The sequence below is a fragment of the Maylandia zebra genome, linkage group LG3 (genome assembly GCF_041146795.1).
Source record: "Maylandia zebra isolate NMK-2024a linkage group LG3, Mzebra_GT3a, whole genome shotgun sequence".
NCBI classification, from domain to species: Eukaryota; Metazoa; Chordata; class Actinopteri; order Cichliformes; family Cichlidae; genus Maylandia; species Maylandia zebra.
This window is the reverse complement of record NC_135169.1, coordinates 34,996,675-35,235,385: the sequence shown is the minus strand read 5'-3', so window position 1 is coordinate 35,235,385 and position 238,711 is coordinate 34,996,675. Positions and strand designations below refer to the sequence as shown.

The following is a 238,711-nucleotide window of genomic DNA, read 5'->3' as shown; positions in this document are numbered from 1 at the left end:
GATCACAAGGTGATTGCACAGGTGCAGCTAACTTTCAAAGAATTGCTGTCTAAGTCAGACTGACTGCAATCACTCAGACAGATTGGCGAAGGCTTGCAAATAATCGGTGTCTAATTATATTAGATTCAAGCATTCTGATTAAGTTTGTTAGCATGATATCGATAACATGCACAAAAAGTTAGAACGCACAATTTTCGAACTTTCACACTCAACCTGCAAAACAGCATTTTTCATTAGTTTTCCCGACAACCTCTCCTGGCAACAAGTGCATGTTTATGAGTGGGCAACTTACATTTTGCACTTCATTTAATCTTTCCACTAACCTTTCTACACCCACCGTGATCCCTGGCCTCCTCACTTCAGCTGTCATACAGTACACAGAAAAAAGTTGAAGAACCTAAAGCTAATTTCTTTTCCTCTCAAACGTGTTTTGCAAACATGCAGTATTTGGGAGAAGAGATCAGGGGAGATCCGAGATTTCCAAAACAGAAAAATCCGACAATACTCTCCACGCTGAATACCTTATTTTCTACACCTTGCCTTTTTTATATTTCAAGGCTACTTCAAAGTTATGCAGACTATCTGCGATGTGCTTTCCATAGAAATCATGTAGAAGGAGGAGAGGTGCTTTGCAAGTTGTTAAAAAAAAAAAAAAAGACAGAGCCAGCCTACATAATATCAAACCAGTCATTCATGAATGACATGAAATTATGCACTGGCTTATGCAACAAGAACATTAAGCACTCGAGAAAGAAAAAGTAGAAAAGGGATGTCAAAACAAACCTCTGTTCCTTGATTAGAGGGTAAAAATCTTATTAGGACAGACAAAAGAAGGTGAGCTAATTCAAATTAGGATCACAAGGACACCAGCGTGTATTAGAAGAACTATTAAAGCCCTAAAAAGAGCAATAACCTGGATTTTCTTGCACAAAATAGAAAAAAGATTGGGTAGAGAGGGCCTTTGGATACAGCTGTGGATACGGTAGCAGGAGCATCTATATCCACTGTCAGTACAATTATGTGAGGCCGACAAAAGATAAGCAAGCCAACTTGCACGCACGAAACCTCACTCTGAACAAACACATTCAGCTACAAACTGCAGAAGACTGAGAGCGTGGGGACGTAGTATCCAAAAGGCAGCCCTTACCGGGCTCACAACAGCAGGTTCAGGCATTAAATGCTGTCTGAGCTGAGGTAAGAGAAGAAACTGTAAAACTGGCCCCTGCCAGGAAGTGAAATCAGATAAATTGTGAGTTTGGATTTTAAGGCTTCCACAGAATTTGCTTCCCTAATCACACGAGGGAGTCGATTCCAGAGATGGAGAGCTTGGCTGGAAAACACTCTGCTGCCTGCTGATTTCTTTTTTCCTTGAGTGAGGCGGGTAACCGACAGACTCGATCTGCACGAGGATACAAAAGAAACACTGAGGTCAGATAATGCGAAGCGATGGTGTAAGGCCACGTAGTGACCGCTGCGTTAATAATGCTGAAGTCACAACAACTGGGCGCCGAGACTCTGTGTAAAAAAAAAGAGCTTGAATATTTTGCCAGTAAATTATTCATGTGAAATGAGAACATGAGGTGGAGTTAAGTGTACTGTAAGAGTTTTAGCGCTAGAGCGTAACTAACTTTGTACTTTTCTCCTCCGTGTGAAAGAGACTCACGACAAACTAAAACCTCCATTATGCAGACATTTGCACCACATGGACCGAGTCCAAGTGAAGGTAAAAGGCAATTAGGCAGACAAAACAACCTTTCATTTAAGTTTTAGTAGAATTAAGACGCTAATTTGCAACAGGTTAGATTGCAAAGGTGCTCCAAGAATGTCTAACTGTGCTGCTGAATCCAGAACATTAAAGGATGTTTGAAGGGGGCTTGCATTTACCTTCACAGGGGGTCTTACATGCTTTTGTTACATCTAGACTGGACTAATATAATGCACTGTATACTGGATTAGTCTGTAATGTTGCAGACAGATTACTGGGACTGCGTTACAGAATCCAGTATGCTGTTTGTGTTTAAAGCATAGATGTTAAAGTAATTTTACACTGTGAGGCCACACACAGCCAAGTTTGATCTTAAGTGGGCCCGACCGGCAAAACTACATGACAAATGTGTAAAATTACAGAAAAGTTCTGCTGACTTGTTATTATAAAAAGTATAAAAGTATAGTTGCTGTTAATTCACAGAAAATGTCCTATTTTTATTTGTTTTATTACTGCAGAATCACTGTAATAGTGAAGAAATTTCTCTCATTTAGTTGTTTATCTGTTCATTGCTGTGGTGTACAGTACTATGAATGTCAATTGGGAGGCTTTATCAATAGTAAAAAATAAATACAAATAAATCTATGCAATCCTTTATATTGTCTAAAGCTGTCCAGCAGTCCAGATTGGAGTCGTTGCCTGGCCTATTTTAGCCCCTGGGCCTTATGTTTGACACCCCTAGTTTAAAGCCTTAAATGGTGTTATATTGTGGGACACATAGAGCCACTGTCCGTCAGTGTAAAGACATTAAACTGCACACTTAATCCCAGATATCTTAATGAAAAAGGTGTCATTTCAACAGTATGTCTCAGTTTTTCTACATGAGGAAATGTTTCTGTAGTTAATGCAAATTAAACCTAATAAAAAAGAGTTTTACTTCACAGAAAATGCACTATTGAATTATTTTATTTACTTTGCTGTACTCTACTTTTCTTTCATTTATTAGTTTATCTATTGCTTTGGGAGCTCTTTATCAGGAGGATAACCTGTAAAATGTATGAAAATACAGTAAAAGGAGGATTAGTTGTTGTATTTTTTATCATGAAGCACTTTGGTTTTAAATTTACTATATAAATAAAAGTACTTGCTCCTCCCTTTTAAATTGTGAGCTCCATTAAAACTGTTGGGACTTTTTTTTAATTTAAAAATATATTTTTTTGCAGGTCATTTTCCTCTTTGGCCAAAACAATTTTCTACTGCCTGCTTTTTTCTGGAGTCAGAATCTCTACTGAGGTGGCAAGTGCAAAGTTGGCAACAGACCGGCATCAATTATGAGAATAAGACACGGCTTGGAAAAAAAAAAAGAAAACAACTCTTCAAATATGTAAAATGTATTTTTGTCGATCGAAACTCTCTGGCTGTTTTTGGCTGGATTTTTTTTTTGACATCTAATCATCCCTAGACTCGGGGAACATTGTTTTGTTGCCAGGTCTTTCTACCGTCTCTGTCAACTATTGAATAAATTAATATTCTTAAAGCAAAAAAAAAAGTATTTCTGGATCCATCTTTCTCCTGCTTTTATTACATTTCCCCAATGCTTGTTTTTGTCTCTTCTTTTGTGAGATTCTGTTTTCTGTCCCCAGACACCCAAAAAGTGCATTCCAGCGACTAATTTCCACTGTGCTTATTTACACCACGCCTTGTTTCCCTGCTCTCTGACAGCAGCTGTTCAGAGTAAACATCAGCATGTCAGCTACCCCACTATTTCACCCTGCGTTTCTCTGCTGTAATTATATGTATCAGTTTCTGGGCAGAGAAATAACTACACAGCACTCCCCGCTTCTCAGAAAAATTGTGACAGGGCTCCCTCCTTCCTGGAGAGGAGAATCTACTGAGTTTGTGGAAGTTAACGTACAGCATATAGCTGATTTAGGTGCGGAGAGGAGATCTGCCACGGAAAGGACAAACCTCAGATGGGATGCCAGTTGTAATGCGTTTTGCCAGCGTTTGCTTTCTTTCTCTTTTTGCATTTCTTAGTTATGTCTCAACACTCTTACATCAACTTGCTAGTTGTTCCCTTGCAATCTGCACCCTTCAGAAGCCAACAATCGGAAAAACCATAAACTCCAGTTGAGATACTAACTGGGAACCAATTCAGTGAGGAAAAAAAAAGCAAGACAAAGTGTCGCTTTGGCGAAAGACTCATGTTTGTACGAGTTAGTAGAACTTTTTATTCGGTTGCTAGTTGGTGCATTTTAATAAAAGCGTGCTCCAGATCTGTCCATGAAAACAATTAATTTGGCGACGATGACTTAAGTTTGCTTTTGTTCACGCTTTCCTTTCATTTTTATCACGATTGTGCAGCTCAGGAAATGTGAGAGCTGTGGTTGTATCAGCATGAAATAGCATCAAGCAGTTTCTGCTGAAGGGAAGAAAATAAACTCTGATTTCTCCAGCTATGCCGACTGCTTGAAGGAAAACTGGAAAGCACAACAACGTGCAAAAGCATTAATATTATCCTTGTTATCCTTTAATGTCAGCGTGAGTGACTGACACATCTGGAAAAAAAAACAGAGGGACCTTCAGTTTGATGGAGCGGGATAGAAAACCGCAATACTTTGTCTTATGGTGACTCTCATTTGTAGCCCACAAGAATATATCACACATTTTTATCACTGTCACCTGCCACTGTTGTGCGTCTCACACACACACACACAGACCAGTACACGGCATGTAAGAGCACACGCGCAAAGCTTATTTCATGGCAGAGCAGAGGCCCATCTGTGTGGTGCAGACGGACGCTGCTGCTGCAGTGAGCAGCGGCAGGATGGATGGCAGGGCGAGGGGCTTTAACGGCCGCATTGTGCTCCATTGAAGGAGGAATTGATTAGGTTCACTTGGATGGCTCCGTGGCTTCTCGCTGGAGCGGTGGTAGACGTCTGATGGAGCGGTGATAGGGATGAGCTGGCACTGAAGAGGTTTGTAAAAGGAGGGTGCCAGGGCTGCCGAATGGACAGATGGGTGCTGATTGACAGAAAGATATGGCAGTAAAAGTATGTACTTTTGGGTGTTGCCTCGTAATTAACAATTCTCACTGGCAAAAAAATAACCTTTCTTCAACATTAGGACCTTTAAACTATTGGCCAAAAGCAAGTCATCTCATTAGCAGTGACCCGCAGACGTATGGAAAGCCTTTGAGGGCAAAATAAAGAAATCAGTCATTTGTAATTCGTTATTGGTTGTGCTATAACATCTGTCGGATCGTATACTACTGTCCAAGAAGAGGACTGCTTGCAGATATGAGATATACCACAAGATATCAAGTAGCATAAACAGTTTCGTTATTGACAAGCACAGTTTTCGTCCTCTGGACAAGCTCTACAAGTCTCCACTGGAAGAAATTCTACCTCATTTAGTCCTTCACTGCTGGATGAATCTGATGTGTAGCAGGTGTTTAGTTTCGTTGGTCACAGCAAATGATTTGCATCTTTTCATAGCAATCAGTGACCCTTTTTGGTCTCCATAGAAGCATCTGGATTTGTTGTGATTCCATTTTTGTTTTTGAAGATTCATACAGTATTTTGTCGCCTGTCTATAAAAAAAAATCCTGACTCTCTAGAAGATTGCTTAACAACTGTAAAAACAGTCAGCTTTTTAAAAATAAAACTATTGTCTTGTTATAAAACTACATTTTTAATTACTTCAAACCACTGAAATTTTCCAGTTGACTAGTTGCGTATGGCATGTTTGTTTCTGTAATGTCACATTTCAACTAGTGCTGTCAGCGTTGATCTCGTTAAAATGACGTTAACGCCATAACTGCTGTGCTAACGCGTTAACGAGCTAACCACGCTAACGCGTTGACGCCATGCAGCCCCACGTCATTTTAACAAGATTAACGCTGACTAATTTCAACACTATATCTTTCATTGTTAGTTGCTAAGTCTGATTCTAAGTACTATTATTTCTGTAATCACCTCAAATTTCTCTGTAATGTGATGTGATGTAAGGCGTTATCTAAAATTAAGTTTAGGAATTTTGTGATTGCTTTGTTTGAATTAATTTAATCAAACAATCATGGGATGACTTGTGTTGCAAGCGTTCCACACCAGGTTATGCTCAGGACTAGATTTTGTTTTAGCCAGTGTGGTAATTATGGGTTATTCTAAGAAAAACACTGTGCTAGGAAGTTTAGTATAGGCTAGTTTAGTGTAGGCTAATCTGGTTAGCAGCATTGTGGTCAAGTTTACAGAGTGCTGCATTTGTGCAGAGCGGCTGCGGTCTTTGTGGTCAGTCTGAGATGACATCAGGCTAAATCACAAAAGATAATACTGATTAGATTCAGTAAACTTAGTAACTTTTATGGGTTGGAAATCTGCTATGCTAGCTCAGCTAACTTAAGCTAAATCCATGGAGAGGAGCAGCAAAGGCCAGCAAATCATAGCTACCAGAGCACACACAGCAAATTATGTGACTTATTTCTAAGTGATTATTTTCCCAACATTGCAGCCCTACTTCCCAAATCCCTTTAGCCCCTGCTGATGATCACTGTTTTTGGAGTAAGAACACCAAAACTGGATGCAGCACGTTAAAAGTAGTCAGTACTTAATAGTTTATGCTCTCTTTCTTTTCTTTTTTCATTTTAAAGGTTGCAGTTACAATAAACTGAAATATAAACTGCACAGAAATTGTCATCACTGATGAAAACGACATACTATCAAGAATAATGCTAAAACCCACTGCATGGAATCTGAGTTCAGCTTCAGCCTATACACGGCAATCAACCATTCATTGTTTCCAGTATTTAATAATATTCAGTGGGTTCTCTTGTCACACTATTTTTTGCTAGTGCAATGACCCATTTTCCCGACAGGGATCATTAAAGTTACATCTAATCTTAATAAATTGTTCGACTCCTAATAGAAAGATGAGAATTATGGATGGAAAAATAGAGCAACTACTCACAAGCTGTCTGCAGAGAATCCTTGAACTGAAGTCAAGCACCTCCCCTGTCTACAGGCTGTGCATAGTGAATGGAGAATGGATTTCCATCTCTGACTTTATCCTTTTTACTGTCTGCTTTTGTGCTGTTTGATTGAAGGCAGCATAGTTTCGGGAGCTGAAAGAAAGCGACAGCTGCAGCTGTGTCACGCAGACTTCTCTACTCCCAGTGCGTTCACAGAGTGAAAGAAAAGTTTTAATAAACATACTGGAAGCAATGAAGATAGCGTAGCTCTTATTTTTCTCCCTTTCCATTAGGACTTTTATCCATTTGTCAGCACTTCCCCAACTTCAGCATGGATAAGTGTTTCTTCTAGTGTTAAACATACTTGAAGAGTGAAAAAAAACATCGCAGTGATGTTAAACATGCTCCGAAAGCTCCAAAAATAGTTTTTGCAACATAGATTGAGTTTGCACGTGAAAGTTTACCTGTTGATCAGGCCTCATGTCTTTTTGTCTTGCTGCACACAGTGCTCTCAGGTCATTGCAGAGTTCCCTCCCTGTTGTCCTGCAAAAGCTAGAAGTGCTCATAAAATGGAAAAACGGTTTTAAAGTTGTGCATTAAAACAGCAGTAGGTAGAAATCTAGTGAAGATTAAGAGTTCCAAAATTTGGAAATACACGGCTTTTCTCCTGCAGCTCTCCCCTCCCAATCCTAACTTTCTGCCACTGGAAGAGTGTGGGTATGTGCATGTACTTCGTAGAAAATAAGTCGGTGCTTTATTTGGACTTCACGTGGGACTCAAGCCACATTCTGCCAAGCGAGTGCCCCGTGCTTAACCAGTATCAACCTTTTTGGACTTTTTATACCACTCACCTGATATATGGTCTGAAAAAAAAACTTAAGATAGGCCTACATCTCCTGTCGAGGGTTATATTTTTTAAAGTCTGAAAACACTTCCCACGAGAGGTGCAGGAGTCTAGTTTTCTCTCAGGAGTACTAGACTATTCCAGCTTATCCAGATAGCCTTTAGTAGTTGCTGTCACTGGTATTCAGGCGTATATGTATGTCTTTTTTTTTTTAACTTTTCTTTTATTGAGCATCAACAATATAGTACAAAGACATAGATATAGAAAGGCCACAATGCTCCTTTTTATATATTTACCCCACCCCAAGAACATATTGGACACCGATCCAGAAGGGGAAAGAAATTCAAATAAATAAATGAATAAAGTGAATTTAAATGAGGTACCAGGAAGTTCACCATATTTGAAGATGTGCACTTAAAGGGGAATAGTTTACACAAAATTAATCCCAATCACACAGAAAAAAAAAAAGGATTTACAGCAGCTGTCGAGCATCTTTCAGGTGTGTATGGTTTTAATTTTCTCTAAATGTTTTAGCAATGTATCCCAAACAGCAAAGAACCTCTCCTTCGACCCCTTGAGAGCGTACTTTATCTTTTCCAACTGTATAAATTGTGTCAGGTCACTAAACCACAAAGGCATATGTATGTCTGGCGGTATGTCTCACGTTAATTTAAGCCTCAAAAAGTGTGATGTACACAATAAGACAATGCTCCAGATAGAAATAAACTCAGCCAATTAAAAGTGCTGTTCCTTCAAAGTGTTGTGATTTTTGCACTCTAGCACTTCCACAGCCCTGAATTGCTGTTAAGAAAACCAATGAATTGCACTCACAAGTATGTCATGGACCCAGAGTTTTGAGTTTCTGTGAACGGTTTAGGGTTCTGTTTTGGTTTGTATTGTTTATCACTTTCCTTCATCTCCCTGTGGTCTCTGTGTTATGGTTAAGCAGTATTTAGCTTGTTCGCTTTTGTGTTCCCTTCTGTTCTAGTGTCGTCGCTGGATTTCTGTCTTTCAACATCTCCTGTAAGAAGCTAATCTTGGCTCCACATTCATGGCTCCTTATGCACCCTTGTTCAGATTATTCCCTCGAAAATAGAAATAGAATAGATAAGAGAATCGATAAGGAATCGACTTGATAATGGAATCGGAATTGCTAAATTCATATTAATTCCAATCCCTAACAGCAACTCTCCCATCATCTTGGTGAAAAATTAATGCAGCTTTGGATGGGAAAAATTAACATGTGTCATGGTCCTGGGCCATGTGGGCCCAGTATTCTTAGTTTTCATGTATTTTTGTATTTTGTTCTTTATTTAGGCCATGCTTCCTGGGTTGATCTGTTACGTTGTTCCTTATGTGTTTTCCCTTCGTGACTCTTACCCCCTGTGTGCCCCTCTGTGTATTTATGAGCCCTCGTCTCTCTTTGTGCTTTATTCTATGTTTTCCCCAGCCCGTTATGTCTGCGTTCTCCCCGTGCTCTCTCTCCTCCTGTTTGAACCTCTGTGTACTTCCTGCTTTACTTTGCCCATCTCCCATCAGTGTTACGTTCACTCCTGCCGTGTCTTGTTATGATTATCAGTGTCACCTGTGTTCCCCGTGTGCATCCACTTCCCCTGATCTTCCCTCATGTGTATTTAGTCTCTGTGTTTCGTACAGTCTGTGTCGCGTCGTCTGTGTTCTCACCTCCATGTTTTCACGGTCAGTCCTTGCAGTGATCATCATAGTCTGAGTTTTCTTAGTTTGTCGCAGTATTAGTTTTCCCAGTTTAGTTATAGTCTAGTCACGCCATCCCTGCGTTGTTTGTGCACTTTGTCTTCAGCCATAATAAAGGCTCGCTTTCTGTTAAGTCCACTCCCGTCTACTCACTTGTGTATGCACCTGGGTCCATCACACACACCACCGCACGGCCTGTCTCTGCAGACCGTGACAACATGTGAGCCATCTTTACCGTTAAAGGCCGTCCAACAAAATATTAGAGTGTGTGACTTTTCAACAAAAAGATTTTTGTCTGATTCAATGTTTGAGCTCGATGGTTTCCACACAGCCAAAGTGAATAGTCTGTGTCAGTCTGTGGGGGTGTCTTAAATAAAGTTCCACCTAAAGCAGTGAGGGGTGTCCATAGCAACAAAGCCCAGCAAAACACAATGGGATCCAGACACGGTGCTAAACTACATGGAGTGGATAAAGTTTCGAGAGGCACGTATTTATGACATGTCAACCCACCATGTTTATTTTTTGTCGTCTCCACCTCCGTTCTTTGGTCGCCATTTTGAACAATGAGCTCAATATAGGCAGAAGGTGGAATACAAGAAGACCACAAGTACAGCGTGCAAATAGAAAGAATATGATTGGCTATACAGAAGGCGTAGAAGATTATGTAAAAACATCCACGTGTCTATTTGGCCAACACAAATAGCTGCACTTGAATTTGAAGGCCAGCAGTTTCCGTTGACAACTTTTGCATGCTCTTCTTATATTTCTACTGCATTTCTCTCACCTTCTCAAAACAAACGCTTACTTGAAAACTCAGCCAAAGAGAGAAACTGAGCCCTCCTAAGTAAATCCTTAGCGTTGGGTGCTGGCTGGGTGCAATAAATCCAGCCAGGCCGGCATGGGTGGGAGGAGAGGAGAGCCAGGAGGTAATTTATGGACAAAAAAATGGAGCATTTTTCCTAGCTGCTCATAAACTAAAACACCCAGCCTGGCACACTAATCCACGGACCACCAAACTCTCCCCTCACCAGCAGACAGGTTGACATCACCTTCGATCATGGCTAAGCTATTGCGAAGGGAAAGGCCGTCATTTATTTCCCATGATCCCGTGGGAGGCTGGAAGAAGGCAGGGCAAAGATGTGAAGGCAGGATCACACAGAATATTATGACCTCCTTCTCTCACCTCTCCCGCGCTCGTCTTTCTTCTGCTTTTGAAAGGTGGACGGGAGCAAACATTGGTGTGTTTGTGGATGTGTGTGTGTTTGTGGGTGTGTGCACATATAAGAGAGACAGAGAGAGAGAAGAAAAGCTTTGATTATGGGGAGTGTGTGTGAGATAGTAGCAAAGAGGGAGATTGTGTGGGAGGGATGTGAGTTGCAACCAGCAGAGAAAGCAGCGCAGGGCCGTTTTTTCCTGATGAATCTTTAACACACACACACACACAGGCAGCAACACACACAGACACACAAAAGAAAACATTTAATTTTTCCAGCAGCACAAATAAGACCGCTCCACCATGAAAGCAACAGACACCTTTATCCTTTTGGCTCTTCTGTGTGCACTGGTGTGTCCGGCGAGGATCGCATGGAGCGGTGCATGTTTATGCATGACGGTTGCACTTTTTTGCCCCTGCATTTAAGGTTAAGAACACACATCCTCTGCTGCTCAGGTTCTTTTGTATGGAGACATATGCATCTCTTCGGTCAGTGTTATTACCACCTAAAAGCTTGCTGGCTGTGGATTTATACTCGTGTGCGACTCTGCCTGTGTAGCCCGTCCCTTCACGGATCAATGCATTAAAGCCCGCTGCTTTGAATACCAAACAAGGCTTTGGCTTGCACCTCCAGCGCCGCTGTGCTGAACAGATTGCATGTGGTCACTCTCCTCGCTGCACACCAATTGCCTCCCACAGAAATGCCTTCTTCTCCCCGAGCAGCCTGAGAACCACTGTGTGCTATTTAATAGCAGCCCCAGCCACCCTCTCTTGGCGCGGCACGCAGCCTGCCGAGGCTCGCTCGGTAAGCAGCGCTCCCCGTGCTCCTACATGCAAAATTTATGACTGCAGCAAAACACAAAAGAAGAGCGGGATCCAGTTCTGTCTCGTGGAGCAGATATAGGTTTTCAAATCCCAGACTCCTATATCCCAAGACATTGTTCAGCTGTGTGTCAGTGGCAGAAGGAGTAAGGAAAGAGGGAAAGATTAAAGTGTTCCTGTCTAACACGTGTCTATTTTCATCCTACTCTACAGAGTATAAAAGCTTCTGTCTTACAGTTAGAAGAGGGAGCAGACTCCCGAGCACAACTGGGCTGCCTCTCGTACCTGCACTGGGTACAGCTGGAAGATTGGCCCATTTTTCTGGTGCTATAAAGGCAGCACCCGCCTCTAGAGCTGACTCTCTGAGCAAACAGTGATTCAAGTTTGGAGAAGAACGTTAAAGTTTGAATATTAATGTCTGACTTAACTGTGCAGCTGCACAGATAATCACAAAACACAAGAAGACTCATTTCAAAGTAAGACGGCTGATGTCCAAACAAGCTTGGAAGGAATAACAACGGTATTGCCTATCAGAATTTAAAGATGTGCACATGTCATTTTCAGTTAAACTAGTGAGCAGATGGAGACTCTGTCGCTTATCCGTCTTCCACCCCTTTCACACAGGCCCAGATGCTGGTTGGCGACAACCACGTGTAGGGAAACATTTATATTCCGCAAGTGGTTATGAGTGGTTGCTGGAGATTGCTAGTAGTTGCTTGGTGAAAAGAGTTGCAAGGAGACTGGTGCTCCAGAAACCTTGTGATTGCTTTGGTTGCTAGCAGATTGTCGTGGACACCAGGAGTCGTCTCAATGAGAGACGTAAACTGAAACCACAAAGTTCAACCTTCAAAGTAAACCTTGTAGCTTCAATATATGTTGCTATCGCTCCAATCGTTAAGCCAGTGTCTTTAATGCAAACTACTGGTGACTGTGGTTATCTACTAGTGAACAAGGAAATCACAAGGAGATTTTTAAAAGCAACAACTTCTTTACAACGGATTTTACCTAGCAACCTCCAGCAACCACTCATTAGACCAGGGGTGGGCAACTCCAGGCCTTGAGGGCCAGTGTCCTGTAGGCTTTAGAAATCACCCTGGGTCAACACACCTGAACCAAATGATTAGTTCATTACCAGGCCTCTGGAGAACTTCAAGACATGTTGTGGAGGTAATTTAGCCATTTGAATCGCCTTTGTTGGATCAAGGACACGTCTAAAACCTGCAGGACACCAACCCCCGAGGCCTGGAGTTGCCCACCCCTGCATTAGACCATTAGTTACTATGGGGTCACTAGAACAGGGGCATAATGTTGTCAGCACCATGCAAAAAAGAAGGGTTTACCACTACTACTAGCACACTGGCCCACTCAATTAGCTCTTGACTACATTTGTATGAAAAATCCCACATACATTATCTTCTGTTTCAACAAAAATTGCACGTTAGCAAATGTGACTTTGTTTAATATTTGTCGTGTTTGGCATGGTAAAATACTGACTCAGACATTTATACATGACATTAAGGCACAAGCCACTATCAAGTTTAAAAAAAATGGCAGGTGCTGAATAAACTTGGAAAGCTTTTTAAAGTAAGAGTCAACCAAGCGCTCAAACACACACGAGGTTTTGCCTGCTGGGTACCGCTGAATTTAATGTCAGTCATTACATGCTTGACCCCCATGTCATCTTCACTCCTTTCGAAACTCCTGTGCTCATTAATCCATATTCTAAAATGTCATTTGGTCATCCCTTTTTATTGCCGCTCAGAGTAGGAAGAAGTGATAAAAGATACAACATGGGTGGATGCGCGGGTAATAGCTTGCCCGAGTTTGTGTTGTCCTACGTTTTCCAACCAGCTGCACAATTGATTGGCCTTAATGATATTTTCAAGGGCAAGAAGCTGAAGAAACAAAGCTGTCCAAAGTCCTGATAGAACTCTGTCCATAAAGTGCCTGTCAGTAATTCCAAGGTAGGTCTTTTTCCCCCTCCTTTCATCACCTCTGAAACAGAAAATAAATGCCCTACCCACATTGATTTAAGCTTTAATAACTGAACTGCTCAGGCACTACATAGAAAGTGAAAAAAAATTGCCAAAGTGGTCACTGCTTTTTGTCACCTACCATTTGGACACTGTCCCTGCACAGAAAATGACTGCATGGGCTGTTTGTACAGGCTGTTATTATGACCCACAGCTGTGTTTTAAAGTTGTGGGACTCCAGAGGTTTTATAAATGAGTGTATGTAAAATGTGAGCTGCTGTAGCCGTCTTCAAATGCAACTACATTCCTTGTGGCCAGAAAATTGGACTTTTTAACATGTGATTAATGTCGCAGACTTGTTCTTTCCTAAACTAGAGGATTTTGGGGTCAAAACCTGTCCACATAGTGTTTTGAAGTAAAGCAAAAAAAAAAGGCAAAACAATATCTTTGACTTGTGCTCCTCCTACCACAGTTTTACTGACGTTTTTTGTTCTTTATAAGTGGAATCGCCCCAAACGCTTAGATGGATTGCTTTAGAAACTCTTCATCTAACATGCTGATTAGGATTTTTTTTAAACTAGCTTTGCATTGTCCAAATCTGATATATTGATATTCAAGTTTTGCTTTCTCTGATGTGTATGGATGGTACTGTCTCTTCTGTCAGCCTTTTTTTTATTTCAATTTATAGCATCAACCACAAAACAAGACAGCCATCCATTTTTCTAACCATTTATCCAATTCAGGGTGGCAGGGGGGACAGAGCCGAGGCAAACCCCAAACAGGTCACCAATCCATCACAGTTGAAAATATCAACTGTTTGCACTAATCGTACGATGTTAGCATTTAACTTTTGCTTGTTAGCTGGTGAAATTTAACTCGTATTGTGCCGTTTCTATGCAGCAAATGGCTTTTTTCTGTTACTGTGGTTATAAGGCAAAAAATTAAATCAATCAATCATCAAACCAATAAAGCAATCAGCAGTCCATCATTATTTAAAGACTTATGGGTCAGTCAGTTCGTAAACTAAATCTAACATGGTGATGTAATTGCCTCTCATGGAGACCATCAAAGGAAAAGGAAGACCAAAAGTTCTCTCTTCTGCAGAGGATGAGTTTGTTACAGTTAACCATCCTCAGCAATTGCCAATTAACGTCACCTCCGGGTTAGGGCTATCTGACCAAAAAAGGGGAGTGATTGAGTGCTGCATCAGACAGCCTGGCCCCCGCAATCACTCAACCTAAACCCACTTGAAATGGTTTGGGATGCGGTAAAAGAAAAGCATCCTTGTGCACATATGAGGAAACTCCTTCAACACTGTTGGAAAAGCATTCCAGGTGACTACTTTATGAAGCTTGTTGAGAGTAAGTGAGAGTGGGCTGTTATCACAGCAAAAGGTTACTTTGAAGCATCTAGTGGACAGTTCCCAACTATTACTCAGTGCATTAGAACAAAAACATCATCGGCGTGTCAGACCTCACTTTGGCTCTCTCCGTTTCCATGCTCACAAAGTAGAGATCGATCGGACACAAAATGGGTATTTACAGTAAACCCTAATTTGTCCTTTGTACAGTTTTGTACAGAGATGTTGACTGCACAGTCAACATGGTTACAAAAAGTATTATTGGTCAGTTCAGCTGGTAACAAGGAAGGGGTTAGGACCAGCATATTTTGTTGGTGCATTCAATTTTGAGTGAAGTTCCACTTTGCCCAAAAACGTCAGAGTCAAGCCGACTGACGTCATAAATAATCCGATATTGTCAAGAGAAGTTTGGTACGAGAACAAAATAACAGTTTGCTTGAACAGGTATACATAGGTCAGACCATTAATTGGGTGTTGTGACGCCACTCAAACCGAACGTGTTTGCAGTTAAAAATAGGCTTTATCCATACAGTGTCTGCTCAGGAATAATTGTTTAGCATTGAGTGGTAAATAACAAGTTAGGCTTGTCTCCCATTGTGATGTCAGTGCTGCTGACTTCGCCGACCGATCTATTGTAACACTGTACTGTGCATTGTTCACTAAACGATGACTAATAAATGCTGTTAGACTTTAAAGAGGATCACATAAACACTGTGCACTCATATTCAGTATTTGAAAAGTAGACTGTTGAAATGTATCATAATAAAAATCATCTGATCCTTAGCAGGTCTAAAAATTAGATAAATATACCTTCATGTTAACTAAAGCACATTATGTTGATTGACTCCTTTTACAGAAATATAATTTTTATTCGTTTGGTGATATTGTTGTGTGTTAACAATGCCAAGGAGGAAAAACACCAGCAAAGACGATGTAACTACAGCCCAGCCCATGCAGCAGTATATTAATAACTAACCTCGTATTGTGGATGGATTATCTCAGTTGTTCTCCTGACTGAAGCTTGGTCCTTTTAGAGCATCCTGCCATGCAACTGCATTTGTCCCTAACTTTCGGGAACCCTCGCATTAACTTTTATCGAGTGGAAAAAAGTTAGCATTCATCCTCCAGTTTCACTGTGTTTATGTTATGCTAACATAGCTGTGTAGCTAGCAATCAGGTAGCACATCATTATATACCAGCTAGCCCAACTTCAGTAACCCTACAAACATCAACTACTGTTTACTTTCCTGTCTTCGTTTATGTTGGAAGTGATAGCAGAGCTATTGATTTTTTTCAGAAATCTCTCAGTCAGAACATGGTATATTATATTTACACGGAAACTAGCGAGCTAACTTCCTACAAACGTCTAACTCCGTTAAATTTCATAAATTCGGTTTTCATGGATGCCTGGATGTTAAACTTAGTTGTTACACCTGGTAGAGCAGAACGCTGATCATTTTATTAAAGATGAAAGAATTTAGACAGTTTTAACTCAGTGATGCCACAATGTTCGTTTGACTTTGGGACCTGCAGCGGAGTTTGGGCCCAAACACGGCTAATAACGTCAAACTTAAAGACCGGATTGTTGTTGCCCATCAATCTGGAAGGGTTATTAGGGCACAATTTGAAGTCCAACATTCAGTAAAGTGCGAAAGATTATTGACTGTAATGAAGACAGCTGCCATTCGTCCCAAGAGTGTACATCCCAGGAAAATTCACCCCAAGATTGTGCAATGCTCAGAGAAACTGCAAAAAAGCCTCTGAGCTACAGTTGAGTTAAGCATGCTAAATATTAAAGAACAGTTTTTATCATGACTCTGTGTTGTACATGTAACATCGATTTTTAATTTATTTTTTTTTCCTACAGATTGTTTCAACTTATTTATTTGGGTCTTTCCACTTACATGTGTTTTTACTTTACTTCTATTCAAATGTTAATTAAAGAAAGTTAAGAAAATCAGGAGAAGTCTGGATACTAATCCACAGGGCTATTATTTTATGTGCTGTTAACTCCAGCTTTCTGTTATTACATGCTTGAACACACAGCTTTGCTAATACAAAGGCCTTGCCCTTTCTCTAAAGTTTTACCCAAAATCTATTAATTATTGCCGTCTGTGACATTCTCTTTTCTATTTTAAATGTATCCAAGAAATATCTTCATAGTTTCTGGCAGGCTTCCTAAAATGCCCATTAATCTTAATTTTGGACTTATCCGAGTCTCGCTTTCCTCTCAGAGTGATAGTTAGTATTTCCACTGGCGGAGAAAATAGCTTTTTAAGATTGCCATGATGTGGCAACAAATCACATTCTGACATCACTGAAAAGGGGTCAGAATCAATCAGCTGCCCAGTGGCCTTTGACATTCAATAAACGTCAGCGGGTATTTATATGCGTTCTAACAGCTGGCTAAAATAACAGGCCGCAGATGACAAAATATGATAACAATTAGACAGGCCGAAGCGTGTGGGCCCCTCACATCTGCATGGATCACCGGCTGAATCACAGCCTTGGTGGGAAATAGAAGGAGACAGACTGTAGGGAGGGGAAGATATGAGGAAGATGGAAGGTGGAGGATGAGGATGAGGGGGCTGGGGTAAGACAGAGTGAGGAATCATCACGCTGATGTGGTCATTTACCAGAAAGCATCGCTCAGCCCACACAAACCCAAATGCCACCATCTAAATCCAGCCTTAATTAGGCCCACGCTGAATGAAGAGGACAGGAGGCTGAGGGGACTAACAATATCAGTTGTTTACAATAAAATCAACCACCTTGTTATGGCGAATGTGTGACAAGGTGATAAGGTCACACATGGGACTCCATTATAGCAAAGTAGATGCAGCTTTATCTGCTGAAATTGATCCCAGCACCCTTTGCTTGTTCTGGATTACACATTCCTCACAGAGGGAAACACAAAAGCATCCCAGAAAACCTCATTCAAAATCCAGAACTCATTCTAGTATCCGTGTTGTGCCGCTCATTGGAAAATTCTGACGTATACGTTAATAAATATGACCGGGAAACTTAAGTTCAGCTGGCTGAAGGATAGAGACGAAGCATCCTGCCCTGTGCATAATTCATGATGTATATCATCAGCGTAACGTGTTACAGCGAGAGCAGACAGTCGCAGGATTGAGATTAAAACACTCCCGATGGCTTACACCCTGCATATGTGTCGGCTGCAGATAATGGCCAGCGTCCAGCGTGCCTGGCTTTATTCATATTCAGCTTTGCTCACACGCCTGAGTTATGTCCTTCCACAGGTGCGGAAATAACAACCCCACTGCTGCCTTAATGGGCAGTCTCAGCACACTCTGCCTTCCTCTTCTCTTTTTTTCCTCACCCTCTCTTTGATTGATTGTTTTAATTTAAAAATAACCCAAGTTATCTATTTATTTTTGGTTTATTTATTTCACTGAAAGAGCTCCTATCGGTCACTGGCAGGTCGCACAATTCCAATTTCCAGAGACGTTCCCCACCAAAAATGCAGAATGAGTCTAATAATGGCCTTTCGCTCTATCAGCCTCCCTCTCCCTCTCCCGCCCCTCGCCCCTGACACCTTTTGGCTCGTGTTGTCAGTCAGTCATTGTGTTCTTCAGAGCGGGGAGGTAGGTCAAAAAGACAGACATTTGGCATTTCATGTGAGGAAATGTGGTGGAGTAAGTTAGCCATTAAACTGTCTACAGTAGTGGAAAAACTTATTCAGCCTTAAAAATGCAGGGTATCAGGTCAGTGCTTCTTATAATTCTAGTTTTTGTAAATGGTTATGTATACATCCCACATTAAAGCTCACATGAGAGTTTCTTTCACAGTATGTGACACTATGTGACTACTTGTAGTCACAATGAGTCTCGTTGTTGTCAGAGTTCAGGGGACAATCACTACAGTGCTTCGTGCTGATAGGAAGGCAACAGTAGCTCAAATAACCACTTGTTACAATCAAAGTATGCAGAACAGCACCTCTGAATGTGCAGCATGTCAGACCTCGAAGCAGATGAGCTACAGTTCATTTCAGTTTCATTTATATAGAGCCAAATCACAACAGTTGCCCCAAGGCGCTATATACTATAAGGTAACCAGGTCTTATGACTCCCTTTGAACAAGCACTTTGGCGACAGTGGGAAGGAAAAACTCTCTTTTTACCAGGAAGTACCCATACGGAAAAGAAATAGTAAAAACTTATATGTGATTACTCATGAAAGTGGCCACTTTCGCATTACTTTCATACATTGTTTTAGTAAGAATCCAAAACATACAAGTTTCATTATATAATTTTTCAAGGGATCTTATATCTGTTTTCACACTTATATGCTTTTCATACAAGCTTCACACAAGACAGATACAAACTTTATAAGATTTATATATATCTTTTCCATATGGGTAACCTCCAGCAGAACCAGAACCCTCAGGGAGGAGCGGCCATCTGCCACGACCGGTTGAGGACTAAGACGCGCTGTAGAAGAGAGCCAGAGATTAATAATAAGTAAAAATGAAATGCAGAGATATAGTGAGTAAAAAAGTAACACTCGGTGAATCATGGGGTTATTGCAAGGCTTATTGCAGCATAACAAATGGAAGATCCAGCTCTAACTATATGCTTTATCAAAAAGGAAAGTTTTAAGCCTAATCCTAAAGGTACAGTGGGCGTCTCTCTCCCAAATCCAAACTGGGAGCTGGTTCCACAGAAAAGGGGCCTGAAACCTGAAGGCTCTGTCTCCCATTCTACTTTTAAATACTCAAGACCTGGTGCGTCAGCTAAGATCAGAAAACTGAGGCTACAATTTACATGGACTCACTAAGAAAAAAACTGGGGAAAAAAACCTCCACATGAAACCATGAATCAATCCTGCTTTGTAGCCAAGATTCATGCTGTTGGTGATAGTGAAGCCAACTTTTGATGGCTGTTTTTTTTGTGCCATGACACAAGGTCAAATAAGCTCAAATTCGATTCTTGAACATGACATAAAGTTCATTGTATTCAAATGGCCTTCAAATTCACCTGATTTCAATCCAATGGAGCACCTTGGGAAGAAGAGATTGACATCATGGAATTGTAGCCAAAGAAATTTGCAGTAACTATGTAGATGCCATAGGTAGAAGCAGAGGTGTGGACTCGAGTCACATGACTTGGACTCGAGTCAGACTCGAGTCATTAATTTTATGACTTTAGACTTGACTTGAAAAAATGTTCTAAGACTTGTGACTTGACTTGGACTTTTACACCAATGACTTGGGACTTGAATTGGACTTGAACCGGTTTACTTGAAAAGACTTGATATTTTAGCCCAAATATAAAATTTAACATGCATATTATATAGAGATTGAAAATGTGACGTCATTCACGGGTAGAACCGCAAAGGATTCTGGGAACTCGTGGCAAGCGGTACTAGCGCACGCAGGCTTTCAATTAAAATCAGTTATACAGCGATAAAAAGAAACACAAAAATGTCAAGAAGCCGTTGTATTATTAACTGCAATAGCCGGTCGCATGACAGCCACGGGAAGCCGACGGGTAAAGAGATCGGTTGTTATCGGATTACGTCGTTGAAGAGAAATTGTTCGAGCCATGTTTCCAAAGTAACAAAGACGCGACGGATGGTCTGGATTGCAGCCATTCAAAGATCAAATATAACATCCCAGAACACTCCAGCTCACAGGTTAGTCTGCTCCAAGCATTTACACGAAGGTCAGTGTTTTTTAGTAGTTAATACGTCATTTTCATAACATAATTGGTGATATAGGTTACAAGCAAGTCTGGCGCTGAACAGAAATTGTCGCGCTATGCTCCTTTATTTATTGTGCATAAATAGTGAATTGTCCTGACACAATATTGCGTTTCGCTTCTGTTATTATGGTACATTGACAAAAACATATACTTTTATTCACAGGATAAAACAGGTTTTTTGTATCACTAATTGCCCAGTACGATTACAGCATACAGTATTATTGTCACTGCTACATTTCTGTGATGGGTACCAGAAATTATTTCCACTACTAATTAATTACCGTTGAGCTCAAAGGTCCTATTAATAAACGGTTAACGAATGTGTGTTTATGACGACGATTTGTGAGACTGGTAAACTTATGATACGTACGATGGTCTTTCGTTCTACACGGTGCATTTCAAGGTCCTGCACCCATCCGTCGGTAAACTGTACCTGGGCTTGTTGCAGTGACCTGAAGTTACTAAACTTCATGAGTGTATGCACTCACTCCAAGAACCGTATGATTATAAATATGCATATAAATATGCTACGATGAGATAGCTGACTTCATCTAACTAGCAAATGTTGTCCAGGCTACGTTGGTGATACAGTTTTTTTTAATGTGTATGATATTTTTGTCATGCGATTTTAAAGCTGGTCCTACAACCGCATCCAAGAATAACATGCAGCTTATCTCAGAACCGTCGGTGAAAATTATTCTTGGAGCTAGGTTTAATTGAGCTGCATTTTAAAGAGGTGCAATTTCACAATTTGTGTATATTTTCTAAGTTCACTATTTTGTCATGTGTTGAGAAAAACACAGATTTTAAAATTACATGGTCTAATATTTACATTTAGCATATAACTGCAACATTATTTTTTCATTTTTTTTTTTTTAAAGACTGAAAGGACTTGAAATTCAAAGTTTCAGACTTGTGACTTGACTCGGACTTTTACACCAGTGACTTGAGACTCGACTCTGACTTGCCTGACATTACTTGAGACTTGACTTGAGACTTGAGGATAAAGACTTGAGACTTACTTGAGACTTGCAAAACAATGACTTGGTCCCACCTCTGGGTAGAAGGGTACTAATGAAAGTTTTCAAACTGAGATATAGTGATATTGTGAAGGTAAAGAGTCAGACATTTCCATCAAAACCTTGTAGTCACCAAAATAGAGCACAGCACAGCTCATAATAGTTATTCTCTGCCTGGGGAAACAAGGAGTTACTCATGTTTATAGTCAGTTGGCAGGGTAAGCTAAAATGAAAGTGAATATTGGACTAGAATAGCTACGGGGGTCATAAACACAACTCTTCCATCCATCCATTTTTGTCCTTTTCAGGATCACTGGGGGACAGGAGCTCATCCCAGCTGTCAAAAGGCAAACCGTGAGATAAATTCTAGACAGCTCGCCAGTCTGTCACAGGGCTAAACATTTGTATCAAATGTTAATAGCTCTTTATGCTATCCATCTATCTATAGCCAAATTCATCTAGTACAGCTACATGATGCATCTGGCAGACATGCAGATCACTGCTGTATTGCAGGGGAATAGGACCACTGCAAATCCACTTCCTTAGACAGACGTGTGATTATATGAGATTTGTGTGGCTAAGAGTACAGAGCACTCAATGTGCATGTGCAAAGCAGGTGCAAGAATTCAACCCGTGATTAATAACTGCATCATTTCAGTTTAAAAGTTGTTGTCAGCTGAGCTGCGTGCTTGCCAATCCTAAAGCTTCTTGCTGTGGATATCAACACTGGATATTCAGAAGACGTTATGAAGAAATATCATACAACTTTGATGTCAGCTCCATAGGGACACCTTTTCCTTGTTTGAAAAAAACCTTTTAGATGTGTTTAATTAGCTTCATCTTGATGAACTTGTGAATGTGAAATGAGCTTTGTTTGTTCTGTCTTCATTTAAATTAACCGTGAAAGGGGGTTACATGTTTCCAAAAATCAGACGCACATTTAAAACACTGCTTCAGTGCAATGTTCTCTTTGTGAGCCACAGAATAACACAACATCCTGTCCAGCTGAAGTTAAAACCAGTATATATCACATATATCTACCCACTAGCATTTCATTTAGTGTGTGTGTATGTGTGTGAAGTTGCACTTCAGGATTTTTCCTGCCTTGCAATTATTACCACCCAGCCAAATAGTCTCGGGGACCTTATGGAATGTAATTTCCAAGAGGCGCCCCAAGAGTCCTGGCTAGGTTGTGGGAATTGGTAAACACAGAGAACGAGCTGAGTCCCTGAGGTCCTGTAGTGCCTAAGAGAAAGGGTAAGTGAGTGTGGATAACACTGCTATCAAACAATGAGACAGCACAGTTGGCCAGAAAGGGACTTAAACTCATTACAGCTCAGGAAGGCTGGGCTCAGAGTTGTCTAGTTATCGGTGTGAAAATTAGGGCTCTATAAAGGAGATTTTGGAAATGTCACTCGGCGAAATGAACTCACTTTCAGTGCTTACAGTGTTAACTGCTATCCTGTAGTATATTAGGGCCATTGTGTTGAACTTGCGATGTTGTGTAGAGCAGCTGGAGAGTAAAACAAAAAAACAAGAAATGGAATTCGTTTCAAAATCCACCAAACGCATTTCCAAGCGAGGCATTCAAGTGTCTGTTTATTTATCTACCAAATCCAGGAATCTCTTTAATCACAGATGCAGATGAAGGGAAGAAGATTGAAGAGCATTTGAGAGATAAATGTGAAAAGGAGTGGGATGTTTAGGCCTTGAACTAACTGTGCGATCAAAAAGCGTCTGGCAAGGTGATATTGTTGTATATACTGTACTGCGTGTTTCTACCTGGCAAATGATTTTCAATTTCCTCAGGTTCAAAGATCACCAAGTAAGATTTTAAACCAATTTAGCAGTTTCCACCTGTTCTTTAAAAAAGAAATAGGTCAGAAGCTCTGCACAAGCCAAATGAAAGTAATCTGAAATGCTTTATCGAAGCAGAACTACACGGGCTAATTGGCAACTTTCTAAAGACTCGGAAAGGCTGCATTTTAATGAACACAGTAAAAACTAATTTGATGTTAATAAGTGATGAGGAAACTGAAATCATGCCAAAATTAGTAAAATTATTTGTAGCCTACACACCACAGTTGAAAACTTAAGCATTGCAAGGTTGACTGCAATTAGATTTATGACATTGTTAGAATAGAAGTTGAATCCAGCACTTTTTTTTAAACTACTGGCAGCATAATTTGCAAGGATATAATCAAAGCTTCAATGGAAGAGTCAGTCGGAGTTGTACTTTTGTTACGAGAAAGTGGGCTAATGAATAGCTACAAGTAAAATGTTGTCAGAGATAATCAAAATATGTCTCAGAGGTTTCCCTGAGAAGAAGAGGGCTAAAACGTCTTCAGAACGTCAAGAAGACTTCAAAGAAAAGGGAAGCTCCTCGTGTATGTCAGTCACTATCAAATGAGCTCTGATTCATTATTATGCCAGGACGTAGCTTACCGGGTCTGATGAAGACCAGCGAGAGACAAAAAGGAGGAAGATCCACCAACAAAGGTCACTGAAAGGCTTTTGTTCTGGAAGTATGTAAAATGCGCATTAGCCTTTAATAGTATATTTGAAATGTCAGTAAGATACAGCCTTCAATGACATTTACCATGATTATGTGTATCTCCAAAAGTTGATTCTGTTAATCTAGACGTAGCGTTTTCTGGGAGAAACGTTTCGTCGCTCATCCAAGTGACTTCTTCAGAGACTGAAGAATTCAATTCCTGGATGATTGAGAATGCATCAAGACGATTATCTGTATATTTAGTGACATATAACATTCAGGAATTATTGCCATGGACGTGTGCATTTTAAGGCTTTATAGAACAATAAATAGAAAGCGATTGTCTGTGAAATTACTAGATTTTAGCCAGCTGCAGGAGAAAAGCTACTTTAGTTCTTTGTAAAACATTTTCAAAGGTTTTAACACTGATTTGTAATTTTAATGCGTTAAAGGCTAAATTATACTCTGTTATGGACACAGACAGCTGTAAACCTGAAGGTCGAGGAGTCCTTCCTGTTAAAATATTTTGACTTATGCTTAAAGACCACCGCCTGGGTAGCAAGTGTAGGTGGTGCATTTTAATGTAAATTCTCTATGGGCGAATCACAAAAACCAAGTAGGTCCGAAGACGTCCACACGGACTGATGACAAAGACTGATGACGTATTGGGACCTTGGTGCAGCGATCCCCAACCCCTGGGCCATGGACCCGTACTGGTCCGTGAGTTGTTTGGTTGCAAGAGTTGAGGCTCGGGTATAAAATTTATGGTTTTCAGGGTTTTTATCATTTACTCGGTTTTCCTGGGTCTTTTCCTGCATTGTACTTGTGTGTCTTATTTTGAAAGAAACATTTACAGGTTACCAAAGCAACCAGAGAGCATCAAGGGGCAGAGAGGCGGATGTTGCTCTCAATGTTGTTGGCGCGTTTCAGGAGGACGCTGCTAATAAAGTTACACAATTACACAGTGAATTCGCGTTTATTATTATATTTACAAAATACTACAGTTTTTGTCTTGGTTGTATCATTTTATTTTGTTGTATTTATCCGTGACACTTTAAAGGCCGGTCGGTGAAATTATTGTCTGACATTAAACTGGTCCTTGGAACAAAAAAGGTTGGGGACCGCTGCCCTAGTGGACTCACGAACATGGAAAGTATTTTCTATGTTTAAGATGTAAAAATTCTGCATATTAATAGTAATATTAGTACATAATTGTTTTGTACAACTGTACTATTGTCAAAGAAATATTTATTCCCAAAATGTTAACATTAAATCATTCAAATTAAAAAAAATTTAATTTTCCATTTGACTTGTTACATAACTTCATAAGAAACTGGTCAAATAAAATTTACTTGATTGGCATACAATCAGTTTAATAAATAAACCAGATTTATTTTATGTATTTCAGTTGCATTTTACTCAAAATGATTACTTTGTGTTTATGAGGGCAATTTTGTGTATTTTTTAGTGTATGCCTGCAGCAACTGAAGGCAACTTATACTTGCAGAGAAAACTCGAAGTGAAAGCACAAACATGAGGGGAGCAGACCACCCCAGTTCCCAGTAGAGGTAACACCCAAGTGTAGACATGTACCTCACTGTACACAGATAATGAGGAAAATGTATTTGGGAGTCAAGGCTGTTCAGCTAAAGCCAGCGCATTTGATTGCATCTGTGACGATTACCTTAAAGTTACAGATTTAACTCGGAGGAAACACTGGGGCTGCCTTAATTAGATCCCTGCGGCCATATGTTTGAAGTGAGAGAGACAATGAAAACAACAAGCGCAAAGAAAAACAGAACTCAGCATTTCCCACTCACATTTTGTCTCGGCATTTAATAAGAGTCCCGCCTGACCATCGGAGGCCGTCCCACAACAGAAAGGTCATGCGTTGACCCATTCCATCTCCCCAGAAAGTACTGATTACACTGTGTAGAAACTGCTGATTGAATTGTTCTGTGTGGGGAAAGGAAGATAAAGATTCACAGAATCCAGCTTTCCAAACTGTGTGGTATGAATACATTTCAAAATAGGTCACTTGAGTGTAGTTTTACCCTTCTTGATGCTCTCATCATTATTCTTTGACTTAAACAAGACCTGTTTGGGCCAAATACGACAACAGCTGACATTCATACTGTTTGTTTCTCTTTGGCTTTCTTTCCACATTTTCAACCTCAAGCATTTTCCACAGATTAAACTGGAACTCGCGTTAACAATCTAAAAATTTCTAACCCTGTGAGAGTGAAATGAAATGTTAGACACTTACTTGGAGTGGAAATCCAAGGGCAGCTTCATTGATTTCCATCACACTTTTATCATTAAAAAAAAGTGTATTTACAGCTGTTTTTCCTGTGCATTCAAATTAGGAATTTTAAAGAATTTTAAAGTCTGGTTTCTATTTTAAATAAGCACCTGTGCTTTCATGTTTTTAATCAGTCAACCTCAACACACGCAGAAGTTAAGGTCTAGAGCAGCGGTCAGTGTTGCCAACTCCTCAGTAAGGAAAATCGCTATTGGCTGTCCTAAAAGTCGCTAAATGACGTCATTGCCTAATTTGCATAATTGGTCAAGCTAATATAATTGTAACCTACGTTGTTGGAGAGAGAAATAACATCATGGAAGAGACATAAAGTGAGTAAAGAACGTCCTAAATGCATTTAGAATTTATTTATAACTACAAATTAAATTTATTTTAGCAATTATTGTTTTTTTTTAATGTCACAATTCCAACCCTACTCCTTTATCCGGGCTTGGACCGGAAAAAGTGACCCGAAATAGGCACTCTGGTGGAGTTACTGTGTGTGTGTGTGTGTGTGTGTGTATAAGTAGTTTTAAACCTCGTGATCCACAAAACAGCATAACAGTAAAAGAAGAACTGACTGCGTTAGAGTCAGTGCGGGAGCAGCGGCTTCGCTCATGCGCGATTCATTTGCAGTTCGGACGCATAGGTGTGAACATCTTCTTCCCTGATAGCAGCTGGGGGAGGACTATTCTCCGCCCGTGAGCTCTTTGGAACGGGCGAGGTACCCACGGCAGCACCCGCTACTTGTTGAGAGTAAAAGCGATACCCGCTTTCACGTCAAAAAGTCGTCATAAATAAGTCTCCAATAACACCAGAAAAAGTCGCCAGATTTGTCGCTAGTCGCTTTTTAGAAAAAAAGTCGCTAAGGGGGTCTGAAAACTCGCTAAATATAGCGACAAAGTCGCTAAGTTGGCAACACTGGCAGCGGGCCCCAAACTTTTTTGTTCCACGGACCGGTTTAATGTCAGACAATAATTTCACGGACCGGCCTTTAAGGTGTCGCGGTTAAATACAACAAAATAAAATTGCACAACAAAGACAAAAACTGTGCTATTTTCTAAATATAATAATAAACACGAATTCACTGTGTAATTGTATCCGGTCGTTAAGTCTGACGTCACTAGCCGTGTCTGGGTCTAAACTCCGCTGCAGGTCCATATATCAAACGATCACTATGGCATTCCTGAGAGTTGAAAAACTGTCTAAAGTCTTTCATCTTTAATAAAATGATCAGTGTTCTGCTCTGCCAGGTGTAACAATTCAGTTTAACATCCAGGCATCCATGAATACGGAATTTATGACATTTAACGGAGTTAGAAGTTAGCAGGGAGTTAGCTCGCTAGCTTCTATCTAAATACAATATAGCATGTCCTGACTGCGGGGTTTTGGAAACAAATTAAAACGTGCAGCTCTGTTATCACTTCCAGCATAAATGAAGACAGAAAACTAAACAGCAGTGACGTTTGTAGGGTTACTGAAGTTTGGCTTGCTGGTATATAATGATGTGCTACGTGACCACTAGCGACACAGCTATGTTAGCATAATATAAACAAGCTAACTTTTTTTCCACTCGATAAAAGTTAACGTGAGTGTTCTCGGTGGTCAGGAACAAATGTAATTGCATGGCAGGATGCTGTAAAAGAACCAAACTTCAGCCAGGAGAACAACTGAGATAATCCATCCACAATACGAGGTTAGTCATTCATATACTGCTGCATGGGCTGGGCTGTAGTTACATCCTAAGGTTTTAAAAACTGAGCTTAAATAAATGATTAGCGGTAATAAAAGCCGAGGGAGGTCAACAGTGATCACTGACTGTTTTAGGAGCTTTTTGAGATCAAATAGAAGAAAATACAAAGCATTAAACATGTTAACAACACAAAAGCCATATTAAACGCAGACTACTTTAGGCCCGGAAGTAGGATTCGTCACGTCATCACTTAACGACCGGATATCTTTATTAGCAGCGTCCTCCTGAAATGCGCCAACAACATTGAGAGTAACATCCTCCTCTCTGCCCCTTAATGCTCTCTGGTCGCTATGGTAATGAGTAGAGTTGGATGTCTCGAGACCGGTCTTGGTCTCGAGACCACTTTTACATGGTCTTGGTCTTGTCTTGGTCTCGACGGACTTTGGTCTCGGTCTTGCTGTCTCAGATCAACATAGTGGTCGGGAGATTTGGAGTCAACAGTATCCATGACACACAGCGTAACGTTCGATAATGTATCGTGCGCAAAAGCTTTAGCTCTAAGAGCCATGCTTAGAGAGTGCTTTGTAGTGAATCAGAATAGTCGACTCCCATTGAGCGAGAGCCGGCTCCTCAATTAATTTCCTTTCGCTGCTCAGCTGTCACACAGCGACACACAGTGGCTCAGCCATGCTCAAATCCCTCCACATTGTGGATTATAATCTTCAGCTTGATGTTACAATTTTATCTATATATAAAGTATAACTGAAACCAGTTACATATTTCCCATTCTTTAGACAGTTGTTGGAGGTGATCGCTGTTTTGTCAGATGACTTTGGGGCCAGTCAGTACCATCATGTCAGCCCTCAAAAGCACACAAAAGTTAGTCTTTTTTGTCCCGGTCTTGGTCTCGGTCTTGGTCTCGCCTCAACTTGGTCTCGGTCTTGGTCTCGTCTCGACTTGGTCTTGGTCTTGTCTTGGTCTCGATACCCTCTGGTCTTGGTCTCGATACCCTCTGGTCTTGGTCTTGTCTTGGTCTCGGATTAGGCGGTCTTGACTACAAGTCTAGTAATGAGTAAATATTTCTTTCAAAATAAGACAAAATTACAACAGGGGAAAAGACACAGGGAAACAGAGTCAATGATAAAAACCCTGAAAACCATAAATTTTACACCCGAGCCTCAACTCTCGCGGCCTGGTACCGGTCAGGGGGTTGGGGGCCGCTGGTCTAGAAGCTGCTTCGAAAACAACAGATTGCAAAGCATTTTAGTTGACTTTCCCCTTTTAAGTGATAGCAATTCTTTTCCTCTGCTTTCTCTGGTCATATGCTACACTTTTAAAAACTAATATTTTAAATTATTATTAAAAATCGTTCCACTTCATAGTTTTATGACATGACCGTGTTTCCAGGGGGTGAAGTGCCTCATTGAGGCCCGAAAAGCACAAACAACCGGGTGATTTCGGCTAAATCTGGCTGCAAGTGCTACAGTCTGCTGTCCTTGTGCTTGTAAGAATGGCACAACCTTTCTATTATCACACCTGGCAGCGCGGCGAACAAATGCCAACAGGATTTTTCCAAGCTAAAAAGACTGACGAGACAATGTCCTAAATGTCCTTAAAAGGATCTCGTTCGGTGAAATACACGGTATTATCAGTCACTAATGTCCTCAGGTCTTTCAGTATTGTGCTTGATAAATGTCAACCCCTCTTGAGTGGAAAGCATCATTGTGCTGGGTTAAACAGTTCCCTATCTGTGTCTCTCTCTTCTATCAGGATGATGTATGTATTCTTGCATGAGCACAGTTGCTTCTTGATTGTCACATCCTCCTTTCTTCTCTCTCTATCTCGTGCACAAACTTTGTTCTTCCACTGCTGCCGCCATCCCTCTCTGTCACCAGACTGCCCCCTTCACGCTCCCTTTATATATGTTTTGTCTCGCGGTTCTTTGTCTTTTCACTGCTCTCCATCCACCAGAGAGTCTATCTTTTTGTCATGCTTCTTGGTCCCTCCACTTCAATTTTTTACCAATTTATTTTTTCTCATCTGTGTTTTCATCTAGTTCCCCTACTTATTAATGTCCTCTCTGACAACGGCAGCATTTAGAGCTATTAGATATTAGCTCGGTCGGCTCACTCATAAAGTAGCTCGTTTCTAAGTCAGTTCACAAAACAAGCTTGCGGCAAAGGCATTTTGCTGTTCTGCTGGATTTTCTGCATAAGATAATTCCTTATCACGAACACATTTCGGCATTGCAGACTGAAACAAAAGTGTTATCTATTTTTAAAGTTGCTAGAGGAATGAATTCAGAGTGAATGCTTTTTTTTCTTTTTTATACCCGACAGGACGCTATCCACCAGCACAGAAAGCACCTGTTTCCAGGTGGCCCAGTTTACCCTCCATCATCAGTCTTTGCCATCGGTCACCATGAAAATTAATGACGCTGATGAGCCGCGATCTATAAGAGAAAGCCCTTTTTGTACACATCTCAGTAACTAATCTCGGTGTTGTAGTGTAGATGAGAGAAGTTTCTCAAGGCCATACCTCTTGAAAGGCACTTTTCAAAAAAAAGTAGCAGAGTGCAATAGATCATCTCGTGTCATGTTCTGTGTAATCTGTCTTGACCTGTCTTGTACCATTAGATGGCTACTGTACCCTGCTGCTGCGACCTGCGTTTTGTCATTTTCTCCGCCTTGTCTTCTTGAAAGTGTTCTTGTACAATGATTTTCTTATTACCAGTGTAACATGATAAATATATTCAGTTATAATGTATAAAAAAATAAAACTTGGAGGGATTTCTAATCACACGTTTTGGAGACACATTCACTGCTTTGTTTTTTATAATTAGATGTGTAAAATAGTGATGTGTCATTACATTAACCATACATATTTATTTAATTATTCCTCAGGTAACAGTCAAGCTGAGGCCAAGTTAGTGTGTCTGCCGTCCTGTTTAATTAGAGATTTTGACAGTACAGCAGAGAAAAGGGCAGGTGAGACAAGGCCGGGACATGTTCCTTCAATTCTGTCATGTCAGAATCACAGTATTTTTCATTTAATCGTGCCTAATATACATCACACTGGTACGGATGTTAACACCATCCTAAGGTCAAAGGAACCCCCAATGAATATATAAAAGATGTTAAACTGCGATTAAAAAGTGATTTCATGTTCTGTAGGTTAGAGTGACCACATGCATTCATTTTTAGCTTGATATTCATTATGGCATATCAGAGCAGGGAACTAAAAGCAGACAAGCTCAGGTGAATAGCAACAAATGGAAAACTTTAATTCAAGCTTTAATATTAAAGCTGGACAGAGCCACTGGTTTTAGATACTGCATTTTGAAGCCTTAGCATTAGCAATTTTCCTGCTGCCGTGTTCACTTTCTGAAGCCGAACATAACCACATTTTGACAACTTTTTAGCTAGCACTATCACGCTAGGTTAGGAGGCTACATCCATAAACTGGAGAGGTGCACCACACCAACGCTTTGTCCCTGCTAATTAGTGCTAATTGCCGATAGCTGAGTCTCCGAACTCTGCTAACTGGAGTAGCCATGATCTCTAACTACATTATCACAACACGTTCTCACTCACAAAGTGTAATATTTTACGCTAGGTGACAAATCGTCAACATATTACGCTTCCGGGCACCCAACACATCCCTAAATGACGAGATCGGAAAAACGAGGAAACATGAGAACCGTTTGGAATCAATCTACATGTGTTCGATCATTTTACTTAAATCGCTTTGGAAAACTAGGTAATGTCATTAAAGTACTGGTTAAAGTTAGGGATATGGTTAGGGCTGGAATACATGGCTGGAACGTGTATTACCGCGGGACCGTCATTCTACTGGATTTCACCCATAACCCGGCGCGTAGCATAAGAACCTCAGGAATGCAGCAGGATGTGACAAATCGTTGGGATGTTACGGCTGATTATCAAGGTGGATGAGTTCAAAAACAAAGAATCACCTCTCTGGACACACCTATGAATCAATGTGGCCACACCCACAACTCAACTACGCACAAGGATGAGTTATAAATAAAAAAAATTACCGCAGAGTTGTTATGAGGGGAAAACTAGTTTTTTGTAGCATTTAAGTGAAAAAATGGATGCAAAGAAACTACATAAAAAACACGGGAACACAGGTGAAAAACAGATGTAGCATAGACAACAATGATAATAGAAGTATTTTGTATTATTCTGCACCAACTATGAGACCATTTTAATTTATTTTCATCGAAATGCATAAGTCAAGGAGCACAGCAAGTATGACAGCACAAGGTACAGACTGGTTCTAGCATTTTAGTAAATCCACCTTATATAGATCATCTTTTATAACCTGGCATTTTTATATACTGTAGAGCTGTTTATGTGGCATTTTTAGAAGAATTCCAGTTGAAACACACTCAATAGAAGTGCTTAATTAGAGCAGATTCAACAAGTTTCGAAGGGTAACGTGTTTTCTAGTGGAAGAGTGAATAATAATTGTTCATTGTTTTAAGATCATGTAATAAAAAGTACTAAAATTAGACGATTGGCATATATTCATGAGCATATAAACATGTGGTGGGGTGTTTTTGTGTTACTTTATCTGTGATTGTTAGTTGGTCGTGAATGCGGATTTCCTTTTAGCCAGAGCTAACAGCCTTAGAAAAGGATTGTGTGTAGGCCAAAAACTCATTTCACCCATGTTATTTCCAAAAAATGTTGCCAAACTGGGTGAAGAGTTGAATGCCAGTGTTGAATATTTCGTGGACAACAACGTTTTATCACAGTCCACAGTTCAGCCATTATTGTATAAAGTGCAATATGCTGCTGAAAAGAGTTGCAAAGATGATGAGAACTGAGAGTCAAGCAGATGCCACCAGAGAGGGGGGAGTTGTGATGAACAGAACAGCAGCAAATGCCCAGAGTAATACTAAATGCTGGTTACTGCAAATCAATATCCACAAAGGACTGAAGGACTCGAAACTCTGGAGCACAAGCAGGTTCAAATTCACAGTTGACATTGCTGATCATCAGAGTTCAGGGTACAAATCAGGAAGGAACATTTCAGGACAAAATGTCTGCTGGGTAGAAAATTCAAAGCCGTGACATCCTAAAAGTTCTCAGACTTCAAATGCTCTTTGACAATTGCAGCAGCTCAACTTATGAAGATGTCATCCTTCTCGAGGAGAGGCATTATATTACTTGTCTTTCATCAAACCAGTGGGATACATATATACTCAGGAACTCAGATGTCAGTAATGACAATTCGCTGCGCAGACAGAGGTGGAACAGTACATCTGTTTTCATCCTCCACCTTTGGAGACCGTGATCTCAGGTAGTTATGAAACTATCTGCTTGACTGTGGATTTAAAGAGCCTTTCCACTTCAGTGGTGTTTGTGATTTATTCTTAGCAAATAGATATAAAAGTGGGAAAAGTTTGTGTGCAGAAGTGCCTCAAACTTGCCTTAAAGAGGTTTCTCGCAGGGTTATCGTTCACAAACTGGTCAAGAGTTGTCTCTGACTGTTGGGCAAGTGGTTTCCGGAGGTTGATTATCTTTGCTTGGTGAAATTGACCACGAAGATATTGCTGCACTAAAAACCTCCTGCAGCACATTTTCACGATTACCTGTAGTTTGCGTGGAAGATGCTAACTTGTCTGCGAACTCTAAAAACTAGCCAAGTTTTACTACTGCTGAGTCACTACTTTCACTTTGAAGGCAAAAATTCCCTGTTTCCTTTGTGTTGCAGTTGTTACAGTTTCAGTTTGTAGAGTAGTATTTGCATATGAGTTGGTGTTAACCTGCTTGCAACAAAAGCAATTGCAAGGACGTTTTCAACCAGTGTTTAGCGGGGGGGTCACTGACCAGTTACTTGGTCTACATGAATGGTACTTTAGCAATCGATTGCACAGCAACTACCGGCAACCTCCAGCAACCACTAGCACCAGAAAACTGTTGGGAATGCTTCTTTTTTCTCTGTGACCAGTGGTTGCGGATCAGTGTGAGCAATACCTTTTTCATTTAACCTTATATTGTCCCACATCTTAAATAGTGGATGAGATAATGTCAGGTGGTTAGCTGTCACATGACTTAAGACCTCTATTAAAAACTGACCAGACGGGTTTGTTGGTCTCAGTCGCTAGTTTTAAGTGTTCATTACAGCGTTCATTTGGTTATTTAGAGTAGAACCAATGATAAAGCAGGGCTAACCTGTGGTTATCAAATATCAGCCATTCAGCGCTGGGTCTCTCAGTCAGGGTTGCTCAGCATTCTGTGGTACTCAGAGGCGGACTGAAAGAGTTCATTATCGACTCATTCTTTCATGTCAGTCTCCAACTTCCAAATAAAAACACAATAAATAACTGGATGACCTTGCTAACCAGGCAAGCTAGCACTACCTTATCTGCATTTAACTATAAAAAAAACCGAAAAATAAATGGCGATAACCAAAACATTCAATTTAAGGATTTAAATCGGTATTCTCTAACAGTATATACAGTATGTGACATCATCTTAATATGCTTTGCTAAAAATAAAGAAAATCCAACTCATTAGACAGATAATCTGGTTTTAATAGATCTGATTACACAGATGATGATAGATCTTTTTTTATATTTTAAGTCTTGAGCTGAGTGTCTTCTGCTGATCAGATCCGAGACGTGAATCACAGGAAGAGGCAGGATGTAGAAATCCTCAGTCGGTCAATACACGAGGCCCTAAATTACCTCAGCGGTACTCACTTTTGAAATTGAATAGGCTTCCTGAATGATTTAAGGGCCGGCTTTATGGGAATAATGGAGAGCAAGTACGGTAACACAGTGCACACACGGTAACAAGCTCCAGACAATAAACAGAGACACAGAAAAATGTAATAGCATAACTTCTAAATGGCTACAACACAAAAGCTATTTGAATACACACAGTGCTCACTGCATTTTTTTTATATGTGTGGAGTAATTACACATATGTTACTTGGTTAGGATTAGAGATGAAAAACTACTCAGCTTCAGAAAAAATATTAGGGCTCGGGTTAAAACGCAATAGTAGCCATGTCTTTGTAACTCTGGTTGCCATGATGACAGCTCTCTGCTTTTTCAACAAAGAAACAGACGCTTCTTACACAATGTATGACTCTTGTTGAAACACATTACTTACAAATTCTTGTTCAGTGATGCAAGAAACTTTCATTTTTCACAACTATTTCACGAACTGCTCTGAGCACAACTTTTACCTTCAAGCTAAATGTTCCCTGTTTCCAGTTTGCATGGCATTTTTTTCAAGTTTCATTAGATCCCGGAGAGAAAATGGCGAGATTTTGCAGACAGGTTGGCGTCTTCTGTTTATTATGAGCAACCGTGTGAACCGTGTGAATCTGTGAAAAATTCTGGTGTAGCACTATCTTGTCACTGCACTGCACATCAACTGCAGCTACAGGGAGAAGACTTGGTGGAAACCAACCGCTTCGTCTACCTAGGAAGCATAGTCAACAGCGACGGCGGTGCAGATGAAGACGTTAGGAGCCGGATCAACAAAGCAAGGCTTGCATTCAACACCCTGCAACCCATCTGGAACTCCAAAGCCTTATCTCAGCACAGCAAGATCTGCATCTTCAACAGCAATGTGAAAGCAGTCCTTCTGTATGGGTCCGAAACGTGGCGGGTGACCAAGACCACTACCAGCAAGATACAGATTTTCATCAACAAGTGCTTGCGACACATCCTCAACATCAGATGGCCTGAGAAGATCTCAAACACAGACCTGTGGAAGAGAACCAGCCAGAACCCGGTCGGTCAAGACATCAAGAAGAGAAAATGGGGCTGGATAGGCCACACACTTCGAAAACCACTCAACAACGTCGCAAGGCAAGCACTGGACTGGAACCCACAAGGGAAAAGGAAAGTGGGGAGACCCAAACAGATGTGGAGAAGATCTGTCGAGAGCGAAGTGAAGGCCGTCGGAATGACGTGGACCCAGCTAAAGAGAGCAGCCCAGAACAGAGTCCGTTGGTGTGGTGTTGTTGCGGACCTATGCTCCCCCAGGAGTCAACAGGAAAATTGATTGATTGACTATCTTGTCTACTAATTGTACCTGACAGCCAGCAACCATTAACCAACTGGTCCAGTCTACATTTTATCCCTAGCGACCAACAGTTGCCAGAGGGATGCTGGCCAGTTTCTAGGCCTATGTAGCCTATGAGGCCGCTCCTGTTAGAAAGGGCATGGTACAAACATGACTGCTCACACAGAGGGTTGCTAAATATAAGTATGCTGGACTCTTTGGAGATACTTGAGGCAATATAAGGCAGCGCTGCCTCTCGACCTCTTTGTTCCTGTTACGATTTCCTGTCATTAACTCGCAGTCAGTCTGATCTTAGGCCTATTCTTCCTCGCTATTCACCTTTTACACTTCATACTCTTTCAGCTTAAAGTTTTTGAAATAGGCTCTTAACTCCAGAAAGGCAATTTGACATTTACAATGGTTTTCATTAATGTCTTACTTTTTCAAAGGACCATTGTTCATCTTGTTTCTCATCATTCATTCACACCTTCTTTCCGTCTTCTCTCCTATACCACAAAACTCAGACTTTTTTCTTTTCTTCTTTAACACGTCACTTTTCTGAAACACAGCCGCTCAAGCTCATCGGCACTTTAAATTTTCTCCTCTTGCACTTTTCCTTTTTGTCTTTTAAACCACTCTTCTCCTCTTTTGTCCTCCTCTCATTCTCTGTCGTCACCAAAGGGTACACGAATGGACCATGTAGCAGCTGTATTTTTGACAGGGCTAATCAGGCTGTTATTTTACCTTGAACAAGGGCCAGGGCTGTATTATAACTACACTGATCTACAGTTGCTGTGCAAGTCAAGAGACATTGATGCCAAACTGCAGAACCCTTAGATGTATTGCTGCTGTTTGGTGATGATTAGCATTCACTTCACATATCATTTGGTAGCTGCTTTTATCACGTCTTGCTGCCATGCATACACATGTAGTTTTATCACGCCCGACCACAAGGGGAATCAAACCACTACCCCAACTAGTCTTACTGTCACGCTTTACCAGTTAAGCTATACAGAAAGCTTTCTACTTCCATTGGATTATTCAAAAATATTCAGCAGCATAGGACCCAATGTTAACATGAATTCCTTGACTGCCTTACTAGTTCATGAGTTCATGAAAAGAAGAACACTTTCCCCATTTTCCACACAGGCTTCAAGTGTGGTGCAGTCTTTTGGTGCAACCAACATCCAATCCCAGCTCAGTCAAAGGAAATGCTAAACACAACGACTGGTCAGGAGTGGCACATTTTCAGCAGAACATTTTTCACTTCATACACTACAGTAAGAAGTCCTGACTTGTGTGAGCAGTGATAATTTTCAGGTGTTGCACCATGAAAAATACAGTGTGTACTACACACACGCACATGCAAAAACACATACACATGAAAAAATGTAAGGTCAAAACATAGTTTTGAATACTAAACACTTGAAAGCTAAAGGAAAGCACTTCTGTTAGTAGAAGTAGAATTACAGTTGTTATTCAAGCAGTATTTTTCAAGGTGAATTTCCAGTGTATGATTTGTATCATATTTAGTTTAGTTGTCTGTAAGAGTACGTCAGCCTATACAAACTTTATAATGTGCTCTTTCCAAAGCTTGTGTCAACACTGAACGTTGGTATTATATATATATATATATATATATATATATATAGACACTGAGCTGTCGCCTATTCGTGATTTAAAACCAGCACTGTAAGAGCCGATGACCCCTTTTGTGATCGGAGGCGTCTTTGTGAAGGGTTTCATTGGAAATGTGCTAAAAGGAGTTATTAAAAGTTTCTTCATAATGCCTTGTAACTTCTCTACTTGACACGTTTTGGCCAAAGTATGAGAAAACTCTCTGTTGAATCTGTTGATAAATCACAATCTAATTTTCTTGTTTACTTACCAAAGCTGTCGCTGTTTTCACACATGTCTGCCCATATGTATGATGCACGCAGATTGTAACTTATCTCTGAGCAGTGAAAGCCGGGGTCAGTTGTTCTCCCACACAGTGGTTCTCCCACACGGGAAACTGCCATCAATTTAATAATAATAATAATGGATACTTTATTGATCCCCATGGGGAAATTACTTGTTTTTCTCTGCATTTGACCCATCCACTCAGTGAAGCAGTGGGCAGCCCACTAAGCAGGCGCCCGGGGAGCAGTGCGTAGGGACGGTACCTTGCTCAGGGGTACCTCAGGGTAGCCGTTAAGTGGATTCGAACCGCCGACCTTCCGATCATGGGGCGACCACTTTACCTACTGAGCTATCCCTGCCCCATTTCCCATCAAAGAAAAAAGGTTTATCTATAATACACGAGCAAACTACCTGTTAACAGGACACTGACCAATGCAAATTATAGAAACTATAGATTCTGGTGACTTGTACTAAAGTTAGCTTCTGGAGACAAAAGTCAACTGTGGCCACAAGATGATCGAATGTTTGATGCGTAACATTCACTTTGCTATGCTTGAATCGACGTCTAGTTTTAGATTTCAAGCAGTGCTTAGCTTACCTTGCTTGCCCTGAGAGAATGCCACTGCATTATAGTCAGTGTTGGGCAAGTTACTTTGAAAAGGTGATTAATTACAGTTACTAGTTACTTCTTCAAAAAAGTAACTGAGTTAGTAACTGAGTTACAATATTTTAAAAGTAATTAATTACTTGAAAAGTAACTATTGCATTACTTAAAAAAAACGTTTAACCCTCTGGGGTCCAGGGTATAATTGGCCATTTTTAACTACTTTTGATTTTCCCTCCACATTTTACCTTTAAAAACTATTTACTTTGCCTTTTTTGGTATCATTCTTTTCAGCACAACCTCACGTGTGAGAATTTACAGTTATGTTTTCATTTTGACACACTGTATTAACACAATTGATCTAACATCAGACAAAAACCATGAAATCAGAGTAGAAAAAGTGATATTTTTTAACTGTAACAACCACAAACATGTTTATTGAATCATATTTCATAACTTTAAATGCAAATAAGTTTTGCAAACAACAAAGTTATTTACATCCATTTACCTTTTACCCTTTTTTTTAATAACCATTTCAAACTATTTACAGAATAATCAGCTGTTCTTTATTCAATAAGATGCCACACAAATTATTTGTGCCACTCCAAAAACATAATTTCTGTCCACTATAAAGGAGAACATCACAGCCTGATACCTGCAGGTCTGACAGCAGCAGGTGTATCACTCCTGTTTCTACCTGGAGACAGCAGTCGCCTCATTGTTCTGACACACAACACAAAACTAACCACAACACTACACACTAACTACACAAGACAACACATTAACTACACAATCCAAACACGCTAAACGTCACAAATCTCTCACATGTCAAAACTCGCTCTCTCTTTTTTTCTGCTCCGTCACTCCTAAAACTTCCCCTGTTTTGTTTTGTTTTTTTTGCTCATAAGCAGAGTGCTTTGACCTTAGAACTGAAGAAGCTTCTCGGATGAGAGGTGAAACGTCTTCAAGCAACTTAAAGAAGTCCAGACGCTTTTCTTTGCAAGCTCCTTTGACAAGCAGAGTGCTTGCTAGCGCTGTCCTTAGACAGTAAACATGAGGAAACTATTGAGGAAAAAACGCCGTGTATATATTGTTTATCATGACTTAAAAACTGCTATATATCACCTTGTTGCTTTGTCTTTAAGTGGTCATGTGATTGGCGTACCACGACTACTTTATTCTTCCTCAGTCAAACAGCAGCACTCATGCGATTATTTTGCCCCCTTAGCTCCAGGTGGTGTGCTAGAAAGTGATCGTGATTACCGTCCGCGGGAGCACGCGCAGCTGCTTAAAGCTGTAGCGTCCAGATTACTTACAGCTACTTCCGTGCAAATGATATAAGATGCGGTAAGCTGAACACAGCTTTAACCTTCTGTTTGTTGAAAAATAGTAACAGACCGCATTTTCTTGTGAGTAACTGTAACGGCGTTGTAACGATAGGAATATAGTAATTAGTTAGATTACTCATTACTTGTAACGCCGTTATTCCCATCACTGATTATAGTATAGTATTTTGAGCTATGCAAATAAGTAACTGACAAAAGATGAGCTTTGTAGAAACAAGGGTGAAATATTTATCAATATTCAAACATTAAGCTGAACAAAAATCTTAGGATAGCTACATTGTCACCCCATGCTTCTATATTTTTTTAGTTGTTTGTTTTTTTTTATCTGTAATTGTTAATGTGATACTATACCATCTTCTATTTAGCTGGGTCAGCTTAACACAGAGAAGCACAGAGTCTTAAAAAAATTCCATCAGATTGCTTGCTTGAAGCTGTTTTAGTTGCCTGCATTTACTGTGAGGCTGCAGGCTGCTTTGCAACCCGCTTCCACCCTGGTTCTTTTATATTTATGACTTAGATGGAACTCAGTGTTGCATCTTTTGCCATTGAGCTATGCTGGTGGTCTTCAGCTTCCCATCTATCCATATAAAGGAGCAGGGAGGTATGAGTCATGCTGCCAAAAATAAAATACCACTAATGAAAATATAAAACTTTTGACTAAACTAAATGCAGGTTTTGTTGTGCAGTTGCAAGTATTGAAATCCCTACAGGAGCCACCACTTAACACTGTATCCTGCATGGTCTATGCTACTGAGATTTATCCATCCCTTTTACCTTTGGGGCACTGTTTAAATTAAAATGTGTCTCACAGAATCAGTCGAAGCTTCTTTGTTTGCTCCCCATTGCACCTCTGGCACTTAGTTCGGTCAACTAATCACCGGGATGATTTGATTTGTGCCAAGCGCCTATCCTGACTTGATTTGATGATGTTGTCTTAATCAGTAAGACTGAGTAGCAAAGTCAATCTGATGTCTGTGTTTCTCCTTATCTAGACAACCTAGCTATGGTGTGTAGATACTCCTTTGTCTAAACCAGAAAGATGATTCACAAATGCAGGAAAACCCTTTTAAAAAGGTGAACAAATATTCACGTTTTGACACTTTGACACTTTTTAGACTTGAGCTGTTGTGAGATAATATGGATAAATGAAGTTTTAATGATCTCCCGAGGCAGAAATTTGAGACAAGGACAATTTAAAAGCTGCAATGATTTATGAACCTTGCAGTGTTTACTGGTGTGTCTGACCAGGCAAAATAAAAAAATAAATGCAATGTGTGAGGAAAACATGTTGAACTCTTTCTCTATGTTCTCTCTCTTACACACACATGGTGTTGGTGGGGATATGGGAGCTGTTAATAATTTCAGGGTAGAGCTGGTTTAGTGCAAGTCTGGAAACCTGCACAGGGCAAGTCTGCCATCTACTGAAAGTAAGAGTGGAGGTATTTTATACCTCAGCCTGTGCATATTGGTATTGTATTTTGATGCATCTTTGTCCAATCTCAAATCATTTTCACTGTGTCAGAAATATTTAAACTTCTGTGGAGTAAAATGAAATACTTTAGTAGTTTAATGGTAAACATTTTAAAAATGTTGAATCTGTAGGCATGAAAAACCTTCACTAACAACTCTTTCTTGCTATAAAGGATCATACAATATATTATAAGTTACAAGTTATAAGTTTTGCTAGCCCAAGTCAACCTTTCACAAATCGGTCTGACATTTCAGCAGCTGTACAATCATTTTTCAGATAGTTTATCTAAACCCAACACGTTCCTTCCTACTAGGCAGCCGAAGCATGTCATGAGAAATTATCAGAAAAATTTGTCATAAATATAGGATACCTTCATAAATGTGGACAGCATGATTACAGGAACTAGTTCATTATTTAAATAAAATAAAAAAAATATTATAAAAAAAAGTGTCATAGCAAAACTCTAGCTTTGCTCTCAGGTGCCTGTGCTCATATGGATCCTTCTGCTGTAGGCTATGAAAGATGTTGGTATGTAATAAAGTCAGAAGAAAGACTCCTTCAAACAGCTGTAAGCAACAACCCAGATTATTTATTAATAAGTCTCATTAATCTAGCCCGTAACAAACTCAGTTTTCATTGTGATCATATTATAAAACTGTAACTTGGAGCAAAACTCAACATACATGAAAGGAGCTTTGTTTGTAGACTGTGTGCCAGAAACAGCCTGCGTAACCTTTATATTTTTTCATGAAAGAAGGGCCTTGAGGCTTCACTTTTATTAGGCGTCAGATTTATTTGTGCAGCATGATACGGAGCCTGAAAGTGGGTGTCTGGTGCCAAAAATTGCAAGAGCTGAAAACCACGCAATCACAAACATTATGATTGTAGAGGAAAAGGTAAGGATGGTACAAACCAGTAGCGTTAATCCTCTGGGGAACACAAGACTTTATGAAAATGCATGAAGTGGGAGACTGACCAGCTGGCAGACAAATAAAGGTGGCAGTGACTGAACTCTGAGTGGCTCTGCTGAAAATAAAAACACAAAGAGACAGTAATTACTACTAAAATATTGAACACATTAAAACACTCCAAACACTGATCCTTAACACTTTGCGAGTGGAAGTGTTAATGAGTGTTTATACTTGTTGCATCGCATCTAGCTTAAAAATAAAAGCAGCTTCCTTTCAGTTTTCAAGACTTTTGGAAGGATTGGTGTGAAATGGGTGAGAACCAGTGAGAATATTATTTCTCTGCAGTTTCCATCAGTTGTTAAACGACTTAGCAGCAATTTGACCACCTACAGTACTGCATCGCTGACAAATGTGCTACAGTGAGGATAAAAAAAAATAAAAATCAGTTTGAATAATCTCGTGTGGGCGTACTTTGAATTCCTGCATCCAAAGCTGTTAACTACATTTCTGATTGATTACTTTAAAAAGTAAATCTCATTTCGGTTACTAATACGTCTCCAAAGCAGCCTCCAGCAAACTTAAATATGAATGTCACGCATACGGTCACTAATCACAAAGCTTGTGGAACTGTGGCTATAAGGGGAGAAAAACTCCCACACAGTCACCTCAATCTACACACATCCAATTTTTGCACAATTGAAAGTTGTACATGGCAGATGAAACCTAAGATTGGCTTTCTTTCTCTTTCTTTCTTTCTGTTTTTCTTTTTCCGTGCAATGCATCATTCATCAAAAAAAACTGATCTAAAGGCACCCTCCTGCATGCGTTGCCCCTACCTGCATATCTTCACATTGTGCGGTTATCTCTCCTCGTACCCAGAGCTGAAGATATACAGTAAGAAACTTCATCTTTTCTGTTTCATCCTGCACAGGGGTTCCTATACTGTGTCACCGCAGAGCTCAAAGGGGGAATCTGTGACTTGATAAGTCCGGGTAACATCAAGGAGAAGAAATGTTTTATTCATCGGCACAAAGCTCCTGAATTCACTCAAATCAAATTCGCCCGCCTTTGTTTGAGAGATCAAGCTTGGGGTTTGACACTCATAGAAATGATTGGATTTCTTAGAGTTATAAAAATAAAATTAAATGAAATAAAGAAAAAATAAAGGAGGGGGAAAGTTATAAAGAGGGGAGAAAAGGAGGGGGAGGGTGGTTGATGAAAATAGCTACGTTTTAAATAATGTAAGAATTTTGACTTAAAAGCGGCGCACGTTTTCACAAATGTATGATTTCTTTTGAAAACACTTACTAGCCATAAAAACAATACAAATCGTGTATGTGTGTTTTGTCTTCTGCTTCAGTCCTGCACACGAGCCACTCCAGTGCTGTCTCCAAAAAAAAAGAAAAAAAATCAGCCACTCAAATTCAGGTGACCTTGGCACCCCGCTGGTTCTCTTGTTTTGTTGCGATTCTTTCATCCCGTGTGTTTCTCTCTCATGGCGCTCTCCTTTTCACATTTCATTTTTCTATCCTTCCTCTCACCCGCTCAGATCTCCTGCTGTCAAAGAAATTCTAATACTTTTTGTTGAGTTGCGAACACAGAGGTCAGATGAGATTTGCAAAAAAAAAAAAAAGTTGAATTTGTTTTAGTTTCAGGTTGGGGGCAGCGCTGTAACCGAGTGCGCCGATGAACCCGAGCCGAGGCTCCCGCAGGAATGTAAAAAATCAGGAGTGAATTTTTATTAAGCACGTTTTAGGTCTAAATCTCATCTGCTCATATTTTCTCTTCCTTTTTTAAAATTTATTTATTAATTTTTTTAGTTCCCTTTTTTATTCTCGTTTTATCTTTTGACTCGTTTCAGTGTGTTTCATCAACTTAAGTAAATTAAAGTAAAACCCCACAGATTCCCTCCACGTATCAGGAGGGACTCATAATGGGATCCAGGTCACTGTAGCAATGTCACACAGTTAAAGTGCCACTGAGTTCTCCAGCTCACTCCTACGCGAGGGTTAAGCCACACAACTCCAGCTCAGGAGTTACTGTAACAACATGTATGATACTTCAACTTACAGACAGTGTAGTAGTATTAACAAGGAATCCTTATTTCTCAGCGAGAGCTGGCAAAGCACGGCACATTTTCACAGCATGCTCGTTTGAACATTTTATTTATAGCTTCTCAGTCATAACACAAAGCAAGAAAAACATAAAACACATAAGTTATAATTCTGACACCCACACCCACACACAGCACGCTAAAAGAAAAAGTCTTCTTGTTTCGTTTCACACAGCGAAGCATTCTCGCAGTGTAAACAGAGAAAAAAATGGAATTTGTTATTCACAGTGATGGAGCATGGAAATGTTTGAAAAGAGCGGTCAGGCTCAAAATTATGTCTTGTTAATTTCTTTTCCTCTGCCTACCAAACCGCTGTGGGACAAATGCATTTTTTTTAATGGTCACTCACTCTTATCATTTGTTTATGCAGCATGACAGCAATTTAGACTCATCAGGACTCACACGTAATAGTTTTTTTTTATGCGACTCTCAGTTGATTAAAACTTGAATAGCTGCTAAAGTCGTTCTTTTATAATTACTGATAAAAGGTCAGAAGATGATTACAATTCAGTGTGTTGTTAAAATGTGACAGTGCAGGTGTACAAACAGTGGATGTTACCTGATGTAAATCCATTTCTATGAGTTATGATTACTCTGTTTCTGCCCTAAGGGCAGCCTCCGGTGCTTCACAAAGGAGTCAATCCCCATGCTTGGTTAAGATGTCCAACTTTACAGCATCAAAAAGCGTGTTTAGAACCATTACCTCTGTGCATAATTTAAGTAATATGAATAGTATTGATACCAACAATGGTACTGGTATCAGATCGATACTTGCGATATTGGTATTGGATGATACCATAAGTTGCAGTATCACAGAGCACTAGCAGAGACTGTTTTTTATAACTCATCATCCTGGATCATTAAGTTAGGGGTGTGGCCACAGCGATCTACAGTTGTGCCCAAATGTGCTGCTTGCTACCAGGCAATGCAGGCGACTGCTCTGGGCCTGTGAGGGTTGACAGACTTTCAAATACAGTGGTGGCAGTAACGTGTGTTGTGTTTGCAGTAGCAGTAGGAGAGGCCTGACCTCCCTAAGGGGAGCCCACCTGTTGCAAGCTGTACGCATAATTCTTGTGATGGCGGTGAATGGAGCACAAAATAAGAAAAATAATGCAAAATTACCAAATTCGACTATTCCTACATAAATGTCGGGGGCGAGTCCCTTGAATAATGTAACTTCAATAGCATCACATAATTTTCTGGGTTTTGCTAGCAGAGCAGGGTGTGGTGTACAGCTCTACTGGTTTTGATGGGGCCAAATCCCAGAGTGTGAACACAATTTTAATATTGGTGTTTGAATATTTTATAACATAATGGTGATGGATGCTAATTGGAGGCACTCCCTGTGAATTTTTAGCCTATGGACCAAGCAGAGCCATCGGTGTTTACTTGGCCTCATCCAGTACTTAGACTCATTAAACTGGACTTACAGTATTGAATATGTGTTGAGTATATGCCACTGGTGCTTTCAGGATTATTTGTAGTGGATTATTGACTAATATTATGTCATTTTGTGTGGCACATACTATCCTAGTTGTCTGTGCATCAGTTGCGGTGAGTGAAATTCTACCATTAAGGCATTAATTAACCAATATTTGTATCCCTGCATTGCACCCATATAGTTAATGTAAGCAGGTTGCTTACCAAGCCAGAGATAGTATAGGATATGGAAGTAGCCAGAAAAAAACGCCAAATATGGAAGTACCTTAAACCTGCATTCTATCTAAAGACCACTAGGTGGCGATCCTATAGAGGTCTAAACCCATAAAATCATTTCAGTCAGACTCATTAGAGTCTAATGAGTCTAAGTACTGGATGAGGCCTAGCAAACAACAAAAGCCCTGCTTGGTTCAGTCACTTATTTTGGGTCATATTGAATAAAAGTTAAGTCTATTTTGGAAATCTTGTTCAAACTATATTTCCAAATGGAGATGAATCTGTTGCATGAAACTCCACAATCATTGGCTAAGAACTGGCTAACATCAAGGATGCGAGTTTACAGTCAGACTCATCACAATTGATTTTTGCAACCAAGATGGTGAAATTAAAAATGCTCATCTCAAGGCTTCAAAACGAGGCCTCGTAAACCAGTGGTGGACGTCGCTGTAGCTGCATACAGCTATGAACTAAGCTAGCTAGCGTTAGCTGATAAATTAGCTCTCCGCCATTTCATCCATAGAAACTAACTTTTGGACTTTTCACTCGACCTAGCAGTCAGGATAGTGGTGCTGCCTATGTTAAAGTCCGAAACCAGTGGTGATGACATTTTTATAGTGTCTGTGCCTTTTACCACTCGTTGTGTGGTCGCCCATTGGTACTGCCACTGGTTGTTCAAAAGCATTTAGGTATCTAATACTACACCTATTAACACAGTAGAAGAAATGTACAGCACAAACTGGCAGACCATTACACCATCACAAATGCACACTGACACAAGTACATTTGTATTACTATAAATATCAGTTGTTTTACTTATTGTCAAACATAATACAAAAGAAGGCCCCTTTTGTCTTTATACCAGCATCAAATGCTTTTTTAATGAAATACAAGTGACAACAGTGCAGAGAAAATGAATATTTAAAATATGTGCTTAAGCTTTGGCATACCAAAAAGAGCTTAACGGACCTGAATCGTTTTTTCAAACTGAGTAATGGGCATTTCAGCTTGTTTTTAACCACAGGTCAACCTGAAAAATGTCCCGCTAAGTGCCCAGAATATATCAATTAAGCAAAGTGGCAGTGAAGAATAAAACTCCTTTCAGGCGAGCGACCGGCCTGTCAAAGAAACATCCTCTGGCATTTTTTCAAACCCACACTGGGAGATGCTGAGCTTCTGTCTAAGTGGAATTTGCCTTGTTAATCTAATAGGTGCTGCAGTCAGTCTGTGGTACTGGATGTCACATCTGTTAGACCTCACCATGACTCAACACTAACTCTGTTTGGACTTCATGTCGTCTGACACGGTGTTGACGATAACAACAAGGTAATTGCGCCGGAAAAGATCTTGACACCTATTAGAATACCATACTTCCTTGCTAGTAGCTGCTTTTTGATACTTGCTTGGGGCTTTCTCTTTAAGTTGCAGCATCACTTAAAGAGCTGGACTGTAACTATCAAATGTAATTTAGGGTGACAGGCAAAAAGTCTACATTTAGGCATCAGCTGAAACGCTGAAATGCTTCAGTTGGTCTAGCTGGAGGGACGTAGGAACAGGATCAGAGCAGCAAGCAATAAATAGTCATGAGAAACAGCATTAAAGGAGACTTGTTATGCTTATTTTCAGCTCTTGGACTTGAGCTGCTTTGTATGGTTCACAGTTCAAGATTATCCTTATTTATCTTGTTAAGGGCCTTGGTGCAGCTCTTCCATTTATCCACTGACTGAAATAAGCCCTTTAACTTCAACTTTGTTTTGATTGGTTGCACTTTGCAAACAAAAGATTTTAACAGTAGGTGGGCAGTTTTGTTAGCTTTTTATTTGTTGCTATTTTAGCATTAGTAATTTAGTATCCTGTAGAGCCAAGAGTAGAAAAAAATGTTAGAAACCACTGCTTTATGCTGTATTCTACTTACCTTAGAAGTCAGATGTTAGAGAACGGAGTCAACCCCCAAGCTGATTGCGTTCCAGTAGAAGTAGTTGGAAAATTCAGGAAAGCAGCTGCTTAGCAAGTCACTGATGCATCACAAGCAATTCCTGTTTGTTTGTTGTGGGTCTTTTGCATCTTGCAGATACACGACGATGACAGTAAAGATTACAAGTTTCACAGTTTTGCTGATGGTTACGTGCACCGCCACCATCTTCATCGTTAAGTTCTACAAGAATTCCATCGCCAGCCAAACCTGGGCTTTTGGCTGACCTGTACAAACACTAACTTCAATAACACCTTGGACACATGGATGGATTTTCGATGGATGTCAAACAGATGGATGAACAGATAAAATGCTATTTGCCACTGCATTTCAATAAATTAGTACTGGAGCTAAATAACTTCTAATGCTTGTTTAGTGCCTTAATGCTGTTTGAAGCTCCATTTCCCATTTTAACCCTATAATGCCCTTTGTATCATATTTGATGCATGAGTTTCTCTATTTCATCACCATGATCAGTATTTGCCATAATTTCAAAATGTTATGGACAAAACTCTTTTGTTTGTCTAAAATTAACATTGTTATTAACAAAAAGTTGCCAAAAACACCCAATGTATCAAATGCACTACACAAAATATCTGATAAATTTATAATAAAAATATATCGTACACAACATAATATAGCAAGAAAAAGTGTGGATTTTGTTATAGGGGTTAGTAAACATCTCAGTTCCAAGAAATCTCAATTTTCTTTCTATTTTTTGGTGGGTTGGGTCTTACAGGGTTAAATTGCATTGTAATGTGTCTCTATACGTTGCCTTTTTGTTTGATTGATTCGTTTATTTTTAAATTGTTTTTAATGGCCTTCACATCCTTAAAGTTGCCTAGTCAACAATAAGCTCATGCAATGCAAGGTTTTCACCCACAGATATGCATCTTTCCCTGAACCGTGAAATATTTTATCTCATAGTGTGCACTCGATTCACCGCTCTTCATTTATTAAGGTTCAATCCCCCCATTGTCTAAATAGTGTACTTTTTGAAAACACAAGTATAGAATCTTAATTCCTATCAAGTATGGAACAAACTCCTGATCCTGAAAGCAGTTTGGGATCAAACCGACCCACCTTTGTCCTCACAAGTGTTTCAGGAACTGGAGCGCTGCATAAATCAGACTACTTTAGAGCCAAAGCATGTGCACATGGTTAATTAGAAATAACGGGGGGAGAGAGAGCACTGGGCCTCGCAGGGTTATCCTGCACGATGAAGTCACGCTGCTTATTTGTGTCAGCTGATAGGTGTGGAGGACTAATATGCAGCTGATGCGACTGCTGTGATCGCCTATGCAAATCTGATTAAGCTCAGCTTAATCACACCAAATCAATCAGAGCAGTGTCATTCATGTCAAAAGACATTCAGACTACTCCGGTCCCAACAAACATTTTTTACAATTTGTTCATGTTTATTAATGAGGTCTTTGATCTCTTTCAGCTGCTTTAGGGCCAACAAATTAAACTCTGTAATTGCTTAATAAAAAGATGCATGCAGCGCTCAAGTGTAGCGAGATTATTTTTAGCAGCATTTTAATCAGGCCTACCTTTGCTAGAAATTAAAGATGAAATTCAAGCTGAATATTTGTTCCTTGGGATCTACCTGCTATGTGTGTGAACGACACGTGCTGCTCTGATGAAATATCTCATTCGATTAGAGTTTCTTATACACTAACTGTGTAGAGACATTTATAGTATCAGGAACCTTCTTGTAGTTCAGCAAATATGTCCGTGGTATTATGGGGAATACTGGTTTGGAGGATTTTCTTCTCTCTTTTCTTTTTTTCCCCAGCACGACAACCTTATCTAAGTCGTATTTCCCTTAGCTTTCAGCTTCTAAGCAGAAGTGTTAGTGCTGGATCTTCTCTGCATTATTTATTCACTGTTCTGTCCCAGTCAGCATGATTCAGTTGGTTTAATCTGAGTTATATTAGGGTTATTTTTTTCAAAGTTAAATTTACTAAAAATTTAACATGTAGCTAGAACAGAACTGATAACTTTCTCATTTAGCCTGAAGACTGTTACTTATATTGAGACTTCTCGTCTGATTGTTCAACCAAATTTAGAATAATTTTTTACTTGTATTACATCAAATCCATATCAGTAGAGACAACGCAACGCTGCAGTTGTGTCACACAGTGCTGTGAAGTAAAACAGATTTTAATATTAAAACGATAACACAATAAATGCAGTTGTTAAATGATGATTCGTTTTATTAAGGAGGAAAAATGATCCAGACCTGCATGGCCCTGTGTGAAAAAGTATTTGCCCCATAAACCCGATAACTGGTTGAGCCATCCTTGGAAGCACAAACTGCAATCATGCATTTGTGATAACTGGCAATGAGCTTTCCACAGCACTCTTCTTCGCAGAATTGTTTGTAATTCAGCCACATTGGAGGATTTTCCAGCATGAACAGCCTGTTTAAGGTCAGAAATCCAGATTTTGAGTTTTGAGCTTCAAGGTACGACTGATGGACAGACATTCTCCTTCAGAGCAGAATTAATGATTCCTTCAGTTACTTTAATGAGATGCTTTGTTCATTTTACACCCGATGTAACGAGACTCAAACCTTCCAAAAAGTTCAGCCTGGGAAGGTGCCCCAAGTTTTCTTCATTTGTGGATAATCACTCTCACCGTGATTCCCAAAGCATTATAAATGGCTTTGTAACCCTGACTGATGGATGTCAATGAGCTTGTTTCTCAGCTGTTTCTTTAGATTGTGGCATGATGTGTTGCTTTTTGAGACCTTTTAGCTTACTTCACTTAATTTTTCACACAGGGCCAGGTAGGTTTGGATTTATTTCCTCCCTTATTAAATGAAATCATTATTCAAACACTGAATGTTGTATTTAGTTGGGTTATCTTTGATTTTTTTTTAAAAAGAAAAGAAAAGGGGGGATACTTTATCACAGCACTGTATATCATGTTTTCTGCCAGCTAGGCAACTGAAAAAAGAAATCCAGCTTTTAAGGCGACTCAGTGCTTTGTAGTGTGGGGCAGGAAGTGTACAATGGCACTTGCAGCCTATTGTTGGAACATAGACTGTATTTAAAATTGAGTTCAATCCCATTTTATTTGTGCAACTTAATATTAAATCGAGAGGTTCAAAGGGCCTCGCAGGTATAAAAACACATTAAGAAACAAAGTCAGAGCCCATCAGATATACATACACAGCCACAGACACACAGATAATCCTTGAATGAAAATACATCATACAGAAACGCAAACAGACATACGAAAAAAGAAACAACCTTGGAAGCAGACGGCCAACATGAAGAAGAATCTACCAGACTATTAATTGTGACTTAACTTAGTGGGTATGGCACCAATTTCCTTTGTGAGGATAACTAGACATCTAAGACGTTAGCAGAGTTTCAGAAGTATGAGCAGGTCCGAGACTATGTAAGATTTTATATACAAGTAAGAGTATTTTCAGATCAGTTCTGCAGGATACTGGAAGCAAGAGTAGCTCTGCTAAACCTCGACGGATGTGCTCTGTGATATTCCTTTTCATTGTTAACCAAGGCAGAATTCAGGTTAAGCAGCAACCTACTGATCATCCAGCAAAAAGAGCTCTGTAGCAATTAGGACGGCTGAAAATGAGTCAGGACGGGTTGTATTTTGGTAATATTCATGAGATAGAAGAGGGCTGTCTTTAATATGAGCTTTAAAGCTCAAATCTGAATGAGAAAAAAACTTTTAACTTGTGGTTTTACACTCGTTGCTAATGTCCCAAACTTCTGAATAGATAATATTTGATATTACTGTCAATTAAATACAGTAATAGAGAGTTTAGTCAAAGCATCACTGACTCTACAGAAACATATAGCCGTGTATCATCTGCATAACCACAGTAGCAAATATTATGCTGTCTGATTAACAAGCGGCCACATGTATAGTGAGAACATTAACGGGCTCAGATAGCTGCCCTGTGGAACTCCATAGGAAGTGTCACGAGTGGCTGATAGCTGACCTCCAAAGATGAAGTATTTCCTGTCGGTGACCGTTAATCTAAATCATTCAAAAACACAATTATAAAAAGTAAAATACGGACAACAATCTTTCCTAGTATCATAAGTTAGCCTAACTATGAAGGTTATTATAGTTAGCTAAAACCAAACTAAAAGCTAAACCTAGATGTGGTGAAACTAAAATAAAAATTAGACTTTTGAAAGAAACTAACACTGAAATTAGTTTGTGAACTTAACTAATTAAAATAAAATCAAAGTACTGAGGAAATATCCTTAGTTTATATTTGTTAGTTTGGTAAAAATTAAATTAACTTGATTTCTTGTAATAGCTGTACTGATTTTAACATGAAATAATAATTCAAAAAGAGTAAAAGTGACTGAAACTAATAAAAAACTAAAGTGAAACAATAAAATCCACTCTGGGAACTAATTGAAACTAAACAGAATTAAAGTCTAAATGAAAACAATTTGAAAATACTAAACTATAATAACTCTGCTAACGATCTTGGTGAGGGAATTCACTGTCCTGTGATTTGCTCTATCACCAGACTGGAACCTAGCAGGATATCACTGATTTGCATAAATACAGCTTTTTCTAATACTTTCCTAAAAAAAAGGAAGGTTTGATATTGGTCTGTGATTACTCGATATATTTGTGTCCAAGTTTGATTGCTGTAAAAGTGGTTTCATTACGGCTGTTTTAACACTCTGACGTGACATTTTACAGTTGAAAAAAAGATGAAGAAATTCCTCACATTTATCAGAGGTCTTGATGTACCTCATCTGTAGAAGGATTTAGAAACCATTTGATTGTAGTGAGCAATACTCTGGGATTACTTCCATTGTCAACAGTGAGTTCTTTGTAAGGTATTCTCCTCTTGCTTTGCTGGTAGCTTTGTCCTAAAGAGACAGAATCTTTATAGGCTAGATGATGGACTTCTAGTTGTGCTTTTTTCTGTCTCCTCTCAGCAGAGCAGCCTTCTGCAGACTCCTTTGAGATTGCAGACAGTATTTTTCAGCCATGGGGACGATTTAACCTGTCAATGTCTAGTGTATCATGTCTGATACATGGGTTTTGTGAGTTTTTAACCCCCTGAAAAAACTAAATAAATTGCTCAATACATTTTAAGCAATTAATTGCAAAAAAAAAAAAAAGCCTTATGTAGAAAACATGATACAAATTCAAACTTATATGTCCAAATGAATATTTAATAAATGCTATCAATATCTAATAAGTGCTATCTAAAGACTTGTTTCTTGACTCTAAACTATCATGTGGTTTTGGTTGCAGATAAAACAGCATCAAAAGACACAGCATAAAGGTCACCTACAGCAGCAGCAGAGACTTAAACGCTGGCGATCTTGGCTAATGACCAGATCAAGTGTCTCACCAAGGTTATCAGAATCAGAATCAGAATCAGAATACTTTATTGATCCCTGGGGGAAATTATTTTTTGTTACAGTGCTCCATTTTAAACCAACATTAAGACAAGACAGACAATACGCTAACTAAGAATAGTACAATATATACATATATATACATACATACATACATACATACATACATACATACATACATGAGAAGGTTCGATACCATGCTGCATAAAGTCAGAGTTCTCATTTGGGTTCAAAATGGTGTTGACTTTTAGGCCATTGCTGTTGTTTATATGAATAGTAAAACCTCCATCCAATAGGATTGTGTCATAGCAATGTGTAATGAGTGCCATCAATCCTGAAAATTGTGGAAGGAAATTAGTGTCTTGCTTTGGTGGACTATAAATTGCGATAATGAGGACACTTGGTTTAATTTGCAAATCAACTGCAAAGTGTGAACTAAAAGTACCAAGGTTCATAATTTTGAATACAGGTTGGTTTCAGTGGAGAATTGCAACGCTATCACCTTCTGGTCTTGTCTTGCAGCTTGAAAAACACTCAAATCTGGGGACAGATTTCATTTCTAACCGCCACACCATCCTCTCTAAGCCAGGCTTCAACAAAGAAACATTAAATCTAATTCTTTTTCAGTGATCAGACTTCTCATTTGAGAGGGATCTTATATTTAATAACCCAAATCCGAGTTTGGACTTGGTATCTGAGTGATTCTGAGCAGTGATATGAATACTGATTAAGCTACTTGAGCAAATTTTGTTCCCTGTTTATTTCTGATAAGTGGAGGAGCCGATGTACCAACGCCATAGAAAGTAGTGGAATAAGGGGGCAAGTTCACTTTGTTTTTCGAAGGTCCTGGCTCCACACGAGCAACAAGTCTGAAGAAACAAAGATTCAATTCAGGTTTATTTATATAGCTCCATTTCAAGGAGCTTCATACTGTAAGGTAAAGACTACAATATTAGAAAGAAACCCTACAATCAGATTACCCCCTCTGAGTATGCACTTGGCAGCATTTGGAAAGAAAAAAATCCCTTTTAATGTAAAGAGGAGAACAGCATTTCTATTTTTATGGACACTTCTAATCTGCCTTGTCTCCATAGATTCTCGGTCATAGAGGTTGTAGTAGTCTTAAGAATTTGAGACAAAGGGAAGTGGACTTGGACTCTCATCCAAGAGCTTTTGTCAGTCTAAACAAATCCATGGTCTGGATTATAATTCTGATTCCAGACCAGAACGCTACAACTACGATATCAGATAGGAACCTCACCAAACCAGGAAGGACAAGCAGAATGGATTTAATTGCCGGCTTGACCTCATTCAATAGCAGATGCTTTGAAAACTGCAGCTGACTGCAAGTGGTCATATATAGTCATCGATTTGAACTGGTTCTTTCAAGCGCAGCAAGACCACAAGTTCATTGCTTACAGTCGCATAATTTGGATCATGCAATGGTCTCCAACCGCTGTTTTTTCCTAGTGTGGCTGTAACATAAGGGTTTAATTCAGCAGGATGTTCTTTTTGATAGTTATCGTCCTGATTAGACTAAAACCATGGGTATAATTTAGGCTAATAAAATGTCATTTTATTAGCCTACAAGTGTCCCTGAGTACAAGTGTCCCTGAGTATTAATTCAGATCCGCCTCTTGGGGGATGACAGTAAAAAGGCCAAAAAAGGCCAAACTTTTGGCTTTAAAATGGCCCACAAACAGTGTAAGACATGGCTGTGTTTTTATGCAGACTATGTGCTGGAAAAATGGTGCAAACTTTGGAAGTCAAAACAGGAAAGTTGAAGGTGGCGATACCAAAACTATGAGCTAAAAGACACAAAAAAGTACAAACTGCAGATTTGGGTAACAGTTCCCCGAAGAGTTTGTCACTACAAATGATACCTTTCGAGTTAACAATAATTCATTTTTCGATAGTTATTTCCATTCAATTCAGTTTTTGTAACCACAGGTGAACCTCCAACAACCAGGCTACCCCTATGAGCAAGCACTTGGCGACAGTGGGAAGGAAAAACTCCCTTTAAACAGGAAGAAACCTCTCGGCAGAACCAGGTAAAAATATTTCTGTGTGCAATGTGTCTTTTGTTCTGTCTCCCAGCCCTCATCATCAACTGATCACAGCAGATGGTCGCCCCACCCTAAGCCTAGTTTGGCCAAAGGTTTCTTCCTGTTAAAATGTAGTTTTTCCTTCCCACTGTTTTCAGTTTTATTTGTCATATGCAAGTTAGCTTGATGGTAGAAACTGGTTTTTTTTTTACAAGACTTTTTTAAGTCTTGTAGTCCGAGCAGACAGACTCCTGTAACTCTGCCAGATGGTAACAAGGAGAACAGCTGATGTGCTGGGTGGCTGTGGTCCTTGATGATGCTGTGTGCTTTACGGAAGCATCGCTGAAGATAAATGTCCTGAATGGCAGGAAGCCTCATGCCAGTGATGTGCTCTGCTGCCTTCACCACCCTCTGTAGTGATTTACGGCTGCTGGCAGAGCAGCTTCCATACCAAACTGTAATGCAGCTCGTCAGCAAGCTCTCGATTGCACACCTGTAGAAATTTGAGGTGATGTTGGCGTTCATGCCAAACTTCCTCAGCCTCCTCAGGAAGTAAAGCCGCTGGCGAGCTTTCCTGATAGCAGTGTCTGTGTGAAGGGTCCAGGAGAAGTCCTCGGTGATGTTGACTCCAAGGAATTTGAAGCTGCTGACCCTTTCGACCTTGACACCGATGATGTGGATGGGCTGGTGTTCCCTGACTGGTCGTTTCCGGTAGTCCACTATCATTTCTCTAGTTTTGCTGATGTTGAGAGTCAGGTTATTTTCCAGACACTGTTACAAAGTGCTTGCTCATAGTTGGTTATTTCATTTTTCAGATTTTCTCTGTATTATTGCGGCATAATGGAATTGAACTAAATTTGAATTGAATTAAATTCTAGATCCTGAAAATGTGATCTGATAGCTGTAATTGTATGAACCCGAACCCCCTCGCAGGTGAAGCCCTTCCGCTCTCTAAATCGGTTTTGGCTCCACTCTTGGTGACAGAAGAACACCACAGTCCCACCTGAAATGGCTTCATTATACCACAAACTGGTTGCAGGTCTCTGTCGCAGAGTTTTGGAGCAGAAACATTAATTTGCAGGGAGCACGTCTGGTTCCAAAGCTGACTTTGTCTGCCTCAGTCTGGGTAAACACGGCAGCCATCAATTTTGACTATCCCAGGCTGTTTAGGACGTCTCTCTGCTGCTGTCGAGTATAATAGTCGAGAGCGCGCGCGAAGCTGCACTGGCACCCGGCATTCACAGCTTCTGTTTTCCTTTTTACTAGATTTGGCAAAGTGATGAACAATTTCTGTTAGTTTGTCTTCATTTACTTCATTCTTTACTGTGAGTTTGTTCCTAAAAACGGGCTTTCTCCCTTCCTTTAATGCTGACCCTTTTATAGCTCATTCCTGTTTCTGCTTCCCTTTTAAAAAACATTCAACCCTTTTTTCTCTCTCTCTCTCCGTGGATGGAAAAAGGTAGACGGCAAGCCCCAGTAGGTCACAGTGCATTAACCACACTAATAAACCCATTACACCGCAATGGAATGGGATCCAAACGAGAGAGGGAGAGAGAGTTGAGTGATGGGGATAAAGAAAGGAGAGAGGCTGATTTTGGCAGAGAGGAATGGTAGAGTGAGGAGGGAGAGATATAGCACAGTGGCAGGTTGGGTAAAAGCCTCGCTGATACACATTCCCTTTACGTATGTGTGCCTTTAAGCCCTCCGTCTATTCATTACCTTTTCTAACAGCATTCATTAAGGGGAGGATCTGCCATCTTCTGCCAGAGCATTGCATCACTTTCTGCTCCCGTACACAACACTCCTCTTCCTGAGCATTAGCGTCATTGTGGGGCCAATTACAACACTGCAGTGCCGATCTTGGGGGGCCATAAATATCCGCAATGTGTCCCCCCCAACCTGCAGTGCTCCTGCGAGGATACAGAGGAAGCAGAGAGGAGGAAAGTAGGAAGACAATATGGGACAAAGAAGCAGCTGAATGCAGCAATATTTAAGGAGCAAAGAAAAGAAACTACAAGCTGAGTCACACACCGCTTTAAATATTGTGGAGGTGTGGGAATAGATGACCTAGCCTCCTGCGTTTGAGCAATGTCACGATTTGGGAGTGAATATTTGAGAAGTAAAAATGGCTTTAAAAAATAGTGTCCACATACTTTTGACCTCATCTCGCTCCAGATTGGTCTCAAAGGTTTGGTTCTGCATCGTGCATCCACAAGCATGCATGTTCAAAAGTATGTGGACACGTACACATATTACATATTCACACATGCACATTCTTTAGCATAACAGCTGTGTATTCTGCAGCACTGCTAAACTGCCCAGGCCGAGACATACCAGCACAGAGATCTTACTGGGAAACTGTTGTCAGTGTGTCTGTCCTCATTCATTGGCTCACTTCTCATCTTCTCATTAATAAGAACTTAGTTTCCCGGTGTTTTCCTGTTTTGTTGCTGGGCAGCTAGTCGAGTATCGGTGCACCTTTGGAACAGGGGTAATACTTTACTGCAAACATGCAATTTGAAGCTTCTGAACTGCATCTAGCTTCTACACTTATTACAAGAAATGTAATTTGGCACTATATCCGTATAGGAAGCCAATTTTCGCAGAGTGAGTGCAGAATCAATCTTCTATACCAAATTACAGTGAACTAAAAGATGATCAGATTAGCCGTTAGATCAAAACACATTCATGGGGTCTGGAGCTTCCTCTGTGTCTCTCTGTGCGTGCTCCATCTGACAAAAGAAACAAGCCTGACTCTGGTCCTTCACAGCATTCACCAGCCTGCACTGACACTCACACTTCACCGTTAGGGAGTGGCTCCTGAGGGTTTTCTCTCCTGGTGCTCTGCTGACACCATGTGAGTGTAGCTGCAACTGCATCCCACCGGGCGGGGGCTTAAAAAAATAAGAAAGAAAGAAAAGGCAGGCCTGTGTGAAAGGCTGGGGTTTGTTTCTGTGTACAGTAGCACCCAAACAACACATTCATCACCAGCAGACGTCCCCGCTCCTCTCCTGGTGTGCCAAATTGATGAACCATCAACGCAAGTTTCATTACGTTCACTTTATATTGATAAAGCAATCATGCATGCTTTTCTTCTGTGTTTCACCGTTTCCCGACTCGCAAGACAAATGGGAGTGTCAGAATGATATTTCCCCCCACCACCCCGCACTTCTGTGTACCGCTGTGAGGAGGATGTAGGGCTTCAAAAAAGCCGGATCAGGGAGGTTTTATTCCTGTGGGAAGTCACAAGTCAAACCTTTAGCTCAGCTGGGTGGGTTTAGATCTATGCTGAAGACTTTCAAAATGCTGGTGCGATTTAGTTCAGCAAAGATTTCTGAGGGGTGATAATTGATCATTTCAACCATCAGCTGATCAAGAAAAACATTCCCAGCCTTATAATAACTCTGATGCCATCCTTCCTGACCTTCATCATCTGTATTAAATGATTTCAAAACTCAAAAGCCATCATTATGGAAAGTGAGAATCTTACTTGTTGAGCTCCAGGTGCTTCGATCAGGTAGCAGCAACACTGCCTGCTCGTTCCATCTGCTCTTGTTTTTAAAACAGGAGCTTTAAACCTCCATTATTTATAGTGACAGCGTAGGATTTTTAGGTTTTCTCCTGTGTTTGTGTGACTCAGTTAAGTTTTATGTATATAACACCAATTCAAAACAGTATATTGTAAGATTAAAAAACCTACAACTACAATCAGACGAGGAAGCACTTTGGCGACAGTGGGAAAGAAAAACTCCCTTTTAACAGGAAGGAACCTCTGGCAGAACCAGGCACAAGGAGGGGCAGCCATCTGCCACGTCCGATTGGGGGTGAGGGGAGACATGAAACGCTGCTGCAAACATGACACTGAAACATCTCCGATGCCTCCATTTTTTTTATTTATTTATTAATTCTTCTACCGTATACAAATATTCACACAGAAAATGTTCTCCAAAAAAACAAAAAAAACAACTAATGTCTCGTAAACATTCGTGTCCTCCTCGTCTCGCAGGCCTGTCTTCCTTCATCGTGTGCTGCCTCGTCCACAAGCTTCCAAACATATATTTATTTAAAAACACTCGCTTCACTGTGCCGTGCTGACACTCGAGACGCAACCTCATGCGTGGCATCGCCCTCCTCCACACCCACCCCATCACGTTTGCAGGCACGCGCCCGGTCGAGTGGAGTTGCAGCAGTGACAGCCAGGTCCGGGATGAAGGGGAAGAAGCCAGAAATCACAGTGTGAAGCAGGAGCTCTTTGACATCAGTGCGCTCGGTTGCGGGCCCAGAGGTGAGGAGCGGGACCGTATTGCGTGGGTCACCTTCGAGCTTAGTGTGTGGTGGTGGCGGTTGGGGGTAGTGGGGAGAGCGAGGCGGGGACTGGTGTACTGATCAGATCCAGATCAGAAAGTCTCTTATTTTATCGTTGTTTTTGTTCTCCTGAACAGATGATCATCGCTGTGTAGTGTCTGTGAACGCTGATAGCGACTGTCTTGTGCATCTTTAAATACAGCATGAATGTTTAAAGCCAATCTGACCAAAAATCTAGAAGTTTGGAAACAGAAATGTACGTTTAACGTTTATTTATGGCTACAGGAAGCAGGTAATCAAGTAATAACGGGGAGGCTAGAGTACAGGGAAAGTGACTGGTGTGAGTTAAGTCTGCATATTCATTAAGATCAAATCATCGCCACCGTTAATCCACTTAAAAACATTTGTAAGAACATAATAAAGTGAAAACAAAGTACGGATATATATATATATATATACGGAGACGAGCATAAACAGTGGCACTGGGACCGATCACATAATTTTGGCTCTGGCATTATGCGCTTGCATCCTCAGTGCAGCTGCCCGTGCATTCTTCTCATCTCTGTGTCGATTTCCAAATGTCCTCCGCGAGCAGCGGCTGTTTCCAAGAACAGCAGGAAAGCAGTAGTGCAACAAACTTTTAGCAGGATTTTTTTTGTTTTTTCCCCCCATCAAAGGAAATTAGTCAAGTACACGTTTAGGATTCGAACACTTTGCAAGATGCAATTTCATCATTTGATCGGAAAGAAGTAAGTCGGGGCGCGTGAGAAAGGAATCGGACGAAATATGGTTTGCACAACCTTTTGTTTTTTCCGGGCTTTGCTCGTGTGCCGCTGTCGCCACTGAAAGCGAGCGTCCCGGTAGGAACAGCGAGCCCCCCCTCCCTTCTCTCTCCCTCTGTGCTCAACGTCGACAGTGAAACACTAAACATACACAGACTGCACCTTTTACATCCTTTGACATGAGTGGCTTTTTGGTTCAAACTCGGGATAAAATTAAGAGAAGACAGTGAACAAGTATGACCTTTGACCTTTTCGCTGACTTGACCTTTTGCAGGTTTCCCTGTGAGTGACTAAATAAAAAAGCATTGTTGAAAAATAAGGCTATCAGCCTGGGGAGGCGTTTAAAGGCACCCAGGCTGAGCTACATTCCATCTTTGATGACGAAAAGAAGAACTTAAGAGAGAAAATGAAATGTTTTAGCTTACAGTGACGTCCATTGTTTTAATATTAGGGCTAAAACAACTTTTTAAGATTTGATTTTCTCTCTCACTCACACACACACAGACACACTCAAGTTTTATTTTTTCTTTTTAAATATGTTTTTGATTTTAGAGGACGTGCGCCTGATTTTCTCTCCGTTGTCGCAGGAGTCCTGGGAGGACGTGCTCTGGAGCTTGTAATCCCTTCCCAGACTCCGGCCCTCCGAGTCCAGGGAGGTAAGAGACGGGTGGCGCCCCACATTAGGCAGCATGCTTGCCGGCAGCTGGCCGAAGCTGTAGGACTTCTCCAGGATGCCGTTGTACATGCCCTTGCCCGTCGGAGAGGTGACGTTCCCCAGAGGTCCGCTCTGGGACTCGGGTACGATGCGGGTGAGGTCGGGCGAGCCTCTTTGTGCAAACTGATGGTGCTCCAAGGCCGGGGAAGGTGAGGTGGAGGGCGGGCCTGAAGGTGTGGTGGCCGGGGTGGGAGGCAGAGGAGGAGGCGTGTCCCTGAGACTGCTGCTGCTGCTGCTGGTGTGGGTGGTGGAGGTGGTGGATGCAGGGCGCTCTGCGGTCTGGGTGAACAGCAGCAGCTCCTCGCGGGAGATCTTGCGGTAGGGGATCTCCGAGGCCGCTGAGCAGGGGTTGTGCAGCGACTTGCGGCCCACTGAGCTCAGAGAGTCTGTGTCGGAGCTGCCCTCCTGAGACGCCTCCCTATTAAAGGAGAGCAGACAAGGCTGGTCACAGACTGATAAACAACACTGAAAAACATCTTCTATGTGTGCTATTTTAAAGTTAGCCTTTCTCTAAATGCGCCTGCATCCATGTTCAGTCACTTCCCCTCTCTGCTGCCTGATCACCTGATGGACTCATTGTCTTTGTCTCTGCTCTACGACCGGACGACACGGCACTGAATCGCCTTAAATATCCACTCTCTCGTCTTCCAGCGATGCTAAAATCATCTGAGGAAAGGCGCTCCTGAGAACATTCTGTGATCCTGGATCAGACGCTTTTATTTGCATTTTTGCATTTTCCTAATGACAAATATTTATTGCCAGATTTAAAGTGAACATCCCAGCACATGATAGAAACTCCCCGTCACCACCACAGCAGGTGGTGTCGGGGGTTTCAGACCCCAAGAACCGAACCGCAGACGGATGTCGACGTTGTTTGAGTGCAGAGTGAAGGTCGGGTCTCTTACAAACTGTCTCTGACAAAGTGAGAAATATAAATCAGATTATTGGCTCCCAGCTACTACCACCTAATGGAAACCCCTAAAAGACAAGTCAGGTGAGCCGAGTTGGTGTTACTGGGAAAGAGGTTGTACAGAGATGCTGCACCCACAATGTCAGAGTGAGTCACTAAAGAGTTGTGACTTTTTTCCTTCTTGTTATTTTTTATTAATTCTTTTATCAGTTAGAGATAAGAGAAAATATTTATTGAACACAGCCCGTCTCTATCTGGGATGTCCAGCCACCGTTTAAGACGTACCTCGACTCCACGTCTGTGACACAAGTTCAACTTTTGGAACCATTTTTCAGCCGTAACTAAATGTTGAGGACGGTTATTCAGCGTAGAAATGTCTGCTGGGATATCACATGTTGGTGTATTATTTCCTTTCCTTGATGTTACAATTCCACAGTCCTCATCTGGGATTTATTCTCTCTCACAGGAAACATAGAACTTGAACTCCCTGTAACACTTTATTTTGAAGTCCAGGCTTTTGTCCTGTGACCTACCGGCATCACTACGTAGCACATGCACCTAGCATGCACGCCCTGATAAAATAAAACAAGGCGGTACCTCACAGTCTGCCACAGTTACTTGCTCTTTGGAGCCCCTACTGCTAACTCTGTATCCGCCTCAGAGAACACAGAGCAAATGTTGTGCTTCTGGCTGCCCTCCAAATCCATTACTAAAATCACTGGTGCTCGCATGTTGCACAGCTAATGTGGCTTGTATATCCACGGGAGAGCTCTGAATTATAAAACAAAACAAACAATAACAGCAACTTTTAAGACTTTAAACACTATTTGGAACCAAAAAAATACCAATTTCAGCATTTCCAGGTCTATGGACATAATCTGCAGTTCAAACAAACTTTTCTGTATCCCACAGACGTTTGACGGCTCATTTTGACTTCTGTGGTGAATCTTTGTGGAGGCTAACTGAAGGAAAGTAGCCGACACTGTTGCCAGCATTCATGCTTGCCCCTCAAGTTTACCTCTTTGGTACATTCTTATAATTTCAGCAAATATATGAGAGTCTTTATATTTGACAGTATGATTGTTTTTCCTTATATTAATGTGATTATTGTTATTCTCTCACTGATAAATTCAAACGCTCCGGTCAAAAGCAGCCAAAAGTCCACAGGAGGAATCTCAAGTACTGAACAGGTGGACGTGAGAGGTGTTAGGTTACGACCTAACTACAGCGTAGATTTGACACAGAAGTTTAAAACTCCTGTAAAGTATTCTTCCTTCAGTCAGGCTCAGCCTCTACCATCAAGTCTCTCTAAATGCAGCTGGACAGGTTCTGAGTTATTTTGCTGACAGACAAATAATCCTGAAAATGTCTCGAGTTTCACTGAAAACTTCAGCGAGGCCGAGCCGCTCCTTTGCTCTTGGTCTGTCCGTGGTTCAAACAAAGGGCTGAATGCTGTGATGTTGTTACATAACCAAACTAGATTTTGCTAGACCCGCTGACTGATCAGGGCAGCTGGGGTATTTTAATGAGGTGCTGAACAGAGGTCGGAAAAGAGGTGCTACGGCAACTAACAGCAGAAGGAAATGTATGTATTTGAAACTTTAGCGCGTGAAATCCTATTCTTAGGAGCTAAAAATGAATGAAGAAAGTTTGTAAAATGTTTCTCTTTTGAGTCCTTTTGCAAACTAAAAACTACACACACACAAACACATCGCCACACATACCCCCTTCGCTCAGAGTTGAACATGATAACGTCGTCGTCCGCCTCGGGGCGATAGGAGAGGGACGAGCTCGCCATGGACAGCAGGTCTGGGTCTGCAGACATCAGCGAGGACTGCGGGGAGCTCAGCAGGCTCCGGCGGGAACGGCACATGCTGCTGTTGCGTGTCAGTGCGGGCCGAATCAACGTAGTCCCTGGAGGACGAACGAGGAGAGGCAAACGGAGACGTCAATATTTATGCCGTGCCACTTTTGCGGCTACAAAGCGTCGGCGCGCTCTGCCGCCTCGCTCACCTGTGAACTGTGGAATGATGGGAGGCGTGTCCTCGTCCAGGTCGTCCACTCCTCCCGCGATGGGGTAGGGCGGAACTGAGACTCGCGGCATCACCACCCAGCTGTGGTCTGAGTAAAGGCTGGCGGTCAGGCTCGGCAGACCCGAATTATTGACCACAGGGAAGCCGCAGAGCTTCTCGATCTGCTGCCAGCGGTGGAGCCGCTCCCTCAGGCACGCCGTTACCTCCGACAGGGCTTTCCTAATATGAAGACGAACGAATGAATAAATCAGACTCAGTTAAATTAGAAAAGCATGCAAACACTGAGCTTATTCTGCTTCAGATTACCGATCAACATTCCCCAGTCAGACTCAGTAAGATGCCAACTTTGCTTTGATCCATCAGGGTTTACGGATTTAAACTTGTGTCTAACACTTTCGCTCTGTTCTCACGCTTGATCTTCCTCTTTTGAACACAGATGAATTGTTTACCTCAGTGGCGCTACCTAGCTTCTCCAAGAGCTCTGAATATATTAAATACATCTCATTGTGTTTATCGACCCATGAACGTAAAAGCTTTATGTGGTAAAAAAGACAAAACGAGCAAAAAACACACAAGCAGGCAAGAACTCGACACTGTAGAGCTGTTTTTCTTAAATGCATTGAGCGCTCTGATGGCTCAAACAAAAGTATTTAATCCCCACACAAAGCAAAGCTGCCAAGGATAAAGTCGTCGTTGGTGTAAAAAGGCACGGAAAGCCTCACCGACTGTCTGTACTCCTGACTGCCAGATCACACCTGGCTGAAACAAATCCTCTCTTCCCGTGTTTACTTTTAGCTGTTGAATTACCTTTATGATCACGTCATGAAGCGTGCAGCACCTCTGTTATAAATGCCTCCTTATAAATCTATATCAGGTGATATTTCTTATTGTAATCTGCACATTAGAGTCTGTCTTTCTTACTTTGCTTCTAGTATCTTGTGGTCCACCTCATCCAGTGACGAGCTGTGGGCTACGTGAAGAGTCCCAAACACAGAACCTCTCTTCTTTTTTATTTTCTCTGCCTGAAATGGGGAAAACATAGAGTTACTTTGGCTGGAATTTCAGCTTCACATAAGCTGAATTTTCTTTTTAATATTGATAGTTCAGAACAACCATCATCTCAAAGGACTTTATACACCATGTGATGTAAATACACACCCCAGACATGTGAGAAAGAAAAAAAGATGACATTTACATCAAATTCTGTTCTTAGCAGTGAGTCAGAGGAGGTAAAGTTAAAGAAGCAAGGCTGGGATGGTTTGGACATGTGCAGCGCAGGGATAGTGGATAAAATGGACAAAAACGGACCACAGAAGAGATTCCTGGATGTAATGAAGGAGAGATGCTGTGACAGAGGAGGATGTTGGGGATAGGATGAGACAAGCTAAAGGAAGCAGCTGAAAAAAGAGCAGGAAGCCGATTAAGAGAAGCTAATATGATAGAACATAAACTCCCTCCCAAGTTTTTGTTAAATTGAGTGGAAACAACAACAAAAAAAAAACACACAGCATCTTTACCTAAAAAGGCTGATCACTGCACTAAATCTTTCTCTGCTGTAAGCCAGATTAATGTAGCTGATGTAAACTCATTCACTGATGTCTATTTGCATCTAATGGAGAGGATCTTCAGCTCCAGTCCATTATGAGCTTCTGCCAGACGCAGGTGACAAAGAAAAACGTGCTGAATCATTTGGTCCTATTTCTTCACTATTTACCAGGCAAAACATCACAGAGTAGTTACGCGCCTGCTAGGATTCAACGCACTGCTGAGACTTCAGTGCTTGAGATGAAGTACGGTGGCCCTGAGAGGTCAAATGCACTGCAGCTCAAAAAACCCACAAGCAAATAGCTAGCAAGCGTTTCTGGGGACACAGTGACTTGATGGATCAGCTGTAGAACTGACAGAAACCAGAATGTGACATATCGCACTGAGACACGCTTAAAAGAAGCAGAGGATTCATTAGTGTTGTTGTGGGCTAGCATGCGCTTCAATCACATGATTTATATAATACTGTAGATACATGTTTGCTATTAGCTGTTTACTGTTAGCTTGTCACTTCCTCAGCTGGTCCGTCAGGTTATTGTCGCCCCAAAAACACGTTTTCTTTCACGTTTTTTTCCCCTTTAGCTTTTTCTGATTGCTGGTGCTTTCTATTTGAACTCTCAGGGCCACTGTAATAAAGAGATATACAAAAGTCCCCTGGTGTAATGGTAGTAGTTTAGTAGTAGTAGTAGTGTGTCCTGCTCAGTCAGATTTGCAGTTCCATAATATAAATGGCTTTTTCTCCCCAACATCATTCCTTTAAGTAATCCAAACAGGCAGCAAGACCTTCTTTTAATGTTTTAAAATCTCTGCCAGTGCTGATCTTTTAGTAATTTCCAAACGTTAACACTTCATGAGATGTGTGATATCATGCCAAATCACAGCACGTAACCTTTGGAGAGCTTAGTGGTCACATCCTCACAGCAGCAGCTTCTGCTCTCTGTCCAGCACCTCGTGTCCTTCTCGTGTAATCTTTTGAGCCTTGGCAATAACCTATCAAAAGTTAGCCGGTTACCTCGTCTTTGGCGACGCACAGCTGATTTTCGGCGCTCTGCTTCTTGATGTTGTAGTATTGAACTTCCACTTCGTGCGTGAGCTGGAGCCACTTCTGAAGAGCTTCGGGCACCGAGCGCTCCGACTGCATCTCCTTCTCCGCTCGCTTCAGAGCTTTCCGTACCTACACGGGGAAGAGCGCGATACGCGAGAGGCCAATCAGATTCGCTGCCAAAAAACAAAACAAACAAACAAACAAGAAAGCACCCTTTCCCACAGGATATCGATCAAACGCATCAGTAAGCGAAGGTTAGCGTTCAGCGAATTTCAAATGAACTCCATTTACTGTTTAAGTCCTGCGTTCGCCGTGTGTAAATGAGCCCAATCCTGGCTCGCCTGCACGGAGAGAACTCATTACAGAGAGATATATCGGTGCTGTATTTCCATGTGAGGGGAAATGAGGCAATCTCGAGGATATGCAAAGTAGGTGTTTTATGGAAGAAATGAAAATTTAATGTGGAAAATATGAAATTAATCCTTTCATTTCAAGTTGTTTGCGCCACAGTAATGAATACATTTACATCCGCATATTGCGATGTCCCAGATTTTCACCTCTATCCCTTTATTTCATGCTCTGAATCGAATATACAATTCAGTATTTACATAATGATAATAAATGTGACTGTTGTATATGTGAATACGCTGGATATTCCTTATGGCGCCATAGAATCTGAAATTACATTGTAGCCAACAGCCAATAGGAGCAGTTTTATGGTTGTGTTTCCCTCACTCTGACTAACAATAAATCTGTTTGCGAGCAGGACTCCGGGGCAACGAGCCGTACCTGTACGAGCTCCTCCTCGGCATATTTGAGCCGGCTCAGCTCACATTCGGCGCCCTCTCGCAGCTCTCGGAGCCTGTGAGCCTCCTTCTTAGCCCCGTCAATCTCATCCCTCATTTTCAGCTCGAGGTTCTGCTTCTCCACAGCAACTGTCCGGTTCTCTTCTTGAGCCTTTTCGAGCCTGGAAGAGGACGGGAAGGATACACGGTGAGGCGGAAACATGGGAACACGGGAACAGAGGAAAGTCGTGGATGTGGTGACGGAGGGGATGCAGAGGGTTCGTGTGGTTGGGATGGAAGGTTAGAACACAGCCAACTGAAGAAGAAGAAATAGGGGTATTTGTATGCTTAGAAGGACTTTATAAGTACTGTAGGGCAATGAATTCCAAAGTGTGAGCTGGAGCCCAACGGTGGACCGCATTGGTACTGCAGGTGTGCCAAAGTAATAACAGAAATCCACTATATTTAAAATATTTATTTATATAAAAAGTGGATTAAAACTGGTAACAGGAGGTGGTTAGTTTGTGATATTACTCGTTATTCGGACCTAAATTGACTGATTCCTATTGAAGTTTGTGTCCCAGCAGCAGGTGACCTTAAAAAACTTTGCCTATTACTTGGTACCATTAGGAATTTATAGCCAAGAGCCTGTGTTGTTTATGTTTTTGGAATAAAATCACTTATCACTTTCTTCTGTATTTTGATTAGAGTGAAGTTTGGCTGCTCTCCGTGGGGTTTTCTGGTTTTTAAGTGGGCCGTAGCACTCTTGCCTGTGGGAATAGCTGCTGTAGGCGGTTTAAGTTTTACATGATTTAAAAACAAAGTTTGGATTTCACCCGCTCTAGATGACAAAGAATTAAGTACATCTTCATGTTTCTCTCTGATTTTCTGAAAATTGTTTCATGGTTCAGGCTTTAATTAGTTAAGGGTATAGTTAAGGTGTTCAACTAAGGTGACATCGTTGTTGTATTGAAGTCATTGCATGATGAAAACAAGTGATAACAAGTCTTTAAGTGATACAAAGCCAGGACAGATAGAAGAACATGCCTCAGCCCATAGCGGTGTCACTGCTAACTGCTGCACCACCGTGCTGCTGTTCTCTGTGAAAGGAGAGCGGCAGCACGTGACCATTAAATCAGTGTTTCATCTAAGTCTAATACACGTCCCTCTCTTACCGACTCTGCAGGTCTAACAAGCTTTGCTCAGCATGTTGCAAGCTCTCCAGATCCTTCATCATCTGTGAGATGTGCACCTTGCTGGACTTGTTCTGCACGTAAGCAAACCAGCAGCCCCCGACACCAATCACAATGGACACCATCAGGACGAAGTCTTTCATCCAATTATGTTGCGGACCTGTGCGGGGAAGGACGAGCAGGAGAAAGAGTGATGGATTCATGCATTCATACATTTTCTTTAAGCTCATTTTCCACTGATATTCATGAAGTGTGATGACACGCGGCTTTATACTTACGTAGCGGGGGGCCGAACAGCACTGCATCGAGCGCCTTTAGGTTTAGTTTTTGTTTATGCCGCTGGTCTAATATCTTCAGCTGCATCGACATAAACGACGGTTCATTTGCCGCTATTCTAAAACGGGGGAGAAGAAAACACAGGACTGAATGCTAAACAAAGTTTTCAAAGTGAACTAAAACTAGATGTGGCAAAAAACACATTTTAAACATCATACAAGAATTGCTGTTTGTTTTAGTCTTTGTCAATTTGTTATCTGCACAACATTAACGATACAATCAGAGGGACACGTGATGCACATGTTTATTGAGACCGGGGCGTTCACATGAGTGTGAAGTTGTGTTTGCATTGCAGTTCTTAAACATCACACAAACACACTCTGCATAAAAACTAAACCTTACACAAGCAGCTTTAAACAACAGGAACAGCCAAAGCCACACTGAGCTGAAGAGAAACATTAAAAATGAAATAAAATCAATACAAACTACAATGACTCTGAGTTCACATGACCTCATCCTAACAACACAAACGTTACCCATTACAACAGCAGCTCCTAACAACGACTCAGCTAAGTAACATCACACTAGACGAGAAGACACAACACGAAAACAGCAAAAAACTGCAGTTTATCTATTGGCCACTTAGCCCAGCTTGTTTCCCCATAAGACCCCCATGTTAAAAAGCATATTTACAGCCAGATAAACAAGACAGCCTTGACCTCCATAGATAGCTTCCTCCCTTTATGTCTATAACTTTTTGTTTGAATTTATCTGGATACTGGAGTTAGAAATAGCTTCGATTGACAGGTGGGCTGACACGGGCATGTGCAGCTAATCAACATCTGTGTTTGTACTACTGGTGCCTGTTAGGGTTCAGTTCCATTTCGCAACAACAGTTACCTTAAAGGTCGTCTTGTAATTATTAAACCCTGCCTCTCTCTGTCGCAGTGTGTCTTTGGGCCCCTCCCCTCCCCTCTTTTTTGAAGCCGGGGCAGCAGATACTTGCTGTATCAGAGTTTCCTTCCTGTAAAAATGGAGTTTTTCCTTCCCACTGTCGCCAAGTGCTGCATCTGACTGTTTGGATTTCTTTTTAATATATGAAGTGCTTCGAGACAGCTGTTGTCATGAATGTGGAGCTAAATAAGAAAAACTCAACTGAACTGAAAGGTGCTTTAAACTAAGGTAAAGACCCTACAATATTAGAACCAAACCCCCAACAATGAGTCGATACCCCATACAGCACTTGGCGACAGTGGGGAGGAAAAACTCCATTTTAACAGGAGGAAACCTCCATCAGAGGCAGGCTCAGGCAGGGGGCAGCTGTTTGGGTGGAACATTTAATGCATTTATCTGACTTGTATAATGGTGTGTTTAATTTGTCGTTACTTATAGTTTATGGATTATAGATTACTAACAAAGCTAGCTAGCATTAGCTCCATAAAAACCAACATGTTTGCAACCAAAACGCTGAAACCAGTTTGTGACTTGCATCTCTTAGGCAGCCTGTGAGTGTAACAGAGTTAGTGATACACTCTCAGCTCAAACACACTCGACGTGGTGACAGAAAAAGAGTTCAATCCTTCTCTACACCGACGTCTCCCAGGACGCCTTCTTCACACCACCGCCGCCACCACCATCTTAATCGGCGCAGACAACATGGCAGGCTGATGAAACCCTACCCCTCTCGCTGTGACATCACTTCATGAGTCAGCTCCTATAAGCTCTGTGGCGTAACATGAAGCTCTTCAATAACCTGCCACCCACCATCCTCCAGTCTACTCATGCCGTAAATACAGAGTGCAGTGAGTCACAGTCCATCTGAATATTTTTCTGTAATGTCGACGCTCATTAAATTTCATCTTCACTGCGCTGCGTGCGGGAATTTTTAATATCCTGGGAGCGCTTTTAAAAGACTGAGCCACCGACCTACGATTAGGTTCACAGCAGATCGTGAGAAGTCAGGGACATCACTCTGAGTTCAAGAGCATTCATAGATCTTTGGGTACTGCTGCATGTTTGACTTCATGACCTGTCTTGGAAAAGAAAAAACCTACAAGCCTTGGAAAGTTTTCTCATGCAAGAGCAAAAGAAGGGCTCTTAAGTTGTGCTATTATTGGCTGTGTTGCCTTTTACAACCAGCAGTGGGCAGCATTGAACAGACTAATGAAAGCTAAGGCTGCTTTCAGATGCTGTAGCACAAACAGTGTGTTCAATAGAAGCAAATGACAAAAGAAAAGACTCCATTTACATGTGTCACACTGCAAATTCCCACAGATGTTGTGTCGTTATGTTGTTGCCCCAGGAAAAGAAAAAAAAGCAGAGCTGGTACGTTTGATTGCGTCGTGCGGTACTGACCGAGGTAAAGTGTTCCCCGTGATCCGGAAGTCCCGGAAGTTCTTCTCATACTGCGGTAGCTCCACCGACTCCTTCAGCCACCACACCGTGTCCTCTGTGGTCCAGTTGTGGACTGATAAAAACAAAGAGGGGAGGAGAAAAATGAAGATGTTTTTGTTATCTTTGAAAGCACACACACACAGATCAGTAACTAAGATGATTTACTGCTCGTTATCTGCTCCTCTGCATTCCTCCAAAATTCCCCAAAGCCCGACAGCACTCTCAGTCTTAAGCAGGTTTAAGCATCAAAGTTAAAAGCACTCGTTGCACACAAACCCTCCCTGTGTGACGGGTAAATGAGTATATGTTTCATTACCAGGTTGAGATTAATTGCCGTTGCATCATTTTGCTGTTACGGTAAACACACTGGCATTTATAATGCACAGCTTTCCACTCTTATTGAGCACTCGAAGTGCGATTACAGCACTTTTTAGGGTTCGGTGTCCTTTCCCTGGGACACCTCAAAATGCAGACTGGAGGAGGCTCTACTTTCTGGGCCGCAGCCAGTCCCCGAGTTATGTTGGTACACACACTAAGTTTGTGGTGACTAAATGAAGAGATGTAACGGTGGGAAAAATGATTCAGGATAAGACACCAAGCTTCAGGCTTTACCTACATTTTATTTTACCAAGACCCATGAAGCATTCAAACAACATAAATCTAGGAAGTTTATTTTTTGCTTCAAACATGAGTGCATGTGAAGAACTTGTTCTAAAACCCAGTTAGCTGCACAGATACATCAGCGTGATAAACAAACAGGCACAAACAAGCTGAGGAAGACAGACTGTGGTTGCAGATAAGCCACATATGTCACGGGTTATAAAAAAGGAATTAGAGAGGAGATGAGACACAGTGGCGTAAACACAGCTTCACTTTGCCATTTACAAGGACATTTCATCAGGCAAATCGTTACTTTTTTCTACTGCCCCTGAGAACCTGATAATTACAATATTACAAATAAAGGATGACTGAAACGACTCAGAATTTCAGCTGGGTTTCTTGAATGGAAGTGCGTTTGCTTAAACTCTCATTTCACTTTCTCTACGTTCTGCAGAGTGAGTAAAAGCTCACGCTTTGTTTTCTTTGAGTAAATGTCAGTAGATGTTTGTTCGCTCCTTCAGTCCTGGCTTTTTGCAGAAGTCCGTCTGACGTCTCAGAGAATCATGAAGTTGTTTAAGGTCACTTTTGACTTTAGCGCAGTCATCTCAAAAGAAGAAGGTTCTGGGTATTATTATATTACCAAATAAAGCACCAGCGCTGCTATAGTAGAAGTAGCATTTCATTCTCCGTAGCGGTTTTGATTATGAGTATTAGCTACGACGCTGTGAAACAACAGTATGTTGTAACAAAAACATGGTTTATTCGTAACCACACTGCTCACATTCCTAAACTGAAACAGCAACTTCTCCAACTGGTGGAGGTCACTGTCGACTAAACCCACAAGCATCAGATTGCTTAGTGAGCTTGAAACTTCAGACGTCACAAACTACAGCATGTATTCAAAACTGTTATTATACAATACATAAAAATGAGAATGATTAAATCCAAGAAGGCTGCTGTGGAATCTGCGATTTGCAATGCATCATGGGATGAGGAGTTCATTCCTATGTACACCGTCATCTACTTTCAGCATATTTTTAATTTCTTTCTTTTTCAAGACTCGGTTCGAGATTAAAAAAATCTTTGCATAAGGCTTTTATTAAACATAAAGGATAAATATAGATGTGTTTTATCCTGTCCCCCTCCCCTCATCCACAACGATGGCAGATGGCTGCCCTTCCCTGATCCTGGTTCTGCAGCAAGTCCTTCCTGTTAAAGGGAGTTTTTCCTTCCCACTGTCGCCAAATGTTGCTCAGTTGTCATGTGATTGTTAGGGCTTTCTCTGTTGTTGTGATTTGGCACTATATCATTAAACTGAATTGAATTTAAATGAATTTCTGAAACAGGAAGCTCCAGGAGTGAACATGCACGACTACTGTTGAGTGCTATAAAAACAGACACTTGTTTAGGGATTGCCCCCCCCGGCTGTCTTCCTGTTTCCCTGCAGGAAACTGGTATATATCGTCTTCCCGATAAATAGGTTGTTTGTTTTTTTAAGTGCTTCCTTGTTTAACTGCTCACTCCCTGTTATCTCCACTATAATTATAGTACAGGTATCACTTATAGCAAGCCTCCCTACATGTGTCAAAGTACCAACCATCTCATGCGGGACAGTTATGCAGATTTTTGTGTTTTTAATGACATTAATTCAGTCGACCTGCTTGCTTTTTACCTTCAGAGGTTTTCCAGCCCCTCCACAGCTCCTCCACAGTGATGTGCTGGTCTTCACGGTGCAGGTTGCTGTGTTTGTTGGTTTGCTGCTGCTTCATATCTTCTATTATGAACTAGGAAAAGAGAGAGAAAGACAAGTGAGTTTCAACAGATTTTCAGAATCATCCTGATGGATGTATTTGTAGGTTTTTTGCAGAGAACATTTTAAAACAAGTGTTTTTCACTAAGATCTCCAGGGGGGATGCAGATGGCTGTGCTTGTCTTTGTATGTCCATGTGTGGTTTTGACAGAGGGAGCCGCAGAGAGTTGGCTTTGCCTAAAAGTCTGGATTTGGATCACACACACACACACACACTTTGTTTTTGCTCAGCTTTCTTCCTTTTAAGGACTTTGAAAGGAGAAACAGACCCATGGCAGAGGCGCCACTTCCACCTGTGTGTGTGCTTTCAGCTTCCAGCTGTCCTCCTTTGGTAGACTAAAACTAAAAAATGCCCCTGTGGAGTATGAGCTGTAGCAAACAAACCCACAAAGAATTGCCAGAACACCGGTGGCATCAACAAGGATCATGGCTGACTACAAAACACCTCAAAGCACTCATCTTGGAACAATATTTGTATGTGTGTGTGGCCTTGGCATTGATGTAAAACCTGATCTGCCATCTAATTCAAACCTCGTTGTTTCTGATAGGTAATTAGCCTTTTATATCACACAGCAAAGCTCGGTCCTATTGCATCATGCTTACCTGCAAACGTGACGTCTAAAAATTGCTGTGAGTGTTTCCTAGACTCATTTGAATAAGGTGTAGAGTTGTTTTGATAGATTTAAGGCAATATCAAGAACCACAACAACACATTTACAAGCTATCTGTATGTGACAAACACCTAAAATCTTGTAACGGAACAGAAGGACTGTGCACTTCTTTTGTCCACCGTCTTTTGTGTATCGCCTGTTTTGCATCAAAAAAGTTGGAAACAAGTCACAGAAAAGGTCTGTTTATAATAATGAATGTATAATAAGTATTTAATAAGTGCTTTGACCTAATAAAAACAGTCTCTGAAAATGTCCTGAACGGAAAAATCACTAACCAGTTTTCTTCAAATGAACACACACACTTGGTTTTCTTTCTAGTTTATATTTCGCCATGATTTGTCCCTTTTAATCTGTTTCTGAAAAGATAAAAAATCGACCTGAGCAATGCATGAATGACATGTTATTATTCATGTACCTTTCCATGTACAAATATTTGTCCTAGGAAGCCTTAATGTGATGCAAAGTATGACCAAATATCAAAGTAATCCTGCAATCCCCACCTAACTCTTTATTTCCCAACATAATAAAAACATAAGCTACTGGTTCTATTCAAATCTAAAAATTAATAAAAGAAGCATCTAACTTTATGCAGGTATGTTAAGCAAAAACACCCTTTTTGTTTACGCATGCAATCAAGTTTAGATTAAGAACAGCAGGAACAGACACGTCTGCACCTCGATGCAGTTAACTGCAGTTAAGGGACAGATAAAGAGAAGCTTATGCAATTAATAGTAAAGATGCCCAAGCTGTAGAATTAAAAGTTCCTGAGTTTTCAGCTTAGGTGTAATCTGCAGGGAGCTCAATATACTGTTCGCAATTCTAGAAAAACTGTCTGTACATGTCTGAGGTAAATAAAATGAACCGCAGGTTCAGAGCGTCCTGACGACGGAGCAAGAAGCACAAAACTGCCCCACCAGCAGCAGCAGCAGACAATGGTACTTCTAATCACATAGGACTGAATGTTTGAGCAGCAGCCGAGGGTGTTTTGACATTTCACACAATTATGAATCATGATTACAGATCAATGAGCTTCACATCTGACTTGATAAGGATAAAACAGCACACCCAGTCTCTAAAACAACTAGAAAAAATATCGTGTGCTCGCACCAAGACAGCTGTTGTCATTACCGCTCGACTGCGCGTTCCTTTGAAGAAGTCCTAAAAGCATTTAATGACACATCTTGAACGATGTGCACGTGTGACACAGACAGATTCCCGTGTGCGCCTATACATCGCGAAAATCAACTGGCACTTTCACGCATCTCTGTAGCGTGCTGAGAGAGTCTGAAGGAGCGCCGTGAGTTTGACATTGAATACATAAAAGCTGTCTGTTGTTGAGAGGCTGTCTGCTACAAATGTTCCCAGCATTCCTGCTGTCACAGGAGAAAGATCATTTTTAAGTCTTCTCTGAAAGCCTTCTGCGCGGTTCGTATCTATGTACACTCATATATTCGAATCCACTAACTTGAGTAAAGTGACCGAATCGCTTCTTTTGTCAACACAAAGTCATACATCTCTTAACACACAATGGATAACTGGCATGAAAAACAGAGAAACAAGACATGATACAGAGAGGGTGATAATGTAGACATGTAACTTAAAAAATAAAAAAGAAACAGAGGCCATAAAATGTTCATGTTTATGGCCTCTTCCTGCATTTGACTGTGTCAATATACGTGAGATTAAAGTGCGTCAGCTGTGTGTTTATTCAGAAGCTTGATCCGACCTTCACACACAAACCTGGTGTGTGACTCAGCGCATTAATCGAGACACGAATCAGGGTCCCTGGCTGTAGTTCTTACAGCTGAGCAGGGGAACATGGCCACCACGTTTTGCTGAAATCTGAACTTGACCTTGAGGTCACCAGTAATAACTGCACCTGTATTGTACCAATTTGAAAATCCTGTGTTGCTTCGTTTTCGAGTTATCCGGTCGTTAAGTGATGACGTGACGAATCCTACTTCCGGGCCTAAAGTAGTCTGCGTTTAATATGGCTTTTGTGTTGTTAACATGTTTAATGTTATGTATTTTCTTCTATTTAATCTCAAAAAGCTCCTAAAACAGTCAGTGATCACTGTTGACCTCCCTCGGCTTTTATTACCGCTAATCTTTAGAAGCAGAAAATTAGAGGTCATTCAGGTCTTTATGTCTAAGACATTCCTGCAGACTAACTAATTGGTGTGTGTCATCTGGTTTGAATAGATGAAACTGGGTATTTGAATGATTCTGCACAAGGGAAGCGTATGTAATGCAAACAGAAGTGGCCCTAGCATAGAACCGTGTGGAACTCCATAATTAACCTTAGTGTGTTTATATGAACAAAATCAAGTCTATTAGATAGATATGATTCAAACCACTGCACTGCAGTACCTTTAATACCTACAGCATCCTCTCTGTAATAATAATCTCTGTAATAATAATCGAACACTGAACTGAGGTCCAGTAGGACAAGTCAGTTTTAGGTAAATTTCCTTCCTATGTGTTTAGGCTTATTACAAAGTGCAGATGCACCCGGTTGATGTGTCGTTAGTTCTGCATGTATTTCGTCAGAAACTGAATTATCGGGTGATCTAAAAAGAGATGGAAAGCTTTCGGAATCCAGTCCAATTATTTGGTTTCATTAATGAAAGAATCATGGAACAGCACAGACTATTCAAATTATAATCAGTGGAATTTCATTTTAAGAGTAACAAATCTACAAACTACAGTTTACACTGTACCTAAAATCTTGGTAGTCCACGTGTTGCTGCCTGTGTCTGCACGTATCAAAGGATTCGAATTTGGTTCTGAAAGGCAGTTTCACTGCATCAGTTGAGAACAAAATCCTCTGAGAACATTTGCCATGTTCTTCTTTCACAATAGAAATGCAAATTTGTCTTCTTACTGACGTAACACTGGGCACCAGCTGAAGGAACTGACGGCCTGCTGAGTCACTGGAGGGACCGCAATGTGTGCAACGCTACTCTAAATTAGTGTCTCGAAAAGCCTTTTAATGCTCACTTTATGAAAAGAAAAATATGAAGTGGTGCTGGCAAAGATGTGAACTTCAAGGACATTTCACCACATAAGAAAAGACAAAGGACGGCGAATATGAAGACATTCTTTCTGTTGCAGACCTTGAGAGATATCCTAATGGCCACATTTGCTCAACAACAAGCAGAAAAAACACATGCTACAAGTAACAGATTAGCACTAGTAAATGAACAACTGTATAAGACAAATAGCTGCTCGAGTGTTATATTAAAAGCAACAGCAATTGGTTGCACTGCTGCAGCATGAAACTAATTGCAGGCAGACTAGCAGGGCCTCTTTGCATATGTTGAAAGGCAGCTTTGCCTTTGCTTTATGGGACCATATAAAGTAAGCTAAGAGGCATGAATGCAATGATAGGTCTTTGTGGCTTCTGTGGTTAACAGTTAAGATAGCCCGATAGCTGTGATAGTTACAGACACAGTGTGTAGCTTGCAGAATACATTTCTGCAAAGTGATTAAACGTCCTTTATGTTTCCAGGGATAGACAGCCTCGGTCCTGAAAATACGACAACACGTCTACATACACAGACAGAGAGTGGCACATGTTCAGAGCGAGGCAGACACGCACACAGCAAACAAAGACAGATTTCTTCATATCAGATTCCAGATTGGGGGGAGTTGGCGACATACTTCCCATGAGTCTCTGCTTTCTCTAAACAGTCTAGACTCTATTCACCCCCCCCAAATATCTACTGTATCAATCCATCTGTCCTCATCAGCTTATCTAATATTACTGGAAGTTATTACACCCATCACTTATCTGTCACCATAACCCGGAGTGATGATATTTTTAATCAACAGCATACCTCAGCGTTAATGAAAGTCATTAGTTTGTGAGTCTGCAAAAGGAGGATAATTAAGTTGATTAATTATTATTAATATGTCGCAGATTTGGAACAAAAGGTGAGGTGCACTTGGCTGCAATTCATTATAACGTGAACTACCAGGAGGTACACCTGATTTATCTCACATGACAGCTGGGCAGACTTTTGTGAAACTGTAGCTCTCATGATAAAAAATCGTTTTCATCCCTTTTTTTTGTGCAGTCAGGCTTGTTACTTCGCTCAAGATCAAAGTGGGTGTCGTTTTGCGTAACATTGTACTCATGTCACGTGCTCTTCGGGTTTTATCAAGTTATTCTTAGAACAGCCGAGGTCTGAACTTTCTGTTCTGTCGTTAGCAGCAGGTTTTTTTTCCGTTCACATCAGTTCGACAGCAAAAATAAAACCTTACTTTGGGAGATCAGAAGGCCTTTCACAAGATAATGCCTTTATTCTTCCAACTTTCTTTATGTGAGATTCAGACAATGGTTTTTGTCTCGCCTCACTGGTACCAAGAGGACAAACCACACCTTCTGTGTACTGACCCCCCCATCCAACATCCAGCAGGACATTTTCTATGACATCATACTGCTTTCTGCTGCCAAGAATTTTTTCTTCCATTAATGCCCCTAACTTTAGAACCATTTGCCCCTCAATGGCAATATCTCCATCGATCACCAGGCTAATGCATCCGTATTCACAAGGAGTCACCACAGGAGGTAGTTTGAGTTAGCAGATTTTATTATTATTATTTATTTTTATTTTCTTTAAACTGGATGCTGTTCCTGATGCAGCCCACCGGTTGGTGAGCAATTGGTGGAAGTTGCTGGTTGTCACCATGTGAACTCAGTCACAAAGAGAGTGCTCCCTGTGATTGTTGTGATTCTAGTTGGTTGCTAGCAAATTTCTACAGTCTCCCACACTTCGCATTGAAGACTCCAACTTGTCTGCAAACGCTCGGCAACCACTTGCTGAGCCTTAACGCTGCAATCAGGAAGTTTCAAAAGTCGCAGCATTTACTCTAAAGGAAAACGTCTGTGTTTCCAGACTGTGTTGAACTCATGGTTTTGTTTCCACTCAGGCAAATGCAGCAATCTGCTAACGACCAAAACAACCTGAAAGAGTTTTCCGGTGTAACACCATATTCCTCCTTTCACCTAGGAACTGCTGCCGGATCAGGGAATACACATTTTTCCCTAGCAGTTGGCGGTTGCCATGGAGTCATGAATTAATTTCTAAGCCTGTGTGACAAGAGCCTTTCTTAAATAAACGTTCAGAAAAAGTCACTGTGTCTCAATTTCTCTACTCCTATTATTACACTTTGATTTAGTGGACTGTTTGCTTACACAGCATGAATATCATGGGGTTATCTCAAATAGAGAGTGGCGGAAATGGTGAAAGCAGCATTTAACTGTGACTGACTCACTAACCGCTGCTATTTGCCAGCATTTACAACTTGTTGAGCCTCTGACCACACATAGAGAGCTATTAACATCAAACAATGCTACAACACATATAACATTAACAGCTGATAAAAATGTGTTTTAGCATAGTTTTAGCACTGCTACATCCACATCCACAGATGACACATTTCTCCTTGTGGTTTTACTTATTTTGACCTTTGATGCTTTAATTAATATTCTTGTTCTCTGTAACATTAGTTTAAACAACCAAGAAACCAAGGCAGTAGCACCCAAAATGCTAATGCTAGGCTCAATGTTAGCATCAAAGGGGAAGACTGGGAAACAGAAACCAGTAAATGACATTAGGTGGCTGTGTACATCTTTTCTATTTATTCCATGGTTTTGTCCTGGTTCTGCGATTCGTCCCACCATCGAAAACATGCTTGGGTAATTGTGCTGTTACTGTGCGCTTCATCAATGCAGTAGCTAACATGTGGAGATCTAAAATTGAGTTTGCCTGCAAGGGGAGATATCTTATCTTAGGGAAAGTAAGTAGAAGAAGGAAGTATCTTAGGAACAAATATGCTTAACTGCTTAAAGAGAGATCAGCACGAATATTACCTTTTATTGTATTTACATATTAAACATGCAGCTAGAACCAGCACTGATTAGCTTTGCTTAGCATAGCTCTCAGACGTAAGGGGAAACTGCCAGCCTGATTCAGGTCAAAATAAATAAACCAGCCCGATTATAAAGAAAGACAAAGAGTGTGCAATCACTTTGCAGTTGCTGACGCAGTACTGACACTTCTGGCAATGTTGTAGTACCAAGAGATAATTAGAAGGGATACATGTTAATTGCTGCACTGCAGCTAACACCTTAATGCACAAACTCTGTCCTCTTTCAAAGCTTGGACTTGTGACTAAAATCTCATTTGAATGTTCCCTCTAAGGCATTCCCAGACAAGTCAACAAACCTTCAAGAAGCTTCTTTTTATAGATATACCATACCCTCCATGCTCCATGAGGCTCCTCCTCAAGTTTCTTCTCATCATAGCAGCCTCATCACAAATAATAAATATACAGTGGGGCAAAAAAGTATTTAGTCAGCCACTGATTGTGCAAGTTCCCCCACTTAAAATGATGACAGCGGTCAGTAATTTGCACCAGAGGTACACTTCAACTGTGAGAGACAGAATGTGAAAAAAAAAATCCATGAATCCACATGGTAGGATTTGTAAAGAATTTATTCGTAAATCAGGGTGGAAAATAAGTATTTGGTCAATAACAAAAATACAACTCAATACTTTGTAACATAACCTTTGTTGGCAATAACAGAGGTCAAACGTTTACTATAGGTCTTTACCAGGTTTGCACACACAGTAGCTGGTATTTTGGCCCATTCCTCCATGCAGATCTTCTCGAGAGCAGTGATGTTTTGGGGCTGTCGCCGAGCAACACGGACTTTCAACTCCCGCCACAGATTTTCTATGGGGTTGAGGTCTGGAGACTGGCTAGGCCACTCCAGGACTTTCAAATGCTTCTTACGGAGCCACTCCTTTGTTGCCCGGGCGGTGTGTTTTGGATCATTGTCATGTTGGAAGACCCAGCCTCGTTTCATCTTCAAAGTTCTCACTGATGGAAGGAGGTTTTGGCTCAAAATCTCACGATACATGGCCCCATTCATTCTGTCCTTAACACGGATCAGTCGTCCTGTCCCCTTGGCAGAAAAACAGCCCCATAGCATGATGTTTCCACCCCCATGCTTCACAGTAGGTATGGTGTTCTTGGGATGCAACTCAGTATTCTTCTTCCTCCAAACACGACGAGTTGAGTTTATACCAAAAAGTTCTACTTTGGTTTCATCTGACCACATGACATTCTCCCAATCCTCTGCTGTATCATCCATGTGCTCTCTGGCAAACTTCAGACGGGCCTGGACATGCACTGGCTTCAGCAGCGGAACACGTCTGGCACAGCGGGATTTGATTCCCTGCCGTTGTAGTGTGTTACTGATGGTGACCTTTGTTACTTTGGTCCCAGCTCTCTGCAGGTCATTCACCAGGTCCCCCCGTGTGGTTCTGGGATCTTTGCTCACCGTTCTCATGATCATTTTGACCCCACGGGATGAGATCTTGCGTGGAGCCCCAGATCGAGGGAGATTATCAGTGGTCTTGTATCTCTTCCATTTTCTGATGATTGCTCCCACAGTTGATTTTTTCACACCAAGCTGCTTGCCTATTGTAGATTCACTCTTCCCAGTCTGGTGCAGGTCTACAATACTTTTCCTGGTGTCCTTCGAAAGCTCTTTGGTCTTGGCCATGGCGGAGTTTGGAGTCTGACTGTTTGAGGCTGTGGACAGATGTCTTTTATACAGATGATGAGTTCAAACAGGTGCCATTCATACAGGTAACGAGTGGGGGACAGAAAAGCTTCTTACAGAAGACGTTACAGGTCTGTGAGAGCCAGAGATTTTCCTTGTTTGAGGTGACCAAATACTTATTTTCCACCGTGATTTACGAATAAATTCTTTACAAATCCTACCATGTGGATTCATGGATTTTTTTTTCACATTCTGTCTCTCACAGTTGAAGTGTACCTCTGGTGCAAATTACTGACCTCTGTCATCATTTTAAGTGGGGGAACTTGCACAATCGGTGGCTGACTAAATACTTTTTGCCCCACTGTATAATGTACGCTTATTTTGGTACAGGCTTCTCACAGGCAAGCCTAATTTTGCCGCTAAGTTATAATGCACGGCCTGTTAGGAACTAATAAAGTACGCACACAGTAGCACCACCGCATCGCCCCTTGCTGTGATCTGGGTTGTGTCCATGTGATTTCAAGTGATGCAACATGATCCAGTCGAACGTTCCTTTGGCAGTCGAGCAGCACACAGCTCAGCACCCTGAAGGCAAAGACGTGCACCTGCCGTCCCCGGTGACTGATCTCAGAAACAGACCCCGAAACGTCACTCAAAACCACCCGACAAGACCCAGACTCGCAGCGTAATAAGAGACGGGATTATGTTTAACTGGGCTGGATTCCTCGTCAAATTTCAAATGCTTTTAGAAGACTGTAAAAAAATATTACTGTGACACTTGTGGGTTTCTATATATATATTAACGGTATATATTTAGGATAACGAGAGAGGGAGGAAAGAAAAACCTGATGGATGATTGGAGACCCACATTAAGGGAGTGCAGATTATAAATATATTATATATGAAACAACTTCAAACGTGATGATGATAAAAACGCTTTGATTGGTGGGATTCTCTCTCTATTATTGTGGAGTCTTTACCTTGAGCACCTTGAGGCGACAGTAGATTTGGTGCTATATAAATAAAGTTGCATTGAATCCTGGTAAATTTTCACCCTCCTGTGACAATTATTTATGACTCTCCTCTCTTAAAGTGAACTTTCAGAGCAGCCCAAGCCTTTTTTTTTTTTGTTTAACATCCTGGTTGATATCTATGTGGCGTGACACGTCAAGTAAACGCTGCCAATGCAAAGGGAACAGAGATATGTTGGCCTCTATACTTCCTTGTTTGCTCTCACTCCTCTATCACCCCGTGCTGACAGTACATTTAAGGTGGTAACTTATGTATTAAAAACTAGATATTAAGTGAGGCAGACATTGAGATTGTGGTCAAAATGAGCAAAAAGAGCTCAATCTGTACTCAAATACAGGCGAAGACTGTGTATGACCTGTGTGTGTGTGTGTGTGTTTGTGTGCGCATGTTTTATTACTTGTGTGGTGATATGACGTGCGGTCAGTGTTGTCTCTGTGGATTCATTTCCATCTTCCATAGCGACAGTGATTGTGGTTAAGTTACAGAAGAATTTTAAAGGTGAAACAGGTTCATGTGTCAGCGCTGCCAGGCAACCGACAACTGTGTGAAAAGATCGCCTTCATACTTTCAGAATCAATGTAATGACATTCTCATCATGCTAGGGAAGCGAAACAAAGCTTTACTATGTAATGGAAATATTTAGCTTTTTCAAATGTGGGCAACTGAAATGCAAAAGTCTTGAGCCACCCCTTCATTTCTTTCTATTTTGCTCGGGGAATGGGAAATAGGAGGGACAGCAGTTTACTGAAACATGTGCATGGAAATGAGGCAAAGACAGAGTTTGTACAAACTAACGAGCTTGAAAGTCAGTTTTCGGTTTGCCCTCTTTTATTTCTTTCTTGTCGTTTCTTTAGTCTTCGGGAATAGTTCTCCAGGCTTGTCACGGCCTTGCCTTGCTAAGCATTAATTTCTTTCTCCAAATGATGTGAAGATCATATTTACTCAACGTGGAAACGTGCTTAAGGTTTGAGCGATGTTGATATACGAACAGCCAACAGAGCTTGAATAGAGGATTATGTGTGTAAAATAAATGGGCTCAACACAGATGCCACTTGGGTTTTCTCATGTTTTCTATCAAATATACAGACACAGGAAAACATGACCACAAAGCCACTTGCGTCACTGTCACATACGTCATCGCCTCTGTGGAAACATGACTTCATTTGAACTTGACTTCCACCTTAAGATTCTCTTGAAATCTTTGGCATGAAAAACAAATATCATGCTCGTGGTCATGACATGATCAATGTCACCTTACTGGGATAAAGGTAGCGGGAAAGAGGGAAAGGAGGAAGTGCCACAGAGGGTGTAGGGTGTCAGCCAGGTGGCAAAGGGGCAAGAGTGTGATTAGGTCTTGATTGCCAAAGGCCAGATGTGAGCTGACCCCACACGTCAGTCTGCCTCTTAACTGTGTACCTCCTTTCAGCTCATCACTGCTAGAAAGAGCCTGACTGTAAATCAAACTGCTGGTAGAATGCGACCAGTCGTCCCACATACCACAACAGGGGATCGAATGGCTAACTGTAGCCCACAAACCCCTAAACCAAACTTTCACATCATAAATACAGTTGTATTAATTACCATTTATTACATTAAGAGCTCTCTTTCTAATCCCTTTTGCATGAATTCAGACTTACCAGGCTTCAGTTTATCATAAATATTTCAGAAAAACTAACAACAAGATCCAAAAGACATGCAGAATTTCATTACTATTACATAGTTACTATTTCACATCTGAATTTTAGATTACATTTTAAAGGTTTTGTGGGATTACTGAGGTACACATGGGGTTGCCGTCCTTCTCAGGAAATAACTAACATGGAGTTACCATGATCCAGCTGAACGTCATTCACCTTTTAAGTGCTCATGATGTTGACTCACTGAGAGACACACAGGTAAAAATTCCACCTTAAACGTTACAGATTCTTTCGTCCTGTTGCGCAGTCACTTATATAAATGTATATTAAACTTCCGCTGTGGAAGCAGTGGATGCATAACCTACGAAACAAGTCGCAACTTAACATTGTGCGTCATTAATAGCGCTACATCCGTGCCTACTAAGCCTATATAAGCCTGAGAGCAGCCTATGATCCTGCCCTGTGTTTTTGTGTAGGCTGAGGTTAAAGGCTCGGCCCTGTCGGCCCCACTCACTGCAGAGCAATCTGCCGGACCACACCAAACTTTGAAAAACACAAACACTGTGTCTCACTTCCTTCTTTGGGTGCACATTTATTTAGCACACGGCAGTCCCTGGACTCTTTATTAGGTACACCTGCTCACTTTTATATCTAATCAGCCGGTTTCCTGCAACTCGGTGCATTTAGGCATGTAGACATGGGGAAGACGACCTGACAGCGTGTTGTCTGCCAACTGGAAGATCAGTGAATTGATCCCAGACTCCACATACCCAAGTATCCTTGGGCAAGGTACTGAACGCCAAGTTGTCCCCCAGTGCTTCCATCAAAGTGGGAGTGTGTGTGTAAATGCTGGAAAGCTCCGAGGCATAGATAAAAGTGATTTCTGAATGTGTGAGTGAGACCTGTAGTAGGAAAACACTTGGAGTGCTCAACTGAATAGAAAAGCGTTACATAAGGCCACGTCCACGCTAATACATTTTCGTTTGAAAGCACACACCGTCCACACTGAGACGGCGTTTTTGGTCAAGGAAAATGGAGCTTTTTGAAAATGCTCTCCAAAGTGGATACATTTGAAAACGTCGTTTTCGCAGCACAGTGTGGACTGCGTCAACAGAGACTTTTTAAAACAATGCATTTTAGTCATGTGATGCAGTCATGTGACCAATTAAACTAAGATGAAAGAGGGCATTATACAGAAGTTGTTTTGTTTCCTCTCAATTTTGACAGCCCTATTAAGGATTAATACCAGTTTGTACTTGCTCCACATAGCTTTTCTTCAAATTCCTTAATTCTCACTCGCTTTTGCAACTTTGTACTTTTGTGTTACCCGTAGCAACAACTCCACCTCATTGTTAGTCCATTTAAAAAACTCGGATTAGTGTAGATGTAGCCTAAGATTCAGTCCATGTAGCCACAGTTGTTTGTGTGAATGCACTCGTGCTCTCAGAATAAGAATTGCAATGAGTACTGTATATTCTCGTTTATCTGCACTACTGCACTGTTTTATCTTTGTAAAGCACCAACTAACTTGGTTCTGCAGTGGTCTGATTGGTCAGATTTGTTGATTTAGATCCTCGCTCGATTTGAAAAAAATCAATGCTCTTTGTATGAAAAATATTTTTGACGTATAAAATATTTTACACATCCAGTGTGTCTGTGGTCATAAAGGTCAGAACGTGATGTGAGCCGGATTTTGATGAGGCCGAAAAAAGACAAATCACTTTTTTCAGTCAGCCTCCTGCTCGTCTTTCATAGAGCCAACGGATGGACAGCCACTAATTTGATAAAATAAATCTGCCCAGCTTTGAAACCCGGCTCCATTTGTCTCAGGAGACCAGAGGAGAGGTTCGAAAATATTAGGTAACAAATAAACAGCCAAAAACAACATGAAAGAAACGATCAGCCACTGCCTTTACTGAGCCAAAAGGTGATACTAAGCATGGGGACATTCAGTATCGCACTCGTATACTGTACACGCAGGCGTCGGTAATCCACACACAGACGGACACACAGCTCCTCCGTGTGGGCTGAGGTCCAGTTCCGACACTCCAGCCCTCGGAGGTCTTTAGACGGGATTCACACAGCATCCGGCCCTTTACTGAGGCGCCACCACAGGGCTGTGGGGTATAAACGGTTTCTCACACCAGCACTTCTCAGGCAGTTAAAAACGTCTCTGCCAGCAAACACACATGCACACACACACACATGCACACACGCACAGAAAATGTGACTGCAGTCCCAAGTGGTTGCTTTTGAATGTAAGGAGGTGGCTGATTACCAAGAGACCCACAGGGCACACCAGGTCAGCGTGATCTCAGATGTCAGCCATACCCTCCAGCACACACACACACCATCCATGCATAAACACACACTACCGTACCGGTGATACTTTCACCTCTTCAACTATCCGGAGCATCAGCTCATTTACTCAGAAGTAAAACTTTTCCAAACGACTTTCTGGAGCTCTAAACGCTTTTAGTTTAACCTCAAAAAGAGTCAGCGCACGCTCTCGATAAAACTATAAATATGAACAGTTTCAACATTTAATGATAAATTACATCACAAGTCGTATGAAACTGTAAGTAAAGAGTCGTGTGCGTCTTTGATGATGTGTCTGTATGTTAGGAATGCTGACTTGGCCGTCTCCTCCGATGACTTATTGCCTTTGACTGATCCAATGCCACAAGCTTTTATTCACTCTTAGCTTTGTAAACTAAACATTTACTCAGATTTGCCAGCTTTCAGCAATCAGTTGGAGCAAGTTGCATTTATAAAAAAAATAGGTCAACTTTAACCATTTGGGTGGCCTGTTAAACAACAGGGTGTGTTTCAGAGGGCAAAATACACTTTGTGAAATCTTCTTCACAGAAATGCAATTTAGGTATAATAATTATGTAACCGCAGCAGCTTATTGTACTATAAAATGTGTTTTCATTGTTATCAGCCTAGCTCCTGCCATATTACGTTTCTTTATAGTCAGAGAGGTCACAAATTTTACAGCAAAGCAGTAATTAAATCAGAAAACTAGGAATGTAACAAAACTGGAGGGATTTATTTTATTACTTTAGTAAAGGAGATGTGCTGAGGACAAAATATATAAAAAGAAGATGGAGACTAGGCCTCGTGTAAATCAAATGTTTTCACTATGACTGTGTAGAACAGCTCACCTACACTTACGGGACACAGCGGATCATCTGGCTCCACCTCAGCCAAACCCTAACATCCTCCTCTGTTGCGACAACGCTCTGCATGTCCTCCTTCACTACATCCATGAATCTCCTCTGTGGTCTTCCTCTTCAACTTCTGCCTGGCAGCTCCATCTTTAACACCCTTTGTCCAATATATCCACTAGGGGTGCAACGATACTCGTATCGGTATTGAACCATTCGATACAGTGCTTTCGGTACGCATATGTATCGAACAATACAAAATGTTTTATTTATTTTATCAACTTTTCTTCTGACGATGCTGTCTGTGTTGAGCGCTCAGTGAATCTGCGTTCGACTACTCCGCCTAGGCTGCACTGTCAAGTGCAGATCCACTGAGTGCAGCACAAGCTACCAAGACAGAAGCTAAGCTCGTTGCAACATGGCAAATTGAACCTCCCCCACTCTCATTCAGATCTGGCGTTTGGAACTATTTTGGTTTTCATGTGACGTATGACCCTGATGGTAAGCGCGTCATGGACTAAAGTAAAACAGTATGTCGGATGTGCCATGCAATGCTCAATTGGTGGGAACTAGTGCGTTAGCGCAGTTAGCTCGTTAACATGTTGACGCCGTCCAGCCCCACTCACGGGGCGATCCGCGGTAACTCGTTAACGGAAATTTGCCGTGTTGTGGCGTTGTCATTTTAACGAGATTTACGCTGACAGCACTAGTGTGAACACAACGAATATGACTGCACATTTACACCGACATCATCCTAGTGCAAAGACAAGTGGAAGCCGACAAAAACAACAAGCACGCATGCTACAAACTTTACCCGAGTCGTTTAGACAGCCATTAGCACATGATTCTCCTTATGGGGACCTGATATGTTTAATATGCTGCTGAGAATATAGCCCAGAAGAAGCAGATAGTATAGCTTTTATTTTGGAAAGAGACATTTCTCTGTAATAAACTCTCTTTTCCAAGGATGAGTGATTCCTCGATCAGATAGATTTTTTTTATTACTTTGTTGTTTCAGCAACATTAAATTTAAAAACTGTACTTTTGAGTTAAAATATATATTTATAATTTTAATAAATGACAAATTAAAAAGGCATGAACATTTTTTTTTGTATCAAAAAAATATCGAACCGTGACACCAAAGTATCGAACCGAACCGTGAATTTTGTGTATCGTTGCACCCCTATTATCCACTATCCCACCACTGCGCACGTGTAAACAATCTCAGCCTCACATCTCCAACATCCTCAGCCTGAGCTGTCCCTTTAAACCTTCCCCTTCACTCCTGCTGCTTACCCTCTGTCACCAATCACCCCTGACACTCATCTCCACCTGCTGCACAGTTTCTGAATTCTCATCTCCACCTGTCTAGTGAACTGTCCGCTGCTTTGGATGGGTTACCCCAGGTATTATAATTCATCCACCTTCACTACCTCCACCCTTGCAGCTTCACGTAATCATCCTTATCCCTCTGTAGTTAGAACAGATCAGCTGTGTTAAAAGATCCGGTCGAGTCCACTGCCCTCTCTCCGCGTCACCTCCAAACCTCCACAGGTATGTCATCTGGACCCGCCACCTTTCAACTCTTCACCCTCTTCATAGCTCACTTTCTGCTTACTCATCTTCTGAGATTCATCGTAACCGCCCGAATCTCAAAGGTGTACGCCCCGAGCTCACCTCCACGCTCTCGTTGACCTCTATCCCCCCGTCGTTGTCATCGTCCAGCTGTTTGTGGATGTGTCGCAACGCCTCCAAACTGAAGCGGTCGGCCTCGCCCATGCACGGCGGCATCACTATGAGGCAGGGGTCTGCGGAACAAAACAAAACAGAAAAATAGAGATGAGAAGGGAAAGGTTGAGATTAACAAAAGCAGTACTCTCGTCTGAGTATAAACAGGTGGAAGTTACACCTGCGAGCATTCGTAAAACCGGCTCTACTAAATGCTACCCAGGCTTTCAAGGAATTTCTGCTATGTTGTTCACTCGCTGCATACTTGGAACATGGAGGCAGCACATTGAGCAGAATGTAGGTTACAGTGCCAACAAAACAAAGAGCACACCGGGATGATATGTAGTAAAAAGAGCGAACAGAGACCGGGCGGTTATTTTTATATTCTCAGAGAGGAACGACGTTCTTATAGCGTTTAGATTTTATTTGCTGACTGTTTATGAAACAAAGAAGCTTAAGATGCCGCTGGATGGGTATGCGGTGATATGCTAATGCAGGGCTATGATAATAAAGTCTCTGACAGCGTGTTTACATAGTTTCACCTGCTCTCACAGCCCCGACCACACCCACGCTCCAGGCATTTATTAAAATCAGCTCCACTTTCGTGTTTGAAATGGACACGTGACGCGACTCGTGACGTGAAAGTGCACTACAGGAGACTCCTCCACGTGCTCACTAGTGTTTGTTTAATTAAAGACTTCGATAGCTCAATTATTACAAACGCTGAGGTGACGATGATGTCTGTGTTTTTGTCACAGCAGCGCAGGCGAATCGGCGGTCCTGCCGGACTCTGACGCGTGCTGTTATCATTCCTGCAGCGTCCCCAGACATTCCCCCTCTCTCTCTTGTTTTTATTCAGCCCTGTCCCGTCCCAAAGGGCGAAATGAGCCCATTACTTCCAGCCTTCCTAGCGATGGACAGTGTCAGCTGGCTAAGAGCCAAACTGTCTCAATGGAGCCACAAAACCACACACAGAGGCAGATGTGTACAACCACAGAAAAAAAAAAGACAAATGCATGCATCACAAGTGCAAAGACATCCCTCTGTAAACCACAAAGACAGAGCATTTTTTAAAACACTTAGATTGTAAAAAAAAACAACTGAATCCGAGTCATCCCAAGGCCTAACAAATAATGATGCTCCCTGCTGTTTATAGAGCTGCACAGCACTGAAGGCCAACAATACAACAGCGAGACAGACACACACCCAAACACATGCATCAGGTTTTTAAGTGTTCTTGGCAACAGGCGGCGTTTCCGAGTGCGTGTACATGACCGCCACCGCGACGGCTTCACAGAATGCAAACAAGAGGCGGTAAGAAATCACATTATACGGCTAATAACAGCTCTTCCCTGAGAGCCAATGGACACGCCGCTTTTGAATGCACAGCTGGGCAACTCGGACAACCGCACACCTCGAAAGTGATTCGTTTTCAATGTTTAATTGCTCCGTGCATTTACCCGATGACCAAAAAAGGAAAACGCATGCACAAACTGTAGCAATGTTCTCAAGGCGTGAAGCAAAAGTTCAACAGTCTTCTTTAATTTTAACGCGAGGACAAGAATCAGTCGACATGTGAAAGCGTGTCAGCCGGTCAGTAAAGATGTTACATGTTCAGCACGTATAAGAAAAGAAAAACATCCCACGCAAACATCTCGTCTCGTCACGCTGTCACGAGCTTCTCGTCATGGGTAGATGCACGTGTCTTTCTGCTAGGCGATGCGGGTTGCAGGTGTAGCTCGGCAGAAAGAAAAATAGTACCTGGTGAACGTGAAAACACCCGCGAGGTTTCTGAGTTTTATCTGATTGTTAACCAGGGCATGATTTCTTAAGAGGAATTGCTGCTGAGCTTTTCAAACGTACTTCTTGCGTTTTGAGTGCCACAGGAGCCAACTGGTTCCACTATATCCGAGAGAAGCTGGGAAACGCGAACTAAATCAGTGTACAGCAAATGGTTAAAAAGCACAAAGTGCAAAGAGTGTTTGATACAGACAGCTTGACAAAGTCTGGAAACTCAGTCGGGGATCATGAGTATCATGACAAGGTTTTCAGCTTTCTTAGTTAACCCTTCAGGCTGTGTGCTCATACAAAAGAGGGTGTTGGTGTTTGATGCATCATTTGACTCTTGTTCTGCACAAAATGAACGGACTGAGTCCCGCTTACATCAGAGGAATGGCTCACAGAGAGTTATGGGAATATCAAAAAATGCTAACAGCAAAAAGACGAGAGAAATGTCGGAGAGGAAAATGCTGTCAGTTCACGAGTTAATATATTTATTTCACCACTAAATGAAGCCCAACAAGTAAATTTAGAGCTCACACTGCAGGAGACGCGGAAGTTAATTCACTTTTTGCCAAGTTAATGCTGGAACATTGCAAAACATGCAAACTGATCAGACTGCAAATCAGGACTGAGCACAAGTACGTTCCCTCACTGGCCATTAGGTACTCCTCTTCAGCTGCTCCCTAACGCAAGTATTTAATCAGCCAATCATGTGGCAGCAGCTCATCTAGACATGTAGGAATCGTCAAGACGACCAAACCAAGCATCAGAATGACGGAGGGTACAGGATCAGAAGACCACGCCAGAGGCTTCAGTTCGCATGGTCTCAACTTCTGCTGGGCCATTCAGGTGGTAGGGTCAGAATATGGAGTGAACAACGTGAAAGCATGGATTCAACTTGCCTGATATCAGCAGTTCAGGCTGGTCTTGGAGGTGTGAGGGATATTTCGTGGCACACTTTGGGCCCTCTGCTGTGAACTGAGTATCATTTAAACACATTTGCCTGCCTGAGTGTTGCTGCTGACCATGTCCATCTTCTGATGGCTGCTTCCAGCAGGATAACACGCCATGCCACAAAGCTCAGCTCGTCGCAAACTGGTTTGTTGAACGTGACAAAGTACCTGTACTCTGTACTCAAATGGCCTCCACAGTCACCAGATCTCTATCAACTAGAACACCTTAGGGAACGAGGTGGAACGAATAATTCGAATCACGGATGTGAAACCGACAAATCTGCAGCAGCTGTGTGACGCTGTCACATCAAACACCAAACATGTGAATATGGAGCAAAATCTCACAGGAATGTTTCCAGCACCTTTTTGAATCTGTGCCATAAAGAATTAAAGCAGCTCTGGAGGCATAAAGGGCCCAATCCTGCACCAGAAACGTGCACCTAACAAAGCGTCTAGCGAGCGCATTCATGTGCTTTCTGCAGAATTTCATCCAAAATGTTTTCTCTCAGCTGAAAAGAAATTGTGGTGCGCTTGGATCGCGTTCACAGAAACAGAAAAATGCAGCTTCTGACTAATTACATAACCTGCCCTGGAGCAGGCTGCGTTCAGCACAGGTTCCCATCGCAGGCAAGCCGGGTTAAAAGAAAGCCACCTTTGAGACAATAACTCACTAACACATTCATGCTGCTTCATACACACTTGCGAGACCAGAGGAAAGGCGTGTATGTTTGTGTGAACTCGCCCCATTAGATCTGCAGCTTCCACTTTTTTAAAGCACCCTGATGAGCATGTACAGCTCGCAGGCAGCCATGTGATATTTTCTGTGGGTTTTTGATGTCAGATCTGTTTACTAAAGCCAGACTTGACACGTTAGTTATAGAACTGCCACTTGGCAATCTACAGAAGAAGCAAAGAGAGGCATTTGATTGGACGCATGCCCGGGGCTAAGTTTGGATGAGAGGACACTGGGTAGGGATGAACGTGTCGAGCGAAGGAACCAGCACTGGCAGAGGGCTGCGAGTGGCCTCACGATTGGCAGAAGGGAGCGATACGCCGCCAGAGGTTAGATAACACGGTGATCATTTGTTCTTGTGCAAACAGATACAGCGGACTGGTTTGAGGGAGTGAAACCACAGAGGCTTTAAAGTCTCCACCTCTCAACACGATACAGTGACAGAGCTGGGCTAACTTGAACTGAACTTTTGTTTTGACTGATGTGCTCCAAATAGAAAAATCACTTTCTTTCTGACAACACGGTGTGCACCAATCAGGAACAGACCTTTACTAGGATTCCCCTAAAGGCTGTGTGCTGTTGGGGAAAAAAAACAGGAACAAAGAGAACCACAAAACACTCCAAACCACTTCCGTCCCCATAACGAAGACAGTAGATGAAGAAGCGTATCTGTCAGTGACAGGAAGTAATATCAGTGCGAACGAGGCTGCTTTAGATAAGCCTCATTTGGGCAGCGTCTGTGCGCCTGTGCTCGGTCAAAAGCCATCTGATGCTCGAGAACAAGTTACATAATGCATTTGCTTAGCTTGCCAGAAAAGTTTACATAGTCTGCTGTTTGCATAGCATGCACATCTAGTTTGCTGTTTGGTTATTTAAAGGAACCCAAAAAGACTTGACTTTTTTATGCAGAGAAAGAAGCAAAACAAGAGCCGCGGTTTAGCCGGAATTCTTTCTTTTACAGGAATGTCGGAACTGACAGCAGCACCCTTTCACTGTCTGTGATGTTGGTTTTCATTCCTCTATAAGTACTACTGGCCTAATTCTGTCCCCTGCATAAAGGAAAAGATGCTTCCAAGATAAAACAAAAGAAGAAGTTTTAAAAAGCTGTCATTCACATGCAGGATTTAAGCTGTCCCACCTGCTGAGACATCCAGAAATGTGACAGCGCAGGCCTTTTCTCCCCCATTTCTGAGTACGTTTGAGGATAGTTGTTAGCACTACAATGAGAAACCATGTGACGGGAAGTGGTCGTCGGTGACCCCCCCCCGAGCGTTCCAGGGGGACGCTTGCTAAAAAAAATACTCAAATTAAAAACAGCCGGGACAAGCGGTCCCGAAAGATGACAAAATTGGAAAGCTCTGGGTTATTTTTAACCTATCAGGCTCCCGGCTGTCAGGATGTAAACGCTCAACAATGGCAGAGGTCTCCCTTGCTCAAACACACACAGATGAGCAGGAAAGCGGCTGTACAGTAATTTGCTTTGCTATAACTCACAAAATGTGTGCAAGCTGTCACCGTGGGGGTGGGTGGGTACTTCAAAAGAACTTGATAGCTAAAGCATTTATCTGTCAGCTGCTCGCTTTAAAGTCATTTCCAGCACCTTTTTTTTCCTGCTCTATATGCGTGACATTAACAGGGTGTTGTTTCATGTTGACAAAAAAACATGTGAAGTCAGTGGCGGGAGAAGCAGACAGAGAGGAGTGTGTGTTTGTGATGTTCGATGTGTTTGCCGTGGGAGCTGTGGGGTGAGGGGGGAACTTCCTTCAATTCGATCCCTGTGACATTTGGCCTTTTGTGTTTAAACGCTCGAATCGATGCGCCAGACCTCATCCCGCTGAATTCTGGGTGTGTGGTCTGTTCAAATGTTAGACAAACATGTCTCCTACAGAAAAAATAAAAACAGCTTTACTCGCTGATCTTTAAGCCCCTGTAATCTTTTCATGTGCTAATATGAGAGCTTTGACAAGCCTTTCTGTTCTCCTATGCTTTTATTCACCTGAGATCAATGCCCAGGCAGGAGTTTGTTCTCTATCAATGCACACGATCCATCAAGATAGCTACTTTTATAACCTACTGAGCATTGTGTAAATAGCAAATCTTAACAAAAGCTGTTTTCGCCTGATGCTTTTGGACTAAATCGGAGTGAAAGGGGTCCAGGCGTGGTCTGAAATCGTCCTCACTGCAGAAAACTTCATGTGTAAGATGTTTTCCCCATACTGGAAACCCAGGTGGAGTCTATAGGAGGCAGGACTCGCGGCCTGTACAGAATCTATTCTTAAAACTGGCTCAATCAGACATAAAGTCTGAAAAACGTCTGTTCAACGCCCGATCTGTCCAATTCAGACCACCTTGCATCCTCACATGCAGTTCCAAATAATGCCTCAGCTATAACGGCTTTAAGTATTACTCATCTGTCCCATTGACCTCTATGATATGAGTCACAGCGCTGCACCACTTGATTTGAGTCAATCCCACATACATCTTTGTGCAGCTGTCATAGTGTGTTTGATTCCACAGCTTAAAATAGTCGCCCACAAATCCACTGTTTAAGCAGCGTTTGCCAAAAAAAATGAAGCGCCTGGCTGTCTTAAGATATTACTTAGCTCTAAACACACACATTTGTTTTCACTGAAGATGTGGATCTGGCAGAGAGCTGCAGATTTCTTGACAAATAAATAAGGACGAGAGGCTGATGTAAAGAAGGGGAGCTAATAGAGAGCGTCTGCTTATACACGGACCAGACTGCATATCACAACATGGCCCTTTAAGCCCTTGAGGATTACACTTAAAACATGTGAAATACATAACAATCAATATTTAGTTCGTATACTTCTGATCTCTGCAGACAGGCTTTAGTTCAGTTACACAGGAAGAGTACCAGCGGTGCGTCACGTCAGCACCTCGTAGCCCAGAGTGAGATCTCCACCTGAGAGACAGGTCAAACTTGGTCTTGGATGAGGAAGCCAAGATTCAGTGTAAGAGTATCTGGGAGCTGGTTGGGTGTGTGCAGAGGCAGTGGGGAATTAAGATAGCAGGACGTGATGGGCCTGACATTTGACTCTGGGGAGCCAAAGGGGGGCTGAAGCGGCCTCTTCTTTCCCACAAACTGCTTGAGATTTCTCGGCGTCCTCAGCCACGTCCTGCGCTCACACGCTGACGTCTCCCTTTGTCTCTGGAGTGCAGACACACACCTCGGCCAACTCTTATTCAAGCAGACAGCGATGTGTCTGAATGGCGCAATCAAGTAACGGGGAAGGAGGCTTGAGAGCAAACATGGCGCATGCTAAAGCAGACGAGAGCGAGCTCACTCGTGCGCCTCTTCGCGTCGAAGCCTCCTGTCATCTCAGATACTCAGATGACAAAGGCTGAGGAGACGCTAATAAACCTGACTGAGACACATTTAGTTAAAAATGTTTGCTTAAACTGCGCCAACACTTTGCATAGCATGCAACTACTAGAGGTGAATGATAAGTCATAGAATATGACTCCCTAAACAACTACAGCAGATACTTCTGTGATAATAACCTGGCAAAATCGGACTTAGCATAAACCTGCATCCGCTTTATACCCGAGTGAGCCACCCTGCCCTCCAGTCACGTGACGCATGTGCTGTGTCAAGCACAGCTGAGAGAGAGCACTAGTCCAGCTCCCTGCTTACCTTATTGTGAACATGAGAATCACGCAGTAACTAACAATATGAGCATCTCAGGACGCACTGCCCACAATATCTGTAACATGACACATGCTGTGTCATGTTACAGTGCTGTGACTTAGTTAACTTTTCTTCCCTTTCGGTTAATTTAGCTGATAAGAGTCATAGAAAGAGCCTGATTCAGTGGCCGATATGCCAATTTATCAGTACGTATAACGGCCGATACGTAAAGATTAAGGTAAAGAAGAGACAGGAGAAACACCCTGCAACCAGGTTATGATTGTTGATGTTGCATAGTTTGTCCACCAGGGGACAACTTCCCAGTTGGCCAAGAACAAAGAAAAAAAAAAAAGTAAAAACAACTAGCTGATTCGAGAAGAGTCCAGCAGAGCGTGAACGAGTACTCCTTATGGTGGCAATGAAACATTCATATTGTGATATCAATCATATTAAATAGCTACACTAAAAAGCTGTTTATGGTTAATGTGTCTGAAAAAGGAAAGGATTTCGGCCAATATATCGGGAATATCTTTCTTTTTTTGGTGTTAAAAGTCTTACATCAGTTGGGCTATAAATGATATAACTGTCACTGCTGCAGGCAGCAGTCGTGTGGGGTTAAAGGGAAAAGGACCCAATCGCAGGCACTGACGATGCAATGAGTGAGCTTTATTTACATGAGGTGATAATTCAGACAGAGCAGAGATGGGACAGACGGAAACTAAGAACAAACCTAAACTGGGACAATCTAACCAACAAATCTGAAAGCAGAACTCACAGGAAACCATACAGAGTGGAACACATGGAGGTAACACAGACGGCCCAGTAACAAGCAGAAGAAAACACGGGGCTTATATGCACACAGGAGCAATCGGGGAATGGGAGACAGGTGGGAGAAATCAGAGCTGACGAGACAAAGCGAAACAGAAACCAAACCTAAGAACAAGGAAATCCTAACAACAATTAACCTGAAACATAAGATAATAATCAAAACCAAAACCACTGAGTCCACAGGCTCAGGACCAAGACAATAACAGTGGTTGTGATGAGTGAAATAGCTCCATGTTTTAATAATGATAGTTGCCATCAGTGTATTTTTAATATAGCGCAAAAGGAAGCGGCACGATATAATGATTGATTTGGTCCCACCTGTACTACACGCTGCAGTAAATTAAGTGCAAATTTCTTTACTTGGATGCCCAAAATTGCAGTTTGCCGTTTCATTTTAAAGCACCTTTAACTATTTACTAACAATCCCAAAGAAGAAAGAAAATTTAAGAAGAACATTTAAAGATACGCGATGATGCAAAAGTTACGATCAATTTCCAAATACAGAAACTGTTCAATAAATGTGAACTTAACCTCAATAAAGTGCAAACACTTTTACAAAGAAAGGCAAGTAAGGCGAGTAGGACACTAAAAAACAGAGGGGGTAATTGCAACATGTGTGTAGGGCTTCCAGAATACAAACAACACTTGGTGGGAAACACTGAGTGTAAACATAATGTTTGTTTGTCTGCAAGATATCTCCACTGTGCTACTGAGTCAATAAATTCAGATGTAGATAACACTTACTGGAGCTTCAGTAGATAAGCTAGCAGAATATCAGGATGGGGCAACTGGTGGAGTTTGGATTTCAAATGTTTTTTTACAAATATATATTTCTGTTAATTTGACCCAAAAAGATCCCAGATAGTTCTCCAGTCTATGAAATAAAATCCTCTCATAATTTTGATTTCCAGGAGAAAGCCAGCTTGCTCGTGGACACTTCAGCATAGCGGGCCCGCGGTCTTGCTTAACCGGTTTCTTTCTGCGCTCATATTTCGCTACATGTACATGACCCCGTTGCTCCAGCGTTAACAACACCAGTTACAAAACGAGCTCAGGTGACCTCCTGCTTGGGTGTCGCTCGGCTCTCCGGCCATTCTGTGAAGTGCATGCATGCACCTTCCTCCGCACGGAAACCTGCCACGGCCATTTCAGCTGATCCGCTGGCAACGCATCAAACTCTTATCAGCGTTCACACGTTTATGATGCATGCCTTAACCGTGTGCATGATAAATGACATGTTAAGAATACCCTTATAAGTTGCTCTATTTTATTAATGTCTTGTGCAGCCGTGAACTTCTGCAGGCAGCCTTTGCTTGCTTGCAAGGGGCGCCTCCTTATGTCTGACCCCGCCCTGCGAACCCTTTTATTACCATTTTTTTTGTGCACAGGTAAACACACCTATTAGAAGCTCAAAATGTATAAAAGCAAGGAGCAATGTGATTTCAGTGTGTACCATGTATGTCCCCTGTATCCACTGCCCATATGGCAGTGTCATAAGTCAAGCTGACGGGTCAGTATTAAAGGCAAGTAAATAAAGCTTCTAGAGAGTCTACCATTTCAGCTCATCAGCAGCCATTAATAAGACACAAATATCATTAGCTGCCTACAAATGCCACCCACTAGTCCAGATAGAGGAAGAGAGGTGGTTAGTTAAGAGGAAGAAACGAGATACAGAAAGTATTCGTGTGTTACTCTCGCTTTGCACAAGCTGTTAAAATGAACGCATCGCAGACATGCACTTAAAAACCTACCTCTCTTACTCAACAAGCACTTTAAAATTGAGATTTGGCCAGCAGAAGGGGAACGAACCGGATAAACAATAAACTAGATACAATAATTAAACAAGACTTTCTCTCTACTACTTTTTTTTTCCCCTGGAAGAAGCAATAATTTAAGAAATATTTATTTCTCAGGCTCTGAGGCTTTTGTTATGTTTGAGCTGATGTTTTGTTGACAGGTGTGCTTTCACATTCCTGTGGGTGCCTTGGGCATGGCAGACAAACACAAAGTAAAGTGCCACACATGACTGTATAATTAACTCATTTCCAGGTAGGGAGTGACAAGTGAATGACAGGCTTTTTTTTAAAGGATGACTCAGATTGTTCACGAACCGCTTACACAAAAAAGGAGTTACGCATGTAGCCTCGACGAATTCTTGGAAAACCTCACACTAAGCTCCACGCTGTCCCGGCTAAAGGCGTTTAACATGTCTGAACTGCAGCTCCGTCCACCCGCACGAAGCAGTGGAAACAAAAGATGGTGCAGGTGGAGGTGGATAAGCATGGGCGCAGTGAAGCAATGCAGCGAGTGCAAAACTCCAACATGCACATCTGCAGTCTGACTGAGCAGACTGTACATAAAAGATGGACACAGAGATTGCGACATCACCTACTGGTTTGTGGAGCTCCATTCTTAAGACGCCAGCTGAGAGTTTAGGTCGTCGCCATCATGGTTCAAACATCAGAAAAAGGTGAATTTGAGTTAAAAAAAAACAAAACCACAAGACAGCCGTGAAGCAAACCGTACTTCATTGTCTGTTTCACTCTAAATGAGATAATTTGCCAAATTAATATAATGTTGTATTTAACAAGTGTTAAAACATTTAGGAACATAAGCTCATCAGGAAAGTGTTTCCTGTGCTCACAAATCGAGCGACCAGTACCAGTGTTATTGTTATAGACGTCTATGCAATCAGGCTTGGCCACTAGATATAATGCAGATTTTACTTTTTAGACTCAGACTCACACCCACCTCTTAAATAAAGTCTATTTTTTGGTTTTGGTACAATGTTTTGTTTTCTTTTGTCACTAGCAGTGCTGTGCAGCATTGTTTGCCTACCGAGAGCCAGTTTTGTTTGAAAGTAACACAGAAGAAAACTACAGTACCGTCCACAAGTCATTTATTTATATTTTGCTTGGAAAATGGGAAATGAGTTATTGAAGCATGTGCAGACATACATGGAAATATATATATGGCAATTTAATTAGCTTGAAAATCAATATTTGGGTTGATCACATTTATTCTTTAGCACAGCCTAAAGGTCATCAAACCTGTTGTCACTGACTTTTCGTCCAGTTCTTGTGAAGTTTGGCCTACCTCAGTCTTTTCTCCTGTTTCCTTTTCTTAATGAGCTTCTTGACAGCCACACTTCCACTGAGACAATTTCTGAGGAAGCTTCAATGAACAGTAAATGGATCAAGTGACGGGCCAGATGCATCTTTCAGGTCCTGTGTCAGGGCTTTGCTGGATGTTTTTTCCTGTTTCTTAAGGACATGACTTACAGATATGTTTCATCTGCTGTGAGTAATGTTTTAAACACAAAACTTCTTCTATTCCTCAAGACCATTTAAAAAACAATTACAAGAAAGTAGGGCTGCTCGATTATGGCAAAAATGATAATCACGATTATTTTCACTGAAATTGAGATCTCGATTATTTGACGATATTTATTTAACCCTTTAAGACCTACTATAGAACCAAGTCCGCCAGAGCTTATATTATTTTTTTACATGCTGTAGTGCCATTTGTGGGAGCATTTCAAGTTGCTATACAACTGTTATAGCCCATATTTTAATAATATGTATGCATTAAGTCCATAGTAACTACATTAATTGCAAAAAAGTGCAATAAACTACAAAAAAAATTGAAAATCGTTTTTGCTTTTTTTTTTTTTTGCATATATTTCTACTTGGAGAAATTTAAGAGGTTTATCCCTCAAAACTTTAAATACAAAAAAGTTGCAAAGATTAGTTTCCCACCACAGGAAATTTATTTTGAGTATCTTCATAGTTTTATTTTGGAGATACACCAATTTTTATACACTGCAGGAAAAACGAAAAAACAATCCTATGATGCAAATTTGCAAAGAAAACAGCAGGTGCATCAAAATAAACTATTTCCAGCAGTGCAATTCGAGTTCTAAGCATCCCAGAAACTATTCAGAAAAGTCAAACATGACCAGTATAGGCTTTTAAGGCCTACAAGTAAAAAAACTACATTTCCGCGAAAATGACGTCACTTCCGGTTTCGGGGAGGAAATGGCCGACATGTGATAGTTCGCGCTGACGTCTGTTTCACTGTGGGAAGTGTTACGAACAGCTGATCGGATCGGCAAAGCGTGTTTCTGGAATATTATATTTTTGTTGCTGCAAGCGCTTTTTATGCAATTTTTGCAAAGCTATATGTGGAAGGAAACCGTGACCGAGGACAAGCTGATGGCATAAGATGTAAGTACAACTCCTCCGGTTTCATATGCAAAACAAATTATTGCGCTAGCTTACACGGTTCAGGTTCTACAGGGATTTAAAAATAAGATAACCTTTATTAGTCCCACACGTGGGAAATTTGTTAAACAAATAGTTACACAAAACGGAGCGTGCTGCTTTGACCGGCTTTAAAGGGTTAACAATAACAATGTATTGAATAATGACTTTAAAATATAATATAAAATAGTGTACAACACCACTGAAGTTTGTTTTTTTGTTTTGTTTTTTAACCTCTCTTTTCAGTCACTTTCTCCTCTCCAAATAACTTCTGCTTAGCTTTCCGAGCTTCCCTCGGGTCCTCTTAATCAGCGGTCTCCAACCTTTTTTGCGCCACGGACCGGTTTATGCCCGACAATATTTTCACGGACCGGCCTTTAAGGTGTCGCGGATAAATGAGGGAGGGGCTAATAATCGGCTCAGTCATTTTTAATGATCGTTGAAAGCCCAGATCGTAATCGTGATTAAAATTCGATTAATTGAGCAGCCCTACAAGAAAGTCTGGTAAAATATAAAGAAACGAGGAATGGCTCAAGACTTTTGCACAACACTGTACACTCTGCAACTTCAGTTTTGCAAAAAGACTTTCACCTTTCTATCTTTGATTCAATAAGATGGTTGAGGAGACCTTTTGTCTTTGACCTTCTGAACCCAGTCATTTCCATTTATGTTTGGGATGGACCCACATGAGCCACCTTAATGGGCTTCAGTAATCCTCTGCTTAGGTCACAGCTCAAAAAAAGAGGGCAGATAAAGGAGGGAAGAAAACTAGAGGAAAACTTCCAGAAAAGGAGACGCTACTTGCGCCCCGGAGTTCGTGGAATGTTTGAATAACAGCCTCAAACACGAGACGTGTGATACATGCAGCCGGCCTGAAGAAGAAAAGAAAAAGGGAGAGACGGAAAAGACAAAAGGCCGAGCGCTGCCCTAATTAGCCGGCCCGGCTTCAGACACGCTCCTCTGGATATAACGTTGACTCGAATGAAGCATAGAATGTGTGCATAAGGTGACCAATCACAACGATCCAAGTCGTGCACACCAGCGTGCAAAAGATGCATCCCGCATAATCCCAGTTGGGATTAAGTGTTCCTGGGTCTGTGACATGGCCTAAGGGATGGAAAACTGGGGGTTAAGACTTTCCCAGTGGAGTTTTGAGAAGCACTTTATTTAGGTATGGTACACCATGTTCTCTGGCCTCATCACAGAAAGAAAATTAATGTAACAAAATAACACCAAGAAAGAGCTAGATCTGCACAAGTAAACAGCAGCAGAATCTGATGATCAAAGCTGAGCAATCAACTGAGGAATTTAGATACAGAGCTCACAAAGAGTCAGAGAGAAAATCTAGAGACCCGATTTTAAGTCACACCAGAATAAAATCAGATATAATCAGACCTAAAAAAATCATCTGATCTGACCTAATCGCCTTCTTAATTTAAAAAAAAAAAACCATACATCCATTTTTTACAGCTGATCCAACTTTAATGTGGGCTGAAGTCCTTCCCCGCAGGGCAACTCCACATCCACACCTGCGACCAATTCAGAATCACCAATTAACCAATTAACAAGGACGACTTACGACTGTCGCAGGAAATTGGAGTGTCCAAAGGAAGCCCACGCCATCCCAGGGAGAACCAGAACCTTGCTCCACCAAAACCTTCTTCATGTTGCTTCTTGTGGAAATTCGAGCCATTCTCAGGTGTGTGTACACAAGTGAGTAAAATGTTTCACTACTAACAAGTAAATTAGTGGTTTTATTCAAACATGATGTACTCAGCTCAAGCACCTGTTTGTAAAGATGAGCTCAATAAAGGTGTGGCATCAATGTAAGCGCGTGAGTCTCACTCCAACCGGTCGCAGCAGATGGCCCCGCCCTCCCCGAGCCTGGTTCTGCTGGAGGTTTCTTCCTATTAAAAGGGAGTTTTTCCTTCCCACTGTCGCCAAAGTGCTTGCTCATAGGGGGTCATATGATTGTTGGGTTTTTCTCTGTATGCATTATTGTAGGGTCTACCTTACAATATAAAGCGCCTTGAGGCGACTGTTGTTGTGATTTGGCGCTATATAAATAAAATTGAATTGAATTGAATGTAACATACAGAAGTTTAACACTCGTCCTCATCTCGATGGAGCTCACATTCCTGCACTTAGCTTTGGCCATTGCACACGCTCAGATGAGACGGATTTTACGTGACTTTATTGCGAATGAAAGGAACACTGAAACATCCTGTTCAAAAGTTTTACAGCCATCTTAAATGCTGGTTTGTTTTGATAAGATGCAGGGTTTGCACGCACGATGCAAAATGACACGCACGCTTTTAGTTTCACTCTGAAAAGCGGCAGATTAATGCTGTGGGGCTCTTCTGTCACCGCAGCAGCGCGGCCATGTCTCAGCTGGAAGATTTGTATCTGACAGCAGACATCAGGTTTGGCTCTCGGCCAGCATCCTGTGTATGTCCTCTGCCTTCCTGTCTGACAGGACTCTGATCGTTTTCCTTTTATTTCTGTTCTTTTTTCTTCTCTTTCTTCAGCAGTTCTAAATACAGATGCAAGTTCGGACACCAAGAATAAGTGAGACACTGCAGACAGCAGCAAAGTTATTTAGCACACCTTCCCAGTTTGGATAAAGAGCCGGAGTTTTTGCATGTGGTGTAACACACAGACAAAACTAAAAGTATAGATTCAACATAGGATACTGGTCCAGTATCTTATTCACATAGCTGGACTTGGCGTATGTGAAAAATGAGTTTATCTATTTGATTTCTTTTCGTGTTATCTGACATTTACTGAGGAGGTACCGATTATCATATTCTGAGCTGATAAAATTTCTGAAGATTACTGACAGTTGTTGTTTTTACCCCACTTGTTCCAGGAAAGGAGTACTCCTTTCTCTGGAAGTGAGTTGAGCTCTCTCACCAATCTCTGAATAAGCAATCAAACTATAATCTAATCACTGGGTCAAAGACACAAGGACCTCAGACTCGACTGAACACATCAGATAAGCGCCAGCCACTGCCATCAAACCTGACGCTGTTGTACATGATGCATTTCTAACTTGCAGGAATATACTTCTAAACAGAGCCAGTCGTCACCTGATACTGGCCTATCACAGATATAAACTGTGTGCCTTGAGTTCTGTGGGGGAAAGGGTGATCTCAAGCAGAAAAGACATAACTTTCATGGTTTCTTCAGTTGGTTTGTCAAGTCGATTCCTCAGTTTCTATAACACATGTAGCAGAGCATTAGGGCCGGCAACAGAACAAATATGTTGGCCATCAGCAATTATAAGGCTAAAGGGCTACCTTGGAAAGCACACTAAGGAAGCTAGGCATGTGTTTTTCGTTACACCAGCATAACCACTTACTACTCCTCGCTCACGTGCCTCAGCTTGCCAGTTTCGTCTCACACAAACTGCACGCCTCTCAGAACAAAAGAGTGAGGCAACAGTCTCAGACCGAAAAATGCACTGACTAAAAACCTACACCCTAGCTAACCACTCACCCATTTGGTACTGTAGATACAGAAGAAGCCACCACATGTAAGTGATTTAGTTCTTACCAAGCTCTTTGATGTGCAATACGAACTGGTGCCATCGCAGACCACATCAAAGGAAATCCAAATAGGCTCCAAAGAAGTCACCTGTTAGTCCGGACATGCTGCCGTTTGTAAGGCCAAGACAGATTAGCATCCAGCTTAGCACGGCCCAACCAAGAAATGAAGGGTAAAAACATAGTTCAACTGCTTGCTTGAACTCTATACTTTTGATTATTCGAGTTGTGGGAGAAACTTGATTTCGATCTTACATAATAAAGGTGCATAATAAAACAATGCTGATAAGAGCAGTGAGAGTGGAGGAAAAATCCAAAACAAGCTAAAAGATGCTAAAATACTTCAAAGACCAAAAGGGTGCAGCAGAGGTGCTTGACCGTGCTTCCTATTTTACAATCCATCCATGCAACACGCAGCAAGACAGAGGGCCTACACAGCACGAGGCACCAGTAGATGATGTTATGGCTGATTAGGGTAATAGTGGAGAAAACAGGAAGCAAGAGATGGCAGAAATAAAAGCTGAAAGGTGCTCAAGCAGGCACCCGTATGATTTCCAGATTTGCATCTAAGTCTGCCCGTTACGCTTGGTTTCTAACTGTGAATCATTTTTTGCTATGAGCACAGGTCAGAGCACGAATGTCGGTGGAGGCAGACTTGCGAGGGGGCAGCATACCAAAGAAATCCACACCGCTCTTTGCCCCCTCGCGCCGAGGCCACCACCACATTACATGCCCTCCACCGAGGGAAAGTCCCTGAAATCAGAGGGGAGTGCTTCTGACGTCCAATATCTAACTTTAAATACTTCTTAAATTTATATATATAGATGCATTTACCCTGATTTATTTTTTTATTGGGAACTCTGCTGCTAACGCATGAAAGCTCCAACTTCTTCAGGTCTAAACAGGAAGTATCTGTGTGTAACTTCCACAAGTAACTTTTCACCGAAATCATGTAAAATTTTGCATGCAAAACTTGTAATGGTGAGAAAACTGCATCTGTGAAGGTCACAGCATTGACCTCTTCCTGTATTAAGGCAACAAGTATTATCACAGCACAGTCCCATAATAGAACGAGGCTCTCAGCCTTTTATTCTCGAAAGCATGGAGGTGAAACTGCCTTTCATGTTGTTTCACGAGGATTTTTAAGGTAAAGTCAATCAGACCAAGCGAACGTTTGGCTTTGAGGTTAAAACAGATGCTTTTTAGAGTTTGCTGTAAAGCCTCTAACCATTTCACTACAGTCTAAATCTCACTACACGACAACAGCAGGAGAAAACAGAGGAAGTGAGATATAAAAGGGGAAACAAGAAATTTGTTTTCCTACACGGTGCCTATGCACATCAGTGTTTGCGCTTTTTTTTCTTTGCTTGTTGGCTTGTAGTGATGCCTGTTGCATCTGTCACACAGGGGTCACCCAGCCAAGAGCTCATGTAATGCCAGCTAGAGGATCAACACCTTGAAGTGTGGTGCTGGGGGACAACAATAGCCCCCTGTGAGATGGGAGAGGGCACAGTTCTGCTACTGTAGGCCACTCGCAACAGGAAACACTGTACAGCTGAGTACAGTGACCTACATCTTCCACCAAGGCGCTTTCTGCACAAGTGAATCAGCTTACAGTCAGCCAGTGTTGTCTGCTTATGAATGAATTATCTGGAACGTACTGGTGTGTGCATTAGCGAGTCGAGACTGTGAAACAAAGGTTTGTTTCAGCCTCATCTCTAAGTTAGAGAACACTGAAATGAAAAAGCAGAGATTATTCAGAGAAGGTCATTAATATGCAATACGAGGAATTTTAACAACGACTTAGACACAGAAATCTAAGAAAAAACAATAGTTGGTAGTAAAATTGACAGGAAATAGCAGCCTAACAATGCCCTGATTACAGTGAATCAGGTCATTGATTGTTTCTACACTCAAGTCCAGTCTGTTCTCCACCATGGCTGCTGACAGCGGGCACGCTAGAGCAAATCGTCCAGCTCAGACTTCTAGTGACAGCCACAATAATAAAAAGGATCGCCCTAAAGCCACAGCCACAACAGGAAGCATGGTGGCTAAAATTTTAAATGCACTCGAGGGGTCTGTTTGTTTGGTGAAAGGCCTCATTAGGTTGGATCACCACCCTAAAGCCCCCAACTGAGACGGGCAGCAGTTGCCCACTTTTGAGAAAAGCCAAAGGGCCAACTTGTGTCAGAGCAGTGCTGCGACTGTTTCACACCAAATACACGCTGTAAACACAACACAGATGGAAAAATACCACGCTGTGAGCAACAATAATACACTTAAAAAATGTTTTAATAAGATGTTAAAGTGATCCAGGGCGATCGTGGCTCAAGAGTTGGGAGTTCGCCTTGTAATCGGAAGGTTGCCGGTTTGTTCCCCGGCTTGGACAGTCTCGGTCGTTGTGTCCTTGGGCAAGACACTTCACCCGCTGCCTACTGGTGGTGGTCAGAGGGCGCCGATGGCGCCAGTGTCCGGCAGCCTCGCCTCTGTCAGTGCGCCCCAGGGTGGCTGTGGCTATAATGTAGCTTGCCATCACCAGTGTGTGAATGTGTGTGTGAATGGGTGGATGACTGGATGTGTAAAGCGCTTTGGGGTCCTTGGGGACTAGTAAAGCGCTGTACAAACACAGGCCATTTACCATGATAAGTATTTCAGCGATATCTGAAAACAGTATTTGCATATTTGGACTTTTATGCTAGCGACATGCCATACATGGGGCTGTTGTTAGAATACCTGCTTACTGCCTCGCTGGAGTAAACAAGCGCCTTCCCTCCAAAACCGGTATATCTCGTCAACACTGATGATCCAGTTAAAGAGGTGCAAATTGGCCTTGTCGTTGGTACAAAGCTAAGTTAGTCATGCCTAATTGGTAAACACATTGTGCTCTGCAGAGCCCGTCTAGTTGTTAACTTTCTCTGGTTTTGTGTGTGCCAACATGGCATCAAAACTAAGAGCTGAAAACGTCACACTTGATCACGTTGAGGTTTGTTGGTGACGTCCATTCCCTGTGGTATTTTTTTCTTATGTCTTTTTTTTCAAAAAGATGTATTTTTTTCAAAATGTCTTGATGAATGCTCAATCATCCAGGTACGTAAATCTCCTGAAGTTGATTCTGTTCGTCCAGATGAACAGAATCACTCATCCAGTCTGAAGACTGAAGAAGTCACTTGGATGAGTGACAAAACGTTTCTCCCACTGAAAACACTACGTCCAGATGAACAGAATCAACTTTTGGAGATGTGTGGAAAAGCTCCAAATTTGAGTCTAGTGAGATCTACTGCTGATTTTAATTTTTCTTTTTATTTCAAAGATTTCATTGATCTCACCCTCAGCCACATGTCTTCTTCTAAGATGGTTCAAAACTATCCTTCGAGGTTTTAATCATGTGTTTCAGAGTTAACCCAGTTTTATTAGCCTGATGAATCTCGTTTGGTGTTTTCATTTGCTTGATGCCAGCCAATAAATTGACCCTTCTGAAATGGAGTAACACATTTTACACAACCATGTATCTTCCGATGCGGTTGTTTAAGACATGACAAGTTACTCACTGCATCAGTTAGGCTTAAATAACCTGCTGCCTGCTGAAACAAACTAACTGAAGTAAATATCCAATGTAAGGGTCTTAATTAGCTTAGTTAAATCCAGCTGGTGACTTGTAGGAAATTTAGAGTGAGCAACTTTTACATTACACACAGTCATTTGATCCATTTCCATCATACAAGTTTTGATTAGTGCAGTATGGAAATGTGAAGTGTTCAAAGGATCATTTTGGTGGAAATCTATCAGTGCACTATGTGGGCTGGTAACAGTATTACTTCTTTTTTTGGCCCAGAGAAACCCTCCAGAACAGTCTGTTCTTGTCAAAAAATGGAAATGGCTTTGCGTGTTGAGCTGTACTCCACAGAGGAACATTATGACTTATTTCACATTCACGCTGATATTTTGTCATCAGCCCCCTGAACAACCCCCAAATTCGACCGTCTTTCCTCGAGTGTGCGTGTTAGTCTGATAGAGCAGGGGCCAGCCGGCAGCGGTGGAAGCAGTATAAAATGCAAACTGTCATGCTTGGCGCAGCACTTGAGCCAGCACTGGCAAGATAGGCAAATGCCGAACCTCCTTTCCAAGCAAATCTCTTTAACAATGCAGCCACTGAACTCTGAGATAACCAATGTCACCTCTGATTTAGCCATATAAGCAAACCTTCTCCAAACTTGTCCAAGCTTTGGGCGTGACAGAGATCTAATCACAATTGCTTCAATACATCCAAGTCCGTAATTAACCTCAATCTGTAGGTTGGAAAAAAAGTCTACACTAAATGGGCTTCCTGTATCAGATTCAGCTATCAGCGAGCAGCCACATTACGTCAACACTGGATGTTCCTTGCAGGCACAAGGGTTTTGTTTGTTGAAATGCCAACACGCTAAATACACAAAACTATTAAAACAAGGGTAGACCACATTCACAGTACCGCTCTACAGAGTGTGCTCGCAAACACCTCTTCCATTTTTACTGCATCTTCTGCTGACTTTCCAAAAATCTATACCCAGTTTGCTTCCAGTGATGATTTATGACTCCTATTGTTTAGACCTGGTGTGGATTTGGCCTGTGTTAGAAAAACATGCTGATTTTGGATAGATTTATAACACACTAGATTCTCCTCATAGCTGAAAAGGCCAACAATGAGGAAAAAGGTGTTGTTTTACAAACAAAGCACTGCAGGACATTGTACTTTTACTCTTTTTAAAGACAAATGCGTCACAAAAACCATTGTTCACTATGACCTTCAACTCAATTTGTGTGTCCCTGGTTATCTGCAACACCACTGTTGGTGATTACTAGTTCAGGCCTAGTTTCATCTCCTCTTTTTGTCTTTTGATACAAGTTCATTAGTAACTTTAAAATCACGTAATTATAAACTTCAACAATGATGCTGGCGCTCAATGTGAAAACACCTGGTTCCTCGTACACAAATATGCTCACGAGCTATTAAATATACGCTCATGATAAACTGCACACTTAACCACCGTCACTGTCGAATCAATTTCTACTCTCTCAGTTCCTCTGGGTTTGTCTTTGGGAATCACAAATCTCCAAGGAACCCATCTCTGGCCAGTCAGAAGTTAAACCCGAACCTTTTGGACTACCTACCTCCACACTGGAACAGTTTAAAAATAGCAGACTTGTATCACCACTGCTGATAGAAAACACTAAAGGCTTTAGGCACAGGCTTTATATATGCCTCGACAAATATAAGTAGTAAAAACCTTTTATGTAATAACATGCTAGGACAATATGTACAGTGTAAGTGGTTATATATTTAACGAGTCACTTCCCTAAACAAACTTTTGGAGTGCCTTCATGCTAAACTACAGTTTTTCCATTTTGCATTTGTAACGATCAGGGTGACAACGGGTCAAGTGAATCTGGCCCCAGTCTCACGAGACTGCGTCGCTCGAGTGACTAGATGGCAAACAGCCGTCATGAGGGAAAACGAGTATTCTCAAAACAACCAGATTACTGCGGTCACTCACGTCTCCTTCTAGGCTCAAAATGGGAATCTGGTCACAGTCACACAGGCCTAGAGAGCACACGTTGACCATCTGACAAACATCACTAGGAGGAAAAAGTTTATTTCCCAACTGGCTTGTGAGTGGTTGCTGGCTGCAAACGGACTGCTGCAGTAGATCGCGTGCAAGATGCACTTTTTCGTTTTACGACCGCTCGGTTAATAGTTAGTGTTTTTAGACAACTAGGCATCTTCCATGGAAACTACAAATGTTACAATGTGTTAGCAAGCAAAGCTATCATAAGAATAAAATGTGATGCACCTTTGTTTTGCATCTAAGCATTTTAAATATTCATTAAAAGTACATTAAAAACAAGGACATTTGAGGGACTTGTTAAACATACAAATAGAAACCGAGATAGGTCATGCCTCAGGGAAAACAATCTACCAATTGTCAGCCTAGCAGTTTCATCCCAAGCGTCTCCACATCCTAAGGTATTCTTGGAAAAGAGGCTGAAGCTAAAGTTATTTCCACTGGCAGGCAAGTAGTTTGCATAGTAGCTTTGCCACCGTTAGTGTGTGTAAATGGGTGAATGACAAATGCATTATTAATGGTTTTGAAGAACCAGTAAGGTGAAAGGGTGCAATAGCATATAGCATGTGCTTTTCCTCAGCTTATACTATCGAAAGGCCACCTTCATGGAAAGCTGACCTTTCAATGAAAAGCTGACCTTTCCACAGTACTGAGTGGGAAATGGTTAGCAGTGTGGTTTTGTTTCCTGTCACCACCGTCTCTATATTCATTAGTTTTCTTGTTCATGGGAAGAGAGAGCTGATCTCATCCCTTGGTTCGTATTTACACTGTCATGCTGTTGTGGAACAGGACCTCTGTGCTTTTGCCTTATTAATCAATATACTGTAAAACCCCTGGTTGATTTTTCAGGAGCAGCTTGACACTTGTAAACAGTCACGAATGCTTAATAGCTGTCTGGGGCAAGGTTTAATACCTTCAGGAGGTTTTACAGACATGCACGGATGCACCAGATGAAATAAAGATATAAATTAGTCTATTTGCCTTTATTTATGAGGCTTTTTGTGTGTCTTCAATTGAAGCGCCTAGCAGTGTTCTGTTAACATAGCACAGAGCTCATTTTGAGTTTGTGCAAATGTCCCTAATTGCAAAAAGTCAAAGACAAAGCCCAAAAGCTAACATTTGAAATTAAGCTTCATGCGATTAAAGAATTGTAATAACAATTCATGCTAACATTTGGCTCAGAGACAACTTTCCACTTTAAAATCTACCTGTGAGGGTATGTCAGAAGATGCAAGTGAGGAATATAACTAAACTAGGGTGGAGTTTAAGGCTACAAAGTGTAACAAAACATCAAATATTAGCTGTAAAATGATATGCTTAAGTTTTGGTATTTGGTAAAGGATTATCAGATATGTAGGGCAAGAATCCTAACCCCCATCTCTGAAATGGTACAATCCTGTAATTTCCCTGTAAATAGACCTTGTTTGGATTCTATGTATTAAGGTTTCTCGTGGGCCGTCACACATGGATAATGGTTGTTGAGTGGTTCCTGGGGGTTGCTACCTGTTGCTGGGGGACATCAACAAAGAGGGTGTTGCATCAAAAACCTCCTTGTGATTGCTTTGGTTGCTAGCAGACTTTTGCAATCACTCCCTTAGTTTACATGGAAGACTCCAGCTTGCCTGTAATGCTTGCTAACTTCTAATCAAGCGGTAGAAAAACTTGAAAATGAATATAAGTTGTGCCCCAGCGCTGCAGTCAACCTATTTCAAAAAGGTGCAACTTTTACTTCGAAGGCAGCCAGTCCATTTCCAACTTGTCACATAGTTTTACTATCGCTCAAGTAATAGCTAGCAAGCGTTTGCAGACGTGTCACCATCTTCCATCCTAGAATTTACAACCATCTGCTAAGGACTGCAGCAATCCCAAGGAGGTTTTCTCCAACCAGTCGAGAAATACATATTTTTCCCTAGCAACGCATGGTTGCCAGGGGTCACTAAATAGTTTCTAGGGCTGCACCACTAAGGCTTTAGAAGTCAATTTCATAATGACTGCAAGCAACCATGTACCAACTGGTTGGGAAGTACCCATTTTCATTTTAGAAGGTTATACCTGTATGACTGGGCCTTGTTCACTTGTCATCATGATTGCCACACTTTCAAAATTGTGGATAAGATAGCATCTCGTGGTTAATGGTCACATATCTACAAAACCTCAGTAGCCTTAGCTTCTCTGATCTGATTATTAGTTCATGACTTTTAGCTAACTTTAAGAAAATGTTACTGCTGGGTTAGTTAGCCAGTGTTATACCTTTTTATACTATTTTTACTACAAGCAGTTAAACAAACTGCTGAACAGTAGCATACCAAAATTATAGTTTACCATGTAGAGTTATAGTGGTGGACAAGTTAATGCCATGTAGTTAACAGTGACAGGACTGCATAACTTCAAGAGAGATATGACTGAGTTTATTTTTCAGTCAAATCTGTTGTTCATGCCTTTGGACGCTCACGTTACCAGACTAAGTTTAAGGAATAGTTGGACATTTGTGGAAATTCCTGTATATTTTTTGCCAAGAGTTAGGATTAAGGTTGATTCCTGTTTGTCAGCCTTTTGACTGTCAACTCATAGCTTAGGAAAGTGGGAATAAACAGTCTTTTCAAAGCGAATTCCCATAAAGAGCATTTTGATTTGAATTGTTTTGTGTTACCGGTAGGGTGCATAACTTGTTAGAGTTCTGATGACAAAGCTCATTTGAGCAGGCTTAAGAAGTCTGAAGATAGTCAAAGTGACAAAATATCGATTAACTTTGATTGCCCTGACCATATACATGCTCCAGAAGTTTCCCAGCAAATATACTTTTGTCAGATATTTTGTTTTGGTCTAGAATGACTTGGTTGATTGTTAATCAAACCATTAATACATGCCTGAGCTTGTTCACTTAACCAGATAAAGAAATATCTGCTTAAATTAGTCTTTTATCTGAATGCATGTGTGGGGGACTTTTTCTGCAGAAAATTAGGAGGAAACAGTTATCTCACTCTCATCTGTCAGCCAACCGCCTGTTAGCACATAGCTTCACATGAAGCCTACATAATGGAAACAAACTGAGTCAGTCCAACGGTGACATAATCCTGACATAATTATATCTTCCTTGATTAAATGTGTACAAAAGTGGACGGTAAAGGCTCCCAACTATTCCTGGACATTCCACCGACTGCCTGGCAACAGGTCCCACTCAAGAGAGTGAAAAAGGAGTCTTCTGAAAATGTTAAAATACTCCTTTAAATGCTCAGTTCAGTTAACAGAGACTTACCACAAACGGTCAAGGATCAGCACACAGCCATAAACAATTTATGCTGGGATGTCCCAATACATTAGCAAGGACACCACAATGAAAGTATCTATATGAACTTATCCAGGTATAATTCACCAGATGCCTTCAGTATAATACTGCACTCAGATCATTGTCACTTACTTAATTATTAGGTTCCAAGGGGTTCCCCACTACACAAAGAACAATAAAAGAAGTGATCCACCCCCTTAGTATCCCAACACTAACCACCACTAAATATCTTATACTGTAGCTTACTAATTTGCTCTTCAACATGAGCCTTCAGATTCAGTGAGGTCGGTTACATAACACTGAAATGTATATTTGCTCAAACAGCAAACACCTATATACATATATATTTACCTGTATGTCAAGTGCCTCCAGAAACAAACTGTTATGTCATTACACAGGTATGCAGTCAAACCAACCAGTGTATCGTTTTAAACTCGACTATAAAGGCCCTAAAACAAGGCCAGGTGCTGCTTATTAGCTTCAGCATCCCTTTCAGTCCTTGTGTCAAGGTAACTCTAACAAACAGAGAAGGAAATAGTACAAGGCTTTTTTATAATGCTGTCAGTTCAGGACAGCGTGGTGTATAAAAAAGGGCCTGGTTCAAAATATTGCCTGGATGCAAATTGATGGAAATCCTGCTCTAATAAGGTTATGTCAACAGTACAGTTTAGCTGGGGAGGGTTTAGTCACCTGTGGCCTTCTGGAAATGATCAACCGGGCTCAAAACACACAGCATTATAGAGCTATGCTGTGCATTATAACACCATAAGGGCACCTGTCATGTCATCACAGCAGCCTTGATGGCACGGATGTGAGTGCAGCCTGCATTCCTGTCATGTCACGCATTCATCAGCAATGAACAGAAAGGAGAGGAATTCAAAAAAGAGAAACAGAGAAAGAGACAGAGAGGTGACAGTCGACATAAGATGCATCACTTCCATTAGGCTGCTGCGCAGGGCATTCCTCGGCTTTCCCAAAGGGAGACAGAGGGAGGGGAGGGGTGAGTGTGGGGGGTAACACTGTACATGCGTAAATAAATTAGAGACACTTGTGTCCGACATGGACCGCGCTTACCTGTGGTGGCTACGTTTTGAGCATCAGACGAGCGGCTGGGTAGATCATTCGAGTAAGAGCACTCCAAGCCGAGTACCGCATAGATGACGAGTCCACGTAGCAATACATTCACTACCCTGTGGATGTAACTCATTGTGGAAATGAGGTGAAAATCTAGTAATCCGTGGGACTGACAGTGTAGATGGAGATTTAAATCACAGGTGGTGGTGGGGGGAATACCCCAGAAAAAAAAGGACAGACTGGTGAACACAGCCAACGATTAAAAAACCCCCAGTAAAAATAAAAATCTAGTCTTTTTTTAGAGCGGAAAATATGTGGTGTCACGACAAAAAAGGCACCTGAACTTCAAAAGATAACAACAATAATAATAATCCTGCAGTGGACTGACAGCTAAAAACAGGAGCCAGTCACTGACTGCCGGCACAAAACCTCACAGGAGCGTGGAAAAAGCCCACGAAATAATAGTTCATTGTTCGCCAAACTACCCTGAAAGAAGCCCTTCTTTAAAAAAAAAAAAAAAAAAGAAAGAAATCACTTTAATAGCCTCTAATGGCTTTACTGGCTGTTTCAGAGGGGTGTCTGCTGGGAGGCAGGACAAATGACAACCCCATATCCAAATCTATGCATTCAAAAATATATATTTATGTATTTATATGTGTTAGCTACCAAACACGACCAGGTTGTGTATTAGAGGGAAGCACATGCAGCCTATGTGTAGGAATTCCCTATCCAAAACAAAACCAGACTCAAAAAATGGTAGCAGCCGAGGATATCCGGGAGCTACAGTTAATGCCAAGTGCTCTGTTAAATCCTTACGTGGAGCAGTGAGTTGGAAGAAAATAGTCTCTGTACTTCCACGTATAGTATACAAACACCGGGGACAGCCTCAGCATATTGAACTCGCAGTGTCTCGTAGGTCCGCCTCTTCACACGAAAGCAGCAAATCCCACTGCATCAAGTAAAAATATTAGATGTAAATATAAATATATATGCGCCTCTTCTTGCTCCGTTTCCTGTCCCTTAGTCCTTTTCCGACCGGTATCTGTCGCACACGACATCCGCCTACTTTCCAAATGAAGTTTTTAAGTCAGCTTCTCATGGCTCGGCGCGATACTGTATCCCCCTCCAGTCATATCAGCTGCTCGCCGGCTGATGCAGACCAGTAGGAAGGGAAGCCGAGCGGGGCGGAAGTCGGTATGCAAAATGGTTTGACATCAGGAGCCGGGGGAGGAGGAGGGAGAGAGGAGGAGTGCCGGGAGAGGAAGCAACGACGGGGCGGAGGGGGGGTTAATTTGCCCCAACCACTGCCGCGTGCAGGTCACCACGGGAGGGATTTGTTTTTGTTTTTAGGGAAATTCAGCGAAGCTTGTCGAGCCAAGACGAGCACCGCCACCCGGTTGCACCACCCCGGTGTTACACGCAGAGGTACCCGCTCTTTACTCACTCCCTCGGGCAGTTTAATGGTGGTCACGGAGGAGCCCTCCAAAGAAACTTCGGGGTTTTTCTCGTCTCGGTGATGCCCGCCTCATTGTTCTCCAGGCACAGCCAAGTTTTCCTCCGTGCTGAGCGCTCTCATTGGTTGCGCTGTCCCAACATGGCAGAATCTGATTGGATGCCTCCCATGGCATCTTTTTTTGTCTCTTTTGAGGATGTTTAGCGCGGGAAACAAAGCGACGTTAAGGGATTATACTGGGTTTATTACGAGTAAACTCGGTGCTTTACTGAGAGGAAAGTGGCTGCTACTTCTGTTTCGGGCATTTCTACATTCATATCCACAAAAATGTACTGCAAAACTAAATATTGTAACAGAAGCATTTCATTTATTCATCTTTATTGACTGGAGACACTCCATTGACCAACGTGAACCAACCATAAGTTGATTTAAATTGAGTTTGTATTTGCTTTTTAATGTACTTTTCCCACAGAGAGTATATGAAAGCACCCTGATAATCCCATGCAAGAGTTTAAGATGAACAAGTAAAGGTTCAATTTTAGAAAACGCACTGGTATAAAGTATTTGGGGGTTTTTTCTCATATTTGTCACATTTATATGATTCAGATCATCAAACATATTTTAATATCATACAAAGAAAAATACCTGATGATGATCCTATTTATTAAAGGAAAATTATCCAAACCTACCCAGCTTTGTGTGAAAAAGTAATTACCCTTAAACTTGGCAGTAAGAACTACAAGCTGACATGAAGCAACAAAGCAGGTCTAGACCATCACATTACCACCATGTTTAACTGTTAGGGTGTTATGTTCTTTTAATGAAATGCTGCGCTAGTTCTGTGCTAGATGTAACAGGACCCAGACTTTCTAAAAGTTTCTTTAGATGCCGTTCTGTGTACTGGCTGGCCGGCCACTCCTGGGGAGTTTCAATCGTTTTTGGAGATGTATGGGTATAGATATGCTGAGAACAAAACCCCGTCTTATTCACGAGTATTTTCACCCAAAAACCTGGCTGGTGAAAGCGAGCGCAACAAAAGCACTCATAAAAAACTTTATCTGTCGCAAAAGATGGATTGTAACAAAAGATTAGACCTTTATTATTCCATGTTATTTTTCCCAGTATACTATTTCCACATTTACTCAGAATGACATGTTTCTGCATATCATACGCTTTCATTGCTGGTTGATTTTACGCTCATTCCTCTTTTTGTTGTCAGAAAACTGTGACATGCATTTTACCTTCCATCAGGCTTATAAATAAGATTTTTATTGTATGGAATTGTAATCCAAGCGGTCTAGCACAGTGGAATGTAAGGCAGGCTGTTTTAGCGGCCATGGCCTAAAACTCTAACCCCATAAATGTTTAGTCATTTCATATCAGCAGTAACAAGAGCACAGAGCCAATTCATGCTGCTGTCCAAACACTTATTAAGCCCACTGTACTTGATACGGCTCTCAACAAGAAATCTTTCAGCGGCGGCCAGCCTCGGTGTTGACGGACACAACGCATGCCGCCCTGCAATGAAACACTTCAGCCACCAGGAGGAACTGCTGCGTGAGCGAGCTACAGCAGCAGGTGATGCTCGTCAAGAGTAACAGACTTGCAGGAGGCCAAAGGAGGTGTAACGGCTGATAAAAGAGTGAGCCGTGGGAGTCCTAGTAAACAGGTGGCAGATGCAGCGGAGAGCAGCAGACGAAAGAGAAGAACAGCATAATTCGATACGAGCCTGCGGAGGGAGGGAGAGGGGAGGAGAGTAGCCAGCGACCAAGGAGAAATGGAGCAGATGCCGCATGTAGGAGGAGGGAGAGCAACCGGGTCCCTCGGTGCTGCTTCCTGGTCACTTTCCCATTCTGCCCTCTCTGCAAATGACTTATGGTGAGAGTCCAGATTACAGTACGGCATGTCCAAATAACTGGTCCCAAAGAAGCAGGAACCCCACAGAGGTCGACATAATTCACGACTTTACAGGATCACAGAGGAAGAAACTCACCAAAATTAGATTTTATTTGAAAACTGGTGCAGAAAAACCACCAAAAACACGATCTTGACACTGACTGGCAGAGAATACTTTGACCCAAGTACAGACAAAAATGGATTTGACTGAATTTAAAAAAAAACTGCATAAATAATTGAATACATTCAGGAATTAAATACATTATTTAAAATTTAAATACAATAATAAAGCACAGACAATGGTGTAAATTAAATACTGGCACTGAAGGCGCTAAACGTCTCTTAAGGGTGCAGTGATTTGCATTTCCTTCCTTATACAATAAACCATGTACGTACGCAGCAGCTTCTAATTACTGTATATATGAGCAACAGCGTAATTCAGTTTGTGGCTTTCTTTCAACATGCTGGTGCAGACTGGGGGCGTCCCGGTCTCCTCGTTCATCTGTATCGGCATTATTTAATAGCGTCGTAACAAGCAGGAGCCACAGAGCGGAATAAATTGCATGCGCTAATTAACGTTTCATTAGCCAAGCTTGGAGACGTTACTGTTATTCTCTCTCGCAATACAATCGCTGCTTCGTGCAACACGTCTACTAATGAGCTGATCCAACCGCTGCTGCCTGCGAGTGTGTGCGTGTCTTCTTCCCTGCAGAGCATATGGCTTAAGGAGGCCAGCTTAGCCTTTTACTAGTTTGTAGTCTATGCTTATATACTGTACAGCATCTCATAACACGATATTTACAGTTTATGTGCTAAAGGTGGCTTCGACTTTCTCCTTGGGATGCGGTGCGAGATGCGGTGTGGAATTGAACCGTCTGTTTATCGGACCGTTAATCATGTCGGTGCGGGTGTGGCGTAGTAGCTAAGTGGCACTTTATCCCTCCCGGCGATGGTATGCGCGTAACACGGCCCGTGCTGCCGTGTCAGCGTTCCTCACATGGCCGTGGCAAACAGAAAGACCTGGATGAGCGGCATGACCTTCAGAGTTGAAAGGTCAGCGAGGACAGCCTGCAGTGAGTTTGTCAAAGAAAACACAAATAAGAATTCTGACCTCATTCCCCATCTCACCTGTGTGAAGCACACCCTCTCCCCCGCCCCACTTCTCAACAGACAAAAAAATGCAACCATACAGGTCCGACACGCATAATAATGATGACGCAGGATCCTTGGGAACTGACAATCCTTGCTTAAGAGTACACCGTTCCCCACCCTGTCCTTTTGAGAGTCAGTGAGAGATTAAATTTAGGGAGCATATCATGTTTAGAGAGAAGGTTTACCATTTCAATGCAGGCCCCAAGGTTCTAAATATATAATATAAGGAGCAGTGTGTTATGATATCTTGTCTCTACTGGGGCAGGTGGTAAATGAGCAAGCAAATAGTGCCGGTCTCATGCATCATATTATAGTTTAACCCCAGCCTCACCCCTTGGAGGGAGGGTGGATGGAGGGAGGGGAGTCACTGTATGGTCTGCTCCTGGTTTCGGGAGCGGACGGAGCGTACAGTACAAACATGCTAAAGACCTGCATTTAGTGTAACACGAGCGACAGTGCAGGAGTCACCGCAGGCTGCACTTCTTCATCTTTTAGCTGTTTATTTGACTAATTCAAAGCTGTGATGATGATTCTGCAGCTGATCTTTTGTTACAAGACCTCCAGCAATAATTGAAATTAATGACAAAATCTCCTTTTAAGTGCTGCTGGGATCTGGATGAAGAAGTTGGTGTGCTGTGCACAGGGCGGGGTAAGAGGGTTCTTAAGTGTCGGGGTTTTTACAGACATCTGCATTCAGATGACTGGGTTACTGGTACTGAATGATCATCAGAGGCTATTTACAGCCTTCCAGGAGTATGTGAGGAGGACAGGGAGAGGGACTGAAGTCAAAAGTTTCAAATGCACACACACAAGTACAAGTCAAATATAACAGACACATGTACCTCGGCTGAAGCCAGCGACGTCACTTCCATCAGGTTCTCGGCTCGGAAGGCAAACACAGCAGCTGCTAGAACTGGAATAGAAGGATGGGAGTTGGATAGGAAGAGCTAATCAGACTCAAGCATGGAGGGCATTACAATTAAAAAAAAAAAAAAAAGACGAGACAAGCATGTTACTGTTGTTTACCTGCAACTACCTCCAGTGAATCATATCCAAGGATTCGATCCCAAAGAAGAAGCAGCTGATCGGTGGAAAGGTAGCCAGAAAAGGCCCGTACCATCCACTTAAAGGCTAGACGCAACCTAGAGACAAAAACATCTGTTTGTAAACTGATTTTATGGCTACAGTTGTGCAAATGTGTCATATTAGCAAGCAACTCGGGGTAAAATACCAGCATCTTGTACTATACTAATCGTAAGTGATTTTTAAAGGATCCCTGAATCAGTACTAAGACTGTAGTTCCAGTAATTCAACACTAGATGGGAGCAGCTGATAACTATAAGTCTTTATACCATACGAATAGGCAAACATCGAATGTTGATGGCCTAAACAGGAACAGACAAGAATACTAGACCAAAAAAAAAAACAACAACCAAAAAATCGGTGGCCGCCAGAGCTACCACTCAGCCTCCTGGCAGTACAATCTGTAAATGGCACAAATCTCATGGAAGTACAAGCTCTAGAAGACAATTACCAGGTCTCTGTAGAGGTTAATGAGGTGCATATGAGCCTTAGTGACTTTATTTACTATATCAATTCAAAGGAAAATGTCTACGTAAGAACCAGGAATAATAAATACTAAAATCATAATAAATAAAAACCACTAAAAACACTGTCACTTTTTGTAATGGTAAGAATTATAGGTTTTTTTGTTATATTGCCATGGAAATAACACTGAAACCCAAGTGCCTGGAGTGACTAATCAGAATAGTTATTACATATACTGTTAAAACCCCTTTCCAACTTCCCCACACCAGTATACATCATATCCTGTCAATCTGTTGGAAATACCCAGGAGTCTTTATGACTCCACCCCTTTGGCCTAGTAGGCTTTTACCTCCTCACCACCAGGCTGAGAACAAAGACTCTTTACATTAAGAAGACTGTTTAACCTTATATGTAATTACCATGAGGTCTAAATAGATATTTCATCACTCACATGTATGGTTGTGTTACACCAGAGCCATGTGTTAACGTTTCAGTAGCACTGTGATTTGGTTTCGTCCTCAATTGCAACTGTTTGTCCTTATCTGAATGTATAGAGAAAATCATCCATCCACCCATTCACCCTCCATTTGTTAAATCTACTAAACCAACATTGTCATAATAAACCTTAAAAAGCTTTTTAGATCCTGTGTTTAAATTTGCACAGATTAGATATTCTGTGGGCCAGCACAGCCAAATCTCAGACTCCTTTTTTCCATCCTAAAGTGCTGGGTTGTTTGTAAATGAAACCCTTTTTTGAAGCCATTTTTGCTGGGTGGTCATAAAATGAAAAGACGCATTACTAGTATTTTAGCTGCATACCTTAACCAATGCAAGATTTTCATTCAACTTGACCTCTGACCTTGATCTCAAGATCAATGTCATAGACATTTGAACTTACCTGAGATTTTTAGTAGATCCACTTCATTTGAAAATCCTATGTTGTTTCAGTCTTATGCTATCATGTTCACATCGCCCAGTGCCGACCCAACCAGCCGGCATGGTGACAACAATACCTCGAGCTTTTCAGGCTAAGTGGGGAAAATTAAATGTGATGCTCCATCTTTTAATGCCAGTTGTCATACTTCATAAAGCAACTATGACTGAATGCATGAAGTTTAAATACAATGATTGTGAGCGTGAATGTCATGTTAATTTGGGGATTTTAAGGATTTCTTTGCATTTATCCTTTTCCAAGGTGATTGTACAGTATATATCTTTAACGACTTAAAAAAACAAGAACTGGATGCACTCCAATTCTCACAGGGTCAATAGTACAGATATTGGCTTAAATATATACTTCATACACTCACTTAACTTTTCATAAGTGGTGCTTAAGGTTCAAGAGTATCTTAACTTGACAAGGTCTGTTAACTTCTCATGAGTAATCTTGACTGACTACAACTGGTAGTTTCTCTTTGCAATATCAAAAGGATTTATTGGACAGCACTCATTGGATTGACCAATACTCAGAACATTGGGTAAGTGCAATAACTCTATGGAGATCCAAGAAAGACAATGGTAGATTTACACAATTTGCGAAAGTCTGTTGGATTTCTAAACAACTGCGGATTCCAAGATCATCAGTTCAAACAGGTTTTTCTGAGTTCAAGTACAAGTTTTTCTGATGTGGGTCTGGAAGAAGACCAAAAGTGTAATCCTCAGATGAAGAAATTGGTGAGGATGTTCAGGAACAACCCAGGAACCACCAAAGGTCAAGCCTGCCATGAACTGGAAAATGCTGGCACACCAGCATTCCTGTCCACAGTGTGACCAGTTTTATCTCCTCGAGGACTCAGAGGGTACCCACCAAAAAAGTATGGCAAATACTGCAAATATGTGATGTCTTGTTAAACGAGCAGATATTTGAAGTTTACACAGCACCATTCTCGCATGAAAATATCTTTAAAGTTTATTTTGTGACCCAGAGTAATATTTCAAACTCTGCAACTCTGTGTTCCTCCGCCACTGCCTCGTTTGAGTTTTTTTGGACGAAATGCATTCTGGGATATTGCATTTTGTAATTTCGAGCTGATTGGAGACCAAAACAGGCAATCGGATTTTTTTGCATCCAAGTCTGTGATTGGCTGGTTTTGTGGCACAAATATAACGGTGTACAGAAAGAGTTGAACGCACACGGGCAGAAATGCTGAAAGTGCGAGCAACACATTGCGAGCAAGCGCAAATGCAAAAACTGAGCGAGAGGGGCTGCTGTTGTGTGTGTGTGTGTGTGTGTGTGTGTGTGTGTGTGTGTGTGTGTGTGTGTGTGTGTGTGTGTGTGTGTGTGTGTGTGTGTGGATAATAGCAAACACTGAAATACATTTTTTGCAAGCAGCAATGAATTTTGTTCACTCAAATGTAGCTTTTCTTTGCTCAAAATAAATTTCTCCTCAAAATGCAACACTTGCCCCTGCAAATTATGTTTTTACGTGCGCTCAATTGTTTTTTACGTGTGCTCAGAATAGTGGCACAAAAATAACGCCATAAAAAAGAAGCTTCAAACTTGATTGAAATTTGCAGCTGGACAAGTCAGTTGCCTTCTGGAGGAAAATGTTATGCTCAGACAAGACAAAGATTGAGCTATTTAGTAAACGGACTGCTTCTTATATAGCACTTTTCTACTCTTTCTCAAAGCACTTTAAAAAACTTGCCTTATTCACCCATTCACACAAGCACTTTTTTCAACGCTTTTTCTACATAAGTGCATCTAACATTCACACTCCGATGGATGATTTGTGGATATTGCCCAAGGATATTTGGCATGCAGACACTAGCAGCCAGGGATCAAACCACCGACATTCCAACTAGCAGATGATCTGCTCTACCCCCTGAGCTACACAAACAATTAGCCACAACAAGATGTATGTTTGACAAGAAGTATGTTTGAAAGAGTAAAGGTGAGAAGACTGCAGCAACTGTCAAGCATGGTGGTGGTAACACAATGCTTTGGGGCTGTTCTGCTGCTAGCGGTACTGGTATATTGCAAAAAGTGGATGGCATAATGAAAGAAGAGGACAGGCAACCACTAGATCGTTAAAACTAACCAATGGGACAATGATCCCAAGCACACTTTTAAACTGGTTTTGGACTGGATACAGCGGGGATTGATTGGACAGGAAGTTATTCTAAGCTAATTATTCAATAGCATTGCTAGCCGCATGTTCCTGGTGAGATACACTGGACCACAGTGTGGAGTGTGCTACTCACGGCTGCACCCCAATCTGTCGCAGGTGGTAGAAGAGCTGCGGCAGGTGGGTCTGAAGCAGCCGCTCGAACTGCAGGCACAAAGACAGTATACCCTGCAGGAGCACACGAGAAACCACATCAAGTACACACATGAAGACAGAAGAAGAGAACGTTTGGATGTTGACTTTTAGCAAACACAAAATCTTACCGAGGGGTGGGAGGAAATGGAGTGCAGTCTGAAGAAGTATCGGATGTACATTTCCCTGAATACGTTGTACAGTTTGGAAGGCTCATTGTACAAGAAACACAAAGGCGCAACTGTGGGAGAAATTCAAATACACACTCCCTGTCACATCCTGCTTATACTGTCTCACTTCTGGAAAAAGCAGCAAGAGTGCCGCTCATAATCACAAACATACTCACCATACATTGAAAAGCCATGAAAAGGAATCACACCTGTTCAAAAAAGATATGCAAGTCAGTAAATTTCTTACACATAAACATCAGTTAGGTTTTCAGCGTGACAAGCCATATTGACTTTAGACTCCAGGTAAACTTTTTTTGTCTGAATGTGTGAATAATTGTGTAAATGCTGTGCTTCTGCCCCCATACCGCCTGTGATGATATAAGATTTTCAATCTAATGTGAAGAAAAGCATTCGGTGATGATAATATTAAACTATATAGAGATGGTTTGATAAACAAATGGCGCCAATCGTCTTTATTTTCATGGATTTATAGGTTAGAGATCAGGGCAATGTGAGCCTAGCTGCCATACTAAATAAGAGTACACACCGTTGCCAGAATGTAGAACACTGACAAAGTATATAAGGAAGTTTAAACATCCAAAAGTACTTTGTATTTCACTTCAGTTCCTAATAACACAAACAGTAAAAAAACACAAAAACTGATGAACACATCACTGGTAAACTCCTAAACACACTACAGTGGTCTCTCTCTATAACGCGGTTCACCATTCGCGGTCTCGCTGTTTCGCAGATTTGTTTTGATGCTTTTTTTTGTAGTACAGCGCATTGTGTTCTGTGTCCTGATTGGCTGTAGACCATTGTGACTCAATCTCATGCTGTGTCTCCTGTCCAGTACAGAATGCGTTCAGCTTGTCAAATTTAAATAAATCTTCGATCTCTAGCAGTGTGACTCTGAAGTGCTGCACTGTATGTTTGTAAGTTTTCTCCCCAACAAACACAACACATGTCGATGAAACATTTTGCACCATCAAAGGCAGCCGCAGGTGTGTTTAGTTTCATTCATTGTTTTTAAACAGAAGGTTTGAACTTTGAGTGTTTAAACAAGTGAGAAAAGTGTGAACATGTTCATGCCTGTTTGAGGAAAAGTGTATAAAGTGTGTAGTGAGGGGTTTTACAGCCTTAAAACATCTATAATAACTGTAAAAAATAAAGTTGGCTACTTCGCAGATTTCACCTATCGCGGGTTATTTTTGGAACATAACTCCCACGATAAACGAGGGACCACTGTACTCAGTTTGTACAAAATATCATGGAGGAATACGCTGGAAATAGCAGATCCATGTTGCAGTGCTTAACATAATCGGCTTAGGTCTCAATCACAGGGAGGCCAAGAGACCAGTTGGCAACCATGTGGCAACTACTGGACACTAGGGAAAAATGTGTGTATTCAATAGCTATTTGTGAGTGGCTGCTGGCAGCGAAAACAATTTCATTGGCTGAATGCAGGCCTAGAGACCGGTCATGACCCATGACAACCACTGGTTGTTATGTGAAACTGTGTATTCTGCAACCAGTTGCAGAGTGGTAGCTATAGGAAAGTTAATCTCATTAGCGAAGCCATCTTACTTTTCTCTAATTTAACATGTAGATGAGCTGAGTCTGCAGTGAGGTAGTGACTTAAAGGAAGAAGTGTAATAAAATACATTTAGGCATGGCTGGGTTGTTTAGCATATTATTACATGTACATTTTGTAACATTATATCATATTTTCACTTGTAATTCTTGCTGTTATCTTTACTACAGGTATATGTTGAATTCCCGTCTTCAGTTATTACTTTTTTATTCTTCTAGTTAATCACTCCCTCAATAGATATTTGGCCCGTTACATAAAATATTGCTGAACAGAGAAATAACACTACCAGAACATGTGAAATAATATTAAAGCTCACCGTTGGGAGGATAAACAACAGCACACTCCTCATCTCCCACTTTCCCTGTGAGACAGACAAGCAATGACATTAGCTTCTAATCTTTTAGTCATTTTAACCACATGCAAGGCTTATCATGGAAATAAAAAATTGTAGCAGCTACCAAAGAGATTTTGACTTTCTTGAAAATAAAATCACCAGGATTTTAGTGAAAATACATTTAACAGTGTTTTGATTTGTTTTTCCAATAATGGCATTTATTCAAATGACCTGGAAAATACAGACTCCTGACCATACAGACATGCTCACCCCTCTGCATCCCACACTCGTCTTAGGTCAGGTTCAAAGAAATAAACACAGCTAACATGCAAAGTCATCGGTGTATGAGAACCCATGTTATACGTGTGAAGGGGCATTCCTCTGGCCTCGTGCCATGAAGAGATGCGTAACTGTGTATATTTGTCCTTAGCTAATAATCTCACCTTGGATGTATGACTTGGGAGGTGTGGCACTGTTGTATTTGAAGTGCTCCAGGACGGCCGTGTCACGGGAGAAACACAACAACACCTGGGAGGACAAACACACGGAGTCAGACACATTTTCATGAACTGATTAAAAATGATGGTATCAGATAGTGGATTTAAGGTTTGCGATGCTTAAATTTCATGAGGGATGTATATAGGATATGTTCCTAATATGTAACAGTATGCCCCGCCTGACAACCGGGGATAAAACAGACAGCAGTTAATACTCTTATCTGCTCTGTGCTGGTGATGGCCTTGAGTGGCCCTGATTCCTCTTGGGTAAGAAATCTATTAAAGCAGAACATCTGGGGTTAGGGTTTCAGGATGTACTGAAGCAGGCAGTTACCGAGCCTTAAGTGGCTGCTTGTTTCACAAAAGGACCGTATGAGTTAGAGATCTTTCCATTACAGTCCAACTTCTGTATATTTCTGCGAACAAATTTCATTTCCTCTAGCCACTTAAGCTGAATTACATCAGCGCGGAAAAATAATCTCTAGAGAAAAGATGAAACCAGAAATTCGTACAGTTAACTTAAGACTGAAGGCGGATGAGGACTGCAGCAAATCGTGAGTTTGCTTGACCTTTGAGATTATTTGATGGGATGTCACTGTGGGACTACTTCTCAGGTCTAATTCAAATGCATTTTAGCCATCTTTAACCCTCTAATGCCAAGTCTATCACATTAGATGATATGAGTTTTGTGAGTTTTTGAGACTTCTATATAATCAACTTTCATACCCTCACCATTTCTACACACAGACAATAAAGCAGTCTTATCAATGCAGTCACATTGTATGACTAGAACAGTGCTGTGGTGGAAAGTCTTTGACTGAAGCATAAAAAAAGATCCAAACTCAAATCAAGACAGTTACATTTTTGTATTAAATGTCGATTTAATGACTTTAACAATGTCACGTGAATATATGTTTATCCAAAAGACCTGATCTGGATTTTTCCAGACATATAAAGTTCTGTACAAATGTCTCGAGACAACACTCACTTCTTTATATCTTACAATGGAAAAGGGAAATAGTTGCACTGATTTACTGAACCTCCAAATATACATGGAAATACAGTATATGAAGGAAAAACAGAGTTTGGTATGACTTTATTCTTCAACACAGCCTGAACTCTGAGCTTTCTTGTTGTTTAAGTATGTCAAGTTTCTGGGGCTGTGGACCCAGCGTTTTAAGTTTTAGTTTATTTTGATGTTTATGTTTAAGTTCATTAGGTTAGCTAAGTTCATTTGTTTATTAGATTCCTTGTGTTTTCTACCCCTGTATCTAAGTTTCCCTCACCATTTATGTTTCATGCCATGTGTTGTATGTTACCAAGTTTGTGTTGCAATGTCTGAGTTCCATGCTGTTTCCTGTTTTATTGTGAAGGTCCCTGTCCTATGTGCAGTGCATCTAGTTTTGCTTCCCCTTGTCTCATTAGGTTTGATTTGTCCCATCTGTGTTCCCACCTGTTCCCCATCCCTTTGTTATCTCTCTGTGTACTTAAGTCCTCCTTTGTTTGGGGTCAGGTTGTCTGTTGTTCACGTCATGGTTCCATGTTTCAGGTATTGTTGCATCCAGGCCAAGTTTCATGTTGAGGGTTTTTTCATGCTTATTTTTAGTTCACCAAGTTTAGGTTAATGTTGGTTTTGCTTCAGTTTGCCCTTTGTTTGTACCTTTGTTACCTGCCTCATTAAACGACTGTGACAAAGTAGACTACAGGAATAGTTCTCGAGACATCTTGAAGGACATTCAAAGCTCTTCTTTGGAAGTTTCTGCCTTTCGTTCTGTTCGCTGTCGAGATGATGCCACACTGCTTCAATAATGTTCAGTTCCAGTCTCTGGGCAGACTAATCCAAGACTGACAGTGTTTCAATGTGTGGCTTTTTTATAATATGGCATAACATTTCTGGAAAACTCTAAACTTCTGCTTACGTAGCTGCTCAAGAGCAACAATACGTGGATTATTTCAGTGCCTAGTGAGTTTAACATTAGTCAACATTGACAGGAATACTGTAGCTTTGTTCATGTACGTATGTGTTCGTCGGTTTAGCATTAGGGAGCATGATGGGCAAACAGTCGCTGAATAAACCGGTTGCCCAGTACATGCAAGTGTTTATCAGCTGAGCACTAAAGGGAAACCGAGCAGTGAGTGCCAGTGAAGCTATTAATACAAGGTCGTATCCGCATCTGGGCTGAACAAGTAAGGCAGATAAAGATGAGCGTTGCTATTAAGTGACAATTAGCTAAAACGAGTTTTAATGTTTGGGGCAATCGGTTTCTGGGTGACGTAGAAGCTCTTATCTCACAGGAATATGGAAGACACAACAGTGACTTTGTTTAATCTGCAACAGTGTAAACAACTGAACTGTACAACAAAATAAGTGTAACAAATTGATAAGGGAGGCCACGGGCAGGTTTCAAGCCTTTAACTCTGTTGATAGAAGTTAGAAACATGTCAACAGATACAAAGTTTTAACTATGCTGAAATGCTAAACAGTAACAAGTTCCAAGCAAGCACTTCATTAATATTTGAGCTCAGGTCACAACATTTTTTGAAACACAACTCCTGGTGTGGTAAGTAAACTGAGAAGAGAGCCTACCTGATAGAGGAAATCTTCAAACACAAAGTAGTAGTCGTCATTACTGGCGGTGAGCTTCACATCCTGTCGGAGAGGACGTTTTGAAATTACAATGATCTCAGAATGACGTAACGTTACAGATTATTGATGAGCACAGTGACAATGTAACTTACCTTATAGATAAGGTTGTCCACCAGCAGGTTATGCTGTATGACTCCTGCCTTTAACTGTTCATAATGCATCACATCCTGAAACAGCAGAGAGCCAACAGGTTTAATGTCAACTTTCAGGCGGTTTCACATCCAGAATCCATAAATCGCATCGCAAACATAACAGGAATATTCCCCCCCATTTATTATTTAAAATATACCTCACTCTCTTTAACAGATCCCTCTAAGTCAAATTTATGCACCTTCTCTGTCTGTGACTACAGCAGGTTTGAACGAGGCTTCACGCAGAGGTGACGTGTTTCCGACCGCATGGTTAAAATCAAGCGCGCCTCCGGTTTGAGACAGGTTATCATAAATGAACCAAAGAAAGAGCATCTACACGATGATCGGCAGTGAACTGAGAGCAAAAACAGACGTTTCTGTGACTCTGACAGCTGAGCGAGGACACAGAAAGCACTGTGGTAATATGGACAGCGTCAGCAAAAGATAGCTCCGACAACTTCTGCTAAAATACTTCAAGTTTATATCTCCTGCTGGTATGGAGTGGAAACATGGGTCACAGCAGTTCACTTTACAGGTTAGATTCGTGGATAGTGAAATAGATCTGAATTGGACACCACTCTACAAAACTTTAAAAATAAAAGATAAAAAAATAAGAAATATCCCACTGTGTTAAATCAGGTGTAAAATGGCAAACTGTGTGATACAATAGGATCACAAAAAGAGTGCATGTTTATGACCAGCACTCAGGAAGCTGAGGATCCCTATTCAGAAGTAGGGATGCAGCCTGGCTCTTACTACAAAGTCCTGCTGTTTATAGAGTCTGTATTTACGCTGCTGAATCAAAGTGTGTTGTGTATACCGGTTTGTTTTGTTGTAAATAAATAATAAACTTTGATGTTTTATGGTGATGTCAGCCTGCTGTGGCGTCACCTCGTAGAGCGTCATATTGAAAAAATAAGCTCTCTCTGTGCCCCATCATATGATATATTAATCAATAGTGTTGAGTAGTGTTAGCGCTCAAGATCAATTTTGACCTTGGTCAAATGTTTAGCCCACCTAGGTACTCATGTCCGCCAAGGCCCAATATATTGTTGTGAAGATGATCCAAAAAACACTGTGGGTAATACAAAGTTTTTACTCTGACCTTTAGGGTCGAGCTGTTATTGGCATCTACTAGGGATGCACCGATACCGGTATCGGGTATCGGCCTCGATACCACATTTTCTAAAGTACTCGTTAAAAGTCCCCCAATATCAAGGACCGATACCACGGTCTGAGACCTGCCTATGTTTGAGCGGCATGTAAGGGGTTAATCAAAGGCCCCGAGTGCCCGCCCCCAGGCCCCGGCTGCAGCTCAGAGCGGGGAGAAAGCGAGGCGAGACATATCAGCTGTGTGGAACTATTTCAAAGTGAATGAAGACGCGAAAACAAAGGCGGACTGCAAATTGTGCTCAGCGAAATTGTCCAGAGGAGGCTCTAAAGGTAGCGCATTTAACACAAGTAATTTAATCAAGCACCTAAAATCCCAACACAACAACGAGTACAAAGAGTTTACCCACGCTTATTAGCACAGAGGAGCATAGCTGATGCTATAGCAGTGGGACGGAAAATAGTTGGGCATTTTAAACATTCCGCTTTAGCCTACTCCCGCCTCGAGGACATTCAGGGACAGCTCAACCAGCCAATAAAGAGACTGCAGCAGGACGTACAGACGTATTACATGCTCCAGTCCCTCATTGAGCAAAAGCAAGTGCTGGGCGTGTATGTGTCCGAGCACGAACTCCCTGACTATCTCACCGCTCACCAATGGGCTCTTATGGAGACGACTGTTGCCATCCTCGCCCCCTTTGAGGAACTAACTAAAAAAGTGAGCAGCTACGACACACTAGCCTCTGATGTCATCCCAGCTGTGACTGTGCTAGTGAGACTTCTAAACAGAGAAACAGACGAACAAATGTAAAATAAAATTTTGTTTTTTTATAATTACACTGAACAAAAATATAAACGCAACACTTTTGTTTTTGCTCCCATTCCCCATGGGATGGACGTAGAGACCTAAAATTCATTCCAGATACACAATATAACCATCCCTCCCAAACAGTGGTCACAAATCAGTCCAAATGTGTGGTAGTGGGCACATCTGCTATATTGAGATAATCCATCCCACCTCACAGGTGTGCCACATCAGGATGCTGATCTGACATCATGAGTAGTGCACAGGTGTACCTCAGACTGCCCACAACAAAAGGCCACCCTGGAATGTGCAGTTTTGTCTCACAGCAAAATGCCACAGATGCCACAAGAAATGAGGGAGCATGCAATTGGCATGCTGACAGCAGGAATGTCAACCAGATCTGTCGCCCGTGCATTGAATGTTCATTTCTCAACCATAAGCCGTCTCCACAGGCGTTTCCGAGAATATGGCAGCACATCCAACCGGCCTCACAACCGCAGACCTCGTGTAACCACACCAGCCCAGGACCTCCACATCCAGCAGGTTCACCTCCAAGATCGTCTGAGACCAGCCACCCAGACAGCTGCTGGAACAATTGGTTTGCACAACCAAACAATTTCTGCACAAACTGTCAGAAACCGTCTCAGGGATGCTCAACTGCATGCCCGTCGTCCTCATCGGGGTCTTGACCTGACTCCAGCTCGTCGCCGTAACAGACTTGTGTGGGCAAATGCTCACATTCGATGGCGTCTGGCACGTTGGAGAGGTGTGCGCTTCACGGATGAATCATGCTTCACATTGTTCAGGGCAGATGGCAGCTGAGAATGTCCCAGTTCTTGCATGGCCAGCATACTCACCGGACATGTCACCCATTGAGCATGTTCGGGATGTGCTTGACCGGCGTATACGACAGCGTGTACCAGTTCCCACGAATATCCAACAACCTCGCACAGCCATTGAAGTGGAGTGGACCAACATTCCACAGGCCACAATTGACAATCTGATAGACTCCATGCGACGATGTGTTGCACTGCATGAGGCAAATGGTGGTCACACCAGATACTGACCGGTTCTGGGTCCCCAGACCCCCAATAACGCAAAAAACTGCACATTCCAGGGTGGCCTTTTGTTGTGGGCAGTCTGAGGTACACCTGTGCGCTACTCATGATGTCAGATCAGCATCCTGATGTGGCACACCTGTGAGGTGGGATGGATTATCTCAATATAGCAGATGTGCCCACTACCACACATTTGGACTGATTTGTGACCACTGTTTGGGAGGGATGGTTATATTGTGTATCTGGAATGAATTTTAGGTCTCTACGTCCATCCCATGGGGAATGGGAGCAGTAACAAAGGTGTTGCGTTTATATTTTTGTTCAGTGTATTTATTCTGTAATATGTTGCATACAACATGCTTTTCATTTTAAATAAATGTTCTTAATTCCAAACTAGTCCCTTGTTTGTTTGTTTTTTGTTAAATTGTAGGACTAAAGCTGTTACCTGCAAATTTAAATCATGTTTTTATTAAGTACTCGGTATCGGTATCGACGAGTACTGAAATGCAAGTACTCGTACTCGTACTCGTTTCCAAAAAAGTAGTATCGGTGCATCCCTAGCATCTACCCTCACACAAAATTTGAAAATTATACCTTGAAAACTTTGAACGTTAGACTGCTAACAAACAGACAAAACAAACAAACTGATTGCACACTTCCTCCCTTCAGGGGAAGAACAAGGTGCTGGAAACATTGCCCAGAGATTTAAGTCCAAAGTAACATGACAGCACCACACAGCTCACCAGCACATCCCAAAGGTGCTCTATTAAACTGAGATCTGGTGACTGTAGAGTTGCTTTTGTCTTCCTGTCAGCTCAAAGCAGTCTGTCCATTCTCCGCTGACATCCAAAGGCAGAGAACTGCCACTCACTTGATATTTTCTCTTTTTCAGACAAATTCTTCCACATCCTAGCGATGATTGTGTGGGGAAACTCCTAGAAAATCATCAGTTTCTGAAATAATCAGACCAGCTCATCATCAGGCACCAACAACCATGCAACATTTAAAATGACAGCCTTCTCCCTCATTCTGAGCCTTGGTCTGACATCAGTTCATCTCGACCACATCTGCTGCCTAAATGCATTGAGCTGTTGCCGTGTGATTGGCAGAAATTAAAGAGATTCGAGATTTACACAAGTTGAACAGGTGTGCCTATTAAAATGGCCTGTAAATGTCTATATTTCAGCATCAATGACACCTCCACAGTTGTGCATGTGTGCCATTTGCGCTAAATGCGCCGCCACACCATCGCAGATCTTGTTAACTGTTTACAATGCCAATGTGTACTCTTCTTCAGTTACATATAAGATTTAAATGATTTGCACTTTGCATTATTTAGTTTAATTACACCACGTCCCAAACTTGTTTTCGAAATTAGATTGAGACTATTTAACATTTATCAAAGCAACACCCAAGTCATTTGACTGAAGAGATTATAGTCTTCATATTAGATCTACTGAAAGATAATTCTAATTCATAATATACACAATGCAGACAATTTTGCACCAGCCACATTTATCCTGTCTGTAACTAACCAACTGTGACTGTTTAATGTGTTTGCCCTTGTGGTATCCAAAGCCGTGCTAACGCTCTCCAGACCTCAGCCGGTTTGCCCACATAGCTCTCTCTAACGAATCAATCTCTTAATCACAAGCATTGTTTTTGCAACTTGCCACCAACATGAGACTCTGGATTGCAGCGTTTACACAGACCTCTGCCACACACACAGGGAGCCACACTGTTTGTGCTAACTGTGCTACACCCCCCAGCATCTGATTATGTTAACGTTTCTACAAACAGTCGCAGCGAGCCGATAAGCAGCACACCAGCGAATGCACGGATTGTCTAGTGTAGAAATTGCAGTTCAGTTGGTGTTATACATCATGTGTTGGTTTTTAGTGCACGGTATAAATGCAAGGATGCAAAGTGTTTAATCCTGGTGCCGTTCTCCAAGGAAACGAATACACCTGAGGTCCAATGGCCCCTCAGCTCCAAACCGTTAAGCGTGAATATGGATGCAGCTGAAAATTTCCCCTTGTAGTAAACATGCCCTCTGGGAATCACTGCAGCTGTGTGTGCACGGCTGCTCTACAGCAAACACAGCCAGCTGACGGTGGCCACCAGAGTGCAACTCGGCCATGTGTGTGTGCACAGTGTACTATACCTGTGGCTGGTTCGTGGCGTTAAGGATGAGGGCCCACAGGTCTGCCCGGAGCCCGGTGGGGCAGCCCTGCCTGCTGTACTGCTGTGCTGCTGCGCTATCCTCCTCCATAACCACTACACAAGAGACATGAAGACAAAACAGAGAATGGGTGCATAGCACAGCTGTTATTCACCTTAGGACCAGGCTTCCTTCACCTGGCAATTCCCCACGTAACATTCAGAAAGAGGGTTTAAAAAAAAGTTCCCAAAATGTTAAACTTCTCTCAGTAATTCATGAAGTGAAAAAAAAATATCACAAAAATCTGCTTCTGAACCCTGATGATAAAACATTTGATTATTAAGAAGTCCGTGTTTTTGTCTGGTTAACTGTGACAAATTTCTGACATTTGACAGACTAAATGACAGATGAATTCAAGAAATAATAATGGATTACATAAAAAAATTAGTCATATTCCAGAAGCGAGAATTTCAAATGATGTATTCTTCTTCTACACAGGAGTTGGATTTGTGTCGGTATTTGTAATTGCTGTAAGACTAAGTCTTAACGTTCAATGTAAATACACGAATGTTATTTGTGGCCAAGCCCAAACCATCACAACTCCACCATCGTGCTGACAGATGTTATGAGGCGTTTGTGCCGATATGCTGTCTAAATATCTGCAAGTTGGTCTCGTCTGTCCAAAGCACATTGTTCCATAAGTTTGTTTAGATGCACCTTTACAAACCTAAGCCGTGCTGATATGTTCTTTTTATAGAGAAGAGGATTTCTCCAGTTATTTGCAGCCTTGGGGCGTCCACTCCTGGGAAGCTCTCCTGCTGTCACGAATGTTTTCCACTTGTGAATAATCTTTCTCACTGCTGAATGATGGACTTCAGATTGTTTGGAAATGACTTAGTTACTGTTAAATAATGACACAGTGTAATATGTGCTGTTGTGCTGTATTTAAATTCATTCAAGTCCTCCTAAGGACCAGAAGATACGTTCTAGTCCTCATACCTAAAACCTTAGAATTAAAAGAGGGTCTACTTTCTTTTTCAATTGGCTATATAAAGGTAAAACAGTAGACTGGAGGAAGAACACATGTATGTATATGAACAACTGGAGGAGAAAAGAGTGGTAGGCCTAAAAAAACAAAACAACTAAAGCAGATGAAAAGTATCTGAAAGTCATGTCCTTAAAGAGCTTGAAGAAATCTTGAATAAAGCAAAGACCTGACATAGGACGTTCCTATTGTCCTAGCAAAAACAAATAAATGAAGGGTGGCTCACGACTGTATACAAGATATTCAAAATATTCAACATTTATTGAGAATTCTGCAAGAATCCTCGACAAGTAGCACAAAAATGAAAAGACTGAGTGTGGAGGATGTTTTTCTCCTCAAAAAAATGTATAAACATCAAAAATATTAACAAAGACATTCCCATAAATTCTGCGTAGCTTTCCAAGAAATCACTCAGGCGCATGCTGGAAACAAACTCTTGAACTTCCCCATTCTGCCCTAAATCTCTGTTGTGACAGGAGCCAAAAACACACAGCTCTTGACTTAAGGTGCTGGTCAGTCATAACATAAACGAACACGCTCCTCGTTTCCTACATTTCGTATTCGAGTGCACTTACTGCTTCGTCTGGACCACGAGGCGCAGCTTAGGCACAGAGGCGAACGGTAGATCGAGGGTCGTGGTTGTGTAAATAAACTACTGCCTGTGTTTGTAAGACTCTTGTTGGCTGATATCTGATTTGGCCGTGATATAGGTGGCGTTGTTACAGAGCAACGAGCTAACAGTTAAAGTGTTACCAATCTGAATGCTCGTGCTTCCACTCAGAGGCGGCAGTCATTCACTGACTCACACAAATACTTCCCGTTAGAGGTGGGCGCATCGATCCAATTATCGATATTGTTGATGCAACGCTGGCATTGGTACTGGATCAGTACTACTGAGATAGGATGGATACATGGTTTCCTTTAGAGACAGACGCAGGTTGTAGGCTAAAAGTATCAATATTAGTAGTGGCAGTACTAGCCCTGTATTTTCTCTTGGTATTGGATCAGTACCAAAACATACAATATCTCACAGCACTACTTCTCAGTACTCTTTCTGCATCACACTTTCTGCTTGTAACACTTGTGCCTATTTTGGGGCTTCCATAAATGGGTCACAGTTGATATAATTAGATTAGTTTTGAAAAGATCTCCATAAAAAGGCTCTTAAATACAAAAATTAGAAACAAGACTGTCTGCTCATCAAGTTTCTGTCTTATTTGGAGTTATCCTTTAGAAGTCTTAAAAAATGACGAGGTAATGACATTCCTGGTTGCCTCTGTTAGGACACTTAAGCTGCTACATATTTGTACTTAGCATAGAGGAATGTATGGGCAAAAATGGCATTCAAAGCAAATATCCTTGTTTTTTGTTGTTTTCTTAAGAGAAATTTCATGTTATATTCATTGAAAGGACATGTATTTCCTTCCTTGCCTTCCCAAAAGACAAACAAACTGGTACATTCTTGACCAATAGGATGTGGATTTACACTACATTGCCAAAAGTATTCGCTTGTCTGCCTTCACGCGCATAAATGAACTTTGAGGGTCATCCCATTCTTAGTCGATGTGGTTTAATATGATGCCGGTCCACCCATTGCAGCTTCAACTCTTCTGGGAAAACCTTTCGAAGGTTTAGGAGTGTTTATGGAAATTTTTCACCATTCTTCCAGAAGCACATTTGGAGGTCAGACACGCCTTCACTCTAATTCATCCAAAAAGGTGTTCTATTGGGTTGAGGTCAGGACTTTGTGCAGGCCGGTCAAGTTGTTCCACACCAAACTCACTTATCCATGTCTTTATGGACCTTGCTTTGTGCACTGGTGTGCAGTCATGTTGGAACAGGAAGGGACCATCCCCGACTGTTCACACAAAGTTGGGAGCGTGAACTTGTCTAAAATGACCCCTCCACCAATCGTCCATCCGATTGCCAGACAAATAAGGTTCAGTCACACCACATTGACGTTACACCACTTCATCTGACTCTTTGCATTGCACTTAGTGACGTCAGGCTTGGATGCAGCTGCTGAGCCATAGAAACCCATTCCACGAAGCTCTCTACGCACAGTTCTTGACCTAATCAAAGGCCGCATGAAGTTTGTTGGTCCGTCACTATTGATTCTGCAAAAGTGGGCGACCTCAGCGCACTATACACCTCAACCTAGGTGAGGTGTATAGTGCGCCTAGGTGCTTGATTTTATACACATGTGGTCATGGAAGTGTTCATTAGAACACCTGAATGCAGTCATTTTGGATGGGTGAGTAAATACTTTTGGTAATTTAGTGTACAATGAACAAAATCTCATGAAGAAAATAGAGCTCAACAAAGCATTTCCACAAAAAAAAAAAAAAAAAGGAATAAAAACAAGAACCAAACACTGACCTTTTTTTCCGATTTGCACATACTCGTTTTCAAACAAGTCTGTACAGGAACGAGAAAGAAAGCACAGATCCATCAGTGGTGCTATCTGCTCGATTTACAAACAGACATGCTGGATTCTATTTCAAGCCTGAACACCAAAGTGTAACAATGTCGATATGTGGCCTTCACCGAGATGTTGTTTGAGAAATCCCAGACGGCCCTTGTGGCACAAGAAAGGAACAAGGACTGATATGAAGTCCCTGTGGTATATACACCATTAAAGCTCTCTGTTCATTAGGTAAACACATTTATTCTAGAGTATTCTTTCTTAATCACAACCAGAAATGTGTTTAGGTCTGGTATTAAAATGCTGCTGAGTGATAATTAAAATTGTTATGATCTAAGCTTGCCTACAAATTATGTATTTTATAGGACAAAAAGTCCTCTGAAAGTTTTTAAAACTAATGAGCCTCTGATTCTGCCAAACGGCTGACACAGCGCTGTAACAGGGAGCTTCTTTTCTTGATGGTTAGATGAAAACAATGATGGCACTCTCACATATGTATGCCATAAACTTACAAAACTCTACAACCACCAGCATGTTATCGTTACAGTTTGAACATGTCTTTTAGGGCATGATAACTACCAAGCTAAGTATCTGCTATCAGCCTTCTCATCCTTCTCCTTCCAAGAAAGGAGTAATACCTGGATGGATGAGTGCGTGGTCATCAATCCCCATCTGTCCACTGGTCAGGTTCAGCTCTGAGTAGGCCTCTCTCTGAGAGTTTAACACAACAGACACAAAACGCATGAATAAATGTACAATCTATTCTTCTTTCAGTTCAAAGAATACACTTCTACCTCAACACAATGCAAGACGTTTTTATCAATAAACACAAAACGTTAAAGAAAAAGAAATATATTAAGAGACATTATTAAGACACCCATGACTTCTTCATATTTTGCTTATAAGGCATGAGTGACGAGTTATGAAAATAAGTGATAAACAACACAGCTATTAGTCAGGATTTAATAGCTTGAACAGCAGCCAGGGAGTTTCACTGCTGCATAATGACAAAAAGCTATTTCCCCTTGTTCAGAGTTTGCTCTGGGCACCACTACCACTGAGCTACGAGGCCTCTCTGGGCGATACTGCTGTAGAATATCAGGGATATTCAGGTTGAGAAACAGCTAATAAGCCTTTAAACTGGCAGCCAGAGACTTAGGAATTGGAGTGATGTTAGCTATCCTTTGAATAAGCTGCTGGTGTCTGATCCCACTTACAAGGACAAGTTTTTCCAAATCCCTATGACCCACAAACATGTGAAGTGAAGTGGGGAGGAACACAGATCCCTACCAGGTGTGGGATGTCCCTGACATTGAGAGGAACCTGGATGAGTCCCCAGTGACTCCTGACGCTGATGTCCTCGCTGCTATCGTGGTTGGGGTTCCGCAAACCGATTAGGACCTGTTTAGACAGCATTTATGTAACATAATGGAGTTCAATCCTGATAATAGCAGTAAAAAAACAAGGCGAGGAATGTGCTTACTTCCAGAAAGTCTTTCGGAGCATAGACAGGCCTGAAGCGACTCAAATCTGCAGCGATATAAACACGTAAACAATCTTTACAATATGTTATGTAACAGCAGTCAAAAAAGCCATTTCTTTGCGAACTTAATTTATCAACTTCAACTTAAACACACATCTATGCAAATTAAAGGCCAGCTCTAAGTGGAACTTCTGTCCACCGTCTTCATAGCACGGCAGTAAGTTCCAGTCCTGTGTCATCCTCAGAACAAGGCCACATTAAGGCTTTCGACGAGAGGAAGGGGTGCTGCTGGTTATCTCCCTACCAGGAGTCTGGACAGCTTCTAGATTCACGATCCAAAATGTTTACAGCCGAAGGACGGCACATCCTAAATGTTATTATACACCACTGAGCACTGATAGCACTGTTAGGACACGAGATTAGGGTGTTCTTTGTAAACGCGGTGGCCTGAAGTCAAAGTGGTACGTATCTTCTGACAACAATAAAAACTCTTTTTAAACAACAAAAATGAATTCATAGCACAGGCTCAGTCATCTATGGGGAGGCTTGGCAGCACAATTCCAGCGTGTGCTCTGCAAAAAGCTGCATTGTGCGCTATGCAGATGTTACAGAGCCCGAGTGCCTTAGAAAGCCTTGGCTGCATTAGCGCGGCTTAGGAAGCAAACACGGAAGTAGCAGATCTGGTTTTGAGATGTGCTAAGCTGGCGATAAATACAGCAGCGCCTGAACGCATCAACACTAATCTATCATAAAAGGCAGATTGCTCGAGGCCAAATCTCCTGGGTAGTGTCTTGAGACCTGGTTCATCTGTGCCCATCTCGTTCCATTTGTTGGTGAGCTCCTTCTGCTCCGCCGCGGGCCTCTGTGGAGCAGGCGGAAAGACAAGATTTCAACAAACAAATGCCGCACATCCCGTCTTAAAAATGTCACATCAGTATTGCGTTCGAAATAATAAGTCATAAATACAATCGTGCCTGTGCAGAAGCAAGCAGTAAAACTGATAAACAGACTCCAAACAACACAGTCTGGATATTGTCAGTTAAAAAAGCTGCTCGGGTTTAGCCGCAGCTCATAGCTCAGTTGGCTCAGGGTTAAAATGATGCAGGGTTTTTAATTTGTTCTATTTGCAACATCTCTAGAGAAGATGTTGCAAAATAAAAACAAAAAACCCTACAAACTAAAATCTATAAACTTGGCTGTGATTGTCAATGTTTTAGTTACCATGTGAGCCAGAGGCACTAGAAGCTCTGTGCTCATGCTGTTCAGGCTTTTGAGGACACGCTTCTCCCAGCTGGCCTGTGTAAGAGACACACACATGCGCACACCTTAGTGATTTAAAAGTGAATTTGGCAGACAAAAATGATAGGAGTCAGGGAGAAGCAGAGAAAGTGAGGAAATAAAAGCAGACGGGCCGACCTGTGCCTTGCGCATGTAGACCAGCGGCTCTTTGAGATGCTCCGGGGGAGCCGGGGGATGCCTCGGGGGCAGCTGGCTGGAATGAGCAAATGCAAGTAAGACAACGTTGCCGACTGACACACAAATAACACCACTGTGTTTTTTCACAAAACACTTACAGCTTTGGGGAAAATGAAGCCGGTCGTGGCACAAAGAGCATCTTATTTTGAAAAGAAACACAGCTGAAAGGAGGAAACTGTCAAACAAAAGGGAAATCTTACTTTTTTTCCCCTTTACAAAAAGCAGGCAGTCAGTCTCCATTAGAGCCCACAAATGGACACCAGATGAGTCAGAAGACATCTCCAAATGCACAACCCCCCCCCCCAGCTAAGCCTGCTTAGGGCATGCCGAATGATTCAAGGTCTCAGAGCGTTAAACAACGTTCACCCCAATCTAAACACCTATAAGAGCACATAGCGCCAGAAGAAGGAGCCATTAGTCACTGTTATATGTCACCCTCTCAAAGCAACGTATTAAGTCCTTGTTTCAGACTGAGCCTAAGGAGAGACAGTCCGGTGCTCTTCGAGATAAGTGAGTGCAGCACACGTTTCCGAGCTTTTTACGGAAGAGACAAAAAGGCCTCCAGCCAAACGGAGATTTCAGATAAAAAGAGTGCATAAATGTGGATAACAGTGGAGGGATTGTTAGTCTTTAACGTTCAGGGAACAATGGCTTTTTAGCTACAATTTCAGTGTTTAAAACCAAACATTTTTTTAAAGGTAAACCAATAACACTAAGAGGGAAAGGCAGAGGAGCCAAACTTGTGCAGGAGAGAGCAACATTTCTACCAAATTTTTTAAAAAACCCTGCATTAATCACCTTTAAATAGATAGTAGTGTACCAGCTTTTATATATTGTGTTATTATATTGTGCGTGTTGGATTTATGTGTAAACAAGGTGTAGAATGAGATGAATCTATAACATTAACGCAGTCTGATGTTGGGTTACGTAACCAGTCTCTTCCATGAAGCCGTGCCCGTGTTGTTGTGCACGCTCTGAGTCACTGCACGCTCCTGACCCCGTTCTCCCTCTGCTTCTGCAAGTAAACCTGGCTCCACTCACTCACACGTCTTCATTATTTCCAACTTATTTGGAAACTTTCTTTAAAAAAAGAAAAGAAAAAAGCAGCGACTTTCTGCACAAACCTTTGTCATGGTGCTGGACTTTATTGAGTTTCCTACTTGTTTCGATTTTGATCATTTCCCCACTGTCTCTTGGATTCTCTTTTTTCTTCACGACTTCTCTCATCTTTCGTGTAACTGCTTCCTGTTGTGTTTTGGTAATTGTTTGTCCTTGTGCGTCTTTCTCTGCCTTGACTTCTTGAGTTTGTCTTCCCTCTGACTCCCCGATGGTGTTTTGTCTTCATCTGCCTGACATCCTTCCTTTGTGACTGTCAGCCTCACCTTAATTTGATCCAACCTTGTCTCCTTCTATAATCAGCTCTCTGTTTACATTAAGTCTTATATAGATCATCTCTATCCCCCTAATGTGTTTCAAAGACTTCAAAGACTTTACCCGACTATTCTCGAAAACATTTGCTACTCTTCACAAAAGAAGGTTGCCATCAATTTGCACCTTGACCAGATGCGTTTTGTAGTCATCAACAAGCTTCAGGTATAATTCTGGCGGATATTTGATCGCTCTTCTTGGCACAACTGGTAGATTTCCTTTAAATTTCTTGGTTTCTTGGCTTTTAAGCGTAGTCCACAGATTTTCAGCAGTGTTGAGGTCAGATTTTTGGGAAGGCCATTCCAGCTATTTAACATTAGCTTGCTTTGTCCGCTCCAAAACCATGTGTTCTTAGGATCTTGCCCTGTTGGAAGACCCAGTTGTGTCCAGGTTTCAACCACGTTGTTGATTTCAGGTGAAGTTGGAGAATTTGGAGGTAGTCCTACTTTCTCATTATTCCATCCACTCTGTGATGGCAAAAACTTTTCTCCAGAAAGTATGTGGCCTGTCCACGCATGTAGCTGCTAATTTCAGTTGAACTTGAAGGTGAGCTCTAAGAGACTTTCCCAGCTTGTCTAAATCTACAATTCTCCTCCTCAAATCTTCACTGAGTTCCTTGGACTTTCCCAGTGTTCTGCGTATTGTTCAATCCATCGAATGGTGTCAAATAAATCCTTTTTGTGCTAGAAAGAGAAGTGACCGGTTGTAGTCGATCACAATCACTGGTTGACTACAATGATCAACCAGTGATCATTCGTTAATAGGCCTTGGGTTTGTCAAGTTAAAAGACACTGTAGAACCTTTAAGAGCACTTTTTAAAAGATTAAGTGAGTGTATGTACAGTGGGGCAAAAAAGTATTTAGTCAGCCACCGATTGTGCAAGTTCCCCCACCTAAAATGATGACAGAGGTCAGTAATTTGCACCAGAGGTACACTTCAACTGTGAGAGACAGAATGTGAAAAAAAAATCCATGAATCCACATGGTAGGATTTGTAAAGAATTTATTCGTAAATCACGGTGGAAAATAAGTATTTGGTCACCTTAAACAAGGAAAACCTCTGGCTCTCACAGACCTGTAACGTCTTCTGTAAGAAGCTTTTCTGTCCCCCACTCGTTACCTGTATGAATGGCACCTGTTTGAACTCATCATCTGTATAAAAGACACCTGTCCACAGCCTCAAACAGTCAGACTCCAAACTCCGCCATGGCCAAGACCAAAGAGCTTTCGAAGGACACCAGGAAAAGTATTGTAGACCTGCACCAGACTGGGAAGAGTGAATCTACAATAGGCAAGCAGCTTGGTGTGAAAAAATCAACTGTGGAAGCAATCATCAGAAAATGGAAGACATACAAGACCACTGATAATCTCCCTCCATCTGGGGCTCCACACAACATCTCATCCCGTGGGGTCAAAATGATCATGAGAACGGTGAGCAAAGATCCCAGAACCACACGGGGGGACCTGGTGAATGACCTGCAGAGAGCTGGGACCAAAGTAACAAAGGTCACCATCAGTAACACACTACAACGGCAGGGAATCAAATCCCGCAGTGCCAGACGTGTTCCGCTGCTGAAGCCAGTGCATGTCCAGGCCCGTCTGAAGTTTGCCAGAGAGCACATGGATGATACAGCAGAGGATTGGGAGAATGTCATGTGGTCAGATGAAACCAAAGTAGAACTTTTTGGTATAAACTCAACTCGTCGTGTTTGGAGGAAGAAGAATACTGAGTTGCATCCCAAGAACACCATACCTACTGTGAAGCATGGGGGTGGAAACATCATGCTATGGGGCTGTTTTTCTGCCAAGGGGACAGGACGACTGATCCGTGTTAAGGACAGAATGAATGGGGCCATGTATCGTGAGATTCTGAGCCAAAACCTCCTTCCATCAGTGAGAACTTTGAAGATGAAACGAGGCTGGGTCTTCCAACATGACAATGATCCAAAACACACCGCCCGGGCAACAAAGGAGTGGCTCCGTAAGAAGCATTTGAAAGTCCTGGAGTGGCCTAGCCAGTCTCCAGACCTCAACCCCATAGAAAATCTGTGGCGGGAGTTGAAAGTCGGTGTTGCTCGGCGACAGCCCCAAAACATCACTGCTCTCGAGAAGATCTGCATGGAGGAATGGGCCAAAATACCAGCTACTGTGTGTGCAAACCTGGTAAAGACCTATAGTAAACGTTTGACCTCTGTTATTGCCAACAAAGGTTATGTTACAAAGTATTGAGTTGTATTTTTGTTATTGACCAAATACTTATTTTCCACCGTGATTTACGAATAAATTCTTTACAAATCCTACCATGTGGATTCATGGATTTTTTTTTCACATTCTGTCTCTCACAGTTGAAGTGTACCTCTGGTGCAAATTACTGACCTCTGTCATCATTTTAGGTGGGGGAACTTGCACAATCGGTGGCTGACTAAATACTTTTTTGCCCCACTGTATATATTTGTATATATTTGAGCCTGCAGGTATACTTTGACCCTGTGTGGATTTATGGAAGCCCGTTTCCACCAGTAAAAAAAACAAAAAAAATATTCATAACTCGAAATTTTGACATATTAACTCGAAATTGCGATTTATTAACTCAAAATCTGGAGTTAGCGCTGCCAATCAGTAATCTACATCATTTTCTTGTTACCTGGAAGGATATAGCGTAGAGGAATGCGCACTCAAAACCAGATCGAACATATTGGCACTTTCAAGAGTACGTTTGCTGATAGTAACGCCATGTGATGTAGTTAATAACACAAGGATTTCATCATTTGTGAAGCCACGCTGAAAATAATCAGCAATTTGTGCATACATGACTGGCTGTAATACTGGTGACTTAGCTGCAGCATTTGTAGCTGAGGGCTTCAGCTTCCGGGTAACAAAGAAATTACGTTATTCACGTAGATTACTGATTGGCAGCGCAAACTCGAAATTTTGACTTATTAACTCAAAATTTTGAGAAAATTAAGTCAAAATTTTGATAAAGATAACTCGAAATTTTGAGTTATGGATACTTTTTTGTGCCAGAAACGGGCTTCCATAGTAGATTAGATCAAATTAAAAATTAATTCAAACTTGTACACCCACTTTTTGTTTTAAAGTGTTCTAAGATGTATGCTGTACAATCATACCAACCTGGAAAAGAACAGTTCAAAGAACAGTCATTGAAACCCAAAATTTCCATGAGATTAATTCCCATGATTAGTGGATGTTAACTTCTAACCACCACTGTACTTTCCATTAGAAGTTAGCAACACCTTTACAAGATATTGGGATATTCGGTGTACTACATTTTTAAACAGGGAGATCGTTTTTGACGCCATCAAGCCAAAAGATACAAAGACAGGATTTCTGGTCTAGGTTGCCCAGCTCTTCTGAAGCAGTTTCCCAATGCTAGCATCTCCTTCACTGGAGGTACACGTAATCAATCATATAATCAAGAATAAAGAAACATGCCCTACTGCATTGTGGGGTGTTTGTCAAGCAGCCATATACACAGATATCACAAGAAATTTTACCCAAAGATGCCAATAAATCAAATTTAGCAATCATGATGAATAAAATGATTTGTATTTGATGGCTTTTCACTCTGTAGATATACAGAGTGATTGTGTCCTGACTCCTGACTACATTCATGTGTCTTTACAGCATCCTCTGTGTGCCTGATAATGATGATGATGAAGACAGACTTTCATATGTCGCATATTTGCTGTCATATGCAGATACCAAAGTTTAACTATAGAATCTGGGGAAACTTTATTTTTGTTTGTTCCTACTTTTCTGTCAAGGAAAATGAATCTTCCATAGAAAAAGCAATAACCCCTTTGAAGTCTACCAGCAACCATCAGTAGGCTGTTATTAGCCAGCAATACACAGCAGTGACTCAGCAGATCGAGCTGTGCATCTTTAGTTTGCTAGGAGACAAAACAAATTAAAATTTCCACTATATCTAATAAGCTAATCATGAGCAGAGGTTTACAAATTTTCCATCCCTAATGTGTAAGCATTCAGTTTCCATCTAAACTGAAATGCACAGAGATCCTCACAGAGGCTATTAGTACATGTAAATGTTTATTTTGACAGCCTAACATTATTTAATTTATGAATGCAGAGATTTTTCCTGGCTCACAACGAGCCTTTGACAGGTGACTACACACATAAGCATGACTGGCCCGCATGGAGGACGCTCTATCTGATATTTACACTTACACATCTGCTCTTTTCTGGAGGCATTTTGTTTGTTTGTTTGTTTGAAATCCCCAATTTAGAAAAAAACCCGATAAAATAGTTCTGGTTTTTTTTTTATTATATACAAGAAAAAACTGTTTACTTTAATGCATTTTTCTCTGTTTTGCCTATTTGATTTTTTTTAACAGTTTTATGCTCGAGCAAATTAAACACATTTCAAAATATCTATTTTAAAATGTATTATGGGCATCAGTTTAGCTCACTGGTTGAGTAGGCGACCATTTTACTATCATCCTGAGAAAATTCATCTCGGGAAAAAGCTCAAATTTGATACAAAAAAATTTCGAAATAAATGCGAATGTTAGACATGGATGAATGCTTGAAGCCATGATGAGTTTTTATAGAGTGATACCAAACGCAAGCATGGCACAAAACTAGCTTTGAATCATTTTGAGGCTGAGAAACCCCAAACACAATGACTGTCATGCTTGAGTAAATTCAACCCCACTGTGTGTGTGTGTGTGTGTGTGTGTGTGTGTGTGTGTGTGTGTGTGTGTGTGTGTGTGTGTGTGTGTGTGTGTGTGTAGTGCTTCGTCATGCATGGACAGCTTTACACCAAATGTCACTTACATGTGCAGCTCTCTGTACACTGCATTCTGCAGCTTTCTTTCCCAGCCTGGAAAACATTGGAATTTGTTATTATATGTTATAATATTATTATCACTAAACAGACAAGAGACAACAGCTTAATTATGACTTTGTGAGAAGAGATTTCTTGCAGCTTGCTACCTGATGTTTTGAGAAAACTGCGGACGTCCTCTTTTAGAGACTCCAGTTTTACGTCAGGCTGGTGTAAACACTCCTGAAAACAATGGGGACATGGGGAAATCAATGCTTCACATTCTTAGACATGATGTGGCCTGTATGCTGTGGTTTTAGCTAAAGGTGAGCTAGAAGCAGAAGCACCGTGTCGTTAGCCACATGCTAGCTCACTCACTTTGGCTTGCCTCTCTATCTGAGAGTGTAAATGGCTTCCTCTGAGCCGCTGGATGATCTGAGCGATGGTCAGAGACAGCTCGATGCCCTCGTCCATCCTCCTTCTGGTCAAAGCCCGTTCAGTTATGCGTCTGAAGCCGAGCGGCTCGCTTCACTGCGGCTAAACTGTCAGCATCCAGCAGCCGCCCCCTGCAGAGGTTACTTAGCAACTGAGGACGGGCTGCGTGTCCGCAGGGGAAACAAGAACCACACACTTTAGTTCCGACCTCCTTTTTTCCCATCCAAATGTCAAAATTTCTAGTTAATATCTCCATATTTTGGCTTGATAACTCGAAACTAATGTTTTTATTGTACTATCAAAAATATAGATTTAAGTACAGAGAGAGAAATGTAAGATATTATCCAGATATCGAGCTTCTAAACACAAACAAACCTTAGAAGAGCGCCAACTCTAATGATTAAATGTAATAATAATAATAATAATAATAATAATAATAGTAGTAGTAGTAGTGAGGCAGAATATTTTTTGCCACGTAGATATAAACATGTCCAGTTTGTCCAGTCACCTCCTCTTCCTCTTCACTACTGCTTCAAAAGTATCTGGTTTGCAGCCAATCAGAGCCATCCTTCCTGATCACTTTATTCAATCAGCTCGTGTCACCAACTCTAATGCTGTTCCCTCAGCAGACCACAGCAAAGTACACTGCACTCACCACAACCGAGTGATAGAAAATCTCTGCGGCTGACCTTTGTGCATCTTTGTCATGGATGCCATTGACCTGTGGTATACCAGGTACTTGTATCATAAATACACAGTCATCATAACTGAGTAAGTCTAAGGTGTTTATCAAGTGTGAAGCACTATTTTGCATGGATACTTGTTATAGCCTTACTGAGAAGTGGTAAAGCTAATATAAGTGAAAACTAGTTCTTCTTGATTGTGGTTATTTAATTGTCTGGAAAACAAAACAAAACAAAAAGAAAAATTCATGGGTTTAAAATGTAGTCTTATTCAGGTTGGGACTTGTCAAGCTGACTTTGACTGAATCACGTCAGCAGTTCTTCACAGGAACACACCCCAATAAAACCCCCTGAGGCCCAAACAGGAATTCACACAAACTATGCCTTGTGTGTGAGCAAAGTGTTTACACTGCGTGAGGTTCTGAAATCTCACTGATGACAAAAGATTTCTAAAATATTTTTTTTTTAAATTAAAAGACAAACACTTTTTAAAATAATGAGAATAAAACTGAAACTGAAAACAAAAAAAAACAAAAGTAAAATAAAATAAAATAAAACTTTGCAGGTTAGGATTTCTATACATTACCAAACATGAAATAAAGCCATTATAAAGCTTCTCACACAGTGATACGTCATGTATTACCATCACACTACAGATGATTTACACGTGTTTGAGTTTGTAATAAACGAGCATCTCTGTCCAGACTAAGCAAACCTGCTCAGCATGAGATGTTTTTGAATGCGCTCCATTAATAAACTGCCGAGGCTCATGATTCTGGAGGATAACTGGAAATGACCCAAATGATATAACTGCATCTGTTTAACTGGAGGTGAAATAGAAAAAAAAAATCTTCATGTTATTTGCTGTGGTCTCACATCTGGCCAGATGCACCTGAGATAGCCTATTAGTTCTCTGCTCTTCACTTCCTTTGTTTGTTTGTTTTTTTTGCAGGTGCTGCTGTAACCAGACTAAACGGGGTTTGTGTCGAAGCGGCTTTAAATAATAACAGATTACAGCAGAAACCCACCCAAAACACCACCAACTGCTTCTGAGAACCGTGAACAGCTTTCTCTCTCTCTCTCTCTCTCTCTCTCTCTCTCTCGCTATTAAGAATTTCATCAAACAACTCCCAAGACTATAATTATGACTTGTCTCTTCTCGTGTGAGGGAGTGAAACAATAGTCAGTGTGACTGACTTCTAAATAACGACAGCCTGCTCCTCCACCCGTCAGAACAACTCAAACTAGAGTAAAAGGTAAAAGAGCTCCTCCAGTCCTGCAGTTCCACGGTGAAATTCGGGCGGGGGGGCGTGGGATATATGGATAGCCGACGGCAGGTGAAGGACTGCAATTCGGTACATTTGAATTTTTGACGTTTTGGCTTCAACCTTCCTCCAAATGAGCCGGACTATAATCTATCAGCCCTTCTTATCTCTCCCTCTCTCTCTATCAGTGCCATGGTTTGACACGTGGTGATTTAAAGAAAAGGAGGGGGGGGGGTCCAAAGAGGCGGGCTGAGCTTTCAAGAGCGAGACCCTTCCACATGCTGTCAGGAGTTGGAAATGTGGAGCACCAGAGGAGCCCAGCACGCTACGCCGAGAGCGCACGGGAACTTGTAGAGAGCAGTCCTGCTCTTATTATTGTCATCCCCTCTACTTTTTATTGCCTCGTTAAATAAGGTAATAATAATAATAAAATCACTATGGATGCTTAGTATTTCTCCGTGCAAATACCCTGGAGCATTTTTCTTTTCTCGAAGGAGCATTCCGGTTGATGTTCATATGACTGATTTCTACTCGAGGCTATAGGAGAAACTGCGAAATGGAGACGTTTACAATCCACGACATGCTGATAAACTCAACGGACCTCAACAGGATTTTGTGCAGTTTTGGGATCAAGAATATTTCCGAGTGCGAGAGCGAGCAAGACATCTTACCAGAACCCAAAGGTACAGCGACTTTATCCGCCAGCAAAATGCCGAGGGACATCTTGTGCAATTTTAGACCACTCCATTCAAAAGTCCGATGTTCCTTTTTTTTAAAAAATGTATTTATTTAGTTGCTCAAACCGCGTTTATTCTACTCGGGCTTGTACCGTAAGAGCGACTGCTTTGGGCATTTTTCGTGCGTCAGTGCGCATTACGCATATGGCTCAGGTCCTTCTCAAAGCTAATGTAGTCCGCTGTATGTGAGTAGTGACACATAATGCTGTCACTGCTCACTGAGTCCGCATATGTCAAATGAACTGAACTATCTTTGTGCACTTTGAGGACTTAAATAGAGACCAAAGACGCATCAGTGGCGACGTTGTTGAGGCTAAAACCCCCAAAATGAATACAAATCCTGAAGATATTCCAGGTCTCTCTGTGGTTACAGCCTAAATGCATATGAGTGGCTATTTTATAAACATTATGGGGGGTTTTAGCATACGGGCTGTGCATTCATTTAAATAAATATAGAAACTGGTATCTGTGTGCGTGTAAACTCGTACTGTGCCCCACTTCCACAGACATCAACCAGACAGTGCGGATCGCCCTCTACAGCCTCATCTTCCTCCTCAGCGTGCTGGGGAACAGCCTCATCATCGCCGTCCTGGTCAGGAACCGGCGCATGAGGACCGTCACCAACCTGTTCCTACTGTCTCTGGCCGTCAGCGACCTGATGGTGTCCCTAGTCTGCATCCCCTTCACCCTTATCCCCAACCTCATGAGGGACTTCATCTTCGGCAACGGCACATGCAAGCTGGTGATGTATTTCATGGGTACGTGTCCTCCACGATTCTTCATATTAATCGACAGCCCAAGTTGTTTATTGTTGTGATTGTTAAAACATGACTATTTTAGTTGATTTAATCAGTTAAAATATGTCCAAATGCGTCTGAATGAACTAAATAAAGTTTCACACCAGTGCACATCTGTCCTCCAGTTCAAGGCTTCCTAACATGCCACACAAACATGACCCAGTTCCCCAGCTCTGTGAGTTATTATCGTGTTTTGAATTGTGTTGGTAATGGAATCATACAGATGCTAATTAAAGTAATCTGAGGGCATGTCCAGAGCCCGGTTCATTTCCCTGTATTTTCAAATCCTCCCGGAGCTTTAATGAGAGTCAGCTAAAAACAGCGTGGCTCAGAGATGTTCAGACACGCTGAACACGAGAGTGGAGCTTTTTTTATGAGTTTGTCAGTATAAATATAAAAATAGATAAAATCAGGGTGTATTATAAGATGAATTCAGAAAAGGCGGAATTTGCGTTCATGCATGCAGCACACCAGCAGGTTTCTGGGATATCATCGATAGTTAAAGCTGTGCAATAACGAGCAGTAATTTTGGTATCGGTCAGATATCAAGTAAATGCAATTAAATGCAAGGGCACGATACCAACACCGATACTGAAACTTTTACACTAGGAAGGCAGCTCAGATTACAAATTTTTGTAGACGTTTTAATGGCCATTAAAAAAACTTTCATTTCTACCTTCCACAATAATCAGTTAACACAACAAAACACTCATTTCAGCTTTTCATGGATTTTGAAACTGGATTTTTTTGAGACCTGAAATTGAAATCTACCCAACAGCTTCTATTGTTTAAATGTGCTATAGGCTATAAATAAAATACACATGACAGTCAACAAAAAAGGTTCAGACATTTTCCACAGTGCATGTTTGAGGTGTAATTTTATTCAACACAGCTCAGAGTAAAGATGCAAAGTATCGATCCGATAGCGGTGGTATCGATACTATCGATATTTGGATCGTTCCACACACATCTATTGCAAGTTCTTAAACCAATCATGGTGAGGTGCAAAAAATAATTGCAACTTTGCATAATCACATGGCTTCTTTTTTTTTCCAATGAGGGGGAGAAAAATAAATAAATCGTTTCTAATTAAACGCATCCAACCGGCCAACACGAGTCTGAAAGGATCAGTGACATCAAATGTAACATTCATCCAGCCCCTCTGGACTGCACAGCCTCAATTTATACCACTGAGGCTGCATAGCTGAAGACCATGATGCATCTGCTTCCAGTAATTTAGCTCATCACCATCACCAGACATCAGGTCTCTGTTATGGAGACTTGAGGTCTCTGTTATGGAGGATGGATTTCCAAACCGGAAACAAGGGTCTAAAGATAGAGAGGGCTGCGCGTTGCACAGAGTACGAAGCCCCACAGGTAGATCTGTGGTTTGTGGTGCCGAATGGCGTCAGTGAGTGTTTGGGGGTTTCCTGTTTCTTGTTTGTTTGTTTTACAGTCAAAAAGTTTTATCATTTCCATGCAGTTAGCAGCAGATGCCACAATCTATGGAAGATTTAAACATTTTTCAAAAGTCACAATCAAAATATTTTCAAGTACTTTCAACAAAAAGCAACATAAATCTTTTTTCTTTGGAGTTTTTTGCTTTTTAAGACTCGCTGCCTCAGTTTGTCCTTCTGTGTCACTTCCTTTCAGAGTTTCATTTATCTTTATTCGGGCATTTGAAAACTTCCATACTGACAGCTTCAAAGGAGATGAGTCAGTCCCATCAGACATGTGAATCACATTTTCTCGCTGCGAGCTCTGTAATAAGGTGCATTCATTACCGATGTTGTATCTACTGCTAATATTTCATTTTCATTAAATTACACGTCCGCAAGGAAATGTGAGTTTCATTTTTCATTTAGCTCATTCCTCAAAATCACAAAGCTCTCCCGGGATTGTTGCATCATCTGTCTGTTTGTGTGTCCTCTCGGATTGCACAAAGCAGCTATTTCAAGTGTGTTTGTGCATCCTGTTGTTGTTTCTGAGCGCGCCACTGCTGCCGCGCTGACAGGCAGCGCAGGATGTGCTCTGTCGCAGCTCAGCAGTTAAATTTAATGTGGTGGAGCATTAACGTGTGCAGCGACATTACTGTAAAGTCAGTGACATGTTGTGAGGATGATTTGTGGGAGATGCAGCACACAGGGGGAGAAGAGAAAGATGACGATTAACACTTATTAATAGACGATTAGTGTTGCGGTGGCATCTTTCTAAAAAATGCAAAGCAGGTCTGTGGATGAAGTGAGAATTGGTAGTCAAAGGATTACAGATGCCTAAACTTCAGTTCTTACTTCACACGTATTTGTTTCATTTTGACAGAACTGGGTTCAACCAGAGGAGTCGCCCCCTGCTGGCTAAAAAGAGAGCAGGTTTAAGACCCTTGGGAGCCACACTCCTCTGCTCTCTGTTTCACTATCTGGTCTTTCTCTGCTCACCTCTGTGTGTCCTGGCAAAGCAGACACAAGGCAGAGGAGACAAGCAAAGAGAAGAGAGACGTAAACATAATAAGACCAAAGTGTAAATTATCATACGAGTCATTTTGAGGCCATTTTTTAAATATACAATTTTCTAAATTTGCAGATTTAATAAATATAGATGAATGTGGGGTAAAGCTGTCCTTTTTTATTAAGTTTACTTTTTTTATGCTAAGCTAGGTTAATGGTCTTTTGGTTGTAATTTCGTTGTAAAGAGTGAATGCACTTGTTGTGGTTTTATATGTGGTGGTAAAGCCAAACAAGTTCCGATGACTATTCTGTAAAACACACAAACACAGAGTTGCTTTAATTCTTCACGGCACAGATTAATCAAGCTGCTGATATGACAGCGTCACGCAGCTGCTGCTGGTTTGTCTGATATTCCTTTTAAAACAAATGTAACACATTAGAAAAAAATGCAGTGTTCTACATTAGTCTGTAATGATGATGTAATGAATGAAGTTTCAGCCAATCAGAACTGTGTGGATTTTCTGACCTCTGCAGGTGTCTCTGTGAGCGTCTCCACCTTTAACCTGGTGGCCATCTCCCTGGAGCGCTACAGTGCCATTTGCAACCCCCTCACCTCCAGGGTGTGGCAGACAAAATCCCACGCTGCCAAGGTCATCACTGCCACCTGGTTGGGGTCTTTTATACTGATGCTGCCCTACCCCATTTTTAGCACCCTCAAGCCCTTCACCCGCCTCAACAACAGCACTGGGCACATGTGCCGCCTGGTGTGGCCCAACGACATCATCCAGCAGTCCTGGTGAGCTGAAACTCCCCCCCCCCCAAAAAAAGTGCTAAACTGTCCTTCTGAGGCATCTTCACGCTTGGATGTACTCGGCCTGAGAGGTAGCAAAAAATATCCCTTTGCTAATTTCAGATGGGCACTTTATTGATTTTCTCAGCTTGGTGCTGCTGGCGAGAGACATCTTTTTGGGAAGATGTTTATGCGAGACACAGATTTGACTCTTCAAAGTAAAAGTTTTCATTTTTCAGTTGCTGCTAATGTTGTTAATCAGTCAAGACAAATGCTGCACGGGAAGATTTAAAATTTAAATGCTCAACAATTAAGCAATTAAATGTATAAAATAGTGTAGAAGTGACTGATGAGGGGGTTCTGGTATTCACTAAGTACAAACAGTAAGAGAAACCACACATTTGAGGTATGTGTGAAGCTCATGTATTCTCTCACCCCACCCGAAATATCTTTCTTTCCAGGTATGTGTCCCTATTGTTGCTGCTCTTCCTTATCCCTGGGATCGTAATGATGACAGCCTATGGACTCATCTCAATAGAGCTCTACCGGGGCATCAAGTTTGAGATGTCCAACAGGAAAGTTGGCAGAGGTATGGTACCTGAGCACAGAAAGTAACAAAAGTTTTTAAAATGTGGTTATTTTGAATGTTAACAGTTAAAAGCAAAGATCGATTAATATGAATTGTATCTTCTCTACTTTAACATTGGGGCACTCTAGCTAAAGTTTCTGAAAACATGGGCTATTTGGGGGGGACTGCTTCACTTGCTCACTGATGGAATTGGCGGCTTTGAACTTCTTTTTTATGCTAGCGATAAATCCGTTTATTATTATCTTCCCTTGCAGACAGACAGTCCAGCACTAGCAGCATTAAGCCAGGTGACAGCGATGGCTGTTACCTGCAGCCATCCAAAAAGAAGAGTTTGACGATGAACACCGGTAGCTCCATGATGGGCCGCGTGTGTGGCAGCGGCAGCTCCACGTCCAACCTGATGGCTAAGAAACGCGTTATCCGAATGCTGCTGGTCATTGTGTTTCTTTTCTTCCTGTGCTGGACCCCGGTCTTCGTGGTCAATGCATGGCAAGCTTTCGACCAGCGTTCGGCCTACCGTCTCACCGGCGCGCCGATCTCCTTCATCCACCTGCTCTCCTACACTTCGGCCTGCGTCAATCCCATCATTTACTGTTTCATGAACAAGCGCTTCCGCCAGGGTATGCTGGCTACCTTCTCCTGCTGCAGCTGTTTCAGGAGGGGTGGTGGAGGCAGTAGTGGCTTGACGAGGTCAGCTGGAAGCAGACTAACCCAAGGGGAAGCGGGCAGACCGCGAGAAGGGCCCAAGAGCCCTGAGCAGAATGGTCACACGTCGCCAAGTGGAAGCAGCACACGCTTCACCTACACAGGCATCCGTGCATCAGCCTGGAGTGAGCTGACTTAAGTCGGATTGATCCGTCTGTGCACCAAGTGTACTGGCCCAAGTGCAAGCATAAGATGGAGAGCTGTGGTTTGTTGTTTTTGCGAAAAGCTGTCACAGTGCTTTCGAGACTAAGCAAACATGTTGCTTTAGCGCCACTATTTTAATGTGACAAGTAGGCAGAGACTGTGGAGCAGATGTGGTGTGCCGTCCGTAAAGTCACAGCTGTGACTTTATCATAAATGTTTCCATAAAGCTTGCAGAGTGGCCAAGTGATGCCTGTTCATACTTGCTTTTAGGGCCCACAAGCTTGTCGGAAAAGTGCAAAGTTCTGATGAAGCAGAGAATCAGTTTTCATTTTACTTGCTTTTGTTTTATACACGCTAGAAACTGCTTCTGAACTGTACAGTAACCAAACAGTATTTACACATGCTTCATTTGATCCACGTGCATTACGTGGGCAGCTTTTCACATAACACGCAGTGCCAAAGAGAGGTCAATTTTTATCATTTTAAATGGGTTAATTGATGCACTGAAAGTTCAATAAAGTTTTACTTTTATTTTTTTAATAGCTGATCTAAAGATTTGATGACGTTAATCCCAATAAATTACAATGGTGAAAAATGACCTTTTAAGCCAACATGACCTTTAAGCATAAATAAATAAATAAAAACCCAACTATCTTTTATAAAATGACAAATGAGAAACTAAACAAATGCGCTTTAGCTTTCATTTATAAATGACAACCACTGATTTCCAGTTATTTTGTAATGTATCCAAATGTGCTTTCTAAAGCTTTTAATATGTGTTATTCTTTGTATTATTAGAATCATTAAAGTTGTTGCGTAACAGCAAGTTTTTAAACATAAGTAAAGGCCGACTTAAAGAAAACATTTAACCTGGATATCAAGTGGCTAGCTTAGCAATTAGCAATGTTATTAATGGAAAGAAAAGTAAAGTAAAGCTATTAATGGCGGGAAACCTAGAAAACACTATTGGTGGGAAATGTAAAACAGAGCTATTAATGGCAAGAAAAACTGAAATAAAGCTCTTAATGGTGGGAAGAGCATTAAAAAGGCTATTTAGGGCGGGAAAGTGGAATAAAGCTTTGAAGGAAAAGGTGGGAAAATGCTTTTAATGGCAGATAAAAGATACTCTATAAATACTCGTGAAGAATCCTACTATTACTGGCTCTAAAGGTCACTAATATTTTGCTGCTTTTATATGTAATTCACATGTACAAATACAAATGCAATATTTGTTTTGCAATTATGCTATTTGTGTTAAGCTAATTCAATGCAAACTAGTGCGATGATTTCTGCATAGCTAGCCTGTTACGGGAAATGACATAACAATTTAACATGCAATTCCAGATTTTATATATACATAAAAAAAAGTTCAAGCTACAAGTATAGTTTGAAGATTAGAGGGTTGTATAACGAGTTAGCAAGATGCTTTTTGTTTTTTTGTTTAGTCTGACTATATTTCCATGACAACTTATAACCTTGTCTGGGACAGGTTATGTTCAGAGCTTTAATTTAAAACTGGCTGGGAGCGTCATGTTTTTTTTTTTTTTACAGTCCATTAGTGTGACAGATTCTCTGCTGAAGGAATGTATTTTATTTATGTAACCTTTAAAGCTTATTGTCACTAAAGTCCAACTGTACTGTTACAGCTGCACAAATTGTACCTTCCCACTGGAATTTACAAGTATTCATATTCAAATGATGTGAAAAATGTATAATTTTTTACTTGTTCCTAATTTGCTACCAAAATTCCCTCTATTAGTGAGACTTTAGCAATTACACCACAGATTGAAATTCAAACTTATCTAATCAGTTTTACAAAGCCAAGAATACCTAATCAATCAATAAAATTAAATTTACTTTGAGCTGGTGATTACCATGTCGGCTTTATTAGGCAGAATCTGAGCCAAAGACACTGAGTAACCTTTAATGTTTAAGTGTTGCCAGTTTAAAATTTCTGAGCGCTAAATGAGCTAACGCAAAGATGCTTAGCTCATTTAGCTTGATGTTTAGCTCGATGCTTGTGACAAGCACCTCTAGAAGACATTGAGAAAAAACAAACCCCTTATTTGCATTTGGTTATAAGATGCATTTCAATGAATCAAACAAGTGGATAGCGGAGACACGTTGCTGTTAACACCTATTATGCATCTTCGAGGTGTTCAGCTAACCACTTCAGTTCATTTTCTTACTAGCTCCACAAGTCCCACTAGAGCAGGGGTGGACAATTCATTTTCCCAAGGGGCCACATAACAAACTGGGCCCTCCACAACAGTCCCAGTTTGTTATGTAGCCCCTTGGGAAAATGAATTGCCCATCCTTGCTCAAGAAGGTCAAAGCACTAGACAAGCGCCAGTCTGGATGAAATTGAAATGTTTTTCAATGAACAATATGCTTGTATGGGGTTTTCCGGCAATTGATATCAGCCAGGACAAGGTCAGTTGCTACCACCACATCCTGCATCAATGACGTCCTCGCTGGGCACAGACCAGGAAACATTAACTATTACACCACAAAAAGCACGTTGCCTAATGTGTCCCGGACCACCAAGGCAATGGGTCTGAGTGATCACATCTCTGTGGTTGTTTACGCGTGTATATAACGCTGTCCGCTTGTGACCCGATTGCCCAAGATGCATTTCAAACCAAGTGTAAACAGGCTCGAAATGAGCTATAATATCGATATTTAGGAATTTTAAGCACCTAGCTGTGTAAACTTGTGCTTGAAAACAACATTTTATGTGTCGTCTGATCCCCACGCTGCAGATCAGCCATAACTCAATCGCTCGCTGCACAAACTGCTCTGCTGCTGTCCTTGACCCACCTCGTGGGCACGCAGGGGCCTTATCTTTTTCTGGGACTCAAAACACCTGCAACTCCTCTTCAAAGGGCCAATTCCTGGTATTATCCATCCAATTTCCAGTTAAATGTTAAATATAGCAGCACTGCTGTAGCAACTTTTTCACTGTAAATATAGCCCTAATGTTCCACTGTAAATTATTACTTTAAAGTGCAATGGCTGCGTGTTTCGTTCAATATCGAGGTAATGGGTTCAGACCTGAATGTACAAAAGTGAGTCAAGTGATTTATATTGCTTTGTAATATACACCTGAGTTTGGCTTTGGTGGAAGATGTTGTGATCTCCTGCAAATCTGCGATCCATCGACCATATAAAGTCAGTGCGTGCGCACACTTCAGCAGAGCGATTCAGAGCTTTTAACAGCTTTAAAGACAGAGGACTTAAAGGAAAGACGATCCACTGGGAGTTCGTCAGATAAGAGCTCCATTTGGGCTTGGTAAATGCCCAAACCTCCCCACCTGCAGTCACCTTGCAGCCACCAGATGTTGAAGCGTCATTGGATGCTGTTGTTTACACACCAAATAAATAAATAAATGTCAATAATGGGTTATTTCTTCTCTTCAGCTACAATCATGATTCAAGCTAAAAATAATCAAAGAATCATCATAAAAACACACAAAGTGAGATTTTACATCACTTTTTTTTTTATTTCTCATTTTTATGCCAATATTGCAAGTTTTTTTCTCATTTTTTTTCTTCTTTTAATGACATACAGATTTGAGCAATGATCTGGAGCTGCAATATGTACAAAAAACAAACTAACGTTATGTTATAAAAAACAAAAAAAAAAAGAACCGTCCCCTTTGTTTTTGACGTTATTGCTAAATGTTACAAACGGCACAGGTTTCTACCATCAGCAACCCTTTGAGCACTGAGTATACTACCACAATGACACCTCTGCTTACCATTTTTACTAGAATAATACACAGATACAGTGAGAGAAGTGGAAGATAGTGGAGGGGTGTGAGGAAGAAGAGGAGGAGGAAATGATAAATAAAAGGTGATCTGCAAGCTAAGCGCAACAGGCTGCGTGTTAAAAAGGTGGGAAAAGAAGAAAATAAAGGCGAGGAAAATGTGAGTGAGGATGAAACGTGTGAGAGAAATAGAAAAGTTAGCGCTCTGTAGTGCAAACAGCCGAATAAGTCTTGAGGAGAAGTAAGGCTGAGTGCGACAGAGAAAGGGCTCCACACTCTTTTTTTTTTTAACTTTTTTTTTTTAAACACACAAACAAAAGTCTGTTTAAAGCTGCCTCTCACTCTGCCCTGTTTTTGTTTAGCAGTGCATGAAAACTACATTATAAAAGACATTTGGCATATTAGAGGATACATACATTGTTCAGAGCTCATTATTTAAAAAAAACAAAAAAACAAAAAACAGCTGCTTTTGGAGGTGTAAAAAAAAAAAAAAAAAAAGACCAGTCACATGCACACAATGTGAAAAAGATCTGCAAAACAGACAATGAGATGGTGGTTTGTTGCTTTTTTTCCTCGTGAAAAAGCTTTATCGAAAGTTAAAGAAGGCATGTAACATTTTTCTTTTTTTAAAAATCACCCCTCTAATCTGGTTACGTGTATCCTCCCTTTGTCCCTTAAAACTCCAGATGTTTTAAGAGAGAGAAAAAAAACAAAACAAAACTGTAAACCAGCTCGGATTGTCAAGGCGACACATTTTCAGAGAAAAGCGTGCATCACCCCCTTATTTGTGTGTGTTAGTTTACAACAAAAGTGGCGAAGCTGCTCTGTAGCCAAAGGGGAGGAAGGAGGAGGATGGGTGGTCAGCCTAAAGCGGCGGAGGCGATGCAGACGCTGAATTTAGAGCTCGAAGACAAAGAAGTTAAAAATCTACAGTTCAGATTTCGTGACCTCCATCCTGCAGAATAAAGGGCTTTGGGGCGGGGAGGGCTGGACCTGCAGCTCGACACGCTGCAGAAGAAGAAGCGCCAAATGTTGGGTTTTTGATGCTACGCGGCGGCAGCTGCAGCACCTTCTACGACTTCCTCCACGTTTCCAGGACAAACAGGAAGCGGCCAGACTCAGGCAGCACGGCCAATAATGCACTTTTCTAGGTTTTTTTTCCGTTTTTAATTCTTTTTTTGTGTGTGGACATAAGACAAGGGGAAACTTTGTACCAATAATTTAAAAAATATCAATATTACAATATAAAACATTTAACATTAACGACACACAGGTGGGCAAGAACGGCAAAATGGGGGAAGAAGGGGGAGGGGCATAATTTAAACTTTTCTCTTATTAATATTTTTATTTTTTTATTTTATTTTTTACATGGAAGCGTGTGGGGGGGGGGGGGGGCAAATGAGTCTGTGTGTTCCTGTTTCGAGGGCGCGAATAAGAAAAACTGAAATACTTCATTAAGCACGCATTCAAGTCACAGTATTGTTCTTTGTATACAGTTGTACTGTAATACTGCGATCACAAGTATTGCCTTTGAATGTTTTATCCACATTTATCAGACGTTTAGATCCCGGTGGAAGACATTTAAAAAAAAAAAAAAAACACCAATAAAAGTTGTTTTTTCCTTTTTCTCGGAGAGGACGCGGAGCGAGTCTGACTCAATACACCGATTACAGCGACTGTATATGAAACACGCACGCACACATACACATATATATTTGCTGGCTGGTGAACTAGTGCTCAGGCGGACAAAACCCGAAACGAAAACAAAAACTGATGAGATGACCTGTACAATATTGCTGTTATGTTTTGGAAATGCACATTTTCAGTAATACACTTTTAGAAGGCCTTTATAACTCCTACAGGTCTCGCCATCGAACATGAATGAGTGCAACTACTCGGACAGTGAGTTCACAATGTACACACGCTTGCTCGGCCAACATATTAAACCACAGGACTTTTTTTCTTTAAAGAAAAATAACATTGAGAAAAACCAAAGAAGAAGAAGGCTGAAAAAGAGCTTACAGTGCTCGTGAGACGTTGTACCAAAAAGTGAGAAGGTGCCGGGCACCAGTGTGAGAGTTTAAAAAAAAAAAGTGGGTTATTGTACTTGTACACTGGGAATGAAGGCTCCCTTCAGAAGGCTGCTCTGCACGGGGAAGGTGGTTGGAGAGCCGCGGCGATGAGCTCCAAACAGCAGAGAAGCGAGGCGTCGGCTAGCTTTTGTGCTATGCACAGGTTCTCCCAAGGTGAGTAAACAGCATATAAGAAAACTGAAGTGTTTTTCCTTCTTCTATTTGAAGTTTTCAGTAAGGCCACATCAAATTGAAAGTGTCTTTTCCCCCCCCTCTGTTGTTTTTTGTGTTTTTGGAGATAAATGCCACCAGAACTACAGCACGGACTGGAAGACACCTTTGCTAGGTGCAAGTTTCGAGACACTACATTATTGGATACGTTAGCAGTGACAGATAAAGGATATTATCAGATATGTGACTGGCTTACCTGTATACACAGTAAGAATATACAGTACTAAGGCTATCCTTTGAAGTCGAAGACTACGCTCGGTACATTAGTTTGAAAGCGGCAGACGGATTTGCTCTCGCAGAAGACCGCTTTCGTGTTCTGCAGATGTTGCTATGGCTCCGTGTGACATGTACTGATGTGTATACTTTCCAGGAGACACAGCGCACACAGAGTATTGCAGGCAAGGCAGAGGCGTTGCTTAAAGCTTTTCTTTTTTTTTTTTTTTTTCTTAAAGACTTCATTAAAAACCAATGATAAAAATAGGCCCTCTGAGGTTTGTCCCCTTTCAAAAGCAAAAAAACAGAACAAAACAAACAAAAAGATCTTTGCTTATGTAAAATCTTAAAAAAAAAATTAAAAAAATAAAAACCCAACCCAAGACTTCAGACTTTTCCCCAAAAAGAAGAAGCAAGTATATCAAAATGAAACCCAAAAAAAGGCGTTTGAAGTAAGGTCACAATAACATACAGGTTGGGATTTTGGACCTCGAAGGGGAGAAAAAATAAAAATAAAAACAAAGCCCAAGCTCAGAGGAAGAATAGAAACTATTTGGTAACAAAAGTGTACTATATGTTTAATACAAAAAAAGGTATGGAGAAAAATGTACCTTTACTAAAGCTTATACAAGATCCTTGGTCCATAAAAACTATGTTATCGTCACGTTTTATGTGTGTCCCTCTGCATCCTTGCACTCCCTCCAACAACAACACATCCAAACCACCCCCGCCCCCACCCCTGGTAAGGGTTTCAGACGTGAATGTGAGAAACAAAAAGGAATAATTACAAAAAAATTAAAACGGAGCGGGGAGGATAAAGGGGAGGTGGGATGCACACGGTGGATGTACTGTTGTTGTGGTTTCCGTCCTCACAGCTGTAGAAAGGTGCTGGTGCTCTGAGCCTGCAGGAATTCACTCATTCCCAACACCAGAACTGGACAGGCAGGTCCCTAAAGTAACCACAGGAGAAGAGAGTGGGGGGGCTGGGGTGGGGAGGCGTGTCAAGGAGCACTTTATATACGTTTATTCCCATCAGCTGACAACGTTGTGATGTCACTCCTTCAGATTTCCCTCTGCGTAGGGCTCCTCTGTCCCACCGATTCTTTTGTTTTGTTTTCCTTTGCAGCTTCTTTGTATCCAAAATGAACGCAGCACTTTTAGAGTCAGTTTTGTTTATTTCCTATAGTCTTCATATACCTCAGGGTATATTTGCTCTCAAGGCATGTATGAGTGCCCCCCCCATGTGTGCGTTAGGAGACCACGGCTGCGGCGGTGGAGGAAGAAGACGTGACTCCTGCGTTGGAAGTGCTGTTGGAGCCGTAGACGCTGGAGCCGGCCTCCTGGCTGCTGTTGCTGAGCAGGCCCGAGTTGCTGGCCCGCAGGATGGCGCCGGCGGCGCTGCAGTGTGGCCTCGGTCCCGGCTCTGGCGTGTAGGTGAAGGTCAGTGTGGTGGAGTAGATGATGCCGTCGTTCCTCACCAAAGTGACGGGCACCTGGACGGGCTGTCGCACCCAGCGCCAGCCCTCGCGGAAGGCGGAGATGTCGGGCACCACACACAGCATGCTCTCGGCACACCTGCAGGGAGACACGATGATGGAGTCACACTGCAGGAAAGACTCCGTCTGGAGTTAGGGTGGAGCTTCTATTCGTTTTTACTTTGACTTTATAAGGATTAGACCAAATCAGTGAGTCACAAGGAGCTCACGCTTCAGTAAATCAGCTCTCTGTGGATTTTGGAAAATTGGGTTTTTACATATAAGAAACATAACACTGAAAATCAACTCGTAAAACCATTTTGGGATTCCTGGTTAATTCAGCAAACATGACCGAACCATAACAAACCCATTACTGCCATAAAGCAGTGCTGTTTACAGATTCTCCAGCTCACACATGGCATAATGTACAGTGAGTAATATATCAGCTGACAAATTCCCTGCTGCCCAACGTTATCGCCTATAAGTCTAAATATATACCCAAGCAGTGCGGGGACCTCGGTATATGTTTAGACCCATCCACAGAGTGCATGGGTTGGAGGCTCGGTAGACCTGCACTGACTTAGGTAGGTGGTCACTTTGATGTGTGGCAACGATAAACACATGTAGATTAGTCGCTCGGAGAAACTCAACATGACAGGATAAGTTAAGAAAGGGGGATTTTACAAGGTATGTGTGGTATATTGTCTAATAAATACATACAGCTAACACAAAATGGGCAAATTATATTAACTAATCTGAAGTTGCCACTAATAAGTATTAAGAGCAAGAGAGTAAACACTTTGTTCTTTAACTGAATACGTCATTTATGCTCATATTAAACATTGGTCATGTTTAATATGAGCCTTACTCTCAAAACATGAAGACAGTGTATTTACAAGAAATTCCTTGTTCCCACAGCTCTGAGTTAAATAAGCAGAGGAAAAGAGATGGATGGCTCTTTCTCTCTGATGATCAGACTGCTCTAAAACCTCAGCTGTTTTTTTCCTACTATAGGGGCTTTGTATGACATCAGTGAAATGGGATACTCCTAATGTGTCCATCTCAGGTACACAGCTAAAAGGTAAATGGTAAAAGGATTGGTTCATTTCTACTCCGAGCACTCAAATGGCTTTACACTTGCCTCATTCACCCTCACACACTTTCTATGTAAGTGCTTTCTTCTGAGAAGAACTTGGAGATAGTATCTCGCGGAAGGCTCCTTGAAGCATAGAGGAGCAGACGGGGATTGAACCACCAATGATTAGTACGCGACCTGCTCCACCACCTGAGCCACAACTCTGTCTATGAGCACAAAAGTCCCGCCCACCTGCTGTGGTTTACAGGGGGCAGCCAATCAAAAGACAACTGGCTTAAAGGGAAGGACAGTGGCTTGTTTTACAATGAGCGGCTGCACCAAGGTCAGGAAAAGAACAGGTGAGGATTATTTCAAACTTTGAATCATGCAAAGCAACTCTAGTGAAGTCCATAAATAAAGGTGGAAATTAGCAAACCAAAACTATCAGTAACTACAGTGCATATTACCTCTTCAGATTACTCATAATGGACAACAATCTTGGGATAAAAAAGAAAAAAGCTAGCCACGGTGGTTTCTTTTCCCCCCTTCACTTAACCTGGTAACCTAGAACATGTTCAAAAAGCAGCAGAAAGCTGAGACACAAAGCACATCCCAGTGAATCCCAACAAAGCCCCACCTGTACATGGTCTCAGCCTCAACGTCTCCGAACCAGACCCGCAGATTTGGAGTGAAGTTCTGTCCCGTCAGCTCCAGCATGGCGACATCCCCGCCGCCGTTTAGCTGCAGACAAACAAGATAAACAAACCTGGGATGTAGTGCAGGTGAAATGTCCTGTTAAAGGGGGGAATTTTAAAAAATCTAAACTGTCTCTTTTGTATACCTGTAAGCTCTCCACCACAGGCACCGGGGTGACAGGCGAGTGGACGGGGCCCATGCCCTCGTAGAAGGTGTATTCGGCCTTGTCTGTGCTGATGATTGTCCAGGAGGCTCCGTCGTTGATCATCTCCTTGTTTGGTTCCTTTGGGCATGGAGTGGCCTGGGGGGGGGAGACCCAAGACAACTTGACCAAAACATCTACCCACAGGAAAATAAGCCAGGCACAGAAGAAGAAATGAACTCAAATTCAATGTCAAGTCAGGCTGCCTGGAGCCTTTTTCAGAACGCTACAGCAATCATCCTCAGTCATCGGTGAATAGTATGATTGACTTAATCTGAGGGTGACACGACCGCGACCCTGAAATGATGCGTAGAGATATAAGAGTGACACTGACTTGAAACTGGATGATCCTTTCTTGGGAAAGGCACAGGTACATGCGCTCTGTGTCCTTCAGGTAGAAGGCACACTTGTGGAGCTGGGAGACGGGGTCATCGGCGTCCAGCAGCGCCGTCTGCTTGTCCACCTTCCGGATGATCTGAAAGGACATGAGAGGGGAACAGATTAGCCGACTGCACGATGGGAAAAAGGAATCGGGCAGGGTGAGCGTTGGAGAAAATTAAGTGCAAAAAACCAGAAAGAAACTGAATTAAGGAAAAAATGACAATGATCTGGAAGCAAGGGGGAATGAAATGCAGGACTGCATGAGCAGGGAGATTAAGGAGGAGGGGGACAGGACACACAAGCAGAAAAGACAGAAGAAAAGAAAACAATGTCACGAGAAGTTCAGTCAAAACATGAGTAATACGGTACAAACATCAGGCTGCTGCTTTCAGAAAAACTCAGTATTAAAAAGGCTTTCTGCTATTTCACGGTCAGCATTTGCCAAGTTTTACCATGGATACGTCACAAAGGTAGGTTTAAATTTTATTAACTTAAACGGAAAAGAGGGGTCACTGCGTTTGGTGCCGCTAACCTCTATGACCGCGGCCCTTTTAAGGAGTTATAAAACTCTCGGGAGTGATCTTTGACATCAATCTAACTTTTGATAAACAAATTAATGATGTTGTTGGAACGAGCTTCTTTCATCTCCAGTCACCTGCAAAGGGGAAGCTTTTCCTCTGGTTCAGAGACTTTGAGACTGAGCTATCCATGCCTCGATTTCATCTCGATTCGATCAAAGTAACGCTCTGTATTTGGACGTCAGTCTGTCACCGCTTTAGCCAACAGCAGCTGGTCCAAAACGCTGCAGCACGGTCATTAGTTGGCACGTGCTAGTGATACCACGTATTGGCTGTCAGTCAGTTTTAAGATTTCATTAGTAGCTTTTAAGGTCCCTCTAGAGCAGGGAAATCTGCTGAACAAATGCTCCTGTCTCGAGGTCCAGATTAAAACACAGAGGTGACCCTTAATTTGTCATATTTTAATAATAATTGAACATCTTTTGTAGTAGCCAGTTTATTCTAAGTGTGTTTGGAGCATAACGTGCCATCTTCAATATGCACGATGCGACGTGCCGCAGTGTTGCATGACTCATCACTGAAGAATGTGATTAATGGTTTCAAATACTGTTGTTTGGACAGTTTTTGATATGGTCTATTAAACAGCTCTCACATTTATTCGATATCAACGTGTTTCTCTTAGTCTTAGACTAGTTGGTTGGTCCAGTTCACGTTCATCTGACTCAATACCTTAAGTATGTTAACCGGGAAAGGCTGGATTTGTCCATCCTTGCATTACAGTTTCATATTGTGTCATTGTTGTGAAACAGTGATTGTTACCAGTCTGGGCAGGGCCATGCCGGTGACGGAGCAGACCAGCTTGACCGTCTGGCCGTAGTGGATATAACCGTCTCTCACAGTGAACTCCTCTCCTTCTGACTCCTCATCGTCCACTGCAAACACCAAGCACAGGAACAGGCAGTCAATGCTGCAACCAGCTGCCCACACGCACACGCTTTGGTTTATACACTAAAGCCAACATTCAATCTATCAATCAGCCCGTCACGTTCTTTGTCTGCGATGAATCACGTGTGTAATTACTACAACAAAGAACAAAGCTACGACTACAATGAACAGTGAGAGGGTGACATGTAGACAAGGCTGTCAAACTGCATCGCTGTTCTCATCAATGATCAGAAGCTTGTGTAACAGATATGAAACCTGATGGAGACTCACACAGGTGGATGTAGAAAGCGCCCCACTGTTGGGAGCTGGCGTGAAAGTTGCCACCCTCCACGTGTAGATACCGCGTGCTGACTGTTTGGGAGCGCAGTCGGTTGAACAGTGCCACCTTGGTCCCCGATGCAATGCACACTGTGGGCGGAGACGAAAGCGTGGAGACACGGCCGGTTACGTAACGCACCAAAAACAAGTTGCTTTCAGGTCGGCGCGATAACAGAGAGATAAGACGTCTGCCAGCTGGCAGGACGTGTCCTGTGTGTAGCACAGGTGTGCCACATGTGACATAACTGGGTTACTGGACACTCCATTTTCACTACACTGCCCTCTGGTGGTTAGAAATAGTATTGATCGACTAACCGATTAGCTCAAAACACCTTGTTTTTAAAAAAAATTACATTAAATCATAAAATTCTGAGCATATTTTAAAAAGTAATGAACAAACTAAGGCTATAAAATATGCAAGAATAAAACAAGTAGAAAAATGAAGTTAGAAGACAAATTCAAATATCATTTACATTTCAGAATATTCAGTGCAAGATGGAAACAATGCAAATTAGCAGTTTAATTTAGGCTTTGATCAAGGTTTTAAGCTTTTTCTCAATATCCTCACAATGGCTGTAAGAAAACCCCCACATGTGCCTTCTTATTGGCTCCCTAAAGAAGAAAAGAAATCAAACCTTATTCACTGTTAAATGTTTTGGTGCAGGAATTGGGGAGACACCCATTGGTGCTTAAATACTATGTCTTCTACGTGCCGCCTCCTCCTGTTTAACGTTCATCCAAGGTTTTAACCTCTGTTCTTGCCTTCACTTCTAGTCTTTTGTATCAAAGCAGTCTTTCTGCTTGGACTCTGGTTGGATTGTGGTTTCATTTACGCTCTTACTTCGTCTAAACACCCCCCCTACACACGCGTGTTAGTAAAGGCATCTTCACTCCAGCTGATCCATACTTTTACAGGGTAAGCGAATCTTAGAAGAGATACAACCAATCCAATGTTTTCCAGCTGCAGTGAGAATCAAAGTACTTTTCCCTGAGCTGCTAATGAAGCTCTGCTGACTCTGTGGTAAATCCAATCAAGTCTTCACAACAAAAGCATCCTGCCCTGAGTGTGAAGCAGCAACAGCGGGACGTTTTCAGTTTACATCGGCAGTAACTTACAACACCGACAGGCCTGAAAACGAACCATAAAATAAACCGCAAAAGTGCCGAGAGCCTCACAGAGAGAGCCACTTTACAAACAGACGTCAGGGTACGAGGCCGGCACGTCCGGGCCGTGGTCTGTACCGAATATCTTGAATGATTTTGCGGCTCGAGCCAACCAGAAGAGAGACCCGTGAAACGCTCTAGCTGGCTATGCAGTAAATCATGTTAAGCGCATGTTAATATGTTTAAGGCTGTTGTCAGGGTTTAAATTTACAGCTCTGGCAGACTGAGCTACACACTGATTTGACATGAAGAGTGAATCTAAAAGGTAAACACTCACAGCGAACCTCTAAACTTATCACAAATGACTCACAGTCAGCATTTTTGAGGGACTGCTTCTTTTTGGAGGGCTTGGAGATGACTTTGATCCTCTTGCTGAGGAAGACGCCGATGTCCGCGCTGTTGCCGTAGAACATCTTGACAGACAACATGAAGTGCTTTCTCTTGTCAGAGTCGGATATGTACAAGGTTTTGGCTGTGCAATAATTCTGAATGAGGAGGCAGAAAAAGAAAGACATAAACAATCAGATTCATTTCTGTTCATGCATATTAAACATATTAAGCACTACAGGAGAAAAACAAGCTCCAAATGTGCTGGAGGCATGTGACAGACTTCCTGTTTCTGTACTGCAGGGTGCCTGGAGGCTATACCGCACGGCTATGGCAGCTTCTGCTGAGTAACTCCATGTTCCTGTGCCAAGGTAAGTGACAGAGTGACAGTATGTGTGTGGGTGGGTGCGTGTTGTACCTTTCCCTCTAAGTTGAGCTGTTGCATTTCTTGGTCGCTGTTGCCGATGCCGATGAAGGCGCAAGGCTGCGACTCCTGGTCGGAGCAGCCGTCTCGCTCCATCTGGTCCTTCTTTTTCTTCCAGCCGCTGCCCATCAGGTACACACAGGGAGGAGGGCAGAAGAACCTGGAACACACGACACACGTGCAGCTATAAACGCCAGCATCTAAATCTTTAGAGGTGATGAAATAAATTTGTTTTTGTGGTGATTTTTTGAGACAGAGATTTGTTGAGAGTTGCCAAAAAACCTGAAGCACCAAAGCTCTTCTTTAAATGTTTCTGCCTTTTACTCTCGTCTCTGTGCAGATGATCCCACACTGCTTCAATAATGTTGAGGTTGAGCTCAGGGGAAGCAAATCCATGTCGGAAGGTGCTTCACTTTGCATTTTTCTACCCATGTATGCTTTTACTGCACTGGCAGTGTGTTTGGGATCACTGTCATGCTGAAAAATGAAGCTGCTGCCAATCAGATGCTTTCCAGATGATTTTACACGGTGGATCAAAATCTGACAGACACTTCCACTGAGTCCATGTCTGATGAGGCTTTAATGAAGAGCCACATGCATCTCTCAGGTCCTGTTTCTGGCAATGCCGGATCCCCCCCCCCCCCCCCATTTCTGAGTCTCATGACTTTCAGATACTGTTCATCTGCTGCAGGTGGTTTTTAGATCTGTTGCTTCTTTTGTCCTGAACTTGTCCAGTTTCCTCAATTTTAACTCTGGCTCGTTCCTTGATTTGGGGGCGTTTTTAGGCTGGAAGGAGTCATAGCTCAATGTTAAGTGGCTTAACAAGCAGATGATAGGTGTAAATATGGGGAAATAAAAGAGAGAAGAGGAGGAATAAGAGAAGGAACAGAAAAGACCTGAATGTGCACTTCCTAATTTGAACCAGAAGAGGGCACTCTTGCACCAAGCTCCAGCTGGAGTCCAACTTGGGTCAACAAGCTGTTGTGTACAGCTACAGTAAAACATCTAAAGGCTGTCACACTTCATTCTGCAGATGTTACCGTGATCGGTCCAGAACCTAAATGATCTGTCAAGAAACGAGAAGCAGCATTTTGAATGAAATCTAACTTTCCTTCCCCCATTTTTAAAAAGGTCCCTCATTTTACTTCTCTTCTCCTTTCAAACGCACGTTACTACTGTGAAAACAAGAACTGCCTTGAAATAACTCGCAAGTTCAGCTTTGTTAAAAGAGAAATCCACTCATTACAGAACGAGCACACACTTCAAATAAATTCATGTGCGTCAGTGTGGAACTGGAAAGCGACCTATTTCGCAACACCAGTGTCTGTCTCTGTGGGTGTTTGTCTACTTTCACCTCCTATAAAAAAGCTCAGACAGCGAGAGAGGCAGCTTAGAAAGAGGGAGACGGCACATTAACATTCTCAGTGCGTCCACTTTTGGGGGTTTTTTCCTGGGGCGCTCTCTTGTTAAGGCACAAAAAAGGAGGAATTAAGCGGTCTGACGCAAAACATGAACGCAGCCTTTTGCAGGCCAGGAGGATGTTTAAACAAATACCTGCAGCTACATCCGAACACGGCCTTTGGGAGTTGCTTATCACCTGAAAAAGTTCAACCTCAATGCACAAAAGAGCAGCATTAAATATGTGTGACAGATGTGTTTGAATGTTTCTCTTCGCTGTCACTTTAACTGGATGAGATGGCTTAAAAAGTCCTCAGAAGAATTCGTCTCAACCTCTTTTCCTATCTCTCTCCCTCGCTCCGTCTTCTGTTGCGCTCCAACTCTCAGAGGTGTCTGGGAGTTGGCGCGCAACAGCCGATTTACCAAGAGATAGGCCCCGATGAGATCGCAAGCAGCGCTGCACCTTGGCCAAGAAACCGAGTGGTGGTGGTGGTGGGGAGGATAGGGGGGCTCAGGAGAGTTGCAAAATGAGCATGAGGTGTGGAGGAGCGCTATAAAAAAAGCGGTGAGTGCATAGTTACAGGAAGGGCCCGAGGAAGATGAGCTAAGAGGAACAGATCCAAAAAAGGAAAAAAAAAAAAGCATGTGTTACGATGGCGAGCTATCACCCTGCGTTTAACCAGCAGCATCAGGTACGGCATGAAAATGACAACATTAGGTTGTCACACGTGCGCTCGCCCGTGAAAGCTCACACCGAAAGGCTTCACGGTGCTGCGAGACGCCGCCTCCTCCTCTTTTATTCTCGTAGCTCTCAGTCGCAGCTCCTTCTTCTTCCGGCTCTCTGTGGTTTTTAACGTGGCCTCGTGGAAAAGGTCGCCTCTCGCTTCCTTTTTTGACCTCCACAGATATCAGAGGTCAGAGGGGTCAACACAGCCTCTCAGCACAGAGGCACCGTGCTGAGGAATGTGCTTTCGCCAGACCCCTCTTGACTAATGTACACTACCTGTGTTTGCCACAATAGTTGAATATAGATTAGAGGATAGTATAAATGCCTCTGGGCCACAGGTGTCTGCAACCAGTGGGGACGGCTAAAGGGTCAAACAAACAAAAATATCCAAATTTCCTTTAAAAAAAAAACAAAAAAAACAAACTAAAATTTAAAAACTTTTTTTTTTGTTGCTTTTTTTAACTAGATGTTAAACTGTGTCCGTTCTTTGAATTATTGTGATGCAAACAGATAAATAAGTGCTTGTAGCACGTTTATAAATAATCAAACTTCTGAGGAAAAATAAACTGCGTTTACAAGAACTGTCGGCTGATCGCAATCTAAGCAGCATTATCGCCACGGGCTGAAGACGAGAAGCCGCCAGCATCACTAAGGAAGTAAATTTAGCCAGCTGGCTACCAGAGATGGGCAGTAACGTATTAAAAGTAACTGTAATCTGATTACTTTTTCCAAGTATCGCGTAAAGGATTACTTTGAAAAAAAAAGGTAATAAGATTGCTGTTACTTTCCCGTAAGCAAACTGCATTACTAAACAATGACTTTGTTTGTGAGAGTGTCTCACGACAATGACATACAAGTGTGCGACATCGAAGTGTGCAGATCAACAATGCATAACATGGAGTGTGGGAGAGAGTACGACCATGCAGCAGGCTGAAAGGTCTATTGCTTTATAACATATTCAGGTTGTGTGTCATGTTTTTTTTTTAAGTAACTTAATCCACTAATTACTATTTTTAAGTAACTTGGCCAACACTGCTGACCACCCAGATCTCACCCACAGGCGTGTGTGGCTGTGCCCAGCGTATTTTTCTCACATCTTTTTGAGATGCGTCTGCAGACAGTGAAGCTGGAAATTTGAAAAGTCTGTTTGTGTGGTGAGTCGCACAATCTCAGAGTGTTGTTTATGATTTTAAGTTTGTAAGAAGGGGTTAAACATTCAGCAGACTGATGAGCTTTTAAAAAGGGCTGATCAGAGCGATTTACAGTCGTCATTTTCTTCTTTGAAACCAAACAAAACCACCGAGCTGACAACTTAAAAACAGAAACCAATGAGAGACTGGATGATCGCAAATACACTCCATGGTGAAATCCATACAATGGCAGTGATGACAATAATGAGCATTTCTGGTCACGTGAAGGGCTATCCAGCGATCATCAGTTATTTAGTGAGACGTTCTCAAGGAGGCAGACCACTAAAATATTCAAATAAAACAAAAATCCTCCCCCACAAAGTCCTACGCGTCTAAACAACTGCAGACTCCAGGATAAAATGTAGCAGGGGCCGCTAAAGAATCAATTGTGTGATGTGAGGGTGAAACACTGACCGGCATTAATAGATTTGCTTTAGATTCAAGACCAAAATCTTTTAAGGATTCCCAAAACCTGAAAAAAAACATTAGACAAGAAGCTCCCATTTCATACTGAACTCACCTTTTCTCATTGCCATAGGATTTCTGTGCAACTTTTGCGTGTAGGATCATGACAGTTTGGTCTCCTCGCTCCTTCAGGTAATTCCTCATCGCTTCTCTGCAGGAAGAGAAAAAAGAAGAGAGATAAATTAAACCAGCTATGTTCTAATCTGAAAGAGGAAGTGACGTGAGTGCAACTTCACAGAAGACTTAAGAGGAGGCCACCCTCCTTGTGCATACATGCACTTGCAGCGACCTCTGAAAAGCCAGAGCCTCCACAATATGCTTGCAGAGAAGCTGAGCTCTCCCTGGGTCCATCCGAGGTTTAAGGGGGGAGCAAGAAAACACCAGAGCCAAAAAAACAAAAACAGAGCTGAGCTCATCACCAAAGATTCCTCATGTCGTGTCAAAAATGTTGCAAGGGTCGAGCTCCGATTACTTCTGTCAACTCTGCCAAAACTTCTCACCTCCCGCTACACCCTCACCCCCCCCCCCCCCTTCACAAGCGCGAGCCGAAAGCTTGCTCGACTGAGAGGCGCGGAGGTGAAAGATCGGGCTTAGACGCACAATTAAAGCACGTCATGCGCATGGAGAGCAACACACTTTGACCCGATCTCGCTACACACGCACAGATGTCAGTGACACCTGACACGCCAGGGGATCCTCACAGGGCTTCCCACTCAAACACGCACACACACGGCTTTTCACTCTAGCACGTTATACTAGGCCGCACACTCGGCTTAGACATGCCCTTTGTTATGATAAGCAAGGGCCCTCCTCAGTGTGTGTGCGGGACACAGGGGCAATCGGGGGAGTGGGCGATACAGAAGAAGAGGAGAAAGCATGATGAGGCAATTATTTTTCTGATTATTTCAGTCTCACTGCAACACTAAAAATCTGTTTTTTTCTAAATTACTGATCGCCAGCAGCTATAAATGAGACTAATAGAGGTACGATCCTGGAATTCCACACAGCCTGACATCACTTAAACACCACATGGAGAAAATGATATGGACGGGGGAGTGCGTACCGACTCCAGTTCGACTCGGTGGAAAACAGTGGTTTCGTTAAAACGTTGGACTTCTCCCCACGGATGCATTTAGAATGTGATTACGTTATTAAAGGACGTAACCCTTCTCTGGGAAGTGAATCGCTGGTGTCACACACACACACTCTAATCCCGCCGGGTGGAGTGGAGGGGGGACTCCTGTGCTCAAAGCTCTGATTGATTATGGAGAGAAAACACAGTCCAGGCCTGCTGATGTCAGACCCTGCAGGGCACATGTCACACCTCTGATACGGCCTGTGACCTACTGCTCCCACAGGCAGGATGACTGACTGACAGACACACACACACACACACACACACACACACATACAGGATTAGGGCAGTTACCACTTAGAGCAGGGGTCCCCAATCCCAGTCCACGAGGGCAGGTGTCCTGCAGGTTTTAGATGTGTCCTTGATCCATCACAGCTGATTTACATGGATAAATTACCTTCTCAACATGTCTTGAAGTTCTCCAGAGGCCTGGTAATGAACTAATCATGTGATTCAGGTGTGTTGACCCAGGGTGAGATCTACAACCTGCAGGGACACCGGACCCCTGACTTAGAGGAAGCTTCTAAAAGATGGTTTGCATCTTATGCATGTCCTAAAGACCCTAAATAAAAACATTTAGATCAAGCCAAAAAAAGATAAAGATATACAATTTGGAGCGACAAGTAAAATACATGAACAGTTTCAGTTTGGCAATCATGTGGCCCCCTAACAGCGGGATCTTAGCTTGTCTGCCTAGAGACTGCTCTGCAACAGTCTGCCAAACACCAGTGATGGAAGAAGAGTGTATTCACAGACCAGATGGTGAAAATCTCCGTGCGATTGTGTTGACTGATAGCAGACTGCCACAGTTGGCCGTAGTTTCCAACTACTCAGAGCTGTAGCCTTACTGCTGTAGTCAGTACATTTCAAAAGACACAACTTTTACTCTGAGGATGGACTTTACATTTCTGCAGGTTTTTAGTTTATACTACCGCTCAGTGACTTCATATGCTTACATGTAAACTACAGGCTGCTGTGGCGATCTGCGAGGGACCAACGCAGTCACAACAAGATTTTTGGTGCATTCGCCCCGTTTGTCATTTCACCCAGTGACAGCCAGCAGCCTCCAGGAGCCACTCCCCCACCAATCGGTGACCAGAGGACGCATCGTGTCCAATATGGCAGACACCTCGAGCAAAGTACACATGAGAAACTTCTATAACACAGGAACACAGCCTCTCTAATGGCATCTGACATTAAACTAAACCTATCAGTTTTGCATAACCTTTAAAACATCCAACAGTGTTAGCTTCAAGCACCTAAATAAATCAGAGAACATCTTTAAATGATGCTTTACCCCCATTTTCAGCTGTGTTTTTTTTTTAATCTTGGACTCACTAATGGAGAAGCTTTATATAAGTCACACTTAAAATAATCTATGTTTATCTTTAATAATGGTCTGGGTGCACACCCAGGCAGTTTTATCTGCCATCCCCCTCCTGCTAAACCAGCTTTCTTCTGATTGGCTGCACCTTGCAAACAGAAAACAATAGGTATAGGACCATGTAAGTGACATCATCTCTCACTGATCTCATACGGAGTCATGAGTAGAGAAAACAAAACACAAATCCTTGTCTTTGGGCTTACAAAGATCATCTATGCATGTGCTGACCTCCTTATAAGAGCAGCACGACTATAACGGTCCACTCAGACCATGCATTCGGTGCCATACTTAATGAGATCTTTGGGCTCCGTCACTCATTTTGAAGCTCATGTTGTCAACACTTTGGAATCAGTTCTTGTGCTCCTGACAAAAGGAAATAAAACACCAAATTAAAAAAAAGAAACGTGATATCAGCCAGCCTCAGATTCAGGGTCACGCTCATAAAAAAGGGAAGCAGTTTGATCAAATATTTAAATACAATGGCACGTAGTTACTGCACGACCACAAAATGTAATGCTAGTGTTTGTTAAGTGTCGTGCGACAGCCTCGGCTTGTGGTTGACACCGTTTCAGCGCTCACCAAACCCTTCCAGACCACTGTGGCTGAGTTGGGGAGAGACCATTCCCCATCAAGACACAAATGCTTTGGCACGATCGCGCTTTGACTCACAGCGGCTCTTTATGCATGCCGATTTTCACTTCAGAGCGCCTCCAAACAACCACTGAATAGATAACAAAGATGCACCACATGTGGCAGCAATCATGTGAAACTGAATATCCTATGATCAGATGGAAAAAAGAAAAAAGCAACAACACAAAAGTCCCCAACACTGGGTCCATCGATCCAAACTTGTGCTGTGTAGCCAAGCTTTGTTCAAACCCGCAGAATTTTATATGAAAATCTAGCGGGGAACAAGAGCTTTATAAAGATACCAAATATGTCGAAGGATTTCGGGGGAGACGAGTATAAAATGATGCAAAAGACATAAAAAAAGATGACAGATGACTATCACGAGGCAGTGAACCAGAAACATCAGGACTTTACGCGGGAGCTGTGTATCAGAGGGGGAAAACCCTAAAAATGGATTAAAGCAGTATTTGTGCATTTGTTCTCTATATTGCACTGTTACGCTGTGCATTATTATTCAGTCTTCAGTAATGTGTCAACAGGGTTTTTCCTGTCACCCCACCCAAAACGTTTGGGCTTCCCCCCCTGAAGGAATACGGGTGTAATAAAAAAAAAAATTTTTTTCTTCTTACTGAAGCATAAAACAGACAATTCAGTATATTTACTGCCTAACATACATTTTGTTCCAAACAGAGGTGCCAGAAATATTTTTTTTTTCTTTTATACACAAACAGTTATGCCCATGTGTGTATTAATAATAAAGACAATGGAAACGGGACATGCTTCCAAAATCTTTTTCGTGCTAGAAAATGCAGGTGGCAGCAGGAGAGTAACGAGATTCCCGTCTCTTAAATGACTCTTATTCGTACGTCTCGCATCGATATCGACAAAGACGCGGCTTTGATCTAACACATTCACCCTAACACGACAGGGCCGTCTTGAGTAATCATCTGTAGCTTATACAGAGTGAAACACGAGCGCACGCACGCCACACAGACTGAGCGCTGGAGACGGAAGGAGAAGTGAGAGAGACTGTGACCAGAATCAGCTCTACTTCCTGTGCAAGACTAGCACGCAGCAGATGCACGAAATTCCAGTGCAAATCAAAATACGAGTAAGACCAAATTTCAAAACATTACACTGTGTTCATTTGTGTTTGAGGGATTAAAAAACAAAACTGGGGGTAAAAATAAATAAATAAATAATAAATCAGCCCTTCATTCATGCAGAGACAGGAAACGAGGGTCACTTCATTTAAACCGAGTACGCCCACATGTAATAAAACCAATAACCACAGATAAGAGTCTACATCACACACTCACACAGAAAAGTAACAGCATCTGAGCTGCAGGTTTAATTTCTGACGAGCTTTATTTAGGTCCAAAAAATGTGCTAAAAGGCAGTCTGTGACAGCGAGTGAAAAGAAGGAGGGAGGTCAGAAATAAAACGTGAGGGGAGGAGATCGGGCAAAAGAAAAATCGGAACATACGAAACAAAAGACGAGACGCTTGAGAGGTGAGACAAAAATGTGCCAGACAGATTTATAAAAAGAGGCATATCTTTAACAGCAGGCGATGTGTGTGTGTGTGTGTGTGTGTGTGTGTGTGTGTGTGTGTGTGTGTGTGTGTGTGTGTGTGTGAGAGAGAGAGAGAGAAAGGAGGGGTGAGGTTAAGTCAGGCTACAGATGCAGCAGAGCAGACAGGCATCTGCCCCGTACATCTGCCACAGCGTCTTCAGCCGAGCAGCACTGTCATAGGACCCCCTGTGAACACACTCAAACACACGCACACGAAGAGCAGAGGGGCGGGGCCCCATTAATACACACATGCGCGGTGAAACAGCTCAATTAAGATGATCAGACAGTAATTAGTTTGCACCTTGTGCATCACAAAAGGTAGATTACACACAATTGTAGTGTGGGGCTTTGGGTTAAAGCATTAACAATCAGCCACTTTAGCCTCCTTTTTCAAGGCTAGGAGACGTGGCCTTCACACACACACCCCTCACTGTTTGATGTCTGACCTCCGGATGAGCCGTGTAAGCTCACGTGCACGCACGCACGCACGCACGCACGCACACACACACACACACGGAAAATTGCTGACAACTGTGGGATATTGCTACAGCTTGCACTCATCTCCGCTCTGATCATTTGCTACACGGTAAACAGAGTAAATCCTCCGCTTTGACATTTCTGCATCAACGACAAAACGTGAGAAAATTAAAATACGCAAACAGAATCCGAATTAAAACAGCACTGGTGTCGTTGCTTAAGTAGCGTCACCGATCACTCAGGAGAATATTGCAGTGGTAAATGGTAAATGGCCTGTATTTATATAGCGCTTTTACTAGTCCCTAAGGACCCCAAAGCGCTTTACACGTCCAGTCATCCACACATTCACACACTGGTGATGGCAAGCTACATTGTAGCCACAGCCACCCTGGGGCGCACTGACAGAGGCGAGGCTGCCGGACACTGGCGCCACCGGGCCCTCTGACCACCACCAGTAGGCTACGGGTGAAGTGTCTTGCCCAAGGACACAACGACCGAGACTGTCCAAGCCGGGGCTCGAACCGGCAACCTTCCGATTACAAGGCGAACTCCCAACTCTTGAGCCACGATCGCCCATATATGATATGCCAGGTGTAATCTGATCCTAAAACATACAATCAAACAGCCAGATCAACCCACTGTGACCAGAGAAGTGAAATAAATAAATACCTGCTTTTTCTTCTAGTTGTAGCTGTGATTAACAGTTTGAAATGGCTCATTTATGCTATTGACAATACAGTTCCTGCAGATATGCTGGTATCAGCATTTATAACTGATGAATGGCAAAAATGTTAGGGAAACTGCTTTTGTTTTTGTGTGTCTGAAAGAAAATAAACATATTGGCCTATATCTTGAATTGTTAAAATCACCAAATATCAAAATCAGTATTGGTTTTAAAGTCCTTTAAGTCAAACTCTACGTGCCCATTAGACTGTAATCCCTTATGACTAATTTCCAAATTTTCATATTAGCAAATTTATACTTTTTAGACTGAATGTGTAAATTGATCCATTTTCTGTTGCTTTGCTTGTTATTTAAAAAAAACCAAACAAACAGTAAATTAGTTGCCAGTAAACTTGGCAACCCAGCCTGTATTCTCATGTTGAGTCCGTTTGTGTAAATTTGTGCAAGCGGATGTGTCTGAACCCTAGAAGTGTTTGTTCCAGTCGAGTAGCCTCCCTGACAGTGTGAACCTCTAGGACCTGGAGGTTCGGCTGCCATAAAAAGCTCCTGCGGGATGCTGCAAAATTTTAGAGCAGCACCCAAAGAAAACCTGCGGACGCGAAGACTCTACGGCAGATTGACAGGCCAACAAAGACCATAACCATAGTCACATGAACTAAACGAGCTCTGTTGTGCCTTTCGGCTGTTTGTTAAAGAGTGTTTTGTGTCGGTCATATTTCTGGCCATCAAAAACCATCAGACGAATCGAAGGGCCAGTGCGAGCCAGCGGACTGGCAGCACATGAATAAAGAGGGGGACACATCAAAAGGTGCAGGGGCCCCTTTTTCCAAACCCACGCTCGGCTGTTCCAAGCAACACGCAACCCCCTCATTTTCCCCGCTGAGTGCCACGCGCAAAAGCCGAGTGACACACACACACACACACACACACACACACACACACAGTCTTTGTTATTCAGAACAGCAAACACCAATAAGCAAACAAGTGCGTGCGCGCACACACACAATCCCTAAAAAGCAACCCACATCATCCATCAACGGTCTGGATTCACCCAAATGTTACTCCAAGTAACTTGGAGCAAACTTAAGAAGAACTCAATAATCAAAAACTTGCAGTACGGCTCGTCAAAAAAGCTACACACAGTAAAACGAGTACAGCGCAGAGAGCGCACATTCGGACCGTGAGGCCTCAGAAAGGGTTATTTATTGCTTCTCTAGCATGTTTCTCCACAAACAACGGCAAAAATAGCACGGTTCATTTCAACACACGCACATTAAAACAGTCCCAAAGGAGGCGAGTCTGCAGAGATCTAAGTAATGAGCGATCAATAGCAGAACAAAAATGAGGTAATACAGCAAAGCTGGGGTCAACAGAAAGCAGCTGTGCAGGACTCCACAGTAAAGCTGCACATGTCGTACGCTATTGTATCAACAACAACATTGTAGCGGTTGTTATAGACGCATTTCTCCGCTTCTGGAAATCACAGCCTGAAATGAGCTCCTTGCTGCCTCAACAGATTTTATGTGGCAAACCTGCTGGTGAATATAAAATTATTAAAACGCTTGTAAAAATTAGGCGTGGAAATCGTAGTTAAAAACAAAAAAGTTCCTGTTAAAGAAAAAAGCGAGGTATTTATTATTCACATGGTGTCAGTTGGGGATGTGCCGGTGGACAATGTCGAGAATCGTTCATGTTAATAGTGACAGTTTGTCAACTAAGGAGGTTTTTTAACTAACATCCCCACCGATGCATCAAGTTGACACTGTCACATGATGAGTTTCATTTTAAACTGTTTCTGCAACGCCACAGTTACACATGTGCCCTCAATGTACAAAACAGACGGGTATGGGCGTGCACCAGCGCGTGTACAAAGTTCATGCTTGGACTTCTGCACGCTTTGAAGGTAATGTGCGTGTGTGTGTGTGGGTGTAGTGGCTACACGGACCAATCATAATCATGATCTAACAAGAGAAAACAGGCTAAAGAAAGAAAAGAAAAAAAACTGGATAAATAAGCAGAACTAACAGTCTAAGTAAAAAAGAAAAGAGAAATAAATCACTTAATAACTTTAGAGCCTTGCAGCTGATATCCACCCACTAATGTAATCACCCAACACTAGGTTTGGGTGAAGTGATTTGAAGTAGCTTTAAGCTTATGTTTTTAAGAAAAAAGGGGAGGGGCGTGGAGTTAAACGACAGGGTGGGAAAAAAACTGTGTAGTTTTTGATGTTTTTTATTGCAAAGGTTTCTTTTTTATTGGTAATCCCAGAGTGGTATTAGTAAGCCACATATTAGGGTTACTTCAGAGGGTCTCTATACTTTCATTCTTTTGAGAATGTGTCCAAAATAGTAATAATCAAAACAAAATCAAATCTAGAAAACAAACAAACAAAAAAAGGTAGCAAATACCTTGGAGAGGGGCGGGTCTGTAGAATAGGTGTTCACAAGAACACAACGGCATACATAAACAAAGGAACACACAAAACCCAGCACTATGACAAGAAAACAAGCTCTAAAGGGACCACGAGTGCGTGTGCACACCCACCTTGTTAGGCGCTGTGGCTGAGGGCGCTCCCCGAACTTCCTGCAAAGACACAAAGTGAGAAGAAAACATGAGTGGGTTGGTTATCAACCACGAACACACGCACAGTAAACAGTGCATGGCAAAAAAACCCAAAAAAACAGCACATGTACAAACGCACATAAAAAGCAGCGTGGCCTTGGCAGCGTGTAATGGCAGCGTGTTCAAACAGAGTCTGTGCCAAACGTCGCGCCGCTTGTTTGCCGTGAAAACACGACTTAAAGCGAATGAATTTTGTTCAAACTAATTGCCGTCGTGTTGAGACACGTTGAACATCAATGGGAAAAAACCCCCACTGGGTTCAGATCAGCTAATCGGTATATTTAGTATTACTACTGAATTTCAGAAACTCAAGTTCAGCAGCTGAACAAACGACGGTTCTTCAATAGCCGACGCACTCAAACAGGTGTGAAGGGTTTGAGATTACAGAGATTTTAAATGGTGCTCAGAGAAGCCCTAACCATATTTATCTGTGTGACTATAAGCTATAATCTTAAAACAACACATTAATTTAGCCTTGCTATCAATAGGATCTTCACAACACACACCCCAAAGACAAAAAAAACAAAAACAAAAGAAAAAAAACCCAACACACACACACACACACACACACACACACACACACACACACACACACACACACACGATAATACAAAAGCAGATTTCTGGCTTTGTGTTTGCAAATCTAAATTGTAAAACCTGAACAAGAACATTGACTTGATGAATTTTTTGGCAGTGCCTCCAATGCACTGGTGCTGAAGGCATATTGCAGCGATTTAAAAATTACAAACCACGGGGACAGAAATTCTCATTTTTAAATACTGGTACTGCAGCAATTTAATTACTTCATTGGTATTTCTGAATTAACAGCAAAAGCGTGAATTTCAACAAGAAAACTGATCTTTTTAATTTCTCCTGTGAATGCAAATTATTCTAAAGTATTCAGAGTGTGCAAAAATACAGATCGAAAAGCATTTTAGCTGAACCCACTGACATTCTGCCTGCAATTTTGTAAAGAAAGACCGCTCCGTGGCACGGCACTCCTCAGGTTAAAAAGGTCTCCGTTATACTGACGGTTCAATGATTCTTCAGGGAAACGATACAAATAAGCAGAGAAGGTAAACGTGCTTAGTTAATGTGAGTCAGCCGAGGACCATAATGAAACAAGAGCTGGACTGACTCGTTTGGTTGATTGATTGATGATTTCCCCTCCCTCCATGTATGGAGTCATTACTCTATTACACACCAACTCAAAACATCCGTAATAAGAAAAGAGAAACAGAACAAACATGGAGGAAGTGCTTAACCCTCTGATTTAAAAGCATGAAAGAATATCAAACCTCTACTACAACTGCTACATCTACCTTTGTCTGACAGTGAGCAAAACTCAGTTCAGTCCTTTGTTATTAAAATGTTTTTGTGCTCCACATTTACATTATCCTGTCCTGTTGCAGGTTCTATGTGGATAAACTCTGAAAGCAGAGCAGGGCCTGCTGTGGGTAGCAGCCGTGTAAGACGCTGTGGTTGCAGTTCAGTCAGCAGGTCCTCTGATAGAATAACAGGAGAAGCAAATAAATGGCGCTTTGAGGACCCAGCAGGGGCTGGTTGGTAGGCAGCAGCTAAACTCGCTAATTAAAACGCATACAGTTCATCATAAATAAACTAAGGGCACAGTCCAAGCTTTTAAGGTGTGTGTGCCTAAAACAATGTCCATTAACAGAAGACAGCATGGTGACCAGAGAAGGAAGAATTTGTGAATTGTATATTTATTCTCGAGCCGAGGTGATTTTGCAAACATTCGTCATGATACAAAAGCCTGAATTTAACTCAAACTGTTGGGTGAATCATGACTGGGATGGATAGATCGTTTATTCTACCCAAACGGAACAAAGTGACGTGAGTTTGTGCTGAGAGGGCTGCTCTGCACAGTTTAAACCCAAACGCAACAAAAGAAGAAGATTACAGGATCAGTCAGGTAACCATTTTTCGCCCTCGGCTTAAGGTTCATGACCCGACTTTCAAGTCCTCAAATTTCCGTGACTATGAAGACGTCACACGCTACCAATCACTAAAGTTTCTGCCCCAAATGTTGAAAGCTGACTTGAAGTCAAATTCAGTGTGCTGGAAAACTGATGAATCAATATACTGTCACTGAGTCATACTCAAACTCTTAGTAATAGATGTAGCAAGGAAACTACCGCAAACAACCACATGTACGACGATGGGGTGTAAAGTTACAACATATCTCAGCTGAGTGTGACGGTTTTATGGTCAACTTATTTCTTTTATGCTTGTAAAGCAACACGTCGAGCCTTTTACACGCAATACAGAGAAACTGTTTCACTATTCTCCTCAGGACTGAAAAAAAGAAACAAATCTGCAAGGAACAAAATCTCTTTAGGGTAATAAGTCACTGCTAACCAATGAAAACATGTAAAAAAGGGGAACAAATGATGTGGTTTTGTGACAGGCTGTATCTGAAGACACAATTTAAAAAGACTTCTTTGCCAAGTTGTAGACACAACACTGGTTTGTCTGTCGAGTTCGGTGCGCTTCTCTAATTAAACTCTGATTAAACAGGTCAGAGTTAAGTATGTTAACATTACACTACTGGTTGGAATTAGTCAGCTATAAGGACTGGACTGAAAAAGCAGCCAAGATCCAAAGAAAAGCTTTGACAGATGTAGAGAAAGCCTAGGGGTATCGCTCAAAAACATGCTTTAGAAAAAAGGAAGGAAAGGGAAAAGGAAAAAAAGGGGCCCAAGACTTTTGCACAGTACGGTAGAAACAGTCGGCATGGATACGTGTGCTTGATTGCACCTACACCTTACAACCTCAGTGGGAGCACAAAGAAAAGCCATTTGTCTGAGACTGACCATTACGACTCGGATCCTGTGTACTCGGGTTGGATGAAGCCTCTAAACGATCGTAATAAGGGTTTGGATGTGAAGCAGCGTGAAATCGTCAAAATTACAAGCGCTAAATCAAAAAATAGTGGGTGGCAAAAAAATAAAGTAAAAAAATACAATTAAGTAAGAATCCAACATTCAGACCACCTTCTGTTTTACAAGAGCGGGTGTCGGTGGTCAGGAAATTACACTTTTTTTGTTTTCTTCCACACAAAAGGCTCCAATATTCTCTGAACAGTTTCTCAAATGAAAAACGCTGCACACTCTTTATAATGTGTGGCTTAATTACCAGCGAATCAAGTGATCTCAACGGAGGCCGGTTAGCTCGACAGTTATACTGTAATAGAGCGGTTTGGAAGCATCAGAGTTTTGTGCACAGCTCGGTGAAATAAGAGCTTGAAAACAGTGTCGGTTTTCTATTTATTGACTCAAGGCTGAAGTTTTATTTAAATTTAAACCCCAAGAATCAGAATCTGCAAAATAAATTTCACACAGACCAAGGACCCATCGTTAAAATATCCCATTTTGTCGGACATTAACCCAAAAAGAAAGAATCGGTTCACCGTCACACACGAGAATGAGTCTGAAAGGCAAATGGTTGGTCAAACCTTCAAACATACACATACCTGCTATCACAAAACTGGCTGGGTTTAAGGGCTTATGTCTGCAGATCTACATATTAAGTTATTAAAAGGTGGTTATATAAAAGTGCCCAGTGCCTCTACGAAGAAATTTATTTATTTATTTATTTATTTTAAAGTTGATTAGGATTTTCATTCTCGTGTAGGATGTGGTAGCTTTGCATGCTGCCTGTAAGTATGTCACTACATCGTAGATAGCATCAGTAAACACAGAGATACTGTGTCACTCAACTGGTTAGGGGTTTTAGCATGCAAACCTTGGGCGCAACTTTTAGAAAAGTAGTCTTGATGCCACAAAAAGATGGATAAAAATAGCACGAAAAAACAAAACAAAAAAAAGGCAAGGGGAAGAGGGGATGAAGGCCAGGAGAACGGGAGAGAAACTGAAAGCATGATCTGTGCCAGAGACAGACGGAGCGAGTGGAGGTGGAATAATTATAAAGGAGGGCAATCAATAAGGTTCCCACAGTGAAACACTGATGCCTCAACAAGCTAATGGATTCCAGACGGCTCTCTGTTCTCTCCCCCTGCTTCCAAACCTCACCCGAACCACTGAAAGCAGGGACCGAGCGAGGAAGGAACAATACGGGGAAAGTGTAGGGGAGATTACAGGAGAGGCGAGCAACACCGAGAGGATGGTGCATAGAGGAAACAGGGTGAGGAGATCAAATTTAAGGATTTAGAGGTGGATGGAAGAAGAAAATAAAGACTGCTTCCTTTCTTTTCTATGTCTGCACTTAGTTTTTTTGTGTGTGTGTATTGAATTCACTACTATCAAATGAAAGTAAAGCCTGCAAAATTGATTATAGACAGAATTTACAATACGCACTGATCTCTAATCTGGCACATTCTGATTCTTCATTGGGGTTATATGCAAACATTGCGGATGGCAAGACTGATTTTACTGCAAAGTAGAGCACAGAGATCAAGGCGGTCAATTGTTAAAGAGTTAGCAAGTTCTGTGAAAAACCACAGTCCACATTTCCATTCACCTCCACAGACTCGAGACACAAAACACCAACAAGAAAAGACCTAGCACAGGAAACCACAAAAGGTAGAGCTGCAATGGCAAAAGAAAGGCATGCTGACTGTTGCAGCTGCAGTTTTCGGGTAGGCTTGCCTACAGTCAGATGTCTCGTTGCGTGCCAAAGTTCATCAAAGTTCAGTTCGCGCTTTGGTGACTCAAGGGTAGCACAAAAAGCAACCTGAACCCCATCAAAAGCGAATCCTCGGAGTGCACGGAGATGAGATTTTTAGCTACACTTGAGCCTTTCTTGAATAGTTTTCATTCACTTATTAATGTTGCATGCTTCACTGCGTTCATCACTCCTGTTCAGCTGATTTGCCTCACTTTGCGCCAGCATTTTAATGCACTTTGCATCTCCTTGGGGTGCTAGACAACAAGTTACTAAACATAAAAATATGTCTCATCTTTTCCTTTGGACTTCATGACCTAAGGAATGAGTAAGAATTGTGTCTGATTTCTTCCTCCTCCTCTAACACTTTCCTATGAACATGACGAGACACAGGGTTTCATAAGCAGTTTAAATGGGACATTTGAAAGTTGAGTTACTGCTAAATAGCCAGCCGCAACAGGTAGGTTGGTAGCCTTAGAAGAAGAAAACAAGAAAAGAATAAAACCTCATTAAGCCGTCACTGAAGGTGGATGCGGTGGAGGAGATACAGTTAACCAGGAAGGAGTGAGGTCATACTAGCAAATGCTTGTTAGGGCAAAAACGATGAAGGAAAGTTGACAACCAACCAACAAAGATTTTGTGACCCGGGGCTGTCTTTTAGTCATTGCTGCTCCAGCAGGAAAACCCCCACCCTGAAATTGGGTTTTTAGGAAGTGACGAAAGCGCAACTCTGTAAGAGACAGGGCTGCATGTGATTCATAACTCAAGACAATCTGAGAATTTCAAAGCAACAGTGCAAAAAAAGTCTGTTTTGGCTTTATCATGTATCTGTTGTAACCCCTTTAAATGTGCTGCAAACTCAAACCCATGTTTTGTTATGTCACCTTTCCTTCCACATGTGGCTCTCCTTTCTAAATTTGTCTTAAAACTCACTTATTAAAGCCAAACTTTTATCCTCCTCAATCATTTGGTTCCCACTTGCTGCAAGCACCAATATTTTCCCTGTTTCCTCCCCTTTTTCAGTCTTTTACATGTGTGTTTATAAACCCTGTAATGGCCCTTTGTATTGTGGCCATATCCTATTAGGAACCTGATAGGCCCATTAAAATGCTAAGCCAACTTGCTAGTAGCTTACCTTGGCATGGTTAGTTATGGGTTAGTGTGCCAAGGGCAGTGAATAGATATGAGCAGGGACAGTGAGTCTATTTACAAGTGTGCAGTGCAAGGCTATGCCCTTACTCTGGAGTTCCAATGGAAAGCATGAGTGATGTCTCTGTCAGCTTACAAAGGTGTACTATTGGTGCCTTTTGAGTCTTGGTCTGTATGTATATGTAATTCAGTAATAATCAATTAAAGATAAGTACAATAAGAGAATGTTTTTAATTCCATATTTTGAAAAGACAGACAGAGGATGAGCGATAATCATGCTAAGCAGGCATGGAGTTAGTCAGGACACAAAATCTGAAAATGTTATGGGACTTGGGTTTTCAGTTTAGTATTGTAGGAAGAAGAAAGTGGTTTCCAATTTGTTTGCCACAGACTTTGTGAAATCAGCTACGTTCTATAGGCTAAATTTTGCAGTAGCTAAGGTTATCCAAATGCTCAAGCGAACATAATATAACTAACTTTATACCTCACAGTAACGATAGCAGGCTACACAGCAACCACCCTAACATTTCGGTCCGTCTTCTCATAAATCTATGAAATTAATATTTTAAATAAAATTAATTTAGGATTACATGCAGGTTTTTGTGGGTACTGAGAAGTGTGCAACCCTACTGTCACAGACTTCTAAATTTCAGGTATTGTGACACGTCTGTGAGGCAATTCTGGTCATTTATTTGCCAACGTTTTTGAGAGACAAATGAATTTTCAAGAAAGCAAATGCCCACCGCTTCCTATTTTTGGTTCTCCAAACTTGAGAATTTGATGGTGTTTGCGGGTTTTTTATTCTTTTTGGTTAACTCAAACTCTTTCGGACTTTTTTTAAACAAAGACAATCTAAACACACTTCATCATACTGTCAGAATTTCTTACAGTCTAAATCCTTCTAAGTGGAAAGTAAAGACAGATGAGTCAAAGATGATGTATATTAACCACAGCCCTGACTTCAAAATTGTAGCATAGACTTGACACTGATATTTTTAGAAGGGAAAAAAAAAAAGATTTTTGTAATCAAGTTTTAAGGGCAGTTTGTTTTCAGATTTGGAATTTTATGGTGTTATCACTGGGAGAAAAATCACAAACAAAAAGGTCCACCCCACACTTCTTCCTCTTAATTTGCTGCACTCTCCTCCCACCCCCACCCCCTCTGTATATATTAAATAATGCACAGCCACATTTTAACTACAACTGCATGCACAGTTGATGTGTAGTTTACCACAATTGTGGGTTTTTTCTCAAGATAAAGGCCGACTTAATACAACCGCACATTCTCAGTATCAAAAATACACCGAGTCTGACATCAGCATTTCTTTTCTATTGCATTTTCTACTACCAGACTACCAGAAGCATCTCGCTTTGCGCCGTCTGTTGGCTTCACTGGCTTGTGAGTGACAGAATGAGGGTCCTGACAGCACAGCAGATAGCTACCGGCTGAAAGTTTTTGACAGAGAAAAATCTGAGGAGCACAAAGTTAGAGGAGTGCTCCCTTCTGTCATGTCACCTGTTTGTTTGCCTGAACCAACGCATGCATTAATCTAGGATGCTGAAGGGAACGTGACAGAATAGTTTGGGTATTTCCGTTCTTATGCAGCTTTGCAAACCAAAGACTGTCAAGCTTCACCTTTCCAGTGATGGATTAGGTTCACCAAACGAATTGTTCTTAATAGTGTTTGGAGCAAAACCGTACCGAAAGGAAGAAGGAAAAAAAAAAATGAAAAAAGGTTTTTCCACAATACTGCCAATATCATTTGTTTATATTACTAATTCCCAAAAGCACCTCTTTGTGATTCAGGCTGACTCGGAGTGCACACAGATGGCCACAAATATTCACAAACTGACACCAGACTGACACTTTAATTTCTCAGAGGGTGAACACAGGAGCAGAGACAAGGTGGCAGACCGTATTCTTGTGGTAGCTTATTAAAACCCAGAACCTCTAACCAGCAGCAGACACGACTTAAGACGCAGAGTGAAACTCCTCGCTAAACCTCCCCTCGGGCCTCCTCCGCACAACATATGCACACAAGTCATAGCGACCATCGCTAAGACAAAAGCATGCACGTTTGTCAAATGTAGACAAGAGACAGCTGACGTCAAGACATGAAACCTAAAAATCTGATTGAATCAAGTATTTGAGTCACTTTATTCGATGCAAATCGAAATGCTACAAGAACAGAAAACCATTCATCCACTCCCATCAAATGACTCTCTAATGCAACTTTAGAGCCAATAAGTTAAATTGATTCATCAAACACCATAATTGCTGGTTGCAGCTTCTCTGAAATAAAAAAAAAAATATTAAACCTCCCCCCAGTCTGCAGCTGGCATCAACATTTTAATTGGGGGGTGCTTTTCTTGATGAATTATTACTCTGAACAACACATCTGTAATTCCTCTCGAATAAAATTAACCTCTGGGTGGAGCGTGGTGGGGAAACGGGGCGGTTGTCTCCCATCCTTCTCTGACAGGTAGCATGACATATGAGGTATTTGTGACAGAGAGGGTTGGCAGTTACTATGAATAGAGGACCACCACCCGCCTCCGCGTGCTAGCACGCGAGCGCACGTTAACACACATCGACACATGCACACGCAACGGGGGGCTGATTGAGAGAGTGTGAACTCCGCCTGCCGTTCAGACGGGGATGTGTTTGACAGCTGTGACTGACAGTCCAAACAGTGCTGAGGAAGGAACGAAAAAAAAGAAACACGTCAACACCCGAAGGCTCAGAAGAGACACGAAATGCACACCCCGACACGGCCTCGGTGTGTGCTCGACTGAAAACGCACATCCAAAAACACATACATGCTTTTTGCTCTGTTGCTCAGGCATGTATCTGATACGACAAATCAAGCAAGAGGAAAGTTGCATTTTCTGTTCCTCAAACTTCTCCAGTCCTTGGAAACACATGTAGTAAGAAGACTCCATTTTTATAGCAATTTCAAGTCCTGATTCTAAAAAGGAGACATTTTTTAGACTATATGCCCTTCAACGAGTGATATTTGCAGGCCGCATAAACTGTTATACAAATTTTTTGCTGTTCGTTGACATTTCAGACCTGCTTGTTTTCAAGCATCCCTAGAAGGAAGTGACAAAGTTCAGCAGAAGAAGAAGTGGCTGCTTTCAGCAGAGAAGTACTGCAACACCAGACGAAGGTGGTGCATCTTATCAAGCCGAGCGGCGTCACGTTATATATACACAAGAGCTAAAAAATTTCTCACATAATACTGATGGAGAGTGATATCTGTGGTCAGGAAAAGGCACTTAGAGCAGCTTTTCTAGATAACATGATTAGAAGTGTTGCAACACGCACACAAAAAGCACCAGATATAAAACAAAACCCAAATCATCCAAGGCAGATGATTTGTAGATTTAGCTCCCTGCCCTCACAACATGTTTTTTTTTGTGGCATTTTAAGGAGGTGAAGCTCATGTAACTATAAATATAATGAATATATACAGTCTTAATTGCAATTGCAACATGAAATCATAGTGGCGAAGGAAAAAAAAAAAAAACTCCTTCAAAGAAAACCCAGCACTACTGAAAAGTTAAGCCTGCTGACGACAGGTCCTGTTGCTGTTTTCTGAACCAACGTTGACAAAAACGGCGCAGAAAGCGTCGGCGCTGATGACGACAACATCAGTTGCAGGATATTTTCTTACATTTCCTTACCACAAGGTCACTGGTTAGATGAGTAAGAAGCAGATATAAAATGACTGTGCAGGTGACACTGCTAGATTATAAAGAAGCCTTAGCAATCTGCAACTCATATGCCCTTCAAATGAATGCATTTACTGTAGCTGATGCTCCTTTTCAAAACAATCAACAGTGACGGGGGTTTCTGTGCTGCTCCAGCTTACGCGGCTGCTAATGAAGACACAGCATGTCTCGTAAAATCTCCAAAGTTTACAATACAAATCACTCCGCCGTCATTTAAACTTCAGCTCCGATGCTGTGGAAATGATGACATCTCTAGTCGAGAACTTCCATATTTTGTCTACATTTCAGAGAGAAACATGCACAGAGACAAGCGCGCACATCTGCCTTCTGTAGACCCACTCGCTTCCCCGGGGACCGAAACACAACATACAGACGCCAGACGCCATCATTCATGTGATCGAGGTCAAAGGTTAAGGTGTAGCCTCTGGGGTCAACTAGAAGGCAGGGTGTTGGTGCGCTGGTGCGTGTGGACGTGGCCTGATCCACATTATACTACCAAACAATGACGGGTCTGCCCTCAAACTGCTCTCCACCTTCCAAGCAGAAGCACGAGGCTTCCCCTGTTAACTGCAGACCGCAACATAATTAAAAAGGTGTTCCAATCACTATTTTTTTTCCAGACATTTCATTAAAAGCAATTTCTTATGACTAAGTTACCCTGTACTTACCAAGTACGCATTTCAATCCGCACCTAATTAAGCTGCTTTTCACACATCCGCCACACTTGTGGCCGAGTACACTCTGATAGAGGCCATGTGTGAATATGAAACCACATGTCTGAATCTATGTATGTACTTGCATTTACACCTTTTAGCCGCTGAACACAGAGCACACCCGACAGTAGCATGAAGGAGACAGGAGGGATAAGATGAGGGATTAGGCCTATAAAAAAAAAAAAAAAAAAGGTGCCTGGTTTCCCAGCCTGAGGGCTGATAGCAGATATCACAACTCCATGGAGTGGCTGTACACCTCATTTTCAACACCTTGCCACCTCACAGCTTCCACTGGCCTTTGTAGCCACGGGCCCTCTGAGTGACACCAAATATATGAACCCTGCTCGAAACGAGGCTAAAAACATGGTCCACAGTTGGATGCAACTCCTTTTCTCTTTCTTACAACATTTGTTAAGCAGAAATCTGCAAACAACCAGAGCATGAGTCTACAGACTATGTAGAAAAAGAACTATGGATTCCACTTTAGGGCTGCAGCTAACGATTAGTTTAGTAATCCAGCAATCTATAGATTATACCACCAATTAATCGGTTAAGAAATACTTTTGTCTTATTAGTGAGAAATAAAGAGGAAAAAAAATTACCTTTACTTTGTCTTCCTGGAAAGCTTTCTGACAATAATAGGAGGCAAAATGAGTTTTGACAGTGTTTTATCTCCTGGACGAGGCAGATTTGGTGTGTGTTCGTGTTTAAGAGTTTTTGTGCATGTGTGTCTGCATGTTTAAGTGTGCTACTGAACAAATGCATTTGTGTCTGTAAGCATTTAAAGAGGGATGTGGTGGCTGCAATAAAGAGAAGCAAGCATATCAGCATTCTAAAGTTTGCCCTGTGCTTTGATGCAAAGTTTCCGCGCTGCTGAAAACAAGACGTTATGATGGTGTGGGCGTTAATTAATAATCATTTAATGTCCAACCTAACAACCCTCAGGTCAGTGCCTCAGAGTTTTACTGGCCCACGTACATTTTACTGGCTTGTGAACAAAAGCTTCTCCTTTTTATAGAAGCAGTTTAGTTAACACAATATTTTATATTATTGCACCTTCAATCTGAAAAATATTATGAAAGTCTTGAAATTAATATGGTCTAGTAGACCCCATGTCCCCCTTTAGACTCACCCCTGTTTGCTGCAGGTATCTTCCATATAAAACAGAACAGCTGTCAGACAAGTTAACAGCTCATCTGCATATTTTAAATTAACCACTGGAGGCTTACTGCAGATTTTTCCCTGCATAAAACAAATGGCGGAGGATGGAGTAGCTACAATCTTTGCTTTTCTTCATGACAGAGTTACTGACCAGGTGGTTTAACTGTGATTATAGAAACAGCTCTGCATCAAAGCAAAGCATGTGTGTTGAGGATCTTTTATAAATCTAATGATTCAAATTAATCAAATCGTCGCAGCCCTATTCTACTTACATGATTCATTCTTTGTAGATGCTCCTGTTGCTTTGATTATCGGTGCAGGACAACACAGGTTCTCATCATCAGTGCAACTGCACACTCATGTAAGCCTGAACACATTGGAGAAACTGTGGTAGAAAGGCATGCATGTGACTGTGGTGTGCCACAAGTTTGTTGTCATCATTTTGCAATGTGCAACAGTCAGAAAAACATGCCTGCATTGATGCAAGAACTGATAAGCTTGGAGAAAGTTGATTTTAACTGATTTTAAGGGCTCCTCCATGGGGGGGAAAATATTCTTTGTGTGCAAAGTTGGTCCTAATACCTTTTATAAAATAAAAATAAATAAATAAATAAAATAAAAAAGGTCAAACACAAGCTAAAAGCTGGAATGGAAAAAGAGCAAGACGGGCGGCATCAGCAGTTTTATAAACAGATTCAGTGAACGGCTTGCAGATACTTTCACTTCTTTAATTTTTTTCATGATGCTTCAATTCCAACATTCACGTGGTTTAAATATTTGTTCCTGAAATACAGCAAGATACTATATACTTCAATGAAATGAAAATACAACTGTTCTCTGAAAAGTGTTACTAGATGTAGCTGGTCTTCAGGGTTTTCCCCTCTCAAAAATTGTGATTAAAAATTGATAAAAAAAAAAATGATAAAACGATATTAATCATGACTAAAATTAATATTAAATGAAGATGCATTTGCAACTAGAGCAGGGCGATATGGCCAAAAATATTTATCACGATATATATTTGAAAATTTGCGATAACGATATAACCGACGATATAATTGATGCGAGACAAAATACAACTCCACAACATTACTAGCGCAAAAAGACAACCTTCCATTTATTTTCACTTGAACAAGAAGCTGGTTTTTATGTACATTAAAGCTTTATAAAAATGTAACAGTGCAAATGCAAATTCCTTGCTGAAAGTTTAACCAAAAGGCATTTCCAGTAGAAATGGGCTGACATATCCTGAGCATAACCATGTATAATATCCACTGAAGTTAAAAAGAGGTGCTTTGCAACATTAAACTGCAGTGTGCAGTACGTATTTTTCGGACCATAAGGTGCACGGGATTATAAGGCACATTAAGCGAAACAAAGCAGTCAGATAAATCAAACTTTATTAAACTCATTCTTCTTGCTTCCTCCACTTCTGTACCATTGATTCATTAATGTTGAATTCTCTGGCAGCTGCTCTATTCCCATGTTGTTGCAGTATATTAATGACTAACCTCGTATTGTGGATGGATTATCTCAGTTGTTCTCCTGACTGAAGTTTGGTCCGTTTACAGTATCCTGCCATGCGATTGCATTTGTCTCTAACCATGAAGAACCTTCACGTTAACTTTTATAAGTGGAAAAGTGTTAGTGTTCGTCCTCCAGCTTCACTGTTTATGTTATGCTAACATAGCTGTGTCGCTAGCGATCACGTAGCACATCATTATATACCAGCTAGCCCAACTTCAGTAACCCTACAAACGTCACTGCTGTTTAGTTTCCTGTCTTCATTTATGTTGGAAGTGATAGCAGAGCTGTACGTTTGATTTTTTTCAGAAATCTCTCCGTCAGAACATGCTATATCATGCTTAGGTAACTAGCGAAACTAGCGAGCTAACTTCCGCTAGCTTCTTGCTAACGTCTAACTCCGTTAAATGTAATAACTTTTGTTTTCATGGATGCCTGGAAGTTAAACTTTATAGTTACACCTGGTAAAGCAGCAATGCTGATCGTTTTATTAAAGATGAAAGAATTTAGACAGTTTTTAACTCTAAGTGATGCTGCAGTGTTGTTTGACCTGAAGCATACGGAGTTTAGGACCCAGATTACTCCCAGATTTAAGAGCATCTTAGTCCGACAAATATGACAATAACAACGGCCGCTTGCATGTTCTGCAAAAAAATGTGCTTTGTTGTGTATCTGATGGACAAACACCAAACCAGTTCCACATCACGGAAGTTGCACCATTTTTACAAACCAATTCTGGTTCATCTCTTTCACTCAACAATCGGCCATGTGCGTATGAAAACAAAGGCACTGCGCATGCGCGTTTTACTCCCATTCTATCGCGATATTTCATTTTCCTATCGTTGCCTAACATTATACCGATATTACCGTGAACGGTATAATATGGCCCAGCCCTATTTGCAACAGTATCGATACAAATGGTACCTTCTTTGCCGCCTCCAGACAGACGCACATTTCCTCCCCCTCAATAACAGCTGAAGTAGGTAACATTCATAACACTGAACAACACTTCAGGAGGAATTTCAAAAGCTTTCAAGCTTCAGTTTCCACAACATTTAAGCATTAAACACTCACCATAAATGTTAACCTGCTAGCTGGCACACATGAGAACTTTAGCCCTCAAACTATAAGCAATTACCCAATAGCTACATTTACCAATAGACACTAGGGCTGCCACAAACGATTATTTTGATAGTCGACTAGTCACCGATTATTTTTGCGATTAGTCGACTAATCAGATCATCATCCATTGGACATAAAACGTATAGCTTATTGCTCCAGCAGCATCTGCTCTTATATAACTATCATTAGCTTACAGCTTTAACTGTTTAAGGTCTGTGCTAACTAAAAATAAAGACAAGATGATAGTTTATTAAACTTCACCGAAACAATCTGCAAATTTCATTAAAATTTAATAAACTCCTTGCTATCTAAAATATAACGGGACACCGGAGTATATTCTCGAGCATCTCACACTTCTGATAATCAGTTGTCTGCTTGAGGTTTATTCAGCTGTGAAAAACTATAACTTTAATCTCAGCCAAACCGATTTACTCAGGAATAAATAAAATACTAAAAAAAAGCCAAACAATAACATTTTAAGTTATCTAAGTGACTCATATATATTTAACCTGAGTAGCGAAAGACAGCGGGGGGTTTGAAAACGATTTGCCGGGAGTCCGGTGTTCTCACGGGCTCTAGTGAGCCTTGCCCCCGGCTAGCTATCGAGCTAGTGGGTATATATATTTTTTTAGTAAATATATTTTACTAATTATTTATTAAATAAATAATAAATAATTATTTATTTATTTACATGTAATGCAATTAAATAAATAATTCATAAAATGAAAGAAACCTCTAAATCTAATTTTAAAAATACTTATTTTGTTAAATCTCCAGGGTTAAAATTTTCCCTGTGGTACTGAACATGGTATTGAGTATTTTCCTGGGTGTCCGTATCAAGTTTAAAATACCAGTATTGTGACAACTCAAAGTATTGATGGGGTACACTAGGGGTGTAAAGGTAATAAGATTTATTTTTCATTATGTCTTTTGTTTTGTTTTTTAAAGTTTAATAATTTTTATATTTCAGCGCATTTTCAATTTATGCAACTGAAAAAAGTAATCATGGGGGGGAAAAAATCCTGTTATCCTCTTACTGCTACAGTCAAGCGTCAACAATAAGCTGTTGACTCCCTGCCACCATGCTGTAGGTGCTAGATACCGCATGGCATATTGCCAAAATGTTACAGGTGACGCTCCTCCTCTTTAACTTGCTCTGGGACTCAAACTGAAACATTTTTTACCACACACACTTCTGCCATCATGCGATTCTGACATCTAAGGTGCTGCCAATACAAATCAGGCATAAACACGGTCGATTTGGATTTGATCTCATCTGATTAGTGCCAAAAAACTTTCCAAAAGAGAGAGAAAAAAAAAAAAAAAGTAAAGCATCAGTCATACTGAATGGAGCCTTTGTTGTGAACACACACCTGTGTCAGTCTAGCAGAGCAGGTCGTGCGTTCATCCGTTGAGGTGGAAAAGGTGTTTGAGTTCATGCGTGAGGGCAGAAGGAAACTAGCAATAAGACTGGTCAATCTGGCCAAAACCATCCATCATATCAGGATCTTCTGACGTAGAACTGAGTTGGAATCTGAATCCCAATTCTCTCATTAGATTTTAGTTGAACTCATGTAATCACCTAATTATTTGAGCACATAAACTGGTCTTCAGTTGAAATGCCAAATTATTTATTTATTAATTTCCCCAAGACCTGCATTAGTCAACACCTGCCAACTACTGCACTGACACATGCCAGACACAATAACTAAAGAAAAATTATGGGCTACAGTTACCAAGCTAGACTACTAAAAGAACTATAAAAGACTTGTGAGGAGTTCAAACATGCTCTGAAGTTAGTAAATGTAGTGAAGCCCAGCCAAAAAATAAATAAATCAGCACCATCTGAAAGACAAGAACAGGCTGAGACTGAGAAACTGTGCTCCTTGTTACCTATAAACGACACGCTTTCAAAACTTCAAGACCAGACAGAGACGAAAAATGGTTGGAAACAACAAGTCTCACCAAGCAAGTGGATGTGGAGAGGTGTGGAGGGAACTAAAGTTAAGGGAGAAATGTGGAAATTCATACCTGCCGGCTACATTAGTCCTGGGAGCCTATTTAAAAAAAATACCTGCATGTTGATGTCACAAACAGTGTTGCACAGTTATAACACTAATCAAGCATTAAAATCAGTCTTTTGCCTTCACTACACTGTTTTATTCTGTCTGTGGCCCATAACATGGATATAACACACATGCATATATTCAATCATTGAATAAAAAACAACAACAACAAAACTGTTGCTGTGATGGCAGCCGAGACGAAGCACTAAACTCATATTTCACATAATGCCAGAAGATTTGGTTTAAAACAAATGAATACCAAACTGTCCAAGGATGCCCTTCCTGACACACCACACGGCAGATATTCTGCTTCACTCTCATTCTCACTACTGGAAATACTCCATCTGTTTTGGGAGAGGGAGCTGGCTGGGTATGCAGCACGAATAATGTTTTCCTTGCAGTCGACAGCAGACGTTTTCATACTCGTGCAAAACAGCATCTCAGGCATTGCTTCATCAAATTCTGTACACACTCTTCAGCTAATCTATTGTCTTTGAACAGACTGGCACAATGTGAAGGTGATAGAGGTTGTGTGGAAAACCCCCAAAAGGAAAAAATTACTCAAACTGCTACTTCATCAACAAAGAAGATTAAAGTGTGATCAAAAACCACAAAAGAAATAAAGAAAGAAAAACCTTTATGTTGCGTGAGCAGTTGCATGCAGACCTGACTAAGTTATCTGACTGCTGATGAGCTGTCCGACCCTCGAGGCTGACTTACTGCAGATGGCAGAAGTCTGGTAGCTGCCCTGAGACGCCCCGCTGGGGGCAGAATCAAGGGCAGGGCTCAGTAGTGTGTGTGTTTGTGCGTGTGTGTTTGTGTGTGCATTTGGGTGGATCACATCAGCCTGCACTTGCAAGTGCTTGCATGCACATATACACACACACACAAGGCACCAGCTCCATCTGTCTCTGACATGGGAGAGCTTAATGACAGAGGCAGAAAAGCCAAAGAAAAGGCCTTCTCGTCGTGTCTCTCGTTTCCTCCCTCCCTTCATTTTTCCTCCCTTCCATCTCTCTCCTTCTTGACCGCACTCTCCAACATCAATGCTCCATATGGAGCTTTCTGGACAGGCTTTTTTTTTTTTTTTTTTTTTTAAAAACTCCTCTTGGCCTGGCACACAATCAATAAGACATCCAGACGTACACTTACTTGCACACCAACTGTACAGCTTTAACGAGGGTAATCTGGCACAGGCGCTGGAACATACTGAGAAAATACATACTCCATTACATTACTGCATATATAATAAAGGCCTGAAAACAAAGTAATGAAGTTTCCAGCGAGTGCTGTGGAGCCAACCAGTACTCAAACTTACAAAAAAACCTTAAAGCTCATTCTATCTTAAGTGAAGTCTCCTTGGTCTCCTCTATACTGCCTGCCACCTGCCTTCACCCAGTCCTCAGATAACCATGCGTCCTAAACAGAGGACACTTCTGCCCAGTCACAGTGGATCTAACAAGTAATTCATTTGCCTTGGTTTAAAAAGTCAACAGGAAACTCAGTGCTACAGAGCAGAAGGTTAAATATCCTAGGTCAGATTGCATTAAGGAAATAGCAGGATTTTTTGCATGAAAGGTTGTTCAACCACCCAGCAGCTGTTACTCTATCAACACAGCCCTATCCATCCATTGTACAGACAAACAGTTCAGTGTATGTGCAGTTCCTGCTACGCTGTTGCAGGGGGTGGGAGAAAAATTCCACTTCCAGCATGATGACAAAGTCATATAAGCTATACCAGAGTATGAGCACTGAATCATGGGAAACCACCTTCATGCACAACAGTGATGCCTATAAGGAAACATAAATGAACAGCAATAGTTCAGGTAGTAGAGCAGGGCATCAACTAATCAGGAGGTTTGTTCCCGTCCTCAAGCCTTGGGAAATATACTGAAGCCCAAGTTGTGAAGGATGGATAGAAAACACTTAGGCATGGAGGTCTTGTATGAATGGGTGACTGAGACAAGTGGTATAAAGTGTGTCTGAGTGAAAAGCACTACATAAGAACCAGTGAATTTACAGTCTTGAACTTGAGGTAAAAACAGATATTGATTGATTTTATTGGTCTTTTATTGAACTTATTTTTTGCTTCTTAACCAAACCATCTGCCTTTCAAGTAAATTTAAATGAACAGCAGCAGGGTAGAGAAATACAGTTTGTTAATACTTAGTTAACAGTTCTTAAAAAACAAGCTAGGAAATGCATACTGTGCTAGCACCAATCCGAACCTGCAGCTAACTTGGCTAGTGTTCAGTCTCAAGACTTGCTCGAAGAAGCAGGGCCAGATTTTGGCATTTTAAGCAATTAGTGTGCTCTTTAAAATTGCCAAATAAGCACTGATCTCTAGTCCTACCCTCAATGATGACTGCCTTAATGAAAATCCTTGCACTAAACAATTAAATCTATGAGGCATGTGACAGAACACTGTCCCACTGTTTCCAAACCAAAAAAAAATTTTTAAAAAAAAATGGCCCAATTAAGACAAAATCTTAAAATTATGAAGCTCACCGAGCTCTGCAGGAACACTTTTCAACAGCGTGTGAAAGAGCGAGACAGGAGCTGAGACACTGAGGCAAACTGAAGGTTGCTTGTTAAGATCAGTGTGAGTACAGGGCAGGTGTGGAGTAGGAACAAGAGTGTAGCTGGTAAAGGTAAAGAGAACTGATGCACATTTTAAGGCCAAAAGTCATCAGTGATCTCTATTCAGGAAGAACGACTGGGCAGGAAACACTAAAGTCAAAAGCTGTGAAGCACTGCAAAGATGTCGAACAGAGCGTAAAAGGATGTCAGGCCAATGTGTAAATGAAATTCAACACTTAACTGTGCATCTTCACCTGCAGCTCAGTAAAAATGTTGCTGTCAGTGTGCAGCAAAACAAAAGAGCAGATAACATCTTTGGATTACAATGAACACTTTGTTCTTGCACGATCCTAATAAGAGTGCGATCATTTCGACATGATTTTTTTCCCCCACTGTCCAGGTCTGTGTGGCTGTTATTAAAACAGTTTCTCAAAACACAAGAAAAATAGAAGGGAAAGCTTATGCCAACGCAAGCACCCAATCATGTCACACTTAAACCACACAAGTTTTTAGGTTTAAACAAATGGTGGAGAATAGAAATAGCACATATACATGTGCACAGCCACATCAGAAAGGAAAAAACAACAAAAATAAATAAAATAGGCCAAACGCAAAGATGTAGAGGAAAATGATCTTACAGAATTAGACACTGATAGCAAAAAAAGAAGAAGAAAAAAATCCACAGAAGTGACAAGTGTGACTACAGCCTAGAGAAACCACAAAGAGCGGCTGGGGTTTGGGGTTGAAACAGGTCATGTGCTTCGGGGAGACTGTCAGGAATGAGAAGAGAGGGGACGAGGCAAGGGACACTTGAACCCTGAATGAACCACCCTTAACCGCTCCCTTCTCCCCCTCTGCTGAGCTGATGACTCACTGCTGGAACGAATGGGAACCCAGGGAGGAGGTATAGTGAGGAGTGGAGATCAGCTGCAGCAGTACTAATGTATGTGCAGGTAGCTGATCTGGTCAAGGACGTTAACCACACTGGCTGCTGTGAGAACGAAACTTGATGCAGTTTATATGTGTGAACTGTCAGAGACTCGGCTCCTTTTGTTTTTTTTAAAAAGCATGTACTTGCACTTGTGCTTGAACGTGCTGGACGGAACAAACAAACCGGCTTATACTCAAGGTTAAAAGTTCAGCTCTTTTAATTTTAATCTCCTAGGACCTGGTGTCCACATATGTGGACATCACATTTTGGGTCGTTTAGACCAAAATACTAAATTTTGCTCTACAAGGGCTTGATATCCACTTACGAGGACATTATACTGCTACTGTTCTATTGAAATTTTAGACAAATATCCTCATGTGGCTCTTATTTGTCTTAGAAACAAAAATCAGGTAAAAAAAATAAATTCATCGGGTACCAATATGCCCAAATATCAAAGAGAAATTAAAAATGCATGCCATGGAAGAGTTTAGGTCTTAGGAGGTTAAAGGTAAGACATGATGGCTAATAACCTCAGCCATTAGCCAAATGTGTTAACTACTACACCAGGATACACCTGGGTGTTTCTTTCTGTAGTGTAGTGCAGCGGCGTTAAAGATAAGATAAGCCACCTTCTAGACATCTTCAGAAATAAGTGCATAGATTTTGAACTTTTAACTGTATTCTCATAAGTTTTAAAGCTTATCCAATTGATAAAGACCCCAATAAGATCAAAGTGGGAGGTATGTGCACCGCGATCTAAAATGAGTTTGCCATCCCTGGTATAGTGGTTTACACATTCACCTAACACACCAAAGACTGGGAGGAGGCACAATCAACCTTTACGTACACAAAACAATTAGGTAACCAAGACAATATATGCTTCAAAATATTTCAGAATACCTCTTGAATCTTTCAAAAATTCCTGAAAACATCACAAATGTTTCCATTTTGGATGCATTATTTATTTTATTCCACAAAGCCCAGGGCACATTCATCAACTAGAGAGGAGATTTCTGCAGATGCTTGCCGTCACAGGTGTCCCATTTCACAACTACAGCAGCCTGTTACCTACATACTGAATTTCAATATCATTCATCTTAACCAGACACCGATCGCACAGAACAAAATATTTTTGCATTTCACCCTGAAGCGTGAAGCCGACTCGAATGCTACTTGTTTTTTTTTTTTTTCCTCTGAGCGTGCACCCTTTCCCTGTCGCCTCGCCATAAAACAGGTCGAGTGGCCTTGTTACTAAAACATTTGCAAAAACATCTCAAGCTTGGCTTGCACTACAGCGAGGCTTTGTGTAGGAACACCGCGGTGTTAAACTGCACACACAAACTGCATGTAATGCAAACATTTAACATGAAGCTCAAACACTGCCACAAAATGACCAGTTAGCATCACTGAAGGCAAAAGATGAATTACAAATCAAACCTGCTGAATCATTCTCATTGGATGAATTAGTTGTTGTTGTTGTAAAGATTGTTAGCTTCCTACAAAACTACACGTTTTCTATAAATGTCTTTTTTCGTCCAGTCAACACCTTAAGCTATTTGGTTTTTTCGTTGTAAGCTGATTTGAATGAGTAATCTGTGATCAAAAACTGGACTGTATCTCTTCAGCGTACATGTCTGCCTTTTAAATTGGGACGGTCCAAAATTAAGCTCAGTTTATGGGCATTTATCAGCTCAGGCAAACTAACCACTGTCTTCTTGCCCTGCCCTTGCCTCAAAAACCACCCAAAGGACTTTACTGCGCTGCAACAAGAGGAAAAAATAGAATTCCTGGCAGAACCAGAGACCGAGGGAGAGCGAGACATGACCTTTAGCTCACAGGCTGTGAGATGATCCGCTGCAAACTGAACAAAACGAAGAAACCTCAGTGTGCTTGTGTGTACGTTAGCAGTACAGCAATGACTTTGTCAGCTCCAGTCTGCAGTCTGGTTTCGCTGCTGCTGTCGTGTTGGGGAAAGGGGACGTTGTTCCTGCTACTTGTTCCTCTTCAAAACATAACATCTTCCCAAAATAGGCAGCGCTGTCATTAAAAGCATGTGACACAAGAATCTAAGCCAGCCGCACACACAAACACACACTGGACAAAAATTATTTACTTTTACGACTTTCTGATTTAAAAAAATATTAACAGTGTGGAATTCATTAGTTGCTGATAGAGAGTGGTTCATAATGAAGCAGAGTCTGGTTTATTTAAGAGCAGCTGGTGTTCAAGTTGGGCTCATTGAGGCTCAATTCCAAAGAATCCAGTAGTGATAAGTTGGGGAAACTTTGCTGGTGACTTTTTAAATAAATCCGTAGATTTTAAAAGAAAAAATATATATAAACAAGTTAGCTTCCTTCCATGAGCTCATGGGAAACCTCACATACTTTCTTCAGCAGTGCTTCCATTATGATGGCAACGGTGGAGGACTTGAAACTACAGCCACAAGTGCAAGATGATCGTCCACAACATGAACCAGACCAAAAAAAGCATTGTTTCCTAAACCACAATCAATAGACCGATCCAGAATACGATACACATGTCCATTACTTCATTGTGATTCCAAGCAAAGGCCAAAACCTCCTGACGTCAACAGCCACAGGAATGCCACCAGGCAGATTCTTCAGTAAAACTCTCCAGCAGCCTCAGTCAAACAATCGGACAATGCAAACAACATTTGGAGATAACAGTTTGTCTTTCCTGGAATCCCAGATCCCCAGTCTCTGTTATTTTCCTGACACTTGATTACTTGCACTGTTTGCTCCCTCGCTCTCTCCTTTGCAGAGAGGGGGGGTGCAGACTGCTCATCTCTCCAGGCCTGCCATCACTTCCCTGGTTGTTTCTCCAAAGGCCGGTTTGCAGAAATAGTCTGGTTGAAAAAACACAAAAACGTACTAGGGATGCTCCTGGAGATCGATATACTAATTTATTAAAATTGGAGAAAATATAACCTTCTCTAAACTTGCATGTTAGAGAAAGAGTAAAAAAAAAAACACACCCGAAAACAGTCACAGTGGAGCACAGTCTAACGGATGAGGTTAAACTTCGTTCATAAATAAATAATGAGTGTCTTTAAGCGATATCAAAACGATCACAAGCTTCAGTGATCCAACCTTATTTTTACATGTCGCTTTCAAAATACATCTCACTCCACACACACATCAAATTTATCTGTCGAATGTAACACATTCATCATGTGCGTCAAAGCCCTGAACTTTTCTAGGACTTATCAGATACATGTGCATGTGAGAGCACAAATGCCCATCGCTATCAGATTGGATATCAGCCAGCCTAAAACCTTCCAGCCACCAAGTCCAAAGCATGTGTGAGTTTGGATCGTACAATGTGCAAACAGTGTAGCCAATATTTCGTAGCACTGCTAGCAACTGAGCCATCCAAGTAGCTCCCTTAGCTGCATATGGTTTTATTCCCACTAGCACCTATTCGACCACTCGTTTTTTAGGGCTTCCCATTAGGTGGTAGGGAGTGACTTCGACTCCTTCACACAACTCAAACCCAGCAATGAGGGACATGGCTACACATCCCATCACTGGCTCTCTTCTTTTAGCCACCCTTTTTTTTTGTAAACAGTCTGACAAAAAGCTATAGACCAAGTAGCAGGTATACCATCACCTCCATGTCCTCTGCTGATGTGTTGCGTTTGTGTCGTGTACAAATGACGTCACAGACTTTCAGGCTGCCTTGCTATAACGACTTGACCCACATCAAGGTGGTACTCAAATGTAATGGAAAACAAACTGAAACAGAGCCAAGCTGAGGACGAGGCTATAGACTATTATAGCAATGTTGCAGACCCTTTCCACACCAAATCAAACCCATTACACCCACATCATATCCAAGCATCAGAGAATTGTCTTTTCAGACAAACTACAATCACTAACCTAGCTCATGCATGCAGTCAGCTTACTGTAACCTATTCACACACGCAAAAGAACCAAGAACGACAAAATAAAAACAAAACAAAACAAAAAACAAGCAAGAAAGCAAACGACACAGATGTTATGGCTTTACATAATTTGTTTCAGTTGCTTATGTTCACCAATTACAGCAGTCTCAATCGTACACCTCTCTCTCTCGCTCAAACATTGGGAGTGGCATGTCAGAAGTCTTGCACAGCGAGACCCGCACCTCCGCCTACACCACAGAGCTAATGAAGCCCTGCTAAGGCACCAGCATCGTTGGGTGTATTAACCTTTCAAGTGGAAATCTGGGTTAAAATTCTGTGCCGCTATCGAGGACACAGAGCCACCGGTAGTGTAGTGCTGCTTATCCCCCCCCCACACACACACACACACACACACTTATTCTTTTTCACATGCAAATGTCATAATTTTGTTTAAAATCAATATTCAATTCATACAATCAAATTTACAGTGTTCACTGGCAGCCTGTTACACATTACTCCAGTCAAGTGTTTATATGAGCCAACCTACATTCTGCTGCCAGGTTGGACAACAACATTTAATCATCTCATCCAACGGTCGGACAAACCTATAACAAACACGTGTTGCAAGTCGTGCAATGAAATGACTTGCAAAAAATAAGCACAAAGAGCATGATTAGCTCATGGTACACACAAACTTCATCACTGACAGTACAAAAACAAAAACAGATGCATCCCTGAACATAAACCGATGTTGGTCTGTTAAATTGCTTGTTCAAAAACAGACTTGCGAGCATCAATCAAAGCCAAAAAGCAGTGTTTGTATCCAGCACAGGCACGAGTCAGATACCGCTGTGTGGCTATCAGCGGACCTTGCATCATAAACCCAAGAATAAACCAACATTTGTTTGTAGAAGGTTTACTACAGGCTGATTTGCTGCTTGCCACTCCCTTCTTATCTAATACAGAAATAGTGGCAGTTGCTTACAGCTGTGGGAGGCGGCTTCACTGGGGGCTTTCCCAACACGGGAGATCCTGTGTATATTTCTACCCTTCCTCTGAATGGATGAAGCAGCCGAGTGCGGTCATCTGAGAACAGAAAGCTCTAACAACAATGCTTCTGAGCCCCACAAACTACATATGATAGTCAAAGGCCAATTACCTGAGTCAACAGAATAAAGAAAATAAATCTCTCTAGTAATTGTCCTGAAATCTAGAGCAGCATATCACGACTGCCCTGTTGCTTTTATCTCCTTTTATGGAAGAAAAACAAAAGGGCAGAGAGAAGCAAATACACAATCGTTACAGCCTTCAGTCTAATATTTTTTCCTCGCGAGTTCAGCTGCTCCTGCTTAGGAAGTGGGCAATGGTTTGCTCACTGAACCAGAGAGAACGCAAACAGGAGTCAGACAGGGGGAATCAGCTCGTGTTTTCTGAATGAAACATCCTGAATGTGGACGGACGGCGGGGGCAAAAAGTGCTGACACAGTAGAAACCACCATTCCCTTGGCATGGCTGTAATCACAACAAACAGCAAAGGAACAAGGGGCAGGGAAAGGCAAACTCCGGGTCTGAGGAAACTCTCCTGGAAGTGAGAAAGAAGCGCTCAAAAACCAGAATCGGCAGAGGAGTATGTACCGCCGCTTGTCGTGTTCGCCTTGTCTTAGCTTTTTGGTTCTCTTGCCAGCTTTAGCTAAGACATGAAGCAGAGGCCAAGAACAACAACAACAACACTACCAATAAGAGCTGGGCCTCTATCAAATATGAGGGCAGGGATGTTTTCAAAACTTACATCAGAACGATCTGTTTCATCCTTGCTGAACCAAACAGCAGTGAGATTTTTGGGAAATGCCAGAGATTTTAAAAAAAAAAGAAAGAAAGAAAAAAAAGCTCAGACTAATGTACGCCTTCTACAAGTAAATAAATCCCCCTCGTGCTGTGGTTTTGCATGAAGCATCCAACTCTGTTATCAGGCTTTTTTTTCCCTTCCAGCCATGCACCCATGTTAAAAAAGGTCATTAAAACACATACAGCCACTTAGAATAAGCAGAAGTGGAGGGGGTGTTATGCTGGTATGTCTAGTTTGCGCACACTTATGCTCGTGGCTGAGGACCAAGAACGAAGACGGCTGACTTGGCAGCGATCCAGGCCAAATTACGAAAAAATGTGCATTTCTATCCCCCTGGGTGTCTCCTGTGGTTGCTCCCCCGAGACAGACGCACACAAACAGCCTGAATAGGGAAACAAGAGAATGAAGACACTGAGTCAAGCAGGGCGTGTGGGGCTTTTAAGCAACCCGCGGTCCTTCGAAACAAACAAGCCAAATCTGAACTCTCAAAGAAACTATAGGCTTCGGGGAATATTTCAATCATGTGAAGTAATGGATATGTATGAACTTCCAAAACAATAGGCTACTGTGCACAAGAAATAAATCCTCCCCTAAAGATGTCTGGCTGTGGCACATTTGCTTTGGTGCTTTTGCTTGTGACTTCTGTGCAGCTTCACGCCCCCCTCCCCTGGCTCGTAACCCCCAAATGCCACACACTTTGAAGATTTTCACAGCTCTGGGTGGATAGGAGGCAGCTGCGGAGGCTGTAGGATCCTGAGGTGGCTTACAGATCAGGTAGCTCTCTCCAGTATCCTCTCCAGTGTTAACCTATCTAGGAGCGCTCTGCCTTTGAGTGTGTGTGTGCACACGCAGGTGGACATGGGGCTGCTGCTGCCTTGAGGGGTGTGTGCATGAGTGTGGGGTAGAAGTGTGGAGCAGGGAGGGAGGCGGGTGATTCGGCATGTCTTTTAACTCTAGCCTGAGCCTTTGCCACCATAAAGGTCAGCGCTTCGACATCTGCTGCTCTCTCTGAATCTGTCCTTTTATGAAAGGAAGCAGGGAAGAGGAGAGGACTCTGGGGAGTGGATGCACATGCACACACACAGATCAACTTTAATGTCTAGGTACACCCTTCAAACGTGCACATTAAACTGGATGAACACAGACCCGGAGCTCAAAGCACACGCTCATCCAAACAAATACAAGAACACAAGTTTGCGCCTCAAAGACAGGCTCAGTACTATCATTACACCAGCACAGAGACGCTTGGCTTTTGGCCTGAAAGACTCCTCTCTCTCTTTTTTTTTTTTTTGGCAGGGGGACAGACGAGGAGTGTGGGGGGGTGAGCTAAATGGAATCTCGTCCCCCTGGGGCACACAGCAAAGGCAGAGCAGTGTTGAAATAAGTGATTCATGCTTTTATCATCCCAGGTGAACAGTGCTGCTCTTTCAGCCATCACAATCAGTTTCTCTGGCGGGGGGGATTACGAAAGCAACGCCATATATGGTCATGGTTGTGTTTCTTTTCGTCTTCTAATACATAATAATACATAAAAAAGGAAGGCTCGAGAGTTGTTGTTTTTTTTGGGGGGGGTAGCTAATTTGTGTTGTGGTTGCAACATATGAGTGTGTTAAATCAGGGGAGAAGATTGTGTGCACTGTTAATTGTGTCCCCCCCACAAAAAAAACAAACCAAAAACGAAACAGAATCCGCATGTATGCATTTTCGTTTGGCCTCATTTTACATATTTAGTTAGAAATTTACATCATACATTTTTTTGTTAGCTCAAAATGGGCTTTGGGGGCACTCATGACACAAGTCAGCATATACAGTCAAGGCTGATGGTCTGTGTTTTCTGTGAGTGTAGAAGTCTGCGCATTTTTGTGGCAATTCTGACCATAAATAAAAACCTTCAGCAAATTAAACCTCACAAACAAACAAACAAAAAAAGCCCACGATTTTTCTTTGGTGGAAGGCCAAAAAAAAAAAAAAAAAAAAAAACCTTGAAGGGTGCCAATTTGTTTTTTTTTTTACATGCACAGGAAAAACCATGTTCACAGACAAAATGATGAACTGATGTATTGATTGATTTAATCAACAAATTAGTCAACAATGAAAACAACCATTAGCTTAGCAAATCAATGTATAACCTAGTTAATGTGCAGTTAACGTGAATTAACATATAAAGAAAACCCGATCAAGGTGCTCCACAAACTATTCATGTTTTAATGCTGCATGTTTAGCTTAGAAAGCAGATCAAGGGGAACTAAGGAAAAGGACATGTTGCAGGGAACTTCATCAATGGACCTCTTTATTATCAGGAATCGAATAGGCTGTAAATAACACGAATTCAAGCTGACCGCAGCTCCTCATCTTTGTCTAAGAGGAAATTACAAACTGTTCTCGGACATTTTTCAAGCCTGCCTGAGATCTGATAGATAAATTGTGAATAATTTATCATGTGTTTTCTAATGTATCTGATAATAACCAGAGCTATAGAGACATGCACTGAAAGCCCGACACAGATGCTTGTTTTCTGGCACATACATTTGGCCCGCCCCCTAACAACTCAGCATCCACCTTTAGAGACTACGATAGCAAAGTCAAACAAATCTTTGTCTGCAGCCTTTGTACAACACAGCAGAGGAGCTGTGATACTATTAACAACTGTGTGGTTACAGAGCCCCTCCCAGTTTAAAACCAGAACCACACAAACCATATACTAGGGCAACAGGGTGTGTTTAGGCTCATTGGTGCCCCTCTGACCGTTACAATGAACAAGGTCTGCCACTAGCTGGGAAAAAAAAAAAAAAAAAAAAAAAAAAAAGGCCTTATGGCACTTTAATTTTCTGTTGAACCTCTCACGCACCCACCCCATCCTTCTCGCACACACTGACTCCCTCCCCTCCCACTAGCAGAAAAACACACACACGAATCTGGAGCTATCATCTGGACAGGTGGCCAGCCACCCAGACCTGACCCGCCTGCCCTCTTGCGTGCTCCCTCCCTCTGCCCCCGCCCCAACTAAAATCAGTTCACTTCTGCTGGAAAACCCCAAATGAACATACACAGCAGCAGCACCCCCCCCCACCACACACACACCTCCAGCAAGCCCTGCACCATGTCTGTCACCCACTGTGCCTAGTCTGTGGGGATTACTGCCTGCACAGTGCAGCAGCCAACCAGACCCACAAAAAAAGGTTGTGTCTAGCTAATGTGAAGCCAAATAATTTTAATCAGGATTTATTCTAAAGCCTGACCAGAGTAGAAAAGCCAATCGGCTCAGTTATACACAGCACCACCTGGTCTACAGCCCATTTACATTGAATTAACACGGTCACACAGTACTGATGAGTGATGACAAAACAAGCAGCGACATTCAGCTCAATGGATGTTTGAAAATGTTAAGCAAGTCACATTTCCTATTAAAAGTATGGAGATGCTGCAATTATTCAATCCTCGCCAACTATACCCAGTCACAAATTTCAAGGTGGAAATACAAAACATTAGATTTGACTGTTACACACAATGCTTTATGACTTTACGAAGATGGGCGTCTAATATTTAGGGATGTCGGTGTAGATTAGCAAAAAGTCGCAGCTGTCACACAGATATGATAAATAAGACAAACGAGACGGATCACTCGGGTTAACTGGAGAAAAATGGACATTTTTCTTCAGCGATGATGGGGTTAAAAAACACATGGCCGTGAGCTGTGCATTTTGTCCTTAGATGCACTCCACATTTGAGAACTAGGTTTTCATAAGAGCCACGTCGCAGTTTATGTAGTAAATACAACAGTGCTACACTTCTTGGAGAGAGCTGAAGTCATAAAAGTACATGCTATACACTGTGTGTGTATATGCATGTGTGGGGGGTAGCTTCAATATTGACGGCTAACACGCCGTATTAAGCGAAAACCACGGCGCCAACAGTGTTTTAAAAACGATGCTAAACGGACAGTTTGGCCACAAAACCGCAACGTGTTTCAGTCAGACACCGCTAGCTAGCGTCCACTATCGGACAGCTAGCCGCATTAAGTCGTGAGTCCCGATTCGTAAGCGTGCTGCCCCGGCTAGCTGGATGTTGAGCACGTTTCGAAAACAAATACAGGGCGAGGAATTAAAACGAGAGCTCTCAGCGTGAGCCCAGTCGGTAGGGTTCAAACGAAACGGCGATATCGACGTCAAATTACTCCCGCAAACATGTCTAGCTGTTTAGCCTGGCAGCTAACAGTTCGCCGTTGTCTGGGAGAAAAGGACCACCGGGGGTGAAGTATCGCTTAGCAGAGGGGCTAGCTCACAAAACACTGCAGCAACAGTCAGCTCAAGCAAGTAACTGGTCAAAGAGGGGGAAAAACACTCGCACGCAAAGACACTGACACAAAGAAACGGCTTCTGGCTACTAAACCATCGGCCAGAGGACGTGCAGTGTGCTCGATGATACAACGCGTGGGTTAAAAGTGAGCTATTTCATGGCAATAAGTTATATTCTTATCAACTCCGCTCCCCACCGCCCCGAATCTCAGACTCACCCTGTCACAACAGGCGCCATCTTCCACAAACTCTCACCAAAACTCCAATACTCGCGATATCCCCTTCTCTCCCACAGCCCAACAATCCGCCGAGACAACAGGAGCAGGACTGGAGGTGTAGGGACGAGGGAGTCGGAGAGAAAAGGGGGTGGGTGAGTAAGACGGAGAGAAAAAAAGGGGAGGCGGCGGGTAACAGCAACACATACACACTCTCTCTCTCACACACACGCGCACACACACACTCACTGAAAGAGAGAGAGTGAGCGAAAAGGGCAGACGCCACAACAACAGGCGTGGGAAACTTCCGAATTCACGCGAGAATTGGAAAACTCTCACAATAGGCGAGCACAGAGGGAGCGTCCCCTATCGCGAGATATGCGTGAAATCGAGTACTTGTTTATCTTGTGGCGCTGAAATACTATTCCCACGTGTTCACCGGGTAATAAATTACAGCACCGATTGGTTTGAGAGGGGGAAAAACGATAGTGGTGAGGAAAGCCTTGATTTTTGTTTTCCCAGGCTCACGCGCATTTTGTTGTAGGCATCCTGTCTCCATGTGGAGTCCCTGCGTTTACAGCTGTGTGCAATTACAAGCCAAATTGTCATCCATATATGCTCCCCAGCTGACTGCAGACAGCAAACCTGCAAGGGTACCCTGACTTTAAATGAGAGTAGAAATTAATGGAGGGTTTCTACGCCCCAAATATACAATTCCCTTGGGTAACATTACAGTCCCTGTTTAGAATGTGGAAACAATGGTGTGAACACATGCGAATGGACCATGCAGAGAAGATTAGTGCATTGCTATCACACTGGGCAGTCCCATGACCACCCTCCACACCAAACCTCAGCCCAAAGTACAAGGGAGGCTATTATTTAGAATGATCATGCTTGCAAATGTGGCATAAGCTTTATTAGCCCCCCCCCCCCCCCCCTTTTTTTTTTCTTGTCTGCTTCTGCCCCTACTCCACCCCTCCCTCAAGTGCATTTCCAACAGTTTGTGTGTTATACCATCCCCACAACAAACAGGTCAAGCCATTCTTGTTTATCTGGGAGGGGGTCTAAGAGCCATAAACCTTCATGTAGGTCCCCATCCCCATGTGTGTTTGTGCCCATACAGCCTTCATTTAAACCTGTTTGGGATTTTTGTTCAGCTAACAAGTGACTTCTAGTGGGAATTTTTCCAACTTCAAAGAGGAAAAGAAGGCTTCTGAGACCACACCGATGGCAAGTCAATGCTTTCGTTTGTTAGATGTTATGTGAGTGATCTGCCTCTGGCTGTTTTGTGTGGAAAAAGTGGTTCTTGGGCGAATGAAGAAGATCAAAAAGAAAAAAAAATAGACAAACACCAAAGGGATATTTGGGAGATTTGCTGTTATGTGTAAATGCACACAATATTTTTAAGGAAAATAGTTTAAGCTTAAAGCTTTTTCTTAACCTTGTAATGTCAAGTGTATATTTTTCAATACACTTTTTTGTCAATTTTTGAGGCTTTTTGAATTGTCAGTATGACCCCCCCAACCCCAACCCCCCCCACACACACACACACACACACACACACACACACACACACACAAAATCTGAATGTTGCAAATATGATATATATTAAAACTCATATATCCAAATTAATATTTAATTTCTTTTTTTTAATTAATCAAAAAGGTCAATAAATAATCCATCTGGCAATTGTTTGTTAAGGTATTAAAATATATGGGTAATGACAGATGGGTAATTTAATATATTGGGAAATATGTTCATCTTTTTATATTTGAGTTTTTACAGTTAGTTGTTTTTTATTGATTAAAATATCAACTTAACATTAGTTTTTGTGGGATATTTAAGTTGTTTTGAAATGAAGACGTGCTCGTAAGGGTCTAACCCTTTCACTCCTTTGATTTTTTCCTCGTATCTTTTCTTTGACTTTTCATCAAGTCTGTCTTTGTACGGACCGGCATTGTTCTACTTCGTTTTGTACATAAATCTTTTGGGGGGGCAAAGAAAAAGCAAGAAGGTATTGGAACCGGAGAATGAACGTTTTGCGGTGCTGCAAATGCTTGCGTTTGATGCATTGCTTGGATTGTTTTGCCACGAGTACCCGGCGTGCAATGCGCGAAAGTCACGTGGTCTGTCAATCTCTATTGCAAACAAGTGCATTTCCTCAAATGGCCACTTGAGGCAGGCTTCAAATGTGAGTTCCACGTTAAGGTGTCAGACGTTGCAGGAGACATAAACATGTCTGTATCCGGTTGTTCAGTCTGACGTCACTAGCCGTGTCTGGGTCTAAACTCCGCTGCAGGTCCATATATCAAACGATCACTATGGCATTACTGAGAGTTGAAAAACTGTCTAAAGTCTTTCATCTTTAATAAAATGATCAGCGTTCTGCTCTACCAGGTGTAAGAATTGAGTTTAACATCCAGGCATCCATGAAAACGGAATTTATGACATTTAACGGAGTTAGAAGTTAGCAGGAAGTTAGCTCGCTAGCTTCTATCTAAATACAATATAGCATGTCCTGACTGCGGGGTTTTGGAAACAAATTAAAACGTACAGCTCTGCTATCACTTCCAGCATAAATGAAGACAGAAAACTAAACAGCAGTGACGTTTGTAGGGTTACTGAAGTTGGGCTAGCTGGTATATAATGATGTGCTAGGTGACCGCTAGCAACACAGCTATGTTAGCATAATATAAACAAGCTAACTTTTTTTCCACTCGATAAAAGTTACCGTGAGTGTTCTCGGTGGTCAGGAACAAATGTAATCGCATGGCAGGATGCTGTAAAAGGACCAAACTTCAGCCAGGAGAACAACTGAGATAATCCATCCACAATACGAGGTTAGTCATTCATATACTGCTGCATGGGCTGGGCTGTAGTTACATCCTAAGGTTTTAAAGACTGAGCTTAAATAAATGATTAGTGGTAATAAAAGCCGAGGGAGGTCAACAGGGATCACTGACTGTTTTAGGAGCTTTTTGAGATCAAATAGAAGAAAATACATAACATTAAACATGTTAACAACACAAAAGCCATATTAAACGCAGACTACTTTAGACCCGGAAGTAGGATTCGTCGCGTCATCACTGAACAACCGGATAGGTTCTCAGTCATCCAGGTCATGGTAGTCTAAGCAGTTTGGAAAGAAAGTGAATGGATTCATCCATCCATGTCCTCCATCCAGTTCAGGGTTGCCAGACTCCTGAAGTCTGGCAACCAAAAGTCATGAAGTGAGAGGCGGGATACACCCTGGATAGGCCGCCAGTCTGTTGCAGGGCTAAAACGTTGATTATGCTCTATTGTTGACACAGACATGGACATCCACTTCCACTCAAACCATTGCACTCCACGTTTAATGATGAACCTTGCATCACTCTAACCCAAGCGACAGTAGTGGATTCACGGTGTGGAAAATATAATCAAAGTTTAACACTTGAGTCCAGGAGGCAGAGCTTGGTATAGTGCTGCTACTCCTCCACATTAGAGGGTCTTCCAGGCATATCCCAGTGGGTGGAGGCCCTGGGGTCATGCTGGATAGATGATGTGGCTTGGGAATGCCTCGGAGAGCCCCCGGAAGAGGGAGATCTGAGTGTCTCTACTTAAACTGCTACCATATTACTACCTACAGCTACTATAGCATATCTTTAGAGTGTAGATGTAGTTCTCCCGGTACTTCTGGCTCAGGACGGTTCAGGAAAACTATGCAAACTCCACACAGAGAGGCTCCAGACAGCTGGTTTATTCAGTCCCAGGACTGTCTCACTGTAGGGCAACAGTGCTAACCACCAAATCTCAGCGCTACCTTTATAGCTCACCTTAATTTTAAGACTTGACATTGCTAGTCAAATCTTAATAAAATTTAAGACTTGACTGACAGCATCTGCCTCTGCAGTGGTGATTTTTGAAGTATTTTTTATGGTAATTACCTGACAAATAATACATATTGCTGTGCACTTAATTTTACTGAAAGACCACCCAAGACCTTTTATATATCAGTGATATGTTATTTCTGCCTGCTGATTAGCAGATATCTGTATTTTTTATGTGAATGCACACTTCTGACCATGCTAGGCTGTCTGGCTCCACTATGATGTCCAAATGCTAAAACTGAGGCTTCAGAGTCAGTGGGTGATGCGGTATTGGCTACCACCATCTTTTATATACAGTCTGTCAGTAAAAGGCCACTGTGACATCACGAAACAGGTTGTTGATAGGACACTAAATTGGTGACATTGGCGATTTAAAGTCCTCAGTACCTGCATTATGTAAGTCTCTTAGACAGTCTTTATTCTGCGCTAAGCTAACTGGCTGCTGGCTCCAGCTGCAAAGGCAGCACAGGAACATGAGCGTGGTATCTTTTCAATGAACTGTTAAAGCAAACAGTTTCCAAAATATCAAACTATTCCGCTCGCTGTGAGATATGATACGAATCAAGAAGAAATCAAAAAAGTGTGAGCGCATGAAATAGCAGTTTTTGCTCACCTCCGTCCGTGACAGATAACCTATCAGTGTCAGTGCGCAGCACCACCAAACAGATTCTCTGTGTAAAGTAGCAGATGTGATATCCCCCAGCGTACATTGTATAAATCTACCCATTTCATATCTTTCAAATGCATAATTCATTTTTACGGAGCTTCACTGTTCTGCCAGAGAGAAAGAGAAAAAAAGGAGGGCGAGTTAAAGAGTTGCATAGAGTGTGCCTGGCCTGCAGCCCGCTCTATGAAGACGCAGAGACCTCAGAGACGAGGACCTCATCCTGCCCTCAACCATTTTTCCTTTCCTTCTTTTTTTTTATAGCCATCCGAGAACCTCCAGTTACACTCAGAGCTGAAAGGGGAAGCATAAAGTTTCCTCAAATGTTTTACAGCTGAACACAGTAAAAGGAAAAAAAGCTTAAAAAAAAAAAAAAAGAGCAACTACAGTTTTCAGAGAAAATAAGAGTCAAATAGAAAAAGAGAAGAAGCTACTTCACTTTTACATTTTAGTGCTATTAGCAATTCCAAAACTTCGAAGTCTGATCTTTGACCTTTCCTGGTTCTCTTTAAACGTAACTCGATTTAAAAGGCCACTTGCAAACACAATTTTAAGGCTTTTTCCTGTCATATACATGTTTCTCTCCTGCTCCAAGCTTTGGATTCTTGATCATTTTTCTTCATCATTTCAATTTCCTCCTTCCCCTCCATGTCCCGTTCTCTCATTAGGAGTGAAAAACCATTTATTTTACCAGAGCCAGGGCCAATTCAGGCAATCATGACTAAGCCGTAAGCCTCGGGTCTATAAATCCCCGCACTTGACTGCTTTAAGCTTGTGGCTCAGAATGAAAGACAGATTGAGATAGAGGGCGAGAGAAATCCTAGTCCCCAGCGGAAACGCCACTAACTCGTACATCATCCCATCAGCGCCGCAGTCTGAACGGTTTGGGCTGAAGGGTGGTGTTGCACCAATCGACAGTAAAGTCTCACAATTCCCCTTCCTTTGAGTACTGAGTTGAAATTGCAAAATTAACGCGTTATTGTTCTGTAAGTTTGGCCAATTTTCACATCCAGCTTATCCCGCTAAGCTGAAGGCCCTAGTAACACTTCTAAGAAAAAAAAAGAAGAAGCCATAAAAGAGGGAAATGATTGTCATCAGCAGATGTGACGAGTCGAACAAAGCGCGAGAGAGAAAGTGAACCAATTAGGGAAGTGCAGATCAAGCTTCCTGATGAGCAACTCTTCGACTTACTCATTACAGCCGGGGTGGTGAAACTTCCTGACACACTACAGCACAGTAGAAGTGCAAAGCAGCGACAGACAGAGGAAGGTGGGCCGAGAGACACTGGGTCAGATGTAAGACACGCGAGCTGATGGATGCGGACATGAAGGATGGACTCGGTTGCAGGAAAAGTCCACTTACTGCTGTAAACAAACTCATCAGTGCGTTATCGTAAGAATAAAAATTACAAACTGATCAACTCTGGCTCGTGTGAGTCTGAGTTCACGGCAGAAAAGGGCTTCCCTGTCTATTCGTCCATCCGTCAGGTCCATCTGTCTCGCTGCCGAGGCCTCGTGGGAAAAGCCTGGGGCGGACGAGGGCAGACAGTTTGACAAATGGGAAGGACGATGTGTCCGAGTAAGGGGCGCGCCTTCTCTCCCCCTCTCGCCCTTCCATTCAAAGCCTCCTCACTTTTATCACATGACTGTCATTACAATTAGGTCCCAAAGACATCGCAGTGCCCAACTGCTTTTTGCAGAGAACGACAGGGTGATAAGTTTGCAGACTGCCAAGGGAGCTGAAGGGCCTGTTTTGCAAGCCCGCTCTTCTGAAAGAAAGAGGCGAATGGGAGGCATGAGGAAAGAGACGTTTCCCCTTTCCTGGACTCTGAACGGTTCACGGCGAGTTCAAGCTGCCAAACGTATGTGGGGCGAGAACTGCACAGGCACGCTATCTGGCAGCTCTGACACTTCCTTAACCCACAGCTTGGATATCACATAGGAAAAAAAAAGAGAAAAGAAATGTTATATGATTGACTTACACCGCTGCTTTAAGAAACACAATCCAGGGCTTATGGGTTTAATAAGAGCCTTTATGATCTATTGTTTGTCTGATAACTGATCACATTCCCAATTTATAATGAAGAGCGATCACAGAAATCCACAGCGTGTATTCATTAATTATCCTCTCGCACATGCTGTAATAGAGCTAGATTACAGACTTTCACAAGCACGACACGATCACAAAGACCCATAAATCCATTAGTGCGATGGTTATCAGTAAAAATAGCGCATTCGCTCCGTTACCTGAGGAGTTACATCACCGTTGCAGCCATGGCACTTTGATGATCATCTTGTTGTGGGTCACGCACAGCGGATTTCATTCTTGTTTTCACCAGAGGGAAGGCTTTCTCATAAAAAGTTATGTGAGCCTCGCTCTGGGCCGGCTTGGCTTTGTTTCTTGTCGCCATCTTTTTAAATCAGCATTTGCCTCGGGGTATTGTGCTTTGATTAAAAAAGCAGAGCTGACTGTGAGCTCTGAAAACATGCCGAATGCATTATGTTATGGAAAGTCAAGACTGTCCGGTGGAAAACGTGACAATGTCAGAGGGGAATATTCGGAATATTGATGCATGCCAATGGGTTTAATCAAAGCAGCCAAACATAGATTTTGCCCTTTTCTGTATATGAAACACATTTTATAATGACATATTATTGCTACTCAGAATAATGCTGAAGGAGTTCTGCAGCAACCTAAATAAGACATAATGGGAACGGTCAGGCTACTGTAGGCTACGTTCAACAGAAAATGTAGCTCATTCATCATGTCGAGTTATTTGTTCATATGCCTAAGGAAGGAAAAAGGTTTTTTAAATCACCTGCAAGTTCTTTTCACTTTTACACACCTTTAAAGTGTTCCTCAAGCATAAAAGGATCCTAAGTATGCGTACTAATAAAAGAAAGTTGTTCCGATCTCACACGTTTGTCTGAAAATAGCATTTAGTTAGCTTCATTTAGCTAAAAGGCTAACATTAATGGTGATAATAACTAGTCTGCCTCATTCAAACAGTGAAAAAGTCCATCAACCAAAAGCTTAGTACGAAAATAAGGGTGGCTATGTAACAACCAGTCTAATTAGCATTGAACACATTTTTAATCTGTATTTTAAATACAGCTTAGCAGTCGTTCTCATCTCTGTCTTTGCCACAACAGATTGTTACACTTTCCGCATCATCATTCAAGAACAAGATTTCAAGATACTTAAACTCCCCCACTTAAGGCAGATCACTCTGGGGACATTCAGCCTTTTTTGTCACTGATTCGAGGCGCTGATTCTCATTCCTGCTGCTTCACTGTGGGCTGCAAGCTGCACCAATGTGAGCCCCCTCGTGTCTCATTCGCCCAGTCACGCTTTCTATCGGATAGAAAAATTGGAGGAAACCTGATCTTTCCCGAATAGTAGCATCTAGTATCTTGCCCAAGGATATTTTGGCAGATGGACTGGAAGAGCTGGGGATCAATCCATCAGCCTCCTTATTGGTAGACCCACTCTATGTAACTGAGTGTAAAGACCTTGGTCTTTTAGGAACCATCAAATGAATAATTTATGGTGGTGTGGGCATATGACTAGGATGCTTGCTGTGCACATCCTAGGTGAGGTGTTTTAGGGATGTCCTACTAGGAGGAGGTGCCAGACGAGCCCCAGGATATGCTGGACAGATTGCATTTCTTGGTTGGCTTGGGGAGTGCCTTGATGACTCCATGGAAGAGTTGATGAAAGTGCCTGGGGAGAGGTTGGTGTAAGGTCTCTGCTGAGACTGCTGTGGCCACAGCAAATGGATGGATGGATGGATGCATGTTCAATCCATGCAAGAACTGAAATGTAATAATGTTGCATTGTCAGCATACCCAGTATATATTTGGCCTGGCTTATTTTACATTCTGATGTATCCCAATAAGAAGTGAACCACCTTCATAAAACCCACAGGTATACCTGAAACTGCCTCACTAAGCCTCTAATCGGGCTAATCCTCAGACTACAGGTAATGCAGAATTATTAGGCAAACGAGTATTTTGTCCACATCATCCTCTTCATGCATGTTGTCTTACTCCAAGCTGTATAGGCTCGAAAGCCTACTACCAATTAAGCATATTAGGTGATGTGCATCTCTGTAATGAGAAGGGGTGTGGTCTAATGACATCAACACCCTATATCAGGTGTGCATAATTATTAGGCAACGTCCTTTCCTTTGGCAAAATGGATCAAAAGAAGGACTTGACAGGCTCAGAAAAGTCAAAAATAGTGAGATATCTTGCAGAGGGATGCAGCAGTCTCAAAATTGCAAAGCTTCTGAAGCGTGATCATCGAACAATCAAGCGTTTCATTCAAAATAGTCAACAGGGTCGCAAGAAGCGTGTGGAAAAACCAAGGCGCAAAATAACTGCCCATGAACTGAGAAAAGTCAAGCGTGCAGCTGCCAAGATGCCACTTGCCACCAGTTTGGCCATATTTCAGAACTGCAACATCATTGGAGTGCCCAAAAGCACAAGGTGTGCAATACTCAGAGACATGGCCAAGGTAAGAAAGGCTGAAAGACGACCACCACTGAACAAGACACACAAGCTGAAACGTCAAGACTGGTTTTTCTAAGGTTTTATGGACTGATGAAATGAGAGTGAGTCTTGATGGGCCAGATGGATGGGCCCGTGGCTGGATTGGTAAAGGGCAGAGAGCTCCAGTCCGACTCAGACGCCAGCAAGGTGGAGGTGGAGTACTGGTTTGGGCTGGTATCATCAAAGATGAGCTTGTGGGGCCTTTTCGGGTTGAGGATGGAGTCAAGCTCAACTCCCAGTCCTACTGCCAGTTTCTGGAAGACACCTTCTTCAAGCAGTGGTACAGGAAGAAGTCTGCATCCTTCAAGAAAAACATGATTTTCATGCAGGACAATGCTCCATCACACACGTCCAAGTACTCCACAGCGTGGCTGGCAAGAAAGGGTATAAAAGAAGAAAAACTAATGACATGGCCTCCTTGTTCACCTGATCTGAACCCCATTGAGAACCTGTGGTCCATCATCAAATGTGAGATTTACAAGGAGGGAAAACAGTACACCTCTCTGAACAGTGTCTGGGAGGCTGTGGTTGCTGCTGCACGCAATGTTGATGGTGAACAGATCAAAACACTGACAGAATCCATGGATGGCAGGCTTTTGAGTGTCCTTGCAAAGAAAGGTTGGCTATATTGGTCGCTGATTTGTTTTTGTTTTGTTTTTGAATGTCAGAAATGTATATTTGTGAATGTGGAGATGTTATATTGGTTTCACTGGTAAAAATTAATAATTGAAATGGGTATATATTTGTTTTTTGTTAAGTTGCCTAATAATTATGCACAGTAATAGTCACCTGCACACACAGATATCCCCCTAAAATAGCTAAAACTAAAAACTACTTCCAAAAACATTCAGCTTTGATATTAATGAGTTTTTTGGGTTCATTGAGAACATGGTTGTTGTTCAATAATAAAATTATTCCTCACAAATACAACTTGCCTAATAATTCTGCACTCCCTGTATTTCTTGAGAAGCTTTGCATTTACTGAGTGTCTACCTGGCCTCTCCTCCCTTTTCCAGTCTTCATGCTAAGCTAAGCTAACTGACTGGTTCACCTCTACTGAGAAGATTGAAACATCATCATATATTATAATTCAGCAAGCTGGAAAAATGGTAAACTATAGCAGGAAAAGCTAATCAGTGACAGGAATATACTTGTCCTGTGTGGATAAAATGACAGGCTAGCTGCTTCCCCTACTTCTGGTCATGCTAAGCTCAGCTAACCATATCCAATTTCCATCTCTTTGGGATAAATATTTACCCTATCATATCATTCTTGGAAATAAAGATAGTAAGCTGACATTTTAGTTGCTCTTTTAGGGATTACAAGCACAAGATCCTACAAAGTCAGCCAAGCAGGCTTCCTAAAGGTTGCCGGTTCCAGCTCTCAGTCTAGCTAAGGGACTGTTAGTGAGGAAAGTAAATGTGTACTGCAATCCAGCCCCTCAACAACTACCGCTGAGACTCCCATAAGCCGTTTTATTAAGCATAAATCCTTGTTTCTCAAGAGGAGCTGTTAAGTAAAGAGACGACAGCCAGGAACCCAAAAGTGTGTGTAATAATATCATGTGTGTGTTGTAATAAGTCATAAAACTTTCAATGAATGACTCACAAACAAAATAGGAGTCAGAAATCTCAAATAGCTCAACTTAATTGTTTCAAACGTCAGGATGTTCGTCATAAACATCCAAACAACACCTTCTTTGGCGATTTAGCTGCGATGCAAAGCTTCTATGGATGTGAGCGATGGCCGCGTTCCACCTCAGAAAATCTGAATCGATGCGTGCAGCCCCGAAACGAATCTCTTCTTGACCCCCTCGCGTGGATCAAAAGCATGATTTATGGAAGATGTAAGGAGTATATGCTGCAAAAATTCTCTAACTTCAACACGAGCTACTTTGTTTGTTGTCAGGATGTGGTTGAAACACCATCTTCTGAGCCTATGGATCCAGTATCACGGTCGGCTAGGCCGGAAGCCAGTGACGTTCTTTGCCAGAAAAAGAGCCGAAACGTCTCCAAAATGCAAACCCTTAAGAGACTAATCAGGAACAGGGTCAAAAATGTCATAACAATAGACGCTTCCAACAAAAGTAAGGCTTTCCACTTTGTGAAAAACCTCCCGGGATATATTCACATTCAGTAAACTAGGACCGTGACTCGTTTAGCTTGGCCTGCCGCCCTCGTCAGTTAAGACTTCTAAGGCCAAAGCGTGGTGAAGGCTCATAGCAGAAGCAGCCCGATAATGTTACAATACACAATGTTAATGTTTCTTTAACAAGAGCAAGTGACAGGTGGTATTATATCATGACAAAAAGATTGATAGACAGTTATTAGTGGGCACAAAGTACTCTTGCTCAGCTCAGCCCAAACCTCAAAGAAGTGCATTTTTTGTTTGTTGAGGACATCTCAAATGGATTGTTTCTGCAAGACGAAAAATATCAGTTGCTCCAGTGATTCTTAAACCAATATCCGTGTACGTTTGCTCCCAGCTTCCTCTTCCTCGTGCACTCGTGAACTTGTAAAACATGATTTATTGTATATTTACATGACTTAAAAAAGTCTGGGCTAGTATTGCAATTGTTTAGTAGATCGTGTTTAGACAGACAGCTTTACTTTGTTAACTGCAGCATATTTGGCTGGTGGGGGTTTTGGAGGGAACAAACCTCAGCCAAGTGAACCTCTCAAACCTTGACCTTTGCCTCCTTGACGCCCACACTCTCTCTCTCTTCTTCTCTGTCTCCACACGAACGCTTGCACAAATGTATTCGCACATCACAAAACATTTTGCAGCGCCTGCCTTGTCCGCAAAAATTAAGCTGGAAAAAAAAAATCTCTGACACACAAAGAGGAAGAGGTGATACAGTCGGTGCAAGCTGCACACACGCCCACACATGGAGCATCCAAACGCGCACACTCACAAACAATCTCTGGCCAAGTGGCTGCACCGCTGGGGCCGTGACCCTGTGCTCCTTTCTCCCTCCCTCCTCCATCTCCCAGCTATCCGTCTGGGGGCTGATAGAGAGAATGGAGGCAGGGGTCGGAGAGGAGCTGAGGGGCAGGAAGAGGACTGGTGATTAGGAACGGAGGGGGGGATGATCATACCCCTGACCCTCTGTCCAATTCCTGGCAGCCACCCTGCTGCTCCAGGAGAGAAGAGAGAGAAAGACCCTGCAAATATTTGTGATCGTTCCACACCCACACACTAGATAGTGAACATCCGCATTCTGAAAGACAGCACGGCATGGGTGTGGATTTTAGCCAACCTAGTGGCACGGCTCCATGGAAGGCAATGCCGGTCAGTCGGTCTGTAAGTCGAGCAGATTTAGACTCTGTTTTAACAACTGCTGCATGGACTAGCATCAAGTTCAATGCCTTCAAATCTATTAAAATTCCAGCAACACCAGCTGCCCTTTGTGTTTAGTGCGAATGAGCTAAATTTAGCATGCTCACACTAAACCAAAAAGGGTGTTATCATTTTCACAATAAACAGTCAACATGATGACTTCAGTGCTAAGTCTTGTTTTTGGTTTAGAGGTAATGAGACCTGCTATGATGGTTTGGAGATGGTGGTACTCACTGATTTCTAAGACCGAATCATGCAGACATGGAAACTGGTCACTGACCCCCTGATAGTCACTGGTCTCTATGGAAAAGTGATTATTCGGCAACCCGCTGATGAGAAATTAAATTGCAAAGAGGCAAAAACCTCTTTACGATTGCTTTGGTTACCAGTAGTTTGCATGGAAGATTCTGCCTTGTCTGCAAACGCTCACCAACTGCTCGCCAAGCAATAGTGAAACTAATAAAAACGTGACACAAACTGGAAACAGAGTAAAAACTGCTGCAAATGACATTTTTAAAAAGGCTCAACTTTTACCTTCAAGGCAAATATTAACAGTCGTCGTTGCAACAAGGACCCTTTTTTATCACAGATTTCACCAAGTGACAGACAGCAACTTCCAGCACTACTGTGGCAGAGGCTCCGCTGCAGGGAAGGGGTGGTGCAGCGGACTCGAGGGGCAGTGCGAGTCAGTGCCGGGAAGGCTGGCAGGGCAGCTATGTTGAATTTAGTAATCACGATCTTTCCCATTTCAGTGACGGCAGGACCTGAGCGGAGGGAAGACAACTGGGAAGCTGTCTGGCTGGAGTCGGAAACATCAAATAAAGACTGTTTACAGTAAATACACACTTTACAAGCATGCTGCACCTGGCGAGCCGTGACTGGGGTTTACAACTACTCAGCAACCAGCTGGGGAACGGTCCAAGATAACACCTTTGACCAAAAGAGGGGTGAAACCTTTTTTATGTGTACAGCACGACAAAACAAAGCAGATAAGGTCTGATAAGACAGCCTCGCGCTTGGAGCAATGTGCGTGTTTGCAATACATAATAAAATTGCTAATCCCCATTTTGGCCCCGTGAAGGCCACTTGGTGCAGCACCTGCAAGTAGATTTTCACTGCGAAAAATGTTTTTATGCACCAGTAAATCAAGATTCTCATAAATCCATCACACGGCAGTCATAAATCACCACTTCTCCCATCTGCAGGGCAATTTGATACCAACACTTTCAGATGTATTCACTTTGGGATGCATCTTTGAAAAGCTTTCAGTGGCCTCAGCATAAATGGAAGACCAAAAGTGATCTTCTGCCTTTTTATATGGCGTGACTGAATGACGGCGAGCGATTGGGCTGAGCCAGCGACACTGTACATTAGCGAGCGAGGCCGGATATTAGAACAAGCGAGCGAGGGAACAGTAGTAGTAGTGGGAACAGACGGGTGAGGAAATGGGGTGGCAGGCATTCAGTGGGGGAGCTTTAGAAACGCAGGTGCCTTAATTGTCCTCCAATAAAGCCTCGGCGAGTGGGCAAACCTGTGAATGAGTGTCTGTTAAAAAGAGGGATGAATGAGGCGCACGTGAATAAATGAATGAGTGAATGAATGAGCAAACGAGTGCCTGGAAGAGTAAGCACTCTGTGGGGAAGCTGGAGAAGATTGTGGATGATGGGTGGGTGGAGGGGGGAGGAGGAAGAGACGAGTGATGTGTTGGAGGTAAAAAAAAAAAAAAGATCCAGAAGGAGAACAGGGTGGAGGGGACATTTAAGGAAGAGGAGGGGGGCAAGCAAAAAGAAATGGTGAAGCAGATATTCAAACAGATATGTGTGTGTGTGTGTGTGTGTGTGTGTGTGTGTGTGTGTGTGTGTGTGTGTGGGAGGGGGGGCAAAAATCAGGATGGAAGTGGGGGGGGGGAGTTTTAGTCAGGCCTGTCTCAGACAATGTGACATGGCACACGCTATTAATTCTGGCTCAGCGGAGAGACCCTGCCTCGCCATCTGCTCGGGGTCAGGGGCGTTCGCTGGGGTCGGCGTCACATCCACCCCCACTGCCCCTCGCCAACCCCCCCACCTACTCACAGTCAGACACACACACACACATCCACAGACACAAAATCAAACCCCACCCCACCCTTGCCGTCCTCGCCTGACAGACACCCGGCCAGGCCCGCGTGCATTTCCATAAAACAATTGCAAGCCAACCTGCTCCCGTGTCGGGTGGGTGGGGTTAAGAGGGGAGTGGAACGCTGGCTAGCGCTCCTTAACAATGGCCTGTCAGATGAAAAGGCCCTTGCTGAACTTGATATACATTACAAAAGAGCCACACCACGGTAGTCCCCGGGCTCAGCCTCGCCAACCTGCGGTTGAATTTGAGCTTGGCGTTCATTCGTTTGTTTGCCCTTTGCGCCCCTCCACCCACCACCACCACCCTCATTACCTCTCCCTTCGCAACCACACCCCCTTCCTCTGAAGCCCACAGAAAATTACATACACAGCCTGCATGTGCGCGTGGCAGGCTGGCGCTGCGTGGAGGTAGCGGTGGTGGTGAGGTGCTTTGCATTCATTTTACTGTAAGGACAAAGCCAAGTCCGTAACATATGTCTGGTGGCAGTTATTAGTCAATTAATCAGTTGGCCTAAATAGACTATATGTGACTACAGCTCTCAGAAAGACATTTTAGAGTGAGCATAACAAATTATAGTCCTTTAAACAGCAGTTTAAAGTAAAATTTAAATATATGAAGTAATAAGAAGACTGTTTTTACCTGCTGTCACGGGAGTTCCCATTCACCAACAAAGCCATCAAATACGAGAACGTGCAGAACTACTAGACTTTGGGATCCTAATTGTGTTGGTGCTTAAAGTTGGGTTTGGGGTTTAACAAGAGAAGATCAGATGGCGATGAAGCTCTAGCACCTCATCTCCTAATAAATTTCTTCTAACCTAACCTCACATCTATCCAGCAGCCTCTGATGCTTTTATCTCAAACAAAAGAAAACTTCCTGATTTCTTTGACCTCCTCAGGGTGTGTGAGTGTTCATCAGCCAATGCATGTAGATAGTGGGGAGTTTAAAACCCTCCTGCCACCCCCCAAAGCTAAATCCTTTAATCTGCTCTCGGTCACGTCTGGAGGGCAAAACAAACAAATAGGATCCCCCTCCTCCTTTCCTCCACTACTAAGTTCAAACACACACACGCACACACAGATCCCCTTTAGAGCGCCCTGCCACCCACCCCCCCATCACCGAACATGACATCACTGCTTGGAGAGGGTGACATTAACCCTCTCAAGGTTAATGAAGTGAGGTTGTGACTGCAAGGTTGGTGATTCAAATCACGTTGGCGGGCGTCTTGGAGAAATCCTCAAGCTTTACCAAAATCGAATATGGTCCCACTTGACTTCCTTTGTGAAGCCTGCAACAGAATCAAGTATGGGCTGACGCCAACGGGCTGGAAGAATATGCTTCGATGTATGTGGTTTTTATATGTAGTAGCTGTTAGCGTTAAAAGGCTAAAAACAGGTAGCAGTTAACCTTTTTTTGATCGCAGCATCTTTAAATATTCTGTTCAGATGGTCACGCTGCAGTTTCCTGGTTTAGATGGATGTTAAGATAAATTTGACAATATACCTAATTTGTCTGTACACTCCACTATATATACATATATGTATATATAGCCACAACATTTGTTGGTGAACTCTAAAACCACTGCAAATGGCTGTCGAAAGATGAGACTTTTATATTTTTCTATGGTCCAAACTGGTTTAGCCACACAAAAAGAAAGACATGGGAAAGGGAAAGATTCTGGCCTGTATTTAAAGAAGCATGTTAGGGTTACACCGATGTATGGTGCTCAGTTTTCATAACGAGCACTGACTGTTGGTTTGAGACAAGAAACAAACAGTGGTCTCTTGTGTCAAAGTCCAATGTTTTGTTGATTCATCCATTCGCTCAGAACTCCTTCCACTGTGCACTCTACTGGTCTATGATATTGCATCTTATTCATCCCTCAGGCTAAATCTGTAAAGCTGTTCCTCCGTGGGTAGCTTTGGACTGCCCGTCTGCTTGCAGACAGCATATATTGTCAGTTGGGGGCTGTGTCCAAAGTATCTGGTACAACCGCTGTGTGGGTTACTCTTGCTTACTGGTCCATCAACAAGCTGCTGAGAATACCAAAGTTATAATGTACAAAAAGCCCCAAGTGAAACAGATTGTTAAAAACAATGAAAAGTGTCCACTACAGCCACTTTGTGAGGTTATTTCAGTATTCCAGCCAACTTGGCAGCATTCAACTAACACAGCGTCAACAACATCAAGCAGTTGGGATTTTAGAGGACTACACAGGAGCATGTTTGAACCCCCCACCCACCCAGTAAGCAAATACCTCTACAAAGGGACACAACTCCTGAAACACGCTGGTTCACAAACACCTGGCAGCCTGATGACTGTTAATTGTGATTTGTTGCTGTTTAAATTAAATTAAATTTATATGAAATTGAACAGGAAAAATGTGCATTACTCACCCATTCAGCGAGTGGCTTCTTGTTCTCTCAGCACGTTTGCATGAAAGACTCAGATTTGCGTGAAATATTACAGACCACCGAACTGTGGTGAAACTTGGAAAATTGCAACGTAAACCAGAAACCGAGAATGTTCACCTTCAAACTAAAAGTTGTGCCTAAACCGGAAACCACAATGTTTCAAAAGGTTGACTTTGAAGGTTAACCGGCTCCATTTACGGTTTGTGTCGCGCTTTTCACAGTTTTGCAACTGCTGGGTGAGGCGTTGGCGGTTTTTTTGCAAACTGCCTCTTTACCACTGCAACCAACACATTTTGAAAGGCTGCGTTTTGTAGTAGCTGAAAAGTGTTTGCAGGAGGGTCAACATCTTCCTTACAAACGGGGCAACTCTGGATATCTGCTAGCGACCAGCTAGCAGCACCATTCATTTTTAATGCTTTGCTTACTTCACTCTCAGACACCCTGACCTCCTTGCTGAGTACGAGTAATTTTACCTAGCAACCTCCAGCAACCACTTGCCAACTAGTTGGGGACTACACCCTAGGGAACTGTGGTTGCCTGGGGAGTAGGGGTGGGAATCACTGACCAGTCTCTAGGCCTACATGACCGTGGCTTTAGCGATTGATTTCACTCTGATTTCCGGCAAGCAGCCGCCGGCTAATTAGGTAAAATACTCATACTCTCTAGGTCTTAGTGAGCGGGGCCCTAGATGGCTCATCTGCACACGTGATAAACCAGTAAGAGTGTCAGATGCATTGATTTTCTTGTCAGATATTAAATCATTTATTGGTTCCTTTATTGACAACTCACATACAGTCATTGATAGATGGACTGTAGTGTGGTCTAACCCCTTATGCAGCCCAGTTTTACCCTTTCGCAATTTAATCCTTACATTTCTATTGCACAATGTAATTTTGCTTACACACTTCGGATAAGTGTCCTTTTAAATGTGGGTCAGGTGGTCTGACTGAGATTTACTGCTTTAACAATGAAAGTGTGTGTGGGGGGATGGGGACTCCAGCTTAGGTCAATGTTGAAAGGTCAAAAGATCAGCTTCAGAAAGAGTCGTGAACAGCAGCTGCTGTGTGTATATTATGCCAGCAATTTTTAAAAAGAGAGGAAAGAAGACAGAACGACAGGCAAGTAAAAGTCTAGATGATCTGGAAATAAACCCTCACCAAGAAAAATGTAATGTTAATACAAGCAGACAAGGAGTGAACCCAAAACATCATTTTAGGTCACCAGAGAAATGTGTATCTATTTATATGTCTCCGTTGTCTGTCCTCAGTCTGGCCTCTCCCTTTTCCTTCCCTTTCTTCTGCCTATAAAACCAACCTTATTACCTTTAAATAAAAAAAACATTTCCCCCTCTTTTTTTCCCCTTTCCATTCATTTTCAGTCTCTTGCTCCCTGCGCTGCGGGTTACCTTGGACTCTTCACTGGGTGGGAGCTGCGATGAGCCAAAACGGTGATGTCACTGTTGTTATTTTCAAGAGGGGTGAGCTCATTGGCTGAAACCACAGAGGAGCTGGCATCCAAGTGTCAGGGAACAAGCAGCCGAGGTTGCTAGTGGCCTGACGCCGGCCTTCGTTTGCACCACAGCTGGGGAAAGCATCTGGGATAAGTTGCAGGAGCTCTCAGTCTATCTCTCCATCTTTCTATGTGTAAACAAGTGTAACGAGTATTAACTAATGCGAACGAATACGGAGCAATGAAAAGAGCGACTGGGACGAAATAGAAGGCAGCGCCAAGGCTGCAGCAGACAGAAAGACTAAACAGAACTGCTTTTTGTGTTTTAGAGTCTGCCTCGAAGGCCTCGAGCAGCAGCTACAGGAGAGTGGAGGCCAGCAGCCACATGCTATCTGACCGTGACACGGAAAGAGTGACACAGCTGTGCAACATGTGCCAGAGGACTGATAAAATACAAGCTTCTCCTCGTATGATTTCTGCTCGGAGGCGTTGCTCTGTTAACTTTTATGCTGAAGAAAAATAGAATCGACTCTGACACGTTAAGAAGAATTTAGTAACGCTTATATTGTAGTGCGGTTTAGTGAATTTCCTGTTTACACACAGAAAATCAATATCACATCGCAATGCTTCAAGTTCAGTTAGTGTGATGTTTGACAGAAAACCTTTTTTTTCACGTAAGGGGTCGATATTGAAAAACCGTAGAGAACTTACTGTGATGAAGGTTGATAGCAGACACATTTTATTTTTTATTGCATATAAAACTCAGATCCCACAACAGGATTTCAGTCAGGATGAGGTCTGGATGTTTACTGGACCATTGCAGCACCTCAGTTCTTTCCTTTTTAAGTAATTGATTGGGATCATTGTCCTGTTGCATGACCCACTTTCAGCCAAGGCCTTTTGAATACTTTGGAAATGGAAATTGCTAACTTTAAAAATAATCACCTACATTTCCAAAGTGCCTTGGAAATTGCTAACTTTAAAAATAATCACCTACAAGGCACATAAAGCATTTTGAACCTTAGTTTTTTCCACAAATAAGGCCAAGAAGTTCACACAGAAAACAGCAATTGAAATCTTTGGAAGAATCCTTAACTGGACAGTAACACTTGGGAAATCACTGGTGGTTTCAGATGAATGGTATTTATTTGAGGGTGGAATTCTTACTTATTGCAAAGAAGAGCTTTTCACTTTTTTGCAGATACAATGCAATTTAATTCAAACACCATAAAAGTATTATAGAAGATATAATCAAAAGGTTCTGGTGCATCAGGTTGGCAGTGTGCTTGTTGTTTTTTTCCTTACTTGGCTGTGCAACACAAAACATGAACATGAACAACCCCCTAGGGCCAGACTTGAAATGCTGACTTCTGCTGTAACCTTTGCCAAAACATCTACCGCAAACCAGTTACACAGTGTGTCAATGAAAAGGCAGAACTTTTTTGGCCACACCAACAAAATCATCACTCACCACCCTGGAATTGACTTGATCATCTTCAGCAAAGAGAAAACGCGTTTGAGTTACAACACAACGCAGTGGCAGGGATCCAGAGCGCATCAAAATACTCAGGGGGTGCTGAGGATTGACCGCACCTTGTATGCAGCATGGAAACAAACACTGGCTGTCAAGAAAACTCTCAAACACGCACATATGAATAATGTAAATGTTGAACCACACCCTGTGTAAACATGTAAAGTAAGCCACACTTCTTACCTTTGAGGAAAACTCTGTTCAAAGGCTCCATTTTTACAGTATTGTGCAAAGTCTTGAGTCACCGCTCATTTCTTTCGATATTGATTCCAAGGAGCCAGGCTTTCTTGTAATATTTTAAAGTGATCTTGAGCAATACTTCTGCTTTTCTGGAGGTCTTTCGAAGTTTTTGTTTGGATACTGGTTGCCTTTTCTCTCATTTCCAGTCCAGTCCTTGTACCTGAGCATTTTCACAGGAATGCTTTTTTCTGTGAGTTCAAGTATCTCGGGGTCTTGTTCGCGAGTGATGGGAGAAGGGAGCCGGAGATCGACAGACGGATTGGGGCTGCAGCTGCAGTAATGCGGACGCTGCACCGGTCCGTCGTGGTGAAGAGGGAGCTGAGTGTAAAAGCGAAGCTCTCAATTTACCGGTCGATCTACGTCCCTACCCTCACCTATGGCCACGAGCTGTGGGTAGTGACCGAAAGAACGAGATCGCGGATACAAGCGGCGGAAATGAGCTTCCTCCGAAGGGTGGCTGGCCTCTCCCTTAGAGATAGGGTGAGAAGTTCGGCCATCCGGGAGGGGCTCAGAGTAGAGCAGCTGCTGCTCCACATCGAAAGGAGCCAGCTGAGGTGGTTCGGGCATCTGACAAGGATGCCCCCCGGGCGCCTCCTGGGTGAGGTGTTCCAGGCATGTCCCACCGGGAGGAGGCCCCGGGGCAGACCCAGGACACGCTGGAGAGATTATATCTCTCGGCTGGCCTGGGAACGCCTTGGTATTCCCCCGGACAAGCTGGAGGAGGTGGCTGGGGAGAGGGAGGTCTGGGCCTCTTTGCTTAGGCTGCTGCCCCCGCGACCCTGCCCCGGACAAAGCGGATGAAGATGGATGGATGGATGGATGCTTTTTTGTCTGTTAAGCCAGTTAACACCAACAGATGAATCATTCAGGCACAAAAAGGCTCCCTAATTTAGCAAAGACATATTTGTATCTTTCGGTACTTTGTCGCTTGTAGACTTTCACAAAACTGCATTATTTGTTCTAATTTCTTTAGCTGAATTCATGAACGCTGCCAAAGATAGCACAGTTTGACAGACATAAAATGATATTTGTGCAAATATTCCCTAGGTACTATCGGCATGGCATAGCTCAGCTAAAACCTTATACACCTTGCTGAGATATGCCATGCGTCCTTAAAAGATTTGAGGAAACTGGACAAGTGGAGTAAAAAAGAAGTGTCAGGCCTAAAAACTATGAACAGATGAACAGTATCCGAAAGTCATGTCCTTAAGAAACAGGAAAAAAGATCTGGCCCTTCAGTTGACTCTACTGTTCACTGAAGCCTCATCAGAAATGATCTCAGTGTACGCGTGGCTGTCAAAAAGACAATCCTAAGGAAGGGAAACAGGGTATTACAAATCACACAAGAACTGGACTGAAAATCAGTCGCAGCAAAGCAAACTGATGGAATTATAAATGGAGAAAAGTACCATCAGATTTTGATCTACTATGTAATACCATCTTGAAATTATTAGATTGGCAACAGTGTCTTTTGCGTTTTAGCACGAATATCAGTGCAGTAAAAACATACCCTGATAGAAAAACACATTGTAACTCTGTCAGTCATGGATTGGCCTTTGCAGACCTCAACATTATTAAAGCAGAGTCTCATCTTGACAGAGAACAGAACAAAAGGCAGAAACATCCAAAATGTCCTTCCTGGAGAACTATTCCCGAAGACTGCTTAAAGAACCAACAAGAAAGCTTGACTAACAGAGTTCAGGCTGTGTTGGAGAATAAAGGCGGTCACACCAAATATTGACTTTCAAGCTCCTTGGATTTCTAGAAACTCAGTTTTTCCCTTGAAATGCTGTATTTCGTTTGTGTTTGCACATGCTTTTCAGTAAATCACTGCACCTTTTGTTGCATTTTCCTAGCATATATAAAGTAATGTGAGCTAGCTCGAGACTTTTGTGCAATTCTATAGTTTTTAATATAAAATGTTAAATGTCAGTGCGATCTTGATTGAGGTTTTCTCAGTGATAAACTATAAACCTTTAGCTTCTTGCTCTACATTCAGTGTGTGTGTGTGTGTGTCACAGTGTGTAATAAGGGCCCACATCTGTGTGCCACTCAGCTTATCTGTGAATGTGTTTGCATGTCTGTATGTGTGCGTGAGTTTGTGAGGGTCAATCTGGGCAGCAGTCCAGACTGCAAAGAAAAAGAGTTTCACCACAGGAGGTGGGTCTGGGCAGAGTGCCAATCATCCTCGCAGACACACACACACATCGCTCGAGGCTGTGGCCCTGTGCTGTTGATGCCTGCGGGCAGGCCTGACCACTCGCTGCCCCCACAGACACACTGAGGAAAACAGTGAGAGAGCTGGAGAGGGAAGGATAAAAAAAGGGGGAAACGGAGGGAAGAGCTGTATAGAGCAGAGAGAGGACAAGCTGATAAGGATGGAGACCGAGAGAGACACGGAAAAACAGAGGCTGATAACGACGGGGGGAAACAGAAAGATGGGGAGAATGATGTGTCGAGAAGGTTTGGGGTAAGGAAAAAAAGATGGCAGCAAACACATGGAAAGAAAGGAAAGGGGAGGTGTGGGTGGGTTATACATTGGTGTGCTTGTTGTAGTGGGAGGTGGAGTGAGGGGTCCAGAGATAGAGAAAGGGGAGGAATAATGAGAAAAGATAGAGAAAGGAATGGAAAAGCAGTGGAAAGAGGAAGGGGGGGGGTGACAGACAAGTGCTTTAAGCATAGTGGAAAAGGGATAATATAAAGGAGCGCAGGAGGGAGAAGTGTGCATGTGTGCTTGAGAGGCCGAGAGGACAACAGACTGAGACAAAGAGGGAAAGAGAGGTAGCTAATGTGGTTTACATTAGTGATAACATACAAAGTATTTTTTAATTGAGGCAATAGAGAGATGACAAGAGGGCAAGAGGAAGAGATAAAGCAGGAAATTTGAGAAGGATAAAAGGCTGGGAAAAGATAAGCACAGAAATAACAAACCTATTAGATCCAGAGGGAAACACTTCGTAAAAACATGCAGATTCTTAAAAATTTTAATGTTATTATTTTTTTAACACCAATTAATCAATCGATCGAGCCTGTACTACTCCTTAGCTTCAGGTTTCAATGTCTTTTAACCCTGTTTTGGTTTACGCTGACAAAAAGCCCTAAAAAAACTATTTTTAAGTTTGACGTCATTTTCACATTTAACTTCTTCTCCTATTCTAACACTCAACCAAATCACTGGGAGTTAAAATGTTTGGTGTGGATGCTATTCCAGGTGTTAGGATAAAATTTAACGTCATGTTATCCATGAAAAAGAGGATTTACGAGTTTGAAGTTAGCAGGAAGTTAGCTTGCTAGTTTCTCTTGAAAGGCGATATATCATATTCTGACTGAGGAGTTTCTAAAAACCTAAAACGTTGAGCTCGGCTATGACTTTGGACATAAATGAAGACAGAGCTAAACAGCAGCAGTATCTGAAGGATTACTGAAGTTAGGCCAGCTGGCATATAGCGTGTTACCTGTTTGCTAGCTAAAGAGCTATATTTAGGTTAATAGAAGCACATTAGCAAACTGAAGATGGAGGATGAGTGTCAACTTTTTCCTTATGATAAAAGTCAATGTAAGGGTCCCCGATGGGGAGACACAAATGCACAACATGAGGTTAGTCGGTTTCTTCCTGTTAGAAGGGAGTTTTTTCTTCCCATTGTCGCCATGCGCTTGCTCGTAGGTAGTCATCTGATTGTTGGGGTTTTTCTGTATTGTTGTAGGGTCTTTACCTTACAAGTTAAACCACCTTAAGGCAACTACTGTTCAGATTTGGTGCTATATTGGGGCGATTGTGGCTCAAGAGTTGGGAGTTCGCCTTGTAATCGGAAAGTTGCCGGTTCAAGCCCCGGCTAGGACAGTCTCGGTCGTTGTGTCCTTGGGCAAGACACTTCACCCGTAGCCTACTGGTGGTGGTCAGAGGGCCCGGTGGCGCCAGTGTCCGGCAGCCTCGCCTCTGTCAGTGCGCCCCAGGGTGGCTGTGGCTACAATGTGGCTTGCCATCACCAGTGTGTGAATGTGTGGATGACGGGATATGTAAAGCGCTTTGGGGTCCTTAGGGACTAGTAAAGCGCTATATAAATACAGGCCATTTACCATATATAAATAAAATTCAGTTGAATTGAACTGATGCTCGACTTCCTTGTAAATTTTTCTGTCAGACATGAATACAAGGTTTGTTGGACATCCATATGCCAGGTTTTTTTTAGGAACTATGCACACCTACTGCTACTATTCTTCAAGTAAAATTGAATAAAGCATAAGAAGGATGACTGCTTATCCATCACGTGTCCATGTGATCTCTACCTTATGCTACGTTGGGAATTATCTCATGTTTTGATTGTACTTTTATTTTTCTTCTTCCCAAAGACTCCATATCGATGTAAGAAGGGCAAAAGAAAAAGCTGACACGTGACAAAGGTTTCAACAGCACCAAGTGTGAAATATTTGTTGTCTCTCTGCTGTTGCTCTCACCCTGCTTTCCTGTAGTGCAGAAAATGGCAGAGAAGAGGTTCAGCAAGACAGACAGGCTGACGGAGAGACAGAAAGAAAGCGTGAGACAGAGAGAGAGAGAAAGAAAGAACGTCTGTGTCGGTGCCAGAGTGCAGTATAAGGTTTCCTGAGGGTTGTTTTCCTGACTTAGCCGTTCCGTAAGCCCTCCATCCACCTCCCCTGTTACACACACACACACACACACACACACACACACACACACACACACACACACACACACACACACAGCTCACTTCTCCTCAAATCACGCTACATATCGCAGGAGATAGAGGCTTTTGGAAAAGTGAGCCTAGTTCCCTTGGGCTATTCCCAAACCAGTGCTCGGGTTACACCACCACCTTCCAGAGCGCAGTTCCTCAGTGTTAGGCTGAGTTTACTTAGGCAGACGCCTCTCTCCTCAAAAACGCTGCACAATCACCCCCAGAGCACTTAATCTCTGTTATTGGAACTCTGCTCCTATCAGTCCCCTTCCATCTAAATATTATTGGAGGCAGAGATAATAAAAAGTTGCAATAAATATGTGAAATAACACTGAGAGTGCACAGCAAGTCCACTTCCTTAGCCGTTTACATTTGAAATGAATGTGCTAATACGAGAGGGGTACATATGTAACCGCTGGCTCAGTGGAGCGGCTTAAAAATGTTAGTGTAAAAGTGAAGTTCCTGGTTCAAAAGCCACAGTTGGCTGTGAGTACTGGTAAAGCTGGTCAACGAAAGTGCGCTTCACAGTAAGGATGTGTAAGTAAGGCCAACGTCAAGTTGGCCTTGACGTTAAATTGTCTGCGCTCCATTTACGGTTAATCTGATTGCTCGCTCTGAAAGATGGCTCAGAGTCAAAAGATGCATCATCCTTATGCAGCAATGACGTGGTTTCCCTGCAAAAGCAACTGACAACTGTAGTAACAACAAAGGTGAACAGATAAGTCTACTGCTGGGCATAGCTGGACTGGCCATCGGGCATGGGGATTTTTCGTTGTTATGGGCCGATGATTTTTTACTTTTTTGGGTAACGGTATAAACAATGAAAGGTGGTGGATTGGCCAGATGCTGGCCGGTGTGTAAAAATAACTCGGTTGTTTGGTGGTGGCATCGTGGAGCTTCCACAGATTCAGTAACATTAGCAAGTGGTGGAGGCCAGATGAGGGAGAGGGGAGGCAGGAGGAGGAGAGACCCGAGGCGGTGAACTGAACTTCAGGTAAGAAGTTATGACCTGCAGTCTATCTGGGTCAGATATAAACCAAGTTTAGGTGGAGTTTATTTTCGTTATGCTGACTTTTTACAGCCAGTTACAATAATTCATACTGCGTATTAGCTAGCATGACAGAGTTTCTATACAGCTGGGTCGGTGCTAAACAGGTTAGAATTTATTTAATATTAATTTCTAGGATCAGCTGATGTTTGCTGGAGCCACAGCTGCAAAGCTGCTGGTCATGATGTCGGTTTGTATATCTGGTGAGAGGGAAACGTGAAGATGAAACCAGGAGATGTCCTTACTGAATCATCAGAGCTGAACAGGTGATGGAGAAACAGGTTTACCTTTTAGGTGACATGAATGAGTTGAAGGGAAGTTATGAACTGTTTCTGAGAGACAAATAACACCAAGATCCTTTTCTAAGTAGCTGACAGCTGGTAACTGTGCAGGGGCGGGTCTAGCAAAGTTTTGCCAGGGGGCCAGGTAGGGCATTAACAGGGAAAGGGGGGCACAAAGAAATGCGTTCTTATTCTCATTTAAAATGTCTAGCTGTTATTAAATAATTATCTGAATCTTACAACCAAAGTTATTATCTGACGTAAA

The 238,711-nt window shown here is 41.9% G+C and overlaps 4 protein-coding genes across 8 annotated transcripts; 1 reads left to right on the top strand and 3 right to left on the bottom strand.

The window, feature by feature from the left end:
• Window positions 1-59,151: 59,151 nt before the first annotated feature.
• Window positions 59,152-116,750, bottom strand: stim2b (stromal interaction molecule 2b). The gene is made up of 12 exons (XM_004562687.6): window positions 115,201-116,750; window positions 89,435-89,565; window positions 73,531-73,642; window positions 71,220-71,331; window positions 68,867-68,982; window positions 68,571-68,748; window positions 67,400-67,577; window positions 66,578-66,739; window positions 64,942-65,042; window positions 64,001-64,239; window positions 63,712-63,901; window positions 59,152-61,495 (listed from the first exon to the last, which is right to left on the bottom strand). Exons 1-12 carry the CDS (start codon window positions 115,331-115,333, stop codon window positions 60,880-60,882), a joined length of 2,268 nt encoding a protein of 755 aa, XP_004562744.1. The 5' UTR covers window positions 115,334-116,750; the 3' UTR covers window positions 59,152-60,879.
• Window positions 116,751-118,642: 1,892 nt separating this feature from the next.
• tbc1d19 (TBC1 domain family, member 19) lies at window positions 118,643-148,274 on the bottom strand. Of its 2 annotated transcripts, XM_004562686.3 has the most exons (21): window positions 148,055-148,274; window positions 147,847-147,919; window positions 147,688-147,733; window positions 141,386-141,461; window positions 141,191-141,265; window positions 140,768-140,831; window positions 139,970-140,016; window positions 139,777-139,887; window positions 139,125-139,197; window positions 138,441-138,479; window positions 135,020-135,132; window positions 129,844-129,918; window positions 129,692-129,754; window positions 127,051-127,135; window positions 126,590-126,634; window positions 124,856-124,888; window positions 124,641-124,750; window positions 124,454-124,545; window positions 120,728-120,843; window positions 120,544-120,614; window positions 118,643-119,617 (listed from the first exon to the last, which is right to left on the bottom strand). In XM_004562686.3, exons 1-21 carry the CDS (start codon window positions 148,148-148,150, stop codon window positions 119,543-119,545), a joined length of 1,578 nt encoding a protein of 525 aa, XP_004562743.1. In that variant the 5' UTR covers window positions 148,151-148,274; the 3' UTR covers window positions 118,643-119,542. The 2 variants fall into 2 exon arrangements, with proteins under 2 accessions (XP_004562743.1, XP_076737891.1); XM_076881776.1 differs by lacking the exon at window positions 138,441-138,479.
• A 1,729-nt stretch (window positions 148,275-150,003) lies between these two features.
• Window positions 150,004-157,217, top strand: cckar (cholecystokinin A receptor). 3 transcript variants are annotated; one of them, XM_004562685.5, is made up of 6 exons: window positions 150,004-150,473; window positions 150,596-150,742; window positions 151,303-151,554; window positions 154,572-154,833; window positions 155,289-155,416; window positions 155,671-157,217. In XM_004562685.5, exons 2-6 carry the CDS (start codon window positions 150,616-150,618, stop codon window positions 156,258-156,260), a joined length of 1,359 nt encoding a protein of 452 aa, XP_004562742.2. In that variant the 5' UTR covers window positions 150,004-150,473; window positions 150,596-150,615; the 3' UTR covers window positions 156,261-157,217. The 3 variants fall into 3 exon arrangements, with proteins under 3 accessions (XP_004562742.2, XP_076737890.1, XP_076737889.1); XM_076881775.1 differs by having other exon boundaries at window positions 150,554-150,742; XM_076881774.1 differs by having other exon boundaries at window positions 150,004-150,742.
• Window positions 157,218-159,742: 2,525 nt separating this feature from the next.
• rbpjb (recombination signal binding protein for immunoglobulin kappa J region b) lies at window positions 159,743-227,448 on the bottom strand. Of its 2 annotated transcripts, none has more exons than XM_076881773.1 (11): window positions 227,429-227,448; window positions 182,284-182,322; window positions 173,912-174,007; window positions 170,071-170,236; window positions 169,636-169,810; window positions 168,114-168,251; window positions 167,718-167,830; window positions 166,334-166,474; window positions 165,943-166,098; window positions 165,739-165,842; window positions 159,743-164,126 (listed from the first exon to the last, which is right to left on the bottom strand). In XM_076881773.1, the coding sequence occupies exons 3-11, from the start codon at window positions 173,998-174,000 to the stop codon at window positions 163,802-163,804; spliced, it is 1,407 nt and encodes a 468-aa protein (XP_076737888.1). In that variant the 5' UTR covers window positions 174,001-174,007; window positions 182,284-182,322; window positions 227,429-227,448; the 3' UTR covers window positions 159,743-163,801. The 2 variants fall into 2 exon arrangements, with proteins under 2 accessions (XP_076737888.1, XP_004562740.1); XM_004562683.6 differs by lacking the exon at window positions 227,429-227,448 and adding an exon at window positions 212,250-212,536.
• Window positions 227,449-238,711: the final 11,263 nt, after the last annotated feature.

Coding starts and splice junctions, on each gene's coding strand:
- cckar (XM_004562685.5), top strand. CDS start 150,616: ATGGAGACGTTTACAATCCACGACATGCTGATAAACTCAACGGACCTC. Junction 150,743..151,302: donor CATCTTACCAGAACCCAAAG/GTACAGCGACTT, acceptor CCACTTCCACAG/ACATCAACCAGACAGTGCGG. Junction 154,834..155,288: donor GACATCATCCAGCAGTCCTG/GTGAGCTGAAAC, acceptor CTTTCTTTCCAG/GTATGTGTCCCTATTGTTGC.
- tbc1d19 (XM_004562686.3), bottom strand. CDS start 148,150: ATGGACGAGGGCATCGAGCTGTCTCTGACCATCGCTCAGATCATCCAG. Junction 129,919..135,019: donor ACGCCACGAACCAGCCACAG/GTATAGTACACT, acceptor CTGCTGTTTCAG/GATGTGATGCATTATGAACA. Junction 127,136..129,691: donor TTGAAGATTTCCTCTATCAG/GTAGGCTCTCTT, acceptor TTGTCCTCCCAG/GTGTTGTTGTGTTTCTCCCG.
- stim2b (XM_004562687.6), bottom strand. CDS start 115,333: ATGAGTTACATCCACAGGGTAGTGAATGTATTGCTACGTGGACTCGTC. Junction 67,578..68,570: donor TTGTTAGACCTGCAGAGTCG/GTAAGAGAGGGA, acceptor GTCCTCTTCCAG/GCTCGAAAAGGCTCAAGAAG. Junction 66,740..67,399: donor CCGAGGAGGAGCTCGTACAG/GTACGGCTCGTT, acceptor TTCCCCGTGTAG/GTACGGAAAGCTCTGAAGCG.
- rbpjb (XM_004562683.6), bottom strand. CDS start 212,269: ATGGCGCCTGTTGTGACAGG. Junction 165,843..165,942: donor CTGTGGTGGAGAGCTTACAG/GTATACAAAAGA, acceptor GTTTGTCTGCAG/CTAAACGGCGGCGGGGATGT. Junction 164,127..165,738: donor GAGGCTGAGACCATGTACAG/GTGGGGCTTTGT, acceptor GTCTCCCTGCAG/GTGTGCCGAGAGCATGCTGT.